Raw genomic sequence first — 288,358 nt, forward strand, 5'->3', positions numbered from 1 at the left:
ATCACTTTAATTGAAGCTTTTTTGTGTACTGGTCAGCTGGACCAGGAAATGACCAGTGGCCTGAAAAATTTTATGGCTCCAAATTTTCTGGTCCTGCAAAAATGACAGTCATTTGAAAAACACTAAAATGATAGATGTTTACTTTTATTTTCATGCTTTCAATAATGTAAATTTCATAAACATTATTTCAATCTTCCTTTTGAATGTCACTTATTTTATTTTTTTGGACTGGGGTTTTAACGCCTTCCAAAACTTTCCACATTTTGTGTTGTGGTGAAGGACCCTCACCAGAGATATTAATTAACTTGATCAATATATTTTATACATATCTTGAGGGAAAGATTTTTTTTTTGGTATTAGGGAGGTGAGGGGAAAAAATGGGAGAAGGGGGGTGGGGGGTAATTCGCCACAGCATAGTGTGTTGCACAAAAGCAAAAAAATGAATATAAATTCAAATCATATAACCAATTCTAAGTTTTTTGACTACAGTTATTTTGAGTCAGAAACCTATTATATGTCAAATATTTAATTACAATCCAAATTCAGACCTGCATCAAGTGCGAATATTGTGTCCATTTTTGCCCAAACTGTTCAGGGTTGGACCTCTGTGGTCATATCCAACTGCTCTCTTCGAAAGCAATTTATTGTATATTATATTCAATCAGTACACATCAATGGATTTAGTCATAAACAGTCCAACGCCATGACCACTTTTTCCTTGGAATAGATACTACTGTGAAAGTACTTTTATTCGTGTGTAAAGAATTTTTGTTTTTTTTCGTGGATGTCTTTATCCAAGAATTTAAGTGTTCAAAGAAATATAACAATGTTATCTGTTGTTAACATTTGATGGTCTTTTATCTGTTGATCACTCGATCTCGGGTTAATTAGTGTTATAACTACGATTTACAAGGGTAATTAAAATATTTTCTTTGCAATTTCCTCTCATCAAGACAATTTGTAATTTTTGGTTTCTAATCAACTAATGGCTTCAATTCTTCACACTATTAGGTTTTTTACAAGAAAACTAAATTCCAGAAATTAAAAAACCCACAAACATGTTACTTTTGCTTCAACCATGAAAATTGATACTCAGAGTTTCTTCATGCAAGGGCCACCAGAGAAAAAGATTTTGTGAACTCTCAGATATTTTTTTATATATATACAAAAATATTCCGATTCTTTACTTTAAAATAATAGACAAGATGTCCAAAGTTAAACAAACATTGACAAATTCTTGTACAGTTTAAGATTATTCCTTTAAGTCAAATTTTCAGAGCTTCAGTTCAGATTTTATTACTTAAGGAAATTTTAAAGAAAATATTTCAAGAACACATTAATTTAATTCTTCCAACCTAGCTGTTTTCTTTGTTTTTACACAAGTTTACCAGTATTGTATAATACACCAATGCCTAAACATAGCACTGTCACACTATTACAGTCATGTCTACAGAATGAATTGTCTGAATTATCATAATTTTTGAATAAATCATTGGAAACTTCATAAATGTCATCCAACATATAAATAATCTGATATATTCGATGGCAAATTGATTTTGTTTTATTACTTATTCTACAGAATATCTCCAGAGGTGGTCCGGATTCATTTATTTGAAGAGAATGTAAAGTGTACTGAACAGAAACGATCACTGTATGGAAATTGCCCGGAGGTTAAAAGTCAGGTATTTTAACCATCTTTGATAATTTGTATTTATCAAATGGTTTGTTTTTGGACATTCACCACTTTCAGTTTTGAATATGTAAATCTGAATGTTCTGAAGCAAACATGTATCTGAAGGACATAATAATGTCCTGTAGGATATAATAATGTCCCCATCACAAAATGTCTGCTGAACATTATTTCATAGTAAATATTGTCCATGGACAATATCATTATATAAATGTGTCCCCAACACAATTTTTCAATGAAAGGTATCCAGGAACATAGACGAATATACACATGAAGAGACATATATACACATATACTTAGCAAAGAACACATAATATGCAGAATGACAATAATAGCAGTTAAAGCTTTTTTACATTTTTTTGTTAAAAAGAACAGTGGCTTTAAAACATTGAAGATATGAAAAAGGAATCTTCGGTACAAGGCTAAGACAAATTACAAAACATCACATCTTTGTTCGTATGATTTTCAACCCTAACATCTATATATTTAGTTGTTTTCTATACACATAAGACTGCTACAAATATTCTCCGAGACTGTAAATGGAAGTTAACAATTTTAACTTGATGATTATAAAATACAATTCTGGTAAAGTTAAGGTAAACAAAATAAAACACAAATATAACTGTTTTTATAATTACAAAAAAAATATTTCTGATAAATAATAATTAGACCATTAATAATTGGTCAGATTTGTTTTACAGGCTTCGTTCAACGCAAACAGAAATATATAAAGAATAATGTCTGATATTTTCGACAACTACATTAAGCTGTGTTTATTAATACGTGGACCTGCAACCCAAGCGTTTCGTGCTTTAATGACCTGTTACTTGCAAAAATGCTGCCTCACTTTTCGAGAGTTTATTGACATAAATCAACATGAAATATATCATCTATACACTGAAAGAAGATGTTGTCAGTGCACAGGCCAGTCTTTTTTTAGAGATAAAACACTTTTACAAATGTCACAAATAGAAAAAATGTTTGATACTAGTCCACAAACTACTAGCAAAAGAAAAGACAATCATGACTACAGGAAGAAAGACATGTGCTGTTGCTTCGCAAACTGTCAATTATGTGTCGATGACGTAGATATAACACTGTTAAGGATACTGCTGAACAAATTTTGTAATATTTTTTTCTGGACATGCTATTTGGATATTGAACACTCTGGCAGTTTTCAACAGTTTTTGAAAAATAAAAGACATGAATTATTCCATTTATGGAAACCAAAAATTACATGCTGTAAGTGTAACGAACATAAAAATACGTATAAACGTTCAAAAATATCAGAAATAAATCAGCATGAATTTGAAAGTTTATATACTATTGATAGAACAATTACGGCAGTTGAATGTACTTTAAATGATACATGTACGTGTACGTATTCTGCTAGGCAAGGAATTTCACTGATTGATATAAAAGGCACTAAGATATTCAAAACAATAACAGACTGTTTTTGTTCTCCTCAAAAAGAAATTAACAGCATTGTTGAAACCAGAAATAACTTTTCACATAGCACAGATATAACGGAAGAAGAGTTTAAAAAATGTTGGAGCACTTTAAGAGATAACATTAAAAAAATAGAAACCATGACAGAGTCTAAGCTTTGGACAGAAGAAAGCATTGATAAACTGGAACAGAAATTGGACTTAAAGGTATTTATACCTATAGAAATTGGTAAATAATAACATTCTCCAGATTAAATTAAAGAATTAGCTTGGGCTGTTTACATGTAAACCAGATAAGTGCAGAAGTCTAATAAGAAATTAATAAGGTTCATATTCAGATCACATTAACATGCTTTAATCTTGATGTTTTATGATTGCAACTAATACATGTATATCTCGAATCAACAATAATTCAGCCATCCATTTATATTTATATCTTTTTGACATGGTTTCTTCAAGACATAAAAATGAATAATGTGAAAAAAAGAATTAGAAAATACCTCAATTATGAGGCTTACCAGTAGAGACCTTCGTTCAAACTAGATGGCCTATTAATTTTTTTTTGGTTACCTCCAAAGTATGATTATAGTTTTAAGATTTTTTCCTTTGATCTTGCTGACTGATGATTTCCTTTCTCAGCGGAGTCAAGTGATATGAAAATTATCGCTAGAAACTCAGGAAACACGTGCCGTTGTCAAAAAAATTAACAACGTCTTAAGGGGTTAAATAGCGATCAACAGATTATCGTGGGTCATCTCAACTCAATTGCTTTTCTCACTTCAGCCGTACTGTACTGGCTCAAGCGAGAAAAATTAATCTTGTTGAGATAACCAACAATAATCTATATACAACTCGTCTAAACATCAACCCAACAATGTTAGATCTGTAAATTTGCTTTCACAAATTTTTGGTTCTTCCCTCGCCGGGATTCGAACCCATGCTACTGTGATATCGTGACACCAAATCGCCTGCACTGCAGCCGTCCTGTTAGACCAAACCACACGACCACCGAAAAGTAGAGCCCAAGTGGTCGTGTGGACGATGCCCGAACGATGTACGTACGCTTCCCGAACGATGTACGAATGCAAACGAAACGTTGACCGAACGTTGTGCGGACGCTGAACGAATGATGTACGAACGAAACCATGTACCATCAACCATAAACACTGGACACTTTAAATTTGCAAAACTCTCATTTGCAAATCCGCCGCCGCCTCAAATAAGAGCTACAGTGTCATGTATATAACCAAAATGTGCGGAATTACATGGGATTCAATAATTTCATTTGTTTTCTACTGTTTCTATTATATTTATTTTGCTATTTGATTTATAAAAACATGGGATTTTCAATATCCCATGGGACAGGGCAAAATCCCATGGTTAAATCCCATGGGATTTGTTTTGGTCCCATGGGATAATTGTAGTCCCATGGGATATTTGTTGTCCCATGGGACAAAAAAAATCCCATGGGACATGGGACAACAAAAATCCCATGGGATTATTATTATCCCATGGGATTTTTAATATCCCATGGGACAAAATAAAATCCCATGGGATTCAAATTATAAATATATAGATATAAATATACAGTAATGTGTATGTTACAATGTATTCTATTTGGTAGTAAATTGTTATAAGATGAATCTTTTTAATTGAATATCTTTTTTCTTTGGAAATGTTAATTCAACATATTGTTCCATAACTGTTCAAAACTTAACTTTTAAACAACAAAGTAGATAATGTAAGTATCAATATATGTTTATTTATGAATTATAGAATACTTTGAAACACTATTATTACCATTTGAAATCAATGAAAAACTCTAATATAAGGCTGAACATACTAGTACTGTAAATTCAGAAATTATTGCGTGCATTTATTATTGGATTTTTGTCATTTAAGACTAAAATGAGATATTAATTTTTTACGATTTTGAGATCAGTTTAATTCATATAAAATATTTCTAAATGGGAGTTTAAATTATTGCTTTTACAACTGTGTTGCAATTTTTGCAAATATAAACCCTCACAATAATTCTTGAATTTACAGTAGCTATTTAAGAAAATCTATTTTTTTCACAATATCTCTCCACACAAAACAATAATAGTTTCTTATCATCCAGCATTGTGTGATCTTATAGTCCACTTTTTGGTCATTCAGCACAGAACATTGACATTATTGTGGTTTCAATATCTTTTGGTATTTAAAAGATCTTCAAATCATTGACTGAGTGATGAAAATAATAGCTGATCCAACTTTTGTCTTTGAATTTATTCTGGTCTTGTTTCTATGTTTTCTCCATTTATTCTAAGTGATGAATTTCAATCCTTCTGAAAAAGAACCAATAAAATCTGAAGTATTATATAAAATTTTTTGCTTACATGTAGCAATAATATGATTTTTAATAAAAATAGCTATGCGGTATGGATTTTACTGATTGTTAAAGGTTGTCCAGTGTCATCAGTTGCTAACCTCTTACATCCTTTGGTCTCTGATGGAGAGTTGTCAAATTAGCAATATACCACATCTTCCTATTCTAATACTACCGGTATATAACAATCAATTAATTTATTCTTCTTTAAAATATTTGGGTATTTTCCCAAGTTATATATATCATATATATATAAAGATCAATGTTAAAACTTTAGGCAATTATAATAACATATTCCATTATTCACTAGAATTTTCAATATATTATACAAAATGCAGACAACAGAAACAATATATCTTTAAGCTTTTGAAGTTCTGACAGAGTTCAATTTGTGTTTAATTTCAATGTAAAAATACCTTGAAATCTTCAGACATATTGGAAATTATAACATTGATACAAAAAAATATATTGTTTTATACTTTTTTTTTGTGTTGTTGGCTTGCTGTCTCATTTTACAGTTATACATACATCAATAATCTTCTTTATTAAAAGTAAATATGGGATATTATTTTTATAATCTGAAAACATATTTCTATCGAATAACTTATTACCAAGTTCCCAAACACCAACGTGTTTGTTAGATACTAGTTTTAAGACATGTATAAATGTTCCAGACCATATAAGTATTTGGATCGTACGTTTACGGTCCGAAACATATAAGTATACTCTTACAGTCCGACCATATGCATACAATCAGACCATTTGAGTATACCCGGTACTTGTACTGTCTAATACCAGAGCTCAACCAAACATGTATTTTTATTTCTACTGCAATTAAACTTTTTGTATTAATCTATTAAAGATTTCAGTTATGTTGATCTGTAATGTATATTTGTTTCTAATAAACTTGACCAACTTCTTAAAATTGGGCAGACTGTACGCGTAGTCTTAATACTCATAATCTTCTGGAAGATAAACATGATTAACAAGCATTCGACAGGATGTCATGCTAAAATCCCTTAATATTAGTACTAAATTTTGAGTATATATATATGTAAATCCACAGGCTACTTACTGAAATTCATGGCAAACACTCACCAAAAAATTAAAGAGGATACAATTTAGAGGAAGGACTGGACAGATGAATGCACAAACACTATTAAGACAGAGCATAAAACTTACCAAAAACAAGATGTTTTACATTTATTCTTCAGAAGCAGGAAAATTGAAAAGTTTTTTTTCTTTCTCTGCTGTCCATGGTATAAACTTTAAATTCATTCATGCAAAATATGAAAATCTGCAAAAGTAGGACCTTGAACCTCAGCTTATCCACATTTTGACTTTTGAGCTGCATATTTTTTTTTCATCTTGCTGACAATCTACATGATCTAAACATAAAAAAATGATAAAAACATAATTCTAGATTAACTTTGTGTTTTTATTTTTGTTGATACAAACAATTTTTCCCAGCTTAAAAGGAAAACATCATCACAAACAAGAGGCTGTCACAACGACAGCAAACCGGATTTATTTACATTTATTTTTGTCCTGGCAATATCACAAGAATCATTATTGATGAATGGTGAAAGTGAAAATCATCAATATCAAATTTGACCTCCATTTTGTCATCAGTATCATCATTTTGAAATAATAATATTTGAAAAGCTTAGATTGAATGGTTCATGAGTAAATGCAACAACGTGAATTGAAACGCCATTTTACGATCTTTCAAGAACCATAACTCCTGAACAGTAAAATTCAAAATCGTCATTATGGAACTTGACCTCTATTTTGTCATCAGTAACAACATATTAAAATTTCAAAAGCTTTGGTTGAATGGTTCATGAGAAAATGCACGGACACGACGGAAAACACCATTTTTCAATCTTTCAAGAACCATAACTCCTGAACGGTAAAAGTCAAAATCGTCATTATTGAACTTGACCTCCATTCTGTCATTAGTAACAACATATTAAAATTTGGGAAGCTTTGGTAGAACAGTTCATGAGTTAATGCACGGACACGACTGAAAACTCCATTTTTCAATCTTTCAAGAACCATAACTCCTGAACGGTAAAAGTCAAAATCGCCATTATTGAACTTGACCTCCGTATAGTTGTCAGTAATAACATATTAAAATTTTAAAAGCTTTGGTTGAACAATTCATGAGTTAATGCACGGACAACATTTGATTGCCGCCTTTCAAGAACCATAACTCCTGAACGGTAAAAGTCAAATTCGCCATTATTGAACTTGACCTTCGTATAGTTGTCAGTAATAACATATTAAAATTTTAAAAGCTTTGGTTGAACGGTTCATGAGTTATTGCACGGACAACATTTGATTGCCGCCCGCCCGCCTGGCCGCCCGCCGTACATCCCCAAATCAATAACCGACATTTTTGTCACAAAAATCCGGTTAAAAAGGAGGTCATACTAACCTCCGAAATATTTAAACAAACCAAAATTATTACTTGATTAAGATCTTGTCATAAATTAATAGCATTGATACTCTTATTTTTGAAGACCATATATGTCTTTTGCAAACTTATATTCCTTTGTTTGCATATTAAGATTAATTCTGAGGACTTAAATGTTAAATTAGCATGATTAATTTTACAGTTTCTCAGCTCCATGTGTACAATATGAGAGTATCTTGAAATACTGTATATTCTGATATTCAGAACATATTGTGAGGTTTTTATTAATGCAAATGAGAGCTGTATATCATTCTCATTTCTGAGACATATTTATGAGCTGAAGACCAGTGCCAAAATTTCCTCACTGCATTGAAGACCCATAGGTGACCTTCGGCCGTTGTCTGCTCTTTGGTTGTGTTGTTGTCTCTTTGACAAATTCCCAGTTGTAGATCTACTTCCCATTTTATAACATGTATGCAGATTTTTCGTAAATTACAATAATCAATCACGCAATTCTGTCCATTATTTATTTGTTATTGAAAATAAGCAAAAATAAATGCACACAAAATTTAACATTGTTAATAAAGGCTTTTTTTTAATTCAAAACAGTTGCCTACACCGTTAATTTCCTTGTTTGATTTATTTCATATTCTTAAAGCCTTAATAGCCTTAATAGCTAGCTAGATAGTATGCCTGGATGGATCCAGCCATTTTATAAAGGGGGTTCCCTGTTCCCAACCCAGGATTTAGGAGGGGTGGTTCCAACTATATTTTCCCATTCAAATGCATTGATTGTCCAAAAAAAAAGGGGGGTGTTCCATTAAAAATTTTAAAAGTTTTTCAAACATGTGAGGGTGGGGGTGACCCCCCATGGACTCTCCCTATATTTCATTTGATGTGTTTAATTGTTCAATACAAGAATATATATGGTTTAGGGTGGGGATCTTGACCGTTTACAAGATAATAGCACATTCTCAAATTGAACGGGATGGGGTGACTCCCAGGGACTTCCTTTTAATTTCAATTGATTTGTTTTATCGTCCCATTCAAGAACATATATGGTTTAGGGGTGGGGATCTGGACCGTTTAAAAGATAAAAGCACATTCTCAAATTGAACGGGGATGGGTGACCCCAAGGGACTAACCTTAAATTTTAATTGATTTGTTTTATAGTCCCATTCAAGAATATATATGGTTTAGGGGTGAGGATCTAAACCGTTTACAAGATAATAGCACATTCTCAAATTGAACAGGGTGGGGTGACCCCCAGGGACTTCCCTTTAATTTTAATTGATTCGTTTTATTGTCCCATTCAATATATACAGTCCGCCAAAAGTTAAGCACCACCTACTTTTATTGTATCGATTTTTTTTCAAATTTAAAAAATCAATTGTTCCTCGAAAAATAGAAGACAATCAATTTTGCTAATGTATACCATAAACAAACCACAAATCTAATTTTGGTCACTTATGAAGGTTCTATGCATATAGGTTTTTCGTTCATAGAAATAGTGTAAATTACACAATTAAGAAATGGAATTTAAGTTTCACTGTGATTTTATTTTTTTACAACAATTAATCACCCAATACCATTAAAATTTTCTACACATAATCTTTGGTATGTTTGGCAAATTTAATGTCAATATTTGAGTCAATAGCATGTGTAACAACCTCATTTCCGGTACAGTTTCATAACACGACCTATCTTTTCTCGGTACAAGCCTTCAAAACTTTAGTTGAGGAAATCTGTTGCATTAAACAACAAATGCCACTTTTAAATCGACAAACTTTATATGGTTAAGGGGTGGGGATTTAAACCGTTTACAAGATAATAGCATATTCTCAAATTGAAGGGGGTGAGGATTACCCCCAAGGGACTCACCCTCCCTTCTTTCTTCCCCCAAAAATACCTGATCACCCCCCCCCCCCCCCACCCCCTTTTCCTCATTTCAATCACCCTGATATGATCTGATATAAATTTTAATAGTTTTATCACTTACAATAGGAATTGGTTTAAATTCCCCAATTAATTTTAGTCGGTCAAATATATGAATAAATTGACATATTTCATTTTTCATAAAGAAGGACAAATGGGTAGAAATTGATAGTTGCTAATTTGGGATCATTTGGGAAGCTTTCAAATTCATAGCATGCCGTTGGCTATGTTCAAAGTGCTGGGTGTTTTATCACCCTCGTTGTTTGCGGACTAACGATTTAGGCCTGTGAAGGATAATAGTGTGCGTGCATTAATTTTCTATACCTTCTTAATTAATATTTTCATATACTGACGGCAAGTGTTGTAATGTATCAGTGTCTTATTTGAGACCAACGTGCTATTTACATGTGCGATCGAAAATGCAGGGGAAGGAAACTTGTCAATTGTGTTTATTTTTAATCCAAAATAAAATAAGCCGACGTAAAATTAACCTTGGGTAAATTCCTCAAATTGATGACAGAGGCTTCTTTTTTTTAAGCTATATTTTTAATGACTTACACGTTTTACCATTATTCTTTTTCTTTCACTATTCTTTGTTCCTTTTTTTCTTTGCCCGTTATTCTCTATTCTGTTAATTCACATCCACCCTCTTATGTGGACTTTCGATGGTTTATTTTTTTAATTCTGTGATAAGTCAATATTTCATGCAGGTTCATGAAATAATGGTTTTATGCATATCAGCCAAGATTGTGCGTGGAATTTTAATAAACAATTCAACACCACACGTTATGTGAATTTGATTAAAATCGATGAACATGAATTTGACAGCTAGTAGTGACCCTTTTACAGGTAAAATTCAATTAACAAATTCTGACCTACTGGCATTCAACACAAATGACCTACTTGCTGTATATTGATAAATGTGATTGTATGTCAATACCTCAACATCGTGAATACGCCATGTGAGGTGTTGGTTATGTGTGCTACGGGGTCACAAGTAAAAAAGTGTTGAATTTTGTTGTTGAAAATTTAAGTTGTAAATTCCTGAAAAATGAACTTAATTCCGTTCAACTGCTAAAATGTTATACGAAAATAGGATAAAAAAAACCAATGGGTATAAAATTAAAACTGAAGAAGAAAAGTAAAAAGGAAAAGAAAGTCGTTGAATTAATTATTTTACAATTGTTTAAATATATGCGAGAATGTTTTAGGCAAATTGTCTTTATTTACAGATAAATGTATTCAAATATTTTTTTATCAATAACTTATACACAAGGAGACATTTTTGACTTTTGACAGCATGGACCGCAATTAATTAGCAAACACAAATTAAGACACAAAATCGTTTACAAATAAATTTTATAGATTCAGATTCATTCAATAGTTTATTATAGAAGGAAAAAAGGGGGGGGGGGGTAATACGCTCACATACTTCTAAAAAGATTTGCATATGAATGCTGTCGAAAGATAATTTTAAATTATTTCAGGAGTTTTGAAAAAAGATTATATATACAGTTTAATTTTCGACGTCTATACTGTTCCAAATAGGTGATTCTTTTTTTAAGATTTGGTACTTCAGTTTCGACTCAAAATTTCTTTTTTAATTGTTAGATGGCAAACTATTTAGGATAAGATTGTATCTGTTCTTGAAGTTATTATGGTGATATTGGCGACGAAATTCATTATATTATAGCAAGGGCTTGTACAAATCCTTGATTAAAGAATTTCAGCAATATAAATAGACGAAAGTAGACAAACAATTATTAAGTTCTCCAAGCGGGCCAAATTGTACATCGAAAAAGATCTATATTTCTAAACGTTTTTAAAAGATATAACTTGAAAAGAAAATATCCCAACTATGTGAAGATTTTTTATATTTCTAAACGTCTTCAATTATTACATACCAAAGAAAAATTTATTTAACATATTCATATAATTTTATATTTTTTTCCAAGTAAACTTTTTTTTGTAAAGTTTACTTCTATGTGTTTATAACCATCAACAGAGACACATTCTCTGCCATCACCAATCAGTCCTAATCATTAAAGATCAATTGACAAAATTCAAATGATGATTGGTATTGAATATGATCATCGGTCATCCGTGACGTATTCTAAAATCCCAAATAACGGCGCATGTCGATAGATAGATAGATAGATAGATAGATAGATAGATAGTTTATTAATTATCGTCTCGCCATTTAAATTTCACCAAGGGGTTGAAGCAATGAAGGACTTTATAAAACCAAGGATGTGTATAGTTACTATACAAATCCTTGATAAAACTATGTACATGTACTTATTAATTTTTCTATAACAAATTACAAAAACGTTTAGTGTAAAAATCATCGATTTATAAATGTCTCTTTTTGCCCAAAATATATTTGCAGGTTTTGGCATTTTTGTAAATAACATTAATGTTTTGGCATCCCAATGCAAAACACAGGTGACAGCCGATTCAAACTTAAATAACTTCTTTAAAGTTGGTTTTATTTTATCAGAGACATATAATACATTCTAGTTATCTAAGGACCTAGTGTGAAATATAACCAATAGGAATTGGTCTTTTTAAACACTTCTACATAGGCCTACATGTATACGTTTTGTCAAGGGTTGATTCATTACCGACCGTGCAAGGGCTGTATTCGTTAAAAACTTCCATTTGTTGGTTCATGCATATGGGTATTACATCTAGGGTTCATGCAATATTGAAATTATGTTTACTCAATGCGCAGTTACTAGTTACTGAAGTTGATATTTGCTACTTTTCTTCTTTATTTCATATAATTGATTTTTTTATTAATTTCTTCGAAAAATTTGTGGTGTTTAAATAGGGAATAGACACAGATACCTAAGCACATTTAACAAAAGAAATTGTGTGTAATGCCATCAATCTGTATTACACGTAGACAGGATGTTCTCTAGAAAACTTTACGTTATACACACCGGAGAGTACACGCACTGTCGTAATGGAAAATTACTGTATGTTCACGGCCGACACTCGGTTAACCGAGAGATTGGTCGGTTAATCTGTAATGAGTATGCGGCTATATCGGCGGTTGGTCTGTTAATCGGGTTGGCTAAAGTCTGTTAATCCGGTGTTATCGAGAAAATCATTGAAAGTTCAGAATGTTTCATTGTATAACTTTCTAAATATATTTTCATCATAAAAAGTATTCATGTCTAACAAAACAATTCAATGTACTGAATTCAGTGGTGTAATTATTATTTTTCTAGCTTCGATGTACGATCTATAAAATGAAAAGGCGGGTTACTCATCAATAAATTTATAAACATTTTACACACATAAAATGTACACAAAATGACACATTGGTTAAATTTACTTGCATTCAATATTTTGAACATCAAAAAAAGAAAGGCATTATTTTTGTTAACCATATTGATATCATTGTGTGAAAAATCTACACCAAAATCTGTATTTTGGTGACATAAAAAATCAATCTTTATTTAAAACTTGGTCTGTTAATGGGTCTGATGTATAAAACCCGGTCTGTTAATTGGTCTGTTAAGAGTTATAAATGGCAATAAAAGTATAATTTTATTGCTATATGGGGTGTTATTGGATCAAATGAGTAGGCTCAAGACGAGCGGCTAAAATATACGAAAACAACACATGAGCAATGAAACAGAACATATATATACGGAAACAACACATGAAATTGAAAATTGATAAAAATAGTTTCAAAAAGTGTAATATTAAAGTAATATTAATTTCATCCAAGAATGATCGCATATATCATGTTGATTCTGTTTAATTGTCATGAATGACACAAATTTGTCATCTACATTGGTAACCAGTATATAAATCAGAGATAAACGTCGTAATGTAACTAAACATCAGTAAGTAAAATATATTGGGATGACAAAATATGAAAAATAAAGAAAGAATAATGAGTAAGACAAAATAAAATGTAGAAAAAAATGACACAATAATTTAAAGAATACAGAAATAAACAATTATATACCCCCAATCCGGACCCTCATGGTATACACGAGAATCTGGATGGAAACGCAGAATATAGAATATTATATAAGGACAGTAGAGAGTGATGCATTGCTAAAAACGAGAGAAAAATAATTATACTTGTTTAAGAATACATACATGAAACACCGATGACTGTTGAAACAGTAACGGATTGCGATGTACTTATATTGGTGACAAATTCTAAAAGTTTACATGCGGACAACTATGGTGGCAGGTTAATTCCATTTCGCGTTTTGGAGCTTTAGCGTTTTCGCCTTTCATATTCTATATGGCGAAAACGCGAAATAGCGAAGTCGAAAACGCGAAAACGCGAAACCGATTTCTCGTTTTCGCGTTTTTGACTTCGCGATTTTGCGTTTTCGTCCCATAGAATATGAAAGGCGAAATCGCGAAAACGCGAACTGTAATTTACCGGCCACCATAGACAACTGTGGTTCTCTTCTGCACTTATGTAGAAAGGAACTAAACGGAATAAAATAAATTGAAACTTAAAATAACCAAATGTAGCTGCATTCGTTCCTTTCCGTTTACTTCTTTAGAGTGATTTGTAAACAACATATGATTAAGTAATAGAAGAAAAGAACCAATTGGATGATGCTGACGAATTGGAATTTAACGTCCAGTGACAAATATCATATAAAAAAGAAGATGTGGTATGATTGCCAATGAGACAACTATCCACAAAAGACCAAAATGACACAGACATTAACAACAATAGGTCACCGTACGGCCTTCAACAATGAGCAAAGCCCATACCGCATAGTGAGCTATAAAAGGCCCCGATAAAACAATGTAAAACAATTCAAACGAGAAAACTAACGGCCTTATTTATGTAAAAAAAAATAACGAAAAACAAATATGTAACACATAAACAAACGACAACCACTGAATTACAGGCTCCTGACTTGGGACAGGCACATACATAAATAATGTGGCGGGGTTAAACATGTTAATGGGATCCCAACCCTCCCCCTAACCTGGGACAGTTGTATAACAGTACAACATAAGAACGAACTATAAAAATCAGTTGAAAAAGGCTTAACTCATCAGATGGACAAAAATACAAGTGGACGTGGCCCGGTACTTATACATCCCGACACAAAAAGACACAATGAACAAATCTGAGAGTACTCGCAGTTATCTGACAGCTAGTTCAAAGCCACTAACAACTAATAAAAATATCATGCAACTAAGACTAAACTATCAATCCGTACACATGTTCATATGTGAACGAGAACACGTTATATGTACACTGTGTTGTATTAGAAAGACACTTTCAGTCGGAATTAAGAACGTGCTACTTCGAACAGACGCAAAAATTAAGGCTGATTGAAAAAGTCAATTAAAAATTCATGCATATTCCAGAGGCCAATCCATATCACGCTATATTGAAGTGATACACCCTTCAATAAAATGCAAAGAAAGTCAAACTAAAAATGCTCTTTCTATGATACTGTGGCACCGAATTGTCATTTTTGTTCACTCAGGAACATCTCATTCTTAAATTTTCAAGGGGAAAATATAAAGGTAGCAAAATTATTGTCGTGGCTAAATAACTCTTAACTGACACAATTTCAATTGACCAACCCATTAACAGACTTTATTCCCATAATTTTCACTAAAACGTGGTATTATTCACGTTATTTTACAATTATGAAATATTTACTAATGTCAATTTATTTTTTAGAACCACAGTACTATTTTTTGTCCTTTAAATAATATCTAAATTTGTTTGTTTCGCCTTTTATTAAAAAAAAATGCTATGCGTATAAGCATAAATACTACATACTTGCGCGACGCCTTTTAGTTTTACTGAAAACTGCGCAGACTAAGAAATGTTTTTACAAGTGCAAAATGTTCTATGATAGATATCATTTTGTCAGACACTTTTCGTTTTTTGATTTGGTTCTTATAACATGCCAAAAATCTGTATATTTAATAGAGTTTAACATTAAATTAAGCGTTTTACTCTTAACAGACGTATAACCAACCCGATTAACAAACCAATCGCCCATATAGCCACATACTCAATATAGATATCATGTATTGCCACGACCCCACTGTCTCTCCAACGCATGCTTGATGTGTGTTTCGAGTACTCTAGAAACTGGCGGTTCTGTTTTAACGCAAGCAAATCAAGTATTATACAATTCTCCATAAATACGAGAGAAAACAATGTTAACTTCCACTGGTGTATTGGAAATAAGAATATTCCATTATCTAACAACTATACACATTTAGGTATTGAACTTAATTCTCGATTCAAAACAAAGAACAGAACTATAAATGCTTGTAGAAAAGGTAAAAACGCATTCTTCGCATTGAAAGGAGTAATGTCAAGAGCAACTAATCCGTCTGTATTAGTTAAATTGTACAAAACTGTTGTCTTACCAAGCGTTCTTTATGGCTGCGAAACATGGAGTAACCTCAAATCCTGTGATATAACGACGCTTAATTGTTTTCAGCACTTCATTGTCAAACACATTTTAGCTTTAAAAACTTCTACCAGATCTGATATGTGTGAGAGCATTATTGGAATTCATCCGATTATGAGTTTTATTCACAAAAGAAAACTGTTCTTTTTTCAAAAACTGTGTACGTTAGATAACAATTATCTTTCAAAAAGAATATTTTTGATTCGTCTATTTTCATTCCTCATAGACCCTCACCGCCGTCACTATGGATACATCCCGGATATCATTGACATTCTAAGAACATATGGACTTATTCAGTATCTTACTGAATATATTGATACTGGTAGTTTCCCATCAAAAAGTCAGTGGAAATCGATTGTTCACAAAACAGTTAACGAACAACAGTCAGTCAACTGGTTAAACCGTATTGCGTTAGATGACAATTTTATGCGTTTTAGAAATATTCATAAAACAGTTTCTATGACAAACTTCTGGAAAAAAGCACAATCGTTTGCAGAAATACGAAATTCATATTTTATTACAAAACTGTTAGCTGATATACCAAATTCATCAGGAGATAAGTGCGTCGAATGCGAAAATGACTTTAGTGATGTATATGTACATGCATGCTGTTCCTGCATTTGCACTTTAGAGCTGCGCGAATTGTGGTGGGGTATTATCATCGAGAATTTTCCGCTACAACTTTATTCTGAGCTAAGTGAATATGACGATGAGGAGATATATCAAATTTTGCTCGGAAGAATTCCATTAAATTTAAGTGTTGAACATTCTGAGTTTGAGAGACTATGTCACGCCCATGTGGTTCAGTGCTTAGCATTATATGGCCGTTGTGTCAGGCTATGCAATACATGATATGTCATCAATCGAGATTATAGAAGGCCTTAATTCTGAGAGACCAAAGTGTATATATTTGTCTGTATATGAGAAAAACTGTTGTGTACCTATTTCGTTTATTTTTTTGTTGTTGTCTGATATTTAGTTAATTGTATGTATTCATTGTATCTCAATTATGAGGAAATAAAGACATGAATGAATGAATGAATGAATTTTGTCAGACACTTTTCGTTTTTTGATTTGGTTCTTATAACATGCCAAAAATCTGTATATTTAATAGAGTTTAACATTAAATTAAGCGTTTTACTCTTAACAGACGTATAACCAACCCGATTAACAAACCAATCGCCCATATAGCCACATACTCAATATAGATTAACCGACCAATCTCTCCGTTAGCCGAGTGTCGGCCGTGATGTTATAATTACCTGTAATCAGCTTTGCAACAAATCAGTTGACTGACCATGTCATTTTCATTATACCTTTAATCGTTTATTCACATATATATATAATTGTTTGTATTTTACTACCATGTATAGCAAATTGTTTATCCATTCGGTCATTTCCATTTATTGTAAATGCGTTTGTGCCAATAAAATATTGTCTATTGTCTATTGTCATTACAGTTCAAACAGATTTTCCTCAAATCAAAATGGAATATATATATATTCATTTTTATATCTTTAAAATTTAAAACTTTAAAAAGTAGACTTTGACAAAATTATGAAATATAACGAATTGAACAATTTAAAATAGTATTTTAACAAAGTGTAAGATATAAAATTTTACAACGATCCTAAAAATATCCAAACAAACGATAAATCTAACGACATGAACCTACGCAGTTTTATATTATAAGACTGACCATAGATGTAATACTTTTTCAGGCAGCAACCTTTGAAGTTTTATTGGTTAGACACGCTTGTTTGTTTGATACAGACAATGGAACAATGATGTTTACGTGTGGCAAACTCTTCAAACGGCCACCGCCAGATGTAAGATTTAATATTTACACTTGTATATATCAAATTAGCAGAACTTTAACTTTGTCATCTATGGACTGACACACACCAGTTTGCTAACTCAGTGTGCTGGGCCCACGCTGGGCCAGGGTGCTGGGTGAGGTGCTGGAACTTGATATACATGTATCATTAAGTTACAGTTCTGTTAAGATTTGACTGCCTTTTTACAGGGAATTTCTATTCTTACTGTTAACAGTTAGTATATACTGTTCCTGGCTTAGAATGATTCTCTGCTCAGCAACTGGTGCGTAATTAGTATTTTATTCAAATATCTTGTAGCAGTAAAAAACACAAATTAATGTATTTTTCAAATAGCTTTATTCAGCTTAATAATTATAGCGAAAAACAGCGAACATGGGGAAATAATATGTTTTTAGTAGCCTTATTATTAAATCTCCAGGCGAGTGTGATCAAATAAAGAGGTTCTCCGTAATCACGTGTCCGTAATACTTGGAAAATCTTATCTGATTCAGGATCAATTCATCGGTTACACTCCCCTATCACCAGTGATTCTTTGTTTTTAGCTGACATTCTGAAAAAGGTGTGTAAGTGTTTACTCGCAATTTGCATGATTAATAACAGATATCGACTCGTTACCCGGACTACTGCAAAAAACAATTATTCAGTTAACTGATTTAGATGGAAGGTAAACGGACAGAAAGTCGCAGGACAAAAAGTCACAGCTAGGACATAAAGTCACAAATTTGATAGGACAAAAAGTCAAAAAAAAAAAGTCACAAACAAATTGTTGACAATTGGTTTGAATATATATGAAAAAGATCTTGAAATATTTTCTTTTTATTACATACATTCATTTTTAATTTAAGGAAATTGCTCATAAAGCTTGATAAACATGATAAATGGAAAAGTATTAGATTTTAATCTTGCAAAGGATATATTTATGGGGCCATATTTATTGATCTTTATTGGCAAATTGAAGCCATTTAAGTACCAAGCCACTTTGACATTTTGTTTTCATAACAATTATTTGATTATTATTGATATTTATTGAATAAATTTTAATTACTAAGTTGCTTCTTATATAAAACTTCAAGAAAAATACAAAAAAAGTGTTTTCTTGTTCAAAGAAAAATAATCTCTAAACTGAATTGTGACTTTTTGTCTGTGACTTGTTGACCGTGACTTTTTGTCCTGTGACTTTCTGTCCTACATTCAGATTGAATAGGGGTTTGGTTGACCCCGTCTCCCTCTTTCTGAGACTACTATCTCAGTGATGTTTTATGTATTGTTCTTGTCATATATGTATGTTGGATAAAAGCTCTAGAGCTTATGTTGTATTGTATGTATAACCAACTTTTAAAAAATCTTTTTTGTTAGCCCGTAACAACTAACAAGTAAGATTTAGGTTTCTTCTTTTTGTAACACAAACAATTATTACGCCTTGAAAGGATTTTTTTTTACTATGACGGCGTCCAAGAAAAAAGTTGAAATAGCTAATGTAATGGTACCCAAATTGCACCGAGTACCCAAATTGCACCTATTTAGCAAAACTAGCAGCAAAAATCTTACAAGATTTTCTAGAGACTAAACAATTTGTTTTTTTTATGATTTGATACTAAGCACATCTTTCAACATAGGTAAAACTATTTAGATATGCACAAAATGTTCACAGTATCTATCAACAGATGAACATGATGAAGTATTTACTGAAAAAGCAAAATGTACTGAAACGTCGCCATGCGACGTCATCAAAACGTCATCTTTTTAAAATGAGCAAATACAATATGTTACAAGTATCCATTTAAAAAATAATGAAGAGTAAGCATGGACTAATATCCAATTGTTCAAAATATTTAAAGAAACTAAACAAAAGACAATCACTGAATTATAGGCTCCTGACTTGGAACAGGCACATATATTATGAATGTGGCAGGGTATAAGGAACTATGAAAATATTTGGTTTTGTGGTTTGGTTTATTTTCCGGATACTGTAAGCAATAAGGCCACTTTATTTAGTGAACGGAATGATTGTAAGATGCACATGTCTGTCTGTCATATTTTATATGACCGTGACCTCATTTTCATTGGTCAATGAAACACTGCATTGTTTATCATAATTATGCTTAAAGTTACAGGTAGATTATATTTGTAGGATATGTAACAATTGTAAGGTGTGCATGTCTCTCTGGCAGATTCATAAAACCATGACCGCATTTTATGGTTCTTTGGTCAATGCTAAGTTTTCTTGGTTTTGTCATTTTATCAGATATTATAAGCATAGGTCTACTTGTTGTACGGAATGAATGCAAGGTGTCATATAAAAAAAGATGTCTGTTTGCCAAGGTTAATTTTACTAAGACCTCATTTTCATAAAACAATGATAATATTAAACAGCAAGAATGAGGATCAAGTCGAAGTTATATACAAATGAGGCAAAATTTTCAGTTGCCTACTTTTTATGTATTAGTAGTTTTTTTTGGTCATTAAATGATATTGTTTACCCTTTTATGTGTAGGGCAAGAATATTGAAGATAAAGGGAAACTATAAACAGAAGAAATTATCAACAAACATAGATTTACAAAGGTCAACAAAGCCTAAATGGTAAGTCCACTGTTAAAAAAAGTTTTAGCCCTTGAGTAATGATTAAATATTTATTCAAATAAGATGTGGTACGAAAAATGAGAAAACTATCCATCAGAGTTCAATTAAGTGGATGTAACCATTGTAATTACTTATTAGAGGCCAGTGATGACCTGTTAGTAATGAAAAAACTCATACCCTATACATGATATTGTAATCTATAGAAGACAACGCTAACAAAATTTGAAACGAAGCATCAATTCAAACTTCAAATATACCAGACTAATTTATAAAAAAACAAAATATTATGAAAAACAAAAATGACGGATATGAAACAACATCAATCACTGAACTATGTACAAGCTCCTGATATTGGACCGGCATATTATGGCTGGGTTGATATAAAAATAAGAAGCAGTCTGATTTCAAATAAGACTTTTCTCCAATAGAGATCAAATGACATTTAAAATAAGATGTGGTAAATAAGATGTGGTACGATAGGCTGAATTACAGGCTCCTGACTTGGGACAGGCACATACATTAATAATGTGGCGGGGTTAAACATGTTAGCGGGATCCCAACCCTCCCCCTATCCTGGGACAGTGATAATATTTTTCTGAAATTTTTATTCCCTCGAGCCTATCAAGGGTATAAAAATTTCAGAAAAATATTAAATTTTTTTTTCGTAACTAATTTTATTTATAACTTTATTAGTTTTTACTTTATCATATGGTACAGAAATCATTCTCAAAAATCAATTCGTTTTGGCCCCAGACAACTTTTAAAATGTATATATCATTGAAAAAGCTCCAAATTATCTCCCTTTGGTGCAGAAATGCCATTTTTTGGCATGAGAATTGTAATATCTTTTCCAGCTCATCAGTGACCTATATTTTTTACTATCATTTTCAACTAACTTTACTTAAACTAAACTATTGTAAAATTTAAGCGATTTCTGTAATTAAGTTCTTTTTTCATTTCAAAATTACCTCTATTTCTCCTATTAGTTCAACAGAAAAAAAGTACCTTTACACAAATGTATATATATATGCTTCTTTCAAAGGCGGATTGTGAGTGTGAATGAATGGTGTCCCCATTTTTTTAATTTAATTTTTCTATTTTTCTATAAAGTATAAGATAAAGTTCATTTATTATAGAAAATTATAGCGTAACCCTATATTAAGAAAAAAATTTGATTGAAACCTGCGAGCCCCCTTAATTTAACAAAAATAGTTCACTGTACAGCCTTTGACAATGAGCAAACGCTATACCGGACAGTGGTTTTAATAACCATGATAACAGCACAACATTTGAACAAATTGTAAAAATTTGTTGCAATGGGCTTATGTTCTTATGTTGTACTGTTATATAACTGTCCCAGGTTAGGGGAAGGGTTGGGATCCCGCTAACATGTTTAACCCCGCCACATTATTAATGTATGTGCCTGTCCCAAGTAAGGAGCCTGTAATTCAGTGGTTGACGTTTGTTTATATGTTACATATTTGTTTTTCTTTCATTTTTTTACAAAAATAAGGCCGTTAGTTTTCTCGTTTGAATTGTTTTACATTGTCTTATCGGGGCCTTTTATAGCTGACTATGCGGTATGGGCTTTGCTCATTGTTGAAGGCGGTACGGTGACGTTTAGTTGTAAATGTCTGTGTCATTTTGGTCTTTTGTGGATAGTTGTCTCATTGGCAATCATACCACATCTTCTTTTTTATATTAACTCAAAAGACTGCAACAAGGAACCAAACAATAACCAGTAATATGTAAATCATAGACAAAAAGCACTGAAATAAGAGTACTAACAATAGATATTTAAATGAAAGTTTATTAAAATGTTCATAAACATGATAAAATAGCCATTTTATTGCTGTATTTCTCTACACTGATAATTTTTGAGTTTTGTGTATTTGTAGGTCAGACATCTTGGTTTTCATGGTCATCATTCAACAGATCAATTCTGAACAGAAAACTTGGAAGATGATATTTTTCTCAATAGTGCAACTTTTTTTATTAATTTGAAATGGAACGTTTTTTTCCTACATTAAATAGAAAAAGGAAATTTCAACATAATGACTATAAACAAAAAGGAGTCATACCATCACAATCATAGATGCTCACGAACTTGATCATGTAAATGCAACAATGTAATTATCAATTGAAAGAAGGAACGAATGAAAAAAATATTAGTATGTTGTTGTCCAAATAAACCTGCTTTGTCTTCTCATTTGAATCGCTCCATCCAATAAAGATGTACGGAGGAAGATCTTTGAAGAACAGATTGAAAAATGTTTTGTCTAAGAATTGTGGGAATATTCTAGTGGATGAAATAATTTTTTGACTTGACTCTTGTATAGTGGACTAAATAATTGTACATAGCAAGCAGCGAAAAAGAAAACTAAAACTTTAACACAAAAAGTAAATTATAAATTTGCAAATATAAGCATAATATTATGTACACCACAAAGGTATATAATTCAAATTGTTTGCATATTCATATATTGCAATGAAACTATAACAAAGAAAACCTTACTTCATGAAAAGAGTAAACTATTCAGTCAGAATATGAAATATTTTTTTCAGTTCTATTTTTCATTATAAAATAAACAAGACAAAGATTTCAATACAATATTTTTTTATTTATTTAAACATGTCATCATTTTGTTTCAGTGAAAAAACTTTACTCTTTGACCTTAAATTTTATTAAACATTCCAAAATCAGAATTATAATCTTTATTGTCATATTAACAAATAAAAAACATGTTTGTGACAAAATGAATAAAAAATTATATTAATATATAAAAAGTATATAAAAACTTGTATACAATTAAAACTTTTTACTTCCAAACAGCATTCATTGCAACATACACATACTGAATATTTATATCTATATATTTAGTATTTGAATCCCATAGGATTTTATTTTGTCCCATGGGATAATAATAATCCCATGGGATTTTTTTTGTCCCATGGGACTACAATTATCTCATGGGACCAAAAAAATCCCATGGGATTTAACCAAAATCCCATGGGATAATGGTAAATCCCATGGGATTTTGCCCTGTCCCATGGGATATTGAAAATCCCATGTTTTTATAAATCAAATAGCAAAATAAATATAATAGTAACAGTAGAAAACAAATGAAATTATTGAATCCCATGTAATTCCGCACATTTTGGTTATATACATGACACTGTAGCTCTTATTTGAGGCGGCGGCGGATTTGCAAATGAGTGTTTTGCAAATTTAAAGTGTCCAGTGTTCATACCATAAACGATAACATAAGCGCCCTTCTATCGTACATCGTATGATTTTGCGTACATTGTTTCATTTAGCGTTTACCGTATCGTTTAGCGTACATCATTTCGTTTAGCGTATATCGTATCGTTTAAGCGTACATCGTTTCTTGGCGTGAATAGTTTAGCATGCATGGACTGCTGTAACTATAAGGTAATACTTGAATGACAAAGAAACACAGTCTGGTTTATGTTCACCTCTCAAGGTCGTTTTAAAATCGGAAAATAGACGGAAAATGACCATTTTTCAGTGGGGGTGGGTTCAAACCCACGAGCAGTCCATGCACGCTAACTGGGAGTATATGGGACTTCAGTGTCTTGCTGGCGAATTATTATCGTCAAGTCAGGTCTGCCTAAATGTCCGTTTTTACGGATTTTTGACAAAACGGTGACCTAGATTTTACAGACTAGATTCCTATTTGCCATATTATACCTCTTTGTGTTCCTATACCACCTATGCATGCATTTACGATAATAGTTTATACCAACAATGACTACCAGTTAAGAAGTGGCCAACAAAAGATGCCCACCCCCACCTGATTTTGGCTACTTTTCACGTTTTTCCGATTTTGAACTCTTAAACGGCTTTCAACGTGCCATATTTTCATAAACAGACGTCTGAGAAGAGTTTATGGACCATGAACTGCTTGGTTGAAGTCCCTGCTATCATGACAGTTCAGTTGGGGCAGTTCAAAAAAGGTATGGAGGGTCATACGGGCCATCAAAGAATGGTTGTCGCCATGACGCCTATAGGCGTCATTGGGGGTCAATGGGTTAACCCTATATGTCTTTAACCTGACAACATGTTAAAGATAAACATTTTTTGGTGCTGCCTCTTATCAACAGAAATGATACATTCTCAGTAAATCACATCAGAAATTAGATTAGACTAAAACCTCATTAAAACTGAATATATTTGTTTTTGTAGAACATGAGTTAGTCTCCCTTAAAACATAATAAATCATCACATGGAGACCAAGGCAGCAAAGATAGTCAAAATAATCTTTTTGCATTTGCCAGTATTCTATCCTTTTAAAATCCTTGCTGTGAGGTTTGGTTGAGATCAGAAAAATGAATGAAACATTGGCCACTGGACCTTAAGCAACCAAATATCATCCTCACCTCTCCGTGAAGAGTTCACAATTATTTGTCTTTTTAAAATTAAAAGGATAAAAAAAATATATGAGTTGAAAATTAGAAGTAAAAAAATATAACAGACAGAAATACAGAATAAACACGGCAGGAACAAAAAAACTGGGAAAAAAAACCAGAACGATTTGAAATATCATATACATGTTTAATCAGTATACAAGCAGATTATAAACGGGTCAAGGTTGGGCGAACATGAACTTCTACCGGTTACACAGGTGACAATCAACTGATTGAGGCTCGTGTCGAGAAAACCTTAAATAACTCTCTAATAAAAAAAAGATATAATATTGAAATTTTTACAAAGGTTATTTCTTGATGCCATGTCCCTTGTGACAGTTGTATCATTCCATCAGGTCCTTAATGCACGTTTTTGTTCTTAGTGCACTTAGGAAGTCCTTTGCGGTATTCCTACGGACCCCAATTCTACTACTTGATTTTGAAGTTTTTATTTTAATATCATCTGGAGAAGAATTACAGGAGAATAGCATAGTAATTGTTTTGTTACGATTAAAATCAATAAACCAATCATTAGACAATGCTAAAATTTGTTCTAAATCGCTATTAAGACATTCGCTTTTGTGTTTGGACTAGTTCTTGAATAAGAAAGGGATGTTTCATCAGCAAACAATCGAGTTAGACTTATCAAATTACCAGCTATGACATATACATGAATAAGGAATAGTAGGGAACCTAATACAGAGCCTTGTGGAACTTCTGCATTAGTATTCTCAAAAGGCAAATATGAAGACGCATTTTGTATATTTGAAATATAACTACATGTAATTAAGTGATTAAATACATTTTTAAATACAATTTCTTTTCAAATACTTTGCCCACTGCTGAAAATAATGAGATTGGTCTAAAATTGAGAAATCAGTGATTTGTCCCTGGTTTTGAAAATAAACATATGCTCAAAGTCAACTCATTTTAAAGAAGTTTTGAAAATAAAATGGCTAAATGCCTTTTTTTTTTTACATAAAGCACAAATAAATTTACATGTTAGATCATGTAGATCAAAATATCTTAAAAATTCCCCAGTCCCGAGATACCATGTATATTCGCCTGAATATACCATATCGAGAATTTTACATTCATACTTGTTACGTAATAAGATATGTGTACCGGTACGTCTGAACACCACCTAGGCCGCCTTGATGCACTAAGCTCCAGGAAGTGCACTAAGCCCATGATGGACAAGTCAAATAAGCACCAAGGTCATTCAGTACGATACAGATTTGAATAAAGAGCATATATTTAAATTTTGGTGTAAATATATTCAGATATAAAAGAGTTATTAACGTTTTATATGGCACGCGCCGATTTTGTGTAATGTGTCCAGTTGTCACATTGTTGATTGAATCCAATGAAGCTTGACGAATTTATAAATACTGCACTAAGGATATGAAACAAAGGTTAAATATGCACCAAGATCATTAATTAAGATAAATCATTATATTAAAAAAATATGTTAAAAGTTGGTTCAATGATATAAAGAGATTTAAAAGTTATTAACATTTTTAACGTGACACACGCTCTACTTGTGTAATGTCTGATCACCTTGTTAATTGATCCAATCAATTCTGATGGATTATTTTTTAACAAGTAAATTATTTTCTTTGTTTTTAATTAGCAATGATAAAAGGGCTGTTGATCTTTTCTTTGATGCTTTGTTAGAAAAAAAATATTTAGAAAAAGTGTTTTTTTGCGCTTTTGGAAATAAAAGATTTGCGGAAATTATAGTAAAAACAATAGAAATTGGCTTTTACTCAAAGCGGAGTACATTGTTGTCTATTTCTTTCTTTTTATTCTTCCTCATTTACTGTTTCAATATTTGCACGAATAGACACAAATTATAATTCAGACTTATTTCAAATATAAGAGTAAAAATGTGGCGTCCTTGGGGTTCAATGCAACCAATTTTCAACAAGTTTGACAGACCGCTTGAAATTCTGACAGAGGTAATTATTATTAAATTTATATTTCATATAAATAGATAGTTAGTGTATGATTGCCAATGAGACAAATATCCACCACTGTTCAGAGATCATAGTGGAACGGCGAAGATAAAAGCAGATAAAGGTCGCGCAATACAACCTTAAACTAGAGAAAACGCATACCGTTTAGTCAACTTTATTTTTCAGATTTAGCCAAAAAGTTTAAATCAAAATTAAATAGTAGAAGATTTTTTTTTATATGCTGGATTTATAGTTATGTTCTTACAGAACTGAAATAATTTAGGTTAAGTAGTAGTTACATGGTTTTACAGAACGGAAATGTTTTAGAGACATGATAATTATATAGTAATAATTTAGTTTAATTTCTATAGTCTCATAATTCTTTATAGGATGGCACTTGTATTTTAATTTATGAAATTACTGTTTTATTTCATGTTTATATTATAAAATGCTCTACGTAATTTCTGTATATGTATGTTTTATATATCACAATCACTTATTAAATAAGCATAAACTCCTTTTGATAAATAAATATAGATTTAACACATAACAATTAAATGCTATACATAACAATTAAATGCTATTTGGTAATTTGATATTTTCTCTTTTGTATGTGCACTGTCATAACTTAAATATTAAAACAAATATTATGCATCAATTGTGCACCGTTAAAGAAGAGCTAGTGGCGAATAAAACCTTTCCATACAAACAAGCATACACTATTATAAACTCCATTCGCCATACACTGCCTTGAGTGGATTTGCTAGATCCATGGGAAGGGTGCTATCTAACCGACTCTTCAAAGTATGATTTACAAAATGCTAAGTGAAGGACGGGTTCGATAGCATCTTTGCATGTAAGTATGGCATGACGGTGGTTTTACCGCGACAGTCAGGTGATGAAGGCTTTCCCATTGCACGGATCTTAACGCTCATACAGTAGTATTACAAGTATGGGGTATTCCCAAGTGTGGAAAGGTTTTGTTGCTTCAGGACAATTATCCTGAACTCCTCGCCTCTAGCTTTTCTATCGTTCAGTAAACTTTAGTTATCAATGTATTCCAAATCATACTCAACTTTTGGTTTTAATAGAAAGAACAGAATCTCAATTAAAGTTTCACCACTTTTGGTTTATCACGGCCGACACTCGGCTAACAGAGAGATTAGTCGGTTAATCTATTCGAGTATGCGGCTATATGGGCGATTGGTCTGTTAATCGGGTTGGTTATACGTCTGTTAAGAGTAAAACGCTTAATTTAATGTTAAACTCTATTAAATATACAGATTTTTGGCATGTTATAAGAGCCAAATCAAAAAAAAGAAAAGTGTCTGACAAAATGATATCTATCATAGAACATTTTGCACTTGTAAAAACATTTCTTAGTCTGCGCAGTTTTCAGTAAAACTAAAAGGCGTCGCGCAAGTATGTAGTATTTATGCTTATACGCAGAACAATTTAAAAAAAAAAGGCGAAACAGACAAATTTAGATATCATTTAAAGGACAAAAAATAGTACTGTGGTTCTAAAAAATAAATTGACATTAGTAAATATTTCATAATTGTAAAATAACGTGAATAATACCACGTTTTAGTGAAAATTATGGAAATAAAGTCTGTTAATGGGTTGGACAATTGAAATTGTGTCAGTTAAGAGTTATTTAGCCACGACAATAATTTTGCTACCTTTATTTTTTCCCCTTGAAAAATTTAAGAATGAGATGTTCCTGAGTAAACAAAAATAACAATACGGTGCCACAGTATCCTAGAAAGAGCATTTTTATTTTGACTTTCTTTGCATTTTATTGAAGGATGTGTCACTTCAATATAGCGTGATATGGATTGGCCTCTGGAATATGCATGAATTTTTTATTGACGTTTTCAATCAGCCTTAATATTTGTGTCTGTTCGAAGTAGCACGTTCTCAATTCCGAAAGTGTCTTTCTAATACAACACAGGGTACATATAACGTGTTCTCGTTCACATATGAACATGATATTTGTCACTGGACGTTAAACCCTAATTCGTCAGCATCATCCAATTAGTTCTTTTCTTCTATTACTTAATCATATGTTGTTTACAAATCACTGTAAAGAAGTAAACGGAAAGGAGCGAATGCAGCTACATTTGGTTATTTAAGTTTCAATTCATTTTATTCCGTTTAGTTCCTTTCTACATAAGTGCAGAGGAGAACTACAGTTGTCTATGGTGGCCAGTGAAGTCCATTTCGCGTTTTCGCGATTTCGCCTTTCATTTTTTATAGGGCGAAAACGCGAAATCGAGAAAAGGCGAAATCGCGAAGTCAAAAACGCGAAAACGTGAAGTCGAAAATGAGAAATCGGTTTCGCGTTTTCGACTTCGCAATTTCGCGTTTTCGCCCTATAGAATATGTCGTTTAATAAAAGACAGCTTAAAAACTGGACAGATGTGATGTCACACGATTTCTCTCATTCGGTACTTCTTATTTGGCTAGTGCACAATACTTATTTAAAATTAATCACAATGCGAGAATAAAAACACAAACTTTTGGTTATCATCTCTGGTTATCATCTATAGTATTAAAATTATCATTAAAAGTTTCAGCAACATAATATAAATGGTTACTAAAATCGTCATAAAGAGGACATCTTAATAAAACATGCGCTTCATCTTCAATGAAAACGTCTATGGCACACTCTTTTTTCTAAAACAATATTTTTTCATATCTCCCTGTTTCAATTCTTAGGGGAGCAATACCACATCTAAATGGCGAAAGCATTTCTGTGACTGGAGGGTAAAGCTATTTTCTTTAAACAGTATGTACGTTCGTAGCTTATTGCCACCTCTACCCGATATAGATTTATCAGAATGTAAAACAGCATGCCATTAATCGACAAGTTTTTCGTGTAATTTTGACATAGAAATGTTTACAACACAGTGTCCATATTTTCAGGACACGATAAATGACTTGAATTCAGTTCACAGAAGGTATTTTTTACTAAATAAATCCAGTGTTTTCCCCACTAATGCTTAATAATCATATATATATACTATCAGCCCACTTGTGAACTTTTGCATTTAACCGATTTGACCTCATGTTAATTAATCTACACCACAAACGAATAATACTTTTCCACTGCTTATCAAAAATAGGTCCTAAACCGTTGGTTTTCCCGTTTGAATGGTTTTACACTAGTATAATTTTGGGGCCCTTTATAGCTTGTTGTTCGGTGTGAGCCAAGGCTCAGTGGTGAAGGCAGTACATTGACCTATATTGGTTTACTTTTTTAAATTGTTATTTGGATGGGGTGTTGTCTCATTGGCACTCACACCACATCTTCCTATATCTAGTTCTACCTAAATCTCCAGTAACTGCAGCATTTGGTGCATATTTTCCTACGCCGAGAAAAAATCTAAAAGCCCTATTATGTTTGAAGTTAATACCACCTAAAATAACAGTTTTACAAAAATCATCATAAATGCCATTTACACAATTTTGTAGATGTTCAACAGTCTTAAGGTTTTCTATTAATGTTATTGGTATTTTCAGTCATCACAGTATGGGTTTCAATATTTCTCTGATGTAGTAAACGACCAGAAGAAAAGTTTGCAACCGTTTAATCATTCATATACAGTAAGCTATAAACCAACAAGCGTTATAGACATCATATTCCAAAGTCATCTACGTCAATGTAATCTTTCTCATCTTGGAGAACCGTATGAAGTAACTGGCAACGGTAGCTGTCTTTTTAATGCAGTATCCTTTGCACTTTGCGGGTCAGAAGATTTGTCAACCGAACTCAGATACCGCACATGTATTGAAATGGTGTCTAGAAAAGACTTTTACACGTCTCTTCCAATTGCCAAGAACATTATTTGGGTTTCACCTAATTACATTACCTCAACATTTGAATGTGCTTCAAAACATGGTTGGTCATCTATGTGGACATTGCTAGCACTTGCTCAAGTTATATGTATACCCATCAAATCTGTTTACCCACCATTAAATGGAGAGAATGACCTTTCGTTCAAGACACTAAACTTAACAGCAATCCCTCGCAATTGCCTAGATGAAAGTGTATATGTAACAGTTATGTGGACACGCGCCTCTGGTCACAATCCAAAACAGATATGGACATCTAATCATTTCGTTCCACTTATTGTTCACAAGGCTCCTAACGTCAATGTCAGTTCTAATATTTCAACAGTCCACTCTCCAAAGAGCCATGACCAAACCAATGAGTTATTGTCCGATACAGAACAATGTAACAACACTGACGAAACAAAAGAAGTAGCATCTACCTCCACCAGTGATGTTAACACTCTAAATAGTAGCTTTTCTAGTGAACATGACACCGAGAGTACTATTGCCCCATCTACTTATCAGTTACCAAATAGTCAGAACTTAAATGCAACTCAACTGCTGTCTATTATGTTAGATCAACAATTTGTAGTAGTCGACTCCATACCAACTGGTTTCAAAGACAATGTTTACTGTGTTCTGGACAATACAAGTAATATGTCTCGACGACAGAGTTCCAAATACAGCAATTTCACAGATGACTGCGGCGCCTGGGACACACACAGCGGCCGTACTAACAAAACCGATTTTATCATTCAGTCTGGCAATATTTTAAAGTGGACAACCAAGAAAGACGGTGTTTTCTGTTACGAAAAAAAGAATAAGGGGAAAAAGACTTTAATACCTTATAATCCACAACCAGATAATGTTGTCACACTTAACAGATAATACACATCATTGAAACGTGATAAGTCATACAAGAAACGTGTAAGTTGGTTTACTAATCTACCAGACACTCTAACAAATCTTAGTAACACAGCAGTTGCAGAATACTCGGGTGTGGCTCCACGACAAGGTGTACCACATGGCAATGCCCAACATTCATCACAAGAGTATGTCAGAACTGATCCAAATGTAATAGACAAGGTTAAGGAGGGTCTTTCTCACAAACAGTCTTGTTCCGAGATCTATAAAAATATGATTTTAGATAATCCCGAGTCAGCTCCACGTGATCATCATCAAATCCGCAATCTTGCTTACAACCAGAAAAAAACAACATAAATCTGCACCTCTTGGCAATATAGCAGACGAGATTGTTCATATCTTTTCTCTTGTAAACAACTCAGACTTTGTAAAAGAAGTAGTATACACAGAAGGTAACAACAAGCCACCATCAATAATCTGCTATACAAAAGACATGATGAAGGACATGACACAGTTTTTAAAGTCTGGAAATGACCGTATACTTGGCGTTGACAGGACTTTTAACCTTGGTGCTGTTTTTGTTACAAACTTTGTTTACAAGAACACAAAAGTTATTAGAAAAGAAACTGGTGAGCATCCCATATTCATTGGTCCATTATTTCTGCACTGGGAAGGCTCTTATTTAAATTACCATACGTTCTTCTCGCATGTTAAAGCACGCATTCAAGAGTCAGTTAAAATCATTGATCTAAGAATTGGAAGTGACGATGAAAGTGGTCTCACAAAGCTTTAGATGACGTTTTCCCATATCCTGGAACGACTCGATTGCTCTGTACTAAACACATGAAAGACAATGTCTCTGATCATTTAAAGAATAGTGTTGGCTGCAATGACAAAGATCGCTTACAAATTATTGACAATATTTTTGGGTCTACTGGACTTGTTACAACAGATGATTCAGTAGAATTTGACCTCAAATCAAATGAAATCGCTGAAAAATATCCACAGTTTGCCACTTATTTTAAAGCTCATCTGAAAGATAGACTCTTTGATCATGTCAGTGTCCCAATGAAACAGCTTAAAAACCAGGACCGCTTATGGACAAATAATAATTGTGAATCCATCAATCATGTTTTCAAAAAGTCAATAAATTGGAAGCCACAAAGTCTACAAGACCTAGTCACTAATCTTCATGACATCACAAGAGTCCATTTTTCTGATTTGAAAAGAGCGTTATATGGGACCGGTAACTATGAACTTTTCGGTAATTACACAAGTCATAAAGTATCACTGCAGTGTTGGTTGTCTAAAACACCAGAACAGAAAGATCGACTTTTTCTCAAACTTGTGAATGACGGCAAAACAGCCAACAGTGCCCGAATCGTTCGAGCAGTGAACACTTATTTTGAATTCCCACTCCCGCAAAGACTAGCAAAAAAACCAAATCAGAACAAAAGACCAAGGCTGTGTCGTACAAAACCAAGATATTAAATCTTTGATGTGTAGATAGACAAATCATAACTTATATTTGCTTGTGACTCTTTGTTATATTTATTTATTTATTTATTGATAATGTCATCCATACTTACTTACTTACTTACATATGTTTATAAACTATATGTTTCATCTCTGTTGATAGTTATCAAAATGAAATACTAATAAATGAATTTATGATAATAGTCGTTTATTGTGCACTTTCAAATTACAACGAAGTATTGATTAAAAACAAATAAAAGTATCATAAAGTCAAAATTACATATTTAAAAATACACACAAAAAAAGAAGAATTACAAAGTTTTGTTTTAAATTCTACAAAAACAAAATACACGCAATAACACGACAAACAAAAAGGTGTAATTATATTTAAGCCGTGTAATTGTTGTTTCTTTATTTCTTCATGGATCAGTGATTTTATTACCTGGTTAATTACTGGCGCGTGCCGTCGGACAAAACCTTTGATGACAGAAAAAATCAAATTACGACTTAACTACAATTTTTAATGACTAAAAAATTCAGATACATTATCTTCATGAAAAACTACGTCCGATGGTATGTTTTTTTTCATTCATAGCACCATCCCGTCATGGGCTTAGTGCAGTTTCACGAGCTTAGTGCACCAAGGCGGCCTAGGTGGTGTTTAGACGCTCCCTATTTGCCCAGGTAAAAAGATCCAGCAGGTGTTTTATATTCTAAAGTGTTTATCGCCTTCCATTATACATGCTGACGATGACATTTAGCTTTAGGGCCATTTTGTTTTCGCAAAGAAAAACAAAAATTAAACAGTATGTATAATATTCTGTTGAAAAATCATTTTTAAAATTAAAGGTAAACAGATGAGCATAACGTCTTCGCAATTTCTTGTTCAGATCCATGGACACAGATGTCAGAATGAATAAGAAAACACTAAACTCTTAAACAATGGACAACAAACACATTTTGATAGAATAGTGTACTGATAGATTTTCTTGTGTATTTTCTATATTCTGAAAACTTCAACATCCCATCAACAATACTTAAATTAAAGTCCTTAGTTTTATAAAGTAAATATATTTTTTTTGAATATCATTTGCAAGGCTGCATGTACATTGAACTATCGTTTTCATATATTTCTTTTCCGCCATGCATAAGTTTAATCTTTACTTTGACTTAATTCTCATGATATAATTTTTTTATGTATAATTTGTTTCAGAGATCGATTTATAAACGTTATGCTTAAAATAGTTAACCCACACAGAGCGATAGCACAGACAGATGTAGTAGTCTCAGCCGAAAACAATACGTAATATTGATAATATAAGGGCTATTGGTACTTTACGGAACGGAACGGAACAGAAAAGAATTTCATTTAAGGTATCCAAAGGGAGCATTTATCAAAATTTCGAAAAATCTTTAAAACAAAACAAACTTTAAAATTTCTGTGTTTTACGGTTTTCCATATACAAATAACACAAATGTATACTTAATCTCATCTTCACAGGTGAAATGTGTAATAATGTATAACATCGGAAAATATTCTGTAGATGAATATGTCGGATTGTCCTGATAAATTATCATGAAATTAACGCATTTGCAAGTCATGCATTATGATATCTAGACTGACCTCACGTCGTCCTTGATTAGAGACAGTGATCAAAATGAATCTGATTTAAACTTTTTAATTTATTTTTCCGTTCCGTTCCGTTCCGCAAAGTACCAATTGCTCTGAGGAATTGGTATTTAACGGAAAAAACGGAAACAGACATCTTTAATGTAATTAAAGCAGTATGATAAAAAAAAAATGTCTGACACCTCTTTTTGCATGAATGGTATGTGTTTTAGATAGCATTTTCGACTTGATCAATAATAAAAAAAATTAACACAAAGGCAGGTTACACAAAAAGTCTTTCTCCTTCCATCGGTAATTATATTTTAAATAAGAGGCCTTCAACAGCCCGTTCCGACGATGATTAGAGACAGTGATCAAGTTGAATCTGATTTAAACTTTTTAATTTATTTTTCCGTTCCGTTCCGTTCCGCAAAGTACCAATTGCTCTGAGGAATTGGTATTTAACGGAAAAAACGGAAACAGACATCTTTAATGTAATTAAAGCAGTATGATAACAAAAATTGTCTGACACCTCTTTTTGCATGAGTGGTACGTGTTTTAGATAGCATTTTCGACTTGATCAATAATACAAAATTTAACACAAAGGCAGGTTACACAAAAAGTCTTTCTCCTTCCATCGGTAATTATATTTTAAAAAAGAGGCCTTCAACAGCCCGTTCCGACGATGATTAGAGACAGTGATCAAGTTGAATCTGATTTAAACTTTTTAATTTATTTTTCCGTTCCGTTCCGTTCCGCAAAGTACCAATTGCTCTGAGGAATTGGTATTTAACGGAAAAAACGGAAACAGACATCTTTAATGTAATTAAAGCAGTATGATAACAAAAATTGTCTGACACCTCTTTTTGCATGAGTGGTATGTGTTTTAGATAGGATTTTTCGACTTGATCAATAATACAAAATTTAACACAAAGGCAGGTTACACAAAAAGTCTTTCTCCTTCCATCGGTAATTATATTTTAAAAAAGAGGCCTTCAACAGCCCGTTCCGACGATGATTAGAGACAGTGATCAAGTTGAATCTGATTTAAACTTTTTAATTTATTTTTCCGTTCCGTTCCGTTCCGCAAAGTACCAATTGCTCTGAGGAATTGGTATTTAACGGAAAAAACGGAAACAGACATCTTTAATGTAATTAAAGCAGTATGAAAAAAAAATGTCTGACACCTCTTTTTGCATGAGTGGTATGTGTTTTAGATAGCATTTTCGACTTGATCAATAATAAAAAAATTAACACAAAGGCAGGTTACACAAAAAGTCTTTCTCCTTCCATCGGTAATTATATTTTAAAAAAGAGGCATTCAACAGCCCGTTCCGACGATGATTAGAGACAGTGATCAAGTTGAATCTGATTTAAACTTTTAAATTTATTTTTCCGTTCCGTTCCGTTCCGCAAAGTACCAATTGCTCTGAGGAATTGGTATTTAACGGAATCAACGGAAACAGACATCTTTAATGTAATTAAAGCAGTATGATAACAAAAATTGTCTGACACCTCTTTTTGCATGAGTGGTATGTGTTTTAGATAGCATTTTCGACTTGATCAATAATACAAAATTTAACACAAAGGCAGGTTACACAAAAAGTCTTTCTCCTTCCATCGGTAATTATATTTTAAAAAAGAGGCCTTCAACAGCCCGTTCCGACGATGATTAGAGACAGTGATCAAGTTGAATCTGATTGAAACTTTTTAATTTATTTTTCCGTTCCGTTCCGTTCCGCAAAGTACCAATTGCTCTGAGGAATTGGTATTTAACGGAAAAAACGGAAACAGATGTCTTTAATGTAATTAAAGCAGTATGATAAAAAAAATGTCTGACACCTCTTTTTGCATGAGTGGTATGTGTTTTAGATAGCATTTTCGACTTGATCAATAATAAAATAATTTAACACAAAGGCAGGTTACACAAAAAGTCTTTCTCCTTCCATCGGTAATCTATAATACTAAAATTACGAGGTCCAATTTGTCAGCCGTCATCACGTAAAAACGACGAATCAAAGAATTCAACTTTATATATAAATAATATAGTACTAAGGTGTAGATTAAAAATTACACCACTCCAGGCCCTTTTGTTTTCCACGTAATTAATATTGCCAATAATTAAGAAGTTCCGGGTCGAGTCCGATACCGGTACCAATAGTATATTCACCTGTTACCTATTACCTTATCTGTACGTTCCGCATCTGACAGGCGCACCAACAAACGGTGTATTCAGGATTAATATGCTATATACACGGGTCATAAATCACAGGTTTGACACTACCAAATTGTCGAATTGTTACCTATTGTACTATTTTAATCAGTAAGACTTTCTAAGATAACAATACGAATACTAAAAATCTGGACTAAAAATAAGGCGTATATATAGGTACAGTTTTCAATTTGTTAGCGGGCATGACGTAAAACAGCAAATCAAAGGATTCAACTTTATTTATAACTAATATAGGACAATGCTGTTGATAAAAAAAAATACTCCATTCCAGGACCTTTTGTTTTCAAAATAATTAATATTACCAATAATTGATAAGTTCCAGTTCGACGGGTTCAAACAGAAAAATTTGAAAGCAGAGAAAACTGGGTATCTTATAATCGGCATGACTTTATCAGATGACAATACTTATACTAAAATAATGCTTGCGCATAGTTATATACTTTAATTCAGTCACGGACCCGCGATATCACGGGTGTGTTCTAGTTATATTTTAAAAAAGAGGCCTTCAACAGCCCGTTCCGACGATGATTAGAGACAGTGATCAAGTTGAATCTGATTTAAACTTTTTAATTTATTTTTCCGTTCCGTTCCGTTCCGCAAAGTACCAATTGCTCTGAGGAATTGGTATTTAACGGAATCAACGGAAACAGACATCTATAATGTAATAAAAGCAGTATGATAAAAAAATGTCAGACCCTTCTTTTTTGAATGAGTGGTAAGTGTTTTAGATAGCATTTCGACTGGATCAATATTTAAATAAACAGCTGCGCCATGAGCGCATGATACGCCCGTCGTCTTGTGAAAAAACATTTTAATGTAAGTGCGGTTCTACCCACACATCAACCTATCTTAGAATGAAAATGACCTTTATTTTACACATGAGGAATGTCAGGGAATGAAACTGTACGTGTATTGCTTGGCCGCTCAAGTCCTCTTGATTTATAACGGATTAAGAAACAAATTGAAAACATGTAAGATTATTTGCAAAAGTAATTGCATACATTTAATTCACTGTCCGTGTCACTGCTAGTCATGATAGCCCTACGATACAAACATTTCACTAGATTTTTTCGGGACAAACTAACATGTAAATCAAAGAATTTCAAAGAAAACGTTGTCGGATAAGTCCGAAAATTAATAAGTGCGCTTAGACTAAGAATGTTTTAAGGGTTTTATCAAACGAAGTTATGGGAAAGAAAAGAACGAAAATAGAATGCTTTTTGATACACTCTTAAAAGGACCCTTAATGCATTCTTTGTGTAATCGTAAACTATGACTTACGAAGACTTTAAGAGAAGTTTCTTGTTACCGCGGGCCCCTGTATCATGAAAACCTATCTTAAGTTTCATTTAAGAGAAAACGCTTTACAAGAAGATTACGATGGTGATAAGAGAGTATCTGCAATCCCCTCGTGGGTTATCTTAACAATTTAACGGCTATCTTAGTATACACTTACGATAACTAGTTAAGATAGCCCTATTATCGACTTCGAAGTAACCGTCTTTGATTTCTAAGAGAATATTAGTATTTGCGGCAAAATCGGTATTAAAACTAAAGTCGTCTACTGTATGTGTTTAAAAGAATGCTAAAAATATACTATGATTCGTTTTTTGTTGCAGACTCTACATCCACTGTCAAGTAAAGCCCTGTTTAATGCTCCTTTCTGGCATAGATAATAAACGAATATTCAAGTTAATAAATTCTATTCTTCAAAAACACATCTACATGGAATGGTAACAATAAATCAAGAGAACAAATCAACTAACATATCATACAAATACGGAATGCAATCCGCAATACGAAAAACCCCATAACTGGTTAAGGCGAGATAACTCTCTTAAAAGGATGTTATCTTTACCAAACGTCTTGACCATACCAAACTGACATATAACACCTGTTCATTGATAATTTGTATTATTCTATGTATTTTTTGTGATTTTGTCCCATGTACATTTTACTTCATAACTCTTTATTAACATACTGTTTGTAGATTTTTTTTACTGATATGTAATAATACGTATCAGTATTACCACCGTAGGTATAGTGTCCGGTTGAGATCGGGTTTTTTCGAGAGCGTCCAGTTTTTTTCGAGAGATTATGACTAAAAATGTAAACAAACAGACATGTTTTCCTGTAACACGTAAAATAAATGCTTAAACTAAATTTACAAGATCAAACAAGTTAAGTAAGTATTTGTGATGAAAGGATGTTGCCAACCATACATACTTTGCAGTTAAAAAAGTTTGATTTGGCCTAATAATGCTTTTATGCCAAAATATAGAAAAAAGCAATTTCTATACACATACCAATGCAAATTTCAAAGAGCATGCACACATGATGTCTTTATATCCTTACATTTACATATGCTATAACAAAAGTTTTAGTTATTGTAATTAAAAGGCAATTTTAAGGGTATATTCATTTCCATCTGTTCAAGTTTTTTCGAGAGCAGTTCGGGTTTTTTCGAGAACAGTTCAGGTTTTTTCGAGAGATAAACCAATTTCTTACGGTTTAAAATGTGCAATTTAAGTACATTTGAGTTTAAAAACGAATGAAAAGTCATCGGTTCTTTCAAAGTTTATAACTAATGCATTACAGCAGTTTGATAATGTTGCATAAGCACATACATTTCATAAAAAAAAAACATAATTTATTTCTATATATTGTTGTATTGCATTATGAATTGCATGGACACCGGTATGCTTTATACCTATATTATTTGGATTAATCAAATCTACCTATGTCTATAGAAAAAAATGTTCACATCATGCATGATCACTGTATTCAAAGGACACTGGTTAACGTATGGTTAGATCAATCAAACATATTGCCATCCATGTTATTGAAATGACGGAACTAAGCTAGTGTACTGACTCGTCCGTAATTATTTCATGATGTTTCCGAAAGTTGACTTACATTTACTATCTTCTTTGTTACTTTCCCCTCTTTTGTAATTTCCCCTTATTTACATGCTCACGTAGTCCAAATAATTATGACGTCTTGAAAGGCTATTATAATTTTTTTCTTTGACGCCTTACAATGTAAGGCGTCAAAGAAAAAAATTATAATAGCCTTTCAAGACGTCATAATTATTTGGACTAATGCTCACGTTGATGATTCAGCATCATTTATTGATATATCTGCCAGATTCCGGCACAGTGTACGTTTATAGCATATTGACAATTTGAAGAACTGTTTATTGTAAACATATATAACATGTATTGTGTTTTGATGACGTATAAAACGTTGGATAAATGACAATGATGACAAATATGCCACTTCACCAGATTATTTGTTTTATTGTTTCACAACCGTTTGTTATTACTTGTAAACACACAGATACAACATTTACACTATAAAAATGTTCTATAAACATTCAATACCCTTTTAGGTAATTTTTGTATGATTCAAAGCACCCCCCTCATTTCGTTATTTTTAAAGTATGGAAAGCAATTCGTGTCATAATTTGCATACATAATGTTTGATACTTGTCGAGTTTTCAACACATTAAAAGCTGAACACACCAGTTTTGACTCACAGTTATGTTACAAACTTGATATATTGTTAATACATGTGTACTTGTATTTTTTATGTGAATGTATGGAACACAATTAGTGTCATAAGCCAACTTTGTATTTTTGTATGTTTTGGCAAATCTTTTTGATTGATAGGTTTTATATTGAGTTTTTATTTGTTCTTTCAGCTTTTTACCGTTTGATGTTCACGTTCAGTTTGGAGTTATACTTACCTGTCATCATTTGTAATCATTCATTGAACACCAGCATACCTTTGTTATTCATGCTACATTGTGTTAATAGAGTGGATTATATGACAATAAATAAAACGGTTATCTTTAATGAAGTCCATTATTTAATGCCCGCAAAGAATAGATGGGAGTCATTACAGCTAGCATGCTGATGTCCAGATTAACATATTGCATAGATCCAAATATACGTATATCGATATGGAATTTATGTGATTTAAAAAATCTACATTTTAGAGTGCCATGGATTTTAAGCTGAAACTATTCGTAATTTGAACAATCGTTTTGTGGGCACGGTCAAATTTGATTGATATTTAAGTACGCATTGCTTTTGCGCCAATTCTTAAAAGTTGTAGTTTTTCATTTGCGCCAAAAAATAAATATTGCTTCTGCGCCATTGTGCAGGTAAACTAATTAAAAAGTGAAAATATAGAAAATTTAAACAATATCTACGGACACACCAGCTGTCATCAGGAGATAGGAGAAAAAAAAAGATTCAGTGGCGGATCCAAGGGGGGGGGGGGGGTTCCGGGGGTGTGCACCCCCCCTTTATTTTTGCCGATCAATGCATTTGTATCGGGACATATGTTTTGCACCCCCCCCTTTGCCCTGGGTTACCTGGGTTAGCACCCCCTCTTTCGAAAATTCCTGCATCCGCCCCTGCAGATTAAATACGGAATGCACCTCTAGAACCGAAATTTCCCGCTGATATTATAGTAAGACCTTTGCCTATAGGTTTTGTAACAGAACAGACTTTTAGTTTTTATAAATACTTTGATTAACAGCAGTTATTATTGTGGTTTTATGACTTTTAAGGAGTTACCATTTTTTATAGTGCTTTGATAAATCCGAAAATGTTTTAACAATTTGCAAACATTTTTTTATTATAGTGTAAACCAGTGTTTAGTGCTCATATTTTTATGAAGATATATTTTAAACATATGTTTTAATATTTATGAGACCTTGTTTCTAATATAAAATTGAGAATGGAAATGGGGATCACTGTTTCTTATCATCTTCGGAGGCCCCTTTTTTAATTTATAATTACCAATGGAAGTAGAAAGACCTTTTGTCTAACCTGTCTTTGTGTTATTTTTTATACGTCCGTCAATTTTGACGGGACGTATTATGGTATACAAATGTCCAGTGTCCGTCCGTCCGTCCGTCCGTCTGTCCGTCTGTCTGGTGTAAACATGTCGCACCGTAACTTGAGAACGACTTATCCAAATTTTTTGAAACTTAACATAGTTGTTTCTTATGATGGTCAAATGATCTGTATACTTTTTTGTGAAAATAAGATTACAACTTTTTGAGTTATGGCACTTTGTAACTAAAACAGGGGTGTGTTTTTTTCACATGTCGCACCGTATCTCAAAAACGATTCTTGATTATGGCTTAAAACTTCAAAGGCTTCTTAGTTATATTAATCTTAATATATCTGTATACCTTTTGGTGATGATTCAAAATGTCATTTTTGAGTTATTGAGTATTTTGTAAAAAAAAAAAAAAGGGGGGTTTACATGTCGCACCATATCTCAAAACGATTTATGATTATTGCTTAAAACTTTACACACTTCTTTGTTATATTAATCTAAAGATCTGTATACTTTTTGGTGATGATTCATTTTTATATTTTCGAGTTATTGAGATTTTGTAAAAAAAAGAGGTTTTTTTCACATGTTGCGCTGTATCTCTATTGCTTAAAACTTAACAGGCTAATGTTGCGTCGGGTTTCCAAATACATCTTGTACAATCTTCCTATTGAGCGGGAATAAGGAATGAGTCAGGATATACTAAGCATGACATCCTGTACAACCCTGTGTTATTCATAAAAGATTTATGTTTTTTCACAAGACGACGGGCGTATCATGCGCTCATGGCGCAGCTGTTTATTTAAATATTGATCCAGTCGAAATGCTATCTAAAACACTTACCACTCATTCAAAAAAGAAGGGTCTGACTTGTTTTTATCATACTGCTTTTATTACATTATAGATGTCTGTTTCCGTTGATTCCGTTAAATACCAATTCCTCAGAGCAATTGGTACTTTGCGGAACGGAACGGAACGGAAAAATAAATTTAAAAGTTTAAATCAGATTCAACTTGATCACTGTCTCTAATCATCGTCGGAACGGGCTGTTGAATGCCTCTTTTTTAAAATATAATTACCGATGGAAGGAGAAAGACTTTTTGTGTAACCTGCCTTTGTGTTAATTTTTTTATTATTGATCAAGTCGAAAATGCTATCTAAAACACATACCACTCATGCAAAAAGAGTGTCAGACAATTTTTGTTATCATACTGCTTTAATTACATTAAAGATGTCTGTTTCCGTTTTTTCCGTTAAATACCAATTCCTCACAGCAATTGGTACTTTGCGGAACGGAACGGAACGGAAAAATAAATTTAAAAGTTTAAATCAGATTCAACTTGATCACTGTCTCTAATCATCGTCGGAACGGGCTGTTGAAGGCCTCTTTTTTAAAATATGATTACCGATGGAAGGAGAAAGACTTTTTGTGTAACCTGCCTTTGTGTTAAATTTTGTATTATTGATCAAGTCGAAAATGCTATCTAAAACACATACCACTCATGCAAAAAGAGGTGTCAGACATTTTTTTTTTATCATACTGCTTTAATTACATTAAAGATGTCTGTTTCCGTTTTTTCCGTTAAATACCAATTCCTCAGAGCAATTGGTACTTTGCGGAACGGAACGGAACGGAAAAATAAATTAAAAAGTTTAAATCAGATTCAACTTGATCACTGTCTCTAATCATCGTCGGAACGGGCTGTTGAAGGCCTCTTTTTTAAAATATAATTACCGATGGAAGGAGAAAGACTTTTTGTGTAACCTGCCTCTGTGTTAAATTTTTTATTATTGATCAAGTCGAAAATGCTATCTAAAACACATACCACTCATGCAAAAAGAGTGTCAGACATTTTTTGTTATCATACTGCTTTAATTACATTAAAGATGTCTGTTTCCGTTTTTTCCGTTAAATACCAATTCCTCAGAGCAATTGGTACTTTGCGGAACGGAACGGAACGGAAAAATAAATTTAAAAGTTTAAATCAGATTCAACTTGATCACTGTCTCTAATCATCGTCGGAACGGGCTGTTGAATGCCTCTTTTTTAAAATATAATTACCGATGGAAGGAGAAAGACTTTTTGTGTAACCTGCCTTTGTGTTAATTTTTTTATTATTGATCAAGTCGAAAATGCTATCTAAAACACATACCACTCATGCAAAAAGAGTGTCAGACAATTTTTGTTATCATACTGCTTTAATTACATTAAAGATGTCTGTTTCCGTTTTTTCCGTTAAATACCAATTCCTCACAGCAATTGGTACTTTGCGGAACGGAACGGAACGGAAAAATAAATTTAAAAGTTTAAATCAGATTCAACTTGATCACTGTCTCTAATCATCGTCGGAACGGGCTGTTGAAGGCCTCTTTTTTAAAATATGATTACCGATGGAAGGAGAAAGACTTTTTGTGTAACCTGCCTTTGTGTTAAATTTTGTATTATTGATCAAGTCGAAAATGCTATCTAAAACACATACCACTCATGCAAAAAGAGGTGTCAGACATTTTTTTTTTATCATACTGCTTTAATTACATTAAAGATGTCTGTTTCCGTTTTTTCCGTTAAATACCAATTCCTCAGAGCAATTGGTACTTTGCGGAACGGAACGGAACGGAAAAATAAATTAAAAAGTTTAAATCAGATTCAACTTGATCACTGTCTCTAATCATCGTCGGAACGGGCTGTTGAAGGCCTCTTTTTTAAAATATAATTACCGATGGAAGGAGAAAGACTTTTTGTGTAACCTGCCTCTGTGTTAAATTTTTTATTATTGATCAAGTCGAAAATGCTATCTAAAACACATACCACTCATGCAAAAAGAGTGTCAGACAATTTTTGTTATCATACTGCTTTAATTACATTAAAGATGTCTGTTTCCGTTTTTTCCGTTAAATACCAATTCCTCAGAGCAATTGGTACTTTGCGGAACGGAACGGAACGGAAAAATAAATTTAAAAGTTTAAATCAGATTCAACTTGATCACTGTCTCTAATCATCGTCGGAACGGGCTGTTGAATGCCTCTTTTTTAAAATATAATTACCGATGGAAGGAGAAAGACTTTTTGTGATAATTTTTTTATTATTGATCAAGTCGAAAATGCTATCTAAAACACATACCACTCATGCAAAAAGAGGTGTCAGACATTTTTTTTTATCATACTGCTTTAATTACATTAAAGATGTCTGTTTCCGTTTTTTCCGTTAAATACCAATTCCTCAGAGCAATTGGTACTTTGCGGAACGGAACGGAACGGAAAAATAAATTAAAAAGTTTAAATCAGATTCAACTTGATCACTGTCTCTAATCATCGTCGGAACGGGCTGTTGAAGGCCTCTTTTTTTAAATATGATTACCGATGGAAGGAGAAAGACTTTTTGTGTAACCTGCCTTTGTGTTAAATTTTGTATTATTGATCAAGTCGAAAATGCTATCTAAAACACATACCACTCATGCAAAAAGAGTGTCAGACAATTTTTGTTATCATACTGCTTTTATTACATTAAAGATGTCTGTTTCCGTTTTTTCCGTTAAATACCAATTCCTCAGAGCAATTGGTACTTTGCGGAACGGAACGGAAAAATAAATTAAAAAGTTTAAATCAGATTCAACTTGATCACTGTCTCTAATCATCGTCGGAACGGGCTGTTGAAGGCATCTTTTTTAAAATATAATTACCGATGGAAGGAGAAAGACTTTTTGTGTAACCTGCCTTTGTGTTAAATTTTGTATTATTGATCAAGTCGAAAATGCTATCTAAAACACATACCACTCATGCAAAAAGAGGTGTCAGACATTTTTTTTTATCATACTGCTTTAATTACATTAAAGATGTCTGTTTCCGTTTTTTCCGTTAAATACCAATTCCTCAGAGCAATTGGTACTTTGCGGAACGGAACGGAACGGAAAAATAAATTAAAAAGTTTAAATCAGATTCAACTTGATCACTGTCTCTAATCATCGTCGGAACGGGCTGTTGAAGGCCTCTTTTTTAAAATATAATTACCGATGGAAGGAGAAAGACTTTTTGTGTAACCTGCCTTTGTGTTAAATTTTGTATTATTGATCAAGTCGAACATGCTATCTAAAACACATACCACTCACGCAAAAAGAGGTGTCAGACAATTTTTGTTATCATACTGCTTTAATTACATTAAAGATGTCTGTTTCCGTTTTTTCCGTTAAATACCAATTCCTCAGAGCAATTGGTACTTTGCGGAACGGAACGGAACGGAAAAATAAATTAAAAAGTTTAAATCAGATTCAACTTGATCACTGTCTCTAATCATCGTCGGAACGGGCTGTTGAAGGCCTCTTTTTTAAAATATAATTACCGATGGAAGGAGAAAGACTTTTTGTGTAACCTGCCTCTGTGTTAAATTTTTTATTTTTGATCAAGTCGAAAATGCTATCTAAAACACATACCACTCATGCAAAAAGAGTGTCAGACAATTTTTGTTATCATACTGCTTTTATTACATTAAAGATGTCTGTTTCCGTTTTTTCCGTTAAATACCAATTCCTCAGAGCAATTGGTACTTTGCGGAACGGAACGGAACGGAAAAATAAATTAAAAAGTTTAAATCAGATTCAACTTGATCACTGTCTCTAATCATCGTCGGAACGGGCTGTTGAAGGCCTCTTTTTTAAAATATAATTACCGATGGAAGGAGAAAGACTTTTTGTGTAACCTGCCTCTGTGTTAAATTTTTTATTATTGATCAAGTCGAAAATGCTATCTAAAACACATACCACTCATGCAAAAAGAGTGTCAGACAATTTTTGTTATCATACTGCTTTTATTACATTAAAGATGTCTGTTTCCGTTTTTTCCGTTAAATACCAATTCCTCAGAGCAATTGGTACTTTGCGGAACGGAACGGAACGGAAAAATAAATTAAAAGATTTAATAAAGATTCAACTTGATCACTGTCTCTAATCATCGTCGGAACGGGCTGTTGAAGGCCTCTTTTTTAAGATATAATTACCGATGGAAGGCGAAAGACTTTTTGTGTAACCTGCCTTTGTGTTAAATTTTGTATTATTGATCAAGTCGAAAATGCTATCTAAAACACATACCACTCATGCAAAAAGAGGTGTCAGACAATTTTTGTTATCATACAGCTTTAATTACATTAAAGATGTCTGTTTCCGTTTTTTCCGTTAAATACCAATTCCTCAGAGCAATTGGTACTTTGCGGAACGGAACGGAACGGAAAAATAAATTAATAAGTTTAAATCAGATTCAACTTGATCACTGTCTCTAATCAAGGACGACGTGAGGTCAGTCTAGATATCATAATGCATGACTTGCAAATGCGTTAATTTCATGATAATTTATCAGGACAATCCGACATATTCATCTACAGAGTATTTCCCGATGTTATACATTATTACACATTTCACCTGTGAAGATGAGATTTAGTATACATTTGTGCTATTTGTATATGGAAAACCGTAAAACACAGAAATTTTAAAGTTTGTTTTGTTTTAAAGATTTTTCGAAATTTTGATAAATGCCCCCTTTGGATACCTTAAATGAAATTCTTTTCCGTTCCGTTCCGTTCCGTTCCGTTCCGTAAAGTACCAATAGCCAATATAAGCAAGTGTGACAAACCAATCACAAAGGAGTAGGTCCAGTAAAACCCCCTTTTGGCCCCAAAATATAGCAGTTTACAAAATTGTTAAAATGTAAACCTTTAGTTATTTATTGGACAGTAGAAAGCTTCTGCTACATTTTACATAAATATGGGCTGTTTTTGACAATACAATGCACATATATCCGGTACTAGCACCATTAAGTCATGCTAAATTACTGAAATCCTCATAATTCTGGCATTTTAGTTAAATTTTAGACGGTTTTCGTGTAAAACGAAAGTGGCCGCATTCGTGTTCATCCTTAATATTGAAATGTAAGTTGTATTTTATGATAATACATAACAAATATAAAGGTTGAGGATGAACACGGATGCGGCCACTTTCATTTTTACCAAAAATCATCTGAAAAGTGACATTTTCGGCATATTAGGTAGATTTTTCATATTTGAGATTGAATCGGATCGTTTTTAATGACTAAATCTGTTAAAATCTTTCACATAAACTAATTAATTCAAATAAAATAGACACTTAAGTGTTTAAAAAGTGGTCAAAATCTTTCGTCAGATGAACCTGAAATTTGAGGCCAAAATCGGTCCTTACCGGACCTACTCCTTTGTTGTTTTGGATTATTCATGGTTGACTAGTTCTATATTAACCAGTGACACGTGTCCTAATTTTTAAGAAAAGGGACAGAAAAAGTATTTAACAAAAATAACCGGTTTTTCAAAACTATATTTTCAAAATGCACTGCATAATTTAAACAGCTTTAAAGTGTTTCATTTTATTTTATGTTTGTGTCAATGTTCATGACTTACGAGTATTATATTTCTTGTGAAATTGATAGATGAGCGGTTTTTATAACTACCGAACAAAAGAATATAGCGTAAACGTCAATTAATGGACAAGCAACCCAACGAGAAAAATAAAATTTAAGAGGCATCTACATGTACATGACTTTTTTATTGTATAACTAGTTTGGAGTTAGAGAAATCATTCAATGCCATATGATTCTATTCAGATTTGTATGTTTTTCGATTTACGAATAAGTCAATAAGATAAAAAAGTAATTGAAGCCAAAAAAAAAGGTACATGAAATAACGTAATAACATAAGTTTACATAGACAATAATAGTGCATTGACTTGACATATCAACGATATAAGGATGAGGCTTAGAAACGGGGAAATGCGAGGCTGTGCCGAGCATTTTCCCCGTTTCGGGCCGAATCCTTATATCGTTGATATGTCAAGTCAATGCACTATTATTGTCTTTATACTGCAATCTAAAAAAACAAACATTTTCAATCGTTGTTTTAATTTATTGTGTTAATGTTATTTTTTTTATTTAAATATTGGGAAAAATCCCCCTTTAAAAAGGCCTCATATCACACAGACGGAGAAATATAAAACACGATGAAATGTACATCATTACCGCAATCAATGGTGAACGAATTCGTTTCAGACTAAAATATCAACAATAAACATAAAACATAATGATTTATAGGTTGCAAACAAAAAAATATTAAAAAGTGAAATATATTTTCCCGAAAATTGCAAAAGAAACACGTTTGAGTCGTTAAACGCATCGTTGTTTACATTGAAAACAAGAACAGGTTGAAGAGGTCGTATGAATAATTAAACATAATTTCGACAATTTCTTTTTAAATATTCATCAGGAAAAGTGAAATCAGGTCAGTGACTGTATATGACATAGAAATATACGGTCAACGCATTTTGACTGCTCAAATAGAACGAGTGCAGTATAAATATACATATGTACCTAGTAGCATTTAATAAAACAACATTTGAACTTATTATTACCATTTTTTTTCAATTGTAATTTTATGTTTATGTATATATTTAATGTTACCTGATATGGAGTTCTTCTAAAAATAAAAATCATTTGAATGGATATTTCTGGTGTATATACATGTATCACACGTGCTATCTACATGTACAATATACGGAAATGACACGGCTGGGTATTATAAAGTTACTGAAGGAAGATTAATGTCAGGTGTATATCCCCGGACGAAGAATTTACTGGTGTGTCAAAACGTTTAAGTGTAATTTGTCATATTGTAAAGGTTTGAATCACGCTCGTCTTTTCTTTTTTTATAATATGAATTGCGCCAATAAATGGAATTTGACACATTCCCCATTTCCATTCTCTATTTTATTAATTGTGTTATAATAACCTCGAAACGATTAACCTATTTACACCTTCATGTAACATTAGAATACTGACTTCAACTGTTAAATAACTTTATAATTACTAAAATTACTAAAATTTGAAATTATGTACTTTAAGAAAGTCTCCTTCTGTATGCCATGTTTTTTGTGTCAATTCTATCATTCCATCAGGTCCTTAATGCACTATTTTGTTCTAAGTGCATGCACTAAGGAGGCGCTTTGTGGTATTTCTTCTTGTACCTTTAAATACCGGAAAAGACCTCCTCGGTGCACTAAGAACAAACATTTGAAAACAAGTCTATAATATTTGCGCAATTAAATGATTGTTTTATTGGCGCAAATAAATGCTGCAGTTTTTACAATAAAGTGATGCAAAAAAAGAATTGGCGTAATTAAGTTGTGGCGCAAATTAATTCTTTTTTAGCGAAACTGGATATCGACCTTCAAAACATTGTGTGTACACAAACGAAACAGTATTCATCTTTTACGCAGTCTAGCCGGAGAATAAAAGTTTTTGCAATTTGTGTAGGATTTCAATTTTAGAATGTAATGAACAAGTAAGAAGATCGTTAGAAACCTTAAGACGTTACGCACGATATTGCGTCCCAATTAGTAACGTCAAAATTTGACGTTTTACGTCGGTAATCGAGTATACTTTGTTCGTTTTGTTTGTAATCATTTTTGATCGATATGGTTACTTGAAAGTCTTGAATATGTATGAAATATTTCCTACTGGAAGTTACTCAAGCAAAAATAAACAATACAAAATAGGTATTTGGGTGAGAAAATAGTGCCTATAGTATATTATATAATGCGTTGGTCACCCGTTAAATCTAAGAAGAGAGGGAAGGCAGGAAGCAATTCATGTTGCTTAAATAACATAGTTTTTGTGTTTTGTGCTGTTATCTTTTATCTTTTTTTAAATGTTGTTGGTTTTTTTTTGTGTTTTTTTTGGGGGGGGGAGGGTGTGTGTGTGATGATGAGTGAAAGGATTTTAATGAAAAAAGACTTCTATTGTTTACAACGGAGTAATTAAATCAAGAAAGAGAATGATTGCGTGAAAAAATAATTATATTCATCTGATATGTTTACAAGCTTTGTATAATATCGAGGTGTAACTCCTCAGGTACAACAATTTTACTGCTTCCTTCAATTTCAGCACAAATGAACCGTATTGCAGATGAATAGCAAATCGCAGTTCTATGCTTCACAAGTTTGAAAATAAACGGTTGATCTTTTATTCTCTCGTAATATAGCCCTTTCACAACTTTAGAATCTTGGTTAAATGTATTTTACCTATTTATTGACAAATTACCATATGTTTTTTTTTTAATTTTTTATTTTAGATAATTATTCATTTTCTATTTGAGTTTAACTACTATTATATATTACAGTCTGTTCTCATCGTGGTTTCTATCAGCAGGCGCGGATCCAGAGGGGGGGGGGGTTGGGTTCCGGGGGTTGGAACCCCCCTCTTTTTTTTGGACGATCAATGCATTTGAATGGGGACATGTAATTGGAACAGTTATTGCAAATATTTTAACTTAAGGTCGCCTGATGTCCGGCTTCTCCTACCTATGATGGCAGGTCAATAAAATACAACAAATGTCGTTTATACATGTACATGATGTAGTGGAGTTTAACACCAAAACAAAGAACAAACTTTTTGAAATAATTTGAAAATACATATATGTATAGCGTCCCGAATCAAAAACGTTCAAAACGTAAGAAAATTGTTCAGTGGACAAACTTGCAAGACATTTGATTTGTTAAAAAACGAAGTCATTTCGACTTAACAGCTTATCAAAAAGTATGTTATCGTATTGTGGGGTGAAAGCACAATTACGCAAAAGCACTATTTGGTATGCTACAAATAGAATATTTAATATAATGACGTTGAAACTGACAGTGTTTTAGTAAAAAGCGGCGAAATTCGACATTGGACAATCTTGCAAGACATTTTCCCGAAGCCAATGCGTTTTTATTTGTGGTGCGAGTGCTGTAAAATTCCGGATTTGAAATGGTCTATCTAAGCACTTTTGTAGTAATGATTTATGAAAACAAAATTCTATATCATCTGATATTTTAAAAAGCGATAACTTTTGATAACTTACCATTTTCCGAAACCTGACCATGGCGAGGATTATTCATTTTTGAAAAAATCAGCTTTGACCGTTCCATCAACACAAAAAACAGCAATGTCATAATAAATTATATATAACGTTTATCATTCATGCGAATTTTCGCGGATTTGAAACTCTTTGTTAAACCACAAAAATTCCCGCAAAAGTTATTTTGCGAATAATTTGTTACGTCTGACACGCATATTTTTGACGTTTTGGCAACATTTGTATCATTATTTGAAACTATTATGAAAAGTTAAAGAATATTTTTTTTATATTTTTGGAAACTGTAATACCTGCCTAATCTATGGATATAAATTTCATAAAGCCGAACTATTTAGATTTCATAGAAGAGCTATTTATCAAATTGCTCTGTCGCATTTCAATGCATTGACGCAATAACGTGCTTAACGTCTAAGCGAATCGGAAAATGAGCTATGCACGATGAAAGGCAAAAGTTTGGTGCGTCGATAAAAAATTTCATAGATGCATGTGATAATTGTAAAATTTCAAGTCTTTAAATAACATCCATTTGTAGAACTGATTATTTCGATCCTTCAAATATGTGTAAAATAATAATAAAAAAATATGTTATTTAGTCTCTTTCATGTAAATACTGTAGATTTGTATTTGATCATCGATTGCAAACATAACGCCCAGTGACAAATATTTCATGTATTCGTACAAAGAACAAAACAACTTCTTTTAGAATACAATTGCTTGGTTATTTAAGGTAAATGATTTGCGACAGAATAAGTGAAACTTGGCCAGAAGCTTACCTCTATGATAAAGAAATAATATGAGGAAGGCGCTACCTTAAATGCCAGCTTTGTACTTAGACAATGTCCTAAATATAGATTAGGTTGTTGGTTGTTTAACGTCCAGTGGCAAATATTTCATGCATGTTCAGAACGAATGTCCTAGGCTACATTAATATATTGTTTATGTCTAAAATAAAATTATAAGTTCAGATGGAAAATGTGTAGGGAACGAACATTGAATTTTTAAGAAAAACTTGGAATTCGAAGAATATTTTAATATTTTGGACTTCAAAGACGCTATTGTTTTTTGTCGATTTAGAACGACTAATACTAAGCTGCCGATTGAAACAGGAAGATGGCAAAACGTGATCAGAGAAAACCGCGTTTGCAGTCTATGTAACAATCGACAAATAGGTGACGAATATCATTTTATTTTTGAATGCAATTTTTTCCATCAAAAATGCAAAGAGTTTTTAACTGAATATTTTACAAAACGGCAAAATACAGTTAAATTCTCTGAACTTATGTCAAGTACAAGAAAACCAGTTCTGAAGAATCTTTGTTCTTTTATAAAAAATATAAATACTAGTGTTTGTACTCCTGGCTTGTAACTTTTGTAACCTCTCTCGCTTGTTTTGTACATATTGTAAATATTTATTGTTGTATCTGTAATCTCTGTACCGATGTAATGCATTGGCTGTATGAGAATAAAGATATATAACTTGAAAAGGCATGAGGGGTAATGGTATTTTTCCTGAAAAAATTTTCTGATTCCCAAATTGATGAATAAAAAATCTATTCAAGCATACGACAAAAAAAATATTTTGATATTGACCAAAAATGATTTTATTTTTCAGAAATGCAAAATAAATTGAACTTTTATATATCTAAAAACATAAAACTTCCCAAACCGCACGTGTAACTCCGTACACAGTAGTTTTTAAGGTGATAATAAGGCTGTATTTGCCAATTTGTTATGATATACCTTTAAACTAGTGTTAAATTTTGACTAAATAAGTTTAATTGATAGCGCTGAAGGGCTTTCGTAAAAAAAAATCAGACTCTAATAAACAAACATTTGTAATTCTGATCATCGTCAGTTTGTGAGTTCTACATCAATTTTTTGTACTAATTAAGAGTCGGTTTTATGTTATTTTTTGCATATATATTTTTTTTGTTACATGTACAGGATGTAGCTTACTTTTCAAGTTTTTAAATGGCAGCAAAATAAAATTGAGAATGGAAATGGGAAATACAATTATTTTTGTATGTGCCTGTCCCAAGTCAGGAGCCTGTAATTCAGTGGTTGTCGTTTGTTTATGTGTTACATATTTGTTTTTCTTTCATTTTTTACATAAATAAGGCCGTTAGTTTTCTTGTTTGAATTGTTTTACATTGTCTTATCGGGACCTTTTATAGCTGACAATGTGGTTTGGGCTTTGCTCATTGTTGAATGCCGTACGGTTACCTATAGTTGTTAATGTTTGTGTCATTTTTGTCTTTTGTGGATAGTTGTCTCATTGGCAAACATACCACATCTTCTTTTTTTATAATACAAGCATACAAAAGTAATCATGTCATATTTTTGTGTCATAATTGTTTTCAAGAAGACACATTTGGTTTCTAGACAATAACTTGAGTATAAGTGAATGGATCTCTATGAAACTTTAATACACAAAAGGAAGATTAGAATTGATTTTGGTACAACATTATTGGGGAGGGTTCTTTTCCAAATTTTGGGGTTTTCTTCCAAAAATTACCTTAATTTACATTGATTATACTCGTCTAGTATTATATATAGATGCAACAAATAGTGATTTGGCAGGAGATGCACTCAAAATAGGGTATTTTTTATTTAATATTTTATCTGTAATTTGTGCACTTTTCCAATGATATGTACTTCTTGATAATGTCTATGTGAGTATCATGATGAAGAAAATATATTTAGTAAGTATATATTCACAATTGACCTGCTCAAGTGCACTGCAAAAGGATCTTCTTTCCCTTCAATTTCAAAAATTACACATGATTGTTTGTTCTCACAGAAACACATGAGTTATTTGGTAAATAAAACACTTGTCATTGTTTGAAACTTTCAGTAATAAAAATTTAGTTTAGCCTGTTTGAAAGTTTCACTGATTATGAACATTTTTAACAGAAAATGTACAAAACACTTGATAAAATTGCATTATCTGCAGAATTATTGATATCTTTCCTCACAATATATTCACAAGTACATTAGAACTAACATATTGTCCATGCTATTCTGATCTGAGTTTTTATTCATACATATACTGGCATGACTGGTGCTGTTTTAAGTTCTCTTCTTTTTCTGTTTCTTGAGAAGTATTTGTTTAACTTGTTCAGTCACTATAAAGTGTTACAATTCTTATTTAGACGCAACACATAAATAGTGACCAAAAAGGTACTGCTTTCACATGAGAGAAGCTAGAAAAAAAATTAAATGTACACATTTTCAATATTTTTTTAGGACTTACTATCATATGAAATTAAGGAGATATGTAGTTAGAGACTGCTGCTGAATAGAAATATGTGGGTTCACCTGATACCTGTTTTTAAATTAGTCCATATTGAAGTTTAAAGGATCCAAAATTAAAACATGTTTGATTCTAACTGACATAAATATATTTTATATGCTAAACATACATCTGAGGTTGTATCAGGCTGTGCATGGCGAAGCATTTTATTGCCTTTAGGTTTGTACTTTTTTTTGTTTTGGTCATGAAAACAAATTTGTAGTTCTGTTGTGAAGTTGCTAACATGAGAATACCCAAATTGCACCTAAATTGTCAGTTTTTTACCAACTTTTTTTCTGTACCAGACAAAAGTTTATTCTATGCTAATTTTGTAGACTATCCTTGTTTACAATATAGATACACCATTTTAATTTTGAGTCCATGTAGAGTCATTGAAAAATGGGTTTGAAATTACATCTAAACAATCCATGATACTGTAATGAGGTGTCTAAGTACCCAAATTCCATACATCATTACATGTATGGTTACTTTCAAATCCTTAAAACTGGGATATAAACATAAATTTTGTTTTATTTCTTCAAATATTTCAAACAATTTGACATTATTTCATACTTTAAACTATTTTTTTTAAAGAAAAGGATGCTGTTAACAAATTTAATTTGCTCATTTTAAAAAGATGATAATAAGATAACTTCACATGGTGAAAGCAAACTTTGTAAAATTTTTGAAGGGTTTTTTTGCTGAATAGGTGCAATTTGGTTACTGAGTATAATTTTGGTACTGTGAGGTTATATAACCATAAGTGTGTATTGCTAAATAGGTTGAAATGTGAACCTGATAGTGATATAGCGATAAAGTACTTGGTAGAGTGAAAATGTTTTGATCAGGTTTAAACTGATGCATAAAATATGCAGGCCACTGTTGCAGCTTGAATTTTAAAGGATGTAGCCCACATACTTCCAAGTAACATGCCCTGTATATACCTATCAAAGTTCTCATTCTCATGGGTTAAAATAAATCCATCTTCTAATAAAATCCAACTTTGGACAATATGGGAGCATACAATATATACAGTAGTCAGTTCTAAATGTACTACTCAAACTCAAGTCTCCTTTTATGAATAAACTAAGAGGGAGAAAACAAAACAGTTTCCATCTCCTGGGACTGTACATGCTGTATAAGGTGTGACATAATCATAGAAAAGATTTGTTGAGATTTTGCCAAAGAAGTACAGAATTAGAAGATTGTGAATTATTTGAATATTTGTTTGCATGTGTTCTAAACTTTTGTTAAGTTTTGAATTAGTCTGTGGGCTACCATAGGATCCAGAGGGGGCGGTCCGTGGGAAAAAAATGTTGATTATATAGGTAATCACTGAAGCCTGAAGCATGACTGGAGCACCCCGTCAGCGCCCCCCCCCCCCCCCCCCCCTCCCCTTTTATGAAAAATGCTGGATTCGCCATTGACTCCATGAATAACCGTGACAACCAGTCAACAGTATAATTATCACTGTTCCTTGATTTGGGGAATAATGTGGCAGATGAACATAAGTAGTCGTGGTCAACCAGTGCACCGTAGTTTACCCCGCATGCCGCATGGCCATTATAAAAAAAAAATCCGAAATGTATTGCTTGCGGAGTTCTTTTCTGTGTTCCCATGCCTGGACGGAACTTTTACACTAAATATGTTATCGTTAACTGAGATTGTGTGACTTTTAAATGAAGTACCTGTGATTTTTAGGTAATTTGTTTTGACTTCACTGATAATGGAATGTTGAAGCAGACGAAACATGGCGTCATATGTTGTTGTCCTCACTTCGGTAATTTCCGTGGTACAATTAAATTTAAATAAGCTTCACAAGTTACAAAAATTTCTGAATTTTTGTATTTGCAAACAAATAGAAATTCATGTCGTATTAAACATTGAAATTTTCCGATCTGCCCCGTTTTTACAAGATCGCGTTGAAACGTTAAATTTGGCCGCCATTAAAAAAAAATCGTACGAGATTTAACGAGAGTGACGAAACTTTTCAGATGGGTCGTCTAGAAAGAGTTATCGTTCTTTGTCCCAAAACAATCCTTCTACCATAAGTGCCAGCATAGCTGGCATATAAAAAAAAATTAGAGTTATTTTTTAATTCTGTATTTTACTCATACATGGACTTAAGTAAGCACTTTTAACATTAAAAAAAAACCAGTTTTAACACCGACAGTAGGAATCACAAGCGACGCTGGTTCCATAGATATCTTCAACGAATTTTTATATATCCCATGCAGTTTTCGGTATATATCAGACTCTGACATTGAGGAGAACAAATACCATGGATGTGTTGTCTTTTTTTCTAATACATTTAGATATAAAACGTTTACTTCATATAAAGCCTCATTTATATAACATTACATGTATATATGATTTATTGTGTCAAGGAAATATTTGGATCAGAGAAATATTTGGCGGAGGAGAGAGAGAGACATATAGACTTATATCGCGGTATTTGGTCTCTTGTTGTTCATGTCAAAATGTGATGGGAGGAAACGTTTCCCCTTCGTTTGCTTTTTATTCCATAATGATATTAGTTAGAGATTTAATCCAATCCAAACTAATAATTGTGTTTTTTTTTATCTCGCATCTTTTTATATTAAATCATTTTAAATTGAAATAATTTTCTGAAATAAAACCCTAACATACTTGTATATCAGACGCTTAACAAAACGATATACCATGCGATTGATGAAAAGCTAAACGATATTACATACCATACGATAAACGAAACGCTAAACGCTAAACGATACCATAAACCATACGACAAATAAAACGATTAACGATACCATGAAGCATACGTTATACAAAACCCTCAACGGTGACATTTACCATACGATGAACGAACGTTGAACGATCTCTATACGAACGATTACCGAACGCTGTACGTACGATTCCCGAACGAAAAAAGTGTTAACTTTTACGTTACAGGGACTGTATGCATGCAAAGTGTGGTTAAAATTTGGCTATATTTATTTATCATATATATGTATCATGTGTATGTTTAGTAGTAAATACAGTAGTTTTGTATATTTGATAAATACATTTATCATATGTTTAGTAGTAAATACAGTAGCATATGTGATAAATAGCCTGCTGTTTAATCCATATCGCGCAACTTTGATGTGCACCCTTTATCGCATACCCTTTATCACACCCCTACCCTTTATCGCATACCCTTTATCACACCCCTACTTTTTTTTTTTTTTTTTTTTTACATAAGTCAGTTTTGGGGTTTTTTTTTATTAAGAAAATTTTTCCTCAAAATAGGTAAATTTTTTGAATGACGTCATTGTTTGGTATGTGACGTCACGAACGTCGAGTTTTCACATTGTATGTGACGTCACGAACGTCAAGTTTTCATATATTTTGGCACACTAAATGCAACTATGAAAAATACAAAACACACAAATTAATACAATAATAAACAAAATATTTTTAAAACAACAGCACGCAAATTGTAAGGTAACCCAGGTGCTTCGGATAAGTAATTGAGCAGTTCTTTTAAGGCCTTTGAAACAAGACAAAAGTAGAACTGAAGGTAACCCAGTGCTATGGATCAGAAAACAGTTCATATAATATAATACTCTTCTGTTGAAATATATGATAAAGCGTATAATACATGGCAAAATCCGTATCACATGCCGTATCACCCTCGACCAATATCATCCCTCGGGCCTAAAGGCCCTTGGGCTGATATTGATGTCTCGGGATGATACGACATATGATACGGATTTTGCCATGTATTATTCTCTATATAGCCTGCTGTTTAATCCATATCCCGCAACTTTGATGCACACCCTTTATCGCATACCCTTTATCACACCCCTACCCTTTATGGCATACCCTTTATCACACTCGGACTCCTACTTTTTTTTTTTTTTTTTTTTTTTTTACATTAAGTCAGTTTTTATTTATGTAAGCTTAAGAAATTTTAAGAAAATTTATTGAATGACGTCATTGTTTGGTATGTGACGTCACGAACTTCAAATTTTCATAATTTTTGGCACACTAAATGCAACTATAAAAAATACAAAACACACAAAAAAATACAATAATAAACAAAATATTTTTAAAACAACAGCACGCAAATTGTAAGGTAACCAAGGTGCTTCGGATAAGTAATTGAGCAGTTCTTTTAAGGCTTTTGAAACAAGACAAAAGTAGAACTGAAGGTAATCCAGTGCTATGGATTAGAAAACAGTTCATATAATATAATACTCTCCTGTTGAAATATATGATAAAGCGTATAAAACATGGCAAAATCCGTATCACATGCCATATCACCCTCGACCAATATCATCCCTCGGACCTAAAGGCATATGAAAGGCCCTTGAGCTGATATTGGTGTCTCTGGATGATACGACATATTATACGGATTTTGCCATGTATTATTCTCTATGTAAAATAAGGCATTTAATCTATGACCTGTTTTCTATTCGTATGATTTGGACTTCAAATTGTATGAAAAAAACAATATTTTAAATTCAAAATTATCGAGGTTGCAAATTTGTTACATATATTTGTGGTCTGTTGTCTCAATAAGGCAAATCTCATTTTTCTTGCTGATGTATCCATGGCAACAATCTTCATTCATTTGTTATAAAATATTTCAAAAAGATGTGTTAAGATTATATTTGTTCCCCCAAAATTTGGCAGAAAATAAAATTTTAATCACTTTGAGTAATAACAGGTTTGTAATTGTACATAAATTTCCTAAGTTTCAAGTTGATTGGATGCATCTGTATAAACATTTGGTTTTTCAACACTTTACATGGATAATTGTTCATTTATGGCCTTTTTTTTAAAAACTCAAAACAGACAGTCCACAGACAAATATCTTGTGGATAAATCGTACTTTGAAATAAGAATCGCTCTGATTCAAACAAAAATTTCTGTGAAACTCACTGCCATCATCAAGATTTTGATCTTTGTATCAACAACATATTTGGTTTTTTGAGAATAAGAAATACCATATAGGGACAAACTGCACTTCTCTTCTTGTCGACCTGTTTCTTTGTTCACAAAAGAAACTCTTCATTATCATGATTATGTTTATACATCATTATATTCATACAAACATGAAAAATTAAAAGATGCTTGAGTTTTTTTATGGGGACTGCAAAAATTTGTGTTTGTGTTATGCTATCATGTCATCAGCAGTATCTTGCATGGAGTTGTTGAATTCCTCTAGCGTCGGCATCTTTATCTAAAGACACATTTTTAGCTCACCTGGCCCGAAGGGCCAAGTGAGCTTTTCCAATCACTTGGCGTCCGTCGTCCGTCGTTTGTTGTCCGTCGTCCGTCGTCGTTAACTTTTACAAAAATCTTCTTCTCTGAAACTACTGGGTCAAATTAAACCAAACTTTGCCACAATCATCATTCGGGTATCTAGTTTAAAAAATATGTGACGTGACCCGGCCAACCAACCAAGATGGCCGCCATGGCTAAAAATAGAACATAGTGGGTAAAATGCAGTTTTTGGCTTATAGCTCAAAAACCAAAGCATTTAGAGCAAATCTGACGGGGGTACAATTGTTTATCAGATGAAGATCTATCTGCCCTCAAATTTTCAGATGAATCCGACAACCCGTTGTTGGGTTGCTGCCCCTGAATTGGTAATTTTAGGGATTTTTTGCTGTTTTTGGTTATTATCTTGAACATTATTATATATAGAGATAAACTGTAAACCGCAATAATGTTCAGCAAAGTAAGATTTACAAATAAGTCAACATGATCAAAATTGTCACGTGACCCCTTTAGGAGTTATTGCCCTTTATAGTAAATTTTTAACCATTTTTCGTAAATCTTAGTAATCTTTTACAAAAATTTTCTCCTCTGCATCTACTGTGCCAAATTAATCCAAACTTGACCACAATGATCTTTGGGGTATCTAGTTTTAAAAATGTGTCCGATGACTCGGTCTACCAACCAAGATGGCCGCCATGTCTTAAAATAGAACATAGGGGTAAAATACAGTTTTTGGCTTATAACTCAAAAACCAAAGCATTTAGAGCAAAGCTGACATGGTGTAAAATTGTTAATCGGGTCAAGATCTATCTGCCCTGAAATTTACAGACCAATCGGACAACCTTTTGTTTGGGTTGCCTCCCCTGAATTTGTAATTTTAAGGACATTTTGCTGTTTTTGGTTATTATCTTGAATATTATTATAGATAGAGATAAAATGTAAACAGCAATAATGTACAGCAAAGTAAGACCTAAAAAGAAGTCAACATGACCAAATTGATCAATTGACCCACTAAGGAGTTATTGCTCTTTATTTAGTAATTTTTTTTTTACAATTTTCACAAAATTTGTAAAATTTTACTAACATTTTCCACTGTAACTACTGGGTCAAGTTCATTTTAGATAGAGATAATTGTAAGCAGCAAGAATGTTCAGTAAAGTAAGATCACAAACACATCACCATCACCAAACCACAATTTTGTCTTGAATCCATCTGTGTCCTTTGTTTAATATTCACATAGACCAAGCGACACAGGCTCTTTAGAGCCTCTAGTTGGTTATTATCTTGAATATTATTATAGATAGAGATAAACTGTAAACAGCAATAATGTTCAGCAAAATAAGATTTACAAATAAGTCAGCATGACCGAAATGGTCAGTGGACCCCTTTAGGAGTTATTGCCCTTTATAGTCAATTTTTAACCATTTTTGTAAATTTTAGTAATCTTTTACAAAAATGTTCTCCTCTGAAACTACTGGGCAAAATTAATCCAAACTTGGCTACAATCATCATTGGGGTATTTTATTTGAAAAATATGTCCGGTGACCTGCCCATCCAACCAAAATGGCTGCCACGGTAAAAAATAAAACATAGGGGTAAAATGCCGTTTTTGGCTTAAAACTAGAAAATCTGACAGGGTTAAATTGGTTATCAGGTCAAGATCTATCTGCCCTGATATTTTCACATGGATCAGACAACCCGTTAATAGGTTACTGCCCTGAATTGGAAATTTTAAGGAAATTTTGCTGTTTTTTGTTATTATCTTGAATATTATTATAGATAGAGATAAACTGTAAACAGCAATAACGTTCAGCAAAATAAGATCTACAAATAAGTTTACATAACCAAAATAATCAATTGACCCTTTAAGGAGTTATTGCCCTTTATAGTTATTTTTTTACATTTTTCATAAATTTTTGTAAATTTTTAGAAAATATTTTCCACTGTAATTACTGGGCCAAGTTCATTATAGATAGAGATAATTGTAGCAACAAGAATGTTCAGTAAAGTAAGATCTACAAACACATCACCAAAACACAATTATGTCATGAATTTATCTGTGTCCATTGTTTAATATGCACATAGACCAAGGTGAGCGACACAGGCTCTTGAGAGCCTCTAGTTTTAAGCGTATGATCATCTCTCTGAAATAAAACAGTTCTTCTAGGTTCCAATACCACAAAGGTAAGGCTGGGATTGAGTTTGCGAGTAATTGCCCCAAATGTTTAGAAATTAGGGACAATAAGGGGGCTTAAAACAAGCATTTTTCTACTTTCCAGACAACAACTTGTACTAAACTTTATGGAACTTTCTTAAATTGTTAATTTTTGGCTGAAAAGAGAATAAACTTTGAAATTTTAAAGTTTCACAAAAGTAGCACAGTGTTGCACAAAAGCACAGTATCACTCAATAGCCAACAGTATTGCACAATAGCCCAAAGAATGGGCAATAGCCCACAGTATCTTTTATATTATACAATAATGATTTATGTTAATAAACAAATTAAAATTAATTATCATTTTCAATTTTTTTCTAGAATTTATTCCAAGAAATTAAGACATGTACAGACTTGGGAAAAAGTATTTTGAATGGAAAACTTTCACACGAGATTTTAGACCAAATGAAAAGAGAATTGAAGAACCTTTTTCAAAAATGTAAGTTACTTAGAATTAATGGCAAAATTGTTACTAATTGTTATTTTTTGTTTATTTTTCCGTTATGTATTTTCAACAAATTGATGGCATGCAGACATGTTGATTGATTAATAAAATATGAAAAAATGCATACATTTGTTATGCGCAAATGAGACAGAAAACATAACATACAAGAGAGTTCACAAGCAATCAATATGTCACCATACATTCTTAAGCATGGGGTGTATATAAAATGAATCATTCTTGAAAAATGGAAGTCTTCAGGGTTCTCACTAAGGAGATTCAATGAGTCCTGGATCCCTGAAAATCTGTCTGGATTCACCAATTTTAAAACAGGTGATTTCAAAGAAGCATCAAGATTGAAATATTGTGTATAAACTGAACGCTCATATCATCTTTTTATAGCAAAAGTTTAAAAGTAATCTGAATCTAATGTCATTTCATTGCTTTATTAGGTAATTGAGATTAAAAAGATAAGTTCTATTACAATAAAATATCTTGTTGTTACTGTTGGACTCGCCATCATGATATGACCAAAAATGATGAAGCCCTGGACTCTACTTCAAAAATTCTTAGTGAGAATCCTGGTCTATTAGCATGATTAGCAGAGGTGAACAACAGATTTAATCAAATAAAAAGACATTTTTATTCATTTCCATATGGTGAGGACATATTTAACTGGTATTAAATTTAAATACTTGGTTTTGCTGCAGTTCTTACATCATTTTTGTAGGATTTGCTTTCAAGATTTGCAACTCTTAATAATCGTCTCATTTGTTTTTTTTTTGGATAGTTTGGAAAAGTTAATCATATAAGAACCTGAAAAGGACATTTTTTTGCAAACAATGGGAATGTTTATTTTGATTATTGACCTTGATATAATGGAAATTGCACTGTAAGATTTTTTCACAAACAGGTAAAACAGAAATAACATATGCATATATACTAAGCTTTCAAATGATACAAATAATAAACTGTGTTTTAGATGAGTGTGTTAAAGCCATTAACCAAGAGGCTTTGTTAAAAAATGTTACTCACTTATTATTTTATAGATCATGAAGATCATTATAATAAAAGAGGGTCGAAAGATACCAAAGGGACAGTCAAACTCATAAATCTAAAACAAACTGACAACGTCATGGCTAAAAATGAAAAAGACAAACACAAAAACAATAGTATACATGACACAACATAGAAAACTAAAGAATAAACAACACGAACCCCACCAAAAACCAGGGGTGATCTCAGGTGCTCCGGAAGGGTAAGCAGATCCTGCTCCACATGTGGCACCCGTCGTGTTGCTTATGTGATTACAAATCCGGTAAATAGTCTAATTCGGTAGGTCACATTCATTGCGAATTTCAAACGCGCAATTTTACACCAGTACCCATACCCTCCTTCCTTGATGGGTGCATTTTACATAGACAAATATAATCGTATAATATAATCAAAATGAGGATGTTAATTTGATGTATGCCTTTTTGTGCTTCTTCGTTACATTTGTTGTTTTTATAGTGATTAAGATGATAACACAATGTTGACTGCTGTACCCCTATTTTTGACATTTTTACCTATTATGTCTGTTTGTTTTGTTCACGCATCGGTGACTATATAATGAAATTTGATGCGACTGTCATACAAGTGAGAGGTTTAGCTAGCTATAAAACCAGGTTCAATCCACCATTTTCTACATGAGAAAATGCCTGTACCAAGTCAGGAATATGACAGTTGTTATCCATTCATCGATGTGTTTGAGGTTTTGATTTTGCCAATTGATTATGACTTATATCTAGAAATTGACTATGAGGGTCGGTTGAAAACAAAACTTTACGACAAAAGAGATGATTTCAGCTTCCCAATTGTGAATTTCATTTTTTAAAACAAGAGTTCCAAATGGTGAAGATGAAATCATCACTTTGTAAATTTTACGGACGCCATCACGAGTTGGTTGACCGTTATGGAATATCCGTTTCACAGATGATATCGGATATGTTCCTTATGTCGTAACTACAATCCCGTTTCATTTTCACGAATGTGACTACCGAATTAGACTATTTACCCCTATTTGTGATATTTTTACCTATTGCTTTTGTTTGTTTTGTTCACACATCGTTGTGATATAATGGAATTGTATGCCACTGTCATACAAGTGAGAGGTTTAGCTAGCTTTAAAACCAGGTTCAATCCACCATTTTCTACATTTGAAAATGCCTGTACCAAGTCAGGAATATGACAGTTCTTGTCCATTCGTTTTTGATGCGTTTTGTTATTTGATTTTGCCATGTGATTATGGACTTTCCGAATTGATTTTCCTCTGAGTTCAGTATTTTTGTGATTTTACTTTTTTCATGAAAGGGAAGGGGATTGTAGTTACGACGTAAGGAACATATCCGATATCATTTGTGAAACGGTTATTCCATAACGGTCAACCAACTCGTGATGGCGTCCGTAAAATTTACGAAGGGATGATTTCAACTTCATCATTTGGAACTCTTGGTTTAATAGCTTTCTTGTGAGCAGTAACCCTCTATCAAGAAAATCATGATAGGAAATGCAAGCACGGGAATATCGTATCAATTGGGATAGTTATATACCCCGTATGCAGGTGCTGCTGGAATGTTGCTACTTAGAAATGGAAAGTTCACAATTGGAAAGCTGAAATCATCTCTTTTGTCTTAAAGTTTAGTTTTCAATAATAAAGATCTCTGTGATATTTAAAAAAAAATAAATTGTGTATAAATATTTTCCAGCGTGATATATTACGATAGGATTACATTTTGTTGAAATCAAGATACTATTTCTGGTTCTGATTAATTGTAAAACTCTGGATAAACATTTGAATTGTATATTATTTCTATTCCATAGCAAGAGAGAACAATCCTGCACTGTCATTTACATCATTATCTCATAAGAACTACACAGAAGGTAAGTAAATAAACGAACTAGTGCAATCAAAATAAAGACGCAGAATACAAAATATTGTTCAACCAAAAAGTGCATCTTAAGCATGAAATACTGTCAATTTTCAGACCTGTACATAGATTTTGATTGTTTGCAGCCATTTTCATTATAAACTGATCTGAATAAAAAACCTCAACAACAAGTGTAACAGCCACTATGTTTCATTAGTTACTTTGTTCCGGGGGATCTTTTCAACTAGTTATTCGTTCCGATGGAACTGTCCAACTAGTTGTTTTATTCCGCGTACAGTCGAAAAGTTCCGGAAAAAGGTAGCTAGTGGAAAAGTCCCGGAACAATATTAATGTAGCTAGTTAAATAGTTCTGGCGGAACAGAAAAACTAGTTACATCTTTCCGAATATACCATATTTTGTCCTTTTTGTAGAAAGAGGGGGGAAGAATGAGTATCAGTATATATAAGAGCAAATCATTAATTTACAAGAATACCCAACGCACTGAAAGGGGTTTCTTTGGGGACAAATATGAAAAAGGGGAATGGAACTTTATTTTTGTTGAAATAATGAAAATGTATTTAAATTTTTGATGTACTGAGGGGGGAAAACAAACTCCCCCAGCAAAATTTAATTTGCATTTCATAGCTCACATAAAACAGAATAAGTTGCATTATCATGCAAATTTAGTATTCATTGTACCTCAAGAGCTCAAGAGAGGGAAGAATACCCCCACCTCATGTGGGTCTTTGCATCAATTCTCCAAATGGAACTTTGTGACTGGTTGACAAGTTCCGTTGGAACTTTCGGGCTAGTTTGTTAGTGCCAGTTTTGGCAAAAAGGAACTTTCTAACTAGTTGATATGTTCCGTTGGAACTTTTCAACTAGTCACTTTGTTCCGGTGGAACTTTTAAACCAGAGGAAGCTCAAAGTTACTAGTTAATAAGTTCCTCTGAAACTTTTCTGCTAGTTAGTTCTTTCCGCCCGGAACTTTCCAACGTCGGAACAAAAGAGCATTTACACAAGCTCATGTTAATTTTTTTTTATTAATTTCAAATCATACCCTCAGTTGTTATTCAGTATTGGTAAACAAAAAGATATTTATTCGCCTGTTTTTGTCGAATCGGTAAGGTTATGTCACAAAAGCAGCACACAGCAATCCTAGTTTATGTCGTCATTGTCATCACAACTAAGTTCAATATTCTGTTCAGCAATTACAAATTATCAAATGCATGCTTAAAAATATATTCCAGATTCTTAAAAAATGTAGTCGATTTAGCGTTCACACGATCCGATTCCAGTTAAAAAGTTGGAAATAGCGTACGTTTCGATTTCAAAACGACGTTTCGACTTCACTTTCGACTTCAGATTTTAGTGTTCACACGATACGATTTTAGTCGAAAGCAGGTGCACAGGTAAAAATCGAATGAAAATCGAATGGAAAATCGTATCGTGTGAATGCACCTTTAGCATATACAATTAAGTTCTTTACGTAGTTAGTTTTGTGCCGCCTGCATGTCGCATACCACAGTGACATAACCCATTTCGAACAAAACCAATCCAATTATTCTGAATATTTTGGATACAAATCATAATATAAAATTGCATTACAGTAATTGATAAGTTGATGAAAATATCATTTGAAATTAAGCGGATTCCCCCGCATTATCTGCTGTCTTCTGTATATTTTAAAGTAATCCATTCAATGTTCTTTAATTTTTTAGCTTCTATCTGCTTACATCCAAAACAATTAAAACTAAAATTGCTGAAATTGTATAAGGGGAATGATTGTGGAACAGAAGAGGCTGAGAAGAGGTTGAAAGAAAATTGTCGTAATCTGAATCTAACATTACGAAATGAAACTCCTAGAGATGGAAATTGCTTTTTTGATGCTGTTTCTTCGCAGTTGAGGGATCATGGTCTGAGGGAGAGGTCTGCAGAAGAAATAAGAGAAAATGTAATCGATTATCTGATGGAAAATAAAACTTTTCAGGTATATGCTTAAAATGATAAACATAAGAATGTTTGTAAAGAAATTGGGCAGGTTTCATCGACTGATGAAAGTTGAACCTAGGTAATCCGTTGTTGCCAACATTTTACACTGCACTTTTCCATATTTGCCTATCCACAGTCAGAATCCGGTGTATCAGCATGATCAGTAGTTGTAGTTTAGTCTGTCAGTGATATTTTTTCCCTGTTTATTGGTTTGTGGTAAATAAGAAAATTTGTTGTTTGTTTAAATTGTTTCACGTTATGTCATGTAGGACCTATTATACATTGTAAATGCTTAGTGATTTGCGCATAGTTGAAGGCATGTATGGTGACCCAAAGTAACAATGCTTACTTCACATCATTTTAACCCTGGTAAATAATTGTTACATTCATGAGTAATCAAATCTCATTTTATTATTTTTATACTGATTGCATGTTTTTTACCTTGCTGTGTGGATGCAGTAGAATTTGTCCGGCAGTTTTAATGGTGTATGTCCTTGTACTCTACGGGTATTGGTGTTTTTGCTTGTAAGAGAGTTGTATACATTGAGTATTTATCATTAAGGTTGTCCTATTTATTTATTTTCTTATGTAGAAAAAGGTGGAATAAACCAGAGTTTTACAACTGGCTAACCCCTCTCACTTGTATGAGAGTTTCATAGAATTCCCATACATTAGCCTTTCAAGACATCATCACTATTTTGCTTAGGCTCATATGAAATACTCAGTAATGCATTCAAATAAGTAAGATTCACTTAATGATAAAAACTCAATGTTTACAACTCTCTTACAAGCAAAAACACCAATACTTATATGATGTACATGTCAGTCTCACCTGTTTTATTTGACCTTGCCCTTATTTTCATGGTTTATTGCTCAGTGTTAAGTGTTTTGTTCTGTTTTTCTGTGTACATGTATTTTTTGCATTTGGTTCATATGACCTTGACCTCATTTGTTTGCATCAGGTAAAGTTAACATATATATGTCATAGTTGTAGTAAAGCTTTATGTTAAGAACATGAAGAACTATAAACATGATATCAATAGTTAGTAACGCAGGCAAGACATTTCAGCCTGTGCGCTCTTGGTCATTAGAGTTTAGAGTTATTATTAACATTTTAAAATTATAGTTCCTTTTGCAGATAGAAAAGCAATCAGAAAATAAGAAGAATAAAAAACACATTTGAAATGATTACCCTGACACTGAACACAAACATCTGACCTAAATATATTTTTATCCTTATTAAAACATATTTTATTTTTAATTCTGTTTATAATGTTTCAAAAACATGAATCCAACATCTTTTCATTGAAACATTTACAACTGCATTTTCCGTAAAAAATATAGTTTTTTTTATCTCTTTATTAATATTTTCGATGGTTTTTCAATCAATAAAGTTCTATGATGTCACATTGCCATAAAAAGACATCCCCCACAAAAAGGGGTGTTGAATGTTAAGTCTCCTAAACCTGTGTGCTTTTGTGTCAAAATCAGCTTATCATTAAAGTTTTATTTAACATAATACATGGTTAGATAATAAAAAGATGTAAAAACTCTTATATTTCAAACCATAGCTTTAGAAATTTAAGAAGCACTATAGATACTGTGTACGAACCAACTTATTTTTGTGGATGATTTATTTTGTGTTAAGCTCTTTCTAACACAATTCACAGCGTGCCATTCTAAAATTAACTTGATGGTGATGAATAGTGAAAAATCCTAGTTTTACATATTAGAGACGATTTATATTCACGTTAGTTTTCTACTCAAGAAAATCATAAAAATAAATCCCTCCTGAAAATTAGTTGGTTTACAGTAATAGACAAACAATAATATAATTAAGGGTCTGTACTACAATCTCTTTCTATTGACTTATCACAATTTTTTCTTTGTTTTTAAGCTGTGATTTAATACAGGTTACTGTGCTAATTGTCATATTAAAAAAAAATCTTAACTCCAAGATAAATTCAAAAATGGTAAAGTCCCTGAAACCTGACCAATGGAATGAATGAAAAGCAACTGTCATTTTCTTGACTTGGTCTAGGCATTTTCCAAGAAAACAGTGGTAGTTTAAACCTGGTTTAACGTATCAGCTAGGTAAAACTCCAAGGAGTGCAATCCTAACATAATATACTTACTTTCAGTAATATAACAGTTCATTCTTTCTTGATATTAATGGAACAAAGCTGAAATACAAGATATTGCATTTAACCTTCATTCTACAGGGTGTTGATGGTGATGTAAATATAGAACATTTCATCGATCACAGTACATTCGAGGACTGGGCAAGCAATATGAGGAGAAATGGAGTATTCGCTGATCATGTTGTTGTTTTAGGGATGGCAAGAATGTTAGAAACAAATATGCTTATTGTCACAAGCAACCCACAAGCCAGCCATGAGAACTGTGTGACACATATTATTGGAAAAATGAAATACCGTGGAATGACGATAAAGTTAGGCCATGTATGGGAAAACCACTATTACAGCTTAATGGATGGTAATATGTTTTGTTAAGCTAAGTTTATTAATGGAAATATGGACATTATTGTTAAAAATTTGCATGCATTTTTTTTTTTTTTTTTTAACGATTACAAATATTTTATTCAATCATTTCCTGATACATGTATAAATACCTAAGTAGCCCAGGTCGCATACTTAGGGGGCCCCTGTATTTTAACAGCCTTACTTGACCAGGGAAAATATCAAATGAGTTTATACACATAATTATATTTAAATAACCAATACAATTGATTTTCACACCTGATAAGATCACTGTATAAAATCACTATCGTATATCCGGTTCACTGAACAAATAAGTAATTGCGAAAATAAGTAATAGTTTGAATTGAAGAACATTGATGTGATTGAACAAAATTTGAAAGTATTCTTTAATATATATTTATGGATTATAAAAAAAGGATAAAGCACATGTATTGATTACAAATGTATTACGAAGCATAATATATGTGGTAATTTACTAATGTAACTAATATGCATAGACATAGATTTAAATAATAATTACAATACAAAATATTGTTTTTTCTTTCTGTTATATTAACATATTGTTTACTACTTTAAACACAAGATACAATAAGATAAGTATATATGGAATCGAACACACCTTTCGTTTAGAGCAGTAGAACTGAGTACATCTTCCTAGATTTTTTCGATAAAGAGTTTAATTTTCGTTTTGCATATATACTTTATATCCGAGCGTAGCAGAAGAAATTTTAATTCGTTTTTCATGTGCAGTTTTAGCAAAGCCTGTATAGACTATACATTCAGTTTAATTTTATCGAATTTGCATTTATTACGTATTTTCCAAATAGCCCATTTAAAATAAAGTATTATTGCATTAACAATGGAATTATTCGAATTCTCTGTACAAGTTCCTAATAAAATATCTTTTTCGACGAGAACCTCGTCGCTTATAAGGTTACAAAGTTGTAAATTTCTAACAACCGTTTCTATCATGGTTTAACATTGATAGATTGATAAAATAAATGCTCAAGAGTTTCATTATTATTAATTTCATCACATAAGTGACATTTTCCATTTGACATGTGCAATTTTTTCAGTCTGTTTTCTGTATATATAATCCTGTGTATACATTTCCTTTGAAATTCTTTAACTTTTCTATTAATATTCATTTTACTTAGATTTAGCCAAATTTTTTCCCAATTTATACTCGCTATACAAATTTTCCCATTTTGTTTGACACTTAGGGGTCTCAGTTATGTTAATGTTTAATGTCAAATCCTTGATTTTAATAATTTTATTGTCTGGATTTAAAAATTCAAGGTTTTCAGACATTTTTATTTTGTTGCTTTTTAAAGCAGGTTGATCATCGTTATTTTTTTTAAATCTGCATGAATGTTTGTGGTATGGAACTTTTAATTCGTGAATATTCCGAAATACAATTACGTTTGTCTATTAATTGTCTATATATTTCATTGCACGATTTAAAATCTTTGGTATTATCGTCCCATATATCACCAATAGTTTTGATCTGACTTGCTGAAAAGGAAGAATAAAATAAAGATTTGCCCTGAAATAAAATATTTGAGTTTCCAAATAATCGCTGTTTCTTTACTTTCATTTCGTTAAATATACCCTGTGTGATCTTTGTCAATTTTGACCACGATTGTAAAGCGCTTTTGTAATAATGTGGTAGGTTTTTTTTATCTCAAGACCTGAAACATTTACACAGAAAAAGTTCATCCTCAAATTTCTTATCACATTTTTTTTAACCAAAATTTACCTATTGCATTCCAACTAGATAATGGCTTATGTAATATCGAATATAAAGATTTGATATATTTACTTTCTATCCAACTATGTAAATTTACCATCCCCTGCCCTCCTTTTTAACATCTTAACAACAAACCTTCCGGTCTACTTGATTCACTTTACCATCCAAAATAAAATTCCATATTATCTTATTCAATTTTTTTTTGTATTTTTCGGGTATACCTCTTATTTCTAACTCATATCCACACACTGATATTATTAAATTTTTAATAATAAGAACTTTTCCAGAGTAAGTCAATTTTCGACTTTTCCAGACGTGTACACAATTTTGTACTTTTTCTAATATTGATTTTCAAATTTTGTCATTGTCAATGTTATAACCATGGTGAATACCTAGTGTTTTTATATTATCTGTTGTCCAGCTTATCTTTTTAAAAGTAGGTCGTCTGCGTTTATTTGCGCCAATATTTATTCCCTTAGTCTTTTCGTAATTAATTTTAGAACCCGATGCCTTTTCATATTTGTCTAATATTTCAAAAGATTTTTTACAGAACTTTTATTTTTATTAAATAATTGCGTGTCGTCTGCATACATATTTAGTTTGGTTTCTGTTCGCTCCCCATTTTCTTCCCCAGGCAATGTAATGCCTTGAATTTCCTTTTCTGCCCTTATTGCACAGGCCAAGGGCTCTGCCTGTAATATATATAAAAAGGGGGCTATAGAACACCCCTGCCTGGCTGATCTAGAAATTGAAAAATATTTTGAGACGTAGCCAGTTGTTTAATACACGTCTTTGCACTTTTTAATAACATTTGAACCCAACCACGAAAATTGTCCCCAAAATTAAATTCCTTCATAACGAAATCTAGCCATCCCCATTCCATCCTATCAAAGGCCTTTTGTTGGTCTAAAAAGACAATTATACCCTCTTCATCTTCATCATCAATATATTTTATGATATCCTGTATCATTCTATTCGCTTACGTTATATGTCTTTACAACCCCTTTTTGGTCGGGATGTATAAGCTTAGGAAGGACTATTTTTAATCTTTCTGCTAGTATTTTAGCTATAATTTTATAATCACATTTCAGTAGAGTAAGAGGGCGCCAGTTTCGTATATTTTCCCGTTCCCCGCCCTTAAATAATAATGTTAAAACTCCTTTATATTGCGAGTCCGACAATGTTTTGTCATTAAATATTTCTTGCAATAACGTACAAAATTCTTCTTGTATGATATTCCAAAATAATACATAAAATTCAGATATGATCCCGTCCTCCCCTGGGGATTTATTTGTTTTTATAATTTTAGAACTTTCATTATTTCCTCCGCTGTAATGTCACGGTCAAGTAATTTTTTGTCGTCATCGTTTAGTTTATTTTCGATGTGACTGGTTAAATCTTTAGCACTTTCCAAATTCCATCCCTCGGAGCTAAATACATTTGAGTAGAATTTAACTTGTTCATTTAGTATTTCGTCTATATTGTATTTAAAATGTCCATTATCTGTTTTAATTCGACTCCATAATTTATTTTTTCCGTTTTGCTTTTCGAGGTTGAAGAAGTAGCTCGACGATTTTCCCCCTTCTTCCGCCCATTTTACACGCGTCCTTATTTTAGACGCCTCGGATTTGTTCTCATAGTAATTTTTAATTAGTAATTCTATTTCTGATATCTTATTTTCAATTTCCCCAGAAGTAGTACTATTTAATTTAAGCTTTTCTAATTTCTTTTCAAGGTTGATAATATAACTTTTTTGAGAATTTTTGTTTAATATTTTACTTACTTCCATTGTTAAGTTTTTTATTTGTGATTTTGTTACATCCAACCAATCTTGAATTTTTTCGAACCTACTTTTATCAATTTTCCAGGTTTCCCACCAAATTTTAAATGCATTATTAAATTCTTCACTTTTTATAGTATTTATATTCATTATCCATATACCCGGACCTCTTTGTATTTCATCAAGTTTTAATTTGAATGACACAAGATCATGATCGCTAAAAGGACAATGCGCGATACCAACATTGTAAACTTTATTTGACAGACTTTTATCACAAAAGATAAAGTCTATTCTAGACTTTGAATTTCCCCTCTGAAACGTATACCGTTTATCTTTTTGATATCCGTCCCTCCAAATATCTGTTAGATCATATTGTGACAATAAAAAAAGTAATTCCTTTGTACCAATGTCATCACGATTATGAGAGGGGTTTCTATCAATTGTTTTGTCAAGAGTACAGTTAAAATCCCCTACCAAAATATTGTAATGGTCTACACTATCGTCTGTAAAATTACCAAAAAAATTATGAAATAATTCAAAAAGCCGTTTCCTCTCGACGCCACTATTGTTGGCATATATATTTGAAATATGATAAATCGCACTTTCCGTTTTGATGCCACATTTTAATATTCGACCGTTTTGCGGGTTACTATTATCAATAACGACTTCGCCAGGACAATTTTTTGTTTGTAAAATAGAGACACCACGAGAATCACTGGTTCCGCAATTCCAAACACTTTTATTGCCCCCATTTAACTTCCATTCATTTTGCTATTGCGCTATATCATTTACTGTGCAATGTGTTTCTTGTAGACAAATTAAATCATATTTTTTGTTGACTAACCAATTGAAAACTAAATTACGTTTCTTTTTATCACGTAAGCCGTTTACATTCAAAGTTATGATTTGGATCGACATTCTTTAGTAGTTTTTTTTTTAAAGTTCACGATTTGATTTACATTTTAACACCGCTATGCCTCGTTGATTTAATTGAAAGTTCACGGTCAAAGCCACCGTTTTAAGTTTATTTGCAATTTTACGAGTCATTGACCAATTATAACAATACACATTTGGTGAACACATTTCAAATTGTCCACCTAAAATAATAACAATACAGATACATCGATACAGGGTACCCGATACAGTTTGAAGTACAATAGATAGAAAAATAATCTAAAATAATAATTCAAAAGCTGCAAATCAATAGAATAAAACATATGTACATATAACATTTTTGGATTGATTTGTTTTTATTGTTTTACATAAAAAGTAGCAAATAGCAAATTTCGGTTTGTGTATTATTACTCATAATCATCTGGGGAACCTGATTTACATTGTTTACTGTCTTTCTCTGCAGACATTGGCGTCAGCGATATGTCACTAAATTTGCGCTTGGTGTCACAAGGACGAGGAGTGTTCTGGATTGGTGACATCTTAGGGTGAAGAAATTCACGTAGTTTGACACGAATTGTTTGGGCCCCTTCAATTGTGATGTGAACTCCACTAGCATCTGTTTTTTCGTAAAACGCCTTAACCACGTTACCATTTTTATGAAGATATTGTCTACATCAATATAGGTCAGCACTTCATCTTTGAGACACAATTTTTCCAAGAATTTATTAACATGTGTAGCTGTTTCATTTACTGTGTGAATGTGGTTACTGTTACCTTTTCTCGGAATAATACCACACACACCAATATCTGCATTCGGAAATGCTTGTTTAACTTTGACAATAGCCTGTGTTGCGTACACATTCACCTGATCGCTGTCGTGCTTGTTTTTACTGAAGTCATTAGTACCTAAGCTTATGATGACCTTGCCTAAATTTGAGCCATTGCTTTTCACACGATGATTTTCAAAAGCCGCACCCAAACACTGATCTATTTTTTCTAGAGTGGCACCATTTATAGAGGCATTGATTAAATTGTCCTCAAATGTACCAACTCTCAAACAATTTGAAGCTTCTAACATTACATTTGTTTCCTTTTATTTGGTGTGGTATGTGTTAGGTGTTTGTAGATGGTTTGTTACCACTAATGGGTTGATGGACTGACTTTCATTTTTGTCGTTTTCTTGAGCTTCTCTACCTTCGAGAATTTCGCTAGCATAATTACCATAAGACTTTATCATAGTATGGTGTTTAAAATCAGCGCAATCATTACGGACATGACCGCTTTTTTTTGCAGAAGGAACATTTGGATTCATTAAGACAGTCTCGTGCAAAATGCCCAATTTCTGAACAGTTATAGCAGCGCTTACTATGATCTGGTTTGTCTTTACAAGCATAGGACGGGTGGTTTCTTTGTTTACAATGAATACATTCTGTTCGACCATTGTCGGCAAACATTCGGACATCATATCTACCAAATGTTGTTTTGTTTGGAATTGTCGGAGCACAATTAATGATTTGAATGTATCTTGAACCATTTTCTATATTTTTTCCTCGAATATATCCCCGCTTTACTGAACCCGGGACGACTTTGCCATACTGAAGCAATTGTGTTGCTAGATAGCAGTCATTGAGTTCACAAGGAGCTTGGTCTTTGATTGTTATGTTTGTTGTTGTGTTGTCTACCTCAATAAATTTGACAGTTATGTTTTTTATAGTTAGATCACACTGTACTAACCTTTCTTTGGCATCTATGTCACTTAAAGTTACAACACAGCTTTTTTCGGTCAATTGGATGGATTTAACACTCTCTAGTTCTATTTGTTTTTCAAGTTCTTTTATTATTTCATCGTGTGTTATCCCCTTAAAGCCACGAGTATAGAAATGAACCGATAGTGTTCTTTGTATATTGGCCATTTTGAAAAACTGGTGAGTTGAGATCAGATGTCGCACAGATAAAATCTCAATAGAATTTCACTATCTCCTGACTAAAAAAGTCTATAAACACAGGAAACACATAGCAAAATCCTCTATGCATACGAAAATCCAAAAACAATTTGGCTCCAAGAATGTTTTACAACAGAAAATCGAAGATTTATCGGAGCTCAAAAATACACTCACTCTACAAACAAGGGACATAACCATTTTTTTGCATGCAATTAAATGTTTATCGTATTTTGTATATAAAGAGAGAGTGCAGTGTATGCTTCAGATCACCTGCAATCACCCTAGGTTTTTATGGGTTCATGCTGCTCAGTCTTCTATGTTTTGTTTTGTATATTTTTTAACTCTTCGCCTTTCTGAGTCAAATATTAAATATTTTATAGAATATTTTAAAGGTAAATATTAATAAAAGTATGTTTTGATTACTATTGAATTATTTATCATTTTATTTTAATTCAGAACTTGACCATTTTAACATACCCATAAACAGGGACTTTCTATACTAACAGGACTTGTCATTTATAGCAATGTCTATACAAATTGTCAGACTGATCTCGTCCATAGCTGATGTCATGTAACTTTATAGCAGATCATTTCACATTTACGAAATGTTCTTCATAGCTATATGTTAAAGTTTAACAAAAAATCGTTTTTATGAAATTTTATACATTTTGTCATTGCAAAATGCTGTTTTAAAAAATATTTCTCGGATCGTCATTTAAATATTGATCTTTGAACTTTGAGGTATTTGTTCATTGAATTTTCAGTAGCTTCCATCTTGTTTGATATGTAAACCATTTTACACAACTGGGATGTTCTTCAAAACAATATGTCTAAGTTTAATAATTCATCATTCTTTCAAAATCGTGTATCTTTTGTCATCACAAATGGCTATTAATTAATTAGATTTTATATATTAACAACTAATAATAATTATACAATTACAATGTACTGTGAAATACGCAAATAACTACTAGCATCTTTTATCAGAGATACGAGACTAAGTTTATTGTTGGGTGATAGTTTTAAACATTCGGCTAAGTAATCAGTTAAAATCAATAGAGACGAGTCCCATTAGTATAGAAAGTCCCTGCCATAAATCAATTACTTTTCCACTAATATCCAGTCAGTAAGTGTTTTACTATATAAAAGAAGACAACAGACAATAAAAGGCGGTGGAAATACACTATCGTTATATAAAAAAACAGAAATCCAACCATATTGTTTAACGTATACTTCATAAATATTCGGAAATGCTAAAGCGACGTCCTGCACTGATGTCAAACCTAGATAAGATAGGTAAAACACGACGTCTCAACTCCCGTGGTATTTTCAAAATCCTCCGATCAAGTAGCTGCATTTGAAGTTCTGGGAAGTATAATAACGCTTGCAGTCAAATAGTTTAAACCAGGTCCAATAGTTTCCAACTATTGACCGGTGGAACAATTGCTGAATTTTCAACACATTCCCCATTTATTTATGAAGTTTATCATACGAACAAAAGTTTGAAATTAAATAATACTGCTGGGCAAACAGAAATAATGAGAGGATTTTATTTGTTTTGCCTTTGTATTGCCTAGTTAAATTTGTATGCCCCACCTACGATAGTAAAGGGGCATTATGTTTTCTGGTCTGTGGCTCCGTTCGTCCGTCTGTGCTTCAGTCCGTCCGTCCATCCAGGTTAAAGTTTTTGGTCAAGGCAGTTTTCGATAAAGCTGAAGTCCAATCAACTTGAAACTTAGTACACTTGTTATTTATGATATGACGTTTTTAATTTTAAAGCCAAATTAGACTTTTGACCCCAATTTCACGGTCCACTGAACATAGAAAATGAAAGTGGGAGTTTCAGGTAAAAGTTTTTGGTCAAGGTAGTTTTTCATGAAGCTAAAGTCCAATCAACTTGAAACTTAGTACACTTGTTGCTTATTATATTATGATCTTTCTAATTTTAAGCCAAATTAGACTTTTGACCCGAATTTCACCGTCCACTGAACATAGAAAATGAAAGTGGGAGTTTCAGGTTAAAGTTTTTGGTCAAGGTAGTTTTTGATAAAATTGAAGTCCAATCAACTTGAAACTTAGTACATATGTTCCCTATAGTATAATCTTTCTAATTTTAATGCCAAATTAGATTATTACTCAATTTCACGGTCCATGGAACATGGTAAAGCATAGTGCGAGTGGGGCATCCGTGTACTTTGGACACATTCTTGTTTTTTTTATCATTTTACTTGTTTAAATGATCACACAATATTTTCTTTTTTATAAAAGCATGAAACTTTGATATACATTTTTTTTACTTTCAAATTGTAAAACCTCCGATAAAAAAAATGAGACTGACTTAAACATTTAGGACCATATTTGCTTTCAATTTTTATGAAACGATAGATATTTATCTTTACAGCAACTAGAGAAAATAGAAGATTAGTAGAGTGTTGCAAAATGCACTCTCTAAATCATAGACATTCACCCCTTGGTATTTGTAAAACTGCCTTGAAAAAAGTGAAGTTAGACGCTCCTCCTAGTAATTATGAAGGTAATTTTAGTGACTTATGCAGGTAAACATGTTTAATTATGCAAACCTTCTAAAATAAAAAAAAATTCTAATGAATTCCTTTCTTTATAAATATGTCATAAAAGCAGCTGCTTGGTTTTGAGTTGGATTGGATTATATATTTAAAGAAACGTGTAATCGTGGTCACAGTAACATTGTCTTTTTGCATACGCACATACTAATTTTAAGTCATATGCAACTTGAAATAAAAAAAAAGAGTAAAAACCTTTTTCCTAGAATTGAATGTTAATGAAATACTTATTAATTACTAGATTGCTGTTTTTAACAGATTTTAAAAAGACCTTGCATTAATGATAAATGAAATTTTGATTTTTTTTCCTCATCTTTGGTAAATTGTTGGAAGAATTTAGTGGTAGATTTTTCTGTTATTCTGTATAAACTAATTTTCTGAATGCTATATATATATTTAATTTTTGTTGTTGAATAAAGTAACTCTTTTATTTAGATGATAAAGCTAATGCTCAGGGTAAAATAATCTAAAATTAATGCTCAACCCATGATTAAATGAAAAGAAATCAACGGCTGCCATGAATTATTTCTTAATTTACACAGGGCCATGATATTCAAATTTTATCCAATGTGTTAGCGAGGGATAAAATTTATTTAAATTATTAGTTTACAACAGGTTTTTTCATCATGCTTGAAGATATTGACTTTATATTTTTTAGTAGTTTACATCATGACAAGTTATCGATCAAGTTAGAATTTCGTTTCATTACAATGATTTTTTAACCGATAGCAGACTTTGTATTGCCTTGCAATATCCACATAATGCTTGTTTCCTTCTACTTTTTACTTTTGTATGTGCCTATATTTGATTTTATGAATCTATTTCCGCATTGGTATCCTTTTTTTTTTCAGTTACTAGTGTTGATATATACATGACATTAAAAGACAGAACAATAACAAGAGAGATGAAAATTAAAGGCAAAGGTTAGTCTAATTTTAATGTGGGGAATTATTACATTGGTTGCAATATATTACATTGATTTCCCAGTTAAATAAAAACCGATAATTTCACATGTGAAATAAACGTGGTTATTTCACTCTCTGACGTCATACAACAATAGGCGTTGTCAAGACGTCGATAACGTCGGATCAAAACAAATTGTCAATGCGTAGGAAAAAGATATAGTTCCTTACATTTTCTACATTAATTTCATAAAAAAAGCCATTTGCCAATGTAATAAAAAGAATAATTAATCGCCGTATTTGAATATAAAAAATAAGACAACTTGTGACCGAACGTCGCTATGGATTAAACTGCTGCGCACTCGTTTAATCCATGCGTCGTTCGGTCACGCGTTGTCTTATTTTTGATATTCAAATACGGCGATTAGTTGTACTATAATTATTTGTAAAATAATTAATTTGACTATTGATATTAGCTTTTGAGTATGCCCACCATGGTTTATTTATTTTTGTCCCCTGCATTATATGTTGTGGGGGACATGGAAATACCAGGCGTCCCTCCCTCTGTCTGTCCGTCTGTCTGTACTTCCCTTTGTTGCGAAATTGTTTTTTTGTTCTATAACTTTAGGTTGCATCATCTAAATGTTATGAAACTTTTACACAACTCTTATTATCACAATATACAGATTGAATAAAAATCTTGGTTGTGTCACTTTTACATTTCTAGAGTTATGCCCCTTTTCAATTGGAAAATTTGATGCTATTTTTGTTTTCCTAAACTTATCTGCCTTTGCTTCAGCCAAATGTTACAAAACTTATACACAATGCATATTACCAAAAGTCTACAAATTTTGGTAGCGTCACTTTAACTGTTTTAGTTTTAGTTATGTCCCTTTAGAACATTTTATGCAAGCATGGGCATTATCTGTACCCATGGACACATTCCCTATATATTTTTGAATTGCATTCTTCTATGTTCCTATGGTGGTTTCAAGTATCTTATTAACAAAAGAAGGCTGGGAAAAGAAAAAAACCAATTAAAGATCACGATTTTGTTAGTCGTTGATCCAATGACAGGAACCTAGTAAGCAAACATCCTTTATTATATTTTTATAATTTAACTGATTGATTTTGTTTAATATCCACAATCTATAAATGACAAGTCATATGTAAAAAGGTTTTGTTAATAGTTTTTAATTTCTGTGTCATTTGGTCTCTTGTGGAGAGTTGGAAATCATACCACATCTTTTTTATATTTACTGAAGGAAACAGTATTATTAAAAAATGTGGTTGTTTTTTATAATCCAAATATATATATATATTTTTTTAATATGGTTTACATGTTGCATAAACTGTATGTTTCATCTAGCTATTGATCATACTTGTGTTGTTAAGTCATATTTGAAGTTTATGTATGTACTGATAGAAGAGTTTGTAATTTTAATAGATGATAGTCGTTGAAAACGTTAAAAGAACAAAAACTGGATTTCACTCATAATAATCAGAGTAATTACATGTTGAAACTTCATAAATAACTAAATGTAGTACATGTACATAGTATATAAAAAGGAGTGTTATACAATGTATAGCATTATAATTTGGTATCATTATAGGAGAAGTATTTGCACCAGATGTTCGGGAAATTGAAATTCCGTGCAGTTCAAGCATATCACCAATGAGCTATGATAATGGAGATGGAGATAGTGATTGTGATGGTAAGTAAGATAGAGTGTCTTGTATAGTTGTTTTATAGTAGACAACCGAGCAGTTATTGTTAAAAAAAACTTCTTTTAAAATAAAGAATGTTTAATCTTCAAACTTGAATAAGGACTGTTCCATTTAAACATAAATGTAACCAAAGATTGGTACTTTGAAATGGAGCAACCACCTTAGTCTTTGGAAACAATTTTACAGATTTAATGGTTTATCAACATGGACAGATGAAATCTCATCACCATAACATAAATATATATGCATTTATAAAAATTATTACGTAGGTAGATGATAATGCAGGATTTCATTAATTTTCTAGGCATATCATTTTCTGAAACATAGACCAAGGTGATCGAGACAGGCCCTCTAGTTATTATACCATTTTGAATTGTTTTGAATTTTAGTCCATTTTTCAAAACGATTTTTTTGTTTGCCTAGACATTTGACCATAATATACAAAAAATGAAACATAATTAAAGCAGAAGGAATTAACTCTGTGTTTACACTAGTGATTTTGGGGCATTATAACAGCTTGCTGTTCATCGTGACCCAAGGCTCCGTGTTGAGGTCGTACTATGATTGTTAATTATTTATCCATTTTGACTTAAAATATAAAAAGTTGTCTCATTGGCACTCATGCATCATCTTTTTAATTATATTAAAGTAATTGGTTCATTGTTGAATAATTATTAGGTTAGCTAGCTTTAAAATAATTTTCTACATAAGGAAATGCCTGTACTAAGTCAGGAATAAAATAGTTGTTTTTGATTTGTTTGATTATTTGAGCTTTTGATTTTGCCAATTGATAAGGGAATTTATATTTTCAATTTCCTTGTCATTTGGTATTTTTGTTATTTGACTTTTTTGTATAAAATCAACAGATAAATGCATGCTTCAAAGCACTGTACAGCTTACGATACTATCACTATAGTTGATACAAAAAAGGTAAAATGCATAAACAAAATTACTTATAAAGAAATATATCAAATATCGATGACTTTTTAATACAATTTCTCCATAGATGACTTGTTTGTTTGTGGAAAATGTGGGAAGCGTTTTACAACCTATGAATCCTTTGAAAAGCACAAGAAGGAAAGTATTCAATGCAATCCGAGAAAGAGAAAAAAGATTAAGGTATATATGTAGTATTTGTGTATGATATAATAGTATTATACGGAATGTACAATAGAAGAACAATTGCGATATCTGATAGAAACCTTTCTTCTTCTCGATTTTTCATAAAAGTAACGAATTAAATTAATTTTTTTTACCTTTGATGGTCATTATTCTTGAAAAAAGATGTAATTATAGACTGGCAAGTCTTTGATATTTTCTTCGTGTCATTGGTCACTTTTCTTTTTTTCGGCATTTTACGTGTTGACAATTTACAATATACTATTGGAGTGATTCTTTTTTAATGAACGTTATTTTATAAATAACAAATACAATAGAAATGAACATCGTTCTCATCTATTTTATAAATTCTATTTTGCATCGTCAGGTGTTAAAAAATCAATTCATGGTGCTTCAGGGCAAAGGGATTAGACAGGGTCATAAATTTCACCTGATTAAGTAATTGACTCTTATCAAGTTGGTGATTGTATAAGGTGACAAGTGTCAATAGTTTTAATCTGTTGTCTTAAAGTTGAAGTGTGTGAATAAAGAACTCAACAAAATGGCGACGATATGAGGGAAAAAGAAGGTTTTTTTTAAACTTTTATCAAAAGGGCACAGAGGGGCGCATCAAAAGGGCAGAGGGGCGCAAAATTTCGGAGGGGCAGCACACCTCCACTTCATGCCAGTTGGAACACTGAATACTATCTGTAAACATGAAGATAATGCATTGCTATCCTTGTCAATAACAATACCTGTTTAAAGTATTAATTTATATACTAATGCACATAGGGTGTACACTGTCAGAAACTCGTGGCATGAAATGGTATGAGACTAAATGCATGTGTCGGCATAGTAGGTATCACTGTTTATTTAAAGGGGTATGAGCTGTTATATTTATGTTCCCAGATTTGACTAAAACTCTCATATGTGATTCATAATTAATATAATATACAAACATGTACGTGTATATCCAGATTATAAAAAAGTCTTAATTTAACAATTAAACATAGAATCAAATCTTTGTATAATTATATTGTGTGTATTTTAGTTGAGATGCCATCTAATAAACCATTTCGATGATCTCTGAAGACTACTGACTGCAGTTGTATAGCTCAATATTGACATACAGTAATAGAAATAGTATTATCAAGTTAATAGAAATTGAATTGCATGCACATGTTTCATAAAACTATCTATATTTCAGGAATGCTACTGACACTAGTATATCAGTATTGATACCACTTTATTTGTATCTCATTTAACTTAAACCATCAGTTATCATGAAGATAACCTTTCAAATTGTGGTACCGGTAATCATGAATTTATGCTTTCTTGCTTCTTTTCTATTTCAAGAAACTAACTGATACATTAGGTATGTCAAGTGAACAGAAACAGAACATGACACCTGGCGAACCAAATGAGAAACGATTAAGATGTAAGTGCATGGTTTAATACGAACTAATTTATATGTGTCTTTTAAACTACTCTAAAAATAAAAGATTCCACAAAGTAGTGAGTAATACAAAACCCAGAAAAAGCCCTTGAAGGAATAGCAGTTTTTCCTCAGTTAGTAATGTAAGACATAATAGTGTCCTGTGAAAAAGTGTCCACACGTACAGTTATTCATAGAATTTTGGTATTAAATAATGTCCATTGCCATGAAATATTGTCCCTCAAATAGACAGATCTTTACTGCTAAAATTATGAAAAAGTGTCCACCCACTGGACAAGTTTTTTGTCGAGCCTGCGACTTTAGTTGCAGAAAGCTCGACATAGGGATAGTGATCCGGGAGCGGCATTAGCTAACTTCTTAAAAGCTTTATATTTTAGAAGGTGGATGACCTGGATGCTTCATACTTTGTATATGGATGTCTCATGTTACGAAGTTTCCGTCAGTCACTTGTCCAATGTCCTTGACCTCATTTTCATGGTTCAGTGACTACTTGAAAAAAAATAAGATTTTTTGTAATGTTAAATTCTCTTTTATTATAAGTAATAGGATAACTATATTTGGTAGGTGTGTACTTTGCACGGTCCTCATGCCCGTCAGACAGTCTTCACTTGGCCTCAACCTCATTTCATGGATCAGTGAACAAGGTTATGATTTGGTGGTCAAGTCCATATCTCAGATACTATAAGCAATAAACACTGGACACTTTAAATTTGCAAAACACTCATTTGCAAATCCGCCGCCGCCTCAAATAAGAGCTACAATGTCATGAATATAACCAAAATGTGCGGAATTACATGGGATTCAATAATTTCATTGGTTTTCTACTGTTACTATTATATTTATTTTTCTATTTGATTTATAAAAACATGGGATTTTCAATATCCCATGGGACAGGGCAAAATCCCATGGGATTTACCATTATCCCATGGGATTTTGGTTAAATCCCATGGGATTTTTTTTGGTCCCATGGGATAATTGTAGTCCCATGGGACAAAAAAAATCCCATGGGATTATTATTATCCCATGGGATTTTTAATATCCCATGGGACAAAATAAAATCCTATGGGATTCAAATTATAAATATATAGATATAAATATACAGTAATGTGTATGTTACAATGTATTCTATTTGGTAGTAAATTGTTATAAGATGAATCTTTTTAATTGAATATCTTTTTTCTTTGGAAATGTTAATTCAACATATTGTTCTATAACTGTTCAAAACTAAACTTTTAAACAACAAATAGATAATGTAAGTATCAATATATGTTTATTTATGAATTATAGAATACTTTCTTGAAACACTATTATTTACCATTTAAAATCAATGAAAAAACTCTAATATAAGGCTGAACATACTAGTACTGTAAATTCAGAAATTATTGCGAACATTTATTATTGGATTTTTGTCATTTAAGACTAATATGAGATTTTAATTTTTTACGATTTTGAGATCAGTTTAATTCATATAAAATATTTCTAAATGGGAGTTTGAATTATTGCGTTTACATCTGTGTTGCAATTTTTGCAAATATAAACCCTCACAACAATTCTTGAATTTACAGTAGCTATTTAAGTAAATCTATTTTTTTTCACAATATCCCTCCACACAAAACATTAATAGTTTCTTATCATCCAGCATTGTGTGATCTTATAGTCCACTTTTTGGTCATTCAGCGCACAGAACATTGACATTATTGTGGTTTCAATATCTTTGGTATTTAAAAGAACTTCAAATCATTGACTGAGTGATGAAAATAATAGCTGATCCAACTTTTGTTTTTGAATTTATTCTGGTCTTGTTTCTATGTTTTCTCCATTTATTCTAGATGATGAATTTCAATCCTTCTGAAAAAGAACCAATAAAATCTGAAGTATTATATAAAATGTTTTGCATACATGTAGCAATAATATGATTTTTAATAAAAAAATAGCTATGTGGTATGGATTTTACTGATTGTTAAAGGTTGTCCAATGTTATCAGTTTCTAACCTCTTACATCCTTTGGTCTCTGATGGAGAGTTGTCAAATTAGCAATATACCACATCTTCCTATTCTAATACTACCGGTATATAATAATCAATTAATTTATTCTTCTTTATAACGTTTGGGTATTTTCCCAAGTTATTTATATCATATATAAAGATCAATGTTAAAACTTTAGGCAATTATAATAACATATTCCATTATTCACTAGAATTTCAATATATTATACAAAATGCAGACAACAGAAACAATATATCTTGAAGCTTTTGAAGTTCTGACAGAGTTCAATTTGTGTTTTATTTCAATGTAAAAATACCTTGAAATCTTCGGACATATTGGAAATTATCATGATTATAACATTGATACAAAAAAATATATTGTTTCATACTTATGTTTTGTGTTGTTGGCTTGCTGTCTCATTTTACAGTTATACATACATCAATAATCTTCTTCTTTATTAAAAGTAAATATGGGATATTTTTATTTTTATAATCTGAAAACATTATATTTCTATCGAATAACTTATTACCAAGTTCACAAACACCAACGTGTTTGTCAGATACTTCTTTTAAGACATGTATAAATGTTTCAGACCATATAAGTATTTGGACCGTACGTTTATGGTCCGAAACATATAAGTATACTCTTACAGTCCGACCATATGCATACAATCAGACCCGGTACTTGTACTGTCTAATACCAGAGCTCAACCAAACATGTATTTTTATTTCTACTGCAATTAAACTTTTTGTATTAATGTATTAAAGATTTCAGTTATGTTGATCTGTAATGTATATTTGTTTCTAATAAACTTGACCAACTTCTTAAAATTGGGCAGACTGTACGCATAGTCTAAATACTCATATGTTCTGGAACATAAACATGATGAACAAGCATTCGACAGGATGTCATGCTAAAATCTTTTAATATTAGTACTAAATTTTGAGTATATATATATATGTAAATCCACAGGCTACTTACTGAAATTAAAGAGGATACAATTTAGAGGAAGGACTGGACAGACGAATGCACCAACACTATTAAAACAGAGCATAAAACTTACCAAAAACAAGATGTGTTACATTTATCCTTCAGAAGCAGGAAAATTGAAAGTTTTTTTTTTCTTTCTCTGCTGTCCATGGTATAAACTTTAAATTCATTCATGCAAAATATGAAAATCTGCAAAAGTAGGACCTTGAACCTCAGCTTATCCACATTTTGACTTTTGAGCTGCATATTTTTTTTTCTTTTCATCTTGCTGACAATCTACATGATCTAAACATAAAAAAATGATAAAAACATAATTTTAGATTAACTTTGTGTTTTTATTTTTGTTGATACAAACAATTTTTCCCAGCTTAAAAGGAAAACATCATCACAAAAAAGGAGGTCATACTAACCTCCTAAATATTTAAACAAACCAAAATAATTACTTGATTAAGATCTTGTCATAAATTAATAGCATTGATACTCTTATTTTTGAAGACCATATATATATATATATGTCTTTTGCATACTTATATTCCTTTGTACAACAGTATGCATATTAAGATTGATTCCGAGGACTTAAATGTTAAATTAGCATGATTAATTTTACAGTTTCTCAGCTCCATGTGTACAATATGAGAGTATCTTGCAATACTGTATATTCTGATATTCAGAACATATTGTGAGGTTTTTATTAATGCAAATGAGAGCTGTATATCATTCTCATTTCTGAGACATATTTATGAGCTGAAGACCAGTGCCAAAATTTCCTCACTGCATTGAAGACCCATAGGTGACCTTCGGTCGTTGTCTGCTCTTTGGTTGTCACTTGTGTTGTTGTCTCTTTGACAAATTCCAAGTTTCTACTTCCCATTTTATAACATGTATGCAGATTTTTCGTAAATTACAATAATCAATCACGCAATTCTGTCCATTATTTATTTGTTATTGAAAATAAGCAAAAATAAATGCACACAAAATTTAACATTGTTAATAAAGGCTTTTTTAAAATTCAAAACAGTTGCCTACACCGTTAATTTCCTTGTTTGATTTATTTCATATTTTTAAAGCCTTAATAGCTAGCTAGATGGTATGCCTGGATGGATCCAGCCATTTTATAAAGGGGGTTCCCTGTTCCCAACCCAAGATTTAGGAGGGGTGGTTCCAACTATGTTCCCATTCAAATGCATTGAGTGTCCAAAAAAAAGGAGGGGTTCCAAGTTGAACTACCAACCCCTAGAATCCTCCCCCTGTGATCCGGAATTTTTTTCACTTAACCACTGGGGATCTCAACCATTTAAAAGTTTTTCAAACATGTGAGGGTGGGGGTGACCCCCCATGGACTCTCCCTATATTTCATTTGATGTGTTTTATTGTTCCATACAAGAATATATATGGTTTAGGGGTGGGGATCTTGACCGTTTACAAGATAATAGGACATTCTCAAATTGAACGGGACGGGGTGACCCCCAGGGACTTCCTTTTAATTTTAATTGATTTGTTTTATCGTCCCATTCAAGAATATATATGGTTTAGGGGTGGGGATCTGGACCGTTTACAAGATAATAGCACATTCTCAAATTGAACGGGGATGGGTGACCCCCAGGGACTAAACCTTTAATTTTAATTGATTTGTTTTATAGTCCGATTCCAGAATATATATTGTTTAGGGGTGGGGATCTAAACCGTTTACAAGATAATAGCACATTCTCAAATTGAATGGGGTGGGGTGACTCCCCAGGGACTTCCCTTTAATTCTAATTGATTCATTTTATTGTCCCATTCAAGAATATATATGGTTTAGGGGTGGGGATCTAAACCGTTTACAAGATAATAGCATATTCTCAAATTGAAGGGGGTGGACTCACCCTCCCTTCTTTCTTCCCCCCAAAATACCTCATCACCCCCCCCCCCCCTTTTCCTCATTTCAATCACCCTGATATGATCTGATAGTTTTATCACTTACAATAGAAATTGGTTTAAATTCCCCAATTAGTTCTAGTCGGTCAAATATATGAATAAATTGATTTAAATTTCATTTTTGATAAAGAAGGACAAAAGTTTTCTAGATGGTTAATAAACTTGATAGTTACTAATTTGGGAAGCTTTCAAATTCATAGCATGCCGGTGGCTGTGTTCAAAGTGCTGTTTTTTTTTATCACCCTCGTTGGGGGCCTCGGTTGGTCAAAGTTGTTCCCTACTTGACCTGGAGATCAATCTTCTGATATCTCTCTGGTGTGTCTGTTTCCACTGAGTGGCCCGGTGGTTCTCTCCGAGTACTTCGGCTTCCTCCACCATAATAACAGACTTTCCGGTGTCCTAGCACTCCCTTGGTGTTGGGTGGGATTGAGTTGTCCTTGTAAAAATAATTGTCGTATAAATATACGTTAGTGACACATCTCCATTAATCCCGATAGGGAGTGTACATGGATGCCACTGTACCCTCGCAGCTTTCGAGGGGTTCTTCGGATATCGGAGGCATTTACCAGTACATACATACAAAATGTTGTTTGCGGACTAACGATTTAGGCAGTGGTGGATAATAGTGTGCGTGCATTAATTTTCTATACCTTCTTAATTAATATTTTCAAATACTGACGGCAAGTGTTGTAATGTATCAGTGTCTTATTGGAGACCAACGTGCTATTTACATGTGCGATCGAAAATGCAGGGGAAGGAAACTTGTCAATTGTGATTATTTTTAATCCAAAATAAAATAAGCCGCCGTAAAATTAATCTTGGGTTAATTCCTCAAATTGATGCAAGAGGCTTCTTTTTTTTTAAGCTATATTTTTAATGACTTACACTTTTTACCATTATTCTCTTTCTTTCACTATTCTTTATTCCTTTTTTTCTTTGCCCGTTATTCTCTATACCCTCTTATGATCTCTTATGTGGACTTTCGGTGGTTTATTTTTTTAGTTCTGTGATAAGTCAATATTTCATGCAGGTTCATGAAATAATGGTTTTATGCATATCAGCCAAGATTGTGCTTGGAATTTTAATAAACAATTCAACACCACATGTTATGTGAATTTGATTAAAATCGATGAACATGAATTTGACAGCTAGTGACCCTTTTACAGGTAAAATTCAATTAACAAATTCTGACCTACTGGCATTCAACACCTAATTACCTACTTGCTGTATATTGATAAATGTGACTGTAGGTCAATACCTCAACATCGTGAATACGCCATGTGAGGTGTTGGTTATGTGTGCTACGGGGTCACTGGTGGCGCCTTTAAAACAGAAAAAAAAATCCCAGTAAAAAAGTGTGGAATTTTGTTGTTGAAAATTTAAGTTGTGAATTCCTGAAAAATGTACTTAACTCCGTTCAACTGCTAACATGTAAGTTCGATACGAAAATAGGATAAAAAGCATCCGAAAAATTTGTGATCAGTAATTGAAGAGCAATGGGTAAAAAAAAATGAAGAAGAAAAGTAAAAAGTAAAAGAAAGTCGTTGAATTAATTATTTTACAATTGTTTAAATATATGAGAGAATGTTTTAGGCAAATTGTCTTTATTTACAAATAAATGTATTTAAGTTCAGGAAATGATTTATTCTTCTGGCGGCTTCAAATATTTTTTTATCAATAACTTATACACAAGGAGACATTTTTTACTTTTGACAGCATGAACCGCAGTTCAATTCAATTCAATTCAAAGCTTTATTCATAGTCGGCATGTTACATAACAGTTAATTAGCAAACACAAATTAAGACACAAAATCGTTTACAAATAAATTTTATAGAAGGAAAAAAAGGGGGGGTAATACGCTCACATACTTCTAAAAAGATTTGCATACGAAAGCTGTCTAAAGATAATTTTAAATTATTTCAGGAGTTTTGAAAAAAGAATATATATATAGAGTTTAATTTTCGACGTCTATACTGTTACAAAAAAAGGTGATTCTTTTTCAAGATTTGGTACTTCAGTTTCGACTCAAAATTTCTTTTTAAATTGTTAGATAGCAAACTATTTAGGATAAGATTGTATCTGTTCTTTAAGTAATTATGGTGATATTGGCGACGAGTTTCATTATATTATAGCAAGGGCTTGTACAAGTTTTTTATTAAAGAATTTCAGCAATATAAATAGACGAAAGTAGGCAAACAATTATTAAGATCTCCAAGCGAGCCAAATTGTACATCGAAAAAGATCTATATTTCTAAACGTTTTTAAATGATATAACTTGAATAGAAAATTTCCCAACTATGTGAAGATTCTTTATATTTCTAAACGTCTTCGATTATTACATACCAAAGAAAAATTTATTTAGCATATTCATATAATTTTATATTTTTTTCCAAGTAAACTGTTTTTTTTGTCAAGTTTACTTCTATGTGTTTATAACCATCAACAGAGACACATTCTTTGCCATCACCAATCAGTCCTAATCATTAAAGATCAATTGACAAAATTCAAATGATGATTGGTATTGAAAATGATCATCGGTCATCCGTGACGTATTCTAAAATCCTAAATAACGGCGCATGTCGATAGATAGATAGTTTATTAATTATCGTCTCGCCATTTAAATTTCACCAAGGGGTTGAAGCAATGAAGGACTTTATAAAACCAAGGATGTGTATAGTTACTATACAAATCCTTGATAAAACCAGAGACATATAATACAATTATATTATATGTCTCTGATAAAACTATGTACATGTACTTATTAATATTTCTATAACAAATTATAAAAACGTTTAGTGTAAAAAATCATCAATTTATAAATGTCTCTTTTTGCCTAAAATATATTTGCAGGTTTTGGTATTTTTGTAAATAACATTAATGTTTTGGCATCCCAATGCAAAACACAGGTGACAGCCGATTCAAACTTAAATAACTTCTTTAAAGTTGGTTTTATTTTATCAGAGACATATAATACATGTATATTATATGTCTCAATACATGTATTTATGTCTCAAATTTTATCAAAACAAAAATTACAAGATTAAGAAATAAGTTATGAATCGAATGAATACCCTCAACACTAAAATACATGTCCTAAGTGACTTTTTATGTCTTGCGTGCACCGAGGAGATCCTTAACGGCTTTTAGACGTACCATTATTATTTATGCATATATTTGAAGCATTTTGTACATTATAGGTATTTATATGTGTGTATCAGACAAAATGACTTCCCAATTAGCAGAGGCGGATTTAGGTTTTTTTCCAGCCCCACCCCCACACACTAATCTTGGAAAATGGGAGATTATATAGGGAATCACTGAAGCATGACTGGCAGGAACCCCCTCTTAGGCAGTCAATGGGTCCCCACTTATGAAAATTTCTGGATCAACCACTACTTAGTTCTAGTTATCTAAGGTCCTAGTGTGAAATATAACCAATAGGAATTGGTCTTTTTAAACACTTTTACATAGGCCTACATGTATACGTTTTGTCAAGGGTTGGTTCATTACCGACCGTGCAAGGGCTGTATAGCCAGTCAAGGTCGTTAAAAACTTCCATTTGTTGGTTCATGCAATATTGAAATTATGATTACTCAATGCGCAGTTACTAGTTACTAGTTACTAAAGTTGATATTAGCTACTTTTCTTCTTTATTTCATATAATTGATTTTTTGATTTTTTTTTCTTCTATAAATTTGTGGTGTTGAAATAGGGAATATACATAGATACCTAAGCACATTTAACAAAAGAAATTTTGTGTAATGTCATCAATCTGTATTACACGTAGACAGGATGTTCTCTAGAAACTTTACTTTATACACACCGGAGAGTACACGCACTGGTGTCTTCCTCCTATTCCCACTTTTTAAAAATACTATTCCTTCTATTCCCACTTGCAAATAACAATAGATGTTTTGATAAATAATTTGGTTTTTTTTAGGTATAATACCTTGTTTATTTGTAATATGTTTCTTTGTTCATCAAATAAATACTTAAAAATAGAGAAAAATTATGATAAAAAGATTGGAGTCAGATTTATTTTTGAATTTTTGAATTTGTAACTTTAAAAAATTGTCTGCTTTACTAATAAATCATGATATAAATAATATTATAACCAAGTATAATCTTATATATATATAAATCTTTATTCTCACAAACCAAATAACAGAAAGGTATAGAGATAATTTTACATATTTCAATACAATTACATAAATATATAATGTACGAAAATAGATAGAGGCATTCACAATTGTTCAACCAGAAAAGTTCAATTTGTTATTGATCTCCTTTACAAGTTTACAAAGTTCGTTCAGTTCTGTACATTTTGGGGAATTCATTAAGTCATAAAACTTCAATGTGTTTGTTCTATTTCTATTGTAAAATGCAATACATTGTTTTCTACAATTATCAAAAGCTGAACAATTAAAAATGTAATGGAGATTTCATGTTCAAAGTTCCAAATTTAAGAAATAAGGATATCTGCCATTCATCCAAAATAAATATTTCTCAAACTCCAAAGTAACTTTAAATTAACGATAATTTAATGCTTTTGGTGATTCCTGTTGGCTTAAGATGTGGAATAAAAGTATACTTTAAAACATAATTACTTGGACCAATAATCAAAGATATAAAATAATGGATGAAAACTGATAACTTTACTTCATTATTTATTTTGTTTAAAAAAAAACAGAATTCATACAGATGCAAAAATAACTTATTACCTGTTCTAATAAAAAAAACACTGGTCAATTAACAGTTGATTAAGAAATGTTTGTACAGTATAATCCTTTGTTTCCACAAGTTTTCCTTCTATTCCCACATGAAATTTTACCTTTCTTACCAGATTTATAAAAAGTGGGAATAGAGGGAATGAACCCACGCACTGTCGTAATGGAAAATTGCTGTATGTTATAATTACCTGTAATCAGCTTTGCAACAAATCAGTTGACTGACCATGCCATTACAGTTCAAACAGATTTCCCTCAAATCAAAATGGAATATAAATATTCATTTTTTATATCTTTAAAATTTAAAACTTTAAAAAGTACACTTTGACAAAATTATGAAATATAACGAATTGAACAATTTAAAATAGTATTTTAACAAAGTTCAAGATATATAATTTTACAACGATCCTAAAAATATCCAAACAAACGATAAATCCGTAACGCTATGAACCTACACAGTTTTATATTATAAGACTGACACACACCAGTTTGCTAACTCAGTGTGCTGGGCCAGGGTGCTGGGTGAGGTGTTGGAACTTGATATACATGTATCATTAAGTTACAGTTCTGTTAAGATTTGACTGCCTTTTTACAGGGAATTTTTATTCTTACAGTTAGTATATACTGTTCCTGGCTTTAAATGATTCTCTGCTCAGCAACTGGTGCGTAATTAGCATTTTTTTTCACGTGATTTTATTCAAATATCTTGTAGCAGTAAAAAACACAAATTAATGTATTTTTCAAATAGCTTTATTCAGCTTTAAATAATTTTAGCGAAAAACAGCGAACATGGGAAAATGAAATGTTTTTAGTAGCCTCATTATTAAATCTCCCGGTGAGTGTGGTCAAATAAAGAGGTTCTCCGACTCCGTAATACTTGGAAAATCTTATCTGATTCAGGATCAATTCATCGGTTACACTCCCCTATCACCAGTGATTCTTTGTTTTTAGCTGACATTCTGAAAAAAAGTGTGTAAGTGTTGACTCGCAATTTGCATGATTAATAACAGATATCGACTCGTTACCCGGACTACTGCAAAAAACAATTATTCAGTTTACTGATTTAGATGGAAGGTAAACGGACAGAAAGTCGCAGGACAAAAAGTCACAGGACATGAAGTCACAAATTTGATAGGACAAAAAGTCACAAACAAATTGTTGACAATTGGTTTGAATATATATGAAAAAGATCTTGAAATATTTTCTTTTTATTACATATATTCATTTTTAATTGAAGGAAATTGCTCATAGAGCTTGATAAACACATAAATGGAAATGTATTAGATTTTAATCTTGCAAAGGATATATTTATGGGGCCATATTTATTGGCAAATTGAAGCCATTTAAGTACCAAGCCACTTTGAAATTTTGTTTTCATAACAATTATTTGATTATTATTGATATTTATTGAATAAATTTTAATTACTAAGTTGCTTCTTAAATAAAACTTCAAGAAAAATACAAAAAAAAGTGTTTTCTTGTTCAAAGAAAAATAATCTCTAAACTGAATTGTGACTTTTTGTCTGTGACTTGTTGACCGTGACTTTTTGTCCTGTGACTTTTTGTCCTGTGACTTTCTGTTCTACATTCAGATTGAATAGGGGTTTGGTTGACCCTGTCTCCCTCTATCTGAGACTATTATCTCAGTGATGAACTTAATGTTTTATGTATTGTGCTTGTCATATATATGTTGGATAAAAGCTCTAGAGCTTATGTTGTATTGTATGTATAACCAACTTTAAATAAATCTTTTTTGTTAGCCCATAACAACTAACAAGTAAGATTTAGGTTTCTTCTTTTTGTAATACAAACAATTATTACACCTTGAAAGGATTTTTTTTACTATGACGGCGTCCAAGAAAAAAGTTGAAATAGCTAGACACTAACTTTATATTGGACCCTAGTAGCTTTATATGTGCTTGTGGTTGCAAATGTAAATGCATGGATGCCTGCTACACTGTAGAATACATAACAAGGAAGCTTTGCTTTGCTCTTCATGGAGTACGAACTCGTCTTCATAATTAAAACCTTCCGCCAAGCAAGCGTAAGGGTCTTTGACAGTAACCAACACTTATCTCACGAGGCGTACCTAGTATGTCTTTTTAGTTTTATATATATATAAACATTTATTCGTCATTGTGCAAAGTGCTCCTTTGAAGGAGGGATTTTCTAAACCAGAACAGAACAGAATAGCCATGCAAGACTTTATTATCATTTGGACTAATATTATGGCACATTTTGTCTTACCACAGGGATTTGTGTCAATTTATCTGGTTTTCTATCCTCTGACCTCATTTTCATTGTTCAGTGGTTATTGTTAAGTTTTTGTGTTTTGGTCGGGTTTTCTAATATTGTATGCAACATGTCAAGTATATTTGTTGTATGAAAATTTTTAGGGATGTACTTGTTAGACTGGCATGTTTTATTCAATCTTGACCTCATTTTTATGGTTCATTGCTTAATGTTACCTTTTTGTTTTTTTTGACCAGTTTCTCTATTTTATTATTTTCAAATTAGCAAAAGGTCAACTAGGTGCATATATCTGACTGAGAAGTTTCATCTTACTTTATTTTCATAGTACATAGGACAATATAAAAAAAGAAGATGGGGTATGATTGGACAACTCCCCATGAGAGACCAAATGAAACAGAAATTAACAACTCAAGGTCATCCTACAGCCTTAACAATGAACAAATATAAAAAAGAAGATGTGGTATGATTGCCAATGAGACAACTGTCCACAAGAGACCAAAATGACTCAGACATTAACAACTAAATGTCGCCGTACGGCCTTCAACAATGAGCAAAGCCTATACCGCATAGTCAGCTATAAAAGGCCCCGATAAGACAATGTAACACAACTCAAACAAGAAAACTAACGGCCTTATTTATATAAATAAATGAACGAAAAACAAATATGTAACATATAAACAAACGACAACCACTGAATTACAGGCTCCTGACTTGGGACAGGCACATACATAAATAATGTGGCGGGGTTAAACATGTTAGCGGGATCCCAACCCTCCCCCTAACCTGTGACAGTGGTATAACAGTGCAACATAAGAATAAACTATAAAAATCAGTTGAAAAAGGCTTAACTCATCAGATGGACAAAAATACAAGTGGACGTGGCCGGGTACTTGTACATCCCTACACAAAAAGACACAATGAACAGATCTGAGAGTACTCCCAGTTATAATACTGCATAGTCAGCTATAAAAGGTCCAGAAATGACAACGAAAACAATTCAAACCAGAAAACTAACAACCTAATTTATGTACAAAAAATGGAAAAACAGTTAAATGTTACACATAAACAAAGGACAATCACTTAATTATAGGCTCCTGACTTGGAATAGGCACATATATTATGAATGTGACAGGGTATAAGGAACTATGAAAATGTTTAGCTTTTGTGGTTTGGTTTATTTTCCAGATACTGTAAGCAATAAGGTAACTGTATTTAGTGAACGGAATGATTGTAAGATGCACATGTCTGTCTGTCATATTTTATATGACCGTGACCTCATTTTCATTGGTCAATGAAACACTGCATTGTTTATCATAATTATGCTTAAAGTTACAGGTAGATTATATTTGTAGGATATGTAACAATTGTAAGGTGTGCATGTCTCTCTGGCAGATTTATAAAACCATGACCGCATTTTATGGTTCTTTGGTCAATGCTAAGTTTTCTTGGTTTTGTCATTTTATCAGATATTATAAGCATAGGTCTACTTGTTGTACGAAATGAATGCAAGGTGTCATATAAAAAAAGAAGATATCTGTTTGCCAAGGTTAATTTTACTAAGACCTCATTTTCATAAAACAATGATAATATTAAACAGCAAGAATGAGAATCAAGTCAAACTTATATACAAATGAGGCAAAATTTTCAGTTGCCTACTTTTTATGTATTAGTAGTTATTTTTGTCATTAAATGATATTGTTTACCCTTTTATGTGTAGGGCAAGAATATTAAAGATATAAAAGGGAAACTATAAACAGAAGAAATTATCAACAAAAATAGATTTACAAAGGTCAACAAAGCCTAAATGGTAAGTCCACTGTTGAAAAAAGTTTTAGCCCTTGAGTAATGATTAAATATTTATTAAAATAAGATGTGGTACGATAAATGAGAAAACTATCCATCAGAGTTTATTGGATTAAGTGGATGTAAGCATTGTAATTACTTATTAGAGGCCAATGATGACCTGTTAGTAATGAAAAAACTCATACCCTATACATGATATAGTAATCTATAAAAGACAACGCTAACAAAATTTGAAACAAAGCATCAATTCAAACTTCAAATATACCAGACTAATTTATAAAAAAACAAAATATTATGAAAAACAAAAATGACGGATATGAACCAACATCAACCACTGAACTATGTACAAGCTCCTGATATTGGACAGGCATAATATGGCTGGGTTGATATAAAAATAAGAAGCAGTCTGATTTCAAATAAGACTTTTCTCCAATAGAGATAAAATGACATTTAACAATGTTTAAGGAGGCTCGAGGGTATAAAAATTTGAGAAAAATATTAAATATTTTTTTTTTACATAACTAATTTTATTTATAACTTCATTAGTTTTTACTTTTTCATATGGTACAGAAATCATTCTAAAAAATCCATTCGTTTTGGCCCCAGACAACTTTTAAAATGTATATATCATTGAAAAAGCTCCAAATTATCTCCCTTTGGTGCAGAAATGCCATTTTTTGGCATGAGAATTGTAATATCTTTTTTAGCTCATCAGTGACCTATATTTTTTATAATCATTTTTAACTAACTTTACTTAAACTAAACTATTGTAAAATTTAAGCGATTTCTGTAATTAAGTTCTTTTTTCATTTCAAAATTACCTCTATTTCTCCTATTAGTTAAACAGAAAAAAAAGTACCGATACAAAAATGTATATATATGTTTCTTTCAAAGGCGGATTGTGAGTGTGATTGAATGGTGTCCCCATTTTTAGCTCACCTGGCCCAAAGGGCCAAGTGAGCTTTTCTCATCACTTGGCGTCCGTCGGCGTCCGTCGGCGTCAACGTCTGTGGTCGTTAACTTTTACAAAAATCTTCTCCTCTGAAACTACTGGGCCAAATTGAACCAAACTTGACCACAATCATCATTGGGGTATCTAGTTTAAAAAATGTGTGGTGTGACCCGGTCAACCAACCAAGATGGCCGCCTCGGCTAAAAATAGAACATAGGGGTAAAATGCAGTTTTTGGCTTATAACTCAAAAACCAAAGCATTTAGAACAAATCTGACGGGGTAAAAATGTTTATCAGGTCAAGATCTATCTGCCCTAAAATTTTCAGATGAATCGGTCAATCGGTTGTTGGGTTGCTGCCCCTGAATTGGTAATTTGAGGAAATTTTGCTGTTTTTGGTTATTATCTTGAATATTATTATAGATAGAGATAAACTGTAACAGCAATAATGTTCAGTAAAGTAAGATCTATAAATAAGTCAACATGACAAAAATGGTCAGTTGACCCGTTTAGGAGTTATTGCCCTTTATACTCAATTTTTAACCTTTTTCGTAAATTAAAGTAATCTTTTACAAAAATCTTCTCCTCTGAAACTACTGGGCCAAATTAATCCAAACTTGGCCACAATCATCTTTGGGGTATCTTGTTTAAAAAATGTGTGGCGTGACCTGGTCAACCAACCAAGATGGCCGCCATGGCTAAAAATAGAACATAGGGGTAAAATGCAGTATTTGGCTTATAACTATGAAACCAAAGCATTTAGAGCAAATCTGACAAGAAGTAAAATTGTTAATCAAGTCAATATCTATCTGCCCTGAATTTTTCAGATGAATTGGACAACTGGTTGTTGGGTTGCTGCCCTCCAATTGGTAATTTTTAAAGAAATTTTGCCGTTTTTGGTTATCTTGAATACTATTATAGATAGCGATAAACTGTAAACAGCAATAATGTTCAGCAAAGTAAGATCTACAAATAAGTCAACGTGACCTAAATGGTCAATTGACCCCTTAAGGAGTTATTGCCCTTTATAGTCAATTTTTAACAATTTTCATTAATTTGGTAAATTTATGTAAATTTTTACCAAATATAGTTCTCTGTTACTAATGGGCAAAGTTCATTATAGATATAATTGTAAGAAGCAAAATTGTTCAGTAAAGTAAGAACTTCAAACACATCACCATCACCAAAATACAATTTTGTCATGAATCCATTTGTGTCCTTTGTTTAATATGCACATAGACCAAGGTGAGCGACACAGGCTCTTTAGAGCCTCTAGTTTAATTTAATTTTTCTATTTTTCTATAAAGTATAAGATAAAGTTCATTTATAGAAAAATATAGCGTAACCCTATATTACATGTATTAAGAAAAAAAATTGATTGAAACCTGTGAGCCCCCTTAATTTAACAAAAATAGTTCACTGTACAGCCTTCGACAATGAGCAAACGCTATACCGGACAGTGGTTTTAATAACAGCACAACATTTGAACAAATTGTAAAAATTTGTTGCAATGGGCTTAACTCAAAAGACTGCAACAAGGAACCAAACAATAACCAGTAATATGTAAATCATAGACACAAAGCACTGAAATAAGAGTACTAACAATAGATATTTAAATGAAAGTTTATTAAAATGTTCATAAACATGATAAAATAGTCATTTTATTGCTGTATTTCTCTTCACTGATAATTTTTGAGTTTTGTGTATTTGTAGGTCAGACATCTCGGTTTTCATGGTCATCATTCAACAGATCAATACTGAACAGAAAACTTGGAAGATGATATTTTTCTCAACAGTGCGACTTTTTTTATTAATTTGAAAAGGAATGTTTTTTTCTACATTTAATAGAAAAAGGAAATTTCAACATATGACTATAAACAAAAAGGAGTCATATCATCACGATCATAGATGCTCAAGAACTTGATCATGTAAACGCAACAATGTTATTATCAATTGAAAGAAGGAACGAATGAAAAAAATATTAGTATGTTGTTGTCCAAATAAACCTGCTTTGTCTTCTCATTTGAATCGCTCCATCCAATAAAGATGTACCGAGGAGGATCTTTGAAGAACAGATTGAAAAATGTTTTGTCTAAGAATTGCAGGAATATTCTAGTGGATGAAATAATTTATTGACTTGACTCTGATATAGTGGACTGAATAATTGTACATAGCAAGCAGCGAAAAAGAAAACTAAAACTTTAACACAAAAAGTGTTTAAATTATAAATTTGCAAATATAAGCATAATATTATGTACACCACAAAGGTATATCATTCAAATTGTTTGCATATTCAATCATGTATTGCAATGAAACTATAACAAAGAAAACCTTACTTCATGAAAAGAGTAAACTATTCAGTCAGAATATGAAATATTTTTTTCAGTTCTATTTTTCATTATAAAATAAACAAGACAAAGATTTCAAAACAATATTTTTTCATTTATTTAAACATGTCATCATTTTGTTTCAGTGAAAGAACTTTACTCTTTGACCTTAAATTTTATTATACATTCCAAAATCAGAATTATAATCTTTATTGTATTAACAAATAAAAAACATGTTTGTGACAAAATGAATTTTTTTTTAATAAAATATAAAAAAACTTGTATACATTTAAAACTTTTTACTACCAAACAGCATTCATTGCAACATACACATACTGTATATTTATATCTATATATTTATAATTTGAATCCCATAGGATTTTATTTTGTCCCATGGGATATTAAAAATCCCATGGGATTATAATAATCCCATGGGATTTTTTTTGTCCCATGGGACAACAAATATCCCATGGGACTACAATTATCCCATGGGACCAAAAAAAATCCCATGGGATTTAACCAAAATCCCATGGGATGATGGTAAATCCCATGGGATTTTGCCCTGTCCCATGGGATATTGAAAATCCCATGTTTTTATAAATCAAATAGCAAAATAAATATAATAGTAACAGTAGAAAACTAATGAAATTATTGAATCCCATGTAATTCCGCACATTTTGGTTATATACATAACACTGTAGCTCTTATTTGAGGCGGCGGCGGATTTGCAAATGAGTGTTTTGCAAATTTAAAGTGTCCAGTGTTAATAGGTCTAGTATATTCGGTGTAAAGAAGGACTGTAAGGTCTACATGTCCACTTAGCAGGTGTCATCTGAACTTGACCTCATTTTCATGGTTTAGTGGTTATAGTTAAGTTTTTGTCTTTTGGTCTGTTTTTCTTATACTGTATGCAATAGGTCTACTATGTTCGGTGAATGGAATGATTGTAAGGTGTACATGTCTAGCTGGCAGGTGTCATCTGACCTTGACCTCATTTTCATGGTTCAGTGGTCAAAGTTAAGTTTTTGAGTTTTTGTCTTTTTTTCTAATACTATATGCAATAGGTCAACTATATTTGGTGTATTCCTATATGTCAGTCGCGCAGGTTTATTTGACCTTGACCTTATTTTTACGGTTCATTCCACAGTGTTAAGTTTTTGTGTTTTGGTCTGTTTTTCTTAAACTATAAGCAATGTTCAACTATATTTGTTGTCTGGAAGAATTGTTAGCTGTACATGCCTGCCTGGCATGGTTCATCTGAACTTGACCTCATTTTTATGGTTCATTGGTCAATGTTTAGTTTTCTTGGTTTATGTTAAGTTACTGTGGCAGTTGTAATAAAGCTTTTATATTTAGGACTATCAACATAATATCAATGATTAGTAAAGAAGGCGAGACATTTCAGTGTGTGCACTCTTTTTATAGTAGTTGCTATTAAATTGTGTCCTCCAAGAGAAGTAATACAAAGGTCATTTAAAAGTTTTATTATACTTGAATTTTAATAAAATCTAAATCAATTGATTAGAAATTGATTAAAAAATGGACGGAAGTGAATATAGAGACATTTAAGTTCTAAGAAATAACCAACTTATGCTAATCAATGATAGAAATACAATAAGAAGTAAGTGTGTGAAGTATCAAATCAAATCAGTAGGGGCATAAAGGCCTGGTTTTGGCCCAAGACATTTTTTCTTCAAATTGGCACATAATGTTTAAAAATACATATAAATGCAAAACATAAAGATTTTTGTCTGATGACATCACAAATACGTCATTATAGGTACTGTTTTCACAAAATCGATGAAAAATACAGAACTTATGTAGTTTTACTATCTTTATTTCTGTTGTGGAAACATTGTGCACAGTCAAGAAACAACAAAATAATTTAACAGAAGCTTTATTGTAACTATTGACATAATCTCATTAAATATTTTAAGTTGTTTCTTAGGTGTGCACACACTTTTTCAATATAAAATATACTTAAAATTTGATTAATACAAGGAAAATCATGAAAATTTATAAAATTGCAAATTAAGTCATGATTTGTTGCCATGGTAACTTGTTCAATGTCAAATTTGTTTTATTTCCTAAATACCTTGTACCTTAGTCAAGTTTTCAGTGATTAAAGAATAAGTATTATATCTTTTAAATTTGCAGTAATTTTTGGGCCAAATAAGGGCCTATATTTATTATGAAAAGAAGGCAAAATAAAATATATAATTTTGTTATTAAATAATGTCAATTGCCATGAAATATTGTCCCCTAATTGGACAAAATTTTACAGCAGCAGTTATGAAATATGGTCCAACTACAGAACAATTTTAATTTATTTGGTTTACCATTACATATGACACAAATGCAACAGACATTTTAATATTGGTATAATATTTATTACAGTAAAGATCCGCATGCAACAAAAACCAGGGGAAATGGAACCAGTATGGAAACAATATGTAAAGCAAGTACAGAAAACTTGTACAGGAAATCTTGACGTCGGAGAAGAATTCATTGTTGAATATATTGAAGAAGGAAGTCTTGTATTTTGGACAAAAACAAATTCATCTACTATCAAAAACAAAGCAAAATTTGCAAAAATCATGGATAGATTTATGGTTAATTTATTCCAAAAATGCCCAATCGATACTAAAGATGCGACAAAGTTTTCTTTTAGTGTTGATGTTGTGGAAGCAGCAGAAGGTATTTGTGTTTTATTTTCACAAAGACTAAGTAACCATATGCATTATGGGAAAATAAATGAAAGCCTGCATATAGTAGTATGCATACATATTTTTTAAGGGGCCAGCTGAAGGACGCCACTGGGTGCAGCGTTTTCTCGCTACATTGAAGACCCATTGGTGGCCTTCGGCTGTTGTCTGCTCTATGGTGAAGTTGTTCTCGCTTTGACACATTCCCCATTTCCTTTCTCAATTTTATATATTATTGGTTTATTTATTGTTAAATGATTAGTCATTAGCTAATACATAAAACATCACATCTTATGCTGATAGTATCTTAATTAGCTTTTAGTTGTTGAGTTACTTATACCTTAGCTTTCAATTGGCAGTAGCATTGTATTTAAGTTGATGAAATTTTTCCAGTGGAAAGCAATTATTTGTCCATTATCATGTGTCATAAAATAATCATTATACATCAATCTTATTTAGATGAAGATACTGATGATGAAGATGAAAATGATGTTTTCATCTGTGGAAGATGTGGAATAACGTTTAAATCTTTTTCATCTTTTACAAGCCACAAAAGAAACATTGACCTTTGTTGTAAAAGAAAACGTACAGACCAACAACATAAGAATGTAAGTACATTTATATAAGTTCTGCCTGACTGCAATATGAAAATATGGTTGTGAATTATTGCAATTAGAATTATTAACCACTAAACATGCTAAAGGCAAAATGACTTGGGTGAAAAAACTGCTAGTCATCGTACTGCTTTCAAAAGTCATTTATATGCTTTCGGGACATTTGATGTGGACTGTTTCTGCTGACCAGTATTTATCACAAATCTGTTGGATGCCTCGGAATTCAAGTCATAAGTTTTACAGTACTAACATACTAGTATCCATTTGTATGACATAAAATTGGGAAAGGAAATGGGGAATGTGTCAAAGCGACAACAACTGGACCATAGAGCAGACAACAGCCGAAGGCCACCAATTGGTCTTCAATGTAGCGCGAAACTCCCGGACCCGGAGGCGTCTGATCATAACCCGTGTCATGCCAACAACTGGTTTTTTTTTAAATGTGTTTTGTTCTGATGCAAAGACCTTTTAAGTGAATCAATATTAAAGCCAAAATATGCAATCTTTAATGACCTGACAACTGTATCCTAACTATATCCCTTCTTAATAAGTCTGTATAAAGGTTCTGTAAGCCTTTGAGGTGAATACTGAAATTTTTGTGCTTTGTAAACAGTTGTTTATAGTGTGCTGACCAGTATGGATGAAAAATCTGTTGGATGCTTCTGAATTCAAGTCATAAGTTTTACAGTACTAACATACTAGTATCCACTTGTATGAGAGTTGTTTATAGTGTGCTGACCAGTATTTATGAAAAATCTGTTAGATGCCGGGTTAGGTCAGTCATGTGACTTAATATTGTAAAGTGATGATTCTAATACTCTATGAAAAATTTATTAGAAAAAATACGTTTTTACTTTGTAACTTTTCAACTTTTAAACAACTGTTTAAAACCATTCAAGAAATTATGATTGAAAACATGATAATCCCATAATTGTAACCTGAACGAATTTAATTAGGAAAAAGGTCAACCTGTAACTGATTTGTTTTGACATCGATTAGACCCGTTGATTGAGGTGTGATAATCCGGATTAACAGCTAGAATCATCAAACAAAAAATAAAAACAATGAGATTTTAACACTTTATTACAGCACTAATGACATTAATTATAATTATTAGACTGATTCGTTATTATTTTATTGTTTGAATCAGAACAATAATTTGGACATTTAATCTTGTCCTTGATACTCATACAATTTATTAAATTTGGATTAAAATATTTATCTCAATCTAAAAAAATTCTTATTCATTTGTTTGAATACTTTCAATTTCATATTAATTACGTATTCCGTACGGAATTCTCCGACATTGGTGTCCATTTAAAAAACTGTTTACCGATAAACTTCCTGTTTGACGATTTTGGAGTTGTAACTTTTCTAAAAATGTCTTGGAGTATTATATGATCAATAAACTTTTTTCTTTCGTTTCTTGATTCACAAAGGGGGCGCGCACTATACACAAATGCGCACTAAACACACCTAAAAACGGGCACTTTGATTTTGCCTCTTTTTAATTGATATACAATATCTGAACATCAGTAAACTACTCTCCCCTTTTAATATATTAAGTGAAGTTAAGATCTCACATATTTGCTTCTCATGTGACCTAAATGTTTCCTAGTAGGTCATATCGTAGTTGTAATAAATTAGGGGGCCTAGGGCATCTAACACATTAAATAACCCTTATCCATGTTTGAATCATTCATGTTACTCTTAAACAATATTTGAAGTCTTTCCCTAAGTGACGAGTATTGTTAAAACAGTCAAATAACCTTATTTATCAGGAATCATAACATAAGTTTACCTTAATTTCCAAAATACTGGATTGATGTAAAGAAATTATCTTGCTGGAAACCAAACATATTAACAGATTATTGGCCAGGCCCTCACTCACACAGCACAACACATTGCTAAGACATAGAAATAACTGTTGTTGGCACTCCTTCCATTTTTTTTTAATTGCTCTCACATGAACAGTTCTTGCCAGATTTTTATGAAACTTATATCATCATGATCAGTGGTGGATCCAGAACTTTTCCTAAGGGGGGCCCGCTGACTGAACTAAGGGCGGGCCCGCTCCAGTCATGCTTCAATGATTCCCTATATAATCAACCAAATGTTTCCCATGAAAGCCCCCCCCCCCTGGATCCACCTATGAATTTGATCATATGTTTATATAAGCTATGTCATGGATGAGTTTGAAAATCATTGCCGATCAGTTAAATTTCAAGAGATATGCTCCTTAGAAACATTCATCATATGGAAAATTGCACCGTTAGCACTCTGTTGTGCATAGTTCTTGCCAGGATGGTAAGAAACTTTAAATTCATAAGTTTATATAAGCAATGTCTTGGATGGGTTTGAAAATCAGTGGCAATAAATTATTTTTTGAAAAGTTACGCCCCTTGGTTACATTAACTTTATGGAAAACTACATCATTAGCGCTCTCAAGCATTCAATTGAATTATTGACAGATATTTATGAAACTCATAGGTTAATGTTTATCAGCAATGGCTAGAACGAGTTCAAAAATCAATGACAAATCAATTTTTTAAAGAGTTTTAAAATATTGATTATATAGAAAATTGCATTTTTAACGCTCTCATGTGTACACACTTTCATGAAAATTATATCATAGGTTAAGATAAGCAATGTCTTTTAATTTTTTACACATTTGTTTGTTTTTATAGTGATTAAGATGACTGTTGTACTCAATGTTTTGCTAGCCAAGGTTTACGAGCTAGTTCCTTCCTCTCCACCCTTGGCAGATAAAGCCAATATTTGTGGAATCAATGCTGTGCCATCTACCGGAAGAAGGCCAATGGAAGCATATGGATTGGATATAAATTTTAATCCTGCAACCAATTCTTTAATAGTTCTTGACTACAGTTATTCTGTGTCAAAAACTAGTTACAATCCAAATTTAGACCTGCATCAAGCACGAAAATTGAGTCTTTTTTTGCCCCAATGAGAACGTGGAGTGATTTATCGTTCGTGATTACAAAATCGAGGGCGCTACGATCGCATTGGTCCCTAGGATAAACAATATGGCGTTGTTGGTTACGTAGCATTGTGTAAGTAGTTATGCCTAAGACACATTGTGTTGTGCCCGCATGCACCAACAGGGAGATCACATTTTGCCTGCTGATAAAGAACGGAGGAAGGCATGGATAATTGCTATCCGGAGAGGGAAAAATCGATTCCAAAGCTAGAATCCACCAAGCAAATACGTATACATATGTCGTAGTCATTTCAGAGAGGAGGATTACATCACTACGACATACCATGGTAAAAATGTTATGAAATTTATAAGATCACAAAAACTAATAGCATATTCTTGGTGTGGTACAATTTTACAAACCCCTACCCTAAATAGCAGAGGACGGTTTTTCAGGCCAGGCCCCCCTTTTCTTTGAAAAAAATTGGTTGATTACCTGGCATGACTGGAGCCCCTCTTAGGCAGTCAGTTGGCCCATGGCCACTTATGAAAAATTCTAGATCCACCCCTGAACATGTTTGGAAAGGTCCTGTTATTATCCCTATATTTAATAAAATAAGGGACTTTTTTTTAGTCCTAGTTTAATTATGTTATGCCCAAACTCAGGGAAATATAAAATTGACAGTGATTTCAAATTGAAGGCGGCTTCATTTTGCCCAAGACGAGGACCATACAAGATAAACATCATATCTTGTTGGATTAAAGGCTAAAATGGACACTTTTTGGGTCTGCTGATGGTGGTGGTTAGACAGGTTGGGAATTTATCCTTCTAAATTAGTACTATTATTCTTTTTGAAAATATTTTGCTTTTATCTAATCAAATGTATAATAGTACCTTATTATGGCATTATAAATATCAGTGAAGTCATTAACTAAAATTATTCTATTAAGTAAACAAGGCAAACTATGTATGATACATACAATGTAATAAATTGAATTATTTGTTTTTCCTGCATTGACCTTTCATTTACTCATACAGGTACTGCACAGTATTTTGTATACCCTGTGGCATAAATATAGATTCCACAACTGTAATAAGTGTATTATGATATTTCTCCACTCGAGACAGTTAAATAATTAAAATTTAACTGTCCTCCTTTCTACTAACTTTCTTTTTCATGTATGCGTAAAACTTATATATACTAGTACTATTGAAGTATCCAATTAATGTAACATTACCAATTGTTACATTTGGTGAAATCCTATAGCCAGTAGCAAGTGTACAATATAAACCAAACAAGTTCTACAATGAAATAGCTCGAAAAGGACTGCACATTGTAATCTGAACTATATTACACAGATAGAAGGTGTTTGAGAGACAGAACTTTTATACATTTTGTATCTGTACAGACTGTACACCAGGCTGTTTATCCATCCTTATAAATCGAAAACAATATGTTATAAATATATTTTTATTATTGATTTATATTTCATCGCAGAAATATATTAACATTACTTATTCTTATTATTTTGCAGGAACATTGGCAGAGAGGAAAACCCTTAAGAAAACAGCAATCCCAAGCATTTTCCAATGGACTGAAGAAACTCCAAAAACTCTAAATGATATGAAGAGAGACAAAAGACATAAAGATCGGTTACTTGAAAAAAGAAATTTATTAATAGAATTTAAAAAATCATACTTTGACATAAATGGTAATGAAATTATAAATGAGAATACACTTATTCTTGATAGTGATTTAGAAGTAGGAAATGAAGAAATAATTACAGGTTGTTCAGATATTATTGTTAATGAATCAGAATTGATTGAAACTAGTATTCCTGTGGAAAAACATGCGTCAGGAGCTTCACAAACACTAAAACACAGAATTTTTTCTGCTGAAAATTTCAGAAATGACACAGCTGGATTGCATTTTTATACAGGAGTTGAAAATATTGAGAAATTTTTCTTCATTTTATACACACTTGGACCTTCAGCATTTTGTTTACAATATATTTTTCATAATGTTGTGAACATTAGTGTTCCTGATCAATTTTTCTTGGTTCTGATGAAATTAAGACGACATACAACTTACTTTGAACTGGCAAGAATGTTTGAAATGTCAGAAAAGGCTGTGCAGAATATTGTTCTTACATGGATCAACTTTATGGCAAAGCAATGGGGTGAAATTAACATTTGGCCATCAGGTGATCTGGTTAGATATTATGCACCAACCAGCTTTAAAAAAAAAATCCCTAATACTCGAGTTATAGTGGTCGGCACAGAATTTCCTATAAAAAAAAACTAAAAATCCAAAATCACAACAGAAAACTTTCTCCACTTACAAAAACAGGAATACTGTAAAGGTTCTTGTAGGCTGTACACCTGGTGGATTGGTATCATTTATTTCACCAGCATATGACGGAAGTGCAAGTGATCGTCAAATAACGGAGCGCAGTTCTTTAATGACCAGTTGTGATCCGTATGATAGCATAATGGCAGACAAAGGTTTCAGTGTACAAGACCTTTTTGCAACTCAAAATGTTGCCATCAATATGCCTACATTCTTTAAAAAGAAAAACAGATTGACTGGAGAAACTGTAATGATAGAAAAATTTCGAGCAAAAGGGTTCACGTAGAGCGAATTATTGGGGTGGCAAAAACTTTTAAAATTTTAACTGAACCAATGACAGCAACAGAAACAAAACTGTCAACTGACATAACATTTATGTGTTTCTTTTTGTGCAATTTCAGAAAATGCATAGTTTCCAAGAATGCTTGAACATTTTGAATAATTTGTATCTTCTAAGTAAATTTTAATAAGTTTATATTTTCTTGTGTAACTTTATGCAAATAACAATCAATCACTCATCATATAAAAATAAGATGTGGTATGATCACCAATTTTGCAAGACAACTGTATAATATATACATGTACTGTAAATATCAACCAGAACCAAAGGACCTGCATTTAAGCATATATACCAATAGGTCATTTATGTTGATTATCGAATATTGAGGGCAATAAATTCAATGCCTTAAGAAGTTAAATAAATGCTGAGAAAGATATCCACCCCCTTTTCCATAAAGGTTTTGGTAGTCCAATATTTTATGGCTGATTTTTTTAAATTATTGTTGACAAATGCAAACTTCTTTCTGAATATGCATGAAATAGTAGACACCGGACATTAACCAACCAACTATCAATCAATCAAATGCAAACAGTACCAATTGACCAGACTTGGGGTCAATTGCATTGGAATGTAATTAATTAAATTACGCATTACATTGCAAAAATGATCAATTACACATTACACATTACACAGTTTTTGAAATGTAATTAATTAAATTACAATTACTTCTAAAGTAATTAATTAAATTACACATTACATTTTATCATAATATTTTCTAACAATATTATACATGTATATAAAATCCATGTGTAAAATATGCATGACGTACCGATAAGCATAGTTTAAGCGTTGCATTTGATAATCATTAGTAATTTTAATGTTTTGTCATTTAGTCTGCATATCTCTGGTCTGAACACTTTGACAGCGATTCTAAATTTTTTCTACAGGAGCTTATGTGGCAGATATTGCTTGATCAGAACATGGAAATTCCATGATAAGAAGATGTGTTGATAGGAGAGGGAATTTGTTCATAATTACTTGCCAATACATTAAGGGGTATTTTGACATCTTAGAAATGAAATCATTTAAATAAAACATAATATAAATAACGAAATTATAAATAAATTAAAAGTTTGGTTTTTTTTACTTTAAAAAATATTTTAAAAATAGTGTGCTTGTCACAATATTGAAAATAATTTTTAGTACAAACAATGTACATATTGTTTAAATATTAGCAATACATGTATTTCACTAATTAGATAAAAATACATGTAAAAGTGACATTGTCCCTTGACATTTTTATCTGATTAATTGCTGTTTGTTTTTACAGCTATTAAGTTTTATTTCTATAATCCTTGTGTGTATACTAATTTGACAAAATGATTGTGTGCAATGATTTCAAATTCTAATTACCTGCATAAGAAAAAAAATCACTATGACACATTTTTTTTTGGTTAACAAGGTGGTTAATAACTTATCAATCTATTTAGTTAACAAAAATCTTTCTAAAAAACTGAACAACACATATATAAATATTCTCACATTTTTTTTAATTATAAGACTATTCAGTCTGTAGGTCAAATAAATAATATAAAAACTTCAGAATAAATTACAGACTTCATATATTAAAGAAGTATGTGATATCAATATTTTAAAAATAAATATAATTTAAAAATTTATATTATTAATCACAAATCCCTATCTTTAACACAATAAAAGTACATGTAATTCAAATGTAATTCAAAAGTAATTGAGCATTACATGCTTTTTTCAATGTAATTAATTGAATTACCATTACATGTAATTAAACAAATGCTCAATTACACATTACATTCAATTACATGGAAAATTGTAATGCATTACACTTAATTACCATTACATTTTCAATTACCCCATCCCTGCAATTGACATAACCACAAAACTTAACCAATCACTCATGCATAAAGGGGAAGGTTGTGCAGTTTGGTTTAACTGTTTTTAATAAGTTCAATCAGGCAACAGTCAGTGCCTCTCCAAAATCAGGAGCATATATTACAGTTGTGGTATAGTTACAAATGGGACAACTACATGTATCCAAATGATGTGGATATATCGATTATACTCTAGGTCACCGTCAACAATGAGAAAAACACATAGCTTAGTCAGTTATAAACAGTCACTTCATCAACTAGAATCTCTAAAGAGCCGAAGTTTCTCACCTAAAATGTAAGTCTACATATATGTGCATCTTCAACAATTGACCCTTTCCAAAATTGAAGACTATATGTAGAATTCATGACAAAAATCTCTATTTCTTTTTTATCTTATACAATGTACATGTATAGATACTTTATTTCTGTTTACACTCTCTGTCTTGCTGATCAGTTTTCCATTTATAGTCGAAATCCCTCTTTTATAGTTTTCTAAAGAATAAGACTATGATATAAAAAATTGAAAAATTAACCAAGAAAAAGTTAGTATGAGTCCTATAGCTGCCAGACAAACAATGTGCATCTTACAACCACTGCTTACACCAAATACAGTTGACCTACTGCTTATATAATAGTATCCAAGAAGAGTGCACAAATCATGCTCACATATGTCACTTTACTGAGTTGTGTAACTTGTGTTACTCATCTTCAAAACCTGCAGATTATAGTGCAAAACAAAATACTCTTTTAAATTTTAATCAATAATATTAATAAAAATTGTAAACATACATCAGCATACATTTTGTAACAATATGTAATAAATATATAAATAAATTATTTAACATGCAACCGTAAATTTTAAAATTAAACTTAACAACTTACAACATATAAAGTTGCATAGACTTCAAAACTCTTTAGAGTATACTGACTACCATGACTAGATAATTGTTTTCTTTATCACAGATTCACAATACAACTTGATTTTAAATTCTACAAACTTCAATTTGTAATTTTGCATAATTTAACCAGATGCTCCACAGGGCGCAGCTTTATACGACCACAGAGGTCAAACCCTGAACAGTTGGGGCAAGTATGGACACAACATTTAAGCTTGATACAGTTCTCAATTTGGATTGTGATTAAATAGTTGACACAACATAGGTTTCTGACACAGAATGAATATATGGTCTAAGAACTCAAACTTAAAAACTAAATAAATTACCTATTATTGTCCAATATCCAAAGTCTAAATACAAGGTTAGATTCAGCATATCATTGAACCCCAGGAATTCAATTTTTGATGAAATCAAATAATGTTCAATTTTAGACCCTTTAAGCCTCAATATGGACCAATTTGATAACAAGGCCCAAATATTAAAAATCTAAATACATGCACATGGTTAGATTCAGCATATTGAAGAACCCCATATATTCAATTTTTGTTGAAATCAAACAAAGTTTAATTTTGGACCCTGATTTGGACCAACTTGAAAACTGGGCCCATTATAAAAAAATTAAGTGCATGTTTAGATTCAGCATATCAAAGAACTGAAAAAATTCAATTTTTGTTAAAATCTTAATCATTGTTAATGTAGACCAATTTGAAAACAGGACCAAAAATTAAGAATCTAAATACATGGTTAGATTTGGCAATGGTCCGCATATCAAAGAACCCCAATAATTCATTTTTTAATGAAATCAAACAAAGTTTAATCTTGGACCGTTTTGGCTCCTAATTCCTAAACTGTTGGGACCAAAACTCTCAAAATCAATCCCAACCTTCCTTTGTGGTCATAAACCTTGCGTTAAAATTTCATAGATTTCTGTTTACTTATACTAAAGTTATTGTACAAAAACCAAGAAAAATGCTTATTTGGGACCTTTTTTTGGCTCCTTTAATATTCCTAAATTTTCGGTCGTATAAAAATAAAGATGTGTGTTCAGGTGTAAAAAGGTCTACATCTCTTTTGCAAACAAAACTGAAGGACAAGAGTGCACATGCTTTTAAATATGTAGAACTATACCTCTTTATAGAAGAATTTTTTCAGAATTGCTGGTTTAAAGTACCTGGTGTAAAATTCATGTAGCTTGCTGAGCATTTGAGCTATAAATGCATTATCTTTCATGATACGAAAACATTTATTGTCACAAAGAGTATATACAATAAAATCACAATAAAGGCGATTTGAACAGTATAGCTGACCCTGAACCTGATAATAGTAATTGTGATTATGATTGAGATGCAAAATGTCATCAGTTACAGTAAAATAAGGCACTGTACTTGCAGATACGGTCTTGTCTCTTGCAGAAAACGGACACTTTACTTCAACTATAAGCTTATCTGATACTACACCATCAGGTGAGGATCCAAGAAATGGCAAATGCTTCGAAACAATAATACCACAATCTGTAACACTACATTCAGTCTCTCTTTCATATTCTTTAATAGCAATTTCTTCATATCTCTTTCCGTATTCTGTTGCTTTAGACTTGAATACTTTTGGATCAATAATTTCCAAAGCTACTTTTTCTGGGTCTGACCTTTCAGTAAGTTTACAAATTCTCCCAGAATTAGAGGATTGCAGTCTCTTTTGCCTCTCTAAATGCCAATGTTTATTGGCCTGTTGTCCTCGAGTCTGTTGTTTATTTCTCGAAATTTGTTCATCAGTCATAGTTATCAGCCCAATTTGATTTAAATAGATATCTTTAGGACATTTCTGTAGATAATCATGATCATGCGCTAACGCTCTTATGTTGCAATGTTCAAAAAGTTGATTTATTGGCATGCAAGAAAAAGAAATTGCGGCAAAATTAATGCATGAATTTCTAAAAAATGCTTCATAGGAAGAACTGTTTATAAATTTTGATTTACGAGGTTCATAAGAAATATTGGTGCTTTCATCAGCTCCTGGAATATTTATATCTCTTTTGCTGGAGAGCAAGTGTATTTTTTCACCTTGATTGTAACTTTTCTGTACATGTATTTTCGACTAATACAGAACCTTTACTAGAAAATACATGTGCGCCATATATAACAGCAGCAACATGTTTACAGTGAGTATTTGGGCCCATACCTGCCCCACATTCACATTGTGCTTCTAAACACAAGTATTTTTCTTTATAGAGGTTAATAGGTGTTTGGTCAAGCTTCTTTTCAAACAATCCCAAGTACAATATAAGATCATCGATCTCCACTTTTGCAAATTTTCTGTCACTATTTAAATCTTTGTAAACCATAGCATCTGGCAATTTCATTACATATTCTGGCGGAACAGGGTTGTCACATTTTCCAAAATTAAAGTTTCTTTCATAGGCTTCCAATCTACAAAACATAATCAATAAATCAAGCTTTTGAAAGAAATTATTTTACCTGGTGTTTACTTGAAAATAAGTAATCCATTTTGTAATCTGTTGGTAGAAAATTATTCAGGCCCTACATCATGTACATGAAAAGTTGAGATCTCAAAAACTGTTTTAATCTTTATTTTTTTTACATGTTTCAACTCAGTTAATCAAATGTTTTGTTTCAGTTGCTTTCATTCAAAACTTTTAAGCTCAAGACAATTAAGAGTTGTTTGGAGTAACAGGGACACGCACCTGTTTATGATATTATTATAAGATTGTATGTTGCCCTCTTGGCTCTAGATTTTTTTTAAATTTCTGTTGTTGGAATGCTGTCAATTGAGTCAATTAACATATATATTATTTGGTTGGTGAATTAATGATGTATTTAAAAAATACAATCACCATGAACAACTAATGAAGGCATGATCATGATGATAAAGTACAATGTTGGATAACATTTAACAATGATTTTAGTCACATGACATCACTTCATTTTCAAATGCAGTGCATGTACATTTAGCTATAGGTCATAAAGGATACTTTTATGTGAAACATACATGTACATGTAACCTTTAATCATTTGCAATGTTATTATTTAAATAGTCCAGACTAGACTTATTAATTGGTCTAAGATATCCCATATTACTTTCAAGAACATAAATTTGGTAATATGACATCACGTAACTCTGGTACTGTTAGGTGATACATGCATTCGAAAAGGATTATACTGTAGGAATGCAAAGAAATTGTAACATGTACATGTAGTTCTCTGCTTTACCCCTCCCCCTTAACCTAATTAAGCCTCTGCCATGTATTTGCAATTATAATGCAACAACGTTTGTAACGATCATTTTGATTGGATAACGTCACTTTCTTACATGGCATCAATTGACAATTGATGCTATGGGATGTACGCGCAAGCGCAGACGACATATGACAGATTTTAAATACATGTTTTAACGTTGTTTTCTGTCAGTTTCATTAGAATGGAGATAACAATATTGTATTTTAAGCTCCGACGGCATCAATTGGGGATTTGACGGTCGCAAATACCCGTTTACTGTCTCCGCTAACGCGTCACCAGTAAACTTAATTTGCGACCATCAAATCCTCAATTGATGCCGTCGGAGCTTGAAATACAATACAGTTATCTCCTAATTGCATTTGGCAGACTCTATTTGATTGGGATTTAATGCGTTAGATTTTCTAAAAGGAAAAGATGACAAAGATCGGTCTCTGGTTTATATAAAATGATACTGGTTTCGTCAAATGTTCATGATTCAGCCCGATTTGTACAGTCGCCGACGTTTATTTTTTGGGTAAATATATGTTTATTTGAGTACTATCATATTTCTTACCGTTCAATTAATTCTTTCTTCCTCCCTGACACTTTAGCATGTCTCTTCTTTAATTCATTCCGCAAATCAACGAGAGAAAGAGAACAGTATTTTTCCATCGTCCGCCAAGGCGGAAGTGTAAACAAACAACCAATGTGATCGCAACGCCACCTATGCCGTAAAGGGAAATAAATCACTCCGGTTTCTCATTGTTCAGGGTTTGACCTCTGCTGTGTATCCAGCTGCGCTCAGCAAAGCAATTATTAAATTTAAACTCTGGTCTATTATTATTTTAAAATGTATTGTTGAATGGGCTGTTTAATCTAAATCTTTGCATAAAATTGATAGGTTGGTATTATAGGTATACAACTGGTTATTTTTTCACCATCTGCTATTTATTTAAGAAAAAGATTGACGTTGAGAAATGTTTACCATTTGCAACAACACCAGTCGTAGAGGAAGTTGGACAAGCCGCAGAGAAAAGAGACACTGTTGACTTGCCCACTGAGTTTGTTATGGAAGTAAGTGGAATGAAACCAACCACATCTGAAGATACCTTAAGACACTATTTTGAAAGCCGCAAAGTTGCAAATGCTGACGTTGTAAAGATGAAATATATTAAAGAAAAAAAAATGTACATGGTCTGGTTTGAAGATGAAAGTGGTATGTATGAATAGTGTTGTGGACTCTTAATTGTGTCTCTATTTCAATTAAGAGAGGGATATTTGCTGAATTCTTCTATTTCTATTTATATTGGCTATTTTGGAAACTATGTTGTCTATTCTCATAAACCTATGCATTGCCAACCAGAAAAGAAACTTTTTATTTTTGTCATTTTAGTAATTGATGTTGAAAGGTGATATATGAAAGCTAGTTTCTGTCAAATGTTTTATAATATTTTTACTTTGGGTGATTTATATAGAGCAATTTATATTTTAAGATAAATGTATTTTCTTAAAGACATTATGTTTATCTTTAAGATATAAAGCAGAAGCAGTGTTTTGCATTTGTGCCGATTTGTTCTTTCATTTGTTCTTTCATTTGCGCCAATTTTTTTTCATTTGCACCGATTTTTTTACAGGTAAATTACAGGTGAAAAGTTATAAGAAGATGTGGTATGAGTGCCAATGAGACAACTCTCTATCCCAGTCATGTTATTTTTCATTTATCATTTATCAACCAGTTGTACAAATGTTATGAATTGTCAATCCTAACGTGTATATAACAGTAACTGTTGTCCTCTGCTCACCACAGGAAGGTGGAAGTAGGGTTTCGAGCAGGATAAATCAATATAAAAGCTATATATTTACATACTTTAAAATCAAGAAGTAAAAACCTATTAAATATAAAAGCACTCTGTTAATGCTAAATAAAGGCAACAGTAGTATACCGCTGTTCAAAACTCATAAATCCATGGACAAAAAACAAAATCGGGGTAACAAACTAAAACTGAGGGAAACGCATTAAATATAAGAGAACAACGACACAACATTAAAATGTAATACACACACACACACACAGAAACGGACTAAGCATTAGACAAAATCCTATGAGAATAACAAATATAACATCAAAACCAAATACATGAAAATAGGGATAGATAAGTACCGTGACACGTCTTATAGTAATGACGAAGAATTATGAATCTATTTACAGCATTAAAATCCATAAAAACGGAATACATTCAAATCATAAATCTGTTCTTGTCGAGTGTTTATAGGGAACACATCTAATATATTCTTTGCTTTTGATTTCGTCTCTTCTATATTTGGCATAATTGTCGATAACGAGGTCCATCCTTTCTTTGTCTCAGGCTTACGTACTGATGCGGACATTTCTAGACATACGTAACAGCCTGGATTTTCTTGATAACATCTATAAAAACATATAAGTTGGGGTGCAGCTGCACAGAAATGAGTGGATAGCGTTACATTGTGCATATATATTTATCATACATTTAGTAGTAAATACAGTAGTTTTGAATATTTGACAAATAGCCTGATGTTTTATCCATATCGCGCCACTTTGATGCGCACTTTTGTCATACCCTTTATCCCATTCCTACCCTTTATCGCACCCTTTATCACACCCCTTCTCATTTTTTTTTCCCATTTTTTCATAAACTCCGTTTTGATTTATGCAAGCTTCTTTAGATTTTTTTTCCTCAAAAGGGGTCCTAAATTAACAGTCATTTAGGCGTGACGCAATCTATTGAATGACGTCATTGTTTTGAATGTGACGTCACAAACGTCGAGTTTTCATATTTCTGACACACGAAATGCACCTATAAAAAAGAAACCAATGAAATACCATACAAAACACACAAAAAAATACAATAAACAAAATTTTTAAAAACAACGGCAATCAAATTGTAAGGTAACCCAGGTGCTTCGTATGAGTAATTGAGCAGTTCTTTTCAGTCGGAAAGCTGACCCCGGTTTGACCCCATTTCTTAAAGCAACAATGGACGTCATGTGATTACCATATATGGGCATTTTTTTACCAAAAAAAGTGAAGCTCGTTTTTTGGAATTTGTAGTTTTTTGCATGAATTAAAACTAATTTCCTTTTACGTGAACATTCTTGAGTATATAAGAAATATATTACTCAACTCAATTATGGATTAAACTCATTTTTTTTCTCTCAAAATGAGTCTTTAAAGTCAAGGTGTTGACGAAAAAAATTGGTCACAGAAAATTAAAATCGTAATTTTCTTTCTTAACTTCTCGGGAAGCTATGCTGAATATAAATTATGTTATGTAACATAACTTGGACTATGATATGTCAAATTTGTGCCAGTTGATATGCTAAGATACGCAAATGTGCCACTTGGATGTGTCGATATTTCTGACGAAGCGGGGCCGATGGTAATTCACGAGTTACGTCCCTTTGTTTGACACTATCATGAACAAACTATTGTTATATCAAGAACCATATGCTGTTATTTACATGTGGATATTATTAAAATTATCTTATTAAATATATTTTGATACTGTAAACATGTGCCAAAAAAATATAGAAACACATTGTATCACTTTTCAGAACTCAGTCCCAGTGAAATAGGCCCTATGTGTCCCTATGTGCCATAATAGGGTTAATAATTTAATATTAATTTAATATTCCAAGAGTTAATTTAATATTCATGTTTTGGTTGGTATTTTTACTGCTGCAACACAGTTATTTTAACACAGAAATAAATGTCTACTCAATTTATACAAGGGGTAGTCTAAGTATTCAAGAAAAATGGATCAAGACAGTATTAAAATGATAAAAAAACAGGAATTCCTTTTCATTACAAGGTGGTCCTACCTTTTTCATTTAAACTTAAAAGAGATCATAATGAAAGTATTCTGAATGTACAATCTTCGTTATTTTAAATTTATAAAAGCAAAATTAGTTTGCAATCCTTGTATGAACAAACTAAATATAACAATACATGTTGTCTCATTGATTTCATGCAAGTTATAGTTCTAATGAATGGACTCAAATTATAAAAATGACACACTAAACCAATAAATAAATGGTGCTAATCATGAACTTGAAAATAATAAATAAGAACAAAATAGACTCAGTAATATTTTCCTTTTCTATTTGAAAAAAATAATAATAACATTAAAAAAACTATGCATTTTTACATTTATACAAAAGTATTTCAGAGCAGTTCCTGGGGGCTAAGTCAACAATTATGTTTTAGATCACAAGTCAAAATTAAGTCACACTTCATGTCAGTATGATAATGCTTTGAATAAGATTGATACTCTGAAAGAGATTGTTTGAAGGCAGCAACCATTTGTTTTCAGGGAGGGGGGAACTAGATCTATGGATTTTTTTCCAGACAAGTTGAAAACAATTCCTCTCTTTCAATTTTAGCATTTCATTTAATGGCATCTGAGGGTAAAACAAACATTTTTTTTTCTCAGGGTCAAAAACAACTAATTTTTTTATTGGAAACAAACTTTTTTTCAAAACAATCAATAGCCACCACCCCCTACCCCCACCAGAAAATCAAATGGTTGTTGGCTGGCTAAGTTCAAATTTAGTACAATACTTTCTCATTTACTTTTGCAGGATTCCTTTATCACAAAAGAAAATATATTATTATAAACAACGAATGTGTTTTATGTCAGTCATCTAAAGCAGTTAAGGTTGTGCAAAGACAGTATAAGATTTCCTTACCTTGTTTTAGTTAAGTCATACATTTCACTGACTTAAAGAGGATAATTAATCCAGTCAAATATTCACAGCTGATCTCGCCATTAATTTTTCAAACAAACATACTAAATGTGTGTACATTGACTGTGTTCAGATGCCAGGTGACATCGATGTGTAAGACTGAAAAACTACAATGTCAAAAAATGTCTTTCTTTTGGAATTTAGTTCAAACGGGGTTTCCCAAGGGGCAAGCGAACGTTATACTTGATGCTTTTTTTAAATTTTGAGATACGTATTATTTATTGTTTGTATAGTACATATAGTCTTTGTTAATCTGTGAAATATAGAAGAAAATAATTTTAAACGACGATCAACGGCATTACGGGATCGTTAAAAGACGGCCAATTTGACATGTTTGAGATTTTGTTTCCTTTTGATAATAAACTCCATGCTTAATAAATCGAAATAAATCTATTTCAGACCCTAATGGCAAGTAAGAAACTAAAAAAAAGATAAACATCCAAATTGGCGCCAAAATTGTTGTCTTAGGAAAGTAGCAACAACGGTCGTTTCTAAGGGCTTGCTTTCCGACTGTTTTAAAGCTTTTAAAAAAAGAAAAAAGAAGGTAACCCAGGTGCTAAGGATCAGAAAGCAGTTCATATGTACTCTCCTGTTGAAATATATGATTAAGCTTATAAAATATGGCAAAATCTGTATCAAATGCCGTATCACCCTCGACCAATATCATTCCTCGGAATAAAGGCCCTCTGGCTGATATTGGTATTTCAGGATGATACGGCATATGATACGGATTTTGCCATGTATTATTCTCTATGTACTTAGTCTTTAGGCTAAAAATGTAAGACATTTGTCATCAGAAGGAGCGTCAGACATATTGTCAAACGTGATGATTTCATTTTGGGGAAGGAATGGTAACCCTAAAAAATGGGATAGCCATTTACCAATGTTGCTTAATTTTTCTTTATACTCTGTGCTCAGCCCATGTAAAAGTATTAACTTACCTGTAACTTACCTGTCAATCCAATTAGGAGAAAACAAAATCGGCGCAAATGAAAAAATTATATCGGCGCAAATGAAAGAGTGAAAAAAATTCAAAATCGGCGCAAATGTCATACGCTCAGCAGAAGATATCAAACACACAATAAAAATTCCTAATTAAAAAAAATAATGGCAAAATAAGAAAAATGAAAAAAAAAGACAAACAACAGGTTACAAACACTGTAAAGAACAACTAAAAAAACACAAACCCAAACAATCAGCAGGGATGATCTTTTGTTTGATGTGTTATTGAGTTGCTGTCCTATTTACTTTTCACAAAATCACTTTTTTTTTAATTTTAAACTTATACCTAAAATTTTCTTTGAAGCATAATGTATTTGTCATCATCCTCAAATACTAGGAAATCTGCTTAGGGGCCGATTCAGCCATTTAAAAAAGGAGGTGGGGTTACAAACCCAGGACAAAGGGGGATTCCAACCACATGTCGCCATTCAAATGCATTGATCGTCAAAAAAAGGTGGGGTTCCAACCTCTGAACCCCCCCTGGATCCAACACTGTTGGTGTTCATTTTTGTCTCTCTTGACAGAGTCAAAAAGCAAGATAATTGGTGAGCATTTGGCTTATCTCATTTCCATGGAGATTATTTGGCCAGTCATGGTCTATTGACTTTGAAATTTTTGCCTAGTTTTCATGTATTAGGTCTGTTTATGGGGAAACACTAATGGTAAGTAAATGATAATTGGTATGCAGTTGTATAAGCATTGGTATATTTCATTTCAATGAAGATTATCTGGTTCAAACACCTCTGTCATTGTCTATTGACATTGAAATTTTTACTTCGTTTTCATGTATTTGTTTGTGATTAGGTCAGTTTTAGGGGAGTCACTAGTGGTAGCCAATGATATTTGGTATGCAGTTGTATTAGCATTGACACATCTCATTACTATGGAGATTATTTGACCACACTCCCTCATTTATGGTTCATTGAATTTGAAATTTTGCTTAGTTTTACATGTATTAGTTTGTGTTAAGGTTTGTTTAAAGGGAACTACTTATGATAAGTCAGTGGTATTTGGTATGCATGCAGTTGTATTAGCATTGGCATATCTCATTTCCATGGAGATTTTTCAGCCATGTACTTTCAGTTATGGTTCAATAATTTAATTTTAGATGTAACGCGTCTTTTGATTGGCTGACGTTATTTTGTTATCAGCCCATATACATAATTTCGTCATGTGACCATGACGTCATCAACGTTTTTTCATGGTTTTCTACGGTTTGAAATTGAATTTAGAATTAAATTATAAGAAACGACTGTAATATTTGTTCTGTCTATTCGAAATAACATAAAAAATGTGGTACACACTGTTAAATAACCCGCTACGCGTGTTATTCAGTGTGCACCATATTTTTTTATGTTATTTCTTCATAGACAGAAAAAATATGACAGTCATTCCTTAATTGACTTTGTTTAAATTTACATGTTGAAGTGTTGCTATTTTAATTTTAACATTTGCATTATCTAAATGACAAAAAAGCGAGACATATCCTTGTGATAACAGATTATGTTTACCAAATTACTGCTTTGGAACATATTTTTTTTTATTTCATGATAAACAATACCATTTCTCCTTGTACATTTTAGCAATTGAAGCAGTAATGAGTAAAAACCTTCGAGTTGATGGGAAGACACTAAAAGCAAAACGGTATGTCCCACCAACTCCACAAAAAACGGTTCCAAAACATGATGATAAAGTGTTCAAAACAAATATCCGTCCTACAACCACTGAAGATAGACTGAAGAATTTTCTGGAAGTTAAATCAAATTGTATTCTAAAAGAGTCTATATTTGGTGAGGCAGAAGGCACAGCATTAGTTACATTTGATCAACCACCAGGTAAAATTGAATAAAAGCAATATTGTTTTATGGTGCTTAAAAAGTCCGATAATTTTACTTTCATAAATAGAAATCGTATATATATATTCAACTGTAATAGGTTTTCTGTTTGATTTGATATTAAAATGATCAAAATAGTGTTTATAAAGTACCTTGATTATAAACAAATGAGCAGTATAAACAAACATTTTAAAGTGGGTTTTTTAAACGACCAAAGACAAAGATAGAAGTACTAAACACATTGCAAATGTATTATAAAACCAGTTATTTTCATGATACCTGTTATGTTCTTGTATATTTTAATAGAATAAATTATGATGGTATGATATTAAACCCTTACGGGATGGATTTAACTAAAGAGGAAGGGCCAATTTCCCGATCATTTTTTTCACAGGGGGGCCAATTTCAAGAGTGCTGAAAGAATTAAACTTACTTTAAAAACAAAAAGTAAAAATGCTTTTTGATCATATGATATGTGTGAAAGATAGTTAATTCAACCGTCAAAAGGATCAAAAGTCAAATATGCGGAATTTAGGTTGTTTTCAGGTTGGAAAACAGGAAATCCCCCAAAAGGACATTTTAAACCCCAAAAAAGTTATGTTTTTTATACGACTGCAAAAATTGAAAATGTTTTGGTCGTATATTGGTATCACGTTGGCGTTGTCATCGTCGTCGTCGTCGTCGTCCGAAGACTTTTAGTTTTCGCACTCTAACTTTAGTATAAGTGAATAGAAATCTATGAAATTTAAACACAAGGTTTATGACCACAAAAGGACGGTTGGGATTGATTTTGGGAGTTTTGGTTCGAACAGTTTAGGAATAAGGGGCCAAAATAAGCATTATTCTTGGTTTTCGCACAATAACTTTAGTAGAGGTATATAGAAATCAATGAAATTTAAACACAAGGTTTATGACCACAAAAGAAAGGTTGGGATTGATTTTGGGAGTTAAGGTCACAACAGTTTAGGAATAAGGGGCCAAAAAGGGGCCCAAATAAGCATTTTTCTTGGTTTTCGCATCATAACTTTAGTATAAGTAAATAGAAATCTATGAAATTTAAACACAAGGTTTATGCCCATAAAAGGAAGGTTGGGATTGATTTTGGGAGTTTTGGTCCCAACAGTTTAGGAATAAGGGGCCCAAAGGGTCCAAAATTAAACTTTGTTAAATTTCATCTAAAATTGAATAATTGAGGTTCTTTGATATGCCGAATCTAACTGTGTATGTAGATTCTTAATTTTTGGTCCCGTTTTCAAATTGGTCCACATTAAGGTCCAAAGGGTCCAGCAAAATTAAACTTAGTTTGATTTTAACAAAAATTGAATCCTTGGGGTTTTTGATATGCTGAATCTAAAAATGTACTTAGATTTTTGATTATTGGCCCAGTTTTCAAGTTGGTCCAAATCGTGGTCCGAAATTAAACTTTGTTTGATTTCATCAAAAATTGAATAATTGGGGTTCTTTGATATGCCAAATCTAACTGTGTATGAAGATTCTTAATTTTTGGTCCTGTTTTCAAATTGGTCTACATTAAAGTCCAAAGGGTCCAAAATTAAACTCAGTTTGATTTTAACAAAAAATGAATTCTTGGGTTTCTTTGATATGCTGAATCTAAACATGTACTCAGATTTTCGATTATGGGCCCAGTTTAAGTTCGTCCAAATCAGGATCCAAAATTATTATATTAAGTATTGTGCAATAGCAAGAAATTTTCAATTGCACAGTATTCAGCAATAGCAAGAAATCTTCAATTGCACAGTATTGTGCAATAGCAAGAAATTTTCAATTACACAATATTGCACAATAGCGAGAAATCTTCAGTTGCACAGTATTGCGCAATAGCAAGAAATATCTAATTGCACAATATTGCGCAATAGCAAGAAATTTTCAATTGGAGTTATCTTTCTTTGTCCAGAATAGTAGTTGAATCAACTTAAATCATTGTTTTATACAATGCACAATGTATATTCACTTTTACTACCAACTGATAAATTAAAACACTCTTTACCATTCAGTGATAACAAGCACTTTTTGTTACATTTTAATATTTTATGATGTATTTAAATGAGTAGTTATTGTTGCAAATTCCATTAGAAATTTGAATTGAGATCAGTTTTGAAAAAAGGGAAAGGGATGTGAAAAAAAAAATGGTGGGGGGGGGGTTAATTTTTCTCATTTCACATTTCATAAATAAAAAGAAAATTTCTTCAAATATTTTTTTGAGAGGATTAATATTCAACAGCATAGTGATTGCTCAAAGACAAAAAAAATATTTTAAGTTCATCAGACCACATTCATTCTGTGTCCAAAACCTATGCTGTGTCAACTATTTAATCACAATCCAAATTTAGAGCTGAATCCCCATTTTCATGTAATATCAAAAATATCTATATATTATTTTCGAGAACATCATTCACGCTATTGAAATATTTACCCATAATTTTGCCAACTGTAGTATAATCATCTGCCATATATGATCTTAGTCCTTTTTCAAAATACTTTTTGTAGATAGCATTCAGTACTAAGCGAAAAAACTTCTTTCTTGGTCCTCCATAGTCAGAAGCAGTCTGCAAAATGTTCACACTCAATTAAATTAACATTCATTTTCAGTCTTGCTAATCAACAGGAAGACCTAAAGCTTGTTCAAAAGTTCAACATGTTCACATGACTGTTATCAACAAGTACTGTAGTACATGTATGTGAAATAATATTTCATGTAGTATTAGTGTTACTAAAAAATTTGTAAAAATGGCATTTCGAGTTCAATTTGCTGCAACACCAAATAACAATTTTATATATATTAACATGATTAACTCAAGCATAAAATGTAGGTTAAGGTTATAGTCTTTTCAGCGGATCAAGCATTGTACAAACGAAAGTAAAAACAAAAAGTCAGAAACAACTCCTAGCTGCGAATACATAACTCTTAAGCATGTTAATGTCACTCTTTCTTAATCTGACTTTTTTGCGAAGTTGCAGTTAGATTGGGGACTCCCAATTACCTCAGAGAAAAAATGTTTTTAAACAAGAGTGCACATGCTGAAATGTCTCGCCGTCTTTACTAATCATTGATATTATGTTGATAGACCTAAATATAAAGCTTTATTACAACTGTCACATAAACTCAACATTAACCAAGCAAACAAAAAATTGATCAATGAACCATGAAAACGAGGTCAAGGTCAGATAAACCATACCAGGCAGACATGTACAGCTAACAATACTTCTATACAACATATGTAATTGACCTATTACTTATAAATTAAGTAAAATAGTCTTAAACACAAAAACTCAACACTGTGCAATGAACCATGAAAATGAGGTCACGGTCAAATAAAACCTGCATAACAGATATACATCATAAAATATTTCCATACACCAAATATAGTTGACCTAATGCATAAAGTATAAGAAAAATAGACCAAAACTCAAAAACTTAACTTTGACCACTGAACCATTAAAAGAGGTCAAGGTCAGATGACACCTGACAGCTAGACATATACACCTTACAATCATTCCATACACCAAATATAGTAGACCTATTACATATAGTATAAGAAAAACAGACCAAAACACAAAAACTTAACTATAACCACCGAACCATGGAAATGAGGTCAAGGTCAGTTGACACCTGCCAGTTGGACATAATATGTACAGTCCTTCCATACACCGAATATACTAGACCTATTGCTTATAGTATCTGAGATATGGACCTGACCACCAAAATTTAACCTTGTTCACTGATCCAAGAAATGAGGTTGAGGTCCTATTACTTATAATAAGAGAGAATTTAACATTACAAAAAATATTAACTTTTTTTTCAAGAAGTCACTGAATCATGAAAATGAGGTCAAGGACATTGGACATGTAACTGACGGAAAGTTCGTAACATGAGGAATCTACATACAAAGTATGAAGCATCAAGGTCTTCTACCTTCTAAAATAAAAAGATTTTAAGAAGTTAGCTAACGCCGCCGCCGTATCAGTATCCCTATGTCGAGCTTTCTGCAACAAAAGTTGCAGGCTCGACAAAAATCATGTTACATGTATGTCATGTATGTACCTATCCTTTTTTTCTGAGCTTACTAACACAAATTTAAACAAAATATAGGTACTGTGGATTGATGGGACACAAATGAATGCCACTGCTCTTAAGTGTACAATAATTAATGACTAATACTCAGACTAAGGCTAAGCCCATATTTTGCTGTTGGACACCCCAAAAGTCATTTGAAGCAAATATAAAATAGGCCCACACTGGCATTATGTACATGAACAATGTACTAAACATGCTAAAAATTCTGTGAAAGTTTCATTAAAATTCATACGTTTGTTTGTCGCCACAAATAGGGTACCCCATGATGGACAGACAAACAAAACGGACAGAAATCATGATAAGCATCTCCCTACCTATAAAAAAGAAGATGTGGTATGATTGCCAATGAGACAACTACCCACAAAAAGATCAAAATGACACAAACATTAACAACTATAGGTCACTGTACCGCCTTCAACAATGAGCAAAGCCCATATCGCATAGTCAGCTATAAAAGGCCCTGATAAGACAATGTAAAACAATTCAAACGAGAAACTAACGGCCTTATTTATGTAAAAAATGTTTTTACCCTGTTTTATGCGCACTGCCCTAGCATTTTTATTGACATTTTTGGTACGCACTTTTAACATGTTAAACTTTGGATTTCCTTCCAATCAATTCAAGGTAATAAAAAATTGGAAAAAATCTTACTTACAAAATGTACCTTCTCTATTTTTTGAGGGGTTGAAACCCTAAACTCACAAATTTGTTTTTGGCCTTAGCTGCCTTTAACAATAGTCACTTCAGCAATTAAAAGTTGAAAACATAAAAAAAAGGATACATACCTCATTATAAAATTGAACCTCAAGGGTCTTTCTCAGATCTGTTTCTTGAGTTCCACCAATTTCTTCTAAAGCAGTTTGCAAAATATTGGATCTATCAACTATGATAAAGTTAGTTGAGCCATCATGATTATCAGGTTCAGGTTGAACAGTGTCTTCATGTTGTAATTCTAGTTTTCTCCCTGTTACAATCAAACCTTGAAAATAACGCAGAATTTCCACTGGATCGTTCATTTCTGTTCTAAGACATTCATCTATACCATTTGCTATTATATGGTCTAAGTCTGAGTTCTGGTTTGACTTACAGTTAATTAGGTGTAGTTGGCTTGGAATCTGTGCAGCATTGTTATTTTCTGGACTAGCACTACATATATCAGAAAGTGGTATTGCTGTACAGAAATCATCAGCAACAGCATCTGTGTTTGTGGCAGGGGCAACTTCATTTATTTCATCATCTTTTAATAAGATAATTGTACTGTCATCTTTCACTATGTTTGTGGCAGGGGCTAATACGTTAATTTCCTCATCTTTTAATAAGATACTTGTAGTGTCATCTTTTACGGTGTCATTGCGATTCAACATAGGATCTAGCAGATCATCTGAGTCACTGTTTGGATTTTCTTCATTTAGTTTCGCAATAACACATGTATTTGTATGTTCTCGGATATCTTTTACCGAAAAAGTTTTAAAGCAGCTATTACATTTAACTTCTGAGCGGGAATTAGAATTACAACTCTTCTGTACTGGCTCCATATCTAAATCTTTTTGTATAGGCCTTACATACAATTTTGCCTGATTTCCTAAGTAATCCTTTAGTTTCTTGACGGACCATGTACAGTCAATAACCTGAAGGTCCCTGGAATTCTGGTTGCATTTCAACAGCTCAATCCCGCCACAACCTTTTAGTTGAGGGAACCCAACGGTTTCATTATCTAGGCCTTCAACAATATCAGAATTTATTTTATCCAACAAATCTTGCTCTGTGTCATCTGCATGAAATTTTATTTTCTTTGACCCTAAACAAGCCTTAAAAAGATTGTCCTTTTCTGAAGGGGATGGTACTTTGTCAGCATTTTTATTTGATTGACATACTACTGTTACTGTCCAAGGTCTATTGGTGTGTTTGGCCTTCTTTTTACTTTTTCCTTTAGATTGACCACCTTCCAATTCCGCTTTGTTATCATCCGTTTCAAAATTTGCCAGGGACGATGACCTTTTCTTTGAATTATTTTTTCTTTTACCAAATAAGATATTTCTTTGTCTCAGTATTCCACATGCTAATGATGAAGTGGGTTGCGATGAAGAAGACAAATCGGAAGTCCCTTCTTTTAACTGGTCATCGTTGCATAATTCCGACCTTACCCTTGCATTTAACCGCAATCTATCGCCCATTGCATTTACACCTAATCTTATTAGCTGTGTGTCATTTAATGACAAACATGTTTGAAGGTCAATCTTCTCGCTCTCGAAATTATGTGTAACACTTTCCAAACCTAGCTCCTGTAGAATGATGTTTATTTTTTCCGCCATTGTCTTGTTCAAAAATATTGGGTGCGTCTAAAAACATGCTGCGGTACCGGTCTTCGGTTCCGGAGTACGTAAGGAAAATTTTCTACAGCATGTGAATCAAGTGGAATAACATAACGGAATTCTGTAGAGACAATACGTACAATAAAACTTGACAGAAGATAATATATGAGAGCTCTTCAACAAAGAATTCCATTTACTTATAGTTTGTCAAGAGGCAACTTGATGGACTGGCCAAAGACGCCGAAATGTGCATAACCATTTATCCTTGCATTTTTACACTTTAGCCGGAATAATGCATAGGTCAATAACAAAATAACTTGACTGCCTTTAGTCAGGGACATTTTTGTATGTCTCTGTTTCAGTTAACTTGAAATTGTGGTCTGTCAAAAAACGTGATTGCTGGAAACATCTCTCTTTTTTCTTTAAAAAAAAAAGGGAAAGGGGGGGGGGGGGGCAATCTACTTGTTTTCAAATTAACTGAAACTTAAGAAATGATATCTAGATAATGAGTCTAAATAGAAAAGTATGTGATATGCGGGATTTGTTTTTAAGCCAAACCATAGTTTATAAAAAATCTAAGTAGTTTAGTTTTAGAAAATATAGTTTTAAAAAAGAATGATTGTTTTGTTATCTCAATAAGTTACAAATAGTTATTACTTATAGTGACGTCTCTGTAATAAAATTAACGGTACCAATTTTCTTGCACCAGATGCGCATTTCGACAATACAAGTCTCTTCAGTGATGCTCGTGGCCAAAATATTTGAAATCCAAAGCCTATATAAAAGATGAAGAGCTATAATCCAAAAGTTCCAAATGTAAAATATCTTATTTGATATTCTCACTCTTTTAAATATATTTTAAAAACATTTCACAATAAAAATTGTCATACGTATATTGTATACGGCCTTCCAGGAGCAAACTGCACAGTGGCGGATCCAGCCATTTTATAAGGGGGGGGGGGGGTCCCAACCCAGAGTAAAGGGGGGGTTCCAACTATATGCTCCCATTCAAATGCATTGATCGGCCAAAAAAAGTGGGGGTTCCAACACCCGGAACCCCCCACCTGGATCCGCCACTGCTGCAGGTTAATGAAATAAAATATCATACATTCTTCAGTGTGACTTTTGTAAAATAATTAAAATGCTTTTCAATATATTATGATTTATGTTTCTTTTAATAATAAACCTCGCAACTGATATAAAAATGATTAAATTTGTAGAAGACACCCGAGCTACTGTAAATTGACAAAGTACCATCATATAATGTCAAAGTACCATCGTATAATGGCAAAGTACCATCGTATAATGTCAAAGTACCATCATATAATGTCAAAGTATCATCGTATAATGTCAAAGTACCATCGTATAATGTCAAAGTACCATCATATAATGTCAAAGTACCATCGCATAATGTCAAAGTACCATCGTATAATGTCAAAGTACCATCGTATAATGTCAAAGTACCATCATATAATGAAAGTTTTTAACATAAGGCAGTTACGGCGTTCCATATTAAATCATTGTTTTATACAATATACAATGTATATTCACTTTACTACCAACTGATAAATTAAAACAATCTTTACCATTCAGTGATAACAAGCACTTTTTTTACATTTTAAGATGTATTTGAATGAGAAGTTATTGTTGCAAACGCCATTAGAAATTTGAATTGAGATCAGTTTTGGAATAAGGGAAAGGGGGATGTGCGGAGCATCTGGTGGTTTTTGTTGTAATTAATACAACTGTTCCCGTCAAAAATGAAATTAGTTTAGTGTGTCCTTAATACCTAAAAAACAACTTTTTAAAGAAAAAGTGGAACATCGCTAAATTAGGGACCGGCGTTTTGCATTTGCGCCGATCTGCATTTCATTTGCGCCGATTTTTCTTTCGTTTGCGCCGATTTTTGTTTTCATTTGCGCTGATTCTATTACAGGTAAATTACAGGTGAATAGATATAAGAAGATGGTGAGTGTCAATGAGAGAACTCTCCATCCAAGTCATGTTATTATTCATTTATCATTATAGACCTCTTCCATTTGCCACTTGTACAAATGTAATGAATTGTCAATCACAACATGTATATAACTGTTGTCCCCTGCTCACCACTGGGAGGTGGATGAAGGCCTACAAGATACATCTCCAGACTTTTTTCCTTGTTGACCGTATCCGTAGTTCTTTAGCATCTGTCTTTCGGACATTTACCACATGGTTATGATCGATCTGTGTTTTGACAATAGAATCCGTGGTAACTCTGGCTTTACACGATTTTATGGTACATTAGTAAGATATGTAGTTAACTTATGTTTGAGAACACTGACCTTCCGATATGTATGGCCCTCGATGATTAAAGAATTTACTTCTCGGTCCGTTTCAATGCGCAATATGACCATCAAGTTACAACGAAGTTCCAGAACAATATGGATCAAAATTAACTTAAACATGGATGAAAAACAATTATAACCAGATTTTACCAATGGTATAGCACAGTAGTGAGTACATGTACAAGTTTTAACTTACCTGTAAATCTAATTAGGAGCAAATATAAAATCGGCGCAAATGAAAAAATGAAATCGGCGCAAATGAAAGAATGAAAATTTTCAAAATCGGCGCAAATGAAAGAATGAAAATTTTCAAAATCGGCGCAAATGTCATACGCCCAATTGTACCTATATAGTTGATAAATACCAGAGATAATTATATGCACCGACGTAGCTCAATCGGTAGAGCCTAAAACTTGAAAGAAAATATTATTATCAAGAAAGGGTTTGAATCTCACATGGATTTTTTGATTTTTTTGTGTTGAAGTATTAGATATTATAATGTTTTTATCATATTTTTTTCGGATGTTTGTTTAAATAATAGAGTCATTCGGGATCATTTGGACTATATATCATTTAATTAAAGAAAAAAATAATTTATTGCTTATTGGGTGCATGCCTATGACTGTACATAGTCGTGGTTAACTTTTTATTCATGTGTTTACATTTATTACATATTTGCAAGGAACAACTGCCGTCAAACTGAAGTAGATGCCTGTACATAACCAATAACACGAGAATTGATCATATAGCAATGAAGCTCAAATGTTGCATGTGTAATACACACATAACTTTAAATAAGGCCATTTTATACAAAGGACAAGTATGATAAGCTTTGCAACTGGCCCCTTATTTTTGTTGAAATTAGAATGAATAATATCCAAGAAACATGGCTATTTCTAAAAAGGATAGTGTCTCATCTTACAAAAAATAATATAACTTTTCTTTTTCCGTGTGTGAAAATTATTAAATACCCCTCTCTCTTTCTCATGAAAAACCTAAATTTTATTAGAATCAGCTGTGTTTACGCCCATTTGAGTAATTTTTGTCTCGCCTTGACGGAGTCAAAAAGCGAGACATAGGTATGCTGTTTCCGGCGGCTGGAGCGACGGTGCCGTCAACAATGTGTATGTTTGTGATTATGTCTACCTTATGGTGAACCACAAGTGGTAGGTCAATCATATTTGGTATGCAGTTGTATAAGCATTGGCACATCTCATTTCCATGGAGATTATTTGGCACTGCCCCCTCAGTCATGGTCTATTGACTTCGAAACTTTTGCTTATTTTACATGTATTAGTTTGTGATTAGATCAGTTTATGGGAAACCACATGATGTGGTTGGTCAATGATATTTGGTATGCAGTTTTGACCAAGAAGTCATATTTTACCAGAAGTTACGATGATCTGAATTGTAAATCGATAAATGTCGTCTACGGATTAGAGTGCAACCTTTGCGGATTGGTATACGTCGGTGAAACGAAAGGAAGGCTTAACAAACGTATGTGCGGTCATAGATCAGACATTAACCTTAATGCTAACGACATTCTATACCAGCATTTCAATCAGCCCGATCATTCCATCGTTTCTATGACAGTTCGCATTATCGAAAAGATATACCATAGCTCTAACAATCCTAATCTTTCAACGACTCTCCGTAGACAAAAAGAAGACTACTGGATTAGACAATTGGGAACTGCAACACCTTATGGCTGCAATGACAAAATTGATGGTATAGGTATTCTATCTAGTCCTTCGTGTAACTCGGTGAATGTGATGAATATTTTCAACTCGACTCCTCGACGTAGACGCAGTCATGGTCATCGTCATTATACATCACCTTCTCTGCATGATGTCTCTATTAATGACTTGCTGCCATTCATACAAATGCCGTTAGGTATTCATCACATTCGCACGAAACTTTATTCATTACCCCTTTCGAAACTTCATTCTCTGTTCAATTTATGTTTGGAATCCACTGTTACAAACCCTCATTCAAACCAATACAAACTTGAAGCTATAATTTCGGATATTGCAAGTCACAGACTTTTCAAGCCAGTTCGCATTGGAAAAGATGAAAAAGAGAAAAGATCTTTTCTTAATCTTTCCTTTGCCAACAAAGGTCTCGATGGCGTCAACCTAGGCAATATCCTTCATCATAAATTAGTGCAATCGAAAATACCTCCTTATTTCAAAGACCAGTCTGTACCAATAATTTCTTATACCTATACCAAACCTATTGCAACTAAAATTTTCAATTACAAACGCGTTTTGCAGGATCTCGATATTGACGACTTCAAGTCTAAACCTCCTGATTGCACTTGTGCTAGTTCCAAATTCACATATAATCCTGCTGGCCACGTTATTACCGGTGACCTTAACATTGTTAATAACACTTCTCTACGAAATGTGTTATCGAAAGGTCCCAAATATCGTGAGCCTAAATCCATCAATTGGAAATACAACTTTAAAATTTTGATGGATTCAGTCGAGGATTATGCCAGGCAATGGGCTAAGCGCGAGAAGGAAGACGTAGACACTCTTTCCGAATGGATTAAGGCAGTGAGGTCGTTGATACAAATCAGAAATAAGAAACTGAATGGGTCCATCAATAACCATGCTACGTCAATCTTTAAAGACCCAAATGTTGCAAAACACCTATCCGACCTCCATGACAAATATGTTGTTGTCCCTGCAGATAAAGCCCCAAATAACATCGTTTTTGTGTGTAAAAGTCACTACATCAACTGCTTGATAAACGAATTAGGTATTGACAATTCACTTGGTAACTCAACATATACCCTCACGACACTTACCAAAGAGGAAATCCTGGATAATCATAGGTCTGTTCTATGTTCCTTTGGAATTTCAACCAAAGATGAAGAACTGGATCTTCCATCACTGTATTGGATACCTAAACTACATAAGTGTCCTTACAAACAACGGTATATTGCTGGGTCTTCCAAGTGCTCCACGAAACCTCTTTCTAAATTATTAACATCTATTTTATCAGCAATCAAAGACGGGCTTCAAAGTTATTGTGAAACTGCCTATTCTAGAGGTGGCGTGAATCAGATGTGGATACTTAAAAATTCAAAAGATCTTTTAGAGTACATACAATCTAACTCTCTTTCATCTTGTAACAGTATTAAAACATTTGACTTTTCTACCCTGTACACAAGTATTCCACATTCCAAGCTAAAAGACAAATTGAAAGAGTTGATATTACTTTGCTTCATAAAAAAGAATGGCCAACGTAGATACAAGTATCTCGTCTTAGGGAGGGATAAATCCTACTTTGTAAAGAATCACTCTGATCAAACAAAAAATTCTCTGAAACTGATATTATCAAGATGCTTGATTTCTTGATTGACAACATATTTGTTACGTTCGGAGGACGTGTTTTTCAACAGACTGTCGGCATTCCAATGGGAACAAACTGTGCCCCTCTACTCGCCGACTTGTTTCTTTATTATTATGAGGCTGACTTCATGCAGGAACTTCTTAGGAAGAAAGATAAGAAGTTAGCAATATCCTTTAACTCTACTTTCCGCTATATAGATGATGTTCTTTCACTAAACAATTCAAAATTTGGTGACTATGTGGAACGCATCTATCCTATCGAACTAGAGATAAAGGATACTACAGATACAGTTAAGTCGGCTTCATATCTTGACTTACATCTAGAAATTGACAATGAGGGTCGGTTGAAAACAAAACTTTACGACAAAAGGGATGATTTCAGCTTTCCAATTGTGAACTTTCCATTTCTAAGTAGCAACATTCCAGCAGCACCTGCATACGGGGTATATATCTCCCAATTGATACGATATTCCCGTGCTTGCATTTCCTATCATGATTTTCTTGATAGAGGTTTGCTGCTCACAAGGAAGCTATTAAACCAAGAGTTCCAAATGGTGAAGTTGAAATCATCCCTTCGTAAATTTTACGGACGCCATCACGAGTTGGTTGACCGTTATGGAATAACCGTTTCACAAATGATATCGGATATGTTCCTTACGTCGTAACTACAATCCCCTTCCCTTTCATGAATATGACCTACCGAATTAGACTATTTACCGGATTTGTAATCACTTAAGCAACACGACGGGTGCCACATGTGGAGCAGGATCTGCTTACCCTTCCGGAGCACCTGAGATCACCCCTAGTTTTTGGTGGGGTTCGTGTTGTTTATTCTTTAGTTTTCTATGTTGTGTCGTGTGTACTATTGTTTTTCTGTTTTTCTGTTTGTCTTTTTTATTTTTAGCCATGGCGTTGTCAGTTTGTTTTAGATTTATGAGTTTGGCTGTCCCTTTGGTATCTTTCGTCCCTCTTTTATGTAGACATCAGCATATTTCATTTCCATGGAGATAATTTAGCTCCGCTCCCTTAGTCATGGTATATTGACTTTGAAACTTTTAGTTATTTTACATGTATTAGTTTGTGATTAGGTCAGTTTATGGGGATCCACAAGTGGTAGGTCAATGATATTTGGTATGTAGTTGAATAATCATCGGCATATCTCATTTCCATGGAGATAATTTGGATCCGCCCTCTTAGTCATGGTCTATTGACTTTAAATTTTTTTCTAAGTTATCATGTACAAGTTTATGATTAGGTCAATTCAAGGAGAACCATTAGTGGTAGGCCAATGTTAATTGGTATTCAGTTGTATAAGCATTGCCACATCTCATTTCCACGGAGATTATTTGGCCTCACCCCTCAGTCACAGTCTAATGACTTTAAAACTTATCTTAGTTTACATGTATTAGTTTGTGATTAGATCAGTTTAAGATGAACTGCTAATGTTAAGTCAATGATATTTGGTTGTAAATATATTGGCATTTGCAAGTATTGTTTCCATGGAGATTATATAGCCCCACCCCCCCCCCCCCCCCTTATAGACTTTGAGACTTTTCTATAGTCTGCTAGTTAATGTTTGTATTTACATTTTGGAACGACATAATAAGTCAATGGTTATGATGGTATTTGGTATGCAGTTGTATAAGCATTGGCCAATCTCATTTACATAGAGATTGTTTAGCCATGTAACTCAGTCATGGTTCATTGACTTTGAATATTTTCATAACTTGTGTAAGATGTTAAAGTATTGCTATTTTGTTTTCAACATTTGCATAATCAAAATTACAAAAAGGCGAGACATATCTCTGTGATAACAGTTTATTAACTATGAGTGGACCAAGTAACACGAAGATATTTAAATATTTTAATTAAGGAAACAATGTGCTGTTTCAAATAAATTTGCGGTACCCCCGTCTGCTCATGTTCAAAATTCAAAAATTCTACACTGAAAATTCCTTGTTTTTAATGATTCATCAATAAGATGTGAACCAAGGACCAGGACGAACTTGCATTTCCGAACCTGCTCGAGTACTCAGGTGATCTTGATTGACTTACAAAACTTTAATGCCGGGAAGAAATAAAGCTTTTTCGTTCCTGATCATGTTTAAGTTATTTTTGAAGTCGGGGTAATTTGTAATGGAACATGTAATTTTCCAACATTTTTTTTATAAGTGACATTGTCAGTGTTGTCAAGGAACAACCAGCAAACTCTACATTTAACAAAATTAAATGAATTACTGCAGACCCTATCAAATTATAACCCTTTTTATCCGTGTACATACATGATCATACGTAAATGAAATGCATCTGGAAATTTAAATCAATTTTAGGTTGAAACAAAGTTAGAACCGAGATTACCTCCCCTGTCAATTGATTTTATAGGAAATTGTTAGATTTACCCCAACTATGCATTAAAATGTGATGTTTAGAGCTACAATTTTCTACAGTACACATTTTAGCTTTTCTACAGTCCCTTGAAAAATGTTTACCCTTTAAACAATTAAAACATAAATTCTAAATTATTACATGTACCATTACAATAAATACATTTACGATCTTGTGTCGTAGCCTTGCTGACATACATATTATTAGAAGCAAATGTAGATACCTTCTCTCTTGTATTCATATCAGTATGTTTGTCTATATCTTTTCTATATGTATTTGAGTTTTCTCTTACGAGATCTAGACCAAACATTGACGAAGCTAGACGAGACCTTTTATCAATAAAGTTTCCTAAATCAGAAAATCTAGGTTCTCTACCATTTTCAGTTATGGAATGAGCAATATCAACCCATTTTACCCTTAAATGCATAGATAAACGCTAAATACAATCTTTCTAAGATTATCAGTATTATCTATATCAGAAACATATCTTAATTGTGATAAAGTTATTTCACACTTTTGCATTTCAAGAGCTAATTTTGAAAGTGACTCAAAATCTGACGCCTTTATCGGAGCACCATATACAAGATTTTCTATATATGACCTAACTATCATGTGTGACCTGCCATAACGTGAGTGTAAAATAGACCTTTTTCTCTAACAATACACAATCTTCTATCGAAGATTTAGCCTCACCTTTACAATACTGAATTAAACAACTTAACTGTAACTCTACATTCAACATTCGTTTCAAAGTTCTTTATGAATTTGCAGTAATCTGTGGGTTTTCCATCAAAAGTCAAAAGTTCAGGTTTAGGTAGATTAAATCCTTCTTGTAGTGTTGATGCTAATCTTTGGAATGCAATATCGATGCTGCTGTTTGACTGTAAACTTCCGGCAGTGATGCACTCTATTCTTGAAACGGCATTTTCTGTACTCACTGTAAAAACTGTGTCTCAGATTTTTCCTATTGTATTTCATTCTCTCATAAATCTTCAATGAGGTTTGCAACATCAATTCATAAGAGATCACTAAATTCAATTGGGTATAAAATTTGTTCTATTGATGTTTTTGGAAATCTGAGACACGTTTTTTGAGGTCAAGCTGTGTTGTACAAGAATCTATAAAATATTTTGGGATGCTATGAAGAACAAAGACGCTAAATTCATTCAAGTGTGGACATCACAATATAGCAACTAATTACATAACAATTAATTATGTAATAATTATGTCATAATGAAATTATCACAGTTTAAAAGATTGACCTTTCTTCTTTCTTTTGGTACCTCATTTATAAAATATAAAGAAGGATGAAATGAATTACATCAGTTTAAAGTTGTCTGATTGGGAGTGAAAAAATCTTTGTATTGTGCTACCTTAAGTTTCTAAAATAAGAACGTTTCTGAAATTAATTCTAACATAACTTTTGATTTTATAACCCTGCATTAAATGCAACGTTAACGCGTTTAATGCAAATTTAACGCGTTAAAAGCAACTTTAACGCGTTAAATGCAACTTTAACGCGTTAAAAGCATCTTTATCGCGTTAAAGGCAACTTTAACGCATTAAAGGCAACTTTAACGCGTTAATTGCAACTTTAACGCGTTAAAGGCAACTTTTACGCGTTAAATGCAACTTAAACGCGTTAAATGCAACTTTAACGCGTTAAAAGCAACTTTAACGCGTTAAATGCAACTTTAACGCGTTAATTGTAACTTAAACGCGTAAAATGCAACTTTTACGCGTTAAATGCAACTTAAACGCATTAAATGCAATTTCAACGCGTTAAAAGCAACTTTAACGCGTTAAATGCAAATTTAAGCCAAAAGTAAGAGGATGACCATTTGATATCCATTGGGGAAGGAGGATGTTATTCTTTATTTTTACTACTTACTAAGTCGTTTTTTTTCCGCCACGCAATCATTCATTTTCGACATTTTTACCTCTAAATACTGCGTTGTTCTGTAATATGACATGTTCGTAGAACAGATTATTTATCCCCCCCCCCTAAATTGGGCGCTATTATTAATGCCCTTCCTGTAAAGCTAAAAAAGACTGTTTGTCTCTCCGTCCGTTTTTCTGTCCGTTATCAGTCCTGAATTTTGTTCAAGGTCATGAGTGTATTTCTGATATTGTTCGACTCTAAACCCATTGTTTTATTTTGTATTTACATTAAGTCATAGAACAAATTTTTTCGTTCAGTGTATCTTCATTAGTTTTTTTTTTTTAATATGTCATTTGATTGAGTAAAGCCATTTCAGTTGATATTTTAAAGTGTGACTTCCTACGTTGTGATATTACACTATTGTTTCAAGTTGGATAAAGGTTGGTGCCTATTAAAACGTTTTAACACACTGCATGTGTTTGGACCTGTCCTAAGTCAGGTACCTGGTACCGTGGCTGTCGTTTTTCGATGTGCTTCATAAGTGTTTTTCATTTTTTTTATAGATTAGATCGTTGGTTTTCCTGTTTGAATGGTTATACACTGGTATTTTTTAAGACCCTTTTTACCTTGCTGTTCGGTGTAAGCCAAGCCAACACGTTGAATGCTGTAATTCATTCCCGAGTGTGCTAAAATGTAATCGTCTTCATTGGTGTCATCTTCTTGTGTTTGTGGTGGTATATTTTCATTTGAAGCACTTGATTTTGGTAGTATGTTGTTCAAGATACCTGTTACAAATAGGACTTTAAAACTTGTATGGTTTTCAGTTAACAAACCGTGTTTGCTATTTTGAATTCTGGTTTGTTAAAGAGAATGGTTGAATCGTGAAAGGAAGACGAAATGTAATATCTTCATTATCACAGTTTATATTCAGAACGCTTGCTTTCCAATGATATCAAGCGTAACGCTTTGTGGCACCGTTAAAGTCCACAATTCCTCTAAAGTCCACAACTCCGCTAAAGTCCACAACTCCGCTAAAGTCCACAACGAATTGCCGCTAAAGTCCACAACGCCGCTAAAGTCCACAAACTTTCCGCTAAAGTCCACAAAATGACCTCAGCTAAAGTCCACAATAACAAGTTACGCTAAAGTCCACAAAAAAGCACCGTTAAAGTCCAAACAATTTTTCTTTATTATAAAAAAATCAATTCGCTTTTTTTTTAATCCCGATGGTATAGATTTAATGAAAAGCATGGACTTTAGTTCTTAGAAAGTATTTCTTATCAGCTTGAATTACATTTTTGATAAATGAAAAGGTTACAGTTTCTGATTTCGATCCCCATAAATCTAATCTTTGTATTGCGATTTCCTACCAATCAAACAGACAACATTTCCTAAAAGTTATCTTGATATCATGGTGCGCTTTTTGTATTCTTTAATAAACATTTTAACATCTACAAGAAACTTTAATATAGCGTTCTTTTTCTTTATATGCTGGAGACATTGACATATCTTGGGGTCCATATTTGACATTGAAATTTTCTTTGCAAATATATGAAACATAAAAAAGAAAATTTAATCCATGTCGTGTCTGTTAGGCTCCACAGCAGCCAAAATGGTCCGTAAATGCTCTTGTATGAAATCAACATTATGAAACAGAATTCCACACATTCGTGCATTTTGTAGTGCTAAGCAGATTTCCATCACTCATTGGTTGCATGTTTATTTTGTTTTCAAAAGGAAATGTATTTGTTTCAAAATGCGTTGAAGATGAATTGAAAATTAAACGCGGATGCGGTTCTGTATTGTGTATTACCCATGATGAGTACAAGTATAAAAGATTTTAACATTTTAACAATGCTATATGTATATATGTTCCAGACAATATGAGTACACGTATGGTCCGGACCATATAAGTATACTTGAACGTATGATCGACCCGTATGAGTATACTCGTACGGTCTGGGTATGAGCTCGACCATACACGTGTATTTGGACCATATGGGCATGGGTTGATTTGTCAAATTTATCAATAGTTAAAAAATGAAATAAAAACTTTAACTGAATACAAAAGTGACGCTACATTGTAACTTTATCAGTTAAGCTCCTGTATTAGATTTGAAGTTTGAGTTCAAATGCTTACTGAAATTAAAGTTATGGAAGTACAATACATGTATAATGTTGGAAGATACGTATACGATTTTCGAATATTCAGAACTTTAATAGAAAAAACCTCAAGCCAGTAAATGGTCAGAAGAATGTGTCACCTACAATTTTTTGTTACATATATATCATCATTATCATGAAAATCTACGTTTTTCATAAAAAATATTTAGGGCCTATTTCATGCCGGATTTTAATCAAAATTGGTACCAATGGAAGCAGGATTCTCATTATTTATTTTTTTTTATTTGGTAATATATAATTATTTTGAAGCGTTAATTATCAATTTCTCATGATGTAACACAAAGTTTATATTTTATCCAAAAATTTGATTTGCATCAGGAGAAAAACAAAAATAACCGAAGAAAATTATGACTAAATAAACAAATGTCTATTCAGACAATTCTGCGTCTTTCAACAAATGGTTTGTGAAAATCTAACTGTAAATACCATGGTCAAATGTAGTATTGATTTTTTGTGTATGTTTTTTACATTCACTGACCGATTTATTTGTGCGTTGAGAAATCCAGAACTAATAAAAATATATGTATAATAGCATTGGAGGGTGTTAATATATAGGATACAGGCAATAGGAACACAGGCACTGTGAATAGGAACGATCATCAGTTACATTGAACCCGAACACCAACAGTTGTGGAACTATCATATAATTATAATTATTGATAAAATGTACGTCACATCAAAGTTCACGATATCGCATCAAAGTTAATCTCCTTTCTATGTTCTCTTTTAAGATACTTTTTTTTATACATCGCGACGACCGTGAGGGCATTCCGATGTTTTGATATCGCCTAGATTTCCATTACGTAACTTTCGTTTTGGGTTTGTAACCGATCTATAAACATGATAAATACATGGATGTGAAGTTAGCAGCCGGTTCGTTATTCGTTATTCGATATTCAATATCCAACCGGCTGCTAGCAGTCGGTTGGATATTCAAATGAAAATCATTAAAAAATCTAATATTTGATAACATTAAAAGCATGATTTTTATAGTTGAAAGGAGCGAACAGATACATAGGAAATCGTCTTATGGCCCCATCAAGTTGTCTTTAACTCTCGTTGTCCCGAATATAAACCCTTATTGATCAATGCTGTTATTTAGTAAGTTGCATATTTGTCTTTATGATATATAGGTTTTTATCAATAAAACGACGCCAAAAAAATGTTATTTTATATCTAATATTTCTTAAAACAAAATCAAAAACCGACCACTCTAGAAACATATAGAACTATAAATAGAAATAAAATATGGAAAGCCCAAAAAAAACAGAAATATATAGTGAAAACCTATCTGAGACCACTTAAACGACGGTCAGACCTCCCTGTTCTCCCAATGTACATACAATTGGACGAATATATAGACTCTGTATATATAAAGGTTGTATCAAAAGGATACGGAGCGCCCAAAGTGCCAGTTGGATATTCAAAATTTATTGAATTTTATGAATTTTATGGACATTAAAAGACCAGGGGTTTCTCATCCTCATTTAAGCGGTCTTAGGTAGATTTTCACTATAAATTTTGAATATCCAACTGGCACTTTGGGTGCTCCGTATACATGGAAGACAGGAAGTGTACCCAAATTCCTTTTAGTCACGTTTGAATCTACCTATTATCTAATATAAGACAGATTGAGAGATCAGGGGGATCTCACCATTACCCTGTGCCCTTTGTCCTGAAATTTTGAAAATTTTTAGCTGAAAAGTGACAATCTAAGCCCTCCGTAGATATCAAAGATGACATTTTTTGGGGAAATCCTTTTAATACAACCTTTATATATACAGAGTCTATGATTTAGTTGAATTTTATGGACCCTGAAAGACCAGGGGGTCTCACACTCAACAAGTGGTCTCAGATAGATTTTCACTATATATTTTTTTGGGGGGCTTTCCATAAATATTTCTATTTATATTCCAAAATGTTTCTAGCGTGATCGGTTTTACATTTTGATTTAAGAAATATCATATAAAAGTACATCTTTGAAGTTCTTTTATTGACAAAATTCTATATTACATAAAGACAAATATGCCAGTTAGAAAAGGGTTTATATTCGAACAACGAGAATTAACGGCAGTTAGAAGAGGTCATGAAAGTTTAACGATTTCCTACGTATCTTATCAGTCCTCATGAAACTCATGCTTTAATGTTATTAAGTATTTCTTTTTTTTTTTATGATTTTCAACTAAATTTTGAATATCCAACCGACTGCTAGTAGCCGGTTGAATATTGAATATCGAATATTGAATAACGAACCGGCTGCCAACTTCACATACATGATAAATACGCAGACATAAACGAGTGCAAAAGTAAAATTCCCTATCGTTTGTTATAAATACTCTTCAATGAATACTGATAAAAATATTTTTGTTTAGAACATAAATCAATAATATGAAAACATCATTGATAATATCTTGTGCACACGTACCGAAAAATTGTGTGAACTTGGTCGCATGTGGAAGAATACCTCAAGAACGTTTTGCGGCAATCCCACAACAATCGGTAACTCTGCATGGAAGTTTGTCTTTGAGGGGAAATATGAATGCCTACGCATATCCAATCTTTTAGAAATCGAATTTTTACAGAAGAGTGTGCACCATGCACTTTCAATGCACTTTTATAAGAATAGTAGAATAAAATGATGTACCAATGGATGAAAATTATATATATATATATGTTACTGTTATATTAATATAATATATGTCACCAAACCAGTGTATACTGATGTGTATCACTTCAATATACTAGTCTTAAGTTGAGGTTGAATTTCCTGTCATTCATTCATCATCCACGCACGAATTTGTCTCAGAAAAAAATATATCTCTGTACATTAATCTCAGTTTCAGGTATAGAGATACATTTTGTAGATTTTTTTTTTCTTAGACATGTGCTTTTGACCATCCACAAGAACTTGCGGTCATCCGATGTTCAGTATTTCAGTACTTTGATTAGTATTTTGAAAAGTCTAATGGAAGTCTAGTATGAAGATTTGAGCTGAAACTTTAACGAATTACAAACTTTCAAGGAATCATTATGTTTCTGTTCTTTTCAATGAAATTTTATTGGTAGCTGTAGATCAGATCAAGCGTTTTGTGAGTTAAAACATATAAATCTCTGAGTACATTTGCATGTGATTAAAAACACTTTACTTTTGTAGGTATATGTTTTTTTTTTTATCGAAAATAAATACATAGTACACAGTACGGACACTATAAGTAAGCAGTCAATATGAAAATAAGGAGACGTAGTATGAGTGCCAATGGGTCAACTCTCCACCAAATTAAAGTTCAAATAAAATGAGTGTAAGGAATTAGACAACAATTTGTTTGTATAAGAGAGTGCGGAACAATAACGAAGTAGTTGATAAGGATTGGAGTCGAACGCATTTGCTTCAAGCGGGGTTCATCGAGTTTACAACCTCAGTGTCGACAACCTAGTGAATACTGTAGGTATACTTCATAGATCGCTCGACAAACCAGGCCTCGGAAATTATTTAACTGATTGAAAAAATATATGCCATTGGTATAATTGCCGATGAGACAATTCCATCTCTAAAAGAGAATTTAATAACTATCATAGATCACCGTCCTTCAAAAATGAGCAAAATCGATACGTCACAAAAAGCTTTAAAAGGCCCCGAAATATAATAAAAAATGTTTAAAACAATTCAAACGAGAAAAGTAACGGCCTGATATATAGAGAATAATACGTGAAAAAATCCGTATCATATGTCGTATCATCCCGAGACACCAATATCAGCCCAAGGGCCTTTAGGCCCGAGGGATGATATTGGTCGAGAATGATACGGCATGTGATACGGATTTTGCCATGTTTTATACGCTTTATCATATATTTCAACAGGAGAGTATTATATTATATAAACTGTTTTCTGATCAATAGCAATAGGTTACCTTCCGTTCTACTTTTGTCTTGTTTTAAAAAGCCTTTAAAGAACTGCTCAATTACATATCCGAAGCACCTGGGTAACCTTACAGTTTGCGTGCTGTTGTTTTTAAAATATTTTGTTTATATTGCATTTTTTTTTATGTGTTTTGTATATTTTATAGTTGCATTTAGTCTGCCCAAAAATATGAAAACTTGACGTAGGGGTGTGATAAAGGGTAGGAGTGTGCTAAAGGGTATGATAAAGGGTGCGCATCAAAGTTGCGCGATATGGATTAAACAGCAGGCTATTTAAAACTACTACATATTTACTACTAAACATATGATAAATTTACATAACAATAAACGGGAAAATAATATGATATATAGAAACAAATGACAGCCAACAGGTTACGTGTTCCTGACTTGGACAGTCACATTCAGAATGTGGCGAAGTTAAACACTTAAAATGCTGGTGCCAAACCCTTCCCTAACAGTGTTGAAACAGTACAACACATACAATATTGTGCCAAAGTTTTCGTAACTTCATTATTAGTCAAAAACTAATCAATATTCTATTAATTAACTGATATTAATATTATACAAGTATGATGCAAGTAATATTTAAAATTCCACTTTGGTCTCCAGAAGAGTGGTTGAAATATATATTATATTTATTGTTGAGTTGCTGTCTCATTGAAATATACTCAAATCAGGTTTTATTGAAAAAATAATGTTATATTGGAAAGAGGAACGCATTTCAACTTAGATAAATCAAAAATATAATATAAATTCATGTTTTATGTATTCTCTCCGTAAAATAGATGCGTTTCAAAATCACCATTACGCAAAAATAGTTAAGTTGCCTATAATAATTATATATAGTGAACGTCAAATTAGCGATGCTGTGACATTTTTATAGACCAACATGCGATCGCTTTGTTTTGATGATTTTTGCATTGCTCTTTACCTTATAGTTTAAAATATCAAAATGTTCATTTTGCAAAGGGATTTGACATTATGCTGATGTTTTCGAAAAACTAATCTTGTTTTTACTCTTTTTGAAGGTTTTAAACTACATGCCCTTAATAATAGTAGACACCCATTCAACGCATCGATATCCGATACTTATCGATAAAAATATAATTTAAAGCATAGCATATTTTCATTTTTATTTAGAATTTATCATACTGGCTTCATATTTCTGTTCTGAAAATTATAGCATATTATTTTTCATTGTTTTCTATAGCCATCACCGAAATTACTAACGTAAAAAGTTTGTTAAAGGTTTTGTGACAGGGGACCTTTTGGGATTCATTTACTTTATATTTGTTTTGTTTAATGTAAAATTAAGATTGCTGTCCGAATGAATGCCGTTCAAATGTTATAGAATAGGAGGCACGTTTGATTTGTACATTAGTTACGCCAAAAAGGTGATTATATACAACGAACAAGAAGAAAAAGAAAAACAGTACTTCAAGAATGCAGTAATAATGAAATAAATTAATGACTAACGAATTTACGAACTTTTAAAAATAATGTCCAAATTAGCCATCATCATCATAATACAAAGATCAAATTAATGGAACAAAATCATCTACAGATACCGTACTTTTTTTCCATTCATCAAACTGGTAAACAAATAACTACCGAGAAGAAAAGTCCATGCATGGTATTGTACTGACGGGATTAAAAAAAACGAATTGATGTTTTCTGCCAATGAAAAAACAATGGGTGGACTTTAACGGTGCTTTTTTGTGGACTTTAGCGTAACTTGTTATTGTGGACTTTAACGGTGTTTTCTTGTGTACTTTAGCGGAGGTCATTTTGTGGACTTAAGCGGAAAGTTTGTGGACTTTAGCGGCAAATTGTTGTGGACTTTAGCGGTGTTGTGGACTTTAGAGGAATTGTGGACTTTAACGGTGCCACAATGCTTACTTTAAGATTCCGGAATTATACACAAGAAACTAAAATTAAAAATCATACAAGTCTAACAAAAGCCAGAGGCTCCTGACTTTGGACAGGCGCAGAATCGCGGCGGGGTTAAACATGTTTATGAGATCTCAACCCTCCTTTTATACCGCTAGCCAATGTACAAAAGTATACGCATAACAATACGCACATTAAAATTCAGTTCAAGAGAAGTCCGAGTCCGATGTCAAAAGATGTAACAAAAGAAAATAAATAAAATTAAAAACCAATTGTTCAGAGAACCATTGATGGTCTTTCCACCAGTTAAGACCTTTTTTTATATGAAAATATTAAAATTTGATTTTAAATGTCTATTCTAGAGTCAAATGACAGCTTATTGAACGCTTATATCAAAAATATATGGTTTCTATACAAAAAGATATAAATTAGGGAGACCATTTTTTACTTCCGGTTTAAAATATGTTACTTCCGGTATTTTTTTATTGTTTACTTAGCACTGATTCCCAAAAATATATGGTTCTATATACTTTTTCATTAATTAAGTATAAAATATAGCTACTTCCGGTTTACAAAAGTTCACTTCCGGTTGTCTTTTTCTAGATCACATTGCTTGCAACCTAATTTAAAAAGTCCCATGTCTTAAACATGTATACATATGAGGTAAAAGCAAAGGTCAAAATCTAGAACGTTACATTTACCTATGACCTTGAGCTCAATTTCGAGGTCATCAACCAAGGACCTCAAATCAAAAGACTCTAGGCCTCTACAATATATTGTTAATGAGTTGTATTACCTTACAACAAATATTAGATATAAAAGGGGTCAAAACTGGCATCAAATGTCTACGTACTCTTTCGAATAAAATTTACGTGTTACGACATGTCGCAACTAACAATTTAGTAAAAATAATTTGTCGATAAGTTATACGGCTTTTGAAAATAAGTGAAATTTAGCCAAAATCAAAATTTATAATATGACCTTGACCTTTGACCTTGACCTTATTTTCATTTTTTTTAACCAAGGATCTCAAATCAAAAGACCCTAGGTCTCTATCACTTATGGTTTACCAATTAGAAATGCATATTCTTATATTAAACATAAAAGGGGGGATACCTCTCATATGGAATCTATATACGGCTTCGGTCAAAATAAAACAGAACATCCTAAGGATATAACGAGCAATTTGGAAAAATAAATTCATCGGTTTCTTATACGGTTGCGAAGCCTTAGAGATAACAAGGAAAACAATGTTCGGGGAGATAACTCTTATTTGGGAAAGTATTCGGTTAAGCAGAGTTGGTTTCAAAAGCGTATAAACTGTTCGATATCATATTCCAAAAATATAAGCGACATCTTGTGAAACAAAAAAACAGCAAAGGAAAAAAATTAGGCGGAAGAAAAAAAAAAATAATCAGAAGAAATACAATAGGTCTTTCCACGGAAAAGTGGAAAGACCTAATGATAATGATACATAAATAAAAACAGACTACTAGCAGTTAACTAATATGCCAGCTCCAGACCTGAATTAAACTGATTGAAATATTATGTCTTCATCATATGAATATTACTTTTTGATAAATATTCCTAAAGTAATGAACATGCATGTTAAAGGCAATAATTAACACCGAACATTAATAAATATTTTCGAATAGTTAAAAAAAAATACTACCAGGTATATTTAGGAGGTGCTTTACTCTCAGCGGACTGTATATGTAAGGATAAAAAGCATTACACGTACAGAAAAACTGTATTAACGCATTCTTCAAAATATCTCAAGAAAGTTTTGCGTAAAAATATGAATGCCTACTCGAATTATTAAAAGTACAGCAGAGTTTCCACCATGCACTTGCACTGCACTAATATTAGAATAGTAGAATAAAATGATATACAAATGGATGCAAATTGTTATTATTGTATATATATGTTGTGTACAAGATGTAAGTTTGTACAAATTATAATTTGTACAGGGTTTTTGTACAAGTTATAAGTTTTTTTACACCTACCTTCTTGCAACAGGTGATACAGGTTTAACTTATAAAATGTACCAGTGTAATGTTTTAAATTTAAAAACATATACGCCAACCTAACATTTAGTGCTATTCTCCTTGCCTTCAAACTGGAAATGAGAATACCTGAATGGTTTGAATTCTAATTTTATTTTTTTCCTTATACCATATTCATATCTATACAAAATCCTTGTGAATTCTTATAATGGTTTTGTATCAATGCTCAGTATTAGACTGTATCATGAAGTTGTGAAAAATTGACAGAAACATGCGGAGCAAAAGACTGTGTACTTACATCATCCATTTTTGTTCAGCAGGTTATAAAACACTGATAACTTGTACAAAAATTCTGTACAAATTATGATTTGTACAACATTACAACTTGTACACAACATATACATGAAACTGTATTACCGAAATATCTAATATTTGTTCATTTTATAGTTATTTAATGGTGATGTTGTACCCTTTTTGACTTGTTATATATTATATTTTGTAGTGTACACAATCATATTACATGATCCATCGCCCTGTAAGAATAATCGTTGACTATTTATTCAGTCATTTTATACATGAAACTGTTATATACAAATATTAATATAACATATAACAACAAATATAGTAAACTGATGTGTAGCACTACAAATACTTGGTAGTTATTTTGGTGTCATTTATTCACAATCCACGCACAAACTTGTCTCAGAAAAATAACATATTTATGTACATTCACCTCACTTTCAGGTACAGAAATGCGATTTTCTTTTTAGACAAGTGCTTGTAACTTGCGGTCATCGGATGTTCAGTACTTCAGTACTTTGATTATAACTTTTTTTTTGTATGTGGTTATTTTCAGAATTTCGTTTTATTGTTTCTTTTATTTTATTCCATCAAGTGTGATGAAAATGAATAAGCTCAATGTCATGGGTGTCGAATTTCGATCTTTATTTTATTATATTTTATTGAAGTGAAATATAAAATATCCCGTTGCTGATCAAGCCAGACCATAATTTGACTTGTCACCGCCTCTGTGTCATTAGGTGTTAATAAATTAATTTCAAAAACAAAAAATTATAGTCTGCATGGGAACCAATTATTTGCGAATCGTTCAATCTGAAGAAGTCGTTTCTTGAAAATCGGAAAGTAATCCTTTCCTAGAATGACGATAAGAGTCAACAATCTGAAAGAAAGTGTTTTCTGTGATTTTTTAAAAAAGAGCATTTATGGTTAGATTTAATAAATTTCGAAAAACTGTAGAATATCAATGAAAGAAAAATAAATTGAGGATTTGAAACCCGGGTTTATTTTCAATGTATGAAACAGTTTCAGACGAAAGAAATATATTCTTTTGTTCCATCCTACAAAGTTTTGCATTTGTGGGACCGTTTATGACATGATTTGTAATTTGTATGATGACATGCGTTACATCGTTATCAAGAAAAATATTTCTAGTGTTCCGTGAAATACAAGAGGGAATGCCATTTACCATCTGATTTAAGTATTGTTCATCACAAAGTTGTGTCACCTGGCACTTCGTCAATATAAATCTGAAAGCAAGCGTTATGTGTATCGGAAAGCAAGCGTTACCGTCGACTGAATCGGAAAGGGAGCGTTCCGAATATACACCGTGAATATCCTCCTCGTCTGTAATGTCCAGGACACCACGATAATCCAAAAGATGCGAACAGATCATAGTATTCGTTAGCAACATTATTTCATAACAACATCCAACGATGTTTTAACGCGTTAAACGATGTTTATCAAGTTAAACCATGTTTGAACGCGTTAAATGATGTTTTAACGCGTTAAACGATGTTTTATCGCGTTAAACGATGTTTTATCGCGTTAAACGATGTTTTGACGCGATAAATGATGTTATAACGCGTTAAATGATATTTTAACGCGTTAAATGGTGTTTTAACGCGTTAAAGTAATGTATCGTAGCAACATAATTTTGTTGAATTTAACGCGTTAATGTGATTGATTATGACACATGTGGCCAGTGCGACGGGTATATTATCGCGATAAATTGATAATTGCAAAGTTTAACGCGTTAAATATATTGATTTCTTTTTAAAACTGTATTTATCGCGTTAAATGTGATTTTTATCGCGTTAAATATTAACGCGTTACTTTATCGGGTTTTTGACATGATCGGCCTTTCTGCTTCTGACACGGGGAGGATAGTTGTTATTGCCTATCTCAATCAACAGTATATCCTTGAGCACCGTCCCTTTGTGTCTTCTACACTGAGATGAACAAATTTCCATCTTTATAGATTATAATTTAAGTCTTTTCAAACTTTACTTTTAAAAAGGTTTTTTTATGTGTGCATTGCTGGACATAGAAATAATAAAGGTAATAAGGAAGGAAGGGGAAAAGGTACTTTTAATGTAATTTTGTTATTAATGCTATTTTCATTTGTCTATTATAATATCTGTCGCGATATATAGATTAGACAGTTGGTTTTTACCGTTTGAATGGTTTTTCACTAGTAATTTTGGGGCCCTTTATAGCTTGTTGTTCGGTGCGAGCCAAGGCTCCGTGTTGAAGGCCGTACATAGACCTATTATAATGGTTTACTTTCATAAATTGTTATTTGGATGGAGAGTTGTCTCATTGGCACTCACATCACATCTTCCTATATCTATATAATGTACAATGTCTCATGTTTGTTGCTTATACTATCATTATTGGTACTTGTAAATGCCCCCTGTGAGACCCTGATTGGAAAAATAAAATATTTGATTTATTTGATTTGTATTCAAATTTTAACGTCGTTATCAATAAATATTTAATTATTTACGTGAAATATGCAATTAAATATCATAGTCATAAACTCTAAATACGGCAAATAGTTGAAAAGAAATTGATAAAACATATTTATAACCGCTAACTGAGCCCCTATTGAGACAAACTCAACAAACAGTTATGAATACAAATATGGATATTTGTATGAATTGACGGACCGGTCATCCTTTAAAAGTTACGGTCATCCTTTAAAAATTATGGTCATCTTTTAGCCAATTACGGTCACCCTTGTTATGAATCGCTGATCCTGTTACGGTCATCTCGATTATGATTTACGGTCATCTTAGCGTTTTTTCCAAATCCAATTTCCTCTTTCATACACTTTTCTCCGTAGTAATTTGTTGATTCCGTGTGAATCTTTTATATACTTGCATCGTACCAATGTATGCTTTGTAAAGAAAATAATATAGAAACACTTAAACAGACAATACAAATACTGACCTAATTTTTCATCCGACATCTTGGGATGACCGTGAATGCAGTTACGGTCATCAGCTTTACCCCAGTGATAATAATCTCAACAATGTTAGACTTTTCAGATCTGACGATACATAGCAGATGTATGCTTCATTGAATTAAAATAAAAATGCATGCATCTTCTCGTATATAAGCTTATCAAATGTTTCTTGCAAAAAAACAACATGATAGAAGTTTCAGATAAAAAAAAAATTAATACTATCTTTTCTGCGACTATTTTATCCTATTTTATTTCTGTTCACTTTTCTTTTTTTGAATCTTTTCTCTAATGAAGAAGTGGCTATATGTGACTTGATAATCCATAAAAGGATAACATAACTAATTTTTATACAATCGCAAACATTTTTGCGGTTGTATATTGGTATCACGTCATCGGCGTCGTCGTCGTCAGCATCGTTCAAAGATAGATGGTTTCCAGATAATAACTGTAGTATAAGTAAATAGAAATCGATAAAATTTTTACACAATGTTTATAACCACAAAAGGAAGCTTGGGATTGGTTTTGGGGGTTATGGTCTCTAAAGTTTAGGAATTAGGGGCCCAAAGGGGCCGAAAACAAGCATTTATCTAGTGTCAGTACAAAAAGTTGTGTATAAGTATTTCAATTGTTCTGAAATTGTACCACAATGTTTAATACCATAAGTAGTAAGTTTAGATATATTTTGTGGGTTATGGGGCAAGCTAAGAAATAAATTGGAGTTATCTTTCTTTGTCCAGAATGGTTGTTGAATCATCTAAAACCAATGCTTTATGAAATCTTCTTTGAAAATTGGAGTTATCTTTCTTTGTCCATAACAGTAGTTGAATCGACTTAAATCAATGCTATATACAATATACAATGCAATATTCACTTTACTACCAACTGATAAATTAAAGCAGTCTTTACCATTCGGTGATTACAAGCACTTTGATTACCATTGTAGGGTTATACCCCTTTACAAATGGAAAAATTGAAGAATTCAAGAAATCTCTTAACTTAAGTTTGTCTCAACTAAATTTAATGAAATGTGTATATAACGCTTATTACCTCTAAACTCAGTTTAAGTTTTTGGCAACTTCACTTTTACAGTTCTTGAGTTATGTCCCTTTATAAGGTAATATGCTAGGGAGGCATCATCTGTGTCCCTTTGGACACATTCCCCATTTATTTTTTTAGAACTTACTATTAATTAATTAATATTAATTTTAACCATGACTGTATGACATTTTATATTTTAATATTTAACCGGATTTTTGTGACAAAAATGTCGGTTATTGATTTGGGGATGTACGTCGGGCGGTCGGTCGGGCGGGCGGCAATCAAATGTTGTCCGTGCATTAACTCATGAACCGTTCAACCAAAGCTTTTAAAATTTGAATATGTTGTTATTGACAACTAAATGAAGGTCAAGTTCAATAATGGCGAGTTTGACTTTTACCGTTCAGGAGTTATGGTTCTTGAAAGATTGAAAAATGGAGTTTCCAGTTGTGTCCGTGCATTAACTCAGGAACCGTTCAACCAAAGCTTTTAAAATTTTAATATTTTGTTACTGACAACTAAATGAAGGTCAAGATCAATAATGGCGATTTTGACTTTTACCGTTCAAGAGTTATAGTTTTTGAAAGATTGAAAAATGAAAAAATCACTAACCTTTAAAATGCTGTAACTTTCTTATGAATGCAAAAAAAAAAATAAAAGAGGCATATATAGATAGATAAAAGATTAATCTTGTAAATGAATGCAATATTTTTATTATGCAATCAATTATTATGTAATTAGTGGCAAAATCTTGGTCAGTTCACTTGAATGAGTTTAGCTCTATCATCTCTTTAACTATACAGAAAAAAATAATGGAATCTTAATCAACACATCATGGGCTTCAAAAGGGTGTCTTAAATTGTCCCTATGGTATTCCATTCTCTCATAAATCTCTAATTAGTGTAAACATTCTAACCAAATAAAAGAAGATTATGGTTAATTAGGTGTAAAATTTGATCTTTACATTCTATCTGAAATCTGAGACACCCTTTTGTAGATAATGGCCATAGGAACAACATACATGTAATAAAATCAACTCTCGAGGGATACCTATTCCGAAGCTAATTTCATTTGAAAGTGGAAATTTGGTGAAAAATATTTTAGACACAGTTAACATTATAATTGGTTACAGAATTGTTGCATAATACTAACATTGCATTAATTTGCAAGAGTAATCTGTTAGCTATCCAAAACTACCACTTTTATAAATTTTCAAGCATTATTAAGAAAGTTGCAGCATTTTAAAACTTGGGAGTTGGAGTTATGAAATCTTTGTATTGTGCTACCTTAAATGAGTAGTTATTGTTGCAAACTCCAGTAGAAATTTAAATTGAGATCATTTTCAGGGAAAGGGGGAGGTAAAAAAAAATTGGGGGGGGGTCAATGTTTTTCATTTCAGATTTCAGAAAATAAAAATAAAATTTCTTCAAATATTTTTTTTTTGAGAGGATTAATTTTCAACAGCATATAGGCATAGTGAATTGCTCAAAAGCAAATTCATTCTGTGGCTGTATCCAGCTTGAATGTTGTGTCCATACTAGCCCCAACTGTTCAGGGTTCAACCTCTGCGGTCGTTTAAAGCTGCGCCTGGGAGCATCTGGTTGTAAAAGAAATAAATTGTCTTTTTGACACATTCCCTATTCAATCCATTTGAATTTTAGACAATGCAAATAAAACTTGTAACGTAAACCGTCCCGAAGTCGTCAGTGGCGTAGCTGGGTCATTTTTACGTGTACGCCCGAACCTTGGCGAGGGGTCTGAGGCGGTGCCAACCGCTCAATGTCAAAGCACCTGCTGGTTGTGGGTTCGAGGGGACGAAGTCCTCGAAAGCTATCGAGTTATCGAGAATGAGATCTACCATATTCCTGTCAGTAAAAATTCATCAATAGCAACATACTTTTGAATCTAATTGGTTTATTTTTTATGTTTAATTTTGAAATATGTTTAACTTATTTATCGTGTTAAACTGGAAGCTAGTGGTCATTTTTTTTTTATAGAGAAAACGTCATAACCAATATGACTTTCAAATATGTTTAAAGGGAGCCGTGAGTGAGCATACAATCGACAAAAGCACCTTTTAATGGACATGAAAATTTATTTCTAACAGGTGCAATATAAAAATTCCCTATGATTTCTTCCCACAAAAAGTGAATCAATTTATCAGTCCCTTAAAAGATTTTAAAAAAAAATTAAAACATTTCTTTTGATATTTTTTTGTGCCAATATTTCATGACAATCTATAAAGTTTTATAAATTGATCATGAAAAAACATTTAATTGCGTAAAGAAAATCCGGCTATGAGTAAAGATCAGAAAAATGAACGAAAACAAATGCTCTCAAAATTTTGCTTCAGACATTAATCATAAAAAACCTCTCCCAAACTTTCATAAAATTCGATAAAGGTTTGACAAAGTAGTTAATGTAATTGAGAATTAACAAACGTTAAGCCCAAACTGTTACCCCTTATTAAATGCAGAAAGAATAACTTTTATCCGTTAAATGCGGGAAAATTAAAAGCATTATTATATTGCTCTGGATACTCTTTTGATCATAAACATTTTTTTCCAACTTTCGTAAAATTTCACGGAGAGCCATTTAAATATGGAATAACCATACATTGTCTCGAAATATCAATGTTATTTGTACAAGGCTTAGAAACAGGTGGAAAGCGAGGCTGTTATATACTGCAACTTTTATAACTGTTTTAAATGAAGTATTTTGGATAAAAAAAAAACATCATTTCTTAATTTGGAGCGGTCGACGTTAAATTTCCGCGAACCTGTATGTTTTATTGATGTCATATATAAAACTCTACGGAAACGCATTGTCAACGTCATAAACAAGGCGATATACGGTCAGTGACTGTATATCACATATCACATATGAATATACAGTCAATGTAATTTGACTGCTCAACTAGCGCAGACGCAGTATATAACATTTTATCCATTCGGAACCTTAATATTGACGCCGCCGACGACGCTTTGACTCGCTTTTGAGACATAAATCGACAAAAAAATGCAAACCGCATATCAAATCTCAGCAGATAATGAATTGCATTTAATATAAGAAATGTAAGCAGAATTCAAAGCAGATTCAGACTTTTACAGAAAATTGGAAGAAATCTATGATAGGATCTAGTTGATTAAAGTAAATTCAGTCCCTTTTTATTCACAATTACAATCCACTGCAGAAAGAATCACACGGTTGATATGTTCTTTTAACCAGATTTTCTAATTCTATTTTTTTTTTCAAAACTCAAGTGTACGCCCGGGCGTTTTGACGTAAACGTAGCTACGCGCATGGTCGTCATGGGTCCGGACTTTCTAATACAATGTAATGACACGACGACCTTAAGACGCAATGTAAATAGGTAATCATACAGAAAAAATATTCAGAATTCGATATCTCTTTAGTATGAGGCCGTCAAACATTCGAAAATATGACTATTTATCGTCTAAACTACACCGGGGAAAGCCAGCCGACTTCCGGACGGTCACGTCTATAAGTCGTCACATATCACGTCAATTGGTCGTCATGTAATATTAGCCCGTCTTTAGGTCGTCAACTCATTTCTTTTTAAAAAAAAAAAGAAGTCAACACAAAATCAAATGAACTCTTCTTATTGTTCATTATTCATAAAATAAGTTTTGAAGCAAATAGTTCACAAAGTAAATTCAATTTTCATGAAAAAGTCTAATCATAGTTAATTATGAAGCAATTATAGAAACGCACTGATGGGACTTGACTACTGTTCTAATTTCATCCTCACTGTTATCCTCTCCTTTAAAAGTTAGATGACACAGCTGCCCTGATATTTCGTGTTGTCTTTTGTTAAATCCCCTCCACCATTTCTCTGTGGGTCCAGACTCATTAAAGACTCTTGCCCCGGGGTGCTCTTTGGCGATGCACCAAGCAAATCCTATGGCCTGGGATACAGACAGAGGGAATCCTCGTTGTGCCATGTATTCAATGTAATTAACGAGTGATATTTCATCGTCGGACGTCAAAACCGTAGATGCACCCATTTGAGCATCCATGGCAACTTTTCCCTTTACTCTATCGGAGAGAGTCATTCTAGGTACGTTGTACGTTTTGCTGGCCTGGGCTATTGACATCTGTCCTAATTTAGCCGCCTTATAAGCTTTGGACATGTCCTCTTGGTTCCACTGACAAAGTTTTTTTGGCTTTTGTTTCTCCATTGCCTGAAATCAAAAGAAATGTTTAGGCGGAGTTTGGGATCCAGAATGGGCGGGGGGGGGGGGGGGGGGGGGATATGCCAAAGAAAAACACAACCAAGGAAATAACACTAAAGGAAACAAGAAAAGCCCAATCATATGGACAGTTTTAGTTGGACGTAAATGACTTTAACAAAACAGTATGACAGTTCAAAGAAAATATCCTCCGAACAAATCAATAAAGAAAACAGGTCTGACAAATATTTCTCTTCAAGACGAACAGAGGGACTATTGACTTAGGAAACGCTTCTTAACGATAATGTGAAGTAAAAAACGTTATTTGACTGTTTTCTTGTATATTTGTGACGAATTGTTGGACATAACTATTGGAAAAAAATGGCAGACTTTAAGTCGTCAGTATCGTCTTAAAGTCGTCACCTCAGTTTCAGTCTATTTTTGGCTTGTTTAATGAAATTAGGGAATTCCATTTTTGTTCTAATTCAAGACAAACTATTTTTGGATAGAATAAACTTGGAAGAATGACGTCACGTTTCAAAATGGCATCGTACGGTACCATAGCCCAAAACATGCAAAATTTTAGGAATGCGTCGCCCAGCATGCCATCCATTCCATTTTTACCGTACTAAATTATAATCCTGGTACCTTTGATAACTAATTACCAGGCCCCAAACATCGTACAATGAAGGCTACATGAAGCTTAAGTATAATAAAGCATTAATAAGGAATAAAAATAGATACTTACGGCTTCAAAATCAACCGCTTCGGAACTTTGCCTCGTGTAGTATTAAAGCGAGAATATCGCGTGATTTCCGGATGACGACTTTAGGCCTGTGACGACATAGGGACGGTGTACGTTACTTTGTGTATCTTCTGATGGGATGTAGAAAAGACATTTCCTTACTTAAAAGAAGCACACAATGGACCTGTTAGATAATGAGGAACAAATAGATTTAGTGTCTTTTTGTTGTTTGGATGTACAAGTATCGGGCCATGTCCACTTATTTGTGGTATTTGTATTTCAAAATTATCAATCTGATGATTTAATCCTTTTCAACTGATTTTTATAGTTTGTTCTTATGCTTAAGTTTAGGGGGAGGGCTGGGATCCTGCTAACATGTTTAACCCCGCCACATTCTCTATGTATGTGCCTGTCCCGAGTCAGGAGCCTGTAATTTTGTGGTTGTCGTTTGTTTGTGTGTTACATAATTGTTTTTCGTTCATTTTTTGGTGGATAGATCAGGCCATTGGTTATCTCGTTTTAAATATTTCACATTGTTATTTGGGGGCCTTTTATATATAACTGACTATGCGGTAAGGGCTGTACTCATTGTTGAATGCCGTACGGTGACCTATAGTTGTTAATTTCTGTGTCATTTTGGTCTTTTGTGGAGAGTTGTCTCATTGGCAATCATACCACATCTTTTTTATATATATAATAAATGCATCAAACAACATGCCCCTAAACAAAATTGGTTCAAAGTATAATGACAGTAATAAGAGTAGGTGTGCAGTTAAATACTTTAAAAAAGTGAAACCATTGAACTCTATTTTTCGCCTTTGACACTCCTAATCTTGAGTAGTATCTTTAAGAACATAAAAACCATTACAAATGTACTAGTAATATGTAAATCTATTCAAGTTATACACCATTTTTTGAATAATAATATTTATTATTTATCAGTATTACAAGTATTGTTTAGTACACATGAAAGAATTAAGCAATACAACTATAGAAGATTTTTAAGTTTAATAAATCTAGCGTACATTGCTGTTTTTCGTGTTACAATAACGTTATGTTACCGTAGCCTCAGTAATTAAGGTCTTTCCTTTCTTAAATGGAAAGACCTTACTGTATTTCGTTTGTTTATTATTAGGTCTTTCCACTTTTCTGTGGAAAGACCTATTGTTTTTCTTCTGATTATTTTTTTTTTTTCTTCCGCCTAATTTTGTTCTTGCGATAAACATTTGTTTCGCAATATGTCGCTTAGATATTTGGTATATGATATCGAACAGTTTATGCGCTTTTGAAATTTACCCTGCGTAAACGAATACTTTTCTTTGTAGGAGTTATCTCCCCAAACACTGTTTTCTTTGTTAGCGCAACTCCTTCGCAACCGTAAAATATTATGACAAATTTATTTTACAAAATTGCTCGTTATATCCTTCGCATGATTTGTCCTATTTTGACCGAAGTGATATGAATGCTCCATATGAGAGTTATTTCCCCTTATGCATTTGATATAAGTGATATGCATTTCTATCTTGTAAACCACGAGTGCTAGAGACCAAGATTCTTTTGATTTGAGGTCCTTGGTCCAAAAAAATAAAAATTAGGTCAAGGTCAAAGGTCAAGGTCATATGCTAATTTTTGAATTTGACTTATTTCCACTAATTTCCAGAAACCGTATAAGATATCGACAAATTATTTTTTCTAAATTGTTAGTTGCGTCATTTTGTAATACGTAAATTTTGATTGCAAGGGTACATTGAACGTAAAAGTGAGTTTTCTCCCCTCTTGTATTTTAAGATACGCGTATGGTGATATAACTGATTAACCAAATATAATTAAGACCTATGGTCTTTTGATTTGAGGTCCTTGGTTTATGACCTTGAAATTGATCTCAAGGTCATGGATTAATTTGACGTTCTAGTTTTTGACCTTTGCTTTCAGCTCATATGTATACATGATATAGCCATGAGACTTTTGGCGAAAGGTATCAAACCATTTAACCTTGAAAAAAACAACTGGAAGTGACCTTGTGTAAACCGGAAGTAGCTATTTTTTGTACTTTATTAATAAAAAAGTATATAGAACCAGATCTTTTTGGAATCAGTGTCAATTTAATATTCAAATATTATCGGAAGTAACATTTTTCAAACCGGAAGTAACAAATTATCTCCCCTATTTAAAACATATTGTATAGAAACCATATATTTCTGGAATCAGCGTACAATAACCTATCAGTTGACGATTGAAATGACATTTTAAACTTAATTTTACAACTTGTCATATTAAAATACATTGTTTTCAGTGGAAAGACCTTCAATTGTTCTCTGAACAATTGGTTTTTAATTATTATTATTATTCTTTTTCTTCCGCCGTTTTCAAAGTCAAAAATCAAGAAAAGCACGCAACATATTTAAATGATCTTTGGTATCATGTATCGGAGGTATAATATCTATCTTGTATTAGAATAACAAAGGTTTTCTGTTTACCTTATAGGAGTTATCTCCCCAATTACAAAAAACACTGTTATCACTACTCCTCATAAACTATAAGACTTAGCGGCAAATGGTTTTTTTTTAAATGTTCCTTGCCAAAAGTTACAACTTCAAATAACTTTAACCGAAGCGATCCAGTGACCTATTATAGGAGTTATTTCCCCTTGAATATTTTAATTTTCGATATGCATATAAATCTCATGAACCGTAAGTCATAAAGACTGCGGGTCTTCATATTTGAGTTCATTGGACCAAAACTAGAAAATATAGGTCAAGGTCAAAGGTCAAGGTCATATTTTAGATTTTCAAAAGTTTTTCATTTCCCTATAACTATTGAACGGTTATAGATACAGAAAAATTAAGCAGTGAAAAATGATTGGGACTTCAAGGGGCAACTTTTTTACATTATGACTATACTGATTTTACCATCATGTAAGGGACATAACTCCCATTGATGGTTTTAAAAAAGCCATTTTTAGGCAAAACTCTTTAACAAAAGGTCCTTGACCCATACGGTCTTTTGCAATGACCTTGTGGAGCAATGACCTTGACGAAGGTCACAAGGTCAAAGGTCAAAGTCATCAAATTATGTGTTTTTTGGCACTATTTAAACAGTTTTATGTGTGTTTGAATTCCAACCAATCAATCAATCAATCAATCAATCAATCAATCAATCAATCAATCAAAGCAAGTTTCCGTTTCATGTGTTTAATACGGGATCCAAGGTCTCTTTTTTTCCCTTGTTTTTAATTGACACTTTCCAACGTGTTTAACCAACGTGTTTAATCAACATGTTTAACCAACGTGTTTAACCAACGTGTTTAACCAATCAATCAATGCATGTTTCCGTTTCATGTGTTTCATACGGGATCCAATGTTGTTTTTTTTCGCTTGTTTTGATTCAGCCTATCCAACCAACGTGTTTAACCAACGTGTTTCATTAACGTGTTTAACCAACATGTTTAACCAACGTGTTTAACTAACCAACCAACGTGTTTAACTAACCAACCAACGTGTTTAACTAACCAATCAATCAATGCATGTTTCCGTTTCATGTGTTTCTTACGGGATCCAAGGTTTTTTTTCTCGCTTGTTTTAATTGAGCCTATCCAACCAACGTGTTTAACCAACGTGTTAAACCAACGTGTTAAACCAACATGTTTAACCAACGTGTTTAACTAACCAATCAATCAATGCATGTTTCCGTTTCATGTGTTTAATACGGGATCCAAGGTTTTTTTTTCGCTTGTTTTAATTGAGCCTATCCAACCAACGTGTTTAACTAACGTGTTTAACCAATGTGTTTAACTAACCAACCAACGTGTTTAACCAACCAACAAACCAATCAATCAATGCATGTTTCCGTTTCATGTGTTTCATACGGGATCCAATGTTGTTTTTTTTTCGCTTGTTTTGATTCAGCCTATCCAACCAACGTGTTTAACCAACGTGTTTCACCAACGTGTTAAACCAACATGTTTAACCAATGTGTTAAACCAACATGTTTAACCAACGTGTTTAACTAACCAACCAACGTGTTTAACCAACCAACCAATCAATCAATGCATGTATCCGTTTCATGTGTTTCATACGGGATCCAAGGTGGGTTTTTTTTGCGTTTTAATTGAGCCTATCCAACCAACGTGTTTAACTAACCAACCAACGTGTTTAACCAACCAACAAACCAATCAATCAATGCATGTTTCCGTTTCATGTGTTTCATACGGGATCCAAGGTTTTCTTTCCGCTTGTTTTAATTCAGCCTATCCAACCAACGTGTTTAACCAACGTGTTTAACCAACGTGTTAAACCAACGTGTTTAACCAACGTGTTTAACCAACGTGTTTAACTAACCAACCAACGTGTTTAACCAACCAACAAACCAATCAATCAATGCATGTTTTCGTTTCATGTGTTTCATACGGGATCCAAGGTTTTTTTCCCCGCTTGTTTTAATTCAGCCTATCCAACCAACGTGTTTAACCAACGTGTTTAACCAACGTGTTTAACCAACGTGTTAAACCAACGTGTTTAACCAACCTGTTTAACCAACCAATCAATCAATGCATGTTTCCGTTTCATGTGTTTCATACGGGATCCAAGTTTTTTTTTCGCTTGTTTTAATTGAGCCTATTCAACCAACGTGTTTAACCAACGTGTTTAACCAACGTGTTTAACCAACGTGTTAAACCAACATGTTTAACCAACGTGTTTAACTAACCAACCAACGTGTTTAACCAACCAACCAATCAATCAATGCATGTATCCGTTTCATGTGTTTCATACGGGATCCAAGGTGTTTTTTTTTTGCTTGTTTTAATTGAGCCTATCCAACCAACGTGTTTAACCAACATGTTTAACCAACGTGTTAAACCAACATGTTTAACCAACGTGTTTAACTAACCAACCAACCAATCAATCAATGCATGTATCCGTTTCATGTGTTTCATACGGGATCCAAGGCGGTTTTTTTTTTGCTTGTTTTAATTGAGCCTATCCAACCAACGTGTTTAACCAACGTGTTTAACCAACGTGTTAAACCAACATGTTTAACCAACGTGTTTAACTAACCAACCAACGTGTTTAACCAACCAACCAATCAATCAATGCATGTATCCGTTTCATGTGTTTCATACGGGATCCAAGGTGTTTTTTTTTGCTTGTTTTAATTGAGCATATCCAACCAACGTGTTTAACCAACGTGTTTAACCAACGTGTTAAACCAACATGTTTAACCAACCAACCAATCAATCAATGCATGTATCCGTTTCATGTGTTTCATACGGGATCCAAGGTGGGTTTTTTTTGCTTGTTTTAATTGAGCCTATCCAACCAACGTGTTTAACCAACGTGTTTAACCAACGTGTTAAACCAACATGTTTAACCAACGTGTTTAACTTACCAACCAACGTGTTTAACCAACCAACCAACCAATCAATCAATGCATGTATCCGTTTCATGTGTTTCATACGGGATCCAAGGTGGTTTTTTTGGCTTGTTTTAATTGAGCCTATCCAACCAACGTGTTTAACCAACGTGTTAAACCAACATGTTTAACCAACGTGTTTAACTAACCAACGTGTTTAACCAACTAACCAACCAACCAATCAATCAATCAATCAATGCCTGTTTCCGTTTCATTTGTGTCATACGGGATCCAAGTTTTTTTTTCGCTTGTTTTAATTGAATCTATTAAATGTGTTTAACCAACCAACGTGTTTAACCAACATGTTTAACCAATGTGTTTTACCAACGTGTTTAACCAACCAACCAATCAATCAATGCATGTTTCCGTTTCATGTGTTTAATACGGAAACTTATGTCTCTTTTTTTTCGTTTGTTTAAATTAACCCTATCCAACGTGTTTAATCAACCAATGTGTTTAAGCAACGTGTTTAACCAACCAATATGTTTAAGCAACGTGTTTAACCAACCAATGTGTTTAACCAACCAATCAATCAATCCATTCTATTAATTAATGCATGTTTCCGTTTCATGTGTTTAATACGGAATCCAAGGTCTCTTTTTTCGCCTGTTTCAAGAGACCCAATATCAAGTGTTTAACTAATAAACCAATCAACCAACCAACTAATCAATAAATTTATCAATCAATATATATGATATATTTATTTATGACAGTATAATTAAAAGAAAATGGAAGGAAAGACCTATCAATTATTCAAGAAGAATTGAACTTTAATTATTGTTACATTTGAAATTAATCGGTTCCTCGCCCAACTTTGCATTCCGGCAATTAGTCTCCAATGTAACAATAATATTTTTATTATTGTTACATTTCCATGTAACCGTGTACCACAGGTAAAAGGTTTGGATTGATTTTGGGGGTTATCATGGTCCCAAAGGTTTAGGAATTAGGGGCCAAAAAGGGGGCCCAAAATAAGCATGTTTGTAGTTCAAACAATCACGTCTCTACCGTGGGTAATAACGTGGCCGGACTATCAATGACTACGGCAGGACTCTTGCAGGTCTCTACCGCGGATAGGTACGTAGCTGGCCTATCGTGGGGTCTCGTGGGGTCTCTGCTGCGATACCTACGTGGCCGACCCATCGATGACTACGGCTGGACTCTAGGGGTCTCTACCGCCAGTGAGAAGGTGGCCACCCTATTGTGGGCTACCGCAAGTCTCTGCCGCGGTAAGTACGAGGCCAACCCATTGATGACTACCGCTGGACTCCAAGGTAGGTAGGTGTCTGGCCTATCGTGGGCTACCGCGGGTCTCTGCCATGGTACGTACGTGGTTGACCCATCGATGACTATGGCAGGATTCTAGCGGGTCTTTACCCCAGGTAAGTACGGGGCCGACCTATCGTGGGCTACCGCGAGTCTCAGCCGCGGTATATACGTGGCTGACCCATCGATGACTACGGCAGGACTCTTGAAGGTCTCTACCGCAGGTAGGTACGTGACCGGCCTATCGTTGGCTACTGCGGTACGTACAAGGCCAACCCATCGATAACTACGTAGGGACTTTAGGGGGTAGGTCTGTGGCCGGCCTATCATGGGCTACCGCGGGTCTCTGACGCAGTACGTACGAGGCCGACCCATCGATGACTACGGCTGGACTCTAGCGGGTCTCTACCGGGGTAGGTACGTGGCCGGCATATATCTTGGGCTGTTAGCAGGTCTCTGTCGTGGTACGTATGAGGCCGACCCATCGATGACTACGGCTGGTCTTTAGCGCATATATATAGGTATGTGGCCAGCCTATTTTTGGCTACGGTGGGTCACTGCCGCAATATGTACGAGGCCGACCCATCGATGACTACGGCAGGACTCTAGCGCGGGTAGGTACGTGGCCTGCCTGTCGTGGGCTGCTGCGTTACGTACGAGGCCGACACATCGATGACTACAGCCAGATTCTAGCAGGTCTCTACTGCAGGAAGGTACGTGGTCCTCCTATCGTGGGCTACCGCGGGTCTCTACCGGGGTACGTATGTATCTCTCTGAAATTATACCACATGTTTCATTACCATGAAGGGATGGTTAGTATTGACTTTGGGGGGGGGGGTTGTTGCTCAAAATTTTATGGAATGTGGGGCATAAAAGGGGGAAAATTAGGTTTTTGGTCAATGGACAATTAAGACAATTTAAGGTTTAAGAATTCTTTTTGCTAGGAGAGAGGAGTTTAACATTATTTAGACATTGGTTAATGAGTGGGTGATTTGTTATAAAGAGCAAGCATCAAAATGTAGCTTTATAAATATTGTTTGCAACTTTATCAAAAGAAACTTTAAAACTAGTGAAATTAAGATTTTTGTCGAGCCTGCGACTTTTGTCGCAGAAAGCTCGACGTATGGATAGTTGGCGGCAGCATAAGCTAACTTCTTCAAAGCTTTATATTTTCGAAGGTGAAAGACATGGATGATTCATACTTTGTTTATAAATGTATATAGATGCCTCATGTTACGAAGTTTCCGTCAGTCACATGTCCAATGTCCTTGAACTCATTTTCATGGACTTATTAAAATAAAGATTTTTTTGTAATGTTAATATTCTCTCTTATTATGATTAAAAGGATATTTATATTTGGTATGTGCATATCTTGGAATGTCCTCATGCCAGTGAGACAGTTTTTAACTTGACCTCAACCTCATTTCATGGATCAGTGAACAAGGTTAAATTTTGGTGGTCAAATCCATATCTCAGATACTATTAGCAATAGGTTTAGTATATTCAGTGTATGGACAGACTGTAAGGTGTAAATGTCCAATTGGCAGGTGTCATCTGACTTTGACCTCATTTTCATGTTTCAGTGGTTATAGTTAGGTTTTGTGTTTTGGTCTGTTTTTCTTATACTGTATGCAATATGTCAATATATTTGGTGTATGGAATGATTGTAAGGTGTACATGTCTAGCTGGCAGGGGTCATCTGACCTTGACCTCATTTTCATGGATCAGTGGTCAAAGTTCAGTTTATGAGTTTTGGTCTTTTTTTCTAATAGGTACTATATGCAATAGGTCAACTATATTTGTTGTATGGAAATATTTTATGATCTATATGTAAGTCACGCAGGTTTTATTTGGCCTTGACCTTATTTTCACAGTTCATTGTTCATTGTTAAGTTTTTGTGTTTTGGTCTGTTTTTCTTAAACTATAATAATAGGTCAACTATATTTGTTGTATGGACGAACTGTTAGCTGTACATGTCTGCCTGGCATGGTTCATCTGACCTTGACCTCATTTTCATGGTTCATTGGTCAATGTTTAGTTTTCTTGGTTAATGTTAAGTTTATGTACCAGTTGTAATAAAGCTTTATATTTAGGACTATCAACATAATTATACTATTAAACGAGAAGACCTCATTTTGTGTGTCGCTTCTCTTCCTTCCACAATATATTAATCATCATGCCTCTGTGTTCTTTATGCAACATGCATAGACGCATTTGTCATCCATTCTTATAATTTTTCAGATTGAGTTATTTTTGGGAGAAAAACGACAAAGTAGGTGTCCAATATTGTTTCCGTTATCAGACTGACTTTTAGTCATAGATAAGACTTCCGGTTTTAAACTTGCACAATAACAACCAATCTAATGATAGATTACAAAAATGAAAAATAAGTAAGCCAATCAGAGCGTTCTCCATAACATGGTTTTTAGATCGCAAGATCCACAACCATTATACCTCCTTATAGACAATTATGTTTTCGCGTTTCACCTGTATTAAACTACGATTATACTACTATAATATACAGAGACTCTCTGTATTCTGTCTACCTTTTCCTGAAATATTTACTATCTAAGGGGTCATACCAGTTGCAAATACATGTATATTGAAATAAGTAAAACATGTGGAAACAAGAATATGTGTCCATAGTATAAGGATGCCACATCGGCACTAACATTTACTATGTTTAGTTGACCGTGAAATGGGGTAAATTTTGGCATTAAAATTAGAAAGATCATATCATAGGGAACATATTTACTAAGTTGGTTGGACTTCAACTTTATCAAAAACTACCTCAACAAAAACTTTAACCTGAAGCGAGACAGCCTGAAGGACGAACGAATGAACGGACGAACAGACTAGAAAACATAATTCCCATAAATGGGGCATACAAATTTGTTGTTGAAAGTGAAAACTTTAACCTGAAGCCGGACAGAAGGATGGTTAGTGTATTCTGATTTATTCTGTAGATCCTGGGACAGAAGAAGAGAATGATTCTATAGTGGAGGCTGCAGCCAAAGGAGAATTTGATGTGGTCAAAAAGATTGTTAAAAAACACCCAAATAAGGTATGATGTTTCCTAGGCTATGCCCATCCAATGTTTGGGATTTTTGTATAAAAATAACGTGATGCAGTATGATTGCCAATGAGACACTAACCACTAAAAAAAATATAACGAGGTAGTAACAATTATAGGCCATCATATATACCTTCAACAATGAGAAAAACCCATACTGTATAGTCATCTATGAAAAGCCCCATAAAGAAAAATGAGAATCAATTCAAACAAGAAAACTAATGACCTGTTTTATGACTAAACAATTTATAATAATAATAGGACTGACATAAACCAACCACAACCCTAGTGAGTGTACAACATGCTTGGGACAATCTCATGAAAAAGTGGCATGATTAAACAGCTAAACATGTTTATTAGTGCTTAATCTGTCCCTCTGAATTTCTGGTTTGTTTTATGTTTCAAATACAATAAAGAAATGAAATTCCAAAAATAAAGCTAAAAATATATCAATAGTTTTGATGAATTCCTGACTGTAAAATAAAAATTTCAAATATTACTACTTAAAATGTTTCAGATCAATACAAAGATAGAGGGTAAAACAGCGTTACAGTTAGCATGTTACGAAGGTCATCACGAAATCGTAGAATTCCTCGTGAAGAACAAAGCTGATGTCAACATTAAGGACAGCGAAGGAAATCAGGCATTACACTATGCTGCTTATGGGTAATTATATTTCATTCCATCTTAGGACCATTACGGAAGAGGATTCCGTATAATTCTAAGATAACTGATATTGGAGAGATGAACTACTGCGCAAAATGATTGTTTTGATAAGTTTTTTGACATGAAATTAACTTTAGAATTGGATCTGGTGAACACATGAACTGGAACAAACCTACAATTTGAAAACATCCTCAACAAAAAAATCATCATTTACAGGAAATTAAGTGAAATTATCATATATTGAAATCCCCCACCTCAAGGGTCATTATACATGGCCATTATGACTCAAACAACACCTATCTTGGCTAAAAATCCTCTGTCTAACAACCATTGTTTTTTGAGTGGGATGCCGCTTATAACTAGAGAGCATGATTTTCATATTACAAAACCTTTTTGTGCCCTCCAAGACCTAATACCTGTGACCTCTGTGCAGCTGACTAAGTTAGTAGGGTGCCCAATCAACAAAATTTATCGATTTACCTTAACGGAATAACACACGGCAAAATTTTTTATCATTGGAAAGAGGAGAACAAGCCTCATCGAAATACTGTTGTCGTCGTTGTCTGCCGTGTCACGTTTTTTTTTAAATCAGGGTCAAATGTCAAAGCAAAAATTCCAGAAAAATGCACAGTCACATTTAGATAGCTTGTTTCTCCTACAAATATGCGTTTTGAGCAAAATAAAAACAACTCATTAATAGAAAAATATCTTTTGTATCTATATCTAGAACTTATTTCATATGTTTATCGCCAAAAATGACTTTAGATAGACTTTTTTGCATATAGGGTGCAAATTTGAAATTTTCAAACAGCTGTTAAATGTCAGTGACCTTGACCTATTTGAATTTCTAAATTTGAAATTTTTGTATTTAATTAGTTACAAGTAAGATCGAAAGATGTTTTTTAGATCTTAACTTTAATAGTTTGTCGAAAATAAAATGTGTTTTCACGTCTTTTGATAGTACGGTGTTTGTCAATTTCTAGATAAATATCAAATTATTGTTATTAGGTGTGAAAGAATATATACAAATGATTTGTTTTGAAATTGTTGTAACATTAACGTCGAACTTTGTTGATTTTAAAGCTCTGTGTATTGCTTTGCTTTACAGAAGTAAAAATTACTGCAAACGGAGAAAAAAGGGGGGTTAAAGTTACGAAAACAAAACGTCTATTAGAAACAGGTAAAACACCTCATCCTACATATACAGATGACTAATTGAGCAACAATTGGCTCTAATATTTATAAGTATTCCATAAATATAATAAGCAAGAGGGTTATGCACAGCACTGATTTATTTCACTAACACTTGCAAACGAAAAAGGAGTAAGAAACCAAAGGGACATTAAAAACTTATAAAATGAAAACAAGCTGACAACAGCATGGTAAAAACACGGGAAAAAAATACAAATGCAAATAGAAAATTATGATCGAAGCTAGTTTTACCTTCTACGTTCTATGGTCTCCTGTAGTTTAAGCCCACCAACCACGTCAAGGTCAGAGACCATAATGCCAGGGTTTGTTTTTTGTTGTTGTTTACTTTACATATCTTTTTCCACTAGATAGATTATTACTATTTTTCCCACGATTTCAAAATTGAGTAGACGTTTTATTTATTGTTTAGAAAATATTATGGACTGCTTATATTTCATTAGATAGCTAACAATGAATCGATTCATAAGGTACAAACAGAAAAATGAAATCTTATAAATCGTCATCTTCGTTGTCATGAATGTTTCTAACTGCAACCAGATGAGTATTTACATGTTGACATATATTATTTGCCTGACATGGGCATAAATCTGTACATGATAGATTTTGTTCGATGCAAATGCAACCCTTTGAAAACACAGATTTACCCTTTCATTGACAAGTACAAAATAAATCTTGCAGAAATTCATATGACATCTGACTTTCGAGATAGTCAGGAAAAAGTCCATCCTTCTTTTCCCATCCGAACTGAAAAGGAGAATGTTAGGGTATTTTTGCAATATGGGAAGACAACAAATTTATGTCTGGAGTGAAGCTCTTATTACATTTTGTTTAAAAGTAGATTCACAAGGAGGAAGTTTGACAAGGGAAAAATTTTAAATTGTAGCCAATATCACGCTCAATTTGTTTAGGTAACAATGATCTATTTTGAGTTTGACTTGTGATCATTCAACCTAACAACAAGATCTCGAGCTGCATCTATAGATTCATCGATTACACAATTATTGATGTCACAATTAGAAAGGTTAACCAAATCGATGAAATCATCCGGGTTGTCTTTCAAGACTCAAAACAGTGGGCTTACCGACCCTAAACAGGGATAATGTTGTATCGCATAATACTACAGCATGTGCGGCTGATAGAATGTTACAGATGGCAAACCCGAGACTTTTACATATTTTGTGGACAGGTATATCTAGCGGCCCAAACCTTGTGTGCAAGTTATAGCGTCTGTTTGAAACCATAGCTCATGCGTATACTCCATAGAGGGGAAGTAATGAACGCATAAGACCAGAACATCCGAATCGTGTGACTTAATTATTATCCTACCCTTGATTCCTTTCACACCGAACTCTTTGTCTACATGAATATCATGTAAAATTATGCGAGTATATAGTGGGCGTACAAAATAATTCTTAAAACCTGAATTCTTCTTCTGAGCAGATTTAGGGTCCTTGGAAGTGCTAGCTAGATAAATTACTTCCATATGTATCATATCATAGTAGCTGTTGGTCCAAGGACACAGTTATTGTCCTTTGGTTTTTCGTTGTCTACAAATATAGTCCCTAGTGTAAACAGTGTATAACTTGCATGTTTTATTTGATACACTTTTCCAATTTATTTCTTGATATTAAATGCATGAAATAATAAGTAGGGGGGTGTAATTACATGTTAAAAAAAATTGGGTGCTGAATCTTTATGTTAAGTAGTGATTTAGTCCAGTTCAAAAAGGTCAAATTTTATCACGTCTTAAGCTGTCAAACTGAATTTTACACCCCCTTAACACAGAATTGTCGATATTTTGAGTTAGAGCTGGTAGAAGTTTCTATAATTTTGATATTATTTGTCTCACTGGTAGTACACTACACTGTAAAAATCTTTTTGAGAAAGAGCAGGTGCAATTTTTTTAATTTGAATTTATTGTCTAAAAGAAATGCACTACGAAATAACTGTGTTCTCGGGCCTAAGAGATGGATTCCTGAAATCTAGATTCTGTACTTTGGCAACTTTCCTGAATGATTTGCTGGTTTCAATTTGTCAAACTCAATCAAAGTAAAGGATTTACATCTTTGGTTTACAGAAATTCTGTTAAAATCAGACTTGGGGTCAATTACATTGGAATGTAATTAATTAAATTACACATTACATTGCAAAAATGGTCAATTACACTAATTACACATTACACAGTTTTTGAAATGTAATTAATTAAATTACAATTACTTTACTAAAGTAATTACTTAAATTACACATTACATTTCATGGTGATATTTTTTAACAAAATTATATTTTACATGTTTATATAATGCATTGTGTAAAATATTCATGTAAGCATAGTTTAAGCGTTGCATTGATAATCCTTTAATATAGTTATTTTAATGTTTTGTCAATTATTATGAATCTCTCTGGTCTGAAAACAGCAATTATACATAGTCTTTCGACAGTAGCTAATGTTGTGCATGCTTGATTAGGACATGGAAGTTTTATGATTAGAAGATCTATATATTGATACGAGAGGGAATTTGTTCCCATTAACTTGCCAATACATCAAGAGGTATTTTGACATCTCAGAAATGAACTCATTTGAATTAAACATAATAAGAAATTATAAATGAATTTAAAATATTTTTTTATTTTACTTTCTTTAAAAATATTAAAAAGTGTGCTTGTCACAATATTGAATATAATTTCTAGTACAAACAATGTATATAATGTCTAAATATTAGCAATATTTTGCTAATTAGATAAAATATCTGTAATAGTGGCATCACCCCTGGACATTTTAATCTGATAAATTGCTGTTTGTTTTTACAGCTGTTAATTTTTAATTCTATAATCCTTTTGTGTATACTAATTTGACAAAATGATTGTATGCAGTGATTTTAAATTCTAAATGAACTGTCTCAGAAAGATGTTTCACAGTGACACATTTTATTGTCTTTGTTTAACAAGGTGTTTATTACTTATCAATCTATTTAGTTAAAGATCTTTCTTAAAAACTGAACAACCCTTATATATGATTATCACAATTTTTTTAAATTATAAGACTATTCAAAAAAAATCTGTAGGTCAAATAAATGATATAAAAACTTTAGAATAAATTAGACTTCATATATTAAAAAAAGCATTGATATTAATATTTGAAAAAATATATAATTTTACAATTTATATTATTAAACACAAATCCTCAACTGCAACACAATAAAAGTACATGTAATTGAAATGTAATTGAAAAGTAATTGAGCATTACATGCTTTTTTCAATGTATTAATTAAATTACCATTACATGTAATTAAAAAAATGTTCAATTACACATTACATTCAATTACATGGAAAATTGTAATGCATTACACTTAATTACCATTACATTTTTAATTACCCCATCCCTGGTTAAAATGTGCCATTTTGGCATTCTACGGCTATAACAAGCATTTTAAAGCAGTTTACATTTTATGCCTAAGAGGCATGCTGACTTTCTATCTGACAGCTTTTTTGTTCCTGATATTTGTGTTTCTATGCTTTAATCACATTTAATTAACCATTTGTGAACTCTGAATATAGAGAAAAGTAGATAATCACAGAAAAAAAGGGCAGCATATTTTGTATTCATGGCCCTGGTTAAACGGCCTAATTGGTGTATGTAAAATGTGAAGAGCTTTGTACATCAATTCTGTAGTCCATCACAAATATTTCACTAAATCTGTAATAAAAAGCACTTTGCTATATTCAGTACACCTTAATCCTTTCATAGGCTACCATATTTTTTTCTGTATGATAGTAAGTGGTCCAAATTTATGCCTATTGAGACTAAAACTAAATGCAAGTTTTCCACTGAAAAGTGAAAAAACTGGCCATCAGACCATATTGTCTTTCAAAAAATTTAAATGCAATAGTCCTTTTGCAATTAGACTTCTTGTATCATAACACCTTAGCATAGAAATGAGCAAAAAGTAAAACATTTTGACATTTTCACTTCTGTGTGCATTTTTATATGTCAATATGGGCTACCGCCTAAATCGACTCTAAATAATTCTCAGTACTACATGACCCAAGACCATTTTATAACTTTTCTATTCATTTAAAGTACATTTAATATATTTGAAAGAATAATGTAGGCTTAAAAAACTTCAAAAACTTCAAATTGGCTGAGAAAAATGCATATTTATATAAGGCTTCCCTGAATTGGAAAATTACCAAATTTAACGATACTTACCTTGGTTAAGTTGAAGTTAAAGTGTAATTCTATGAAGACATAGAATAACACTGGAGGTGTTAGATGAGATAGTACTGCGCAACTGCAACCTCAATATTTACAGTAAAAACAAAAATTGTTGGTATAAAAAGTACATCTACCAATTACAATATACAAAGATGTACCAAGCCCTATAATAAGAGCTGATGGGGTGGGAGGTGGCATCTAACACCTCCAGTGTTATTCTATGTCTTCATAGAATTACACTTTAACTTCAACTTAACCAAGGTAAGTATCGTTAAATTTGGTAATTCTATTACGTCATAACACTTCCGGTATTAGATGAGACTTCAAAGCTACAACATATTTTTTTTTTCCCGGTGTGCTTTTGTATGTATGTTACATGTATTTCTCACTTCTTTGACAATGAATACCTGTGATGATCATTAGATACACCTAGACAATTTGCAACAAACAGATGCCAGTGATATGCATTATGTAGCACTCATAAACATGTAGATCATTTGATCTTTCTTATTAAAAACTAAATCATAAATCAAACATTTAATAACTCGTATTCAGATTTGTAACACTTTTTCTGCAAAAACATCACTTGTTGTTACTGTCTTGTCATAAAATTTTCCAAAAGTCGTTGAACTTGACCAACCGGCTTTGGCTAAAATATCACTTACAGGCACATTATTCTGCTTTGCCTTCGAAGTAGATGCAGATCGTGTACTGTGTGCTTTAAATATACTTGTGTCAATTCCTGCACGGCACATAATGGATTTAATCCATCTAGAAATAGTTGAGCAACTAACTTTTTTGTGTGGTTTAATATAACTTAATATTAATGAATCTTCTTCTGATCTTATATCAACAGTACGTTTCAAATATTCCTTCAGTACTAAATACACACATAATCTCCTGTCTGGAGGAAAACTTTTTAAAATAACTTCTGGATTCTTATATCCAGGTCTGCTTTGTTTCAGTAAATCAAATATCTTAAAACGAAAACAATCCTTCTGTTTTTGCATATTGCTGAGTTTTAATAAATGAATACTCTGTGATCTAGTAGCATTCGTCAATGCAATTAACATAACTAGTTTTAAAGTTAAATCTTTCACTGATATATCAGCAACTGGTGATAAACGTCTCAACAATCTCAAAACAATAGAAACATCCCAAATATTTACATCATTATGTACAGTAGGTCTCAAATGATATACTCCTTTGAGAAATCTTATCACAAGTGGATGCTTTCCAACAGGTTCATTATCAAAAGTCAAACCAAACGCAGATAGTGCTGACCTAGCACTATTCAAAGCGGAATAACTCAAGCCACATTCAAACAAATAAGTCAGAAATTCTAGCACAAGTTCTACAGACGTGTGAAATTTATCCTCTTTCCGTTCAAGACAGAAAATAAACCATTTCTTGATATATGTTTTATATTGTTTTTGAGTTCCTGATCTCCATGATGCCATGATAATAGTGGAAGTTTTCTCTGAAATTCCTCTGTTTTGTAATCGGTTCCGGATATCCGACATACCATCAAATTCAATGTCTTTTCTAAAGGATGAACTATGTCCTTGTATGGTAGAGTCAATAGCTTTTTGTTTGCTTTGATAACATATGGATTGTTTATTAACAGTTTCATTACTTGAACAAACCATGGTTGGGTTGGCCAAAGTGGTCCCACAAACAGCACGTCTGCCTTGTCTTTTATAATCTTCTTTACACAGCGTCCGATCATGCTGAAAGGAGGAAACATATAACTGTAAGAAAAATTACCCCAATCAAGAGTAAAAGCATCAACAAAAGATGATTCTGGATCAGCTTTCCATGAACAAAAAATTGGTAACTGAGTATTTAGATGTGAAGCAAATAAATCTATTTCTGGTTTATTCCATAATAAACATACTTTTTCAAAATTGTTTTTATTCAGTTGCCATTCTATCTGATCATTAAAATTTCTTGACTGATAGTCTGCTTTTGTATTTAACTTCCCTGGTATATGAGTAGCAATCAGCCATATTTGGTGTTCAAAGCACCAAATCCAAATTTTTCTAGCAATTCTATTGCATTCAATAGACTTTATACCACCCATACTGTTTATATAGCTTACAGCAGTTGTATTGTCTGTAAGAATTTTGACATTTTCAACAGTATTCAAATCATCCTTAAATGATTTTAGAGCATAATAAACAGCTAATAATTCTAAACAATTAATATGATTATCTTTTTATCATTGCTCCATCTGCTACCTATTTTTTGTTCATTCAAAACTGCTCCCCAACCTAATTTTGAGGCGTCTGTTTGAATTATAACCTGTGGGTTACCTCTATTAAATTTCCTCTTTTGAGTATAAATATTATCTGACCACCACTTTAGGTCTTGTTTCAATTCTGATGTTACAAACATTTCAGAATCAAAATCTCCCATAGCTAATTTTAATGCTTTAATTTTCTCTCTCTCTATTTTCCTGTAATAGAGTTTACCAAATTCCACAGCAGGGAGACTAGATATGAGTATCCCAAGAACTCTAGCTACTTCTCTTATTTTACATTTATTTTTACTTTGTAAATGTTTGCATTCTTTAGCAATAGTATCTTGTTTTTCAACTGGTAAAGTAACTATCTTTGTTTCAGAGTCAATGTAAAAACCTAAAAACTTGATGCATTTTTTAGGAGTAAAAACTGACTTATCTTTATGTACTATAAATCCAAGGCTTGACACCATATTAACAGTTTCTGTAACATTATTTTTGCATTCGAGTTCAGTATCACCTAATAGTAGTGAATCGTCAATGTAACCAACATTAACATAACCCATTTTACGCAAACTTGCATATACAACTTTCATAATTTTTGTAAAAAGCCTTGGTGCCATAGCTATACCATTTGGTAAGCAGGAATATTGAAAATATTTCTCTTTCCAAACAAATCTTAAAAATTTTCTATGCTGTTCAGCAATGTTAATAGAATAATAAGCATGTCTTAGATCTACACTTGACATGTATGCATTTTCTTTAATCAAATTTAAAGCGCTTTCAAAAGAATCCATTTTGAAATGTTGATATTCAATGTGTTTATTTAATTCTTTCAAATTAAGTATCATTCTGTATTCGCCATTCTTTTTTGGTCTTACAAAAATTGGGGAAATAAATTCATTTATTTCAGATTCAACTTCTTGAATTACATTCATTTTTAATAATTTTTCAATTTCAATATCAACAATTTTTTCTTCCTTTAAATTGAAATTGGAATTTCTAATTGACATTTTATTTTGTATAGGAGGTCTATTGTCTGTAAATTCTATATAACAGTGCTGAACCGCATCTAAAATATATTTATCAGATGTTAATTTTCTCCATTCATTAACAAACAATTTCAATCTTCCTGCTTGAAAATCATTTGTGTTAATACTCACAACATCTAATTCCTGTACTTGTTGTGAGTCCAACGGGAGTTTTTTTACTCAGATTTGTCAATTGACCTTGAGGCACTACCACGACCTCTTCCGCCTCTGCCTCTACCACGGCGTCTATTCCATGAGGATCTCCATCCACCACGGAAACCGCTTCTAAACTGGCTATAACCGTTACCAACTGAAAGGCGATTTGAAATCTTACTACATTCTCCAATGTCTTTGACTGTTTTAGAGACATCTCCACCAAATAACCATTTATTGAAAGGTTGTGTTTTATTAAACAGGTGACTATATTCACCTTTTACATCAGGTTTCATGAGTTCTCTCCTAGCTAAGCATATTTCTTTATTGGCATGACCAAATAAAGCAAGAGAGTCCATACAGTCATCAAGAATACCTTCCAACTCAGGTTTGTTTTGAGTATCTTCTTTACCTAGAATTGTGTCTAGTCTATTAACTACTTTGGACAGATAAGTTGCCCCTCTGACTACAGTAGTCTGACATTGTCTCATTCTATTGTCATTAGTTCTAGTTCTGGGCCATAACAGGTCCCATACTAACTGATCAGTTTGGACTGGTACAAGTCCTTCACAATTCTCAGGCCGATTACTCTTTTCATCTTTCATAAGTTCTCTGTATTTCTCTTCAGAAATACCATTTCTGAAAATATCTGTGATATTGTCTGCTAGATGTTCATCTAGTTTATCACCACATCTCTCACCAGATCTAAATCTTTTATTCATACTAGAAAACCTAGACTCTTCGCTATTTGAGAGAGTTTTCTGTTTTTTACAAGGTGGTTCATTACCGGTATCTTGACCGTCATCAGGTTCATGGACCTCGTCCATATCTTCATCTACATCACCTACATTATCATACTCCTCATCATATTCATCATTATACAAAACATCTATACGTTTGTTCATATCTTCCAACCTTTTATTAGTTGAAGATTGTTCATTTCTCATGTCAGTAAGCATATTAATAATCACATTATTATTGCTATCTGATGTACTAGCCGACACCTCGTGTCCCTTGTTTATCAGAGTCTTTCCTTTAGCGTCCTTGTTATTAACCTTTGGACCGCTACCTGTACTACTTTTACTGACAATAGGTTTTGAGCATTTTCTTTTAGCGGGACCTTTAGCGGGACCTTTACCCTTCCCTTCATATGCTATTTCATCTTCGTCCAACCTTAATAAGTCATCTTCAAAAGAAGCTTTAGGAGTTTTATCTCCTTTCTCCTTATGCAGCATGGCGTCCGCCATCTTTGTCAAGTAATACAATAATCTCGTTTCACAAACGAAATAATTATAAGATTTTTACTTGCGTAAAAAATCTTTTTATAAAGACATATACTTTTATTCAATATAAATAAAATATATGTACAAGTCAATCACATTGACTTAATATATCTTTAAGAAATCTTAGTTAGAGGTTGCGCATCGAGACAAACCACGTCCGCTCGACAGCAAAGTTAGCAAAAAGTAAAATCACAAAAATACTGAACTCAGAGGAAAATCAATTTGAAAAGTCCATAATCACATGGCAAAATCAAAAAACAAAACGCATCAAAAACGAATGGACAAGAACTGTCATATTCCTGACTTGGTACAGGCATTTTCAAATGTAGAAAATGGTGGATTAAACCTGGTTCTATAGCGCTAACCCTCTCACCACATTGAGGTTGCAGTTGCGCAGTACTATCTCATCTAATACCGGAAGTGTTATGACGTAATAGAATCTCTATTTTCAGGCATAGGCTCATATACATTTGACTTTAGAATACAGTCGAACCTCGTTGTGTCGAACTCGGTTGTGTCGAAAACTCGGATGAGTCGAAGTAATTCTCGGTCCCGGCATAATTCCTGTTTGATCAATGCATTTTAACCTCTGATGAGTCGAACTCGGACGATTCGAATTCTCAGTTAAGTCGAGGTAATTCTTAAGGTTTATGTACCCTTCTGTAGCCATTTTTGTACGAATTTTTCAAACCTCAATTGTATCAAAACTAAAGATATAATAAATAATAGAGATAGGCCATTTAGTACATGTTCCAAGGGGAAACTTGATGCAAAGCATTATTTTTTACTGTTTCATTGTATTTGATAGAAAAAGAGGACTTTGTGGCAAATAAATCAAGATTTTTATAGAAAATCCACAGCCTTTAATACAGAGATTTTTGTTATAAAATTTAAAACATAAATTACTCACTTGATTTTCTATGATGTGCTAGTGTTTATTTTTTACAAAAAGTTCTAGGTAACCTGTAAATTCCAAAACACCTCGTGCTGAGTCACTAAAGTCGAGCGCACCCTAAAAGGTGTACTTGATTTTGGCCATATTTATACTTGTCTTAACCAATAACTACATTTATTAACCAACTTACTACAATATGTATAGAAATGCCCATGCTTTATAAATGGAAAATTTCCACATCTGGTCATTATGAACGGAGAAATTGCTACAGCCAGTCATTACGAGATCTCAGTCATGCATTACGAAATCATACCCGTGCATTACGAAATCACAGTCATGCATTATGAACAGATGAAACGGGACATCGATTAAATCAAAATGTCGTTTAATTTCTTTAAATAAGTGTGACATTTTTTTATTCTTTTTTAAATTAATATCATAAAAAAACAAGTTTAAATCATGTTCATTGACATTGTTTTGTAACGACTTGAAACGGAAATATTTCACAGCCTTTTTCGAGTACGACTTTCGGTTATTATCACTGTTTCATTTCCGTTGTACAATCCTCAGAATGCAGACTTTAGAATAGTTAAACTGTCTGATTTATTCTTCCCAGCTACTTTTTATTTGCTAGATGAAATGAAATTTAATAGCATAAAATTAAGTACTTGGATGAGAAATCAGAAATTACATCTGACAGTCACAATGTTGAAATTGAATGCGAAAAGACAAGTTGAAGTTCAGCTATGAAATTCCTGTATCTTCTTCACGGTAAGTTTCTTACTCTTTGTTTAATCGAAGAATTAAAACCATTTTTTTAAATAGAAATGTTTTGAAACGGGCTTTTCTGTATTGGTCCTGTTGTAGTGTGTGGATAGCTGTATAATTTTGGATCCGAGACTCGAAGACTGTTCTTGAATGAAGTTGCCTTTAAAGTTGGTTAATAAAAGTATCAATACATGGACTTTTTCATATTGGCCCTGTAACATGCCCTTGATATTAATAATGGCCTCGGACAGTTGTAATGGCCCTCGGCGTTGCCTCAGGGCCATTACAACCATCCTTGGCCATTATTAACACCTCGGGCATGTTACAGGGCCAATATGAAAAAGTCCATACATTAATACTATATTATAAACTTGTTTTAAGGAAATCAATGCTAGCACTGCATGCAATAATCCTATATCTACCAGTCATCAAATTGCCAAATATGAGAGTACAAGAATAAAGGCTGTGGATTTTCTATAAAAATCTTGATTTATTTGCCACAAAGTCCTCTTTTTCTATTAAATGCAATGGAACAGTAAAAAATAATGCTTTGCATCAAGTTTCCCCTTGGAATATGTACAAAATGGCCTATCTCTATTATTCATTATATCTGTAGTTTTGATACAATTGAAGTTTGAAAAGTTCGTACAAAAATGGCTAAAGAAGGGTACATAAACCTTAAGTCCCGTCGGTGTAAAATTGATATTAATTAACCCCGATGTCTCGAAGTTCAAAAGTAAAAAAAATATTGAAAGAAATAAAAACTTTGAAAATTAATTTACGGATGTTTTTCTTGTTTAACCTATTCATTTCCATAAGTGAGTAAAGCTGTGTAAACATACTTGTTTGTATAACAGTTAAAATGACATGTTTATGATGACCGCCAATCAACACCTTTGTTGATCGTCCAAGCGGAACTTGAATGTGCTGAACCTATTTCACTAAATGGTATAAAAACGAAACGAATTTTAATGATCCAAGCTGAGATTAAATTAACCGTTAGAATAAGAACAATAATTAAAAAATTAGTTATGAAAATAGTTTTACTTTGTTTCGCGAGTGATTCCATAATTTATAGTGTTTGACCTTTGTAAATATGTGTGTATTGATTTTATTTGCTCATCAGTAAAGAATTAACTACGTTAACTGTGTTTACATTTTTATTTATAGAAAGAAAAAATACGGAATAAATACACAATCATATATTATCATATCGAAAAAAGCACAATGATCAATAAATACGTATCTAGTTTACAGAAATCACATATCGGTATTTCAAACATTTCAAACATATGGCGTCACACCCGACCTCGGATGAGTCGAACCTCGGACGAGTCGAATACTTTCGTCTGGTCCCTTCGACTTCGACACAACGAGGTTCGACTGTAATTACAATACATCTGATAATGAGTGTTCATATGCTTTTAATACTTAATATATAATATTCAAGAGCATTTAAAAAGCATTTTTTTTGCAAAATTTCAAATTTTTAGGCCAAAATCTTGTCAGTTGAAGATATTTAATGAATGCGTCAAAAATAAACATCCAAATGCCAATACTAAAATGACCTTAGTTTCACTAATATATGGGGCCATGAAACTTGGCAAGCTATCTCATAATTGTCTAAGCTTAGGTTATGCAAAATTTTATAAAGATTGGTCAAGTCTTTATGTCCTATTAGGTCCAAGGACACAGTTATCGTCCTTTGGTTTTCGTTGTCTATGAATATAGTCCCCAGTGTAAACAGTGTATAACTTTAACTTTTAACTGGTTCTCACTGACTCAAAAAATCTTTTTCCAGTCAGGAATTTGACGACCTTCTATATATGACATGAAACACTTTTACAGACGAACAAGAACTTGATTTAGCTTTAAAATAACTGTAGTTGTGTCTGCTTGTGTAAGATTTATAGCAAGAATGGTTGTATAATATTTTACAATCATCAGTACGAAGATGACCTAGGTCTGAAGCATCATACAATATACTAAAATATACATGATCTTTCTGTGCTCACATAGCCTTGATAAAGCTTTTGTTTGTGTTAATTCCTCGCCTTTTAATAAGCAATCGAGTAAAAGAACCCTGACATATAACACACTTATCCCATTGTATTTCATTCCTACTTAATTTAGGGATTGATGGGCATAGTTTAACATGACTGTGAATGTGTGGCATATTCCGGGTCTGAAACGTGACCGAAGGATTTGATTTGTATATTACAATTATAACAAAACTATCAATTCAAAAAAACAATTAAAGTTATAAAAACCAAAAAAAAAAATGTTTCCTATAACAAAACAACGATATTCAAACTAACTGGACCATTCAAAACATACAAATCGACCATACAACAAGCAAAAAAGAGAAATGAAGTTAGTGACAATTGTCCCGATTAACGGCACGAGAAAAGGCGTGTTTGAATCAAGGCAGAATTATCACTTAATATGCGTTTTAAATTGCTATTTTCTTCTCACCGAATAACATTACACGAAAGATATTTGGCACACATATGTACCATGTCTTATTGATGTAATCAGAGTAAAAATCCCGTGAAAATAACATGCAATAAATTTTCTTTCTTTCAAAATGTGGTAAATTTCAGCTAAAAAAAATAGTCTTACTAAAATCATGAAATACTTATACTTATATTTTATAAATCTTCTCAGCTTTCGTTATATGATAAATTTAATTTTTAAGCTAAATGATAAGCATCATTTGAACAAATAACACAGAAAGCAATAATTTCATTTTTCGTGTTAAAGATGGTCTGTATGATGAGGTATCTTTGGGTACCCTAAACACCACAACATTTTGAAAAACGTGACCATGGAAGCTTACGACGACTTTCATGATTGGAAAATATAATGATTTTTCAATAGTTTGCATATAAATATAGCCGTGTGTTATCCGTTAACTTAAACTCGTTAACTAGACATCTTTTTGATACTGGGCACCCTACTTAGTATCTACTACCTGTTCGAAAGGAAACAATCCCTTCACATTTATAATCAATAAAAAAAAAAATAGAAAAGATTGTTAGCATTCCTATAAAAAGTCACAAATTACTGACATTTATCATGTTTATGGAAACTAATTTCATGGAAATGAATTTTTCATAAATTCACTTTGGATAAAGTTAAATATTTCTTTTACAGGAAGGAAAGTAAAATACTCAAAGTTCTTTTAGACAACAAAGCCTCAGTCAATGCTGTTAATGTCCAAAAAAAATCTGCTTTACATATAGCAGTGAACAAAGGTCAACCTAACTGTTGTAAAGTATTATTAGACAAAGGATGTGACCCAAATCTAAAGGTAAGAGGTCAACCTTTCTACCGTAAAGTGTTGGTAGACAAGGATATAACCCAATCTTAAGGTTAAAGGTTATTTGTTTTCCTGGAAACATTATTATGAATAATGCCATTATATCTGTTCCTGATTTTAATATTGTTTATGTAAAAAATAATCAGTTGAGTTGTATCAGCATCGACTTATCCCACTCCGTACGAAAAACTTGACACGTACTCCAGCCGGACAGTAGCCGTACTGATAACCGTACTTATAATAATTATTTGGACTTTTCTATAAATTGCTTATAATGGAAAACCCGGCTGGACTGTCAGCGAAAGTAGCCGTAAACCGGCTCGAAATATTTAAATTAGCAGGAGTCCGGTTCAGAAAGTCCAGCTGGACTTTCATAAAAGTACGTCTGAAAAAATCCAGCCGGCATTTCTGGCAAAAATATGGCCTCTATAAAGTTCAACCGGACTTTGCAAAGTCAGGCTGAACTTTAAGAAGTCCAGCTGAACTCTTAAAAGTCAAGCTGGACTTCAAAAAATTATGTTTGACCTTTAAAAATGATCTCATCTCAACAGGGGCTGATCCACAAAAAAATGGGGGGGGGGGTCCAGCCCCGCAGAACCCTCCCTCTTGATCCACTACTGCTTAGTTTTTCTTTAGATGGCGGATTCTTCTGATTTGATATGCATCATGCATCCTTGGTATATAATCTGAAAATAAATAAAAACAAAATCGGATGGCAATATGCATATATACTGCTTATTTCGTTATTTTTCTAGTCTTACTGGCAAAACCAAGATATGGGGAATTGTGAAGCTGAATGCTTACTCCTAAAAACTGTGGTTAAAATTATCATGATTATATATATTAAGCCTAAATAACTTTAAAGTGCATAGAAATAAAGTGAAGCTTTGAAAATCACTCAAACTGAAATTTTGTGCATGAATAACTATATTTAATGTAGGTTTTTTTTTAAATTCTTTTTAATCTTCAAAAATAAAAATTAAGCTATTTATTATGTTGCAATTATTTCATCAATACTTTGAAGAAAAAAGAGCATATCAGATAAATATCACCAAAATGTTCGAATTCTGTACATAATGTACTTACCAGAATATGCAATCCAAAATACATGCAAACAGCAATCTTCCTAAATTGAAATTGCTGTCAGTCAGAAGGGTCCATCTTCTCTAATATAATGTGAAAAGAACTACTTCCAAACATTTGCTTTACATCCAAAGTAAATTTCTCATTTTGTTCAAGAAAGAAGACACATCTTCCTGTTTATTCCAAATTCAAATTTTGTTGTTTTGCAATACAAATCAAATCAAATCATTTTTAACCGGATTTTTGTGACAAAAATGTCGGTTATTGATTTGGGGATGTACGGCGGTCGGTCGGTCGGGCGGGCGGGCGGCAATCAAATGTTGTCCGTGCATTAACTCATGAACCGTTCAACCAAAGCTTTTAAAATTTTAATATGTTGTTACTGACAACTAAATGAAGGTCAAGTTCAATAATGGCGATTTTGACTTTTACCGTTCAGGAGTTATGGTTCTTGAAAGATTGAAAAATGGAGTTTCCAGTCGTTTTCGTGCATTTACGCATGAACTGTTCTACCTAAGCTTCCCAAATTTTAATATGTTGTTACTGATGACAAAATTGAGGTCAAGTTCAATAATGGCGATTTTGACTTTTACCGTTCAGGAGTTATGGTTCTTGAAAGATTGAAAAATGGAGTTTCCAGTCGTGTCCGTGCATTTACGCATGAAATGTTCTACCTAAGCTTCCCAAATTTTAATATGTTGTTACTGATGACAAAATGGAGGTCAAGTTCAATAATGACGATTTTGACTTTAAACGTTCAGGTGTTATGGTTCTTGAAAGATTGAAAAATGGTGTTTCCAGTCGTGTCCATGCATTTACGCATGAACTGTTTTACCAGTTCAGTTCAGTTTCTTGTATATTCCTCCATTAAATGTGGAGCACTACCCAAAGGGTATAGTTTGAGCAACTATTTACACCTTAAAACATAGGGAAACAATTAATTAAATTATATACAGATGACTGAATTTGGTTATAATGATCACTAAATAATAGATATCATAATTAATTCATAGGATTGTCATCATAAAGTTTAAAAAAAATATATAATAATTTATATGTGCTAGGGTGTGGGAAAGTGTTAAAAAACAACAACTGCATATACATGTATTTACAAGAATTAAAATGGTCAAAAGTTTAAAATTACTTATAATCATAGCTGAGAGTGCTATACATATATCAGGAATAATAATGAAAAATTTCCTGTAAGACTTATGTAAAGTGGTTGGGGTTTGGACAAAATTTAAGGTATAATATATACAAAAACTTTCTTTACAGTTTAATTTCTATATGGAGATCTTGTCATTACTCTTTTTAAATTATAACTGATATCTTACAATTTTAAAGTGAGGATTTATTTTTAAAAACTTATAAGCCGTAAAGTAGTTGGATGGTATACTATTTGTAAGTAACAATTTTAAGAAGTTTACTTATACTGTACTTGTGATCAGGTTTTTTATCCTTTTTGTGCGCAGCAAGTGCATCTCATAACACATATTTCTAGCAAGAGTTTCAATGTTTTCATACACAGTTGGGTAACAGTTTATGTCCTTGCTAGTACAGTCTATTATGAGCTGCAGTAAATTCCCTTGTTGTTTGATCTTCTTGTATGTTGACGTATCAATTTCATCCATTGTCTGTTCGATTTTTGAGCAGTATTTAGATCTTATTTGCTCTAGTTCTTTGCAGTGTAGAATAAAATGTTCTAGATCTTCATTTTCCTGTTCGCAAATTGTACACATAGGGTTAACTTTTGGATCGAACTTAGCTCTTTTGGCTTGGAATATGTACGTTTGAGTACTTATTCTTGCTTTTATTTCTCCTGCCTTTACATCTTTACTATTGTTTTTTACACTTTTCCATATATTGTGAGCTTCATTTAATGGATTGTTCTGTATCTCTATGTATTTAAGTGATGTTTTTTCCATTTTTTCATTATGACATTCATTTTTCCAGTATTCCTTGATCTTTATTCCTACTAGTCTTTTCCATTCCATTTTATTCAGTGGATTTTCTATGTAGTAGCTACTGGATTTCAAATTGTATTTTGATAGAGTTTTTTCTACTCTGTTGATAAAGTCTTTTCCTCTTTGGTCTGAGAATACTATTTGTCGGCGCAGAATTTCACATTCTATGGTTCCTGGATTTCGAACAATATTCATGAAGAAGGTAAGTACATTTTTGTCTAATGTGATGGCAATAGGTTCTGCTCCTACCAGGGTATATACAGCCATATTTGCTGTATTATTTGGAAGTCCTTGAATTTGTCGGAGGATTTTTCTCTCTGCCAGTTCAAGCATATCCTTTTCTTTTGCAAGTAAGTTCATCACCTCAAGTCCGTATATGCTTCTTGGTACTGCATATGTTCTCCACAGCTTGTATGCAACCATGGGTGAGAATCCCCTTCTGACATGTAACCCAGCTCCAAGAAGGCTGTATATTGTTGCCCTTCCGGTTCTTATTCTTTCTGAGATATTTGCACGGTTTTGCTCGTTTCTTTTGATACCTAGATGTTTGGTTTCATTGGTTATATTGATGTCATTGTCTTCAAATTTCAACGTTGATATGTTTGAGCCTTTTGCATTGTATAGAACCGCTTCAGATTTAGTTGGATTGATTTTGACTAGATCTCTGCTCGTATGGTGTTGTACGATGTCTAATATTCCTTGTGCATCTGCAGTACTATTTGCCAGGACAGCAATGTCATCGGCACATGTTGGTGCAGGGACTTGTATATCACCAATACATGCTCCAAGTCCACTTTTTAATATGCTATCAAGTATGACGTTGTTGTAGCATTTATATAGCGTTGTAGATAGTTTTGCACCTTGTTGAATTCCTTGGAGAACCATGACATCTTCTGTACATTGCCCTTCCCATTTAACCTTGATGCTCATTCCTTTATACAAGTTTCTCAGTAATATCCAGAGTTTTCCTTTTATTCCATAATGGTACAGTTTGTTGAATAGTATTTCATGGTTTAGCTTGTCAAATGCCTTTTCTGCGTCAAGAGTTACTAAGATCAGCAGTATCTTTAATTTCTTACTTTCTTCGATTGCTTCTGATGTGAGGAATGCTGCACATAGTGATGATACTCCTTCTGTAAAGCCTCTTTGCAGGGAGTTTTGTATGTTGTTAAATACAGAGTCAACTCTATCCTTCAATATACTTTGTAATATTTTTGCAAAGGTTTTAGTTACAGTTATTCCTCTATAGCTAGATGGTAATGTTTTGTCTTTTTCTTTCTTTAAGATTGGTGTTAGAATCCCTGTCTTTAGGAAGATTGGTACATCCAAATAGGTTAAGATTAAATTTAGCAAATGTACTATAAAGGGAGTTAACTCTTCCATCCCATGTTTGTAGTGTTCTGCCGAAATTCCATCTTCATCGGGTGCTTTTCCTGCTTTAAGTTTTTCTATAGCTTTATTTACTTCCTTTACATTAACAAGATCTATGCCTTGACCTTTTTCCCTTTCTATGGATTCTATTATATTGTTTTGTATCTCTACTAGCTCTAGTTTTTCAGTGTCAAAATTTTCCTCTATTGTTGGAGTAGCTAGTTGTTGGAAATGTTCTTGCCAGATGTTCATTATGCTTGGTCCATCTTCTGCAGTCTTTTCGTTTAGTTTCAGTATCTTGGTATTAATAAGTGGTGTTTTTCTTTGCATGTTGATAAGCTTGTAAAAAAGTTTTGTATCTGAGTTTGAAGCTTTCATAATTTTTCCCGCTGTTGATTCTCTCTGCGAGGCATAAGCTTGTCTTTGTGCTTTTCGAAGTATTCTCTTTGCAGCTGTCATTTTGATTTTGAGCTCATTACTTCTTTCTTGAGGTGCTCCATGTTGCCTCCAGACTTTAAATGCATTTTTTGATTGCTTTGATGCCTTATCTATTTGTTCATTCCATATCGCCTTTCCCTTTGATTTGATTTTGATTTTTCTTCTATACTTTGGGATTGCTGCTTCTCCGGCTTTATGTAGCAGTTTTTCTAGATTTTTTATATCTTTCTCAATAATTCCTTTTGATTTTTGCATGAGTTTTGGAAGTTCTTTATTGATGACTTCCTTATAAATTTGATGGTCGCAGTCAGTCCATTTAGGTTTTGCTATGATAGTTGTTGCTTTTTCCCTGACTTTTTTCAGTTGGCTGTTCAGTGTCAAGATAACAGGTACATGGTCCGAGGTATTCTCTGGGTCAGTATCAAGGACATCAATTTGTCTGATTTTGTTAATGATTTCTGAGTTACTTTTGAAGAGGAAGTAATCAATTTGTCCTTTCGACATACCATTCTGGTGATAAAATGTCTCTTTTACTGGGCATTTCTCAGTATTTCCTATACATTTTTCCTTGCAGAAAGTCTTTAGGATTTTATCATGAGGTGTCGAGCTTCTATCCAGTGACCCGTTCATGTCTCCACATACTATAATTTCGTGTGTGTCTTTATATTTCTCTATCATTTCATCAATTTGAGCCAATGTGTCTTTGTATTCGATGTCTGCATTTTTGCTATCTGATGGCATATATACATTTATAAGACATATTGGTTTGTCTCCTTGTTGAATATGTATGGCTTGTATTCTATTTCCACCGTCTATCAGTTCCTTTATATTTTCATTAATTTCTTTTTTCCAGATTATGGCTACTCCACCATATCCCCTTTTCATTGATATGTTGAAATCAGGATCATCATTATCATCAACACTTTTAGCTATGTATCCGCTATTTTCAGTAATTTCAGCTATGATTTTCTTTTCCGCATCAGTGTTCTTGAATGCATAGCACATGTACATCCCTTAACAAGTTTTTGATATAGAGGGCATTTGATTTCACATTTTGTACATTGAGTGTACCTATAATGATATCCTCCCTTTTATCTTGTTTGATCGGCCACTGCCTAAAAAATGGTTTGGTTTCTTTCTATTCCCATCTTCTTTTGCTTCTAGATTGTCAGCCTGAACTAGTCCCTTTAGATGCTTAGGACCACCAACATTGGCCCCCCTTTGAGAGGGGAACTTCTGATGGCAGTCCGCTTCCAGCGGGGCGTCCCCACTAGAAGCCGTTGTTATAAGACCAGTTCTGGGCATGACATCTACTTGATGGCTTACTTCTGTATGTGCTTTGGCTTCATTATTTTTGGCGGCAGCTGAATTTGTCAGATTGATGGTCATTCTAGCTTCTTTTGTTGGTTCTTTGTCTATTTGGTTAGTATTATCATCCTGATTTGTTAGTTGTTGCAATTGTTTTTGTCTTTCAAGTTCTTCTGCATGACTTTGTTTAGCTATTACTGGCATGCTTGTTCTTTGGTCATAAACTCTTTTATTGATGTTTCTTTGACTTTGTTCCTTTCTGTTTGTCTGTTGCTGACTATATCCTTGGTGTTGATCTATATTTTGTGGTATAGGTTGTGGAGTCATCCTATATTGCTGTCTGTATAAATGTGCATTTTGTATCATGTTAGTGTTGATACTGCCAGTTGGTACATGTATACTTCTATAGCCAGGATAATGGTGGCTACTTTGGCTATTTACAGGTATAGCCTGTATTCTGTTATTGTAGTACATTGGCGCTTGAATATGGCCAGGATTTATTCTGCTCTGCTCTGTTGGTATTTGGCTATAGTGTGGAGGTGCCATAGGTGTCATGAATAGTGGATTGGCTTGGTTAGGAATCCTGGATTGCTGATTTATAAGCTGTGCACCAGAGTGCTGATCACTCATTTGATGTTGGTTTGAGTTCCTAGTATTGTCAATATTCTGATTATAAGGATAATATTCATGACTTCCTGGTCTTTGCCACATTCCTACTTCTTTCTGTAATTCCATTATTTGCAGTTTGTTTCTTAATTCGTTCATCTCCATTTGATGTTTTATTCTTAGGTCTCTATTTTCCATTTCTAACCTGAAGTTGTTCAGCATCATATCGACTTTGTTTATAGTCTGTTCCTGCAAGTTGTTGCTACAGTCACACTTTGGCTGGTAGGTATTTAAGTTACTTTTGTCAATAGTGCTTTCTTCTGATTGCATCCTAAGTAGATTGATTGTGTTTCTATAGTCTCTATTGGTATCTTCCACTATGACTATTCTTGCTCTGCATTGTGCTAATTGATCTTCAAGCTGTTGGTTAGTTTCATTTACATTTTTGCACTTATATTGCCTTTTCGGTTTTGCCTTGATGTTTTTTGGCTCATCTACATTTTCTATTTGTTCATTCCTGCTGTGCTGAACCATTTGGCTTTGCTGTTTGTATGAAGCCGTTTTGTTCATTTCTACCATGTCTGGTACTTCTGTGTTAGAATTTCTTGTTTCTTCCTTCGTGATCTGCGTTCTAGTTGGACTGTCTTTAGATGTATATTCTGGCATATTTTTAACTATATGGCCTATTTCGCTATAATCCTCTGTCACGCTTTGTTCATCTAGAAGTAACTTTGGTATTGTTTCTTCTGTATCTATAATTGAGTTATTGCTTCTTGTTGATATATTTACCACGTCCATGTCCATGATAGAGCAACTCCTACATGAATATTGTTCTTCTTCAGTTTGGCTTATTCTTGCAGGATCAATGTTTTCACATGCATAGTGAAACAGTTGACTGCATGCAATACAATCTATGGATGTTTCTGGTTGTGCTGTCTGATTGCATATGGCACAGTAGTTATGTATAGTAGACATGTTGACTGTACTTGTGTCCTGACTGGGTGTTGTTTCATCTTCTGACCATTCAATGGCTCTATTCCAGTTACTTAATAATTCTGTGTCTGTATTTTGTATACATTCTGTCCCTTTGGATACTTGTATTCTATTTATGTGGTTGATTTTAGGTTGATTATTTGTTGTGAATGATTCGTTCACTGTTCCTCTTATTTCTATATCAACTTCATTTCTCTTGATTATGTTTATCTGTTCCTCTATCTGTTTGTTGTAAATCTTATAGTTCCCTCTTGATTTCATTCTTTCTTTTATATCTTCAATGTGTGTCAAGAAGAGTTCCATACCTTGGCCATTAACCTCTACCTTTGATGTAGTATGGAATAGATTGATGCGATAGAGTTGTCTGTTATTACTTCTATTTCTGACCGAATGTGAAGTTCTGATGCATAGCCCTTGATTATCATGCTGGTGTTTGGGCAAGAGCTTGTTTGTAGAGTGTTGTTCGAAGTATATGTCTATTTCCCCCTTTAAGACTTCATAAGCAGCTGCTGATAGCTCTAGGATGTAGTTTTGATGTTTCTGCTCAATTTTTATGTCCATTGCTCTATTACATGCTTCTAGTTTTTTGTCCAGGGCCCTGGTTTTATTGATACTAAAGTTTTCATATTTAGCTGGTGTATAGGGCTGAGGTTTGCTCTTGGTTCTTGCTGATGTTCTAGTCTGGATACTCATTTTTCACTTTATATATATTGCTGTTTTCTTTTAACGAAGAAGTTCTATGTAAGTTAATGTGCAATCAGCGGGGCGTCCCCACTGAAAGCTAGCTTAGATTAGAATTTTCCAGTTAACTTTTATATCTTCCGATATCCGGGTTTAATGAGTATGTAGATATATATCTCTATATTTGCAGGTTATACAATATAGACTGGTGTTATATAAAAGCTGCTTATATTTCTATATATGAATGTTATTGTATATGGAATGGATAAATATGGTTGATATGAAGTTTATATATATATAGTGTTCTATTCTACTCTATCTATAACATTGATGGAGAATTTTGGTTGCTATTCTTCTCATCCAAAGCTTTGCTAGTAATGAATTTGGATGTACGCCGTCAGTTCTGTATAGATTAAAGTTGTAGTATTCGTCAGTACCGCCTTTTCTTTTAGATGTTTTTCGAATGTCAAGATCAAATTTAGGTGATTTTTCTGTAGATTGATTTATTTCTTGGATGAAGGTATTTAAGAGATATAACTGGTTTTGAAGTGTTTGGTCGTCGTCACTGAAAATGTCCGGGTTTTTGTGGCCTTGAGATCTGTTCCAACGTTGAATAGAGTATGGCGGAATTTCTAAGAAGATGATTTTTGAATTTGGTTTTATTTTGGTGATGAGTTCCTTAAGTTCGATGAATTTTCTTCTTAGATATCTGACGTTTGAATCGTTTTGGTTCACAAGAGAGATGTATCTGGTAGTTCTGTTAAGTTCGGTTAAATTACAAGTTCCTAGCCAAATATAAAAAGTGATGTTTTTGTGTTGATGGCAGATTGATGGTAATTCTTTTTCAGCCCAATCAATAGCTTGCTGTACTTTTTGTCCTTTTTTTGTGATGAATTTGATGTTTAGGAAATCTTCAGTTGTTATAGCTCTTTTTATGTAGTTTCCTTTACTATCCGATATAATAATGGGTTGGCTTTGGACTGTTTTATCCTGAATATCTCTCTTATTTACTCTTAAGTATCTGCTTGACTTTATAATTTTATTCTCAGACATGTATCAATCTTTTGAGGAACAGAATACTAGGTTTTCTATCAGCTCAAAACAGGATATTAGTTGAAACACAAGTACAGTGTGTTTAAGAAAAAATTTAATTTTAACTATTTTAAGTATTTATCTATGCAGTACAAAAAATTTAAAGATAAAAGGGGGAGGGGTCTAAAACAAAAGACTTTATTTGCGAAAATTAAGGTAGAGAATGGAAAGCCAAAAAATTTATTTAAATAATCGAAATGATTATCCAAAAGTATGAGCAATTTATTTAGAAAATAAAAGGAGGAGGGGTCAAAGTTGTCAAATATGGAATGGAAAAGTTTATTTAAATAATCAAGATGATTGTACAAAAGTATGAATTTATTTAATCTATTTGTTTATAAGTCACGGAAATACTTTGACTTGCTGTATGAAAAAATAAAATTTATTTCTCAAAATTCAGAATTCAAAAATGGCGCTGAAAATTTTGATGGCCGTCCAGCAAGGCCAGCAAAATAAATTAGTTCAAAAACACCGTGCAATATACAAAAATGCCTGAAATAATTATCTAAACAAGGTATAGTGACCTATAAGATTTAAATGTGAGGAAACAAGTGCAAATAAAGACTTATAAACTCTCCGTATTTGGATCTGTGATCTGTGCAAAAACTTCGTGCTGCTATACAACGTCCATTCGGAACAGGTTTGAGTTAGCAAAATTTTAATATGTTGTTACTGATGACAAAATAGAAGTCAAGTTCAATATTTAATGACGATTTTGACTTTTACCGTTCAGGAGTTATGGTTCTTGAAAGATTGAAAAATGGTGTTTCCAGTCGTGTCCGTGCATTTTCTCATGAACCATTCAACCAAAGCTTTTGAAATTTTTATATGTTGTTACTGATGGCAAATTAGAGGTCAAGTTCAATAATGATGATTTTGACTTTTACCGTTCAGGAGTTGTGGTTCTTGAAAGATTGTGAAATGGCGTTTCCATACACGTTGTTGCATTTACTCATGAACCATTCAATCTAAGCTTTTCAAATTTTAAGATGTTGATACTGATGACAAAATGGAGGTCAAATTTGATATTGACGATTTTCACTTTCACCATTCATCAGTAATGGTTCTTGTGATATTGCCAGGACACAAATAAATATTAATAAATCCGGTTTGCTGTCGTTGTGACAGCCTCTTGTATTGGTGTAAAATCCAAATATTGGATTGTTACCAAGACACACATGACAATCATTACAAACATATAATATCTAATACATGAGGTTGTTTGAGGAGCTGTGAAAATTTTCTTCCTCTGACTTCTTGCATATATGTCTTAATTTTGAATATTGTGATATATTAAAAAAAGAAAATCAAATATTAATTTGTTGAATTATGAAATGTTTAATAAAAGTGATAATAATTGCAGATATATGTATTTAGAAATGTGTTATCCTTCAAATGGCCTCATGATCAACCTCTGTTTAGTGTAGATGCTACTTCCTGTGACCAGTCCAGACTGAGGTTAATTGAAAACAGATGTCACAGTTCTACAAGACTACTGCTATTAAATCACTGTTATGGCTCAAGTTTCTAATTGATGTTAAAGAATGATGATAATTATTTATTTTATGCATTTATCTTATTGAATATAAATATACTAGAAAATGTATAAATTTAACATTTAACAGATGTTAAATTTTGCTAGGGGTTTTATTTCATGGAAAAGTAAAAATGTTAAATAATTGTTGAAAACATATTAACTGGGGTATAATTCAATCAAAATTCATTCACCTATATTAAATTTCAATTTTCCATTTACAGTCTTATGTTAAATATTTTAAAATTTTATAATGGAATTGAAAATCTAGGGAAAAGATCACATCTTATAGTTTGATCTTAAAGTATATTGTAAAAAAAATATGATATCATTATTATAACTTGCAAATTTTCATTTATAACTATCTTCCATTTTGAAAGAAATTGTTCCTATCAAAGAACAGAATCCTAGTGGCAAACTTTTATTTCTGTAAGGGAAGATTTGGCTAAATTCCTGCTCATAAATGACTGTAAAATTTTCTAAGACAAAAATCCTGCTGATCATTCTACAGAAAGAATAATTTTCTTCAAAAGTCCAGCCGTGTTTATTTTCCTGTCAGAATAAAAAAAAAAGTGTGGTTGGACTTTTAAGAAAATACAGGCTGGCAAATAACCGAAGTATGAGAAAAAGTACGTGTACGGCTCTTTTCAGACTGGACTTTTCAAAGTCAGACTGGAATACGTCTCAAGTCCAGCTGAAGTCCAGTTGAACTCCTGTTGAAATTTTCGTACGGGCGCTTACAACATAGTATTTAGTGTAATTTTCTATCCATGCAGTGTTCTACTTCATTACAAAATTAAGCAATTGTTGCAATTTCTCTTCCTACAGGAGTTATATATGAGAAGCATATTTTTCAAAACTCATTTGATTTCAGTTCAAGTTTCAAAGATGATATTGTTTGCATTCAATTAAGAATTGAATGCTTCTTTTTGTAACTTCATATGGTTGTAAAAGCGCTGACAGAAGTACATTTTGTATGAAGCATGAAAGCGCTTCATTCTTAAAATAAACACATGGTCATCGCTTTAATACAACCCTAAGAAATTACAAAAAGAAGCATTCAATACCTATAATTACAATTTTAAGCTAGGATTAAGAAAACACGATTTTTATCAAGTTTTTATTTAATTTACCTGTGCACTTTTTTGTAGGACCTCGTGTCATCATGAGTGATAAATGTTATTGTGTAATGAAGTTGATTAAGGAATAATCCGAGATTGCAGTTTATAGCCAATCATTTTAAATGTTTATGAACTGGAGCAAAATTGATAAATATTGAAATGGGAGAGTGTAGGCCAATGGAACAATATGTGTTAATCAGTGTTATATTATTCAGAATGGTGATAACCAATACCTTTTCTTAGTAGTAGAGAAATGTGTTTGTATTTTCCAGGATCATTACTTTGACACAGCAATGCACGATGCCATATCACAGAAAGATACCTCTAAAGATATATTGAAATATGTCCTGGGATCTAAAATGGCAAAGTTTACCACAGAAAATAGTCGTGGATTTAATGTTCTACACTGGGCAGTTTTAATGGATAATAAAGAGTTAGTTTTAGTTGATAAATATGGAGAAAACAGATAAATTTATAATTATATTATATTATCTCTATTTTACGAAATTTTCCATTGATCTTACTGACTGATAATTTCCTTTCTCAGCATAATAGAGTGATATGAAAAGTTATTGCTAGAAACTAAGGGCCTGTTGTCAATGAAATTAACAATGTCGTCATAGGTAAAATAGTGATAAACAGATTATAATTGGTCATCTCAACTTGCTTGCTTTTCTCACTTTCACTGTACCGGCTAACAGGAGAAAAACAATTGCATTGTGATGATTTATAAATAATAAACAATTATCTGCCATGTATTAATCAAACTCATCATAGATACCAGGACTAAATTTTGTATATACGCCAGACACATGTTTCGTCTACAAAAGACTCATCAGTGACGCTCGAATCCAAAAAAGTTAAAAAAGGCCAAATAAAGTACGAAGTTGAAGAGCATTATGGACCAAAATTCATAAAAGTTTTGCCAAATACTGCTAAGGTAATCTATGCCTGAGGTAGAAAAGCCTTAGTATTTAAAAAAATTCAAAATTTTGTAAACAGGTAATTTATAAATATAACCATATTAATGATAATTCATGTCAGCACAAAAAGTGCTGACTACTGGGCTGGTGATACCCACGGGGAAATAAATCTCCACCAGCAGTGGCATCGACCCAGTGGTTGTAAATAAACTCATCATAGATACCAGGACTAAATTTTGTATATATACATATACAATAATTCACAGTAGAATGTCATGTCAGAACCATTTCAAGTTGTCTTAATTTCTACAAGATTGAATTTAAAATAATGTTTATTAATACCATATATATCACTTGTCCTACATAAACTGTCACATTTCATCTTGTTGTCTGAAACTGCATGGTCAAAATTAATAATATATATTTCTGTTGACAGCTCTGTAAAGATGATAATAGGCAATGATAGAACCTGTGTAAATACCAAGATGAAGGATGGCAGTACAGCCATGCATATAGCTGCCGCGGAAGATAGAGTGGAGATTGCCAGTATTCTTCAGTCTGTAAGTAAGATTACATGACAGGTGCCACATGTGGAAAAAGATCTGCATACCTTTCTAGAGCACAAGAGATCACCCCAACTTTTTGGTGGTGTTGGCTGTTTTAGTTTTCTATTCTAGTTTTGTGGAATATTGATTGTATGTTGGTCTTTTTCTATTTTTAGCCATGACATTTATTTATCGACTTATGACTTTGCCTCATTTAGATTTATCTTATTTACCAAACACGTTAATTTTTGTATGCTGATTAATTACTTACCTAAAGAAAGACTTTGAAAAGCCTCAGTTGTACAAATAATCAAATAATCACAGAGTACAATTTAAGCTCAATTGAAATATGAATAAAATTGAAGAATATCGTCTAATCTCTAAAAGGCCCTTTTCTGCTAAATAGTAACATCTAATTTCTTGGGTTTGTTGTCTATTTTCTGGTTTCTACCTCTACACAGTTAGCTAGCATTGAGTAAAAACATGGCAAACTCAATCAAGGGATCAATTGAATATTTTTTTATGATCTTTACAGAAAGGTGCAGCAGACATGAACATAAGAGATAACACGAAAAGGACACCTTTGATTTTAGCTGTTTATCATGGCAAAAAGAAAACCATGGAATTACTCCTAACTGTTGGTAAGTCTTATGTCTGATTCATAGAGCTAAATGTTTTTTTTTCATATTTGTTGGGGTGTGTTTTCAGGGACAAAAGTAAAAAGTGGACTTAAGATGTTATCTTACATCAAGACAAAAAGACATCAAATAATTACTGATAATGGTTAGGACTAAAGCAGTAGGAATCATTAAGAAATAGTTAATGCTGATGAGGGTAGACAACCTGTGACCAATTAAAAAAGAAGGGAGGATTAGAAAAGGGATAACATAATTCTGGGATAGAGAGAGGATTCCTATATATAGGTGTAATTTTATCTTCTTGATTTTAATGAATCAATTGTTTTTATATGTTGTCTTCTTAAACTTAAAGCCTCAAGTTTACCTTATAATACAGAAAATTATGGTAGCTGCACTGAACTCTGCTAAATACATTTATTCCTAGCCAACTCCCCTGGTTCTGTATATTTAGCTATGTTGTGTGGTATTTATATGTTAGACTTATATTGTAGGCTGTGATGTCAATGCTCAAGATAGTGGAGGTAATACAGCTTTACATGTGGCATTTGTCGTGAAAAACCAAGGCCAAGCGGTAAGTTACATGTGGCACAGGTAAAGAAAAACTAAGGTCAAGCAGTAAGTTACATGTGGCACAGGTCAAGAAAAACTTAGGCCAAGCAGAAAGTTACATGTGGCACAGGTAAAGAAAAACTAAGGCCAAGCAGTAAGTTACATGTGGCACAGGTAAAGAAAAACTAAGGCCAAGCAGTAAGTTACATGTGGCACAGGTCAAGAAAAACCTAGGCAAAGCAGAAAGTAACATGTGGCACAGGTCAAGATAAACCTAGGCCAAGCGGTAAGCAACATGTGGCACAGGTCAATAAAAACTTAGGCCAAGCGGTAACTCACATGTGGCACAGGTAAAGAAAACTAAGGCCAAGCAGTAAGTAACATGAGGCACAGGTCAAGAAAGACTTAAGCCAAGCGGTAAGTAACATGTGGCACAGATCATGAAAAACTTAGGGTTAGCAGTAAGGAACATGTGGCACAGATAAAGAAAAACTTAGGCCAAGCAGTAAGTTACGTATGGCAAAGGTAAAGAAAAATTTAGGCCAAGCGGTAAGTTACATATGGCACAGGTCAAGAAAGACTAACGCCAAGCGGTAAGTTACATATGGCACAGGTCAAGAAAGACTTAGGCCAAGAGGTAAGTTACATGTGGCACAGGTCAAGCAAAACTTAGGCCAAGCAGTAAGGAACATGTGGCACAGGTTAAGAAAAACTTAAGCCAAGTGGTAAGTTACATATGGCACAGATCAAGAAAAACCTAGGCCAAGTGGTAAGTTACATATGGCACAGGTCAAGAAAAACTTAAGCCAAGCAGTAAGTAACATGTGGCACAGGTCAAGAAAAACCTAGGCCAAGTGGTAAGTAACATGTGGCACAGGTCAAGAAAAACCTAGGCCAAGCGGTAAGCAACATGTGGCACAGGTCAATAAAAACTTAGGCCAAGCGGTAACTCACATGTGGCACAGGTTAAGAAAAAGACTTAGTCAAGCGGTAAGTTACATATGGCACAGGTCAAGAAAAACTTAGGGTAAGCTGTAAGTTACATGTGGCACAGGTCAAGAAAAACCTAGGCCAAGTGGTAATTACATGTGCCACAGTTCAAGAAAACCCTAGGCCAAGGTGAAAAACTTGTGTCATAGGTTAAGAAAAACTTAAATCAATCAGTAAGCTTCATGTGGCATAGGTCAAGCTGTAAGTAACATATGGTATAGGTCAAGAAAACTTGAGGGAAGCTGAAGTTTACATGTGGCACTGGTTGTAAAAGAGGGACGATAGATACCAAAGGGACAGTCAAACTCATAAATCTAAAACAAACTGACAACGCCATGGCTAAAAATGAAAAAGACAAACAGAAAAACAATAGTACACATGACACAACATAGAAAACTAAAGAATAAACAACACGAACCCCACCAAAAACTAGGGTGATCTCAGGTGCTCCGGAAGGGTAAGCTGACCTATGGCATAAATGAAGAAAAACTTTGGTCAAGATATTATTTCATGTGGCAGAGGCCAAGAACAACTTAAGTAAGCTGTAGGCTACATATGGATAAGGTTAAACCTAAGGTCAAGTTCTAAGACATGTGTACTCACAAGTAAAAACAAAATGAAGCCCGACAGTTATATTTAGCACTATTAAAGATAACTTCAATAACTTGCTGCAGGGGTCTGGAAAACTGGAGGCTAAGGACGATTATGTTTAGCGCAGTTCAACGAAAATGAGTCCAATCTCTAAGTTACTTGTGATATGGGTACAGCCAGTTTTTATCTATATATAATACCTGATATTTTAATTTCAGGTTGCATTTGACGAGGCAGCCAGTAGCATCATACGTTTACTAGTAAAAAGTGGAGCTAATATAAAAATAAAGAATGATGAAGGGAAAACACCATTAGACTTTGCTATAAATGATGACAAGCATTTCAGGAAAATGTGAGTTTATACAAATTAGATGAATCTATTTGGTCAATAGAATTGTTATGTGAAACGGCAAATGTTAACCTAGGATCTCTATGTAGAAAACATTGTTTACTTTTGTAAGGCAACAACAATACAAAGTAATCAGACATAAAAAGGTGTCTATACCATCTTTAATGTTTGACACATGTCATATTTGTCTTTTAAAAACAAAGAAGTGGTATGATTGACAATGAGACAACTCTCCACAAGAAACTTAGACACAGAAATTAACAGCTATAGGTCTCTGTACGGCCTTCAACAATGGACAATGCCCTTACCGCATTGTCAGCTATAAAAGACCCTGAAATAACAAATGTAAAACAATTCAAACGGCCTAATTAATGTACAAAAAAATGAATGAAAAATATGTAACAAAGCAACAAATGACAACCACTGAATTACAGGCTCCTGACTTTGAACAGGCACATACATACAGAATGTGGTGGGGTTAAAAATGTAAGAAAGGATCCCAACCCTCCACTTAACCTGGGACAGCAGTGTAACAGTACAACATAAGAACGAACTATAAAAATCAGTTTAAAAAGGCTTAACTCCTGAGATGGATACAAATAGAAATATATCTAACAAAAACACAGAGAGGAATTGTCTTATTTGTTCAAGCTACTCAAGAGACAATGTTTACATTTTTCCTCCAATGTAAAATTATAGCATGTATAGTTTGATTTGGAAAAGATGGCTGACAACCTATTAACTTTTAATTTCAAGACCTTTAAAAGGTGTGTAGCATGCTATTATCTATTTTAGGTTAGCTAAACAAGAAAAAAAGGAAGATTTTGCCACCACTGCTATAGGTCTTCCTTCACCCTCTAATTGGACAGACATGAGTGGGGGAACTGCATTGAAGGTTTCTATTGATCCAACCAAAGGTGGAATTATGCAGATAGAATTTGACAATGTTAAACAGAAGTTTGAGAAGACCCTACCTCAAGCCAGAATTATATCAATCCATAGAATACAGAATATGTTTCAATGGGAAAAGTATTACTTGTAAGTCATAACTTTGTCCTCTCTTGTTTGTATTTATGTCTGTTGGAAATGTTTTACTATAACCTCCCTTGATGCAACTCTTCTGTAGGAAATGTAAAACAATATTCTGTTCTTATCTTATTTTCCAATGTATATAAATTTTAACTTAAACATCTATTTAGATAATTTTGTAATCTTCTTTGTAAAAAAATATATGTTCACCATTTATACATATAACTTCATAGGTACTCCAAAATAATGTATCAACAAAAATTTTCCTCCTTTTTTAGCTCACCTGTCCCGTCCGTCGTCTGTCGTCTGTCGTCCGTCGTCTGTCGTCGTCCGTCGTCTGTCGTCGTCTGTCGTCGTATACTATTTCAAGAATCTTCTCCTCTGAAACTACTGGGCCAAATACTTTCAAACTTTAACTGAAAGTTCCTTAGGGTATCTAATTTATAAATTGTATCCGAAGTTTTGATCTATCAACAAACATGGTCGCCATTGCTAAAAATAGAACATAGGGGTTAAATGCAGTTTTTGGCTTATAACTCAAAAACCAAAGCATTTAGAGCAAATCTGACATGGGGTAATATTGTTTATCAGGTCAAGATCTATCTGCCCTGAAATTTTCAGATAAATCAGACAACCCGTTGTTGGGTTGCTGCCCCTGAATTGGTAATTTTAAGGAAATTTTGCTGTTTTTGGTTATTATCTTGAATATTATTATAGATAGAGATAAACTGTAAACAGGAATAATGTTCAGCAAAGTAAGATTTACAAATAAGTCAACATGACGGAAATGGTCAGTTGACTCCTTTAGGAGTTATTGCCCTTTATGGTCAATTTTTAACCATTTTTCGTAAATCTTAGTAATCTTTTACAAAAATCTTCTCCTCTGAAACTACTGGGCAAAATACTTCCAAACTTTAACTGAATGTTCCTTAGGGTATCTAGTTTGTAAATTGTATCCGAAGTTATGATCTATCAACAAACATGGTCGCCATTGTTAAAAATAGAACATAGGGGTCAAATGCAGTTTTTGGCTTATAACTCAAAAACCAAAGCATTTAGAGCAAATCTGACATGGGTTATATTGTTTATCAGGTCAAGATCTATCTGCCCTGAAATTATCAGATGAATCAGACAACCTGTTGTTGGGTTGCTGCCCCTGAATTGATAATTTTAAGGAAATTTTGCTGTTTTTGGTTATTATCTTGAATATTATTATAGAGATAAACTGTAAACAGCAATAATGTTCAGCAAAGTAAGATTTACAAATAAGTCAACATGACGGAAATGGTCAGTTGACCCCTTTAGGAGTTATTGCCCTTTATAGTCAATTTTTAACCATTTTTCGTAAATCTTAGAAATCTTTTACAAAATTCTTCTCCTATGAAACTACTGGGCCAAATACTTCCAAAATTTAACTGAATGTTCCTTAGGGTATCTAGTTTGTAAATTGTATCCGAAGTTATGATCTATCAACAAACATGGTCGCCATTGCTAAAAATAGAACATAGGGGTCAAATGCAGTTTTTGGCTTATAACTCAAAAACCAAAGCATTTAGAGCAAATCTGACATGGGTTATATTGTTTATCAGGTCAAGATCTATCTGCCCTGAAATTTTCAGATGAATCAGACAACCTGTTGTTGGGTTGCTGCCCCTGAATTGATAATTTTAAGGAAATTTTGCTGTTTTTGTTTATTATCTTGAATATAATTATAGATAGAAATAAACTGTAAACAGCAATAATGTTCAGCAAAGTAAGATCTTCAATTAAGTCAATTTGACCAAAATTGTCAATTGACCCCTTAAGGAGTTATAGCCCTTTAAAGATTTTTTTTTCACAATTTGTTCATCATGTTGACTTACTTTAAAAAATCTTCTCCTTTGAAACTGCTGTATCAATTTCAGCCAAACTTAGGCTAAATGAGTTTCAGAGTATCTAGTATAAATTTTATATTTTATTTCCTTGTACATGTATGTCAAAAAACATAGCTACTATGGCTAAAATAGAACATAGGAGAAAATTATTAATTTTTTTTGGCTTTTGAAGAAAATAGGACGATCCAAAAAGCATTTAAATAAATTGATAAGCCAAAATAATCATTGATGAGAGATTTAACCAAAAGAATTAAGGTGAGCGATTCAGGCTCTTGAGAGCCTCTTGTTGTATTTTCAAATGCAACTTCTAATCATTACTTGTCATCAGTAACCTAACTTTTGCCACTAGTGGAATAAGATCTAGAACTGCTTGCCCTTCCTAATAGGATGAAGATCGGCGTAAAGGGGGTATCTGCACGGAAGAACGCGAAATAGAATTGCCATTTCACGATAAACAAACAATAAAAAAAAAATGTCTTGCACATTGATCTTTTACCAATTTCACAAAACACCGTGAATAACGAACCTTTTTCACGGCTGCACGTGAAATAAAAATGGAAAAACATGTTGCACGAAAATAACCCTTTATTACCACCCTCATGGAAGTATAGTTATATTTTTAGCTCACCTGGCCTTTAAGAATCAAAATAGAGCATATGGGTAAAAGTGCATTTAAAGCTTAATATATCTCCAAAACTAAAGCTGTAAAAACAAAGTTGAGTGGGTAAACATTATTCTCAGGTTATGGTCTTTTATTCTAGAGAATGTTAAAAAATATTAATCATTTTTTGCAGGAAAAAAAGGAAGTTAGAATATGGTTATGGAAATGGATGTGCCAATGAGTTAACGTTGTTTCATGGTACAACTCCAGATAAACTGGATGTCGTCATTGATGAAAAAAAATTAGATTCACGACTTGCCGGAGGTCCTATGGGTGAATTTCATTTGTTTGGCAGGGGTACCTATTTTGCCACAGATGCTTACTTTTCAGATATGTACTCTCAAGCTGATCAGAACGGACATAAATTTATGTTTCTTGCGAAGGTGTTAGCAGGGAAGACTTGTATCGGCAGACCAGACTATTTAAGACCACCTCCTCAAGATAACAAGAATCCAAACAGTCCAATATTTGATAGCTGTGTTGACATTGAAAAGAACCCTAGGATTTACTGTATATTTCATGATACCCAGTACTATCCAGAATACCTTATTGAATATACATAACCTTTTATGGAAATGATGTTGTGCTTTTTCTTAGTGTTGTAAACATTGCAGAAATGGATAACTTTAACCTTAACAAGATTTGCAGCTTTAATGTTGTTAAGACGACAGAACTATATACCTGGTGAGAGTCAGATGTCTTGTGATGTGGGCTTTTAATTTTTATATAATTTTGACTAATTGTCATACATATATGATAGTAGTTGTTGGATGTTATTTATTTATCACATTTGCATATACTGGGGTACCCTGGATTCATAATTATTTGTTGGGTATCAATTTATCGCGGGTTTCGTGCGTACAGGTAAACAAAGAATTCAAATATTCAACGAATTACAAATATCATACACTGAATGGACATAATGGAAAAGATGTCTAGATATATATTGTTTGTGTTAGTCACTGTGCAATTTAATTAAAAACCGATCTCTCATCGCTCCCGTTTTCTGATATGTCGAGTGGAAGATCTAACGAAACCCGCTTTGAGGTCACATGTGAGTGACCTCGTAGGTGTGTCTTTTTCGACCAATGAAAATTGGTCTTCGACGATCTTGAAAGTTTATCGTCAGGTAAAGGAATTTAACTCATTTTATTTACGAAGAAATCGTCAGTCCAAATAATTCATAAACTTTTTTGATTAGCTTGTTAATAGGTTGTCAATTCATTTGCATATCATTACAAATTTCATAACTTCCAGTTCACTCACATGTGACCTCAAAGAGGGTTTTGTTAGATCTCCCACGCGACATAACAGAAAACAGGAGCGATGAGAGATCGGTTTTTAATTAGATTGGTCACTGTGTAGTTTAAAAAATTATAAAATTGAGAATGGAAATGGGGAATGTATTCTTGTCTTATAATCACCTCCAATAATTGATCACATTAATTATAATTTTCCATTTTATGGTCAAATGAAAACAATTACATTTTTACATGTTTGTTGAATTTTCTGATATATTTTTAACTTCTTCACTCTGTTGTAAACTTTCTTTTTTACCTAGTTATGGAAGTATACCACTTATCCATAGCCCCATTGCTTTTTATTTTAAATTCCTGAGTTTCATGCAACCAGGCAAAACTCTTTTCTTTTACGTTCAAATAAAGTAAATTTGAGAGGTACAAATCCTTAGTATTTCAAAATTCAAAGTTTTGTAAATAGTTGATTTATAATTATGACCATATCAATTATAATTCATGTCAACACAGTGGGGCTGACTACTTGGCGGGTGATACCCTCAGGTAATAAAAGTGGCATCAACCGACTTGATCAAGTTAGCATTTTATTTGAATACTATGAATTTTTAATTGGTAGGGAGACTATATATTCCATGCAATAATCACAGACTGCTTGTGTATTATATTTTATATTATATATATTTGTTTGCCATAGAATGTATATGCTTCTTGCAAATAAAGTGTTCTTTCATTCATTATTCATTTTGTTGGACAAAAGTAATTGAAAAGTAATTTGATTACATTGGCAAAGTAATTGTAAATTTATTAATTACATGTGAAAAACAATGTAATTGAAATGTAATTAATTACTTTTGCTTGTAATTGATCCCATTGTAGCTATGCTTACATATTTAACAATATGATACAGTGATTTTTTTCAAGTGTATTTTCCTATAAAATCCTGCCCAATGTGTCAGTAAATGGCCTAAAAAGAACTGACACAAAACAAAAATGAAGAACGATGTATATTTTTTGTCACAGAAAGCACTACATCGGGATAGCTGTCTGGCGGCAAGGTTAACAAACTTCTTAAGACTAAACAATTTGGAAGGTAGAAGACCTGGATCCTTCATACTTTGGATATATATAGATTTCTTATGTTTTGAAGTTTAATTTCCTCTGCCATAAGTGCATTTTCCTTTACCTCATTTTCATGGTTCGGAAAAAACTTGAAAGAAGTTGAGATTATTAGTATTCTTGATATCTGCTGTATTATGAGTAATAGGATAACTATATTTGGTATGTGCGTAGCTTTCAAGGTCCTTGTGCCTGTTCGACTATTTTCACTCGATCTTAACCTTATTCAAAGATTCATGAAGTGAGGTCAAGTTTTGGTGGTCAAGTCCATATCTCAGATACTATAAACAATGTCTACTTTATTTGAGGTACAGAATAAATATATGGTGTACATGTCCAACTGGCAATTGTCATGGGACCTTGACCTCATTTTCATGGTTCAGTGGTTTAGGTTATCCCTCCTTTTGATATATTCAAAATATAGTGCATTGATCATAACATTCCATACATCCTATCCATGAACATTTCCTGAAAGCTGTCAATGAAATATATGAACAGATATTCATATATATATAACAAAAGGATATCCCACTTGGCACACAAATTACATAACTTGTGCAAGGTGCAATAATCTAATATCTGTTTTAAAAATATCAATGATGTCATTATAAAAGTAGTCTTTATAATTGCAGTTATGGCGTCATTTGTTCACTACACTTTTTAACTAAGAATTGGTTCTATTGATTGATTGATTGAATATGTGTTGTTTGCTAAACTCTGAGCGGCCAATATTTCAAATATATTAACCAAGAGGAAAAACATTAACTAAATACAAGGTAAACCAACTACTTTCACACAATAATTTGAAGAAGTATACATATTTAAAGTTATGTTTTTGACTATAAGCAAAAACATCCTACGTAACATGTTGGCTCAGAAATATCTAAAGATATCTTAAATAAGAATGCAAAATCAAGAAATGATAAAGAAAAAGGAAAACCAATCAGATGATGAAGTAATGGTGTATAACAGCCAGTGGCAAACAGTTCATACATTAGGAAGACTGGACCCCTGTTGTGTACTAGACCAACATGCTGAGCATACTTTTTCAACAAGCTAATTCTCAAGATAAGAGTGCACATGGTGAAATGTCTCGCCTTCTTTACTAACCATTGATTTAATGTGGATAGTCCTGAACATAAAGCTTTACTTCAATTATCACATAAACTTATCATGATCCAACAAAATGAATTTATGGTCAGATAAACCAAATAAGAAAAACATGTATACCTTACAATCATTTAATACACCAAATATAGTTGACATATTGCTTATAGTTTCTAAGAAACATACTTAACCAAGAAAACTAAACATTGACCAATGAGTCATGACAATGAGGTCATGGTTAGATGAACCATGCCAGACCGAAATATACCCCTTACAATCAATCTAGGCATGAAATAGTTGAGCTATTGCTTATAGTATATAAGAAAAGAACTGAACTAGAAAAACTAAACATTGACCAATGAACCATGAAAATGAGGTCATGGTCAGATGATACATGCCTGACAGACATATTCACCTTACAACCCTTCCATTCAACAAATATAGTAGGCAGACAAAAACACAAAACTGTAACACTGAGCAATAAACCATGAAAATAAGGTCAAAGTCAAATCAAAGAGCTGAAAGCTCTGAAGAAAAATGACGCCACTGTCTCTAATATTGGGATAGTTTTTATGCAAGTCTTGATTTTCACATACCGTAATTAGTTTAACAATGCAACATGTCTCGTAAGCATATAATTGATATTCGTATATGAGTGTGTGTGAAGTGAAGGTGCCAACTGGCTGGTTTTTTTTTTAAGACAAATGAATAGGTCAAGACTACCTGAATTGTACAAATAAATACTGTAGAAAGGCTTCTATATTTCTCACTGGTACATAGGCTGAATCCGGGTCCGTTCGTGCCCATTCACGTTTGCGCCAACTCATGTTCGCCCCCTTTCACTTTCACACCCTACATGTTCGCAACTAATCTTAATTGGTTTTGTGTTTAATAACTCTGTAAGCAAGTGTTTTCTTATAAGTATAATTGTTGTCATTGTCTCAAAATAAAGTGAGACAGCATTTTTTTTTGTGTTGAATAAATCTTAATCATGTTTTGGATAGCGTATTGTTAAAGATAATAATAATCCTTTCTAAATAAAGTGGTATTTTGTCAACGTTTTATTTAGCGTTGAATAACTCTTAATCATGTTTTGGTTATTGTATTGCTATACTTTGTTTCATTGACCTCTTTCATAATGAAGTGAGATTCTGACTAATTTTTTTTCTGTGTGTTGAATTAATTTTATCATGTTTTGGTTATAATAGTGGATTGCTATATTTTGGTTCCTATATTTTATTGTTTCGTTGTTTCAGATCAAAGGGCTTAAAAACAATTATCTTTTGTGTTTTTCCTTTAAAATCTTCAATGTTTTACTCATACCAAGCTATAAATACATTCAGTATTTACACCAAAGCAATTTAAAACAACAATCATGATTTTCCAATTATTCAACTTGAATTTGAATTAAAATTGGGCGCGAATGAGTAGAGTGCGAACGGACCTTCAGTCAGAGCTCAGACATAAATAAGTCTGAATCTGCTTTTGACTCATAGAGGTCTAAATTTGTAAGTTTTAGGATTTGTCTCCCTTTAATACAAGACAAAATACGACTTTAATAAGTCAAATATTGTTAAGCAAGAAATGATTGACCAAAATCAAAAAGTTGCAAATATCGACTCGTACAAGTCGATAAGTTACCAAAATTGGTTAACTTCAAGACCCACGCATATTTATAAAAAGGTCATGCATCTAAATCAAATAATGACAACATTGAAATCCAATGCTTTGTCTTCTAAAGTAAAATATGAATGAGAGGCTAAAAAATGGGGGAATCATGTTAATTAACCTTACAATGCAACCACCTGGATCCACACTTAATGAGGTAAAACATCTGTGTTTAGTAAGGATGTTCAATTAGATAATTAAATATAGATAGCTCAAGTCCTTGTGAACTCTCAGACAGGTTTTTGCTGTCATAGGTGGTGTACTTTGGCCACCAAGTCAAGTTAAGTTTTTTCATCAACATAAATAGACCTAAACAAGTCTGTCATTTTCTGACTTAGATAAGTCTAAAATTGAAAACACATTTTTATAATAAATACATGTTTTGACTTCTTTAAGTCAAAAACAGAAATCGACTTGTTTATGTCTGAGCTCTGACTGACCTTGGGTGTGAACGTGTGAGGTGCGAAAGTGTATTGGGCGCAAACAGACCTGATACCACATAGTCTGAACCCCCTTCTCCCACAAAATATGAAGTAAATTAAAAACAAATTGTTCAGAGAACAATTGAAGTCTTTCCACTAGAAAAGATCTATTTTTATATTGAAATATGAAAAATCAGTTTAAAATGTTAGTTCCTATGGCTTTATGACGTCCTATTAACCTATGACCTTGACCTCAATTTCAAGGTCACAAACCATGGACCTTGAATCAAAATATCCTAGGTCTTTAATATGTTTGGTTAATGAGTACTACCACTTGACGCGTAATTTTAAATGTAAGATGGACAAAAACTCCCTTTTATTGTATGCGCAGCCTTTCAACCAAAATATACAAGTAAGGACATGTCGCAACTAATAATTTATGAAAAATTATTTGTCAAAATGTCATACAGTATTTGAAAAGAAGTGAAAATAAGCCAAAATCAAAATTTATAATATGACCTTGACCTTTGACATTGACCTCATTTTCATTTTTAGTACCAATGACCTCATGAAGACCCTAGGTCTCTATCAGTTATGGTTTACCAGTTGAAAATGCATATCGCTTGAATCAAATGAAAAAGGGGGAATAACTCTCATATGGAGTCCCCATAGAGCTAGGGTTCAAACGAATATTCTTATCCTAAATATGTAACGAGCAATTTGGTAAAATAAAATCTTTTACGGTTACGAAGGAGAGGTGGCCACAAGAAAAACAGTGTTTGGGGAGATAACTCTTACAACGTAATGTATTTTGTTATAATTAAATTTGATATATGTTTCATTATAATACTTTATTCTGATTGGCTAACTGCACATCACATGTTATTCCTCAAGCAATTGCATCACTCAATAAAACTTTTCATTCATGATAACACGTGGTCCCACAATAAAGTGCACAGATGAATTGAATAAAAAAGTTATAAAATTCGTGTTTTCATGATCCTAGCTAAAAAAAGTAATTATAAGTATTGAATGTTTCTTTTTGTAACCTCATAGGGTTGCAAAAGCGTTGACCGTGTGCACATTTTTAGAATGAAGCGCTTACGCTTACGCGCTTCATACAAAAAGTACTTCGGTCAACGCTTTTACACCTCAATGAATTTACAAAAAAAAAGCATTCAATACTTAAATGCAGTTGTAAATTTTTAAAGCAAAAAGAGTTAATACTAACTTTCACTTTTTTGGATGTTCATGTACATTTTGTATGTATTTATTTTTCTCAACTACATGAATTTTTTGGTGTATTTTTAATGATATATATGAGTAGTCCAAATAATTATTACGTCTGGCAAGGCTTTTTAAATTTTATTCTGGGACACCTTCCTATGACCACAAGGCTATGTTAATTTTTTTCTGGGACGCCTTCTTACGAACGTCTTAGGAAGGCGTCCCAGAAAAAAATAAAATAGCCTTGTCAGACGTCATTATTATTTGGACTAATACATGAGATATTGGATATTTTTATGCATTATTTAACCAGTTGAGTCTTTTACAGGATTGTTTGTTTAATGCTGTTTAAACATTACTGAAAAAAAAACACCTTAAATTTGCTAATTATTTGGCATGAAAGTTTGATTTATTGAAAGGGACTCATAGTTTTCCATTTAATTTTAATAATTGTCTAATGGTTAAAACAATAGCTTCGTTGTTTACTTTTATACACAACAACATATTCACTTTGGTTTCGTTGTTTACCTAATATTCACTATGTACTTGGTAACAGTTATTAATTAATTGAATAGAAAATATTATAATAAATATTATTGGAAGCCGAATTGACGTCAAATAGGTGCCGATTTGACTAGATGCCAATTTAACCAGGTGCCGACTTGACTTGTACGTTTCAATTCCTCTGCGATCGTTTGCGGTATTTTCTTGAGAAAACCTATTTTCCATCATCAAAGAGAAGAAGAAACTGCTTGAAATGATTCCCGAACGCTTCGTGATTGTTAAAATAAGTTTAATTCACTCAAAAAACAATTTTAAAACTTGCGATGTTTAAACAGGAAGTTTCAAAAGCACGTGTAAAAGAAGAAATTAACCGGTGAGAGTGGAAATCCGTACATAACATATATCACTATAGTACGACTTTTAAAGCAAAACAGTTTCATCCTTTTGTAAAACAGTCTTTAATATACCTATCACATTAATGTTTGAAGGGTCTTAAGCTTATTCATACCATATAAGTCGGTATGAAACACCAAAACGGAATGATAATAACCGATTACGTTTTGTAGTTTACAAAATTCTGGACTGGTTCCTGTCAAACTACAACACTTTGTTCGACTGTAGTGGAATACAAACAGAAACCAGTTAGTTTGTAAACTGGTTCCTGGCTGATTACTACACAATGCTCATGCATATCAATGATAACACAAGCACATTCCAGTTTGTATAGAAATTAGTAAATACGAAACCAAGCGCGGTAGGCAGAGAAATCAGGTCGGCAGTTATGGAACAATGACTGCGTCATTTTCCAATAAAACTTGCAAGACAGACGTACATCAAAAATAATTTCCATACACCAAAGTTGACCTATTGCATAAAGTATTCAAAACATTTTGACCACTGAACCATGAAAATGAGGTCAAGGTCCAATGACACCTACCAGTTGGACATGTACACCATACACCAAATATAGTAGACCTATTGCTTATAGTATCTGATATGTGTACTTGACCATGAAAACTTAAGCTTGTTTACTGATCCATGAAAAAGGTCCTGGTCAAATATAAACTGTTGGAGGGGTATGAGGACCTTTCAAGGGATGCACATACTAAATATAGTTATCCTATTACTCATAATTAGAAAGAAATTAACATTACAAAAAATCTTAACTTTTTTCAAGTAGTCACTGAACCATGAAAATGAGGTCAAAGACAATGGACATACTAGACAGAAACTTAATAACTTAAGGTGTCTAATGCAAAGTATGAAGGTTTTGTTTTACAACCAAAGTCCTGGATGCAGTGTATCATGGTTTAATTCATGTGAATTTAACATCAACAAAGTCATCATAATCAAGGGCCTGGAATTCGACCAGAGCATCACGGCCTTGTTTATGGAAATTGAACATCAATAAAGTTTTTGCAACCAACAGCCTGGATGCAGTTATGGTTTCATTCATGGAAATGTAACATCAATTAAGTCATTATTCAATACAAACAGTTTATTCTAACAGTCATCTATATAAATATATTTGTACAATAAAAGTAAACAACAAATAACTGATCATAAACAAAAACTAAAAACATTTGATTGTAAATTATTGCACTTATTACATTGACTTAGCCAATTAGTTTACAAATACAAATGTACATATCACTTCTATTCTTTAATAAACAGTATACAAATAAACAAAACAATTTTTTTTCAATAAATAAGGGTGTTAGTTTTCTCGTTTGAATTGTTTTACATTGTCATTTAGGGAAGAAAGGTACCAGTGAGAGTGCTTATATAATAAGACAGACAGACAGTTCTAGGCCCGAAATTTTTATGTGCCCCTCACACATTCCATAGGGAAGAAAAAAGAATATTGAATAACGAAATAAAAAATAAATACATATTCTAGATTTTCAAGTTTTCTTCAGTGTGAACTTTCAAATGTAAATGGCATCTCTTTCTTTTCTCTTATCTTGAAATTTATACATTATACAAATACAAAGAAAACAAAGCTTTACAAAACAAAAGCATAATATACATAGCACAGATGTGTGAAAACAAGAATGTGTCCCCAGTACACACAAGCTCCATCCACACTATCATTTTCTATGTTCAGTGGACCGTGAAAATAGGATTTAATCTCTAATTTGGCATTAAAATTAAAATTAGAAAGATCAGATCATAGGGAACATGTTTACTTAAGTTTCAAGTTGATTGGAATTCAACTTCATCAAAAACTACCCCGACCAAAAACTTTAACCTGAAGCGGGACGAACGGACGGACGGACGAACAAACAGAGGAATGAAAGGACGCACAGACCAGAAAACATAATGCCCATAAATGGGGCATAAAAATTATGTATCAACATACTGTTGTTAAGTTGGTAGCAGTGCAATTTAATTCTTCAAGCATTTTAATATTAGCGAGGGACAAAGTTTATAATATGATAAACATATGTACACATTGATTTGAAAAAGCTACAAACTTAACAACTGATGCAAAAGCATCAAAAATTTCTTTAGGATGACAAGTATTTTTTATATCTATAAAAAAAAAATATCAACCAAAAATCTAAGATCTATAATAAGAACAATATTTGTTTTTATAATCTATAAAATGAGAAATTAAATGTCTACAAAAACTTAACTAAAATATAAACATAATTGGCCAATATAAGTGTTACAAATAACGTCTTCAATACAGCATCATGAATATGAACCAATAAAAAATTCAAACAATAAAAACATGAACCATGAGTGAGCTCACAAAAAGATAAGCCAGGCACATTTAATTATCTCCCCTTAAACATAAATATCCTGTTTTACAAATATATATATTTTAGGAATGGCTGTAATGTTTTTTCTGTCTATGAAGAAATAAAATAAAAAATATGGTGCACACTGAATAACCCGCATAGCATGTATTTTAAAGTGTTCACCACATTTTTTATGTTATTTCGAATATTCTGAAAAAAATTGCAGTCATTTCTTATAATTTATTTTAAATTTCCATTTTAAGCAGGAGGAATTCATGAAAAAAATTGATGACGTCACGGTCACATGACAAAATTATGTCCATGAGCTGATAAACAAAACAATGTCAGCCAATCAGTAGACATGTTACATCCAAAATTAAACTACATATATATATATCAAATGTTTCAACAATATGACATCCATCCAAGGACATCAACTTCAATATATTTTCAATTTTTTTTTCTTACATCTATTCATAAATATCCTGAAAAAAATTAATGCATGAGATAACTTAAATGTATTTTTCAATATAATTCATTTCGCACAGATTTAAATCCTGAAAAACTGTGCTGTTCACCAAACTGTTGCAATTTTCTACATTGTTTTGATATTTTCAGAGATAAATACTCCTATTAAATACTTGATAACACTATTCTTTGTATCTTGTTCATGACTTTACAAATACATGTATCATCTTATGTATTTCATCAAATTCTGACAAGAAATAAAGGCTTGAGAGCACTAAGAGAATTGTCTATAGGATTTGTAAAGGGACATAACTCCTGTAAAAAATATATTAAGAGCTAATTTTTCAAGTAGTCTTTATATCAACCAAAAAAAACCTAACAAGCAAAGCAATTTTGTTGCATATAATGGTGCATATTGCAATATATGCTGTTTGTTTTTGATGTACATGTATTTTGTAAAAAAAATTCTAATAACTCTTTAAGACACAAAATCAATTCTTCTACACACTGCAGACAAAATCAACAAAACACTAAATAACATCAACAAGTATATAAACATGATAAAAATCAGTATAATAATTAGTCAATATAAATATCTGCATGTTCATATTCTGATCAACAGAATAAAATATTTAGTGGCTGTCCATAGCTTTCAGATATCTCTGGTCAACAAGATGAGGGATCACTTTATGTCTGTAAAAGAAGCCACACCACAGATATAAATATAAGACAATGTACAATGAACTGTGAAATCTGTATAAAAACTAGGGATGGCAACAAGTACTCGAGTACTTGGGTACTTGCTCGGAAGGCCAAGTACTCGAGTACAGTTTTAGTACTCGGATACTCGTTTGCCTGTTATACATATTGGGATATTTCTCTTCACATTTCCACTCACTTTAGTTCCGTTGAAATATCCCCTTCGTTATACTAAATAAAACCACTTCACAACATAAATATGTTTATCCTAAGGATACTAATTGTTATAGTAAGTACCAGAAACGTCCTTTCCTTCCAAAGGAATGTTTTCATGTGCACTACTTGTAACAAAAAATAGAAAGTCAAACAGTCTTTCGTCTGAAATTGTTGACAAGATCATATTGCTAAACAAGAACAAAATCAAATTGACCTGCCGTGAACCCTATGCAACTGATTAGAGACATTTTTAACGGTGTTTGTACATGTAAACCGATCAACACTTGCATGGATTAATTATTAACTCATCACAAGCCATAAAAACTATCCTTTGTTTGTTAATCAAGACTTCTATGTAAACGTGATTGGTATGATATGTACATTTAATTTAATTTGATTACTCTGTATTTGAAACTTAACTTTAACTGTTTAATTTACAATTTAAAGATAGGTGAAAGTATGTAAGCGACATTTAAACTCAAAAGTCGAAAGAAACTGACAACGTCATGGCTAAAAACAAAAATTCAGACAAACGATAGTGCAATTAAAGAAAACACAGAAAAAGTAAGACTGAGCAACAAGTAATTCAAAGACCGAGTACTTGAGTATCATGACCGAGTATCCAAGTATTAAATTTCATATCTTTTGACATCCCTAATAAAAACACTAATTTAGCATATGATAATTGACACACTGAGCTACAATTCAACTTGATGTGACCACAACTTCATGGGTTACTTCCTTTTAAAAATCAAGTCTATAACCTGAAATGGGACAGACAGCTAGATGAGTTTATTTGATGGATGAAAACAGACTAGAAAATATCAAGCCTCTTATAGGGTAAATGGATCATTAAAAACACAATCAGCTCATTTTCCTACTTTTTTTATTTTTTCACAAAAGTCTAGATTTCAAAGGAGATATTTTGCAAAGACACAAGTCTTACTCAAAACCAAACCATTATAGTATCATCCATTATTTGTTGATGAATAGGAAGGCAAAGCATTGAAGGAAAACAAATTTAGAGCTCACAAAATGGTACCAAGCTCCCCATACAGATAAACATGATAAATAAGACAACATCCAAAGAAAGAACAAAATTATATACAAGCAAATAAAGGAAACTATGACAATAAGGACTGATTGATTGATTGGTGTTAAATGCCACTTTCAACACTGTTGTGCTATTGTGGTCTCTGAGTTGTCTCATGAGCAATCATGCCACATCTTCTAATATTGGAGGGTTAGCAAAAGTTGTTGTTGAATGAGCAAATTTTGTAGTTTTATTCAAGCATTTTTTATTTACTTCTTCAAATATTACCTTAAAGGAATCAGCAGAAATATCAGAACAGGGAAGAACATTTTCAGATATGGATATGGTGCAAATCCTAGTCCACACAGAACCAATAGCTGTAGTAACTGTAGTACTGTAAACAGGTGCATCATTCTCTGGGGTACCCTTCTGATGTAATGGTTAGGTGGATAAGCATTCTAAATTGAAAAGAAAAAAAATTCACACTGAAAAAATTGTACAAAGCACTCAAATATCTGGCAATGACCTCAAAATAGTAAAATGAAGTTACTGGGTTACACATGTTACAGTATTATTAATTGTTGATTTTTAAGTAAAAATTATAAAGAAGGAAGTTAGATTAATGGACACCAGTTTTTATCATTGATGCTATCAAACACAGAAATATAAAATCAATGAAGTTATCAGAAGAAAAATTATTACTAGACTAATTACCTGTTCAGTAAAAAGCAACATAATTCTTTCAAACATCTGGTTCCCATACAGAGAAGTGATTCCAACGTACAGGAATAGTCCATATAACACAGGAGTAGGGATGTAGGACAGTACAGGAGTTATCAGTAGGGAGAGTCCAATCAGTATGTGGGAAAATATAGCTGTTATTCTTGTCTCTCTTACACTAACAAGTCTGTGCAAAGAAAAAAAACATCATTTTAATTTGAAACTAAGACCCCTTTTACACTGGAAAAAAAGATCGATCTTCACTGAGATTGATCTTTTCAAGATCGATCTTTGGTCTAATGTAAACGGGAAAGATTGATCTTCTATCAGACTTATAAATTCTACATTCAGAGGTGGTTTTAAAAAGATCGATCTTATTTGAATCGATCTTTCTTTTAGTGTACACGCTTTGATCGATCGCTAATGTAATATTTTGATATGCTCATGTTTGGCAAAATCGTGTTTTAAAATGATGGATGGAATAAGAAAAGTAAACATAGATTCCACTGTTTTTGGATTATCTTCTAAATCGATTAGTTCTATTTCTCTGCTACAAATCCTCATCTTTAAAGGCATTGACCATTCGATTTTTAGCCATAGTCTACACATAGATTTTTGTTTAATGACTTGTGATGTATGAACTAAAATAATAATTAATAAATCCATACGAAATCTTAATGAGCAAACTATATTCTACATCATTTTGCAGTGAATGTGAGATGCAAAATTTTCTTTTATAATCTATTTTTAGGATTATTTGTTTACAAAATATAAGGTAAGAAGGTCAGACAGATTCTTTTTATGTTGTAGTGTTAACGCACTGGATTAAATAAGATCATTCTCGATAGATCTTGCTTGTGCAATGTAAACGCGAACTGGTCTTTTTAAGATCGATTCAAATAGAGATTGATTCACTTTCATTGCCAGTGTAAACAGGGTCTAATTGAAAAGCATGCAATGCACATAGTTCACATATCTCTAAAAACAATCTTAACTTTCACATGAAGTGATTTTATTTAGGGTTTTTGTGTAAGCACTACATCTATAATGCCTATAAAACTGGTTTTTAGAGATTAAGTTTGAAATGTAAATCTAAGTACTGTAAATTCAGGAATAAAAACACATAAAGCTGTAGACATACATCTTATAAATATGTCCCTGATCAACTCTTTCCTCCACATCAGCTAGAGCTTGCACATGTAATGGTGAATGTGGAAGTGCTGCATGTACCCATGGGAATCCCAGTAAACTAAGGACAACATTGATTACTCCAATTACCAACAAATCCCAATGATATGCTGTTCCTTTCTTCATTCTAAAATGTAAGAAAATAATGTACTGCTTTTAGTATAATATCATTCATCTCTGTTATTTTTGTGTAGTAGGGTTTGCCTATGTGTGCATGTGGAAATCTTTTAAAAATTATTTGAATAGGCCACATTACTTGAGGAAAAACTGACTGCTTTTCTTATTTCAATTACAAAATTCGAAACATGTGGTACAAGCAATTACTGACAATAAAATCACTAGATTGTAGAGATTTAATTGTTCAAAGTTTAAAATAATATTATGAACAGTATTCTGAAAAACAACTTTTTGGGAGTCTATTTTTGCAGTATAACAGTTGAATACGATTGAATCTTTATTAAAACAGGTTGATGTATGTAGTCCTCCATTAAAACCGCAAAAATCAAATTATGTAAAAAGACAACTATCAGTTCTATGATTATACTTAAGGTATTTACTTGTTCTGTGGACCATTGACCAAAGCTGCTGTGATGTTTTGGTCCATGAAGAACAATAAAGATAAACAGAATCCTAATCCCATAGCTCCAAAAACAGCACCAACAGGAAGACTATAAAACGGCATCAACTGGAACATATCCGACCTCAAAGGACCAGCCTTGAAACTCTTTATCACTGAAACATATAATTATATAGAAAATTGTATTATTCTGCTTCTAAAAAAAAATTAAGTAACATTTAAATAGCAAGAGCTTGTGATGCATGCACATTAATAACAAGTCTCGTTGTCTGTTGTTGTTTTATCAGGTTAAATATCAAGAGTACAAAAAAGATGATTTTTATCGACTTCAAATAATTTATAAAAGGCAGATAAAAACATTTTTTACAAGGCAAAATTTGTTTATTTCAATATTGTAAATAACAATAACAGTTTTATACATGTAGTACAATTGTTATCTGCATAATAACTTTTGAAAACTTTGATTGATTATCATTGCCAACATAATCATTCACCAAAGTTTTTTAACGCAAGCAATATTTGTAGCAAGACGTAGTACGCCAAGTCTTGATACATTTACTTGCGTTTTAAAAGTCATTACTCACGTGTGACATCTTTAAAGGCTAAAGCACCAAACACACTCATAATAATAACAGAAACAGGAAGAGAATAATCTGCCAGCAGTTCTCTCTTGCCTGCATTTAAATATGGTCTGAAAAGAAAAATAACTTGGGATTTAGATTCAGGCTAAACATCTAAATTGTATTTGTATATCTTTTGTTCTTATATTCTATTGTTTTTTTTTAAAATCCGAATGAAAAACATTTACAATTAGTTGCTTTATACTGTCATCATGGTCATCTTCAAAACTCAGAAAAATAATACAGCTGTAATAAGGATATCTAGAACAATTAGTGTTCAATTATCAAAAGTACCAGGATTATAATTTAGTACGCCAGACGCGCGTTTCGTCTACATAAGACTCATCAGTGCCGCTCATATCAAAATAGTTATAAAGCCAAACAATACAAAGTTGAAGAGCATAGAGGATCCAAAATTCCATAAAGTTGTGACAAATACGGCTAAGGTAATCTATTCCTGGGACAAGAAAATCCTTAATTTTTCAAAAAATTCAAAGTTTTGTATCAGAAAATTTATAAAAATGATCTATTGCAAATTCATGCAGACTTCCTCTCATGATGGAGGGGCCTGATAGGTTATTTTCTTTCTTCATGATCGGGGCATTTTCGCTATCGTGATCCGTTTTTCTACAGATTTATTTTTTATTTGTATTTTCGTGATCCGTCATCATGGAAATTTATTTTCTGTGAATTGTGATTGACAAAAAATCAACTTGTGAATCTGATGAGACAACACCCCCCCCCCCCCCCCCCCCCCCCCATTACTTAGGCCCCTCATTATGCTGACAGCCTTAGCTGTATTTGGCTTAAACGCTCTTCATTTTGGCCTTTCTACTGGTTGTGATTCAAGTGCCGCTGAAGAGTCATTTACAGATTTTTGTCTGCAGTATAATTATATAAAGGTCGTATTTTGGAAGTGTTTTACATCAATAAATATTAAACTTAATAACAGTTTTATGTGAACTGGTACTCAACTTAGGTTGTACTATTCAGCTGTGTGGTAGGAAAACAGTACAAGGTCTCATCTCCTATGAAAGGCCTGTGATTTAAACATAATCATTATACTTTATAATGGTATGTGGCAACCATCACTTATTACAATAATCATTTTGTTAAAAAACTTACGTTTTTGTAAAATTGTATAACGTAACTCCCAACCAGAGAGTTCCTAAGAGTAATATTAAGTATAACAGACTAACATCTCTCTCACAGACTGTGATTATCGTTGTTGTTACATTAACTGATGTGTTAGTAGTCGTACTACTACTGTTGTTACACGCTGGAATGTTGTAATGGTTGGCAAAATCTGAAAATATATATTTATGCAGGCCTCTACAATAACTTTTTTTTCAACTTGTCCTGTAGGACAAAATTTACTTGTCCGAATGAAATTGTTACTTGTCCAAAATATTTCTATTAAATTTTTTTTTACATTTTTAGTTTATTAAAGGAGCAAAACGAATTTAAACAATATAACAAAATTTGATGTATTTCTTTTGAAATACTTTTCAAAAATATGAGTCAAGTACATCTGCGAAACTAGTCATGTCACAGGAATTAGGTTCTAGTTTTCATCAATGCCAGTCTCATCAGACTCTAAACATGAGGCACCATCTGATAGGCCTGTACACTCATTGGATTTGTATTCTGTTGGTTTTTTTTTAAGTTGAAAAAAGTTTATTCAAATGCAATCAATAAAAAGAAGAAGATAAGCCATGATAAGGTCTGATTGCCAATGAGACAACTCTCTGCAAGAGACCAAATGACACAGAAATTGACAACTGTAGGTCACCATATTGCAAGTATTGTTATTTCAAATCTGATTTTGTGAATTTTATGGTAAATAAAAAAAATGTTTTTGTGAAAAAAATTATTTATTATAAGGAACAGATTAAGGTAGCAAAATGAGGTACTGATTTATCTTGGTCCCGAAATGTCTCCTGCCTTGTCAAGCTGTCTATCAATCATGTGTACTAAATATGTCTCCTACGGTGCCAAATATTAAACTTGGAGCTGAATCTTTCGATGTGACGAACTGTCCTGTAAAGTTACCTTATCTACAAAGCGCATCATTGATTCGGATCAGTAAGACTGGTTTCTGAGAATAGTATACCTTTTACCTGATAAAAAGTACCTGACAAAGAACCAGTTAAAAATTATCGATTGCAAGTAAACATGTTGAAGAAAAAGGTTTTGCATTTGAATAAACAGAATACAGAAACATGTCAAATTAATTATTTGTTTTCTTGTTTTTTTGTTTATAATTACTTTGTTCATCAAAGTTGGATTAAATTTATTTCCTGCAGAATAATTGTACTTGTCCCGACAGACAAGCTTGATACAGCTTTTACTTGTCCGACCCTTTTTCCCTCTGGTACCGGACAATCGGACAAGCGTTATTGTCAAGGCCTGTTATGGGGTTGATGATTTAAATGTCCATTTTTATTGATTCCTGTTAAATACATACCGATTTTTCAGAGTTGACATAATAATTCTATCATGATCATATACATATTGTTCAAATATAAAATGGAGAAAATGGAAATAGGGAAGTTGTCTCTTTACAACCTGACCAAAGAGCAGATAACCCAGTTTCTTCTCAAAAGACTATTTTGTTCACTTCCTTATTTAAATGATCTCCCTTTGCTTATAAATTTTATTACTGTATTTTGATTATTACTAGAAGATGCCATCAAAATTGCGGTACAATAGGTCAAGTGTTAAAACAATAAGTTTTTAAATTTCACAGGCAATACTAAGACTGAGTGTAAAAGTGTATAAGACATGGATATAGATAACGTTCTAGGCATGTGGATATTTACTCAAAAATGGTGTTTACTATGGGAAAAAAATTGTTTCAGAGACAAATTTAGGAAGTACAAAACCCTACATTTATATGTCATATCACAAATATTTCCAACTTTGTCTGGTCTCAGAGGAGAGGGGCTCAATGAAATCAGTCTCTTCCTTTAGTAGTATAGATATCATCATAACAAGGAAACAAATTATGCAATAGATTTTTCCTATTCCATAAAGTTTCATTATTTAAATAAAACTAAATGTCTTGCCTTAACCTCTTTCAAGAACCATACATGTTCCAAACTGAATGCAATTATATGGTTTGAGCCTACATAAGAGATCCATTTAGGTAAAAGCAATCATTGCATTTTCTAAACCTTCTAACCTTCTGGTCTTTAAACACAGTCAAGACTGATTTCCTGTTATTTTTTATTCCTTCTTTTTTTGTTTGCCAATACAGCCATGTACATTTAGGAAGAATGGCTTTAAAAAGTCTAATGTTTATTGTGCACTTACTTTGTGCAGTATTTTTCAATGCATCCACAATGAAAGCTATAGATATAAACAAAGCAAATATTTCTTCTGATGATCTCGTTGACCACTGCATCAGTTTACTTAATCCAAACGATGAATAAAGGAACAGAAAAAAGCTATTCCATAGTCCAACACAAGTAAACATAGGCATAAATTCCAAACTAAAGTCTTCACAAATACTGTATATTACTGAAAACAGAAAATTTAAATGATAAGATAAACATGCAGTAAATTTACTGTCCTAAATAAGAAAAGCAAATAGGAAGATTTATTAATATGAATTACAAAAACTGTGTAAAATTTAATTGCAAGTTGAATGGTTATTTAGTTTTTTAAATACGGGTATATATCTTCTAGACAAAATGCATGGACTAATCTGACACACAAACTTCAGAGACTTACTTGTAATTTTAATGAAAGTTTCAATTTTAGATATATCAGTATTCAGGACTGAGTCATAAAACTTTAGGGTACAATTATCGTACACACATCAAGAAATCAACCAATCAAAATTATGGATTTGGTGTTTCAAGCACATATATTTTTTTGACTGAAAGGCCTGGCCTATGATTTTTTTCTAATTCTATTCTAGAATTTTTCACTGAATCTTTCATTCAAGCTTGTGCAAATATCGCAACTTTCTTATTCACATTAACCTCTAGATTTACACACATTAACATGTTTTTCACTGAACGATTGCATTTTCCTTTTGGTTTTATTGAAGATTACTTTAATAGTAGCGATTAATTTGTAAAACTTACTTTTTGTAAACAAAGCCAAAGGGGCTGTTGTCAGGAGTATAATTTGTGGTGTTCCTCCGAATACAGCAAAGAACAAACCACCAAATACCTGGGAATACAACACTTTCTGCACATCTGAAAAGATAAATCTATTAATAATTATTTCTATATGTGCTACACATGAATGTAACAAAGCTGTCACAGAAAATATGTCTTTAAAAATAATAATAAAAATTAAATATATCATCACTTCACATACATAGACAAAATTTTAATAATTTTTCAGCAACTATCATTATGATCATTAAATATGTGTAATGTCAGAACAATTTTCATGCTTGTTCAGTCATTTATTGACTGTGAGGTCACATGGAATATGAGGAACAGCAGTGAATTTTGTTTAGTTATTTACAGGCTAATTTTTTAAAGAAAGTAAGTGTTCATTTTAGATCTGTTTTTCCATGATAAAATTGCATTGTACTATTATTCTAATCAAAACATTTTTTCATGTTCTTTTATATTTCATTTTAAGACCGAATCATTGCATGGTTATAAATTTTATTCCGTCAAAAATCATTTTTATTCAATAATCATTATAAGTAAATCAATAACCAATTCTAAAAGAAAACTGCAATTCTATGAAAATATTCACAACTAAAACATTGAATTCATGAGTTATTCCCCTTGGATAAAATTTTACTCACAAAATGTAACAAATTTAATATCTAAAGGCTATTATATCTTTGCATTCAGAAAACATGACTTTCAATATTATATAAATAAGATGTGGTTTAAGGGCCAATAAGACAACAATCCAGCAAATTCCAGTTATGGTATCAGAAGATGTGATTATAAATCTTATTTACTTAAGGTCTGCATCATATCTTAAATTGTTTCTTATAATTTGATAATGAACTTTCAATTAGTGGAGAAATGAACTGATGTAAAAGAAAGATGATACCATGAGAGAAATGGTGTTGTCTGCTTTATTATTGGAACTATATGGTTTAGGATGGACCTCTTGGTGTCTACTCTCTTTTTAACAAGCGCTGTGCAGAGAACATGTGTCTTCAGATTTGAAAATTAACTAGAATTAAGAGTAATTTTCGATTTACTTACTTAAAGCACCATTAGTATTTTCATTATTCAGTACACCAAAAGCAATGGATGGCATCAGACAGGCAAAATACAGGAACAATGTTGTAGATATTGTCTTCTGTATTGTTTTATTTCCAGTAAATCCTGCATAAAGTAAATATAAAAATAAGATGATCTGGTATGATTTTCAAAGAGACAACTTTCAACTAGAGACTAACTGATTCAGAAGTAAGCAACTATAAGAGACAGTCAGGCATTAAACAATTATCAAAACCCATACCATTTAAAAACAGTATATAGCCTAATTCACTTTTATATATATTCTTGGAAAATATTAAAACTCTTTTTCTATTTAGTTCCAATTGAAATGTATAACTATTACATCAATCTTCAGCTGTGTTCTGTCCTTCCTTAGCATGCTAAAAAGCTTTTTTCTAAATCAATCTGTAAACTTACATATATTCCCTTTTTTTTAATTTTAATTTTTAAAGGGAGATAAGATCAATATTTCAAAAGATCAATAATTTCAGATTATCTCCCATGAAATTAAAGTCGGATAGGATTGTAAGTATGCTTAATTTTGCACCATGACTTTTCCAACTTTACTGTAGGTTTCTATAACAGTTTGTAAATCTTTCTGACCAGTTGAACAATTTGATTTGATAAAACAAATTGCAATTTGGTCAGAATTTTGAAAAAATTACAATAGATGGAGAGCAACACTTACAGTGTAAAATAATCTTTATCTTAATATGATTTGATATGTATTGATTTATTGTAAGTTGTTAATAATAATGCTAATATTCTATGCTAGAAATTTTAATATTAAAACAACTATGATATACTTCTAGACTACTCATTGACGACAAGTTTATGATTGCTTACAATTGCCCGAAAAAAAATAGCTTTCCATTTTTGCTCTAAAAGTTCATAAAATTGCATTGATATTTTTTTAGTATGTCAACTGTGTGATTGCAAATCCTCTATAACTGCAGTTTTTGATTTAATTATGATACTTTTAGATAAATTAAATTCAAAAGATCATCATCCTTTATTACATTGAAATAATGTCTCCAGGTATTTAATGTGGAATGCCATTTTTTTTTTTAAATTAAGCCTTTTATAGTAAAAAATTTAGAAAAACATATTTCTTCTATATATAAGTCATCTCTATAATATAATGCCTAGTACCATCAGTATAATCTGAGATATAATGTGGCAATCGTCTGTTTAAATCTTCTTTTATTCCCTGAAACAGCCTGCAGTTGCATTTTCTCTGAAAAATAAGTAGAATATCTAAGGATAAGCTGTGGTTCATTAAATTATTAAATGTTTATTCAAACATTATGATTTTTTCACCTAATTTTCTAAAGTATCTTCAAAGGTATGTCAGCTCAAAATATAATAAACTAGAGACTCTAAAGAGCCTGTGTAGCTCAACTTGGTCTATGTGCATATTAAATAAAGGACACAGATGGTTCATTACAATCTTCAGTTTTGGCGATGGTGATGTGTTTGTAGATCTGACTTTACTGAACATAACTGCTGCTTACAATTATCTCTATCTATAATGAACTTGGCCCAGTAGTTACAGTGGAAAATATTTTACAAATATTTTACAAAAATTTACAAAATTTATGAAAATTGTTAAAAATTGACTCTCAAGGGCAATAACTCCTTAGGGGTCAATTGACCATTTTGATCATGTTGACTTATTTGTAGATCTTACATTGCTGTACATTATTGCTGTTTACAGTTTATCTATAATAATATTGAAGATTATAACCAAAAGCTGCAAAATTTTCTTTAAATTACCAATACAGGGGCAGCAACCCAATAACAGGTTGCCTGATTGGTCTGAAAAATTTCAGGGCAGATAGATGTTGACCTAATGAACAATTTAATCCTCATCAGATTTACTCTAAATGCTTTGGTTTCAGAGATATGAGCCAAAAACTGCATTTGAGCCTATGTACTATTTTTAGTTAAGTCGGCCATCTTGGTTTGTGGGAGGGGCCATCACACACATTTCTTAAACTTAATACCTTAATGATTATGTGGACTAATTTGGTTAAATTACAAAGCCACATATGAAGGATCAGAGACTCAGGATTCCGATACCTACTCTTTACAGTCTGGGATAAAATATGTTAAAGTTGACACAGAAAATACACAACGTAAAAACCCCTCCAGTTAATTTCAGAGGAAAAGTTTTTGTGAAAGATCACCAACATTTATGAAAAATTGTTAAAAATTGATGTTCTATTTTTAGCCATGGTAGCCATTTTGGTTGGTTGGCCAGGTCACCAGACACATTTTTAAAACTATATAATCCAATGATGATTGTGGCCAAGTTTGGTTTAATTTGGCCCAGTAGTTTCAGAGGAGAAGATTTTTGTAAAAGCTAACGACAAGGATTTGTATAGTAAGAAGGATTGGAATCTCGCGGTTTATCGTAATCTCTTCCGCGGCGAGACTTCGGTACTCGCCACTATTACTACTACTACTACTCGTCACTTACGATATCGGAACGTGATTTTTTGTACACATGCATCGAGTTGTGTTCTTATTTTTGTCACGTATAGACAATGTTGTAATGGTTAAGGACATTATTCATTCTTAAACGTAATAATTGTTGATTTTCACTCACGTTTCAATTGACGAAAAAGCATAATTTAACTGTTTTATTTGATGGACATTGTAATGCAATGTGTATAACGGCAGTTGACAATGTGTTTGTATGTTAACTTCTGTAATTTTTTATTTGCATTTTCAGTCAATTGTCAAAGAAATTTAAAAAAAATCTTATTCTTGTAAATTATGTCATTATAGTTATATGCGAATTTGCATCTTCGGAAACTCTTTCAATCTCGGGAAACAGGTGCAAAACATTTTTTGTGGCAAAAAAAGAACTGACAACACATTTCAGGACGAATTACTGCATTGCGTTTTATATACATAGTGGCTAGTCATTATCATAAGTTTGGAACAAGTACTGTTAAAGAGGGAGCCCACTGGTAAACCCTATAAAACTGCCTCTGCATGTTACTGTAGCCGGTTTCAATCATCATAAACATATATAGGCATAAAAGAAACGTTAGCCAGTGTGTTATAAATTATCAATGCAAGCAAAATTTTTTAATTGTACTAATAACATTACATCTTTAAATGCACTTCTGTTTCTTATCAGAGTACTTTCATCAATTTGTGCATGAATTTGATAGGGCAATTTTATAGTGTCAGCTCTCTGTCATACATGTCATACATGTATAACGGCCTCTCAAGTAGTCAGTCATGGAATTATTCCTGGTTATGTATTATTCACGTATAATACAGAAATTAACTTGAAAAGAGCGACTTGTCATATATCAAAGAAGACTATCTTTTTCTGATTGTACATTGATACACTTTCATATGAGGTACGCAACAGCAGTTTACATCAAGTATTAAAACAAAAGTAATACTTTTCTGTTTGTAACTTTCATGCTTGGTAGGTCTAAACTGTAGTGTCTATAGATATTTATCAATAAATGTCTTTGTAAACATAACTAAAATGTTTCTTGTCTAACAGAAGATACTTTTTGTACAATTTTGCCTTGTATTGACTTTATAGCGCACAGTTACTAATATGCATGTACAACACTGACTTTTGTCTATCAAGGAAAGATGAATAATTGCTTACCGGTACTTCAACATCATTTGAACTTTGGTGAACTGCGCTGTCTCATTCGATTGACAATCATACCACATCTCTTTACTCTTAGGTCTTAACTTCAAATTTGGTATAAAAACTATTTTTACAATAAATGTCTTTGTTAAGACGTACATGATAACTATAAAATGGTTATTGTCTAACAGAAGATACTTTTTGTACAATTTTGCCTTGTACATGTATTGATTTTATAGCTCACAATTACGAATATACTGTATAATACATGTAAAACAATTTTTGTCTATCAAGATAAGAAATAACAATAGATTGAATAATTGCTTACATCAACATCATTTGTTTCTTTGGTGAACTGAGGGGTCGCATTCCATTGGCAATCATACCACATCCCGCATCTCTTAACTCTTATGTCTTAACTTCAAATTTGGTATAAAAACAATTTTTTGTGCATGTATTATGTATGGGCTGTTGGTTTCATGTGATAATATTTACCGACCTGCTATGCTGCATGGGTTTTGTTGATGGTGATTGACATACATTCATTGATTCAATCATTGTACATGTAGACTACTAGTTTTTAAAATCTTCATTTGATATTGAATGGATAGTTGTCTCATTTCAATCATATCCCATGTCTCCTTGCTTATTTTACTACACATACATGTACATCGTCAATATACACTCAACACCAAGCAGATTTGAAGTATTAAATGAATCTGGCATGTAATGGAATTTAAAAGAAGATGTTCAATGATTTATTTTTATATTAAAATATAGAAATAATCCAATTTAACCCAGGTATCACATGATCATCTATCAAGTCACTATCAAAGTTCCCTACACACAAAGCGTAGCTTTCAAGTTTAGGTAGAAAAGATTAAATGTTAATGATCCAATGAAACATTGTTGGTATATCCTCCATAAATGATATTCAGAGGAACGTTCTGGTCAAAAGTGGCATTCAGTTGTACACTAGTATTTCTATTTCTATTTGAAGGCATGCCATATATATCATGTATATATGTTAGTCCACATGATAAGTGCATGAATGGCCAACGAATCCTTGTGCCTAGACTTTTCTTCTTAACATTCACCAGTTTGAGCATTTTGGAAAATACTGAAAAAAAGGTGTAATATAGTTACATGTGGCATTAATAATACAATATCATATGGCTTAAACAATTCCAATATCAAATATGTCGTTAACAATAGCAATACTACCTCAAGATCTCTGCTCGAATAATTATATTTGCAAAATTTATGTTAGATTTCTATGGGTTTATGCATATTCAGGAATAATTTAGATTTGTAGCAATGTTTCTATTGTTTTAAAATAAAATATTTTGCAATATTGTAGGATCAAAAGATGTCGCAAACAAACAAAAAATCAAAAATAACAATAAAAGGAATAAATGTTAGATAACAGAATATCCTTTATATATTATATATATAAAACTCTAACTGGACTTGACTGAAGTATAGTTTAGAGCAGTTCGGTCTAGAAAAGATAAAGCTCAGGTACATTTGTAATGCACAGGTTTAAAAAAATTATGATGTCTTGCTATTTTAATTATTTGCTTTGACGCCGTTAAAGGAAAAAATCTTGCAAGGCTATTTTGATTTTTGCTTTGACACCGTTGCAGGAAAACATCTTTCATTGCATTGTTGGATTTGAAGTTGTTGCAGGAAAACATTATTTAACCTAGCAAAATGCCATAATTAATTGGACTTAAATTTGTAATGCATGTGATATGTGGTATAAACAGATAGAGAAGAAGGGAGTCCATAATAATAACATGCATAATAAAAGGGGGGCAGTGATTTATAATGAAGACCAAAACAGCACTACCCATACATCATTAAAGGCATTAATGTAGATGAGCTGTGTTGGTGTATTATTATTTTGATGTCAGTAAAAATGTACATTCATTTGTACACAATGTACGTTCACAATACCATGATGCTGGTAAACACTGAGCTGAACATTGAAAATATTACCATCCATGCATTGTCCCTTTCCACATCGGCAAAGGCAAATCTATGGAGTTTTCTATGGAACATGGCTAGTTAAAATTGATGTAAAACTATTTCAAAACACATGGTTTAACGATTTCATTTCGGTATAAACAGGAAGGAAGTATCAGATTATTATGACAACTGGATCCCCTCCCAATTTAGGCCTGGTAAATTGCGATTCAACTGAGAACCACATTGATGTTTAAAGACAGAAAAGTATCACAATTCCCTTATTTAGCGATTTGAGCTTTCTTCAATACAGTTTATCACCAATGTTTTACGTTTGTAAACATGTTTGAACATTAATATAGGCCAATTGAAGAACTTTATTCATTTTTCCCAAGCCACCCCCATTTTCGCTCCAGAACGTCATTTTTGTTGTAATCAACTCAAAGAAACGTAAAAAAATAGGAAAACTAATGCATCAATCACTACGAAATTTACTCAATACACGAAGAAATCATACATCTATCAGAAAATATAAATTTTATCACTCATCTCCATTTTTTGAGGAAGGAGTATAAAAATAGAAAATAATGATAGGACTGCCCAATAGGCGGGATAGGGTGAGGTCACTTCGGTCGATATGCAAATTAATTCTATGGAGCCGTGTATTCTTACTGCGATCGTAAAAGTTATTCATAACACCAGAACCATTTTAAACTTCTTATTTCAAGCATAATATTTGATAAATATAGATTGTAGATACTTACATATCGATGTCTATTTGTTTAGGTGATGCAAATGTCAGCCATTAATCAGAGCTAGTTTAGCATTTTCCAGATGCATCACGGGTAATCTCACAAAATCTCGCGCCGCAGAAGATATTATACTACAGTCTATGCAAAAGCCCACGAGATTCCAATCCTTCTTACTATACAAATCCTTGCTAACGACAACAGATGACGATAGACGACAGATGCCAAGTGATGAGAAAAGCTCACTTGGCCCTTTCAGCCAGGTGAGCTTAAAATGGAAAACTGGTCTAAAACCATAAATAACCAGATTACAAGTACTGTTGTCATATAGCAGTTCATAATTTAATTTATCAGAAAGCACATGAAAGGGTTTCCAACAGAAGCTTAACTCAGTATTTGGGGTAAAAAAGTTTGTGTTAAAAACACCAAGAGAGTACAAAATGGTGCTAAAAAGTTCTACAAAGCCTAAGTAAAAATTACCCAATTTTCTTTATGATTTTCACTTATTTTACTTAAAAATAAAAGACAAATTTGGTTTACTCATCTGGTCCAATAATAAATTTATGTTACTATCATTTCTACTAAATATAGTTCTACTCCTGTCAAGAGCTTAAGTATTTGGATATTTGCAAAACAGGGACAAAACAAAACAATGTATCATTTGGTATGAAATAAGATGAGTGGACATGATAATTAGATGAGAATATTACATTACCAGTTGCATCAAATGTGTGATAATATTTGCCATGAGTTGCAGGTCAACTGGTGATCCCATCAAATAAAGAATCTACAAAGATATATACTAACTGTATCACTAGGTTTTTCATTTATAGCCAGTGGTATCTTGTGTGCAGTGTGAGACATTCTTTGTCTGTCTGCTAATTCTTTAGTCTGATCTTCCAGTAACTTTTTGAATTCTTCCTCTGTGTTAGCTCCCAGTAACTGCAGGCGGAAATAAACATCAGAAAATAATGTGGCAAAAGTTCTTCCTGTTTCCAATTCATTCTTTGTTCCTTTCTGAAAGTAAGAGAACACTTTTAATTTTGTATCATTAAACTGGGTCCATTTTTTTTTTTTAAAATTAGAGGCACAAGCAGTTTTGTTACTGATGATAAAATCTCATAAATCTATTAAAGCAGTTATCTTAATGTTAGCAAGTTAAGGGTTTTTGGTTAACTTGCTTGCATTGTTTGTATCAATGTTAGATCAAGAGTTATTGGAAATTGTTGATTGTTTACTATAAGGTATCAATCTGTAACCTACGCCTTCAAAACACAATAATTAATAAACTGCCATATTTAAGCATCATAACAGACAGAGAGAAAACAAGAATGTGTCCTCAGTACACGAATGCCCCACTCGCACTATCATTTTCTATGTTCAGTGGACCGTGAAATTGGGGTAAAATCTCTAATTTGGCATTAAAATTAGAAAGATCATATCATAGGGAACATGTGTACCAAGTTTGAAGACAATTGGACTTCAACTTCATAAAAAACTACCTTGACCAAAAACTTTAACCTGAAGCGGGACAGACGGACGGACGGACGGACGGACGCACAGACCAGAAAACATAATGCCCCTCTACTATCATAGGTGGGGCATAATAAAACTGACGAATATACGATATGTTTATGATATATCCATGCATTGGTTCAAGAATTGGATAAACATTTTTTGTCACCAATCACTCGTTTCATATGACTTTAAGTTCTGTATTTTTGACCTTATCAGACATAATGCATCCTACAATTTTCACATTTAAAGCCTGAATTTATAAGATCTTTTTCAATTACAGTTTATAGAAGCAATAAGCCAATATATATATAACTTTTTAATGAAAAGCAGGTCTGCATCATAGCATCTTAACAATTTAGTCCTTGCTTCATTATACTCATAGACATGACATACAGATATCTTTTCCAAATTAAGTGAATAATAAATCTTTGTAAGAATTTGCTTCGCATGACATGGTTTAAATTGAAATGGATTTATTTTATACATTAATAAGGCTGTTTTGTGGCTCTTTATAGCTGACTATGCAGTATGGACATTGCTCATTGTTGAAAGCTGTCAAGTGACCTATAGCTGTCAATTTCTGTGTCATTTAGTCTCTTGGCGAGAGTTGTCTCATTGGCAATCATACCACATCTTCTTCTTTTTTATATTTGTCAATGTTGGCTTTACTTTGTGATAAGCAATAATTGACTAGACCTCCATTGTTTGAATAAAGCAGGTGATAAAAAATATTCTTGTGATCTCATCAATTGAAGCCTATTCCCCATCAAATTCAACATTTCTGACATTTCAAGGACCTAGCACATCTTACAATTTGTAGTTCCCATATTGTAACATAAAAATTTCACATTAAACAGCATGTGCTAGGCAGTGAAGCTATTTTTTACAGTCAACAGGTGATACTATAGTTTAAACATATAATGAACTTATCAATTATTGAAAATTGCAGTAGAAAATTAAATTTAAAATAGTTTAAGTTTGTTTAACATCAATTAAACACTTTTGTCAATAATTGCTTTAGTGAATTATTAATTGTGTGTCTTGTTTTATCATTAAGCCTATTAATTTGTTTGGCAGTTTGAAAATATATCAAATTATTATTTTTCCCTATTCTGACAAACATGAAGAAGAAAAAACCATGTAACATTATGTAATTTATTTAAGAATTAAATATCTGAAAAAGAATGATGACGTTGAAAGCAAGTAATTAATCACATTTGCATGAAGCATTTCTTGCTAAAAATGTAGCTCCTCATTAATTTGCCTTTATTTACATAAAACTTATATAAGGCCAAACAAACAAGTGAAACTGCGAGCTACTGCTCACTGATGATACCCCAGCCGCAAGTGGATAATATTAATAGTGTAAAAATATGCAAGTGTTCGGTAAACAGGAAATTAATGAGTGATCATGACTCTGATAGTCCGGCGGCTTTGTAAAAAATTGTGCACATCCTGTTACAAGCATGAAATTTGGCATAGACCTTCCTCAACTATTACTCTTTTATTTCAGATAGAGAGGCATTTGAAAAAAAATGTCTCACTTCCGGTAAAATCCAAAATGGCGGACGTTATACTTAAATCAGCCCAATATCGAAGACTAGCTTGTAAAAATGTCCTATTAGCATGCTACTATCATAATATTTGGTACAGACCTTTGTGTTTTACTACTTTTGGATAAATTAAATAGATTAGATGTCTTCAGAAACCCCACTTCCGGTTAAAATCTAATATGGCGGACATTGTACTTAAATAAGCTTATTTTTTAGGGAGGGTAATTGAAATGTGTTTTAATGTATTGCTACTATAATTACATTGTGTATGAACCTTTCTTTGGTGCTTCTGATGGAGACAATGTATAAGACATATGTCTTAAAAACCCTTACTTCCGGAAGTATCCAAAATGGCGGACAGAGAAATATCAATTTTTTATTCAAATTTTCAACTTTCTTCAAAATGTAAAGAAAATGATTTTATTTTGTGCTGGTCATTAAACTTTTGGCTTTAAGTTATCCCCAAAACCACTTATTCTGGCATGTTGTAAATGCTAAGATATAAAGTTGACACTTCCTGTAAAAATATGACGTAAATTTTAAAGATGAGTCCTCAATCTATTTCTTCGATGTAGAGTTTTGGATAGATTGATTTAAACAAAATAAAATCACTATAGTACTAAAAATATTTAAAACTACTTCTATTTGGCCAAGAATACATGCTTATTCACAATCACCACCACATGCACACAAGGCAGTGCACGGGAGACCCGATTTTACACATTAATCAAAGCGCTGTAAACGCTGAAAGGCAGTTAACCAAAAACCAAGGCAACCGTAATTATGAAAACTGTGGCAATGTTGCCTCAACATTAAACATTCATATATAGTACATTCATGTGTATCTAATGATTTATTTATTAAGGCAAATAATTTATATGTTATCAAGGTTTCAAAAGCAATGCATATATCAATGTATATTTTTTATGGTGAGTCTGCAGTGGTACAAGTTCCCAATGATTGCAGTTGTTCTACTTGGTAGTTAACCTTGGTTTTATTTGACTGCTAGAAGTTCAATTTGACGTAGTATGAACATGTAATACATGTAGTATGAATGGACTGGTTTCCCTGGAAAGAAAACTGAGTTTGTGTTCTATAGTACAAAGTTATGAGACACGAATCAGACAAATGTTCACTACAACAGGGATCAAAGATCAGGTCTGACTGACTTGCCCATAGTAAATGTAAATGATTTGTTATTTTGTCCCATACATATGAATATATATAATATAGGGGTGGGGATCTCAACCGTTTTCAAGTTCTCAAACAGGTAGGGGTAGGCAGAGGATTTAGGGGGCAGGGGGCCCGGCCCGCCCCCCCCCCCTTTTTGGGAAAAAATTTGGTTGCTTATATAGGGAATCACTGGAGCGGGCCCCTCTTAGGTCAGTCAGTGGGCCCCACTTATGAAAATTTCTGGATCCGCCACTGGGGGTAGGGTGACCCTATGGACTTCCCCTACATTTCGTTTTATTTGTTATATTTTCCCATCCATGAATATATATGGTTTTGGGGTGGGGATCTCATTGGTTTCCAAGTTCTCAAACAGGAAGGGTATGGTGACCCAAGGGACTCCCCCTATATTTCATTTAACTAGTTATAAATTTGATCCATACATGAATATTTATTGTTTTGGTGTGGGGATCTCGACCGTTTCCAAGTTTTCAAACAGGAGGGTTGGAATGACCATAGGGACTTCCCTTATATTTCATTTGATTTGTTATATTGTCCCATACATGAGTATATATGGTTTAGGGGTAAGGATCTTGACCATTTCCAAGTTCTCAAACAGGAGGGTGAACAGTGAACTCAGGGACTCCCCCTATCTTTCATCTGATTTGTTATATTGTCCCATACATGAATATATATGGTTTAGGGATGGGGATCTCGACCATTTTTAAATTCTAAAACAGGAGGGGTGGGGTGACCCCTAGCGACTCTTCCTATATTTCATTTGATTTTTCATATTGTCACAAACATGAATATATATGGTTAAGGGGTGTGGATCTCGACCGTTTCCAAACAGGAAGGGGTGGGGTAACTCCAGGGACTCCCCCTATATTTCATTTTTTATTTATTATATTGTCCTATACTTGAATATATGCAGGGGCGGATTCAGACGGGGGAGGGTTGCGGGCTTGCACCCCCCTTAAATTTGCAAAGCATGGGTTGTTCTCAGCTTAATAAAGAAAATTCCGATAATTTTACCTCAATTTTATTTTTTTAAGCCTCGCTCTACTCGGCGAAAATTTAAGTTTGCGCCCCTCCTAACCTAAAATCCTGGATCTGCCCCTCATATGGTTTAGAGGTGGAGAGCTCGACCGTTTCCAAGTTATCAAACAGGAGGGGGTAGAGTGGCCCAAAGAATGCCACCTATATATCATATGATTTACTTACATTAAGGTATATATAATATAGTTGCATTATTTGTGAAAATAAAGAATGAAACTTTCAGCTACTTTAATTGACCCTTCAAAATTGAGAAAAAACAAATAACCCCTCGAAATTGCAGTAATATGTTTACACTTTAAAAGCATCTCACATGCATTATCATCATTTATCATTTATAAAGAAAATTTAGACTGTGACCATGAACATGTATATTGTTAGATATACTGTTCCCAGCTGTCACGTTGTATTGAATTTTTAAATTAAAATTTATCAAAAAGTAATTTTTAGTTTCTGAATAAAATATTTTTCTGCTTTTTCTTTCTTTTACATATGTCTTTTGGTTTACAATACTAGTGTTTATATTCATTTACCATGCATAGATGTATTTTTTCACCTGCTTGGATTTATTTTGTAAATGATCGTCAAACCCGGAATTACCCTTATCCGCTTCCGGAATCGGATCCGATTTTGTAAAATTTTGTCTGCACGGCCACCATTGTTATGTTTTTGTCAATCAGATACGATTTTACTCAAATTTATACAATATTTGTCGGCGATTTTCTGTATAAAGCTAGCGGTTGAACAAAATGAACATCGCCGTCATGAATAATAATGATAAAAATAAGTTTTTAGCTCGTTTAATTGGAGACTTTGGTGAACATGAACATGTAATGTTGTTTTTGTCAATCAGATACGATTTTACTCAAATTTATACAATATTTGTCGGCGATTTTCTGTATAAAGCTAGCGGTTGAACAAAATGAACATCGCCGTCATGAATAATAATGATAAAAATAAGTTTTTAGCTCGTTTAATTGGAGACTTTGGTGAACATGGTGAAAAGGTTTGCAAAGTAATTTCTTATTTTCTTTCAAATGTAAGGCAACTACGTCGGGCGTAGCTAGAAACCAACTATCCTAGTCGAAATTCCGCTTGCAAAAGTGGAAGGTCTCGGACCACCGCTAATTTGCACACCTGCCTCCAAATTGAAAAGCTACGAAAATTTCTTTTTTCTAATTTGAAATTGCCGCCAACAGCATGAACAGTTGAATTATATAATAGACTACTGACGTAATTGTACTACGTATTGATGACAAACAATATTCCTACGACTTTTGTCATTTGGGAAATCTAAACTGCTTGTCTTCAGAAATTTTCGGCGATTAAATATTTCATACAATTGTTCTTTGACATCTTTAATTAATAGCTAAAAGCACAAGTCATAATGAACTACACAAGGATTTTTAATAAGCACTACTTCCTATGTGTAACTTTAAAACTTTTGGATAAATCGACGATCATTTAAGGTTTTTCTGGTCATTTTTTTTGTAATCCAGAATAAAAAGTATTAAAAAAGTGTTCAATTAGTTATATATAACATAGTAACAAGCTAGATAATAACAATGGAAAGTATTTCAGGATTTATTGGGTAGAACACAAATCTAGGGTGCTCGCATAATGCAGCTTAACTGCATAAAAATAACCGTGGCATCCTTTCTTACATCCATAATGTACAAGCTTCTGAAAAAATGATGAGGTCTCAGAAAGAGTTTTTTTTTAAAGGGACCCTCTTTGTCCCTTCGCAATCCATTAGTGACAAGACTAGGTAACATAAGAGTCAATCCAAAGCTCATCTCACTAAACACCTGCATTAGTATATTACACGTTTTACATGCTTGAAAAGACTAGAACAAGTCGTGGGAATAGCCTCACTTAAAATGAGATTTCCCTTTTGTGCAAAAATTGACTTTCTTGGTTCGTTAATCATGTTAGATCTGATAAGTTTGTACAGTACAACCCCGGTGATTTAGGCTGATCAATCATCATCCTTTATGTTAAAGTCACATCTTCAAATACCATTAATGTCTCCCACGCAGTCTTTTTTTTCCTTTTCAAGCAAAGAGAGAACAGTATCACAACCCGTCATAAGGTATTGGTCAGAAATAAAAGTGTGTGATCACTCATTGCCTAGTGCATTTGAAAGGCCATTGATAGATATTAATCGAAAGATTTTTGCCTCCCCAAATACAATCAATAGTTCGTCTGCCCCTTTGTTACAGAATAGCGAAATACTGGTAGTTTAAAAGCTGCTAAAAGAAGCAAGGGCAACATTTAGGGGAAAGGGAATACACAGACGAACCCAGGATTAAAAACATCCTCAAAGATGGGAAAGTTTTCTGAGAGATGACGACAGTAAGAAAGAACTTTTAAGTTTTCATTCACAGGAGCTTGCTCAATACAATTTTGAGTACAAGGTAGTTGAAGCAACAAATTCTCAGGATGTTTAGTGTTATCCACCACTTGATGATGTTTCAAGTTTAGCACCATGTTTACACGAAGAGACTGACACTAGAATCAAGATAGATGTGTCTGATGCAGTGAAACATAGACTTAACTGAGTCATGACTCAAACAGTCGATACTGATGTCATTGCTGTTTCGCTATTCCGTGACATAGGGCAGACAAACTTTGGTTTGCATTTAGAAGGGGAAAAGTATAAGATATATATCAATCAATGACCTTTCAAATGCACTAGGCATTAAAAGATAACACGTTCGCTGGAAAAGGAACTGCGTTGGTGACATTAATGGAGTTTGAAGATGTGACTATAGCATTTAGAATGATGATTGACCAGCCAACATCACCATATGGATTTGATGTTTAATGTCATTGAAAACGATACGTGGTTTTGTTGGAAGATAAAAAAAAAAAGAAACAGATTAGGTTAACAAGGCAAGAAAATATGTGTTTTTGCAGAATTTATTAAGATGTGAGAAACAATACCACAGTCTTTGTAAATGTTGGAAATCAGCTCTCCGATTGTGAATTGCGGCCTACTGAGTACCGTATAAATCGTTAAATAAGCCGCAGGTTTTTTTCTCTGTCTTTGTCCCTGCGTGTTATACTCGGGTGCGTGTTATGTAAGTATTATTTTCTGTTTTCAGGACGACGGTGAAAGAAAAAAATATCTGGATTTGTTTTCTGGAGACAGTCAGATTGTCAAGTGCTTGCAGTGACTTGATAAATTGTTAATGTTGCATATTTTGTTATGAATAAATAAATATATTAACTAAATCGTTTGTTTTTATTTCATTCAATCATTGTTGGTTTACAGGAAGTCGATAACCATGTGTTTAGTGTTCATTTCGTAAACAAAGAAAGATAACTGTGTCCATACAGGATATTAATTGTGTATTTATCATAAATATGTAGTTGTTAGTTGATTTAATGTGTTTTAATATAAAATTTTCTAATGAAATAATAAAGAAAGTGATTGTGTGTCTTGCCAATATTACAAGTTTCTTTAAATGACGATGGTGATGCATGTGCTTAAATCGACACTTTAAAGTGCTTCATAAACAAAGAGAGATAATCGTGTTTGAGAAGAGGTACCAAACAGGATAAAATACTGAAGAGTAACTGTTTGTCGTTTTATTGTGTTTCAAAACGAAATATCTTTACGAAATATTATTGGATGTTTAACTAAAAAAAAAAGAATACTAATTTTTATAATTTAATCTGTTAAAACATTTATTTATTGCCGTCTTCTTTTAATCCCCCTTGTCATTGCTCATAACACTTTCATTTAAAAATAGACAATGACTTGCAAAAAGTAAATTGTTTTGTTTGTTGTATTCATCCAAATTAAAATTGAAAAATGTTTGTTACGTTCAGAACTTCAACTTTTATTTTATAGACAACAATAAAATTCTTAAGATTGATTTAATTAAAAAAAAAATCTTGACTTTTGGGTGAACAGTTTTCACACGTGGGTACAGGTAAGTAGGTCATAATCAAGGTAAACAATGGCAGTTTTATGGCTTGGGTGACCTTTCATGCATACATTTTTAAGATTAATTTAAATCCTTAATGCCAATTCAAACAATAAACAAGCAATCAATACCATACTAATTTTAATCAAAACAACAAGGTTCAATGGACACCCAAGCTGTCAACACATGGCCATTGTTGACAAAAAACATCAAACGAAACTGGCATAATTAAAACAATGAGAAAAGTATAATTATTTTATTACGATTTTTTATTTTAATATGACACAAATAAATATATTCAAAAATACTCTCAACTTTCTCACCAATCTGAAAATAGAAATGAAACAAATTACGGTGTGAGTTACAAAAGGAGAAAATATTCATGACACTATCAGGTCAGTAGAATAAATATACGTTTTCTTCAGTGTGCGCTTAATATTCAGGTGCGTTTTATGTAAGGACAAAAACAATCTTCCCCCCAAAAAACGGCCGTGCGGCTTATAAAACGATGCGCTTTAAATTCGAAAATATACGGGTATGCTGATTGGGTATTATGTCCTTACCTAAATAAAATACCTTGAAACTGAAATACGAGTGGATGAAGTCTTGGATGCGTATGGTAGTTATAGCAACAAATGGTCAGGATATTCTATCTTATCCACCACGTAATGTATTTCAAGTTCAGCACCAAGTTCACATTTAGAGGCAGACACTAAAATCATGGTGCATGTGTCTGATGCAGTGAAACACGCACTTAAACGAGTCATGATTCGAACAGTCGTTAATGATGATGTTGTCAATACTGTTTCGCTATTCCGTGACATAGGGGTAGACGTTGTGTTTGGGAGGGCAAAAGACTTTGGATTAATATCTGTCAATGGCCTTTCAAATGCACTAGGCAATGAGTGATCTGGGTGATCTGAAACACTTATTGTTATCCATGTCTTTACCTGTTGTGATATGGTTCTCTCTTTGCTTGAAAGGGGGGAAAAGACTATGTGGGAGACATTGATTGCATTTGAAGATGTGACTTTAACAAAAAGAATGATGATTAATCAGACTAAATAACCGGGGTTTTACTGTAAGATCGCACAAACTTAGCAGATGGGTATAACATGGTTAACGAAGCAAGAAAATAACTATTTGCGCAACAGGGACGGCTTTTCGAGGCTATTCCCTCAACTTGGTCTAGTCTTTTCCAGCATGTAAATAATGCAATATACTTAGGCAGGTGTTTAGGGAGACGAGCTTGGAATTGGCTCTTATGCTACCCACTCCAGGCGGGGACAAAGAGGATAACTTTTGAAAAACTCTTTTTGAGGCCTCATCATTTTGTCAAAAGCTTATACATTGTGGATGTAAGAAAGGATTCCGCGGTCATTTTTAATGTGGAAAATCGGGTATCCCGTGCACTGCGATGTGTGCATGTCATGGTGACTGTGAATAAACATGTATTCTTGGCCAAATAGTAATAATTTTAAATAATTTTTAGTACTATAGTGATTTTATTTTGTTTTAATCAATCTATCCAAAACTCTAAATCGAAGATATAGATTGAGGACTCATCTTTGAAATTTACGTCATATTTTTAACCGGAAGTGTCAACTTTATATCTAAATGTATACAACATACTAGAATAAGTGGTTTTGAGGATAACTTTAAGCCAAAAGTTTAATGACCAGCACACAATAAAATCATTTCTTTACATATTGAAAACAAGAGGCTGTCACAACGACAGCAAACCGGATTTATTAACATTTATTTGTGTCCTGGCAATATCACAAGAACCATTACTGATGAATGGTGAAAGTGAAAATCGTCAATATCAAATTTGACCTCCATTTTGTCATCAGTATCAACATATTAAAATTTGAAAAGCTTAGATTGAATGGTTCATGAGTAAATGCAACAACCTGAATGGAAACGCCATTTTACGATCTTTCAAGAACCATAACTCCTGAACGGTAAAAATCAAAATCGTCATTATTGAACTTGACTTCTATTTTGTCATCAGTAACAACATATTAAAATTTCAAAAGCTTTGGTTGAATGGTTCATGAGAAAATGCACGGACATGACGGGAAAAACCATTTTTCAATCTTTCAAGAACCATAACTCCTGAACGGTAAAAGTCAAAATCGTCATTATTGAACTTGACCTCCATTTTGTCATCAGTAACAGCATATTAAAATTTCGGAAGCTTTGGTAGAACAGTTCATGCATAAATGCACGGACACGACTGGAAACTCCATTTATCAATCTTTCAAGAACCAGAACTCCTGAACGGTAAAAGTCAAAATCGTCATTATTGAACTTGACCTCCATTCTTTCATTAGTAACAACATATTAAAATTTGGGAAGCTTTGGTAGAACAGTTTATGCATAAATGCACGGACAACTCCATTTTTCAATCTTTCAAGAACCATAACTCCTGAACGGAAAAAGTCAAAATCGCCATTATTGAACTTGACCTTCATTTAGTTGTCAGTAACAACATATTAAAATTTTAAAAGCTTTGGTTGAACGGTTCATGAGTTAACGCACGGACAACATTTGATTGCCGCCCAACCGCCCGCCCGCCCGGCCGCCCGCCGTACATCCCCAAATCAATAACCTACATTTTTGTCACAAAAATCCGGTTAAAAATGAAAATTTGAATAAAAAATTGATATTTCTCTGTCCGCCATTTTGGATATACCCGGAAAAAAGAGTTTTTAAGACATTATGTCTTATGCATTGTATCCATCAGAAACACCAAAGAAAGGTTCATACACAATGTAATGATAGTAGCAATACGTTAAAACACATTTCAGTTACCCTCCCTAAAAAATAAGCTTATTTAAGTACAATGTCAGCCATATTGGATTTTAACCGAAAGTGGGGTTTCTGAAGACATCTAATCTATTTAATTTATCCAAAAGTAGTAAAAAACAAAGGTCTGTACCAAATATTATGATAGTAGCATGATAATAACACATTTTTACATGCTAGCCTTCGATATTGGGCTGATTTAAGTATGACGTCCGCCATTTTGGATTTTACCGGAAGTGAGACATTTTTCTCAAATGCCTCCCTATCTGAAATAAAAGAGTAATAGTTGAGGAAGGTCTATGCCAAATTTCATGCTTGTAACAGGATGTGCACAATTTGTCTGAAATATGCTTGTAGCCGCCGGACTATGAAAACACATCACACGGTATAGCTGACTTATATAAACCTTGAAACCAAATTTCAGAAATCCTTGTATTGTTGTTCCTGAGAAAATTGTGACGAAAATTTTCGGTAAACAGGAAGTTGTCGAGTGATGAATCTGAAAACGCATCACACAGTATAGCTGACTTATATCAAGCCTGAAACCAAATTTCAGAAATCCTGGTAGTGTAGTTCCTGAGAAAAATGTGACAAACAAGTGTAACTGTGAGCTACTACTCACTGATGATACCCCCACCGCAAGTGGATAATGTTAATAGTGTAAAAATATGTAAGTGTTCGGAAAACAGGAAGTTGCCGAATGATGAATCTGGAAACACATCACACAGTATAGCTGACTAATATAAACCCTGAAACCAAATTTCAGAAATGCTGGCATTGTAGTTCCTGAGTAAAATGCGACGAAAATTTTCAACTTGGCCATCATGTGTAACATGATAGTAGTGTTCGGTAAACATGAGAAAAATGTGACAAACAAGTGTAACTGTGAGCTACAAACCCTGAAACCAAATTTCAGAAATCCTGGAATTATAGTTCCTGAGAAAAATGCGACGAAATAAAATGGAAAGTGTTTGGTAAACAGGAAGTTGTCAAGTGATGAATCTGAAAACGCATCACACGGTATAGCTGACTTATATCAAGTCTGAAACCAAAAATCAGAAATCCTGGTAGTGCAGTTCCGAAGAAAATGTGACGAAAAATTTTCAACTTGGCTATCTGGTGTAAAAATGATACAAGTGTTCGGTAAACAGGAAGTTGTCGAGTGATGAATCTGAAAACGCATCACACAGTATAGCTGACTTATTTCAAGCCTGAAACCAAATTTCAGAAATCCTGGTAGTGTAGTTCCTGAGAAAAATGTGACGAAAAATATTCATGGGACGGACGGACTGACAGACTGACGGAAGGACAGACAGAGGTAAAACAGTATACCCCCCTTTTTTTCAAAGCGGGGGTATAAAAATATTCATGGGACGGACGGACTGACTGACAGACTGACGGACTGACGGAAGGACAGACAGAGGTAAAACAGTATACCCCCCTTTTTTTCAAAGCGGGGGTATAAAAAGTATGTGTGTTTACTGTCACATGCTAAAAAAAAACCAGGGAAGTACTTAGTAGGTAGGGATTTTTATTATTATTTTTTTTATATTTACATCGAGTCTATGGGAGTAACATTGTGACTTTAACAGTGCTTAATCAAAAATGGACTAAAAAACTTTGGGGTAGGGGATACAAATTAGGGTAGGCAGGGGCACAATAAACACACATACTTTTTTTTTTGGCCTAAGAACAGTGATCAATTTTTATCTTAACAAATCTTCATTGAATTTATCTTTGATCTTAAGATAAAGCTTTGAGCTGATAACTCTAGATTAGTGTAGTGATATATAATGAACATGATGAAAGCAGTATTAATATCATAAATCAATTGTTCATCATGAGGGTGAAATTTGCATACAAATATGATTGTGATAATTATAAATTGCAGGATTAGTACCTCGGTACTGTTCTTATTTCTATTAATTTTCTTATATAATTTATGAACTGTCAGATAGAAATCGACCTTATGAAGTGCACATGCAGGGGCGGATCCAGCCATTTTAAAAAGGGGGGGTTCCTAACCCAGGACAAAGGGGGGGTTCCAATTACATGTCCCCATTCAAATGCATTGATCGTCCAAAAAAAAGGGGGGGTTCCAACCCCCGGAACCCCCCCTCTGGATCCGCGCTTGACATGTTTTAGTAAAGACTTTGATTTTGGAAAATTCAAATTAGAAATAAAAGAATAGTTTTTGTCTATTTTTAAATAGTTCAATTTTGTTTTACATTAATTAAACACTTATGTCAATAATTACTTCAGTGAATTATTTATTGTGTTTTTTATTGTGTGTCTTGTTTTATTATTTAGCATATAAATTTGTTTGCCAGTTTGTAATGATATCAAATTATAATTTTTTCCTATTCTGACAAACATGAAGAAGAAAAAACCATGTAACATTATGTAATTTATCTAAGAATTGAAAGCCTAAAAAAGAATGACGTTGATTTTGGAAAATTCAAATTAGAAATAAAAGATTAGTTTTTGTCTATTTTTAAAGGGTTCTAAAATATATCAATAACAATTTTCAAACAAGAATAGACATTACCAGTAATTTTTACACATGATACACATTCATGGATGTGCAACCTGTCGATATATCTTGGCATTGCACAAGGTCATGATTTTCTCTGACTGTTTATGATATCTTTACACTAAATCCATTGGATATTGGATGTGTATGGATTGATAATTTAGTCTTAGATGCATGATTTTTTTATTAGTTGTTAATGGCTTTGAACTAGCTGTCAGATAACTGTGAGTACTCTCAGATCTGTTCCTAGTGTCTTTTTGTTGTTGGGATGTACAAGTACCCGGCCACGTCCACTTATGTTTTTGTCCATCTGATGAGTTAAGCCTTTTTCAACTGATTTTTTTAGTTTGGATTCCGCTTACGTTTAACCCCACCACATTATGTATGTGTCTGTCCCAAGTCAGGAGCCTGTAATTCATTGGTTGTCGTTTGTGTAATGTGTTACATATTTGTTTTTTCTTTCATTTTTTTATATATAATAAGGCCGTTAGTTTTCCTGTTTGAATTGTTTTACATTGTCAATTCGGGGCCTTTTATAGCTGACTATGCAGTATGGGCTTTGCTCATTGTTGAAGGCCATACAGTGACTATAGTTGTTAATTTCTGCGTCATTTTGGTCTCTTGTGGAGAGTTGTCTCATTGGCAATCATACCACATCTTCTTTTTTATAATTACATAGAGATTTTTCATGACCATAATAGTTTAACAGATGTATTGATATTCATTTGTATACAGTCAGTTTCTATTTGACACAACTCATATTTAATGTCATTTCTTTTCTTTTTTCAGTTTGTTTTTTAGTTAATTTACCTTTTGTCACAGTATATAAATAATATGTAAGAAGTGTTCGGCTAATTTTTCTATTCTTAGGATGCTTTTACTTAAAATTAGGAACATAAAATGGAATCTGGCTTTGTGGTTAAAAACATTTTGAGTATGATTATCGTACAAGACTAAAAATTCAACCAGTCAAAATACAGGATTTGGTAATTAAAGCACAAATTTTGTTCTCAAAGCACTGAGTAAAGTTTTATGACCGTAGGTAATTTGTCTTCCAACCTGTGAGTAAAAGATCTGCATAGGTACTAATTGTACAACAACTGTAAAGGCCATTGAAATAAACCTACCTCTTTTATAGGAGTTAGAACCACAATAACAAAGTAAACCTCTTCACTACTGATGCCTAAATTAGCTGGATATTTCAGTCTTGCTATTCCAATATGTCTAGTCTGTATGGATGGAATACTTGCCCTATGAAACAAGAGGTAATTTTTAATTTAATGTGCTATAAATCAGTATAAGAACTAGCCTGCCTCTATAGTACCAAAATATATATTACAAGAATGTGTCCATAGTACACAGATGCCCTATAAATTTCTATTTATATATATGTTCAGTGGACTGTGAAATCAGGGATAAAACTCAAATTTGGCATTTCTAATTCTAATCTGACTTACGGATGAACCGACGGATGGACGAACTGACACATAGACCAGAAAACATAATGCCCGCTAGGTGGGGCATGAAAATAAATTTCAAAGGGACAGCTTTGAATGCATTTATCGTTAGATCAGTGTCAAGTGAATTGCCTGACCTTCTAGAATAAATCTTATCCAATTTCTAGAACAATATTTTGAATTTGAGCCAATAACATAAAAGCAGATATATGTTTTGATTAGTATAAATTCATGTACAATTAAATTACAACATTAAGAGTTCTTCATAAAACCTACTTGATACAATTCCAATAGTATAAACTAGTAAAACCACATTATATCTAATTTCTTGAGATGTATGCAAAATAATAGTATTAAAATACAGAGATCACTGGTATGATCTCTAATGAGACAATTATCAACCACCCAAGAACAACAGAGGATGTGAAAAACTATAGGTTTTAAAAGGTTAACTGTATATATAGCTGTTGCTGTTTTCTATAATGAACAATTCGTATACTGATAATACATAAATAATAAAGCAGCTTATTCTAATTAATAATTAAAGAACAAAAAGGAAATGTTAGGTACTGTAAATTCAGAAATTATTGTGAATAATGTGACAAGGTTATATAATCGCAGTAATTTAAACTCACATTTTGAACTTTTTATATAATTAAACAGGATTTTTTCTCAATATCACAAAAAATAAAAATGGCATTTTAGTCTTTAATGACAAAATGGCAATCATAAATGCACCCAATGATTTCTGAAATTACAGTAGTATATGTAAACTTTGTTGATGTGGTTAATAGTGTTTCATATTTTTCATATAGATTAGACCATTGGTTTTCCTGTTTGAATGGTTTTACACTAGACATGTTTGATGCCCTTTATAGCAGCTTGCTGTTCAGTGTGAGCTTCGGCTTTGTGTTGAAGACCATAACTTGACCTATAATTTAATTTCTTTTACAAAATTTAGACTGTTGAAAACCTTACTTTGACCTATAATGGTTTACTTTTACAAATTGTGACTTGGACAGAGTTTTCTAATTGGCACAAGACATACTACATCTTCTTATATCTATAGACATCAATCAAACCTTAAAAAAAGAACCTCAGACATCTGGAAATCAACAAACCGGTTTGAAATGGTCAGAAAAATTCATGAATAAGAATTAATTCTAAGGACAAGTTTCTTATGTATACATCAATGATGCAGCAACCTAACAGTTAAAACAAAATAACATATCAACAAACTGTCTACAATAATAGACAGGTGTCAAATCATTGTTACTCTTTCTTTTTTTAACCTGTTACAATATATTATTCTTTTCTTTAAACTTATTTTTCTTCTATCATTGTATTATACTTACATTGCACATATCCAGTTCTGGTCGTAGTCAAAACCTCCTCCAACAGATATACTGGTACATTGTATACTTACATTGCACATATCCAGTTCTGGTCGTAGTCAAAACCTCCTCCAACAGATATACTGGTACATTGTATACTTACATTGCACATATCCAGTTCTGGTCTTAGTCAAAACCTCCTCCAACAGATATACTGGTACATTGTATACTTACATTGCACATATCCAGTTCTGGTCGTAGTCAAAACCTCCTCCAACAGATATACTGGTACATTGTAAACTTACATTGCACATATCCAGTTCTGGTCGTAGTCAAAACCTCCTCCAACAGATATACTGGTACATTGTATACTTACATTGCACATATCTAGTTCTGGTCTTAGTCAAAACCTCCTCCAACAGATATACTGGTACATTGTATACTTACATTGCACATATCCAGTTCTGGTCGTAGTCAAAACCTCCTCCAACAGATATACTGGTACATTGTTTACTTACATTGCACATATCCAGTTCTGGTCGTAGTCAAAACCTCCTCCAACAGATATACTGGTACATTGTATACTTACATTGCACATATCCAGTTCTGGTCGTAGTCAAAACCTCCTCCAACAGATATACTGGTACATTGTATACTTACATTGCACATATCCATTTCTGGTCGTAGTCAAAACCTCCTCCAACAGATATACTGGTACATTGTAAACTTACATTGCACATATCCAGTTCTGGTCGTAGTCAAAATCTCCTCCAACAGATATACTAGTACATTGTATACTTACATTGCACATATCTAGTTCTGGTCGTAGTCAAAACCTCCTCCAACAGATATACTGGTACATTGTATACTTACATTGCACATATCCATTTCTGGTCGTAGTCAAAACCTCCTCCAACAGATATACTAGTACATTGTATACTTACATTGCACATATCCAGTTCTGGTCTTAGTCAAAACCTCCTCCGACAGATATACTGGTACATTGTATACTTACATTGCACATATCCAGTTCTGGTCGTAGTCAAAACCTCCTCCAACAGATATACTGGTACATTGTATACTTACATTGCACATATCCAGTTCTGGTCGTAGTCAAAACCTCCTCCAACAGATATACTGGTACATTGTATACTTACATTGCACATATCCATTTCTGGTCGTAGTCAAAACCTCCTCCAACAGATATACTGGTACATTGTATACTTACATTACACATATCCAGTTCTGGTCGTAGTCAAAACCTCCTCCAATAGATATACTGGTACATTGTATACTTACATTGCACATATCCAGTTCTGGTCGTAGTCAAAACCTCCTCCAACAGATATACTGGTACATTGTATACTTACATTGCACATATCCAGTTCTGGTCGTAGTCAAAACCTCCTCCAACAGATATACTGGTACATTGTATACTTACATTGCACATATCCAGTTCTGGTCGTAGTCAAAACCTCCTCCAACAGATATACTGGTACATTGTATACTTACATTGCACATATCCAGTTCTGGTCGTAGTCAAAACCTCCTCCAACAGATATACTGGTACATTGTATACTTACATTGCACATATCCAGTTCTGGTCGTAGTCAAACCTCCTCCAACAGATATACTGGTACATTGTAAACTTACATTGCACATATCCAGTTCTGGTCGTAGTCAAAACCTCCTCCAACAGATATACTGGTACATTGTTTACTTACATTGCACATATCCAGTTCTGGTCGTAGTCAAAACCTCCTCCAACAGATATACTGGTACAATTGTATACTTACATTGCACATATCCAGTTCTGGTCGTAGTCAAAACCTCCTCCAACAGATATACTGGTACATTGTTTACTTACATTGCACATATCCAGTTCTGGTCGTAGTCAAAACCTCCTCCAACAGATATACTGGTACATTGTATACTTACATTGCACATATCCAGTTCTGGTCGTAGTCAAAACCTCCTCCAACAGATATACTGGTACATTGTAGTGTTCTGCTTAACATATGTACTATAAAGGAAAGTTATCCATTACTACGGATTCATTTATTTTTGTGGGTACCAATTTTTGTGGTTTGAGGAAAACTTGCATATTCGAGGATATTTAATTTCGTGGTTCTGACAAAGTCTGCATACATTTCTTAGGAAAATTTGTATTTCGTTGAACATTTTAATTCATGGTTCCCCTATACCCATGAAATCCACGAAAATTGGTATCCAACGAATATTCATGAATCCACAGTATACTTCAAAAACAATGCAACACAAAACCAATGTATTGTAGTATAGAATATATACATAAAACTTAAACTATGAGTAAACCCACAAAATGATACCTCTAACTCTTAATAAGAAAAGAATATTTTGTATGATTGGCTACAGGAAAAGTTTTCACAAGATACCAGATGATCAAAAAGGAAGCAGACAGACAGAGAATCCAAACTTTCATGGTCAACGTTTAAAATGTCATATACTTGTACAACAACATGAGTCCTTCAAAAACCTGTAATTTCTGTTGTAAATTCAGAACATAGCTATTGTATTTTTTCAATAGGACAATAGAATTGACAAACGTTTACATACTTTGACCAAGTGGAGATGTGGAGTGCGCAATTATGGAAGAGAAATCTTGGGGAGGGAAATGGAATAGTGTGCAATACTTAATGGAAGAGAAATCTAGGGGAAGGGAAACAAATTTTTCATTATGTTCTGATTTAAAATATTTACCCTGATCATGTGTAAAGAGTGCTGATCTGACTTGATCCAAAGTTATTTTCTCTAACTTAGACTCATCAAAAACAGCTTTGGCCTCATTCATTTCTAATATTTTCTTGACGATATCATCAACAATTTCATCCACACCATTTTTATTTAGATCCAGTATTAATGCAAAGTTATCAAGAAACTTCTTTATATCCTTAGAGGCTCTGTATTCCATAGAGAAATCTTTTAATGGTACTTTCTGAAAAAGAAGATAAAGTTTGAAAAGTCAGTGGGCCTGCCTCTTGTAACAGTGTAAACTGTCAGAGTGTACAATAAAATCTTGAAAATCTTGTTTATTATAAATGACAAGGTAACTCTGAGTTTTAGTGAAACAATTATACTTAGCTCCTGATCAATGAATCATGAAAATAAGGTCAATCAATGTAGAAATAATTCTTTCATGATGTGAATATCTACAAATACATGACATGTGATTGTTTTTTAGAATCTTTTTTTCATTTAAAGGGCATAAACTACAAGATATATGAAATGAACTGTACTAAAATTAAAATCAATAAAGTGATATAGTGAAATGATAATTCACTTTTAGCATTTTAGGCATTAATTTGGTTCAAATTTGGTCAAATAAACAAGTTTAGAAACATAGCTGATGAATTAATAAGATTCCTATGAATAATCCAACCTCATTGTATCCATATTCATGTGAATTCAATTTAACCTCCTAGCTGTACATGGGTAATGCATTAATGTTTTTATCAGGTTAAATGAATGTCAGAAGTCTTTGAAGGTCATCTCGATAGTTAATTAGTTGGTGTCTCAGCCAAAAATACAAACAGAATGTTGATACATATTATCCAGTCCCTGCATTGTAATTAATCATTTTAGACTTATTGTAATTTGGATATTCCTTTTTGTATGGATTTTGAGTCAAATCAGTGATAATGAATTTGACAGTTAATGCCTCTTTAACACTTGGATAGACCTGGTTTCAGAAACCACTCTTGCAGCAGAGAAAAGAGAAAAGACAATTTGACAACTATTGCAATTACAAATGTTACTAGGGTTGAATATATAATAAATTTTACTTTAAACACAGCATGTGGTCTATTGAAACAGCTTACCTCATGCCTTGAATACATCAATGTGTGCCCATTTTCATCTGAAATATTCAGAATTTTTATAACTGCAGTTTTACAAATTGTTATCTTTGTTTAATAAATAACAATATCTACATTTAACATTTTAAACATAATGTTAAACAAGATTTCATAACAGATATACTTTGAAAGCTAATACAATTGCCTATTTTAAACTGTAAGACTGATCTAAAGAATGCACATTACTGATTCAATCACGTTTTTGTTTATATATTTTTTTGATTTGTATCTCCCTTATAGATATATGAGATTTAAACATCAATAAACTTAACTTTCGTCTATAGTATATTCATTATTATTTGTTGGATACCAATTTTCAAGGATTTCCTGGCTACAGTAGAATAATGAAAGTAAAATTTTATGTTCAAAGAATTACAAATTTTCTTTAATGCTATATGCAGACTTGAATATCTATAAAAATGCAAGTTTTCCTCAATCAACAAAAAATTGGTACCTACGAAAACAAATCAATCCACAGTATTAAATGTAATACATCTAGCTTACTTTCAAAAATAAACTTACCAATAAAGGGATCATCAAATCTTACTCCACTTATAGTACTACGACTTTCATACATAGAATTTTTCTTGTTTGGAATCGGATGATTTGGTCTAACAGGGGCAACCTGAACCGATCCCTCACTTTTATGTCTTCTCCTCCCTCCACCCTCATCATCGCTGGCTGTATCCAGGGGAGATAAATATCCTCCTTTTCTGTAATGGCCGACAGAATCAACAGAGTTGTCAGATGGGGAGAGATACAATCTTCCATTCTGTTTTAGATCTAAAACTTTTGGATTTATTTTACTGAAATAAAGATGCCCACTTTTCTCTATGCCATTGTGTGTATTAGGTGGTGATGATGCGGATGATTCTGATTGAATATCTGGAGTTCTCTCACTTGTCGGGGTCACAATAAATACTTGTTCTAATTCTACTGTAGTTTCTTCTGGAGAAGAATCCATTGTCAACAAAAATATCTACAACCTACAAAATACAAAATGGTAAATATAACTTTTAACTGTTATGACCATAAAACTATAGTTAGAATAGAAAATGTAGAGTGAATCTTTATATAGGTAGAACTGTTTTTGTGAACCAAAACATAAATGTCTCCCTTTCATTTCTGGAAGTCAATTTAGTAAACCTATAGTGAACTGGAAAGGTCTTATCAAGACAATACAATAAATTATATGGGGATCAGATTCAATTTTTGAGATATTTAAAAACTTACTATAATTATAATAGGCCATGATTCAAACAAAGGGGGCAAATCCTTAGTTGCGTTGACAATGTTTTGCCATGACAAGCTGCAAGAATACATTAGGTTTGATATGGACACACAAAATACTATCATTTGAACTTGAAGGTCAAAGATCAAGGTCAGTGGTAGTTCTTGGTGGTAGTCAGCACATCACCTTTAGATACTGCATTTAAGTATCATATATGATAACTATTCCACTAATCCAAAGGACAAAAAAGTTTTTTTCAAGACACTAAAATGTAAAAAAAACTATTTTCAACTTGCAGATAAAGGTCAAGGTGAAATGAGACACACCACATGAAATATTATTAGGTAAGTACAAATGTAATTAATGAAGTGCAAATATTCTATAGAATATTGTATGTAGACTTTAATTTATAAATGACATCAAGTATATATATCCACAAAAATGCAATTTTTCTTTAATCCACAAAATTCACAGGTACCCACAAAAATAAATGAATCCAGACAATATGTCTCATGCTTTTATCCTTACATATATTGGACAGCTATTCTAAAAGGCAAAGGCAAACCCTTTTCAAACTGACTAAAATAATTGTAAATGAACCTCTCTATTATACTTTAAGTATTAAAAAAGAGGTTTTGCTTTTATAGAAAAAAACCTTAAAAAAAAATCAATCTGATGAAAAATGTCAACAGGTCTGAATACTTCTATCAGCTTTCATTGCACTTGGTTTATAGTAGATTATGCACATAGAAATTTATGAAAGGTCAGATCTAGACTGACAGTTGTCTGTACCAATCTATAATTAATGCATTGAGAGAGACTTAATTAAAGAATGAACTTTTCCCAGCTATGGAAAAACCTTCACATGATAAAGAACTATAAAGAACTATCAAGAACTATAAAAACAATTTTTTTTTAAATCATTTCAAAGACATACTTATTGAAGCAGAATATACCTGCATGTTGATTGATGCACAATAACCAGCATGTGTAAACAGGAAATTCTAAATGATGTGTTAAGAAATTGATATTCTTAATTCAAATCTGTTTCTGTAGATATTAAGACTGTAAATTTAGATCAAATGCCTTAGGAAAAGTTAATCTTGGAAGATATATGCTTTTTTCTTTGATAAAGACAGTAAAATGAAACTCGAATTACGTAATTAATGTATTTATTTTTGGGAGGCTATATAAACCTTCATCTTCAGTAATTTTTCTAACAGATGTGTAAAGCACTTTTGAATCACAGCATATCAGCTGATTTTTAGGAATTGATTCTCAAATCAGATTGTAAAGAATTACAAGTTAGTGAAATCTTAACATCATCTCTATCATCATGATCATAGATAAAAAGTAAAAGCTGAAAACAGTTCAAAATTACTTTTGTTCATTCATCAGATAATGAAAAAGTTTTACAGAAGATATCTAAAATATTTAAATGCATATTATCCAAATATCTGTAGGTTATAATGTTGGAATGGGACAGAATAAGCTGTTTATAATCCCGTGACAAATATTTCATGCATACCCGATGAAAAAATTTGGACAATCCTTTAAATTATTTATACTTCATAGTTTTGCCTTTGATTGTATTTCAAATGTACTGTTATGGTTTACATGATTTTTTGTTCATATTTCTGATAATTGCTGGGTTCAAACTCATAACCTCTAATGACACATAACTGTAAATTCAGAAATTATTGCAAGGTTTATATTATTGCGAAAAATGCAACAGAGTTGTAAACGCAATGATTTAAACTCGCATTTTGAAATATTGTATATGAATTTAACAGGATTTTTCTCAAAAGCGTAAAAATTTAAATCGCATTTAAGTCTTAAATGATAAAATCGCAATAATAAATGTATGCAATAATTTCAGAATTTACAGTAGTTGAATTGTGATTATATCAAAATTGAGAATGAAGATGGGGAATATGTCAAAGAGACAACAACCTGACCAAAGAACAGACAAAAGCCCATGGCCACCAAAGGCTCTTAAACACAGTGAAAAATCCCCCATCCAGAGAAGGGCTTCAGCCTGCCCTTAAACAAAAATGTGTCCTCAGTTCAGTGAATAGGATTCAGGCCAAACTCTGAATCATAAAATGAACTAAAATTTAATGAACAGCTGTGCCATCAGTGCATGATTTTTTTTTTGGCCCCTAATTCCTAAACTGTTGGGACCATAACCCCCAAAATCAATCCCAACCTTTCTTTAGTGGTATTGAACCTTCTGGTAAAAATTTATAGAGATCCTTTCACTTTAACTAAAGTTATTGTCCGGACACTAAATGCGTCTTGAACATGGACGACGCAGGTGACGACCTCATGATAGCATTATAAGACGCAAAATTTTTTTGATGGTTGTATAAAAAGCAGTTCATCATAGATAAAAGACATGTATATATATCAACAACCAAAATAATTATGTTTTCATATCTAGCCAATATCTGAAGTAGCCTTAGAGATAGGATCAGTTTTAAATTATTATATAAACACATCATTGCTTCCACTAAGAAGAGGATATTGCATCAGAGGTCAGAGAAATTAACTGTATAGATACAAGATATCTGATTAATACAAGTAACACATACATGTTTCCATGCAGTTCATTGACACTTGATATTTTGGTTTTTAAATTAGCAGCAGAGCATTTACCTTTGTCCTTGAGCTAACAAAGTCATTAAGACAAAAAATAGTAATCCAATTTACCAAACTCTATACAAAATTCTTTTCTTGTAAGTATAATCTTTCAGTTCTTAATTGCATTGTTCAACATCCAGATTCAAAAATAATTGAATTTTGATACAACTTAAAAGTGGACGTCTAAATAAATATTCACATAGTTTTTTAAAAAGACTTGTTTTTGAATTTTATTTAGAAAGTCACTAACACCTACATGTTTTTATCATTGTTGAAGGTTGCATTGTCGGCTATAATTTCTAAACTATACTAGTAGTTACTCTAGAGAGTAAATGTCTTATTGACAAGATGGAAGTTTTTAACGACCTTGACTGGCTATACAGCCCTTGCATGGTCAGTATTGGCAACCATACTACATCTCCTCCTTTTTATACTAGCAGATCATACATCATCAACAATCTGATACAATAGAAACATTGAGGAAGGAGCTGTCAATTTTGAAGCAAGTTTTGATAGGGGCTCTCAGGCATTTTAGACCTACCACATTATTCTATGCATTCAGGTATCCATACCTGTCAACCTGTGACAATGAAAATGCAGGTCATGACCTGCATTGAAGAATCAAATCTCAGGTCATAACGCGTACAAACTTTTTCGAGCTGAATTTCAGTATTTATGGTACATTTTCTTATAATGTATATCAAAGATACCAAAACGCATGTTCACTTTGTTAAGTCATTTTAAATCTTATTAAATATTATTTCATTGCACTTTTAAAGATTTTTATAAATTTGTGTAACTTTGTGTCTTATGTGCTTTACTTTTTGAGAAAAATACTACAATCATCAAAAACTAAAATTTAATGTAATTCTTAAATGTTTGAGACCATTGACCATGTAGCCTTTATCCATGAAATTTTTTCATTGAACAAGGAAATTAGACTATGATAAAATATAGTAATACAGTTAAAAGAAGTATAAATGTAAAAAATAATTTTCAACTTTTTTTTGTAAAATTATATAAAGGTATAACAAGAGGCTGTCACAACGACAGCAAACCGGATTTATTAACATTTATTTGTGTCCTGGCAATATCACAAGAACCATTACTGATGAATGGTGAAAGTGAAAATCGTCAATATCAAATTTGACCTCCATTTTGTCATCAGTATCAACATATTAAAATTTGAAAAGCTTAGATTGAATGGTTCATGAGTAAATTGATGCAACAACCTGAATGGAAACGCCATTTTACGATCTTTCAAGAACCATAACTCCTGAACGGTAAAAGTCAAAATCGTCATTATTGTACTTGACCTCTATTTTGTCATCAGTAACAACATATTAAAATTTCAAAAGCTTTGGTTGAATGGTTCATGAGAAAATGCACGGACACGAAGGGAAAAACCATTTTTCAATCTTTCAAGAACCATAACTCCTGAACGGTAAAAGTCAAAATCGTCATTATTGAACTTGACCTCCATTTTGTCATCAGTAACAGCATATTAAAATTTCGGAAGCTTTGGTAGAACAGTTCATGCATAAATGCACGGACACGACTGGAAACTCCATTTTTCAATCTTTCAAGAACCATAACTCCTGAACGGTAAAAGTCAAATTCGTCATTATTGAACTTGACCTCCATTCTTTCATTAGTAACAACATATTAAAATTTGGGAAGCTTTGATAGAACAGTTCATGCGTAAATGCACGGACAACTCCATTTTTCAATCTTTCAAGAACCATAACTCCTGAACGGTAAAAGTCAAAATTGCCATTATTGAACTTGACCTTCGTATAGTTGTCAGGAATAACATATTAAAATTTTAAAAGCTTTGGTTGAACGGTTCATGAGTTTATGCACGGACAACATTTGATTGCCGCCCGCCCGCCCGCCGTACATCCCCAAATCAATAACCGACATTTTTGTCACAAAAATCCGGTTAAAAATAATGAAAAGTTATTTTTCAATATGTATTTGAATTTTATATTTTTATGATTTAATCTTTTTCACCCATAAAACGTAAATATAAGGAATAATTTTGAATGGTGACAAATAAGGGGAAGTAACTCTAGTACAGTTTGTAAACCAATGGTGCAATTTATTTACGACCTAAAGCTAAGGTAATTGGTGTTAATTAACAGTGTGTTTGACACCAAAGCTGTCAAGTGAAGCCATGCACTTAATGGGTCACTTAATTTGACAGTTTACATAGCTAGATGAACTTCCTGTTCATGGAAGAATTACGAATTTGCCGGTATTTCAAAGGAATATTACTTATGAAATCAACCTCAAGGCTAAGAAATACGGGTGAAATCGGGTCATTTTCGGAATTCCCGGGTTATTTCAATGACCCGGCGGGTGTTCCGGGTGATCCCTCAGAATTGTGAAAATCTCGGGTCACACCCGCAGAATACGGGTCAGTTGACAGGTATGAGGTATCGCAGATCAAATTTATTAATTCATACTGTGTTAATTTACATTTTTTTATTGAGTTAAGCCTTCCAATTGATATTTTATCGTGTGTTTTTCTATGTTGTGATGTTATACTATTGTTTCAGAAAAAGGGAGAAGGTTTGGTACCATTAAAACGTTTATTCCCGCTACAAATGTTTGCACCTGTCCTAAGTCAGGAATCTGATGTACAGTAGTTGTCGTTTGTTTGTGTAATTTATACATGTTTTTCGTTTCTTGTTTTTCATATAGATTATACTGTCGGTTTTCCTGTTTGAATGGTTTAACACTAGTAATTTTGGGGCCTTTTATAGCTTGTTGTTTGGTGTGAGCCAAGGCTCCATGTTGAAGGCTTTACATTGACCTATAATGGTTTACCTTTATTAATTGTTATTTGGATGGAGAGTTGTCTCATTGGCACTCACACCACATCTTCCTATATCTATTATATGCCTTTTATTCCAATGTATCCCTCAAGGGCAAAAATGAAAACCATGAACATAAAACTTGACCACCATTTTCTTATTAGTAAAAGCATGTTATAATTTAAGATCAATGGTAAAATGATCTATAAGGCTATTGCATGAACAGTTCAGATGATATAGTATAGAAAAATTATAAAGTGTCATTTAACTACCAATAAAGAACCATAAACCCTGGACAGCAAAAGTGAAAATTACCAATATCAAAATTGAGTTCTGCTGTCTAAAATTTTAAAAGCATTAATTGGTCAAGTTGTTTATTATTGTCACAAGGAAACAAAATAAAGTGCCATTTAAAAGGACATGGACCACAACTCCTGAACAGTAAAAGTGATTGAAATCGAAATTGAACTCCATTTTGTCTTCAGTAAAGGTATATCATAAATTGAAAACCATTGGTAGAAGAATTCATATGTTACAATATCAGAATAGAAACAACATAAAATGCCATTTTCCAATATACCAAGGTCATTCAAGGACCATAATTCTGAATGGTAAAAGTAAATAATTAAAAATGAAACATTCCCCATTTTCATTCTCAATTTTAATTCTAAAGTGACTTGACAGTTAGTGTTGCTCTCCACCAATTGCAACTCATTCAAAATTTTGACCAAATTGCAATTTGTTTTACTAAACCAAATTGTTCAACTGGTCAGAATATTGAACAAATTGTTCAGTCAAAATGTGAAAGTGCAAGGTGATAAAATAAAATATACTTACAATCCTATAAGACTTTAACTCCACTTTAATGATGTTGTGACAAAATTAGTTTATCAGTTTGTATAGTTATATTATAGTCATTTCCATGCTGAAGAGGAACTGTTTATTTTGAATTGCTATAAAATTGTCCAAACTAAGCTTTCATATATAGTTTTTCTTTCTTAAAGTATTCTATATTTATAAGAATCAGATATCATTTTAAATAAAACATCATATATTCAGTAAAATATGTGTGAAATAACAATATGCTATTAATAAGTTTTCAGGGGAGATAACCTAAAATATTATTCTTTTGAATAAAGACTTTTTGAAAGAAAAGTTATTATCTCCCCCATGGAAACTTCCTACAAACATATATTGCAATTTTACACATATTTTACTGAATATGAAATGTTTTAATTCACATAATGTCTGATTCTTATAAATATAGAATACTTTTAGAAAGAAAAACTATATATGAAAGCTTAGTTTGGACAATTTAATAGCAATTCAAAATAAACAGTTCCCCTTCAGCATGGAAATGAATATAATATAACTATACAAACTGATAAACTAATTTTGTCACAACATCATTAAAGTGGAGTTAAAGTCTTATAGGATTGTAAGAATGTTTTATTTTATCACTTTGCACTTTCATGACTTGGCTGTGGTTTTCTACAGCAGTTGGTTCAAATTTCTGACCAGTTGAACAATTTGATTTTATAAAACAAATTGCAATTTGGTCAAAATTTTGAATGAGTTGCAATTGGTGGAGAGCAACACTAACAGTCAAGTCACTGTAATAAAAAAAAAGATTTTGTTCCATACTTTAATGTTCTGGTATATTGGTTTCCTGTTGAGTTGCGCCCCTAAGATTTTTCCATTTATCCAACTTTTCTTTCAATTGATAGCTCCCTTATAAACCCATTTTACAAAATCTCTACGCATTTTTATAAATTATTACCTTCCTAACTGATGTAACCCTAAATTGTTTTCTTTGCCTAATGCATATATATAAATGTACATTGTACTTGCCTTAACTTACTGCTAAATCATCAAAAATCCACATAATTTGAAATTGAAAACAAAATCATTATAGAACAACACCATAGAAAACTTCTATATCTCTTGATAAATCCTACTTCTTGCAATAAGTAATACCATACAGTTCATTAAAAGTTTGTATTAGTGCAAAATCAATCTAAAGCCAGCTAGAATAAAGAATTAAGTATAGACAAAAACATTGCAATGTTTTCATAACATTTAATCTATTTTTACCTTGATAAATCAATGAAACCACACCTTAATACCTTAATTTTTCTTGTAATTTGTTATTATTAAGATTCCTTGCCAAGAAGACAATCTTTTATAGCTTTAAAACAAATTGTGAGACTATTAACTCGTTGTAATTTAGTGAAATATAAAGCAAATTCTATGTAACATAGGAAGTCATAATTTGCACATAAAGATTTTTTTCTCCCTCAGAGAGATGCTAAGATAATGTTCTAAAAGCAATATCCTGCTACTTATTTCCATATTATTGAATGTGATGGCACATTACCTGTTAGGAATCTAATACTGTTTTGTAGTCAATTAATGACTAATTTAATGTTATCAAATGATTTCTTAATACTGTTTCAGACCCCATTATGTTTCTGAGTGTCCTTAGATTAATGTCTTGATCAATAATTTTATATAAGGGTCTGATTTCCCCAATGCCCCATTAACTGATAATCTAAGATTTTAATAGGGCAAAGTTCAAAATAAACATGTCTTAGCCCTTGACTTACAGTTGACAATGCCAAATGTATAAATTAATTCTTTTTGATAATAAAAAAACTGCCAAATTATAGGCCTAGTTGAAAATAAAACAAGCAACTCCACAACAACATCAGATATATTCAACTCATAGAAAATATATTATGTGATCTAGTACTTAAGGCTTTACAGCAGAATTCGCGAGAAGTGGTGGTCCTCAGGTTTTTACCACCAAAATTTTGCATAGGACTGACACAATTTTAGTATTTTTCAATAGAATCAATATTAATTGTTAGGACCAGCAGATTGTCTTAAAGGACCACCAGGGAAAATAGATTTCGCGAACTCTGTTTACAGGTTTGAAGAAGGTCTGCAAGGGGTTCCATATAAGAGATTTGTTTTTTCTATGAGTCAGAGACCCCCTGTTATTCAAATCTGCCTCTGAAAGCCCATATGTTGATAATCCTATGGCTGTCTTTTGATATTTCAATCATTTACCGATTTGAATTCTTAATAAAGTATAAGTTACTGACTGCATCTCCTTTTGTCCTATTCAAAACAGTATCCATGACTTAAAAAATGCTTAAAGGAATCTATAAATGCAAAAAAGATTTAATATAAATTTTTGTCTAATATAAAACAGTAAATGTCATGCTTTAATAAAATGCTTCGCTGAGTGCAGCCTGATACGACCGCAGAGGTCGAATACTGAACAGTTGGGGCAAATTTGGACACAATATTCAAGCTGTCAGAACTTGGAATGTGATCATATTTTATTACATAATATAGGTTTCTGACACAAAATAAATGTGGTCAAAGATCTTACAAATCTATTGCGTAATACTGTGCAATTGAAATCAAAATCTAAAAGATTTTGAAAAAAAATTATGAAACCCAAGAAACTCAATCCCGCAGCCTTCCCTATGTTATATGGAACCTTGTAGTACAATATCAGAGAGAACCATACACTACATACAAGTTATTGTCTGGAAACTAGAAAAATGCTTATTTTTGGCCCCTAATTCCTAAACTGTTGGCCCCATAAACCCCTATAATATATCTCAACCTTCTACTTATGGAGACCCCAAGGGTGACTGGGGAATAGAAATATGGTCACTTGGTCTTTTCCCGACCGGCAGTAAAACGCTTGCCGAAGTGGGGCGTCCGTTTGGCTGTGCGGGATGTATCAAGTACGCAGTCACGTCCGGTCAGATTGGGGACGTTAAATTCGATGCCTCGTGAAAAGAGAGTGCCACGCTCTTTGCACGTAAAGAACCCTTGCAACAACTCTTTGAGGGGTCCGTAGGTGGCCTGTTGCAAGGCAAAATTTCTGTCCCTATCCAATATACCCTCATTTTCCAGTGGCAGTCCAAATTTCCCCGACCATCATCCCACATGGCCTCTATTATATCAACCTACCTATTGTATTTATTGTGAACTTGTTCTCGTCCTGACTATGCATGAAATATTTGCAACTGGACATTAAGCAACCAACAATCAATCAATCAATCTACTTATGGTATGAAACATTGGGGTATAATTTGAAAGCAATTGAAATACTGATACACAAGTTATTATCCTGAATCTAGAAAAATGCTTGTTTTTGGCCCCTTTTGGGCCCCGTAATTCCTAAACAATTTGGTCCATCATCCCCAAAATCAATCCCAACCTTCATTTGTGGTATTGAACCTTCCTAAAATATTTCGTAGAGATCCATTCACTTAAAACTTAACAGTTATTGTCTGGAAACGAATGTGTCTTTTAAGACGACGACAACGACGCAGACAACAACATCATACCATTATACAATCCACAAAAAATTGCGACTGTATAAAAACATATTAATAATGTTAAATGCATCAATTAAAAGAATGTCTTATTCTCAGGTTGATCATTCTTTTGAAATTGATCATGACACTTTCATAAATAAATAAGAGCTGTTTAAAAAGCATCTAAATCTCTAAATGTGTGTTTTCATTTGTTTCCAATAAAATTGTCTGAAACAAAAAATTCATTAGAATTTAAATTAAACCTATATATAGCACCTCAGATGTTGTCTTACTTTGAATCAGACCAAGTCATGTCGTCTGCTTAAACAAGCAGCTGACATTTTATTGACAAATTTGAAATCGGGAAGATTTGTAATAATATCATGCCGCTATTTCACATACCAAGGAGTTCATAAAATCTGAAGAAAAAAGGATGCTCTGCCAATTATTCTACTAGTAAATCGGGCCAATCACATTACTGGGTTATCAAAAACATGACAGTAAAATGTCAGAAGTTTCTGACATCACTTGTGTTGAGATCAAGAAATATCTCTTATCTAACGAATTTTAATTAACGAAGCAGATTTGTTTCTTTTCTTTTTGTAACTCCTCCAAATAAGATTTATTTCTGTATACTTTGAGGTAAATCTCGTAAATTACATACTCTTATTCTTTAAAACAGACATCAAGAACATAACATTTAAGCCGACATAAGTGGTTCTTCCATAAATATTTCTATAAGTTTAAATAAAATACATGATATTAAAGGATTTAAAACTAAGCAGACATGCATAAAATGCAAAAAAGATGATTTTATTTACATGTCAATGATGCAACATGGGTCAGTATGTAAATCAATTGGAATGCAGTGTATAGGTATTAAATCAATCTAAAGAAAGATACTCTGCAATCATTCAAAACTACAAATGTATACATAACAATTGAAAAAAAGAACAAATGATATACACTCAGATATTATATAACATCAGGGAGATAATGTGTTTGGTCTTTTGTTCCGATAAATTTAAACTCCAGCAAAGATTTAATTATATAAATATCAGCTTGCCAATGAGACAACTCTCCAAAAGAGACCAAGTGACACAGAAATAACAACTATAGGTAACAATATGGTACAAGGACACAGTTATCGTCTTTTGGTTTTCGTTGTCTAGTCCCTAGAATAAAGTGTATAACTTGCATGTTTTATTTAATACACTTTCCCAATTTATTTCTTGATATTAAATGCATGAAATATTAAGTAGGGGGATGTTATTACATGTTCAAAAAATTTGGGTGCTGAATCTTTATGTTAAGTAGTGATTTGGTCCAGTTGAAAAAGGTCACATTTTATCACGTCTAAAGCTGTCAAACTGAATTTTACACCCCCTTAACACAGAATTGTCAATATTTTGAGTTAGAGCTGGTAGAAGTTTCTATAATTTTGATTTTATTTGTCTCACTGGTAGTACACTACACTGTGAAAATCTTTTTGAGAAAGAGCAGGTGCGATTTTTTTAATTTGAATTTATGGTCTAATAGAAATACACTACGAAATAACTGTGTTCTCGGGCCATATACATCATAAATAATGAATATCTTTGTCAATGAGACAACCATCTAGCAGAGTTCTAATGAAGTGGATATAAGCAATTATAGGCCACCATAAAGTCTTCAACAATGAGAAAACCAATACAGTATAGGCGGCGAAAAAACCCAAAAAACTGAAAAATATTGACCACTTATTTTCTCGCTGACTATTTATACCATCCTAAAATACAAAAATCTCTCCATCAAAAGATGATTCTATTTAAGGAATGACTGTAATATTTTTTCTGTCTATGAAGAAATAACGTAGCGGGTTATTTAACAGTGTGCACCACATTTTTTATGTTATTTCGAATAGACAGAAAAAATAGTACAGTCATTTCTTATAATTTAATTCTAAATTCCATTATAAACTGTAGAAAACCATGAAAAAACGTTGATGACGTCTCGGTCACATGACTAAATTATGTCTATGGTACTTCTCACACATACAACCTTGTGTGGTTTATTGGTAACTTTTAAATATTTGCTGCTTTAAAGTTTTAAAATAATGACATGAAACCCATTATATATTGATTATGAGTCAGTTTCTCAAAAAAAAATTATATAATATCAACTGTTTCATACTTATAGAGATCAAACTAGTTTCCTGCAGACATCTAAAATTGAGAAATCTCACTGAGGAATTTATAAATTTACCTCCCAACAACTCACTAAATTGCATACATATGTACTTTTTACATTCAAAGAAACTACATTTGAAAATTATCCAGGTTTCTTTTCAACTTTCATTTGATATTAAGTTTGTAATTATAATTTCTAATGTCTTTCTTTCATGTAAAAGGTTCAAATATAGCACATTTGCTTTAATGTGGGTTCTTGTGCCAGTCATGCTAATTAGAAATTGATTTTACAAACTCAACTACAATATCTTCTATTCACTTTTACCATAGAAACAGGAGATGTAACCAATACAGGGCTGGGAATATGGTTTGAGTATTAGGAAGACTTGTCTGTGTAACCATGAAAAGTGTGGTGAGCTGAATTAGTAAGGTGACATTCCCATTCCCTATGCAATGCTAAAAATATATATATCCTGATCAAAATGGTATGACAAGCAGTGGATCCAACCATTCATAAAAGGGGGTATCTAAACCAGGATAAAGGAGGGTTCCATCTATATGTTCAAAAGTATTGATCATCCAAAAAAAAAGGGGGGGTTCCAACCCCTTCACCCCTATCTCTTTCACTATCTGTCACATGCACTGTATTACAATCATCTCATAGGGTGCTCTTTCAATAGGGCTGGAAAATCAATCATAATTTTTAAATAAAATAATTTGTATAAGGCCAACTAAAATTAATTAGTAGATTTTCATCCAAATTTTTGAAAAAAAATGGGGCGGGTGGGAGGATTTTATTTTTTAAATTTTATTTCATATGAAACCTTCATGTTACGTGTTATTCATATATGCAAGTGTAATAATAAGCTTATATCATGTAAATACATCCATATTAAGGTATCGTGTATAAGACAATAAAAATCAAAACCAAGGAGTAACCAAAGACTCATAAAACCAAAAGACATTTACATCAACAGTTACAAATAATAAGAAGGAAACAACACAAACTCCACTAAAAACCAGGAGTGAAATCAGGTGCTCCGGAAGGGTAAGTATTTCCTGCACCGTATACGACACCTGTCATGTTATTTCTTTGTTCAGTTCTGTAATGATGGAAGGTTGTTATGACTGAGGAAGAATATCACTGAGATATGATTTCTGACACACTTTTGTCATAATGGCAAATCAGCTCATGATGGCGACCATAAAATTGCTTGTGTGATGACCTTAATTTGATTGATTCATAGCCTTGTCTTAGCAACTTTTAAGAAATCAGTATTCCTCGTTCAACAAAATCATCCTACTTTGAGCTAGCTCTAGAGTAACGTATCAATTTATACACATATACTCCATATGCTGGTGCCGCTTTTTCAAATTCGTAAATATATATCTCTGATTGGCAACCACTGTTCTACATGTAATTGCCGCTTTAGAAACCTATTTTATAGTAAACAACAGAAATGTGGAGAAATGCTCTCTTTTAAGTTGGACTACCTACATCAAATGTATTTTGCTTTCTAAGCAATGTTTTGTTGTCCTTATAAAATGATGCAAATGCATTGATATGCAACACAAGTACGATAAGTACAGAAAAACAAGAGGCTCTCAAGAGCCTGAATCGCTCACCTTAATTCTTTTGGTTAAATCTCTCATCAATGATTAGTTTGGCTTTTCAATTTATTTAAATGTTTTTTGGATCGTCCTATTTTCTTCAAAAGCCAAAAAAAATAATCATTTTCTCCTATGTTCTATTTTAGCCATAGGAGCTATGTTTCTTGACATACAAGGAAATAAAATATAAAATTTATACTAGATACTCTGAAACTCATTTAGCCTAAGTTTGGCTGAAATTGATACAGCAGTTTCAAAGGAGAAGATTTTTTAAAGTAAGTCAACATGATGAACAAATTGTGAAAAAAGTCTTTAAAGGGCAATTACTCCTTAAGGGGTCAATTGACAATTTTGGTCAAATTGACTTAATTGAAGATCTTACTTTGCTGAACATTATTGCTGTTTACAGTTTATTTCTATCTATAATTATATTCAAGATAATAAACAAAAACAGCAAAATTTCCTTAAAATTATCAATTCAGGGGCAGCAACCCAACAACAGGTTGTCTGATTCATCTGAAAATTTCAGGGCAGATAGATCTTGACCTGATAAACAATATTTCCCCATGTCAGATTTGCTCTAAATGCTTTGGTTTTTGAGTTATAAGCCAAAAACTGCATTTGACCCCTATGTTCTATTTTTAGCAATGGGGACCATGTTTGTTGATAGATCAAAACTTCGGATTTATAAATTAGATACCCTAAGGAACATTCAGTTAAAGTTTGAAAGTATTTGGTCCAGTAGTTTCAGAGGAGAAGATTCTTGAAATAGTTTACGACGACAGACGCCATGTGATGGCATAAGCTCACTTGTCCCTTCGGGACAGGTGAGCTAAAAATGAAAACTCAAACAGTGTTGAATAAATAGGGTTGGTCCTTAATATGCAAGATGCAAATTATAATTACAATGTAGAATATAAAGGTGTTTTTAATGACTCTATCGTGGGTATTGGGACAGAGGATGTTTGCTGTTTTTCTACAAAAAACGAAAGTCATGGCTAAATCTAAATCTAAGTGCTTGCTATAAATTAAAAATGCGTATGTTTGTCGATTTTCTGAACTCAATATACGGTCGCCAATCTAAAAAGTTCATGCTTGTGTCAATTTCTTTACTCCAGTCAAATGTGTTCCACGATTCTTACGCTTTTGGGTGTCATTCACAGTCCAAATTTCTTGACAATAAGTCATTGTATAAATAAAATAAATCCAAGGTGTTTTACTCACAAACATTTGTGTCATTTGTGACATACGGCGATTTGTGTTCTTTGACACAGCGTATTACTCGTATTACTCGTAACCCGAATATTTGACGCCCTTCTCGTAATCAATCTCTATTCTCGGTAAATGATGTTGCCATCATAGATCAGCAGAATATATCGACTTAATCATTCAGTAAGAAGACTCTAGGGAAAACGGTACTATTTATTCTGCCATTGGCGACAATGTTAACATTTTCTAAATTTACCACTTTTTAAGATAAAAACCTTGATAAAACAGTTATATGTTGTGTTAGTACTTTATTACTCTGTTTTAAAAATTAAAGCCAAATAGTATCATGACCAACTTCCAACGGAGCTTGTTTATGTTATCCATGCCCACCGTCATTTTGCACCAAATTTATGAAATTTTGCAAGTCTTTTCGAATAATTCTCTAGAAAATATTTCAATAGGTTTTAAAATTTATATTGTAAATATACACACTGCAGTTATTCATAGATAAATAAAAAATATATTGCACCCTTACATCCAATCACAATGCTCCTAATTTGACTTCCTTCACCTGCCTTGGGTACACAAAAGGCCAACCTAATGCTGGGAAAATTAAATACTATCGTTTTCCCTCTAAGGAATACGAAAACCGAAATTTGAAACAGGAAGTTTTACATAAAACGAAATTATCTACGGTTACCGGGAACGGAAATGAACAAAATTGGGAAATTGTAATTTTTTTCAAAAATAAAAAAAATCGGGGCGGGATGATTTTAGAGGGGCGGGCTGGGATGAAAATCTATCAATTAATTTTAATTGGCCTAATCTGAGGTGTCATTCTAATAATAGGCCATGTCAAAAAAATAATGTTGGTTATCCAAATTATAAAATCTTAATGTCTTCTGTCCTATTGCAGGTTAACATTTAAATTGCATAACTTTGGCTTGTTTCCTCATCTGTTTTGCTGATGATGGGAGATTTTAACGACCTTGACTGGCTGTACAGCCCTCACGGTCTGTTTTGCCAATATTTATAGGAATTTTTTTAACTAATAACCAGAAAGTAGGGGGAGGATTACAAACCTATAAATTATATAAAGGTCGTCAATTTTAACAGACAGTTTTGTTATATTGCCAAATATCTGATAGAAAAAACCTAAAGACCTAAATATTTCCCAGATTTTTAATGATAAGAACATTAGTTTTCAAAGGTTAATGCCAATTAAGTACTTTACAACATTTTTCATTTTTAATTATTCTGCCAATATATTATGGCACTGATTATGTAAAATATTGTGTTTTTATCTAATTGTTTAAAAAAAAAATGATAGCAAGTTTTGTATGGAATGCATCTTACAGAAATTGTCTTTTAACGATTAAAGCTTTGAATAAAAAAAAACAATCTTTTGAAAATAAGTTATCAACCTGATGTATAAAGAGGGTGGTAAAGGGTTATTTTCGTGTAACCTGTTTTGTCATTTTTATTTTAACGTGCAGCCGTGAAAGAAGTTCTTTATTCACCCTGTTTCATGAAAATAGAAAAAAGATCAATGTGCAAGAACTTTTTAATTTTTTGTTCATAATGTGAAATGGCAATTTTATTTCGCGTTCTTCCTTGCATATACCCCCTTCCCCTTTACGCCCCTGTATAAACTTTCATTGTTTTTTTATTATTATACAATAAGAAGAAACAGGGGATCTTTTTTAAGGATTGGTAGCAACATTTTATTGAAGTGCAAAATCTATAGACAATTATGAGCCTCACATGGTATAATACTACTGGTACTTAATGTAATAAACTTGCCCAATAATAGCTATCTTTGGTCTTGAGTCATACAAGCCTATAGAACATCATGATGATAACTCTAGCTTTGTATGTGTGACCATTTATGATACTTACAAACCTATCCTTATTCTATGATCAATACTTTCATCTTTTATGAGGATCTAGAAGGGTCCTTCATTTTTGTATTTTTCAAATTTTACGGCATTTTTCTCTATTGTTTTCTTTTGGCCCTGCATTATTCTCTATTTTTTTCATCCCATTTAATCTCTTTTTTATTGCTTAATTTGGTCTTGTTTTCTCCATAAATTATTTTTTTTGGTCCTTTAATTTTGATCATTTTTCTCTATTATGTAACCCCCATTCAGACCCTATTATGTAAGGAGATAACATCCAAATCCTAGATAAATGCATTGGTCAAATGTTACTACAACATGGTGTCAGCGTTTTTAAGGATGAGAAATGCAGTGTACAGAATATAGCACTAAGATGCTTACACGATGATCAGATTACTGAAGGATGTAATTTTCACACAAAATTATATTCGTTTCCAGTCAAAAGCCAAATTAAACGTCAGATATCAAGTTTCTCCACGTAAGATTGACAAATAGGAAGACAAACCGACATAAGATATTGGCATTTGTGGGTATTGATCTTGGATCCATGGTCAAGTCTGTTAAAGACTTATATCAAAGGCAATCTATTTACTTATCTACATAATGGTTTCTCTTAAACTTCCAATTACATTAGATCACTTTAAGGACATATGTGAAAGAGAAAAGATATGAAAATCAGATGGCTTATCTGCCTAGAAATGTTCTGTTTGGGGTAAAATCATAAATACAACTTAAAAAAATTCAGATAATTTTTTATCAATATGTTCTTTTAAGGATGAAGTAGATGACAAAATTTTCAAGCAGTGAAATAGTATCAACCCTAATAATTCAGTCCTTCCCTGTAATCGATCTCTTGTAATTATTCAGGTTAGAACAGTATATTCACTCTGTAAAAATGCATACCAAATTTCCATATATCACAGTGTATATTTAAGAAATAATTCATGGGGGCTTGAATATATCGTGATTTTACCACGGGTTGTCCCTTTATGACAAATATTTTACCCCTGAGCGATAGCGAGGGGTATAATATCGGCATAAAGGGACAACCCGTGGTAAAATCTAGATATATTCAAGCCCCCATGAATTATTTCGATTCTGATAGGACACATACGGCAATTCTTTTGGATCGAAGCGCTCTAAGTGTAGGCAAATATTTGCCGTTCCCATAAATAAACGCACTAATAAACTAGCGTAAAAGAACGGAGCAAACTGCATTAGTGACATGCTTAAACTATTTAAAATAATGTATTTAGACAGTTTTGGATGAATTTGAATGATAATTTATTTATATGTCTTATATGATGTACAATAAAGGGCTTTTGCCACATTTTAGCATCATTTGTGTATGTTTCCTTGTGATGATTTTCGGATTCACAAGTGTGTATTTTCCCGTAAAATGCTTACATTCTAACGTCATTGTTCTATGACGTCGGGTATCTCATTCATAAAAAAGCAAATGATGTGGGAGTACAATCGGAACAGCACTGGCAATATATTCATATTTTACCACGGGTGTGTACTCAAAGCGTTTGAAGGACGTCATGTTAGAATTAAGAAATAATTCATGGGGGCTTGAATATATCGTGATTTTACCACGGGTTGGCCCTTTATGACAAATATTTTACCCCTGAGCGATAGCGAGGGATAAAATATCGGCATAAAGGGACAACCCGTGGTAAAATCTAGATATATTCAAGCCCCATGATTTATTTCTATTCTGATAGGACACATACGGCAATTCTTTCTGATCAAAGCGCTCTAGGTGTAGGCAAATATTTGCCGTTCCCATAAATAAACGCACTAATAAACTAGCGTAAAAGAACGGAGCAAACTGCATTAGTGACATGCTTAAACTATTTAAAATAATGTATTTAGACAGTTTTGGATGAATTTGAATGATAATTTATTTATATGTCTTATATGATGTACAATAAAGGGCTTTTGCCACATTTTAGCATCATTTGTGTATGTTTCCTTGTGATGATTTTCGGATTCACAAGCGTGTATTTTCCCGTAAATATATATATATGAGATCATTAGGCAGCAACCATTTGAATTTCTAGGGGGGGGGGGGCTATGGATTTTTTTGGAAAACAAATTTTGTCGCCAAAAAATTAATTTGTCAGGGAAAAAAATCTGTCACCCCTCTAAAATCAAATGGTTGCTGCCTTAAACATGTTAAACAAAAGTAATTTGATATCCTGTATATGTATTTTTTTCATCACATCAGGTTTAATTGCTCAAAGAAACCCCTCCTAAAATATTGAAATTGAAATTTGCATGAAACAATTTGTATTAAGCCTTTATGAATGTATTGTGCAACAGGATAGCTTTGGCCAAAAAGTATAAACTTCAATTTTATATTTTGATAGCTTATATATATAATTAATTTAGTTAATATGAAGCATTTATAGAAAACCTATTAATCAATGATATTGTATATTTGCCCTTTTTCCTAAATGGCAATGATTGCTGGTTGCTTAAGGTCCAGTGGCAAGTATTTCATGAATGTTCACCACAAGAACAAATCGACAAAACAATGTACATACAAAAGATATGTCCTATAATAGGGATTGAATAGGATAGTAAGCTGGTGCATACTTAGCATCTCCAAAACTTAAAAGACACTTAAGCTTAACTTCCACAAGAGTTTTACTGCCTACATAACCAAGAGTGTTGATATGTTTATTTCTCAGTCAATTATCAAAATAATAAATGCACACAATAATTTCTGAATTTACAGTTATAACACATAAATCAACATGTCCAAAATTGAGGGATGCTGGCATAGAATGAAAACATTAGCAGTTTAAAGATAGAAACAATTTAATTTCTGTAGACATTAAACACAAATAATTGTGTAATGAAGCCAATGACCTACAGATAGAATGTGTAACTTTCATGTTCAGCAGCTGCTTTATCGCTTCTTTTTATCTTTTTCTAAAGAAAGCAGTAAATTTAATTTTAGAAAACTTAAATCCTAAAATAGCATATACAGTGATAAAGAAACCATTTTATTAGGTTAATGTTTCTTTGCATTATATATTTCAAGGATTTATTTGTTTATCAGAGATTGTGGACAAAAATTCAAGTTTTCACAGGAAAATGACAGAAGTAATAATTAAGAAAACTCAAAACACATCAGATCTTATTGTTTCTAAATATCTATGAGGTGCTGTTTGGCATTGAACTTTACTCTTAAGTTTCTATTTCCTTATATTGAGATTTACATATTTCTATCAACATTTATTAAGCTTTAAAAGCCAAGATAATTGAGTCGTTTCTCTGTATCACATACATTGACTTCTATTACAGCATGTCGATATAACATAAATTTGTCAAAACTTGATTGATTATAAATAGGATTTCAGGATTTTAATGAAAAAATGTTATTTAACAAACAATTTTTGTATACCATTGTATACTAATATGTATTTACAAAGCTTACAAGCTAAGAAAATGCATGTTTCTTCTTGTCGTTTATAATCATGATAATGTTAAAATACATGTACTGTTGTTGTTCTTTCATTGCATCTTGTATTGTTTTGGGATAGATATAAATTTAATGTAAATTCAGATTATATTATAGTCTCTTCTGTGCTATTTTTTTAGATAGGTCATATAAAGATTAAGCATCTGACAAATTTTATAGTAACATGACCTCAAAACGTCATTTGCATTTTAGTGTTGTTTGGTTGCTGTAGATGCACAACAGGTACAACCTCTTTTTGTCATTTTCATTTATTTCAATTTTTGCGGGGATCATCAATGAGTAAGGAAGGGTGGTGCTCCTCAACTCTTATATTTTTAGAAACTTCCATGAGTTTCAAGATCATATGAGATAATAGTGGAAAATAATTCTTAATCAGTTATAATTATTATTAAAGACTTTTATAAACTTTGGGGTTTGGTTTTTTGTTTTTTTTCCCAAACTTTGGATACTAACATTTTTGTACCATCACATACATAAATAAGATATGTTTTTAAAGTATTGCAAATATTATATGACTAGCATTGTTTCACTTTCCATCTTTTAAAGCCAATAAAAATTAACAAACAGATCTTTGAACATTATATAATTATGTAATGTGTATCATTTAGATTTCCAGGGAGATTGTTACAACTGGTACATATATGAAACAAAGTCAGCTTTTGAAGACAAGATCATATTTTTCTTCACATCTTCTATATAGATCAATTATTATGGGTAAGAAATAAGTAGAAAACTGATTGAAACTGACATTATAAAATCAGTTCCAGAGAGCCACTTTAGTTGTAACGTAATTTTTACACATCAATATCATAAAAGTGAATTAGACATAACTCATTTTGACATAAATGATTGAATATTGAAAAAGCTTTGCAACATGACACAAATTTAATTGCGGTTCAGAATCATTTCATAATTCAATATGCTTAATGTAATAACACTTGCTTTTTCAGGCAAATTAATCTGTTTTACAAAAAAACGCCTATTAATTGAGTGTTTTTTTTATCTTGGGATTGGTTTGATTTGGAAAATGTTTGGTAAGAGTACAAAACAACAAAAAGTCCTAAAATTGCATCAGTTTTGGATATCTTTTATTTGGTAAATTTTTACCTTGCATGACTTTTTGTACTTTATTCATTTTATTCATCAATTTAATGAGGGGGGTCGGAGGGGTCCTGATCCCGAAATCTCAGGCTTAAAAACATCCCGACATCCTGAAATTCGAAACAAAAATTCCTGGAAACCTAAAGGATCAATCCTGAAATCCCAAGCTTAAAATCACCCAATCCCGACGTCCAGCAAAAGGTCCTACCCCTTCTTTAATGATTATCAAATTTCTATTATAACACGAATATAGTTAAAGATCTCTGTGTTTCAATTGAAGTATGCCAAAGTCCATAGTAAAAAAAATGTTTTGGAATTTTAGTTTTTTTTTGTGTTTCACGTACAGCTTTAAATGAGAATTTTAATACCCATTTACTAATTAATAAAATTGTGAATAGAAATGGGAAATGTGTAAAAGCAAGGATTTGTATAGTAAGATACTATACAAATCCTTGGTAAAAGAGACAACAAACAGACCAATTGCAAAGAGCAGTAAACAGTTGAAGGTCACCAATGGGTCTTCAATACAACTAGAAAATCCCACACCCTGAAGTATATGCTTCAGCTGGCCCCTAAACAAAATAAGTACTAGTTCAGTGATGATGGACGTCATAAAATGTTGAATTTTCTAAAACTATTGTAGGTAAGGCATAAAAATTTCTGAATTCTGTCAAACCAGTCACTTTTAAGTAAGTCCCTTTTGACAAATAATAAGAAACATTGTGGAAATCTTTGTGCAGAAATATCAATTGTGATGTCACTGTGAGTGTCTATATATCCAAAGATGTGAAATGGGCATATTTGGATAGAGAGGCCACTTCCCATAGTTTTAGGCAAAATATGATTTGAGCCATGGCATAATCTTAAGAAACAACTAGTTTATTTAATTCATGTAATTAACATATTTGAATTTTAAAAAAATCTAATACAAAAAAAATGTTCTGGTTTAAAGGCCTTGCATGGTTTATACATGTATTATATTCTAAATGTTAAGATCTTGAAACAGAATTATTTTTGTTGATTTGCAGATTGTGTAAAGATTGAAGAGCTATTAAAATTATTTTGAAAATATATGTCATATTCAAAATGATAAAAACTGATATCTAACAAATGAATGCATTGTTTAACATAAGGAAGAATCTTATTTGATGCATTTAAAATATTTTTTTTAATTTTCAAATCAATAAATCAAATAAAAGTGGCATTAAGTTGCTAGTTTGTGTGAAAAAAATTGACAGAAAAAGAGAATAAAATACCTAATATCAAGGTCAAGGTACAGATAATAAACAGCCTAATTTGCCAAAAGCACACATGTTTTGGGGTTTAACTGGTAAACTCCCATTAACCAATCTTAAAGACAGTAACAAGCATGCATTGTACAGCTTATAGTCAAGGAGATTCTACTACCAACTAGAACAAGGTTTGAAATTAGCAGTGGTCCACTCGCAAATGGCCCCTAAAATTTTGTGTGGGCTCCCAAAGTTTCTGTTTTTCTTGTATAGAACTATATAAATTGGCTAAAATTTTAAGCTGTGGGTTTTCACTGCCAAAATCTTAACTTCAATCCCTGCTTGAACACAGAAATAAGGGACGACTCAAGAATTGGAAAGCAGAAAAGGGAAATAATCAATATGTAGACACACTTAGGTGTCTTTTCTGAGCATCCCTTAGCTTCTGAGAATATTGCCAAACAAATGCCTGGTTTAATATACTTTCCTCAGTGTATTTCAATTTATAACAGAATATTTAAAACTACACATTTTTCAGAAAAAAAAACCCTTCCAAATTAGGGGCAGATACATTTGTGATTTTTGGATTTTTATTTGATTGATTGATTGATTGTTGTTTGCTTTACACCACATTAGCACAAAAAGGCTATATCGCAGCGATGGATTTTTAATGAAAATAAGGCTTAATATCATGAATATTGTGACCCCCTTTTTTATTTGATATTTTGCAAGTATTTATGAATAGAAACTCTCTCATTCAATTTCAACCAATTATATAACTGAATATATCTTCAATAAGGAAAAATCAGGTTTCCTCTATAAAACCTACATGAAAAAACTGTGATTTCGCTAATTTCAAAGTAATTTAACAAAAAAATCAAAAAAATCTGCAACCCTAAACACTACTAAATTTGAAAAAAAACAGTGACAGAGAAGTCTTTTACAGCAATTTAAGAAAAATGAATAGTCTAACATTTAGACACCCCAGCTGCAATATATCCTTATATTAAGATGCAGTCACTAAGAACATGGACATTCTAATCAATTTAATAGTAAGTATAAGATAAACCATGACGTATGGTGTATCTAATATTTTCACAGTGGTACTATGGTTTACAAGGTAAACAAAAAATCATAGATTTTTAATCATTTAGAAGCAGGCTCTTTTCAGAAATTTGACCTTTTTTTTTATGGTAGATCTAGAGAAGATAATGATATTATATGCAAATTATCCAATTCCATTTGATGGCATAATGGTATAAAATATGAAAAGACTATCTGAGATATTGACACTACACTTTTATAGAAATGAGGCATAGTAATGTCCACTGTAAATTGGAACATAGTGTACAGCTTTTTTTCTGGTCATTTTGAGAAGTCATGAAAAAATATAGGAGTCACAAAACTTTTTTTTTGAAATGGTGATACCTTTAGGTGTTATTGTGCCTGATTTATATGTCAATTTCCTATTACTTGTAAACCCTAGAATGATAAAGTAGTATCCTCTCATTTCTATTTTTTTGTCAGAACCCAAAAAGAGAGGGGAAAGATACCAAAGGGAAATTCAAATTCACAAGTCGAAAAATAAACTGATATTCATTGCCATGGCTAAAAAAGAAAAAAACAAACAGACAAAAAAGTCATCACTACAAAAAATTAATGAAAATTACTAAATTAATTGTTCATCTGTTTGCGTTAATATTTTGTTTTTGTTTTCAATTATTCATCTTTTTTGGGGGTTAAACTTTAGAATGAAGACTCCCGACATCCTATGCTTTTTATCAGTCTTATCTTTTCAAATATACTAATCTAGATTTCCTCGTTCTTTCTACCTTGTAAAAGTTTTAAAAGCTCTTAAACACTGATTTGAAGTAAAACTAAGTTCTTACCTTTGTGACTTTTCCAAATGATACGAACAGATCTACGTTGGGTAAAACACCTGTAAAACCAACGAAAAAATAGCAAGATGTATCACATCATGTTACCCCAATATATTAAAGAGCTAAAATGAAACTAATTATTCTGTTTGTAGTATTGTAAATTACACTCCCCTTCCTTACCACAGAGCCATAGTAGTTATGTTAATTACTAATTATATCTTTATCCGATTTGTGCAACAGCTCTGTTTATATGATGCTGAAATGATGTTTATTTCATTTGTAAAGTCCTAATCACCGAAAACTCATCATCTTGAAATTAAACATCTCTGAAATTCGCAACTGTCAAAATAAATTAAAACCTGATTATCTAAAGAAGTAGAATTTCACATATTTGCAGGAAGATAACTTATATGTGAAGAGATTTAAATTGTTTTTAACATAGTTCATTTGATTTTATATCATTTTCATGTACACATTAATCTTTGAAATTTGCTATTTTCTAATGAGAAACAGCATCAAAATCAGTTTCAAATTATGAAAATCCAAACAGTTTGAGCACATAAATGTTTCAAATATTTGTTTAACCCATCATTTCAGTCCAGTTATCTGTGGAGCAAAACAGCTGTTCAAATGAAAAGTGTATTTCAATCACTAATATTGTTTTGATTATGTTTATGAAGGAAGAAATTACATCATTAAAAATTCCAATCTATCTGTACTTTAAGTTCCACATATTATAAGAACTCATGACTCATCTATATTGTATGATCCATTTACAGAAAAATTCATTATAAACTTAATTAAACTCTAGCTGAACCTTTATCATAAACATTAGAAATATTAGAAAAATTATAATAAAATATATCAAAGTTTAAGCTAAGTAATCAAATCCTGAATTACCTATAATAACACAAGAATAAAATAAATGTAATTTAAATTTTAAATACTCTCTCATCACTTCAAGAAATATATTAAATTTGATCGTTAAAGTTTCCTACCTTTTGCTTCCAAGGATTTCACATTTAAATATTTGTTGAGATAAACGACTTTCTTCCAGGTTATTCCAAAATATGTCAAAATGATAGTACTGTCTAATAAATTGTTCCTGATAAATTTCTTATCCAGTGCCAATATTCTGAACAGATCTATACAAAATGCTAAGGCAAGCCTAACAAATGATCTTTCTATTTATCTCTATGCAGCTCCTGTGCACCAAGCTTAAACACATATGAAATTGAAAACTTGTGCTATTATTCATTGTCAGGACTTAATATCTTTGATACAAGAAATGATTGCAAAGGTCTTTTTCACAATGCCATTATTCATAACTAGCTGTCTTTAATCATACTACTTTGACATTTTTTCCCCATTCATTTCACAAGTATAATTAGCAATGGTAAAGATTTTCAAATGTTTTCGAGTTATCTGTTACGATTTAATTAGATTTTTTTTTATTGTGGGCTGACAAGATTGTCATCTACATGTTAGTACTTTAAGTATTGTCGTTGACAAAATCAAAGCAACATTATTGAATTTCAAATGTCGAGTAATGGCGTAACTCCTTCCTTTAATGGTGGCAAACAAAATCAATGGTTTAAACTGCAGCGTTAATTAACGTGACTGTTTTTGATGTTGTCAATGATTGCGGATGTGTTAGTCTGCTATTTATATTTTCAAACTATTCAATAATTGCATACTGAATTTCAATTAGATTTAAAATATAGCAGTTAAAATATACAGAACAAAAAATCCTTCATTTTCATAGCAACAAAAAAGTCAATAAATTAAAGTATTTAGAACCATAAACAGGTGTTTGTCAGCCTAAGTCTCAATAAGGCCACTATAAAAATATTATGTGTTACTAGTTTTCTTACAATCATCATATAATATACAATTTTTATGACTTAGCAGTAGCATACAATACTTTTATTCTTTTAGTTCAAATATGACAATGCCAGAGTTTTTCATAATTCCAATAAACCTTATATTTCTAAATAACTATCAATTTCTGTTTAATGATGATAATTCTCCTTGCTTGAAGTTTCTTTCCATCTGTTTAACTTTAACGATGATCATAAAAAGGTAAAAACCAGTAGTCAATCAATGGTTGCATTGTTGATCAATTTTGCTGTTAACAGTTTGTGTCGAATGACAATGACGATGTTTTTCATGATGTTAAAACCATCATGTAACAATATTGTTCAGTCATATTGACATGTTTGCAGATTTTGCATCTAGCTTTTTATCAATTTTGCTGTTCACAGTTTCTTTCATTTTTTACCAAGATTAAAGTAAAAAATGTTAAAACTGGTTAAAAACATCATTCAAGGGCAATAATACCTATAAGGTGTCAATGAATTGTTTTATGCATATTGTATTGACATATTTGTATATCAGCATGCATTATTTTTAAATCTTGCTAAATTACATTTCTGTCTATTCAGAATATTTCAGGGTATTAAATAGTGAAAATCTTCAATACTGTCAGATCAAACCCGTCATTCAAGGGCAATAACTCCAAGAATGAGTCAATTTTCAATTTCATTTCAGTCATAATGAAATATATGTAAATCATGTCAAACTCTAACCTTGATGAAAGGCAAAAATGCAATTATAGGTAAAAAATTGTCGTTTGAAATTGATGGCAATACCAGTAATTCCTACAAGAAGTGTAGATACATGAGATAATAAATATGGTGGAACTGAGACTCAGACATCCATGATTCTTGCATTCTCAAACAGATTTGTTCCATCTTTCTATTATGATAAGCTATTAGACAACATGGACAATCAATAGTATTTTTAAAATACTTATATTTAATTTATTTCTAGCCATGAGGTTATGTTGACTGGTAGGCAGGGACAGTAGATGAACGGACCCGCAGACCAGAAACTATAATGCCCTCTACTATCGTAGGTGGGGCATAAAAATATCAACTACCGACCATTGTAGTTAAATTTAGTCTGTTGGTTTAATAAAATCAAATTCAGACACCAAGATTGGGCCAAAAACAATCTGGCATGATCAGCAAAACAAAGTGTTTTTTCTTATCTTCATAACATATTTTCATGTAAAGGGAATAGTCTTACTTACTGAGACTTATTCTGCATAGTTCTAGAAGTTCTGGATATCTTGAATGTAAAGAAATGGCACTGAAAAATACAAACATTAAAACTATGATAATAAAATTCATGTGGTTGTTTTTTGTTGATGTGGTTTATAGGTGTTCCTCAGTTTTTATGTAGATTAGACCGTTGGTTATCCTGTTTGAATTGTTTTACAATGGTCAGGCACTTTATAGCTTGCTTTCAGTGTAATCCAAGGCTCTGTGTTGAAGGCTATTCTTTGACCTATAATTGTTAACTTTTTATACATTGTGACTTGAATGGAGAGATGTCTCATTTGCACTCATACTACATCTTATTATTTGTATAGTTAGCTTTATGCATCTTTAGCTAATAAGAATTGCTGCATAAGTAAAGGAAATCCTATTCCTATTTTCATGTCGGAACCTTTTGTAGCCTGCTATACAGTATGGGTTTTCTCATTTATGACATACTACATGGATTCATTTATTTTTATGAGTACCTGTGCATTTTCATGGTTTGAAGAAAACTTATGGTTTTTGCAAAGTCTGCATTATTAATCATGTTAATACCTTCCTTTAAAAGATTTGTAATTCGTTGAACATTTAAATACATATATGTTTTCCTGTACCTACGAAATACACAAACTAGAGGCTCTAAAGAGCCTGTGTCGCTCACCTTGGTCTATGTGCATATTTAACAAGGACACAGATGGATTCATGACAACATATTGTTTTGGTGTTTATGATGTGTTTGTAGATTTTACTTTATTGAACAATCATCTCTATAATGAAATTGGCCCAGAAGTGAAAGTGGAAAATATTTTGTAAAAATTTATGAAAATTGTTAGAAATTGACTATAAAGGACAATAACTCCTGAAGGGGTCAATTGACCAGACCACTTTGGTCAAGTTGACTTCTTTGTAGCTCTTACTTTGCTGTACATTATTGCTATTTACAGTTTATCTCTATCTATAATAATATTCAAGGTAATAACCAAAAGCTGCAAAATTTTCTTAAAATTACCAATTCAGTGGCGGCAACCCAACAACAAATTGCCCGATTGGTCTGAATATTTCTGGGCTGATAGATCTTGACCTAATGAACAATTTTATCCCCATCAGATTTTCTCTTAATACTTTGGTTTTAGAGATATGAGCCAAGAACTGCATTTTACCCTTTGTACTACTTTAGCCATGTCAGCCATCTTGGTTCAACGGCCAGGTCATTGGACACATTTATACCCTTATGATGATTGTGGACAAGTTTAGTTAAATTTGTCTTAGTAGCTTCAGAGGAGAAGATTTTTGTAAAAGATAAAAAAAAATTTAGAAAAGATCGTTAAAAATTGACTTTAAAGGGCATAATAACTCCTTAAGGGGTCAACTGACCATTTTGGTCATGTTGACTTATTTGTAGATCTTACTTTGCTGAGCATTGTTGCTGTTTACAGTTTATCTCTATCTATAATCATATTCCAGATAATAACCAAAAACAGCAAAATTTCCTTAAAAAAAAACAAATCCAGGGGCAGCAACCCCAACAACAGGTTGTCCGATTCATCTGAAAATTTCAGGGCAGATACATGTAGATCAATAACCTACTAGAGGCTCTAAAGAGCCTGTGTCGCTCACGTTGGTCTATGTGCATATCATATACGAAGGATACAGATGGATTCAAGACAAAATTGTGTTTTGGTAATGGTGTTAGTAGATCTTACTTTACTGAACATTCTTGCTGCTTACTTTTATCACTACCTATAATGAACTTGGTCCATTACTTCGAATATTTTGTAAAAAATTACTATAAAGGGCAATATTTCTTTAAGGGGTCAATTGACCATTTTGATCATGCTGACGTATTTGTAGGTCTTACAATGCTGTACATTATTGCTGTTTACAGTTTATCTCTATCTATAATCATATTCCAGATAATAACCAAAAGCTGCAAAATTAACTTAATATTACCATTTCAGGGGCAGCAACCCAACAAAGCGTTGCCTGATTGGTCTACAAATTTCAGAGCAGATAGATCTTGACCTGATAAACAATTTTACATCATGTCAGATTTGCTCTAAATGCTTTGGTTTTAGAGATATAAGCCAAAATCTATATTTTACCCCTTGATCATTTTTGTTCTATTTTTAGCCATGGCGGCTTAGGCTATCTTTGTTGGTTGGCTGGGTCACTGGTCACATTTTTTAAACTTAATACCCCAATGATGATTGTGGCTAAGTTTGGTTAAACTTGGCCCAGTTGTGTCAGAGGAGTTTTTTTAAAAAGATTACTTAAAAAATTTTTAAATGGTTAAAAATTGACTATAAAGGGCAACAACTCCTTAAGGGGTCAACTGACAATTTTGGTCATGTTGACTCATTTGTAGATCTTACTTTGCTGAACATTATTGCTGTTTACAGTTTATTTCTATCTTTTATAATATTCAAGATTCATTTGTAATAGCCAAAAGCTGCAAAATTTCCTTTAAAATTACTTATTGTGGGGCAACAACCAAACAATGGGTTGTCTGATTTGTCTGAAAATTTTAGGGCAGATAGATCTTGATCTGATAAACAATTTTATTCCTGTCAGATTTGTTCTAAATGCTTTGGTTTCAGAGATATTAGCCAAAATCTACATTTTACCACAATGTTCTATTTTCAGCCATGGCGGCAATCTTGGTTGGTTGGCGGGTCATCGGACTAATTTTTTAAACTAAATACCCCAATGATGATTGTGGCCAAGTTTGGTTTAATTTGGCCTAGTAGTTTCAGAGGAGAAGATTTTTTGTAAAAGTTTACGGACGCAGGACCCTGGACAACGGACGCCAAGTGATGAGAAAAGCTCACTTGGCCCTTCGGGCCAGGTGAGCTGAAAACAGCAAAATTTCCTTAAAATTACCAATTTAGGGGCAGCAACCCTACAACAGGCTTTTCTGATTCATCTGAAAATTTCAGGGTAGATAGATCTTGACCTGATAAACAATTTTACCCCTTGTCAGATTTGCTCTAAATGCTTTGGTTTCAGAGATTGATATAAGCCAAAATCTACATTTCACCCCTATGTTCTATTTTTAGCCATGGCTCAACAGTGTGGTGACTTTTAATTGCTTACATCCACTTATTTAAACTCTGTCATGGTGGATAGTTGTCTAATTGGCAATCATACCACATCTCCTTATTTCTATATTAAAAGTATAGTACAAATTGTATGTTTGGTGTGGAAAGTATTTGTTTATCCATCATTCTGCAGCTGCAATATCTAGAAAACACACATTGCTTTATTTTCATATCGTCTTTTATGTTTCATAAGCATTAAAAGTTTTGATGAAAGAATAGATTGAATTAAAATCATATGCTAATATCAAATTTTTATGGCTTCATCATGTTTCTATAAGATTCTCATATCTTTATAATACTTCAAGCAAAAGTATTTGCATGTGTGTTGCAGATTTTTTTCAATTCTTATAATTATAATTTCTGATGGCTTAAAGTTGTATTAACATGCAGCTTGTAATCTGTCAACTGTATTTAATACGCCAACAAATAAAAACTGTATGAACAGCAATGCTGATTTACACCTGAGATCTGTATAATTATTGTAGACTACATCGATTTTTAGCATGAAATCTCTTAAGTTTTTAGTCCATAGAAACATTTCTAAGCTATAATTTCATAATCAGCATATACATTTTGCATACATGCAATATATAAATTTTCCAAGATCTGAGTTGAAAACTGTGGGAGAAGTACAAGTCAAATTCACCAAAAACTCTTGGAACGCTACCACACAGTCAGGGTTAAATAAATCATATATGTAGTTTTATACATACATGTACTTGATACTTTGAGCATGTTGAGTGATGGTTTATTGTGTCTAGACCTTTGGCATTGATGTAAATCTTCCCTCATGTTTAAAATATATATACATATATAGTACCTGAAAAGGTAAATTTGTCAGTAAACAAGGATATTTTCTAAAAATTTGTCATTTCATATTTTCTTTTTATCATTTGGCTATTTATTATTTATTTATTTTAGTGTCCACACGTCTGTGTCCGCAATTAGGCAATTTCCCCTAATAATAGATAGCCAAATGATAAAAAGAAAATATGAAAATGCCACACAAGAGACAGATTATTCGGTACATGTATAAACATATTGATACTTAACTCATACCTTTTAATATTTTATGAAAAATTTATATTGTTCCCAACAACACGAACATGAACATGAACAACATCATAAACCTCAATCTCTGGCGCAGAGATCATATCCATTCTGTGCAATACTTTGTAACACTACACTCAATATGACTATCAGTCAGAGATATAACTCTATAGGGTTATTACAGAAAATAACTTGCGTGTGTTATTACAGATTTTCTTCCTAAAATTTCTAAATCTGTAATAACATATTATATGTTTGTTATTTGTAAAATTAGTTCATTTATAGTTGGCTCTAGGGAACTCTTGACACTTTGCGCAGAAACTAAATGCATACATAGCCTTAATAACTAATTTCTTAATTAAATTAATACATTTTTTATTAACCATGGTAAATCAATGAGACGAGGCTATTAAGGGATAAACTCATAGTTGTAATAACAAGGCTTAGTTATTAAAGGAATGTAACTTATTATATAAGACATTCCATCTTATGAAAGATATTGAACCTTCAAATATTATTCTAAGGGAAGCCATAAATCTATCTCATTCTATAGACAAACATAACCAGGAATCTTGGATAGGAAGCATTAAACATATATTTAAATTTCTAGACATAGAATATCTATTTGTTAACCAGCCAAACTTTAAACAAAACCATATTCTAAAAAAAGTAAAAACATCTTTAACTATTAAATTTAAAGAAAGCTGGTTAGCTAGTTTAGAAAGCAATTCTGGGAAGTGTACTAATTTACAATCTGGCAATAAATTAAGAACTTACAGAAAATTTAAAAATATTTTTATGTTTGAACCATATTTAAAAATGAATTCCAAAAAAGACAGGCAAATAATCACAAGATTTAGAACTAGCTGTCATGATCTTGAAATAGAAAGAGGGAGGTATATTGGAATTAAAGCTGAAGACAGAAAGTGTAAGCTATGTAAGAACGCAGTTGAAGACGAACTACATTTTCTTTTAAAATGTCCTGTTCTAAAAGATACTCGATCTCAACATCTATCTAATTTAAATTCTAAATTCAAAAATTTTTCAAGATTATCTGATGAAATGAAATTTGTTTGGATTCTTTCATCTGAAGATTTGTTTGTTACTTCAAACTTATCTAATTTATTGCACTCCCTTTTTGAAGAACGAAAGAAAATTATAGAAAATATTGTTGTTTGAAAAAAAAAAAAAAGAAAAGAAGAAAAATATATATTAGATATATATATATATATATATAGAAATTAAAATTGATCAGGAGTTGTCTCCCATAGACCTAGAACTATCCTAAAGATTTATGTAATTTCTCCAGGTCACAGTGGCACCCATAACAATTATGTTTTGTCAACTTGGTTTATATCAGGTTAATTAGTGTAAATGTGTATTCATGTGGTTTTTTGTTTAAATGTTCTTTAATCATTCTAATCATTTTCTGTGCTTTATTTTGTAATTCATTTGATTGTATAGCTCAAATTTTGGGCACCATGA

At 32.5% G+C, this 288,358-nt stretch overlaps 6 protein-coding genes, 3 long non-coding RNA genes and 1 pseudogene across 11 annotated transcripts; 5 read left to right on the forward strand and 5 right to left on the reverse strand.

The window, feature by feature from the left end:
* The first annotated feature begins 2,391 nt into the window (after positions 1-2,391).
* On the forward strand, positions 2,392-124,150 carry LOC139484106 (uncharacterized). The gene is made up of 14 exons (XM_071267834.1): positions 2,392-3,345; positions 62,979-63,096; positions 65,962-66,021; positions 67,731-67,999; positions 70,224-70,497; positions 79,271-79,402; positions 80,303-80,374; positions 81,967-82,068; positions 83,088-83,200; positions 84,536-84,617; positions 103,988-104,287; positions 104,755-104,903; positions 117,472-117,730; positions 123,885-124,150. Exons 1-14 carry the CDS (start codon positions 2,428-2,430, stop codon positions 124,148-124,150), a joined length of 3,114 nt encoding a protein of 1,037 aa, XP_071123935.1. The 5' UTR covers positions 2,392-2,427.
* On the forward strand, positions 40,198-40,984 carry LOC139487016 (uncharacterized). Its single transcript, XR_011655716.1, has 2 exons — positions 40,198-40,287; positions 40,831-40,984. It is a non-coding gene; the product is annotated as an uncharacterized lncRNA (long non-coding RNA).
* Positions 85,991-90,720, reverse strand: LOC139485632 (uncharacterized). The gene is made up of 3 exons (XR_011655356.1): positions 90,179-90,720; positions 87,685-87,896; positions 85,991-86,483 (listed from the first exon to the last, which is right to left on the reverse strand). It is a non-coding gene; the product is annotated as an uncharacterized lncRNA (long non-coding RNA).
* On the forward strand, positions 95,111-101,842 carry LOC139485644 (uncharacterized). Of its 2 annotated transcripts, none has more exons than XR_011655359.1 (3): positions 95,111-95,225; positions 98,227-98,316; positions 100,977-101,842. It is a non-coding gene; the product is annotated as an uncharacterized lncRNA (long non-coding RNA). The 2 variants fall into 2 exon arrangements; XR_011655358.1 differs by having other exon boundaries at positions 95,183-95,330.
* Positions 107,605-110,670, forward strand: LOC139486645 (uncharacterized; annotated as a pseudogene).
* LOC139486646 (uncharacterized) lies at positions 114,301-117,219 on the reverse strand. Its single transcript, XM_071271570.1, has 3 exons — positions 117,089-117,219; positions 115,460-115,707; positions 114,301-115,341 (listed from the first exon to the last, which is right to left on the reverse strand). Exons 1-3 carry the CDS (start codon positions 117,184-117,186, stop codon positions 114,404-114,406), a joined length of 1,284 nt encoding a protein of 427 aa, XP_071127671.1. The 5' UTR covers positions 117,187-117,219; the 3' UTR covers positions 114,301-114,403.
* Positions 124,151-176,101: 51,951 nt separating the features above from the next.
* On the reverse strand, positions 176,102-180,431 carry LOC139485633 (uncharacterized). The gene is made up of 2 exons (XM_071270251.1): positions 178,982-180,431; positions 176,102-177,306 (listed from the first exon to the last, which is right to left on the reverse strand). The coding sequence occupies exon 1, from the start codon at positions 180,247-180,249 to the stop codon at positions 179,026-179,028; it is 1,224 nt and encodes a 407-aa protein (XP_071126352.1). The 5' UTR covers positions 180,250-180,431; the 3' UTR covers positions 176,102-177,306; positions 178,982-179,025.
* On the reverse strand, positions 176,128-178,384 carry LOC139484107 (uncharacterized). Its single transcript, XM_071267835.1, has 2 exons — positions 177,881-178,384; positions 176,128-177,306 (listed from the first exon to the last, which is right to left on the reverse strand). The coding sequence occupies exons 1-2, from the start codon at positions 178,382-178,384 to the stop codon at positions 176,128-176,130; spliced, it is 1,683 nt and encodes a 560-aa protein (XP_071123936.1).
* A 2,170-nt stretch (positions 180,432-182,601) lies between the features above and the next one.
* LOC139484109 (E3 ubiquitin-protein ligase MIB2-like) lies at positions 182,602-207,516 on the forward strand. Its single transcript, XM_071267836.1, has 9 exons — positions 182,602-182,615; positions 185,105-185,261; positions 197,734-197,894; positions 198,821-198,944; positions 199,465-199,570; positions 200,059-200,138; positions 201,916-202,049; positions 202,842-203,084; positions 205,744-207,516. Exons 1-9 carry the CDS (start codon positions 182,602-182,604, stop codon positions 206,171-206,173), a joined length of 1,449 nt encoding a protein of 482 aa, XP_071123937.1. The 3' UTR covers positions 206,174-207,516.
* Positions 207,517-216,111: 8,595 nt separating this feature from the next.
* Positions 216,112-286,643, reverse strand: LOC139485639 (solute carrier family 4 member 11-like). Of its 2 annotated transcripts, XM_071270265.1 has the most exons (20): positions 286,537-286,643; positions 282,716-282,774; positions 279,631-279,680; positions 254,516-254,979; positions 253,958-253,995; positions 252,840-253,074; positions 252,039-252,123; positions 248,437-248,560; positions 233,541-233,750; positions 227,541-227,625; positions 226,371-226,493; positions 225,273-225,386; positions 224,494-224,700; positions 222,304-222,484; positions 221,143-221,249; positions 220,539-220,713; positions 219,935-220,108; positions 218,788-218,980; positions 218,362-218,531; positions 216,633-216,818 (listed from the first exon to the last, which is right to left on the reverse strand). In XM_071270265.1, exons 4-20 carry the CDS (start codon positions 254,955-254,957, stop codon positions 216,758-216,760), a joined length of 2,724 nt encoding a protein of 907 aa, XP_071126366.1. In that variant the 5' UTR covers positions 254,958-254,979; positions 279,631-279,680; positions 282,716-282,774; positions 286,537-286,643; the 3' UTR covers positions 216,633-216,757. The 2 variants fall into 2 exon arrangements, with proteins under 2 accessions (XP_071126365.1, XP_071126366.1); XM_071270264.1 differs by lacking the exons at positions 282,716-282,774; positions 286,537-286,643 and adding an exon at positions 280,620-280,938 and having other exon boundaries at positions 216,112-216,818.
* Positions 286,644-288,358: the final 1,715 nt, after the last annotated feature.

The sequence above is a fragment of the Mytilus edulis genome, chromosome 8 (assembly GCF_963676685.1).
Source record: "Mytilus edulis chromosome 8, xbMytEdul2.2, whole genome shotgun sequence".
NCBI classification, from domain to species: Eukaryota; Metazoa; Mollusca; class Bivalvia; order Mytilida; family Mytilidae; genus Mytilus; species Mytilus edulis.

Coding starts and splice junctions, on each gene's coding strand:
- LOC139484106 (XM_071267834.1), top strand. CDS start 2,428: ATGTCTGATATTTTCGACAACTACATTAAGCTGTGTTTATTAATACGT. Junction 68,000..70,223: donor TGGAAAATAAAACTTTTCAG/GTATATGCTTAA, acceptor TTCATTCTACAG/GGTGTTGATGGTGATGTAAA. Junction 84,618..103,987: donor AAATGAGAAACGATTAAGAT/GTAAGTGCATGG, acceptor TATTTATTACAG/TAAAGATCCGCATGCAACAA.
- LOC139486646 (XM_071271570.1), bottom strand. CDS start 117,186: ATGGAAAAATACTGTTCTCTTTCTCTCGTTGATTTGCGGAATGAATTA. Junction 115,708..117,088: donor AAGAAAGAATTAATTGAACG/GTAAGAAATATG, acceptor TATGTTTTGTAG/ATTGGAAGCCTATGAAAGAA. Junction 115,342..115,459: donor ACAATGTGAATGTGGGGCAG/GTATGGGCCCAA, acceptor GTTACAATCAAG/GTGAAAAAATACACTTGCTC.
- LOC139484107 (XM_071267835.1), bottom strand. CDS start 178,384: ATGGGTTATGTTAATGTTGGTTACATTGACGATTCACTACTATTAGGT. Junction 177,307..177,880: donor TTAATAGAGGTAACCCACAG/GTTATAATTCAA, acceptor TCCTCCTTTCAG/CATGATCGGACGCTGTGTAA.
- LOC139485633 (XM_071270251.1), bottom strand. CDS start 180,249: ATGGCGGACGCCATGCTGCATAAGGAGAAAGGAGATAAAACTCCTAAA.
- LOC139484109 (XM_071267836.1), top strand. Junction 185,262..197,733: donor GATGTGACCCAAATCTAAAG/GTAAGAGGTCAA, acceptor TGTATTTTCCAG/GATCATTACTTTGACACAGC. Junction 199,571..200,058: donor GGAATTACTCCTAACTGTTG/GTAAGTCTTATG, acceptor CTTATATTGTAG/GCTGTGATGTCAATGCTCAA.
- LOC139485639 (XM_071270264.1), bottom strand. CDS start 254,957: ATGGATTCTTCTCCAGAAGAAACTACAGTAGAATTAGAACAAGTATTT. Junction 225,387..226,370: donor AAATACTAATGGTGCTTTAA/GTAAGTAAATCG, acceptor TTATCTTTTCAG/ATGTGCAGAAAGTGTTGTAT. Junction 220,109..220,538: donor GTCAATGGTCCACAGAACAA/GTAAATACCTTA, acceptor CTTACATTTTAG/AATGAAGAAAGGAACAGCAT.